The 285923-nt window shown below is 42.8% G+C and overlaps 9 protein-coding genes, 1 long non-coding RNA gene and 10 pseudogenes across 19 annotated transcripts; 9 read left to right on the plus strand and 11 right to left on the minus strand.

Annotated features, from left to right (window-relative positions):
* Positions 1-1648: 1648 nt before the first annotated feature.
* On the minus strand, positions 1649-2820 carry LOC142833502 (uncharacterized). Its single transcript, XR_012907421.1, has 4 exons — positions 2705-2820; positions 2320-2433; positions 2078-2214; positions 1649-1947 (listed from the first exon to the last, which is right to left on the minus strand). It is a non-coding gene; the product is annotated as an uncharacterized LOC142833502 (long non-coding RNA).
* Positions 2821-9170: 6350 nt separating this feature from the next.
* On the plus strand, positions 9171-49533 carry Ipp (intracisternal A particle-promoted polypeptide). Of its 2 annotated transcripts, XM_075946961.1 has the most exons (10): positions 12477-12520; positions 12702-12738; positions 12847-13188; positions 16294-16725; positions 24181-24336; positions 25819-25986; positions 33910-34047; positions 36189-36311; positions 47282-47502; positions 48937-49533. In XM_075946961.1, the coding sequence occupies exons 3-10, from the start codon at positions 12897-12899 to the stop codon at positions 49159-49161; spliced, it is 1755 nt and encodes a 584-aa protein (XP_075803076.1). In that variant the 5' UTR covers positions 12477-12520; positions 12702-12738; positions 12847-12896; the 3' UTR covers positions 49162-49533. The 2 variants fall into 2 exon arrangements, with proteins under 2 accessions (XP_075803075.1, XP_075803076.1); XM_075946960.1 differs by lacking the exons at positions 12477-12520; positions 12702-12738 and adding an exon at positions 9171-9298.
* A 4227-nt stretch (positions 49534-53760) lies between these two features.
* On the minus strand, positions 53761-58807 carry Tmem69 (transmembrane protein 69). 5 transcript variants are annotated; one of them, XM_075946980.1, is made up of 5 exons: positions 58185-58807; positions 57276-57362; positions 56954-57072; positions 56395-56474; positions 53761-54560 (listed from the first exon to the last, which is right to left on the minus strand). In XM_075946980.1, the coding sequence occupies exons 4-5, from the start codon at positions 56434-56436 to the stop codon at positions 53847-53849; spliced, it is 756 nt and encodes a 251-aa protein (XP_075803095.1). In that variant the 5' UTR covers positions 56437-56474; positions 56954-57072; positions 57276-57362; positions 58185-58807; the 3' UTR covers positions 53761-53846. The 5 variants fall into 5 exon arrangements, with proteins under 5 accessions (XP_075803095.1, XP_075803094.1, XP_075803090.1 ...); XM_075946979.1 differs by having other exon boundaries at positions 56395-56494; XM_075946975.1 differs by having other exon boundaries at positions 56395-56529.
* Positions 58808-58888: 81 nt separating this feature from the next.
* Positions 58889-98997, plus strand: Gpbp1l1 (GC-rich promoter binding protein 1 like 1). Of its 2 annotated transcripts, none has more exons than XM_075946970.1 (12): positions 58889-59189; positions 74413-75441; positions 76292-76404; positions 77880-78009; positions 78726-79012; positions 85592-85664; positions 87148-87341; positions 92820-92960; positions 93578-93736; positions 95136-95260; positions 95953-96055; positions 98133-98997. In XM_075946970.1, exons 3-12 carry the CDS (start codon positions 76345-76347, stop codon positions 98283-98285), a joined length of 1425 nt encoding a protein of 474 aa, XP_075803085.1. In that variant the 5' UTR covers positions 58889-59189; positions 74413-75441; positions 76292-76344; the 3' UTR covers positions 98286-98997. The 2 variants fall into 2 exon arrangements, with proteins under 2 accessions (XP_075803085.1, XP_075803086.1); XM_075946971.1 differs by lacking the exon at positions 58889-59189 and adding an exon at positions 59192-59608.
* A 2696-nt stretch (positions 98998-101693) lies between these two features.
* Positions 101694-106590, plus strand: Ccdc17 (coiled-coil domain containing 17). The gene is made up of 13 exons (XM_075946532.1): positions 101694-101899; positions 101972-102049; positions 102153-102324; positions 102400-102562; positions 102657-102740; positions 102826-102944; positions 103168-103278; positions 103487-103614; positions 103697-103794; positions 103910-104113; positions 104247-104448; positions 104518-104634; positions 104850-106590. Exons 1-13 carry the CDS (start codon positions 101726-101728, stop codon positions 104982-104984), a joined length of 1785 nt encoding a protein of 594 aa, XP_075802647.1. The 5' UTR covers positions 101694-101725; the 3' UTR covers positions 104985-106590.
* A 142-nt stretch (positions 106591-106732) lies between these two features.
* Positions 106733-128505, minus strand: Nasp (nuclear autoantigenic sperm protein). 2 transcript variants are annotated; one of them, XM_075944887.1, is made up of 15 exons: positions 128337-128505; positions 125169-125216; positions 120016-120126; positions 118994-119074; positions 116843-116949; positions 115206-116183; positions 110422-110501; positions 110020-110105; positions 109843-109916; positions 109289-109477; positions 109019-109185; positions 108368-108424; positions 108197-108274; positions 107274-107402; positions 106733-106919 (listed from the first exon to the last, which is right to left on the minus strand). In XM_075944887.1, exons 1-15 carry the CDS (start codon positions 128393-128395, stop codon positions 106839-106841), a joined length of 2325 nt encoding a protein of 774 aa, XP_075801002.1. In that variant the 5' UTR covers positions 128396-128505; the 3' UTR covers positions 106733-106838. The 2 variants fall into 2 exon arrangements, with proteins under 2 accessions (XP_075801002.1, XP_075801003.1); XM_075944888.1 differs by lacking the exon at positions 115206-116183.
* Positions 128506-134395: 5890 nt separating this feature from the next.
* Akr1a1 (aldo-keto reductase family 1 member A1) lies at positions 134396-148790 on the minus strand. Of its 3 annotated transcripts, none has more exons than XM_075946972.1 (10): positions 148455-148790; positions 140219-140305; positions 139009-139128; positions 138559-138710; positions 137562-137757; positions 137152-137351; positions 136301-136373; positions 135940-136026; positions 135372-135482; positions 134396-134544 (listed from the first exon to the last, which is right to left on the minus strand). In XM_075946972.1, exons 2-10 carry the CDS (start codon positions 140297-140299, stop codon positions 134479-134481), a joined length of 1086 nt encoding a protein of 361 aa, XP_075803087.1. In that variant the 5' UTR covers positions 140300-140305; positions 148455-148790; the 3' UTR covers positions 134396-134478. The 3 variants fall into 3 exon arrangements, with proteins under 3 accessions (XP_075803087.1, XP_075803088.1, XP_075803089.1); XM_075946973.1 differs by having other exon boundaries at positions 135372-135478; positions 148455-148789; XM_075946974.1 differs by lacking the exon at positions 135372-135482 and having other exon boundaries at positions 148455-148788.
* Positions 148791-171450: 22660 nt separating this feature from the next.
* On the plus strand, positions 171451-182191 carry Prdx1 (peroxiredoxin 1). The gene is made up of 6 exons (XM_075945710.1): positions 171451-171568; positions 173328-173444; positions 176904-177057; positions 177490-177612; positions 179427-179557; positions 181853-182191. The coding sequence occupies exons 2-6, from the start codon at positions 173339-173341 to the stop codon at positions 181936-181938; spliced, it is 600 nt and encodes a 199-aa protein (XP_075801825.1). The 5' UTR covers positions 171451-171568; positions 173328-173338; the 3' UTR covers positions 181939-182191.
* Positions 182192-185053: 2862 nt separating this feature from the next.
* The window catches only part of LOC142833303 (cyanocobalamin reductase / alkylcobalamin dealkylase-like), a 101245-nt pseudogene continuing 375 nt past the window's right edge, over positions 185054-285923 (minus strand).
* Positions 188663-254172, plus strand: LOC142834238 (BUD13 homolog pseudogene; annotated as a pseudogene).
* On the minus strand, positions 207407-208547 carry LOC142834239 (BUD13 homolog pseudogene; annotated as a pseudogene).
* LOC142833386 (microfibrillar-associated protein 1 pseudogene) lies at positions 208724-210461 on the minus strand (annotated as a pseudogene).
* Positions 214988-216423, plus strand: LOC142833387 (eukaryotic initiation factor 4A-III-like). Its single transcript, XM_075944706.1, has one exon. It carries the CDS (start codon positions 215006-215008, stop codon positions 216224-216226), a length of 1221 nt encoding a protein of 406 aa, XP_075800821.1. The 5' UTR covers positions 214988-215005; the 3' UTR covers positions 216227-216423.
* On the minus strand, positions 237820-238161 carry LOC142834240 (elongin-B pseudogene; annotated as a pseudogene).
* On the minus strand, positions 239427-240594 carry LOC142834241 (transcription initiation factor TFIID subunit 7-like). Its single transcript, XM_075946534.1, has one exon. It carries the CDS (start codon positions 240459-240461, stop codon positions 239427-239429), a length of 1035 nt encoding a protein of 344 aa, XP_075802649.1. The 5' UTR covers positions 240462-240594.
* LOC142833385 (pleiotropic regulator 1 pseudogene) lies at positions 245538-247111 on the minus strand (annotated as a pseudogene).
* Positions 250089-251847, plus strand: LOC142833384 (parafibromin pseudogene; annotated as a pseudogene).
* Positions 253771-255603, plus strand: LOC142834242 (speckle-type POZ protein pseudogene; annotated as a pseudogene).
* On the plus strand, positions 262307-266834 carry LOC142834243 (cyanocobalamin reductase / alkylcobalamin dealkylase-like; annotated as a pseudogene).
* Positions 270953-271294, minus strand: LOC142834244 (elongin-B pseudogene; annotated as a pseudogene).

A 285923-nucleotide genomic window follows, 5' to 3' on the forward strand; every position in this document is an offset into this window, starting at 1 on the left:
CTTATCTGTGATGTACAGGATCCAGAGAATGATTTTCCAACTGCTTATCTCAGGACACCCAGATCGACCAGCCGGCACTTCCTGGATGGAATATGTCCAATGCCAGCCCAAGCTGAAGCAACGCCAAATCACAAAATAAACCATTTGCATGAAGGAGGAAGCTGAGCTTGGCTACACAGAACCCCCGCAGTAGTTAGGGCCTGAACAGACACATGCTCCATGTGCAGGAAATCCATTAGCCTATTTGGCCATACAGGAAACAATCACACTCAAAGGAACAATGCTGTGTGTTTACACAGGGACAAGCAGAGCATGAGGTCCTTTGACTGCCTTATCATGTTTTCCTTTCTAACTTTTTTAAACATGTATTTGTTTATGTGGGGTCACATGTGTGTCATAGAGGGCCCGTTGGAGGTCAGAGAACAGCTTCCAGGAGTAAGTTCTCTCTTTCCGTTGTATGGTTTCAAACTCAGGTCATCGAACTTGGTGGTAGGTACCTTTACCCACTAAGTCATCTTGGCAGCCTTATTATCACTTCTGAACCTCATGTAGGTTCCTTGGGGACAATGCCCTATCTGCACATAGATAAAATAATGCGTAAAGGTTAAGTGGTTTCCTGTGTTTATGTAACTGGTTGAGGACAAGCTTAAACTGGAATTTAGATGTGTGTCCAAAACAAGAAAGATCTGTTTCTTTTGTTTCCTTCCCCACACTGATCTTTTCATTGCTCCCTTTGTGAAAACACATGGACTCCTCTAGAAAAATATGTTTCTCTTTCTTTTTATTTCTTGGTTTTTCAAGACAGGGTTTCTCTCCCTGGTGGTAAAAAAAAAAAGAAAAGAAAAAAGCAAAAATGGGGGGACTGGAGAGATAGTTCAGTGATTGGGAGCATTGGCTGCTCTTCCAGAGGACCCAGGTTCAATTCCCAGCAACTACTTGGCAGCTCACAACTGTCTGTAACTTCAGTTCCAGGGGATCAGACAAAAAAAAAAAAAAAAAAAGGACAGGGTTTCTCTGTAGCTTTCCTGGAACTTGCTCTATAGACCAGGCTGGCTTTGAACTCACAGAGTCTCTGCCCCCCGAGTGCTGGGATTAAAGGCGTGCACCACCACTGCCTGGCAGAAAACAAGCTTCTCTTTCAGCAGAGTCCAAGAATTTAGCTATCCTCACACACAATTCTCTCTCTTCCTGGAAATTTACCCAAGAAAACTTGTATGAGCTGGGGAAATAAATATTTGTAAGCAGAAAATTTCAGGTAAGTGAGAAACCTTGCTATGTATATGCAGTAAGTCCTGGTTCAGCTCAGATAGAGAGAAGGCAAAAGTAACTCTAGGACTCCCTCCCCATCAGACTCAAGTATTAAGTTCCTCAGCCCAGCAAGAGACCTGGATGTCCTCAGTTCCTGGGTATGAAAATATCAATATTTTTTCTAGAAGACACTTAGATACTAAAATTATTGATCCAAATTTATAGGAGAATAAGTGAATTAGACTTTCTCTTTACATTCCAGGCCTTCCTTTTTTCTCTTACATTTCAGTGAACTCATGGCTTCACTTCCTATGTTCAGAAAAAAAAATGACAAACCCAAAAATATGGATCTTGGTTTTCAGAGTTAAAAGTTTGACTGAAAGAACACATGATGGAGAAGAGCAAGCTTCCTGTGCCTACAACTAGCTTGGGGTACAGGAAGTAGAAAAGAGTTGAGGGGAAGCAAGGAGGTTGGATTGAGTCCAGGCTTGATTGACGGGGCGTGGTTATGGCAGAAACTTCAGTCCTGGAGAGAATCCAATTACAACGTGAACCTTGGCATCCTTTTAGATAGAGGATACCAAAGGCAGCAAGTCCAAATAGAGATGTTTTGGTGGTGTTCTTAGGTAAACAAGTCTGTGGCCTCTATACCCTATTCCCAGGGTAGTCAGGGAGGAAGTAACAAGATTCTGCTGTTCCCTAGAGTAACATGGAAATATATCGAGTGATTACAGAAAGTTCCAGAGTGTCGTGTGACCCTAGCCAGTTATCAGAGCAATAGAAAGGTCTAGATCTCTGAATACAGTACGAATGAGCTGAGACAACTGACCTAAAGAAACCAGGGTGGGTCTGCAGAGATGACTCAGTGGTTAAGAGCAGTGGCTACTTTTCCAGAGGACCCAGGTTCAATTCCTGGCACCCACATGGTGGTTTTCAGTTTTCTGTAACTCCCAGGGATTCCAGTGGCTTTAAGGGCAAAAGACATGCACTGGTATAACAATAAATATGCAGTCAAACAACCATACACATAAAATAATGGACAAAAATTTAAATTTATGGGGCTGTGGTGACCTGTGTCTTTAATCCCAGCACTCAGGAGGCAGAAGTAGGCAGATCTCAGTGAGTTTAGGGCTAGCCTGCTCCACAAAAAGATTTCCAGGACAGTTAGGGCTACACAGAGAAATCCTGTCAAGAAAAAAACAAAACAAATAAGAAAGAGAGAAAGCTGTGTTCTGCTCTATACAAATGTAATCAGTAGTTCTGGAGATTAAGTACAGTGTAATTAAAAACCCTGGGTGATTCTGAAAGGCAGCCAGGTTGAGAACAAATACCCATGAAACAGACACTTAATTGTCTTTGGAAAGCACTTTGTGGGAGAAAAGGCTCATTTGGAAAAATATAGCGTTAGGGAATGATTTTCTGGCTAAACCCAGCTCCCGGAAGCACTGGAACTGACCTCTAGAGGAGATATAATCCAGATCACAAGGTATCCAGGCTGCATTCACTTCTCCCCTGTTCAACCGAAAGAAAACCATGAATGCGAGATAACAGTGAAAACCAAGCGTCCTCTTTAGCCAGGATTCAAGGAGGTCTGAGGTATGAGGGAAGTAAAGACAATGGCCGACTATGAACTTTGAGTTCAGTTCTGTTCTTGTGCAAATAAACTACTTATCCTTGGCTTTGCTATTGATTTACTTCTCGAAGGAATATATACAATGACTCTGCAAAATGAATGAGCCCTTCTGGGCTGAGAACTAAAACCAAGCAGAAGGCACTGTGTATAATAGCTTGTGGACTGTTCCTTTTCTTAATCTTCTCTGGGAAACCACCACATTATTTTCTTTCTTCTTTGCATTTCAGAGTTATACATTTCTTTGGTTAATTCAAACGATTTTGCTTTGCCTCCACCTCTGCCTCTGATAGTTTTACAGCAATTTTTGCATCCAAACTTGAAAACAAGCTCTTTTATTTATACTTATTTTGGTTTTGGTTTTTAAAATTTTTTAAAGACATTATTATTTTAATGTTCTTGGAGCAGTAGCTCATCAGTTAAGCGCACTTCCTGCTCTTGAGCCTCTCAAGTGCTGAGGTTACAAATATGCATCACCATGCCCTGGGTTAAGCAAGTTTTATTTTTTTCTTATTAAATTTTCTTACAGACTCGCCACTTCTCCCTCAAACTATTACGTTTTCAGGAAAAATGTAACGTTGTAGGGAGGCCGTTTGTTGGTTCCTGGCTGCCCTCTGTTTGTTTGTTTCAGGGCTGCTCAGCCCTGAAATAATCACACAGAAACTATATTATTTAAATCACTGCTTGACCAATTACTTAATCATATGGCTAGCTAGCTCTTACATCTAGAATTAACCCATCTCCATTATTTTATATTTCACGATGAGGTTCATGGGCTACTGGCAAGGTTTCACCATGTTTGTCTCTGGCCGCGGCTCCATGGCTTCTGACTCTACCTCCTTTCTCCCAGCATTCAGTTTAGTTTTCTCCGACTATCTAAGTTCTGCCCTGCTATAGGTCCAAAGCAGTTTCTTTATTAATCAATGGCAATCACAGCATACAGAGGGAAATTCCACATCAATGTAAGAAAGAGAGAACTTCACTTTTGATTGAAGCATTTTTAGAGTAGCTTTTGTGAAGTAGAATAATTAGGAAGTCTGCACTCCCTTACTTATTAATATGGTTTTCTAAAACCAAGGATTGTTTTATTTGTTTACTTTTGAGACAGGGTATTTCTGTGTATCCCAGGTTAGCATTGGATTTAGCATTCTCTTGCCAGTAAGCATTATAGGTATATGCCACCACACTCAGCCCAAGAAAATGTTATTATCCAAAAAGTGGGCATTACTAACCCAGAATCTTCTGAAGATAATACATATTCTAACTCTATGTAGCAGTCCTCTGTGGTGCCCAACTCTAAACGCCATTTTCCATTAGAAAAGATGTCTGAGCAATGGATGATGTCAGGTGTGAGAGAAGAAACCACAAGGCGAACCTGAAATATTTTTAATTATTAGTTTTCATTCAGTTTTTAAATTTTAAAATTTGTTCTTTTACGTTTATTATTTAATTCTATATTTATGAGTGTCTTGCCTGTTTCCATGCATGTGTACCACATGAAAGCCTGGGGCCCCTGGCGTTAAGAAGAGGGTGTTGGGTCCCCTGGAACTGAAGTTATAGATGATGTGAGCTACCATATGGGTGCTGGGAACCAAACTTGGTTCTCAGCAGAAGTAAGTGCTCTCAACTGCTGAGCCATCTCTCCAGACCTTCATTTTTATTTATTTTCACTTATTTCTTTTTTATTTTGTGAGTATATGGGTATGTGTGAGTGTGTGCCCACATGGCAGCTCATAACCATCTGTAACTCTAGTCCCAAGATATCTGACTTACATGTAGGCAACTCACATACGAACATCAAAATAAAAATAAGCTATTTGATTACCACAACAACTTTAAAGCATGTACTCTGTTTCTATTTTATCAATAAATTTAACCAGCTTGACCAAGGGATTGGAGAGATGGCTCAGCGGATTAGAGCACTTGCTGCTCTTATAGAGTTCCTAGCTCCTATAACACAGGACTCATCATACCCTGTAGCTTGAATTCCAAGGAAATCCAACATCGTTTTCTGATCTACACAGGTGCCCAAATACACAGTCACATACACATATATAAAAATAAAATCTTCAACTTTTTTTATAGGCATGGTGGTGTACACCTCTAATCTCAGCACTTGGGAGGCAGAGGCAGGGACATTTCTATGAGTTCAAGTCCAGCCTGGTCTACAGAGTAAGTTCTAGGATAGCCAGAGATACATAGTGAGAACTTGTCTCAAACAAACAATAAAATGAATTAAACAAAATTTGTTTTAATTGTCCAAAGGCATGCAGTGGTATAGCAATATTTGAACCAAAAACACTCTAACTCTAGCTTCTACTTTTGTTTTTTTCTGTTTTTGTCGAGACAGAGTTCTTTGTGTAGTCCTGGCTGTCTTGGAACTTGATCTGTAGCCCAGGCTGGCCTTCAACTCACAAAGATTGACCTGCCTCTGCCTCCAGGGTGCTGTAATTAAAGGCATATGCCACCATCGCTGGCTCTGTCTTCTACTTTTAAAAGTCTCTTTGCCTTTCTTTCTGAAGATAAAGGGCATCTGCTGAAGAATTTTAAGCAAGAAGCTAATATAATTCGACTTGTGCGAGGATGCCTCTAACTAAGTGATAGAAGATGAGGCAAAAAAAGTCAAATGTTCATTCACTTAAGGGCTATTGAGCATCTTCCATGTGCTCATCCTAGGCAGCAAGGATATAGTAATACAGATTACAGGAATGATGGGGAGTCCATGCTTGGATATGGGAAGATTGTCAATAAATATATTAACAAGAAATACCTGGACTGAAGCGATGTCTCAGTGGTTAAGGGCATATACTGCTGTTCCTGAGGACCAGAGTTCAAATTCTAACACCTACTTCAGGCTATAACTCCATCTCTAGCAGCTCCAATGCCTGAGGCCTCTGCAGGCATCTGCACTCATGTGCACATAACCACACAGAGACACACATACAAATAACTGAAAATCTTGCAAAGCAGTGGTGGTATACACCTTTAATCCTAGCACTCAGGAGGCAGAAGCAGCCAGATCTCTGAATTTGAGCCCAGTCTGGTCTACAGAGCAAGTTCCAGGACAGCCAGAGCTACAAAGAGATTAAAGATTAAATCTTTTTTAAAAAACTAGTATATGGGGGCTGGAGAGATGGCTCAGTGGTTAAGAGCATTGCCTGCTCTTCCAAAGGTCCTGAGTTCAATTCCCGGCAACCACATGGTGGCTCACAACCATCTGTAAAGAGGTCTGGTGCCCTCTTCCGGCCTGCAGGAATACACACAGACAGAATATTGTATATAATAAATAAAAAATAACTAGTATGTGAAATGACCATAAGTGTACTAGCTATGTCAACTTGACATAAGCTAGAGTCATCAGAGAGGAGGGGGCCTCAACTGAGGAAATGTCTCCATGAGACGGGCTGTGGACAAACCTGTAGGGCATTCTCTTATTTAGTGATTCATGGGAGAGAGCCCAGTCCACTGTGGGTGAAGAAACCTTAGGCTGGTAGTCCTGGGTTCTATAAAAACCCAGGCTGAGCAGGCTAATTAGGCTGAGCAAGCCATGGGGAGCAAGTAAATAGTAAATAGAACTCCTCCACGGCCTCTGCATCAGTTCCTGCCTCCAGGTTCCTGCTCCGCGTGAGTTCCTGCCCTCACTGACTTTGATGAGCTGTTATATGGAACTGTGAGTGAAATAAATCCTTTCCTTCCCATGGTGTTTCATTGCATCAAAAGTTACCCTAAGACAATACATTTATGATGACAAATATAGAAGAGAATATGGGGAGAGATGTTATACTTTAAAATGAGAATACCATTATGGTCTCACTTGAAAAGGTAAAATCTGAAGAAACAGATGTGAAGGGAACAAAAAAGAATAGCTTATAAAAGAACAATCTAGAGTGCAAAATGCCAAACAGAAGTGTGCATAAGGTCTGGAGAATACACCAATAAGAAAACAAACTATTTGTTTGTTTGTTTGTTTGGTATGACTCCTTTGCCTGTATGCATGTATGTGCACCATGTGTGTCCTTGTTGGAGTCCCTGGGGTCACAGATGGTGGTGAGTTACCATGTGGGTGCTACAAAGTGAAACTGGATCCTCTGCAAGATAGCTCTATGATTAATATTATTATTTATTACTATTACTATTTTTTTAAGGTTTTTGAGATATGCTTTCTCTGGGTAAAGAGCCCTGGCTGTCCTGGAACACACTTTGTAGACGATGTTGGCCTCCAAAGCACAGAGATCACCTAGCTCTGCCTCCTGAGCGCTGGGGTGAAAGGAAAGCACCATCACAGGATGGGCTGCACGATAGCTCTTATCCTTCGGCTCCCCTCTACAGACTCTATCCATTGGGAGAAATTGACTTTGGCTCTAGAAGAAATGGAAAGTCACTGGCGATCCCTGAGCACAGAAATAACGCAGTCTACCATTAAACAGGCACGGCAGCTTTTATTGAGCTATAACTCACATGCCATAACATTTACTCCCTTACGGCATACGGGCCAATCTTTTAGTCTGTTTCCACGGTCGTGCAAATGTCAACACTACCTAACTCCAAGATATTTTCATTGTACCAAAAGAAATGCCGTACTCTTTACCAGTCGCTTCTTCCCTCAGTCTCTTGTAACTGCTGATTTAGTATGTTTCTGTCTATTTGCCTATTCTAAATATTTCATATTAATGTAATTATACAATGTATTTTTTATGATGGGCTTATCACGTAGTGTACAATCTTCATGCCTATTATAGCATATTCCAGTCCATTGTTTTTTAAAAAATTATAAACTTTATTATAAAAACAAGCTTTCTAAATAGAATAAATATCATACATTAAAATTAGCCAGACCCAAAGTCTAACATCTCAGCGACTTCTATACAGTTAGAAGAGCTATTCTGCAGCTGTGGAATTTCATATTGGATTCTACACTTTCTCTATAGAATATATTTTTCTGCTTTCAGCAACCACCAAAAATGAAAAAAAATCCAACACAAATTAGAATCAGAAAAAAAAACCTAGTTTTATATCCTCTTTCATATGTAGCCTTTCTTGTTCTCCTTTCTATGTTCTATTTACACTGTACCATATGTACAGCGGTTTGCATCTGAGGTATATTACTGACTAGATCCTGCATATGAGGGAAAACATGGGCCTTTCCTTTCTGAGATTGTGTGACTTTCCTTACTATTATATATTTAAGTCTACCCATTTTCCTGAAAATTTTGTAATTTCGAGTTTGGGGGGACAGGTTTCGAGACAGGATTTCCTTTTATATTCCTGGCTGTCTTGGAACTTGCTCTGTAGACCAAGCTGGCTTCGAACTCAAGAGATCCGCCTTCCCCTGCCTCCAGAGGACAATGATAAAAGGCATGCGCCACCACCGCCCGGCTCCTTTTACTTTTTTTATGTCCTCAACAAGATTTTTGCAACTTTTTGCAGATTTTTTTTTTTTGCATTTTTCATAATGAAATGTAAAGCAGAAATTGAAAACCTGTGGGATAAATGTAAACATAGTTTTGTGAACAATTTGTTTTAGCTTATACATCTGTATATACAAACACATGGTATGTGTTTGGTGTAAAATATTTGTGCGGTAGGTCAGGACTTAAAAACAAGAAGTTTGAGGGTTGGAGAGAAGATGGCACAATGTCTAAGAAAGCATCTCTCTCTCTCTGTTATACCTGTTATTTTTGAGAAAGGGTCTCTCCACATAGTCCTAGTTGTCCTGGAACTCACTATGTAGACTGGACTAGCCTCCAATTCACAGAAACCCTCCTGAGTGCTGGGATTATATGCCTGTGCCACAACTACAGACAAAGAGTCCACTTCACTTAAATTGAGTTGTTCCCAGCTTGTAACTCCAGCATCAGGGGATCTGCGGCCCTCTTCTGACCTCCATGGGTATTGCATTTACATGCACAAACCTACAGTTAAGACACACATTTAAAATTAAAATCTTAAAAAATAGTTCGGGGCCTGGCAGTGGTGGCGCACGCCTTTAGTTCCAGCATTCGGGTGGATTTCTGTGAGTTCGAGGCCGGCCTGGTCTACAAAACAAATTCCAGAAGAGCCAATAAACGGGTAGAGAATCCTCAACGCTGACATCGGTGGCTGGCCCGGGACACATCAAGAACAGAAAATGTACATAAAGCGGCCCAGGGGAGCGCACCCTGAGAACCCAAGGATGGAGGGGGGCTTCCAGAAGTCCCGACTGCAGCCAGCGAGCGACTTCCCAGGGCTCCAGCGCCCGCGGCTGTGAGGAGGCGGGCCCAGAAGCGGAGCACGCGCAGTAGAAGGCCCCGCCCCGCGCAGAGAGGCTGCGCCTTCAGCGGTCACGGCCGCCGGTCACTGCGAACTGTCCCCGCCCCCTCCGCTGCCACCCGCGACTGCGCGCAGAGGCTCTGAGGGCGCCTGCGGGAAGGGACGCGGCGGGTAAGCGGGGCCTGCGTCCGGTGTGTGTTTCTCACGGGTTTGGGAGCGTCCTCGTGTCCGGCTCCCCGGACAGGGAAGATGCCAGTGACTGGTGCTTTGGAACGCACTTTTCCTCGGCTTTTCTCCTGCCACCTCCGGAGGCCCTCTGACCGCCCAAGTGAAGTCGCCGTCGCCGCAGCGTTCTCTGCTCTCCCCACCCCCACTGGGAAACCCAAAGCCGGCCCGGTCCCTGATTTTCTGCCGGCTTTGTGGCCTGAGTTCCTTACTTGCCTGCGCCGTCGATAGCATCGAGTTGATTTTCTGCCTTTAGTGTCGATCAGCTGAGGGAGAAAGCTAGCTACAGCCTCCAACTCAGTCACAGCAAAGAGTCATCAGTTTTGATGCTCAGCTGGAGTTCTGGCCTCCTTACTGAATCAACTTTCAGATGCTGTTGAGAGGGAAATCAAGGCCACCAAAACATAAGTCCTCTTTGGTTACCCTGATCGTGTCCTGTCCATCGTTGGCTAATAAACGGCTTTTCAAGTTGGACCTGTTGAGACATAGGCCTTAGATCCCTAGGCACTATCTCAGAACTATGCCTTTCCTGTTATGTACAATCATTTCTCTGCCACATTTTGGGATGAGGCACTTCACTGGCAGTGGGATGGAATCAGCATTTACTCAGGAGGGTGGCCCCAAACATTCGGCTCTACTGCCAGAGTGCTATTTAGTAAACTGTTTCTTGTAACAGGAGCTATTTTGACTTAGTGGCTGTGTTTTGATACCTTCAGTAAGAGAGAAACGTAGGAAACCTGGCATCACACCTCAGGGGTTAAAAATCTTCTACCAGGGGAAAAAAACAAAGCACAAACAAGCCTGATAGCCAAACTATGTTTGGTAACATCTACGGGTCGAATTTCTTTTTCTTTTTGGTTTTTCGAGACAGGGTTTTTCTGTAGCTTTGGAGCCTTGAATTCACAGAGATCCATACAGGTCGAATTTCTACGTGGAGGGAAATAGACTTGCTTGTAAGACGTTGGCATCGAGTACATGCTGAAGTGAAATTTTAGTGACTCCCTTCAAGCCTCTCAAAGTTTCTAGATAGCCATGAGTATCAGTTTTATTATTATTAAGACAAAGTCTCACTAGTCTTGGCTGGCCTGGAACTAAGATCTGCCGGCCTCTGCACCACACCCAGCCCCAGCCTGTTTTTACTGATAATTTTGACAGAGTTCTATATTCTGAACTAGTTTTTCGTTTGCTTTATTCTGTGTCATTGGTGTTTTGCCTACATGTATGTCTGTGTGAGGGTGTCAGAAGCCCTGGAACTGGAGTTACAGACAGTTGTGAGCTGCCATGTGGTTACTGGGAATTGAACCCAGGTCCTCTGGAAGAGCAGCCAGTGCTTTCAGCCTCTGAGCCATCTCTCCAGCTCCATGAACAATTTTTTTAAATGCTAGCTTACAACAGTTCTGTCAATTTTATTACTAATTTTTCTTCATACAAGACCTTGATCACCTTAACAGTTCCTCTGCTATATCTGCCCCTCTTATGTTGTAAGAATTCATGATTTATTCAGTAACTTAAATTTATCCCTTTGATTCTCATTGCAGTCTATAATGTTGCTTATCTGCAATTTTTGTTGGTGACATAAAAAATAATAAGAAGCCGGGTGGTGGTGGCGCACGCCTTTAATCCCAGCACTCGGGAGGCAGGTGGATCTCTGTGAGCTCGAGACCAGCCTGGTCTACAAGAGCTAGTTCCAGGACAGGCTCCAAAACCGCAGAGAAACTCTATCTCGAAAAACCAAAAAAAAAAATAATAATAATAATAGAATTGTATTTTTGTTATCTCCTACTTCATACCTACTTGAAGAACCCAAGAGTTCTGAAATGACTATTGACATGTTTATTTTGTTAAACCTATAAAGATTTAGGTTCAAGTTTCTGTACTTGGGTTCCATTCTCTACAACTTGGTCTGATAATTTCTATGCAGTATGATATGGTAGGAACAACCCTAGGCTTAGAATAAATAAACATGAGACTGCCGATATACTGATGCTGGGGAAAGTCTGATAGTTCCTTTTCTGTGACCTCAGAGATTATCTTTTTTTTTTTTTTTTCATTTAAACACAGCTTGGCTCATTTCTACCTAGCCTCTTCTAGGCTAATTTTTTTGGATTTTCGAGACAGGGTTTCTCTGAAGTTTTTGGTGCCTGTCCTGGAACTAGCTCTTGTAGACCAGGCTGGCCTCGAACTCACAGAGATCCGCCTGCCTCTGCCTCCCGAGTGCTGGGATTAAAGGCGTGCGCCACCACCGCCCGGCAGATTATCTTTTTCTTTTCATCTCTTAGATATTATAATAATTACAATTGAGGATAAGGTATGGTGGCATAGACCTTTACTCCCAGCACTCAGAAGGCAGAAGCAGATGGATTGTTTTGAGTTTGAGGGAAGTCTACATAGTGAGTTCCAGTCTGGCCAAGGCTATATGGTGAGATCCTGTCTTAGAGAAACAAAACCAAAACTACAGTTGCCATAATTTGTGCAGAAGCTAACAATTGAGTCACATATCACAGCACATGCCTGCAATCCCAGCACTAGGGTGTCAGGGAAGGAGGGTCAATACAAGTTTGCGACCCTTGTCTCACAAAACAAAAACCCAAGCCTTTTGTTTTTTCTTATTTCACAAACATTTGAAATGCTGATATATGTTGGAGACTGATCCTATAGCGATAGAAGCCAGTTCCTGTCCTGAAGGGACTATCTTTCAAGAAATTGGTGTATTTGTGAATGTGTGTAAGCTGGGATTAAGATGGCAGGGATATCTAATTAGGTTGAGTGTAATATAAGCTATAACATAGGTAGGTTAGGATGATCACCAAGTCTAGAGGACAGAAACAGAAAAATGTTGTCTGGAAAAGTTATATTTGAACAGTCTTGGGTTATAACAAGGATCCCCAAAGGCTTTCTATGTTGAGGGAAGCATGCAGACTGAAAGATTTTAAGCAGACATTTGGGCTGGTCACAGTTGATTTTTAGAAGTTCATCCTGCCTAGGATGTCTACTTCCTGACTGTCGTGATAAAAGTTTTGCCTTTGCACCTTCCTTTCTTTACCCAAGGAGGGGTTTATGACTGTTCTTCATACCTTACTTCTATTTATCTTTTAGTACCCAATTTAGTGCTTCTTTCTTCTGTGAAGCATCCTTTGGTGTACACATTCCATTACCAAAAAGCATCTTAGAAGTCATACCATCCAGGCGGTGGTGGCGCACGCCTTTAATCCCAGCACTCGGGAGGCAGAGGCAGGCGGATCTCTGTGAGTTCGAGACCAGCCTGGTCTACAAGAGCTAGTTCCAGGACAGGCTCCAAAACCACAGAGAAACCCTGTCTCAAAAAAACCAAAAAACAAACAAACAAAAAAGAAGTCATACCATACGGTATAGCTCTTATTTGTTTGGTATGTGTTTTACGATCCTAATTAAATGATAGAGAATGTTTCATCTATATGGGAATAGAAAATATATTAACAAAAAGATATGTTTGATCTTTGTGTTTTATTTCTCAGGGTAGAAGCAAATAATGGGCAAGAGTCTCTTTAATTAACCTGTGGTCATCATGTCTAAGGACGAGTGTGCCAAGGCTGGCGATAGCTCATTTTCCTCTGATAAACATGCCCAGCTCATCTTGGCCCAAATCAACAAAATGAGAAATGGCCAGCGTTTCTGTGATGTACAGCTGCAGGTCGGGAAGGAAACCTTTCACGTTCACCGGCTGGTTCTGGCTGCGAGCAGTCCATACTTCGCAGCTTTGTTCGCTGGAGGAATGAAAGAGTCCTCAAGAGACGTTGTACAGATTCTAGGAGTTGAAGCTGGAATCTTTCAGTTACTTCTAGACTTCATTTACACAGGTATATCTATGTAGCACTTTTCTCTTGCTGTGATAAAATACCATGACCAAAGTAACTTGTAGATGTTTCTTTATTTGTAAATATTGTTTTTGTTTTTGGTGTTCAAGACAGGGTTTCTTTGTATAGCCCTGGCTGCCCTGGAACTCATTTTGTAGACCAGTCTGTCCTCAAACTCACCCAAATCTGCCTGTTGCTACCTCCTGGGTGCTGGGATTAAAGGTGAGCACCACCACCACCCAGCTTAAAGTGTATTAACTTTTATTTTATGTGAATGTTTTGCCTACCTGTGTGTAAGTAAACTACTTGCATGGAATTATCTGTGTGAAGATCAGAAGAGGGCATTGGATCTCCTAGAATTGGAATTACAGAAGGTTATGAGCCACTGTGTGTTCTGGGAACTGGAGACGTGTCCTCAGGAAGTGCAGGAGCATTTAACTTTTGAGTCATCTCTCTAGCCCTTAATTACTTTTATAGTTAGAAAAAAATGGAAACAATTACTTTATTTGTTCTAGTTTTGAGAATATACTAGTTCTCTTTAAGAAATTATGTAGAAGACTCAAGTGAGATGGCTCAGTGGGTAAAGGTGCTTGCTACCTTACTACCAAGCCTCTTGACCTGAGTTCAGTCTTAAACACACACACACGGAAGAGGTGAAGGATAGTTTAAAAAAAATTAAAAAAGAAACTACTTGGGAGAAATATTTACATGACCCAATAAAGTGGTTTTTTTTAAATCAATACTTTATTTATTTATTTATTATGTATACAATATTCTGTTTGCATGTATGTCTGCAGGCCAGAAGAGGGCACCAGACCTCATTACAGATGGTTGTGAGCCACCATATGGTTGCTGGGAATTGAACTCAGGACCTTTGGAAGAGCAGGCAATGCTCCTAACCATTCTCCATCTCTCCAGCCCCAAGTGTTTTGGTTTTTAAGTGCATGATATTTGAGGCTGGAAATGGCTCTGTGGTTCGGAGTACTGACTCTTCTTTCAGAAGATCCAGGTTTGGTTCCCAGCACCCACTGTAGTTTTAGCTCCTGTATGTTCATGGTGTAAAACATATACTAACAGACATATACATAAAATAAACATTTTAGCCGGGCGATGGTGGCGCACGCCTTTAATCCCAGCACTTGGGAGGCAGAGGTAGGCGGATCTCTGTGAGTTCGAGACCAGCCTGGTCTACAGAGCTAGTTCCAGGACAGGCTCCAAAGCCACAGAGAAACCCTGTCTCGAAAAACAAAAACAAAAAAATAAATTAAATAAAATAAAATAAACATTTTTAAATGCATACTATTTATATTTGAGAAAATACAAAATTATGCCAGGCGGTGGTGGCGCACACCTTTAATCTCAGCACTCAGGAGGCAGAGGCAGGCGGATCTCTGTGAGTTCAAGGCCAGCCTGGTCTACAAGAGCTAGTTCCAGGACAGGAACCAAAGCTATGGAGAAACCCTGTCTCGAAAATCAAAAAAAAAAAAAATTTCTTGGAAATTTTCAGAAATCAGTAATAAAATTTCTTCTGCAGCCATTATGTGTGTGTGTGTGTCTCCCCCTGCTAATCATATGATCCTATACTTTTAAATCTCAATTTGTCTTCATTATTTTTCCTGTTACTTTAATCACTGGCTTTTTACTTATAAATAACTTTTCGAACATCTGGTTTGATTAGATCATTGGGCATAGAGAAGGCAAGTCATGCCTACACAAACTTTAATATATATAATCTCCCTCCCGCCCAAGACAAGGTTTCTCTGTGTAACAGCCTAGCTGTACTGAAACTCGATTTGTAGACCAGAATGGCCTCCCAAGTGCTGGGACAGATAGTTCAATGCAGTGACTGTTATAAAAGGGATAAGTTCCTCTTTTGGGAGTTCACATAAATATTCTGTGGGAGTGGTCCTGGAGGGTCAGGACCTGGCATGCTGGGATTTGGAGTCCAGACCAAAGCAACTCCCAGGTCAGGGAGGCTGGGACAGATGCTAGGGGCTGGGGACTATGCCCCCAACTTAACATGGAGTCTTTAGGGGAAGAAATCCAAATATTTAGTAGCTTCTCACGTGTTATAGAGTCTTTATTATGCCTTATATTTAAAAACTTAACATTGTATGACATTTTATCATAAGTGAGTATAGTAAACCTGCTTTCTTCCCTCTCCGCAGTACCTCAGTAAGTTTGTTAATTGCATATAATCTGTGTTGAAAGTATGAATTTTACCTGGATGTAGCATGAACTTTTTTAAACCCAGCACCCTGGGTGCAGAGAAAAGATTGGAAGTTGGAAGCCAGTTTGCTCCATATAGTGAGACTTAGTCTCAGCAAACAAACAAAGGATTGGTTTTAATGTCAGTCATATCTGCTTAGTCATATACTTTTTTCAAAAAATTTTTGAAGAGTTATTTGTTTTTCTGTTCTGTGTATGCGTTTTTCCTGCATGTATGTGTGTGCATCACATGTATGCAGCACCTTTAGTAGCCAGACAGAGATTTGGCTGTGGGCACTGGAGTTACAGGCCACCGTGAGTTGTCCTGTAGGTGCTAGGAACCGAACCCCGAGTCTTCTACAAGACCAGCAAATGCTCTTCTGCTTAGCCACCTCTCCAGCCTTTCTGTCATACAATTTGGAGAAGAGCGATTTAAACTTCCTAAGTCTGTTTACTTAATCCAGTAATAAAATTTATGTCTACTAGCTAGGATTATAGTGAAGGTTAAATGAATATAAAGCGACTAAAACTGTGAATGGTTTAGTATAGATGTTCCATAAATATTGTTGGATTGTGTTTTGTTTTGTTTGATATGGGGTCTCATTTTGTAACACTGACTGTCCTAGAACTCACTTTGTAGTATCAAGCTGGCCTTGAACTCACTGAGATCTCCGTCTCTGCCTCTCAAGTGCTGGTAGATTAAAGACATGAACTACCACACTGACCTAGTTGTTCCATGAATGTTAAATATCATTGGCATTTAAATTTTGTATTTTTCCCATATATCCTGTTTACTTAATTTCTACTCTGTGAAAATTAAACTATTATTGAAGTGAAGTAAAATATTAAGCCAAATGCTTGTTTTGACTTATTGACTATTTTATCTTCCTATTTCCTTAGGACTAGTGAACATAGCTGTGAATAATGTTCAGGAGTTGATTGTTGCAGCAGACATGCTACAGTTGACTGAAGTTGTCAATCTTTGCTGTGACTTTCTAAAAGGACAAATTGATCCACAGAACTGCATTGGACTCTTCCAGTTCTCTGAGCAAATTGCCTGCCATGATCTTTTGGAATTTACAGAAAACTATATTCATGTCCATTTCTTGGAGGTTCATAGTGGAGAAGAGTTCCTGGCACTTACAAAAGATCAGCTAATCAAAATTTTACGAAGTGAGGAACTTAGCATTGAAGATGAATACCAAGTCTTCTTAGCTGCAATGCAGTGGATTCTGAAAGACCTGGGAAAGAGAAGAAAACATGTGGTAGAAGTGTTAGATCCAATTCGATTCCCTTTATTACCATCTCAGAGGCTTTTAAAGTACATAGAAGGTAACTCTTTTACTATATGTAAGATTTGTTGATTTCTAAAATTTTCTTTGTGTTTGTGTGTGTGTGTATGTTTTTAAGACAGGGTCTCTCTGTGTAGCCTTGATTGTAAACCAGATTGGCCTCAAGCTCATGCAGATCTTCTTGTCTCTGCCTTGAAAATGCTGGGATTCAAGGTGTGTGCCACCACCACCTGTCTTTTTTTTTTTTTTTTTTTTTTTTTGGTTTTTCGAGACAGGGTTTCCCTGTGGCTTTGGAGCCTGTCCTGGAACTAGCTCTGTAGACCAAGCTGGTCTCGAACTCACAGAGATCCGCCTGCCTCTGCCTCCCAAGTGCTGGGATTAAAGGCGTGCGCCACCATCGCCCGGCTTGGCTCTTTTTTTTATGTTGTACAACATTTAAATCCTTATATGTTGTTCTTGAAATTTATTATTAATAAAATATAATAATACTGTAGAGAAAAATGACTGATAGAGCTAGCACTACTATGAGAGAGAGTACCAATTTTTTCAGTGTATGATTTCTGATCATTCTTTGCTTCTTCTTTTTTTTTTTTTTGTTTCGTTTTGGTTTTTCGAGACAGGGTTTCTCTGTAGCTTTGGAGCCTGTCCTGGAACTAGCTCCTGTAGACCAGGCTGGTCTCAAACTCACAGAGATCCGCCTGCCTCTGCCTCCCGAGTGCTGGGATTAAAGGCGTGCGCCACCACCACCTGGCTTCTTTTCTTTTTTTTGTATGTTTGTTTAATTTTTGTTTTTTTTGTTTCTGTTGTTTGGTTTCTTCAAGACAGGATTTCTCTATATCTTTGGAACCTTTCCTGGAACTAGCTCTATAGACACAGAGATCCCCTGCCTCTGCCTTTCGAGTGCTGGGATTAAAGGCTTGTGCCACCACTGCCCAGCATTCTTTGCTTAATGATTGAAGAGGCAGAATGACCACCCTCACACTGCTGCCACTATGCCTCAGTGCCACGCCTCTCTGCACCCTCAAATTGTGAGCCAAAATAAATCCTTCCTTCCTTAAAAGAAGTTTCCTATTATAATTTTAAAATATTCACCAAAACTTAGTATCTGTAGCTATAGAGGTTAGTGATGAGGCTGGGGCTCCTTAGAGAGCTGGTTCAGTGGTTAAGAGCAGATTTGATTCCCAGAACACAAATGGTGTGACTCACAAACCATCTGTAACTCTAGTTCCAGAGAATCTCATCTGGCATCCTTGGGCACCAGGCATGGAAGTGGTGCACAGATATATATGCAGGAAAAGAATCCGTGCACATTAAATAAATACGTACATACATGCTACATAAAAATATATAATCTTGTGTGGTGTCACAGGCTTGTAGCACACCCACTCACCCCATACCCTCCTCTTGGGAAGCTGAGAGATTGTGTTTGAAGCCAGACTGGTTTACATAGCAAGTTCCAGCCTAACTTGGGCTATCTGGCAAGTTCGTGACTCCAATAAATTAATTAATTAATTAATAGATAATACATCAACAAAGAAGCCATCCTTTTATATACCACAAACAAAATCAAAAGTTGATACATGGCTGCAAGTCCTATAGCTATAACTTGAGGTTTGTTTGATTTTTTTTTGTTGTTTTCTCAAAACAGGGTCTCATTATGAAACCCTGGCTGTCCTGGAACTCACTCTGTAGACCAGGCTGGCCTCTAACTCGCAGAGATCTGCCTGCCTCTGCCTCCTGAGTGCTGGGATTAAAGGTCTGCCCCACCACCACCCGGCTTAACTTGAGTTTTATATTGATATTATATTATGACTTTTGTGTAAACCTTGAATCATTTTCAGGTTGTATTTTCTTCTTTGTTTTTTAGTTGTTGGGGATTTTTCATTTTAATGTGTAGTCTAGGCTGGCTGAAACTCCCACTTTTCCTGGTGGGGTTTCTGGTTCTGAAGTACAGGAGTAGGAAGGTAACACACACATGATTAAAATGAAATAAATCTTTAAAAACCGCAATAACTTAACAGCTGGTCTTTGACTGTAGTTCAGTGATGGAGTATATGAAAAAGCAAGGGTTCAGTCCATAGTATAGCAAAGATCACCACCTAATGATAGAGTCAGTCACACATGAATAACCAGTTTGACACCTAGCACTTGGGCTGACACAGGATTGCCATTTGAGGTCAGACTGAGTGACATAGCAAGTTACAGTCTGGAATGGGATATAATGCAAGACTGTCTTAAAACAATAACAACACTTTAGGTTTGGCACATACTTTTAATTTCAGCTCTTGGGAGGCAGAGGTAGATGGATCATTGGGGCCAGTCCAGACTACAGAGTGAGTTCCAGAACAGCCAGGGCAACACAGAGAAATCCTGTCTCGAAAAACAAACAAACAAAAATTATAGTTTTAGTTTTAAACAATAACAACTCTCTGCTAAGAAAAATTGGGCACTTAGCATTTTTGTTTTTCTTTCCATCTACTTTTCTGTCAAGGCGCTCAAGGTTTATAGGCATCATTTATTTTTATGTTTGTAATCCTGAGTCCCTTGGCTCTTTGCCTTTATCTCATTATTCAGATGATTTTGATGCTGACCATTATCAGTTATGGTTTGTGTGTTTAAGACAGGATCACATGTAGCTCACGTTGGTCATTAACTCAATATATAGTGAAGAATGATCTCACACTCTGTTCCTCCTGACTCCCATCTCTCAGGTGCTGGATTACAGGCACATAACACCATATTCAGCTTCTAGTATGGTATTTCCATTACCATATTTTCCTTTTTTATTCATTGTTTGGGTTGGCCAGATTAAACATTACTTTTTATTATTTAAATTTTTGTGTATGGGTATTTTGTCTGTGTATCATGTGTATGCCTGGTGCCTAAGGAGGCAAAAAGAGGAGGAGGGGTCAGATTCTCTGAAACTGGAGTTACAGATGAGCCCCCCTCTGGAGTCTAAGAACTGAACTTAGTCTTTTGCAAAAACTTGAAGTATTCTTAACTGTTGAGCTCCATGAGTTGGCTGGACTTTCTTATATATGTTTTACTTTGTCTTTTGATCGAATTTTATCACGTACTTCTTTCTTTTGTTTTAGCTTGTTTTTTTGAGATAGGGTCTCTCTATGGAACTTTGATTGTCCTGGAATTTTCTTTGTAGACCAGGCTGGCCTCTAACTCAGAGATCCACCTGCCTCAGCCTCCTGAACGCTTGAATTAAAAGCATACACCACTACACCTTTTTTTCTAGAAGAACATGGTTGGTTTTTTGTTTCAAGACAGGGTTTTTCTGTATAGCATCAGAGCCTATCCTGGAACTTGTGCTGTAGGTCAGGCTGGCCTCAAACTCCAAGATCTGCCTACCTCTGCCTCCCAAGTGCTAGGATTAAGTGTGTGTGCCACCACTGCCCGGCAAACATGACTTTTTTAGTTCCTGAATTCTTTCAATTTGAAAATTCCTGGGTGTTGCTTCTTAAAATTAAATTTAGGTTAGTATAATATTACTTAGTTATGATGATATTTCTGTTCTTTTTGAATTTGGTAAGGCATAGGGTTTTTTTGGGGGGGGGGGTTATGTTATTTTGTAGGGTTGGCCTTGGGTTATGAGAACGCATGTGAAGGTCAGAGGACAACTTGTAGGTGTGGATTCTTTTCTTCTACCTTGTGGGTCTCAAGGATTGAACTTGGGTTTTTCAGACTTGGTGGTAAATGCTGTGACGCACTGAGCCTTCTCGCCAACCTGTAAGACATAGTTTGTTTTTGTTTTCAGTGATTTCTTTTTTTTCTGGTTGAATGCCTTAAGAATTCTTGCACTGTTCTTGCTGGTATTATTGTTGTTTTGTTTTGAACTTTGTTGTTTTTTTATTAGATTCTACCATATTTTCTTTCTTTTTTAAAGTTCTTGTGAGTGTGGGGGTGCATTGTGTAACCCCAGTACACAGGTGGCAAAGACAAAACAATCAACTGCCAATTTGAGGCCAGTCTAGACTACTTAGTGAGTTCTAGCCAGCCTGAACTAAGAAGTATGGTCCTGTCTCAAACAGAAACTTCTTCAAAAACAAACAAAATAAGTTTAATTTTCCTTCACTTTGGGGAAGTATTTTGTGTGCAATTTCTTAGTACTTTTAAATATCATTTGGGAGTCATCTTTTTTGAACCTGCCACACGTGTGTGTGTGTGTGTGTGTGTGTGTATGTGTGTGTGCCACCATGCCCAGCTAATCAATGAAAAATTTGGAGGGTGCCGGGCGGTGGTGGCGCACGCCTTTAATCCCAGCACTCAGGAGGCAGAGGCAGGCGGATCTCTGTGAGTTCGAGACCAGCCTGGTCTACAAGAGCTAGTTCCAGGACAGGCTCCAAAGCTACAGAGAAACCCTGTCTCAAAAAACCAAAATAAAACCAAAAAAAAAAAAAAAAAAAAAAAAAAACCTGAAACGCAAAGCAGAGAAAATTGAGGAAAAAAATAATCAGTACAGTATCGTGGTTGGGGTAGAGCTCAGTGGAGGTTTGCTCCTCATAAGTGTGGCACTAGGTTTATGCAGAGTAAGGACATCAGCCCTAGCAGGACTTATTTCACTGTCCTCATGTTTCAGGCTAGAAGGACAGTGAGAATACAACTTGTCTAGCTCAAACTTTATACTGCAGAGTACAAAGTACTTGTACTAACATAAAAAGAGTGAGAGGGAGAATTAGCTCTTTGTCAGAGCAGGGAGGCCATGTAAACAAGATAAAAAAAAATTACATCTATTGAAGTAGATTCCAAGGAAAAGAAGAAAAAAAATTGAAGAATTCAGCCTGGGTGGGAAGTTAGGCGGGAGAGGGGGAGATTAGCCATTTACAGAAACGCATTCCTCTTGAAACTCAAGACAATAGAGTTACTTGAAAAATATAAATTTTGGGGGCTGGAGAGATGGTTCAGTGGTTAAGAGCATTGCCTGCTCTTCCAAAGGTCCTGAGTTCAATTCCCAGCAACCACATGGTGGCTCACAACCATCTGGAATGGGGTCTGGTATCCTCTTCGGGCCTGAAGGCATACACACAGACAGAATATTGTATACATAATAAATAAATAAATATTTTTAAAAAAAGAAAAAAGAAACACCAGTCGGTAGACAAGCACACATGGTGCACAGATACGCGTGCACACAAAGTACCCAGATACGTAAATAAAATTATTTGTAAAATTTAAAAGATTTTTGCTGGGCGATGGTGGCACATGCCTTTTTTTTTTAACGATTTATTTGTTTATTATGTACACTGTGTTCAGCCTCCATGTATGCCTGCAGGCCAGAAGAGGGCACCAGATATCATTACAGATGGCTGTGAGCCACCATGTGGTTGTTGGGAACTCAGGATCTCAGGAAGAGCTCTTAACCTCTGAGCCATCTCTCCAGCCCCAACTTGTATTTTTGTATTTTTTTTAAATAAATGTTTTCTCTTACACTTTTTCTTACATTTGTGTGTATGTGTGCACATACCTTTAATACCAGCAGAGGCAAGCAGATCTCTGTGAGTGAGTTTGAGGATAGCCTTGGCCTACAGAATGAGTTCCAGGACATCCAAAGCTACACAGAGAAACCCTGTGTTTGAAAAACCAAAACCAAAACAAACAAAAAAGAAAAGAAAAGAAAAAAGATTTTTAATTTGTTTCTTGCTTTGTCTTATCATTTTTTAATTTATTTGTTTATTGTGTACACAGTGTTCTGCTTGCATGACAGAGGGCACCAGATCTCATTATAGGTAGTTATGAGCCACCATGTTGTTGCTGGGAATTGAACTCATGGGTAGAACAGCCAGTGTTCTTTGAACTCATGGGAAGAACAGCCAGTGTTCTTAACTTCTGAGCCATCTCTCCAACCCCGTCTTATCATTTTTGAACATTTATAACAAAAAAATATATTTTCTTTTTGTTATTTGATTTTATAAATAACCCTTGACTAATCAGCATTTTCTTAGATAGTGGTGTTTTTTAGTGTTGAGGCTTGAACCCAGGTTTTTTTGTTTGTTTTTTGTTTTTTCAAGACAGGGTTTCTCTGTAGCTTTGGAGTCTGTCCTAGAACTAGCTCTGGTAGACCAGGCTGGCCTTGAATTCACAGAGACCCGCCTGCCTCTGCCTCCAGAGTGCTGGGATCAAAGGTGTGCGCCACCACCGCCAGGCAGCTTGAACCCAGGTACTCACAAGGCAAGTGCCTTCCCACTGAACCTGGCCCTGATAAGTGTGTACTTAGTTCATTTTTTCATCTTAATGAAAAAATTATACACGAGTGCAATTTTTTGTTGTTTTTCAAGAGGGGTTTTTCTAGATAGCCCTTGCTGACCTGGAACTCACTATGTAGATCAGGCTGGCCTCCAAGTCACAGAAATCTTTCTGCTTTTACCTCCTGAGTTCTGGGATTGAAGGTGTGTACCACCACTGCCTGGCTCTTTTTTTTTTTTTTTTTTACAGGGTTTCTCTGTAACCTTGGCTGTCCTGGAACTCACTCTGTAGTCCAGGCTGACCTCAAACTCACAGAAATCCACCTGCCTCTGCCTCCCCTGCCCGGCATTGTTTTTTAAAATATTTTTTAAAAGCCTCTAAATCACATTTTTGGTGTGTGTTTGTGTGTGTGTGTGTGGGAGCTCGAGCATACATACCTCATTATGAGTGGAGGTCGGCAGACAATCTGAGGAGTTGGTTCTCTTCTTTCACGATGTAGGTTTCTATAGACAAATGAGGTCTTCAGACTTGGCAGCAGATGCCTTTACCTGGTGAGTCATCTCACTGTCCTCTTTAAAACATTTGGATAGATTTAAGGAAAGTATATCCCTTAGCAGCAGTGCTAAAAACAATATTTTTTATTGTAATAAACAATCTGTTGCTTGATAAATAAGTTTGGGTTTTTGTTTTTTAAGGATTTATATTTTAAAAATTTATTTATTTTGTGTGCATTGGTGTTTTGGTTACATGTATGTCTGTGTGAAGGTGTTGGATTCCTTAGAACTAGAGTTATAGAGAATTGTGAGCTGCCATGTGGGTGTTAGAAATTGAACCCAGGTCCTCTAGAAGAGCAACCAGGCTCTTAACCGCTGAACCATCCCTCCAGCCCCCCTTTAAGGATTTTTATCTTAAGTAATGTTATGACTGTATGTGTGTATGTACATATAAGTGTGGGTGCCTCCAGGGTGTGGGTGCCCATGGATATGGATCTATTTGAGCTAAAATTATAAACTGGGAACAGATCCTCTGCAAGAGCAGAATACTCCCTTAACCCTCTCTCCAACACCGATGATGACGGTATTTTCCTTGTTTTTAGTTGCTGTTTTGTTTTGTTTGTTTTTCTTTTTTGAGACTGTGTCTCACTATTTATACCAAGCTAGTCTGGAACTTGAAGAGATCCTCATGCCTCTGCCTCCTGAGTGCAGTGATTAACAGCTTGTGCTGCTCTGACTGGCCAGGAAGTGTGTCTTTTCAGTACTCTCTGAAAGTCTTTTAAAACACTGTCTTTTTAAATACTGTTTAGGAGTATCGGATTTTAATCTTCGAGTTGCATTGCAAACACTTCTGAAAGAATATTGTGAGGTCTGCAAGTCTCCCAAAGAGAACAAGTTTTGTAGTTTTCTGCAGACATCCAAAGTTCGACCTCGGAAGAAAGCAAGAAAATACCTGTATGCAGTAGGTAAGAAACTCTGAAAAATAATAGAAATTATTTTAAGATAAGAGCTTTTTAATAGTTTGTTGTTATTACTATGTAGTTATTACTCATATGTAAATCTATCAGAAACATTTCATGTTTAGGCTTAAGGTTAGTAAATTAAATTTGCATAATAGCGTGAACACATTTAGAACTTAATAGTTTCTCATTTAACATTTCATTTGATGTTCTAAATCTTTGGTCTCTGATTACCTAGTTACCATCAAATGACTGTCTACAGATTTATGTATTTACTGTGTGTGCGCACATATGTGCATCATGGTATGTGAGTGGATATGAAATTATACCTTATGGGAATTGGTTTTCTCATTCCACTTTGTAGGGACTGAATTCAGGTCACCAGGCTGCACAGCCATTTGCTTTTACCTGATGAGTTACCTCACCAACACAAGAAATATTTCTGTAAAAGTTAAAATTTTGCCAGGTATAATGCATGCAATTCCAGCATTCTGAGGCTGAGGCAGGAGTGTAGTAAAGTGAAAGCCAGCTTGGATTACATAATGAGTTCTGGGTCAACCTAGGCTACAGTGTGATACTATCTTTAAAAAAAAGTTAATAAGCTGGTGGTGGTGGCACATGCCTTTAATTCCCAGCACTTGGGAGGCAGAAGTAGGCAGATGTCTGTGAGATTGAGGCCAGCCTGGTCTACAAAGTGAGTTCTAGGACAGCCAGGACTGTTACACAGAGAAACCCTATCTTAAAAAACAAAAACAAGCAAACCAAAAAAATCTAAATAAGTGAATTAATTAAATTTTGTTTGTTTGGGTTTTTTTTGTTTGTTTGGTTTTCAAGGCACTGTTTCTCTGTAGGTTTGGAGCCTGTCCTGGAACTAGCTCTTGTAGACCAGGTTGACCTCGAATTCACAGAGATCCGCCAGCCTCTGCCTCCCCAGTACTGGGATTAAAGGCATGTGCCACCACCGCCCCTATTTTTAATTTTTTAATTGAGACATATAAAAATCATAATGAGACTTTATAATTAGACGAAGAATATTGCCTAGATGTATATTTTATACAGCCTTCTATTATAACTGAGATCATATGGTAAAACACTGAGGTTAACTTTCTTATTGTGTGTAAGCCAAGACTTGGCATAATTAAGAGTTACACATTTTATGTACTATTTTTTAAAGATTTATTTATTTATTATATATACAACATTCTGCCTCCATGTATGCCCACATGCCAGAGGAGGGTGCCAGATCTCAGTACAGATGGTTGTGAGCCACCATGTGGTTGCTGGGAATTGAACTCAGGACCTCTGGAAGAGCAGCCAGTGCTCTTAACCGCTGAGCCATCTCTCCAGCCCTTTATGTACTATTTTTATAGAGGTGACAAGCTCTAAGTTGTATAAATCTTTAGATATAGGGGCCTGAATATTTTTATTACTTCTGTTTTCATATTGAGCATAAGTGGTTTGCTGTGTATTTTTTCATTTTCTGCTTAGGTGGATATACACGCTTGCAGGGGGGCCGTTGGAGTGATAGCAGAGCCCTCAGCTGTGTAGAACGCTTTGATACGTTTAGTCAATACTGGACCACTGTATCTTCACTCCACCAGGCTCGATGTGGACTTGGAGTAGCCGTTTTGGGAGGGATGGTCTACGCTATTGGAGGTAACAATAAAAATATCCCATTTCTCTCATTAATCTACTTGGCAATGTACATTGTACATGTACTTTGATCATCTTAACTATTTTTTGTTTCCTCCCCCTCTTCATTAGGTATTTTTGTTTGTTTTGTTTTGCTTTTTTGGTTTTCTGAGACAGGGTTTCTCTGTGGCTTTGGAGCCTGTCCTGGAACTAGCACTTGTAGACGAGGCTGGCCTCGAATTCATTAGGTGTTTTTAATGAAAAATTATTTACTTTTAAAATATAACCATCTCTTTGAACTTGACCTATATGCCAGTATGTACTTCATATTTAACATGCCTGTATTGTCTCTCAAATCTGTATTTTCCTCCCATGATTTGCCATATTCTGGATGGTAATGATTTGCTTACAGGGTCAGAACAAAGCATTAAACATCCTTGCCGGGCGGTGGTGGTGCACGCCTTTAATCCCAGCACTCGGGAGGCAGAGGCAGGCGGATCTCTGTGAGTTCACCAGCCTGGTCTACAAGAGCTAGTTCCAGGACAGGCTCCAAAACCACAGAGAAACCCTGTCTCGAAAAACCAAAAAAAAAAAAAAATTAAACATCCTTTTTTGTTCCTTCAGTACGGAATGATTGATCTTAGGCCCTCGTGTATGTAAGACGATCACTACCACTGAGCTAAAGCCCCCGCAAACTTCAGTCATCATCTGTGTTGTCTTCCACGTCTATAGCCAGGTCATTGGCATTTATGCCTGTATATCTGCTTCAACATTGTAATACCCTATTCTTGATTTTTTTCTTTTATCTGCTGTCTGCTCTTACATTATGAATCTAATCATGTTATTGCCCTATTCTCTTTTTGTTGTTGTTTGTGTTTGAGGCAGGGTTTCCCTGTGTAGCCCTAGCTATCTTGGAACTAACTCTGTAGATCAGGCTGGTATTGCTCACAGAGATTCTCCTGCCTCGGCTTCCCAAGTGCTGGGATTAAAGACGTGCGCCGCCACCACCACCCGTGTTATCCTACTCTCAACCCTAGAGCAGCGCCCGGTTTACTGCTGAAAAGAAACTCCAGTTTTGGGGCTGAAGATATAGCTCAGTTGGTATGATGCTTGTTTAGCATGCAGGAGGGGGCTGGAGAGATGGCTCAGTGGTTAAGAGCACTGACTGCTCTTCCAGAGGACCCGGGTTCGATTCCCAGCACCCACATGGCAGCTCACAACTGTCTGAAAATGCAGTTCCATGAGATCTGACACCTTCACACCAACGAACATAATAAAGTTTAAAAAAAAAAAAAAAGAATGAGTTTTAGCATGCAGGAGGCCCAAATAAATCACAAATGGTAGTACTTGACTATAATCACAACATCAGGAGGCTGAGGTAGGAGGTCAGAAGTTCAAAGTCATTCTTAGCAGTATAGCTAGTTTGAGGTCAGCCAAGCCTACATGGAACCCAGCTCAAAAAAAAAAAAAAAAATAGGGAAGGGCCAGCGAGATGGCTTGGCAGCTAAAAGAACTGGCTGCCCTTCCAGGGGTCCCAGGTTCTGTTCCTAGCATCCACTTGGTGGCTAACAACCTCCTGTAATTCCAGTTCCAGAGGATCTGACACCTTCTTCTGGCCTCCGCAGACCCTGAACACATGTAGTACAAGATGTTCACACAAGCAAAACACCCATATATATATATAAAATGAAAATAAAATCTAAAAGAAAAATCCAGGACTGGGTGGAGTGGTGCTTGCTTTTATTCCCAGCACGTGTGAAGCAGATCTCTGGGTTGAAGGCCAGCCTTGTTGCCAGCCTGGTCTACAGCCAGAGCTACACAGAGAAACTCTGTCTCAAAACAAACAAAGAAAAAAGAAAGAAATAGAAAAATCCAGTTCTCATTATATACTTCATGGTTTATATATGATATTTTTGTTTTTCAAGAAAAATTTTCAGAGTTTCTGGACTTTTCCCTCACTTTCAATTAAAAGAAATAAACATGCTCACTAAAAACTGGACTCAGGTAAATCTAAGACCACATCTTACCTAGTGAGTTCCAGGACAGCTAGGGTTACATAGAGAGACCCTGTTTCAAAGAAACAACAAAATTAAATAAATAGGCTGGGCATGGTGGCGCACGCCTTTAATCCCAGCACTAAGAAGGCAGAGGCAGGGTCTCTGGAGTTTGAGGCTGGCCTGGTCTACATAGAGAGAGCCAGGATAGCCAGAACTAAATAGATCTTGTTTAAAAACAAAACAAATAACAAATAAACAAATAAATACTGGATCTCAGGACCAGAGAAGGAAAGCATGTGTTCAGCATAAATCATACTGTTTATCTTTTTTTCTTTTTCTTTCTAATGATTCTGTTTATAATCAGTTTAGGAGCAGCCAGCCACTCATTGTTTCGGGACATTTTTTATATCACTGGTTTTCTGCCATATTTCCATATTCCAGCCAACAGATTCCAGGGGTCAACTTTGCAAGTAGCTCTCTAAGAATGGGTAGTCTTAAACCTGTTGTGTTAATTCTATCTGTCCAGATGTATGCTGGAGATAACCCTCTACTGCTTTAATTTTTTTTTTCATAGAGGGTCTTGCTATGTAGCCTTGGCTGACTTGTGTATTCCAGACTTGCCTCAATCTCCTTTTGTACTTGCAGGTGAACCTGCCTCCACCTTCCAAATGCTAGGGTCAAGGTGTTACATGATGGAGACCAGTCAAGTGCTTAGTGCAACAGACAAGAGTTCTATCAGCAGGATTAGAGCCCAACCCTTCTACCCTACATTTTTTCTTCTTTTCATGATCTTTTTCTGATAAACAGATATTTTCAGGTTTAGTGTAATCCTATCTATTTTTTTCCCGCTTTTAAGTTCATCTATCTTAAGAAATGTTTATTCAAAACTCATGGTCTTATATACCTTTTTTTAAATAAAATTTTATTGTTTTATTGTTACATTTATGTATATAATAAATTTGAAATTGAATTTTTATGGATAATATGCAATAAGGAAAGGGTTATTTTCTCTACATAAATAACCAGTTATCACGGCTGGCATAAAAGACTTACTCCCCGTTGTCCTGTACTAACTTTGACATTCCTGGAATGTCACGTTTCTTTAGTTTTTTATCTGTCCCAATCTTAATTACTTTTGCTCTATTAAAAACAATCTTAGTTTAGGGCCTGCGAGATAAGGGTGATTGCCACCTCACCTAAGGACCTGAGTTTTCTGTGTGCTGGTTAATGTTTAGTCAACTTGACATAAGATAAAGTCATTGGGGAAGAAAGAATCTTTTTGTTTTGTTTTGTTTTGTTTTGTTTTGTTTTTTAAACAGGGTTTCTCTGTATAACTTTGGAGCGTGTCTTGAAACTTGCTCTATAGACCAGGCTGGCCTTGAACTCACAGAGCTCTGTCTGCCTCTGCCTCCTAAGTGCTGGGATTAAAGGCGTACGCCACCACCACCAGTAGAAAGAATCTCAGTAGAGAAAATGCCCTCATTGTGTTGGCTTACACTCTAGTTTGTTGGGTATTTTCTTAATTGATGGGTGATGTGGGAGGACCCATCATACTGTGGGTGGTGCCACCTCTGGGCAGGTGATCCTGGGTGCTATAAGAAAGCAGGTTGAGCAAGCCATGAATAGCAAGTCAATAAGCGACATTCCCTCATGACTTCTGCATCAACTCCTGCCTCCAGGTTCCTGCCTTGAGCTGCTGTGCTGACTTCCCTAAGTGATGGACTACAAACTGTAAAATGAACTAAATAAACCCTTTCCTCCCCATGTTGCTTATGGTCATGGTGTTTTATTATAGCAATAGAAACCCTACCTGTAACACTGTGTAACCCACATTGTTGACAGAGACAACCAAACCATGCAAGTTGTCTTATTATCTTCATGTATATACACATTCCCACCCCTACCCTCCTAAAGAAAACAAATCAAAAAAAATTAACATGTGCCAGAGTTGTTTTTCTCTCATAATTCTTTTCTGTTAAGGTCTGACTGTTCTTGGTTGGTTGTACTTTGTCTTAGTGAGTTTCACTGTTGTGAAGAGACACAATGGCCATGACAATTCTTTTTTTTTTTTTTTGGTTTTTCGAGACAGGGTTTCTCTGTGGCTTTGGAGCCTGTCCTGGAACTAGCTCTGTAGACCAGGCTGGTCTCGAACTCACAGAGATCCGCCTGCCTCTGCCTCCCGAGTGCTGGGATTAAAGGCGTGCGCCACCATCGCCCGGCTGGCCATGACAATTCTTATAAAGGAAAGCATTTAATTGGGGCTGGCTTACATTGTCAGAGGTTTAATCCATAATCAGCATGGTGGGACACATGAGAGCACACAGGCAGACACGGTGCTGGAGATGCTGAGATCTGTCTCCTCTGGCCACTGTAAGAGACACTGGCCTGGCTTGATCATTTGAAATCCCCAAGCCCCGCCCCCATGACTTACTTCCTCCAAAAGGCCACACCTCCTAATCCCTATCAAGTAGTGCCACTTCCCATTGACCAGGCATTCAAATATATGAGCCTATCGGGACCATTCCTATTTAAACCACCACATACTTCTATGTCAATTTTCCCCACAATTTCCATATGCTTTTATTTAAATTGATATATGTCATGGTAAATCATAAAATATAAATTATAACACATTGAAATTCAACTTTAAGAAATTTTCAAAGCAGTGACAAACTAAGTTTTTGGAGGGGTGGCTATACCAGTTTTGGAATTGCTTTTAAATACACTTTAGGAATTGGATTGAGCAAGACAGTGGTGGTGCATGCCTTTAATCCCAGCACTCAAGAGTCAGAAGCAGGGCTGGAGAGATGGCTCAGCGGTTAAGAGCACTTACTGCTCTTCCAAAGGTCCTGAGTTCAATTCCCAGCAACCACATGGTGGCTCACAACCATCTGTAATGAGGTCTGATGCCCTCTTCTGGCCTGCAGGTATACACACAGACAGAATATTGTATACATAATAAAGTAAATAAATGTTTAAAAAAAAAAAAGAGTTAGAAGCAGATAGATCTTTGTGAGTTCAAGGCCAGCTCGGTCTACAAAACTAGTTCCATGATAGCCAGGACTGTTATTTAGAGAAACCTTGTCTCATAAAACCAATAAAATAAAATAAAAATGTATATTAGTTTGTGGATAGTTATCATCTTTACATAAACTTTTTCCAATTGAGTTTTTAGGTTGACCCACAGTCATCTGTTTCATTATGGCATTTGTCTTCCTCCCCTACTGTCCTCTTCCTTCTCCTTCTTGCTGATCCTCATCATCTCCAATAGTCCTCCCTTTTGCTTTTATTTCATGTGTATTCCATTACCCTTCATGGCTTTTTTCCTTCTCCCTGTTTAAGGTCTTTTTCTCCCTATTGGAGTTAGGCTGACATTTCTTAAACGATTTATTTATGTTATTTTGTATATATGAGTGTTTTGTTTACATATGTGCAATGCCTGAGGAGATCAAAAGAGGACTGATCCATTGGAATGGGATTATGGATGGTTTGGAGCCATCATGTGGGTGCTGGGAACTGAATCCTGGTCTTCTGCAAAAGCAGCACATGCTTTTAAATGCTGAGCCAACCCTCCAGTCCCCATTCTATCTCTAACAGTTTATGAACATGATACACCTTCATTTTTCTAAATGTTCCTTATTTTAGAATTTTATCTAGTTCATTTTAAGAATTTTATTTTGAGACAGGGTCTCACTATAGGCTGTCTTTGAAGTCACAGAAATCCCTTTGCCTCTGCCTCCTGAGTATTGGGAATAAAGCAGCGCACCACCATGCCCCAGTATCTCAGTATATAAATTTTGTCTATTGGTACTTTTCTAATTTATGGTTAGATTTATGGTGTTCATGTGCGTGCATGTATGTGTGCATGCATGCGTGTGTGCGTGTGTGTTATGCAGATTGAACCTAAGGCTTCATGGATGATTTTTTTTTTTTTTTAGTTTTTTTTCAAGACAGGGTTTCTCTGTAGCTTTGGAGCCTGTCCTGGCACTAGCTCTTGTAGACCAGGCTGGCCTCGAACTCACAGAGATCCACCTGCCTCTGCCTCCCGAGTGCTGGGATTAAAGGCGTGCGCCACCACCGCCCGGCTTCATGGATGAATGTTAAGCATATTCCTTCTTCCCAGCCAGTCCCCCACTGTAGCGCACCATGCCCGTCTTCGCTCTATGCACTACCATACAGTTTGTGAACCGGAAAAGGGGCTGGAGATGGAAACACACAAAGACGCACAGATAGAGATACGGGCCATCCTTGAAGCCAGAATGCCCCCTTTATTGTGTCCAGGGGCAGCTTATATAGGGATAGCCACGCCCCAGCCAAACCCACCAGAAATCACTCCCCTGCCATCAGGAACTCCCGAGGGTCTGGTGTGTGCTCAGAGCAGCTGCAGGCTGTCTCAGAGCAGAGGAAAACAAGTTGTTTACAAGAAATTCAGGATCTGGGGGTTCACTGCTCCCAACACCCCACTTACTTTAATCTTTTGGTGTGTGTGAGGTTGCTACCGGGTTTTATTAGCTGCTTGCATGTTCATAGGTACAGATTATTTACCAGAGTGTAGACATCCCAGTGCTTAAACTATGGAAGAAAATGACTTTCTCCTACCTACCCTAAACTATTAAGTATAGTGTATTTTAAAATTCTATTTTAAGAACATAGTTTCTTCCTCTTTCGGGTCTTGGCTCCAAGATGACGGAAAAAAAGAAGAAATGATGGTCTTGCCAAAAAGGCCTGTGGCTGTGTACGGTCCATTCACTGCACAAACTGCGCCCAGTGTGTGCCCCAGGACAAGGCCGTTAAGCAGTTCGACATTGGGAACAGTGCAGAGGCTGCTGCTGTCAGACAAATGGGTGCAGGAAGTGTTTCTATGTTTATGTGCTTCCTAAACTCTATGTCAAGCTGCATTACTGCATGAGCTGTGCTATTCATAGCAAGGTAGTCAGGAATCGATCTTGTGAAGCCTGGAAGGACTGAACACCCCCACCACGATCTAGGCCTGCTCCACCTAGATCCACCAAAGCTCCTGCATAGAGGCGGCTTCATAAAGACAGAAGAAAAGGACACCTGGGAAAAATAAAATGGGACTTATACTAAAAAAAAAAAAAATAGTTTCTTTAATTTTGTTGTTGCTACATTTGGATTATAATTACTTTAAAATCAAATTGTGCCAGATTGTAAACCTAAATTATTACCTGAAAAGAAATGGGAGTGTTAAAATGAAAATTGTTTCCTTAAAATTTACATGAATTGTTTAAGTGGTAGAGTTAGAAGTAATTAGAAAATCCTGTGCCTTTGTTCCATAAATTTTTGTGGTTTTTTTTTTTCTATTTTTGCTTTTTGAGGGGCCACTACCCAGCTCCTAAATAAATCTTACATAGATGCTTATTCTTAGTGATAAATGCCCGGTCTTAGCTTAGTTTGTTTCTTGTCCACTTTTCTTAAATTATCCCGTCTAAATTTTGCCTCTGGACTTTTATCTTTCTAGCTTCTGTATATCTTACTTTCCTCCTTACTCCATGGCTGGCCTGGTGGCTGGCCTGGTGGCTGGCCCCTAGTTTCCTCCCCTTCTTCCTAATTTCTCCTTCTGTTTATACTGACTGCCAGCCACGCCTATCCTTGCTTCTGCCTTGCTATTGGCCATTCATCTCTTTATTAGACCATCAGGTGTTTTAGACAGGCACAGTAACACAGCTTCACAGAGTTCAACAAATGCAGTGTAAACAAAAGTCACACACCTGAAAATAGTATTCCGCAACAGTAATGGTCTTTAATAAATGGCAGTGTTTTGAATTAAAAATATTGCTTGCTAGGCAAAGACTTTTAATGGCTGTTTTAAAATTAGACCTAATGGTTGATTTCTGAAAACAGAGAATGTTAATGCTGATGAATATTGTATTCTAATTCTATTCTCTTAGCATCACTAAACCTGATGTGTGTCTGTTTCTTTTTTAATCAGGTGAAAAGGATTCAATGATTTTTGACTGTACTGAATGCTATGACCCAGTTACTAAACAATGGACAACTGTTGCTTCAATGAATCACCCCCGCTGTGGCTTGGGAGTATGTGTGTGCTACGGGGCTATCTATGCTTTGGGTAATTATGCTGTTTGATCTAAGAACAACTACAACTTTAGAGGCGTTCCTTACTGGCATAAGAAATTTGCATTTAGATTTAGGGCTGGAAGAGTCAAGGTGTATCTCTGGTAGTTCAAGACCAGCCTGGTTTATGTAGTTCCAGGCTGTAGTGAGACCATGTCTTGGGGGGAAAAAAAAGTATATCTTTTTAGCTTGGTAAGTTTTTGTTTGTTTGTTTGTTTGTTTGTTTTGTTTTTTAAGACAAGATCTTACTTTGTAGCTCAGGCTGCCCTAGAAACACTGAACTTGCCGTTCTCTTGCTTCTCCTTCTTGAGTGCTATAACCATAACTAAGATGTTAGCTGTGATACATGGAGAGGGGCCATTACTCTGGAGCTGGCACTCTCGCGGATTCCTGCAAACACCCTACACAGCGAGTTCCAGGCCAGCCTGAGATACATAGTACCGCCCTCAAAATACAAAACACTAGCATCTAACGCTCAGGGGTCATTGCCAAAGAGGGGATGGAAAGAGTGTAGGTCAGGTTGCTGAGACTATCTTCTAGGAATGTCGGATACACCGTGATGTCTCACAAATGGCTGTTGACACATGAGCTGAAGAAGGGCGGCAGCAGAAGTGCTAACATGGATGCAGGGCAGCCCACAGGGCCTCAACGCTAACAAAGAGATGCTGAGAGAGGAGAAATAACCTCCCCCAGTACCAAATGGTCAACCTTGAAAAGATACATACAAGTAACATGTAGATTTAACAGGTTGTACTTATATTTTTAGGAATATATATACATATATAACTAATAAAAAAAGAGGCCATGAATTTAAAGAAATCAAGAAAGAGTATATAGGAGAGTTTGAAGGGAGGAAAGAGAAAGAAGAAATAATGTAAATATAATTTCAAAAAATAAAATAATAACTAACGCCAGGCGGTGGTGGCGCATGCCTTTAATCCCAGCACTTGAGAGGCAGAGGCAGGTGGATCTCTGTGAGTTCAAGACCAGCCTGGTCTACAAGAGCTAGTTTCAGGACAGGCTCCAAAACCACAGAGAAACCCTGTCTCGAAACCCCCCCCCAAGAAAATAATAATAATAACTAACAAATAATAAAAAATTAACTTAAAAAATAAGCACAACACAAAAATAAATGGCGCAGAGGCAGGCAGATCTCTCTGCGTTCAAGGCCAGCCTGGTGTATATAGTGAGCTCTAGGCAGCGAGGGGTACACAGTGATACCCTGTCTCAAACAAACCTGTAGAATATTTAGAAAAATGAAAAGCCTTTTTGAAGTCTCTAAATTCATACTAAATAAGCAATATACTGTGGTTTGACTAAGAATTGACCTTCATAAGTATTAACAATTTTGAAGGCATAGAAGTCATGTTAAAAACTAATTTGGGTGAGCAGGGTGTGGTAGACCATGCCTGAACCGAGCACCCAGGAGGCAGAGACAGGCAGATCTCTGTGAGTTTAAGGCCAGTCTGGTCTACATAGTGAGTTCCAGGACAGCTGGAGCTACATGGTGAGACCTTGTATTAAAAAAAAAATTAAAGTTAAAATAATAAGGAAAGAATGAATGAAAGAACAAAAGAAAAGAAAAAAATAGTTTTGGGGTCAGGTGTATTAGTGCATATCTTTTTTTTTTTAAAGGTTTTTGGAGACAAGATTTCTCTGTATAGCACTGACTGTCCTACAACTTCCTTTGTAGATCAGGCTAGCCTTGAACTCATAGATATTTACTTCTGCCTCTGCCTCCTAAATGCTGGGATTAAAAGTGTGAGCCATCATCTCTTGGCTGTTATTTATATCTTTAATCCTAGCACTCTGGAGGCAGATGCAGGCAGGTCTGTGTGGGTTCCAGAATAGCCAGGGTTATGTAGTGAAAATTACAAAAATTTTAAAAAAATTTTGGAAAATTCATGTTTCTCATACTATACTAAATTTTTCTGTTTGTTTTACTCTGTAATGAGCAAATCTGAACTTTACTTATGATTACATCCTGATTTTTCATGTCAGTTTGGATAGATAGATCACTCTGGTTTCTGGGGACTTATCTGTAATATGAAATAGTTGGATTAGGTGGTGTCTAAAATCTTTGTCATAAATAAAATTTTTTTATCTCAGAAATGATTATTTTTTGTTTTGTTCCAGGTGGGTGGGTTGGAGCTGAGATTGGCAACACCATTGAACGATTTGATCCTGATGAAAATAAATGGGAAGTTGTTGGCAACATGGCTGTGCCTCGCTACTATTTTGGGTGCTGTGAAATGCAAGGTAATGCCTTTATAAGATACTTTTTCTGTTCAGTTACATTCAGCATTTACATTTGGTATATATGTATGTATGTGTGTGTTGGCTTAGAATTGACCTTGATTAGTATAATAATTTTGAAAATACGGAAGTCATGTTAAAAAATAGATTTGGGCTGGGCTGTGGTGGCCCATGCCTTTTATCCCAGCACTTGGAAGGCAGAGGCAGGCGGATCTCTGAGTTTGAGGCCAACCTGGTCTACAAGAGCTAGTTCCAGGACAGGCAACAAAGCAAGACAGAGAATGCTCCCCCCCATAAAATAAAATAAAATAGTTTTGAGCCAGGCCAGCCTGTCATCCAGGCCATGGGCGGGTAGCACTGCTATGATCAACAGGCATGTAGTTGGTAAATGGAAGAGAAGGAGAATCAGAGTGGGTTGTCCAATGCGGAGAAAAGCAAAACTGAAGACACCAAGGTGGTGAGGAACAGGCTACTCTGGGTGGCTGATGCTACCACTTGGGGTCCAGTCACGTCTGACCTGTGCTGCAGCAGCCCAAGGCCTTGCCTAGGTCTATGGCCCCAACCTCAGCTGGGATCTGTGTTGGTGTTCGTGACCCACGTTACCTGAGAAGGCCTACAGATACCTGTGGCCTTGGCCTGAGGCCATATTGATGTCCAAGGGCCATGTTGCCACTGGGGGCATACTAATCTGAATGACCTGTGCTGCCGGTCATGGCCATGGTGATTTCCAGGCCTGAGCTGCAGCAAGGGCTGGGTCCATGGCCCTATCATCCTTCCTTGGTCTGTGTTGATGTCTGAGGGTTTGTTACCACCAGGAACCATGGGAGAGCTGGCCCTGACCCTTCCTTGAGGAGTTGGTCCTGATGGAGGCCTGAACTGACTACCTCATCTACCACCCAGGCTCACATCCAAGGCTTTGAGTTAGTCCACCCCATCTACTCTAAGATCTGCTAGAGTGTACAAAGGGACAGGAGCTGCAGAACCATAGCCACAGGATCTCCATGACTCAGGGCAACAGCAAGATATCCAAAAGAAGTTTCGGTGAGGGTCCAGTGTTGATGGTGTACCAGAAGCTAATGGTCTTCAACTAGACCAACAACTCATTGCAATAAACATTTGCAAATAAAGCTGTTTGGGCAAAAGAATATACTGCTTAATACATTGTAGCTCTCAAGGCCACTAGAACAAATGAATATGTGATGGAGAGGAGGGAAATATGGAGAAGTAGAAAATATTTTTATGTTGTGGAGGAGGCAGACTTAGAAGGACTGCTAAATGAGTGGGATTGGAGTGCATATTGTGAAATTCCCAAAGAATCAAAAGAAAATATGAGAAAAAAATAGTTTTGTGGAGCCAGGCATGGTGGTGCACACCTTTAGTCCCAGCACTTGGGGGCAGAGGCAAGCAGATCTCTGTATGTGTATATATATATATATATATATATATATTTGTATAAAATTCTGTGTGTAAAAATAGTTTGAGGGGCGGACAAGATGGCTCAGCAGTTAAAGGAGCTTCCACAATGTCTGACTGGAACCCACATGGTAGAAGGAGAAAACCACCTCCTGCAAATTGTCTACTGAGCTCCACACATGGGCTATGGCATGCACACACAGGTACACACGAGCACACTAACTAAATAGGTGTAAATTAAAAAACTAATTGAGGCCCTATTTTCACAATATATTATAAGATATGTTATTGAAGGATTAATGTTAGTTAATATACTTAGTTAATAATAGTAATATAGAAGTTATGACTTTTACTTCTTATATTGCTGACATTTTGTTTCTGTATTGCTAAAATAATGTTGCTGTAATGAAGAAAACTAAGTTAAAACTTCAGATAGAGAATGGGTATGATGGTGCATGCCTTCAAGTCCAATACTTGGGAGGTAGAAGCGCGTGGATCTCTCTGAGTTGGAGGCCAGCCTTGTCTACACAGACAAACCCTGTTCCAAAAAAAAAAAAATCTTCAGATAGGTGCTAGAGAAATGGCTTAGTGGGTAAATATGTCTGCTGACAAGTCTAACAACCTGAGTTTGATACCCATGACCCAAATGGTGGGCTGTAATTGGTTTTTTTTCTTCTTTGGGGATCTTTTCCCTAGGGAGTCACATGCCTTTAATACCAGCACTAGAGAGGAATGAATATAAGGTGGGATGAGACAGTTCTATCTCAGTTTGAGGGTTTCTTAGAGGCAAGTGCTCTCTAGTGGCTTGGATGTTTTGCTTTTCTTTTTTTTTTTTTTTTTTTTTTTTTTTTGGTTTTTCGAGACAGGATTTCTTTGTGGTTTTGGAGCCTGTCCTGGCACTAGCTCTTGTAGACCAGGCTGGTCTCGAACTCACAGAGATCCGCCTGCCTCTGCCTCCCGAGTGCTGGGATTAAAGGCGTGCGCCACCACCGCCCGGCTGTTTTGCTTTTCTTATCTTCAGATTGAACTCTAATGTCTGTCTCTGGGTTTTTATAATTCATGCTACATTTGGAGCTCAATGTTTGGGGTATGAACTCATGAAAAAGCCATTTGCCTGGTGCTTTTTAGCCAGTGGTACAGGCTGAACTGCATGTGCCCCCCCCCCCCCCCCCGGCTGCACTTGGGACTCTAGCCCCACCTGACCAGGACTTTTTTTTCTTTTATTCCCCAAGCCTCTCAGTCCCCTGTGTGGTTTTTCAGACAACCAGCTCTCTCTCTCCTCCCCTCCCTCCCTCCCTCTCTCTCTTTCTTCCCCTCTCTCTCTTTCTCCCTCTCTCCACCATGCATTGCTGGCTCTCCCTTAACCCCTTCTTGGTCTCCTGCCAAACTAAGTAGCTGCCTTGAAATCCAGTCAGGACTTTCTACACAGCAGCAATAAACCTCACATCTTCATCAACATCCTTAGTAGATTTGGTAAGACACTTGGGAATTCTTAAAGGGAGGAATTAGTTAAAAGAGAGAGGTTTTTTTTTAAACCACATTAAAAAATGGGAAAAACCATTATAATGAAGGGATTTGGGTCTCTGTATGATGATATGCTAGACAGATTAAAAATGGAGTGATTAAATGAGAGGATATCTAATTTAGGTGGGATTTATGTAATGTCGATTATAAACATTATCAGCTTTATCGTTTTTTTCTTATCACTAAAAAAGTTAACTAATCGAGTGCTAAGATATAGAAAAACCTAATAAAACAGATCATAGATATTCAAATCTAATTTAACGGAGAGCCAATTTTAGCATTGCATTATAAGAACAGAGAGAATCAGCCTAATGTCTTCAGACAACCAACCTTAATATATCCAGTAAGCTTACAGGAATTGCCAAATGGCAGCGGCTCTATCACAGCTAATTAGACTCCTGTGCCAGCGTTAGATTTAAGGATATTCTAGGAAGCAATAGTCTCACATGGCATGCATTCACCTTTGGTGAAGAAAATGACTTGGGGTCAGTTTGTAATAGAGTTATTCCTAACGACTAAATAGATATGGAAAAAATGTTTTAGAGCCTGATCCACAATTACAGTGGAGTACCTGGTTCAGATAAGAGGCTAAGATTATTGAACAACAGAGTAAAGCTAAAGATAGGGATATTTCCCAAGATCAAATTCATGGAGAAAGAGACTACACTATTATAGAAAGGCAGGCTGTATATGATGACCACACCCTGGATTTATGCTGTGCAGCAGCTTTGAATGCTTGGGACACAATTGGAGAAATAGGAAAGAAAATTGAGTGATTTACTAAAGTTATACAGGTCCAAAGAAGCCTTTACCGATTTCTTACGAAGATTGACTTCAGCAGTAAATAGAATGATACCAAATTCAGAAACTAGACAAATCATAATTAAATCTCTGGCTTTTGAAAATGCCAGTTCTCTATGCAAAAGGATAATTAGGCTATTAAAGGCAAGGTCAGCACCTTTGGAGGAATGGTTTTGAGATATAATTAATATTGAATCTCATGGACATGATGATGCATGAATAGGAGAGATGGTTTCCAGAGGTTTGAGGAAAAAAATGAAATATCAAATGTTATAAATGTGGCAAACAAGGTCACCTTAAAAGGGATTGTAGATAGGGCATTCCTAGAAACAATTTTTTTCTAGGAATAATCTATTCAGAACACCCCTCCCTTCTGGATTATGCAGAAGATGTGGCAAATGTAGGCATTGGACTAATGAATGTAGGTCAAGGAGGAATATTCAAGGTAGTCCTTTGTCATCAGGAAACTCCATGAACAGTCTCTCGCAGGCCCCTATGCCTAATCCAGTTCAGTCATTTCCTGCCATCATAAAGGAAACTCCTTTCCATTAAAAAAACCTAATATCTATTATAAGAAACCATAGTGCTCTGGATAATAGAACAACTATAGAAGAAATAACAAAAAATTCAGGAGAAACCATAAAGGGAGTATTTTAGCAAACTTCTCTAAATGAACAAAGACCAAAATTTAAAATATGAATAAATGACATATTATTGAAGTCTGTTAGACACAGGTGCAGATATAATAATAATTCCATCAGAATCTTGGCATCCAAATTGGTCTCTTTAGGATGTAAATGTTCAGTTTTTAGGGACTGGAACTTTATCTCAGGTAAAGCAGAGTACAAGATGGCTTGAATGTATAGGACCAGAAGAACAGAGAGGAATAATAAAACTGTATGTAGCTAACATAACAATGAATTTGTGGGGGCATGATTTGTTACAGCAATGGAATACTCAGATTAACATTCCCCCAATCTTAGAATCAAACCATAAATTAATGTATGTTTCTGGGAAAAATATTACAAGATATTATAAAGAACAGTCACCAACTGTTCAGTTTGTACAACAAAAACGGCACAACAGCTGCTGATATTTCAAAGGCACCAACAGCCCAACCTTTAAAATGGTTGACAGACAAACCTATATGGGTTGAGCAATGACCTTTAACAATAGGGAAATTGCAGGCTTTAGAACAGGTGATATAGGAGCAACTAGATGCTCGCATATTGAAGAATCAACCAACCCTTGGAATTCTCCTGTATTTTTTGTTAAAAAGAAATCTGGAAAATGAAGATCAAAGAACTCTTTTTTTTTTTTTTTTTTTTTTTTTTTGTATTTTTGAGACAGGGCTTCTCTGTAGCTTTTTGGTTCCTGTCCTGGAACTATCTCTTGTAGACCAGGCTGACCTCGAACTCACAAAGATCCACCTGCCTCTGCCTCCCAAGTGCTGGGATTAAAGACATGCGCCACCAACTGCCCGGCCAAAGAACTCTTTACAAGGTGATTCAGTCAATGGGCTGTCTACTGTCTGGCATTCCTTTGCCTTCTTTATTGCCCAAAGGATGGCCACTTATAGTTTAAAAGATTGTTTCTTCACTATACCTATACAAGAAAAAGACAGAAAAATTTGCCTTCACAGTGCCTGCTTATAATAATTCTGAGCCTGCTAAAAGATACCAATGGAAGGTTCTCCCACAGGAAATGTTAAATAGTCTCACTCTGTGCTAGTATTTTGTAAGTCAGCCTTTGGGAATGATATATAAGCAATTTCCTGAATCTATAGCTTACCATTACATGGACAACATTTTTCTATCTAATTCAAATATATATACTTTAGAAAAAAACGTTTGAAGAAGTAAAGGAAATTTTATCTTGTTGGGGATTACAAATTACTCCTGAAAAAAATTCAAAGAGGAGATTCTATTAATTATTTAGGTTATAATTAGGGTTACAAAAAATTACACCCCAAAAGGAGCAAATTAGGAGATATAGATTGTAGTCATCTGAATGACTTCCAAAGATTGCTAGAAGACATTTCTCATCAATGGCCGACTGTTGGGATAGATCCTGATGATCTGATTAATTTGAACAAAACCTTAGATGATGACAAGGATTTAAATTGTTCCAGGGAATTATCAGCTGAGAGAGAACTGACTTTGGTTGAAGAAAAATTACATAAGGTACATGTAGATCTATGTAAATCTGAATCTTAACTGCACTCTGGTCATATTACCCTCCAAACATTCCTCTACAGGAATTTTAATGCAAAGGGAAGATGTTATCTTAGAATGGATCTTTTTGCCACATAAACCAAGTTAAAAAAAATTAAAAACTTATGCAGAAAAAGGTCTTTGAGTTAATTCTAAAAGGAAAATTGAGACTTTGTCAAGTAGCAGAAATTGGCCCAGCAGAAATTATAGTACCTTTAAATAATGGTGAAATTGATAAATTATGAGTAGAAAGTGAACCCTAGAAAAGGTCTTATAGTAATTTTTGGGGAGAGATTAGCAACAACTAATCTCTCAAAAAGCATATATAAACTGTATTCTGCTATCTCCTGCTAAGGAAGAAGAAAATTCATATACAACCGTAAAACTACGTGGCTTTCCTGTGTTTGTCACAAGCACCGTCTCAGCTGACCGGCTGGCAGATTTCAGCCTTTCCCAAGATCTATACTGTGAGGTGACAGAAAGGCAGCTCTGAGTGGGGCTTATAAAGAAAACTAACTGGATTCTTCCTTGCACTTTCTGGGACATACCAATAATTGGAGCTCCTACAATCTATATTGATGCAAATAAGTCAGGCAAGGCAGGTTACAAAAAAGAATCTTTAAGTAAAGTGGAACAAAGCCCTTTTGATTCTGTACAAAAGTCAGAATTATATGCTATTCTCATGGTGCTAAGGGAGTTTAAAGAACTTCTCAACACAGTTACCAATTCGCAATATGCAGAGTTGTTTTGCATATTGGAACCACTGAATTTATACCAGATGATACAGAATTGACTTCATTATTTATTCAGTTACAGGATATAACCAGGAACAGGCATCATCCCATTTACATAATGCATCCTATCCCATACTTGTCTGCCAGACCCTCTAGCACAAGGTAATGCAGAATCAATCAATTATTGATTGGATGTGTGCTGAAGACCTTAGAATTTCATAAAAAACATCATATCAGGGCTGGAGAGATGGCTCAGTGGTTGAGAGTACTGTCTGCTTTTGCAAAGGTCCTGAGTTCAATTCCCGGCATCCACATGGTGGCTCACAACCATCTGTAATGAGGTCTGGTGCCCTCTTCTGGCCTGCAGGCACACACAGTGACGGAATATTGTATACATAATAAATATTTTAAAAAACCAAAAAATATCATGTCAATAACAAAGGTTTAAAAAAATTTTTCCATCAAATGGCAACACGCTAAGGAGAGTATAAGGAAATGTCCTACTTGTTCTTTGTACAACCAGACACCACTACCTGCAAGAAGAAACCCAAAGGGTTCTCAAAGAAATGAAATCTGGCATCTGAATGTGTTCCGTTTTGTAGAATTTGGAAAACTAAAATATGTATACCACACCATTGATATCTATTTAGATTATCAATGGGAAACTACTTTGAGTTCAGAAAAGGCTGAATCAGTAATCATACATTTGCTAGAAGTTATGGCCATCATGGGTATGTAAACCTGCACAAATAAAGACAGTGTTCCACCATATGTCTCTAAGAAAATGAAACAATTTTTTGCTTATTATAATATAAAACATATTACAGGTATACCACACAATCCTACAGGGCAGGGAGTTATAGAAAGATCACATCAAATTTTAAAGTTAAATAAATAGTGTTAAATAAACAGAAAGGGATAATAAAGACCCCCCAGAAATATATTGCATAATGCTTTATTAACTTTGAATTTCTAAATTCTAAAGAGAAAGGAACAACAGCTGTGGAAAGACATTGGATAATAGAAAAAAACTACAGAATTAAATCAGCTGGTATACTTTAAAGATGTACTGACCTCAAAATGGAAATCAGTAAATGTGTTAATTAAGAAAGGGGTTTTGCTTTTGTTTGTCCAGGAGAAGAAAAGCTATGGGTACCATCAAAATTGATAAAGATTTGATTTGACCAAGAAACACCTTAATTAAAAGAGATGATAGTTCATCAAACAGCATGGCCGTCTAATCTAAACTAACCTATAACACTAACAAGTGCTTTTCTTTTTCTTTTTTTTTTTTGGTTTTTCGAGACAGGGTTTCTCTGTGGTTTTGGAGCCTGTCCTGGAACTAGCTCTTGTAGACCAGGCTGGTCTCGAACTCACAGAGATCCGCCCACCTCTGCCTCCCAAGTGCTGGGATTAAAGGCGTGCGCCACCATCGCCCGGCTTTAACAAATGCTTTTCATTTGATCAGGTATAACTTGCCAAAAGTGAATAGCCCCAAAATTAGGGTTGGGAAGGGTTTTTTTCTGTCTTTTCAGGAGAATAAAGGCATCCAGCTAAGGAATCCAAAGGTTACTGGACAAATGAGACATCTAAAGAAATGGACAAATCATCCAGAAAAAAGTCTCAAGAAAAAGTAAATTGGCCTATTGTTATATCACATTTCCAACAGGATAGAATTTCATAAATCTTCCCAAATGTTTGTTTCTGCTGTTCTCTACAGACATATGACACAAATGGTCTTTCTGTGGTCCTAGTCCAGTTAAAGACTAAAGCTGGCTTTGGAGTTGGAGTGTGGCTCTCCTTCTTTAAATCCAAACATGCTTATTAAAGTGAAATTCGCTGGGCAGTGGTGGCACACGCCTTTAATCCCAGCACTTGGGAGGCAGAGGCATGTGGATCTCTGTGAGTTCGAGGCCATCCTGGTTTACAAGAGCTAGTTCCAAGACAGGCTCCAAAGGTACAGAGAAATCCTGTCTCAAAAAGCCAAAGCAAAATATCTGAGATTAATAGTTGTCTTTTTATCTTGTATTCTTTTTGTTTGTTTGTTTGTTTTTTGTTTTTTGATTTTCGAGACAGGGTTTCTCCATAGCTTGCTTTTGGTTCCTGTCCTGGAACTAGCTCTTGTAGCCCAGGTTGGCCTCGAACTCACAGAGATCTGCCTGCCTCTGCCTCCTGAGTGCTGGGATTAAAGGTGTGCGCCACCACCACCCGGCCTTTATCTTGTATTTTTTTTTAAGATTTATTTATTTATTATGCATACAACATTCTGACTCCATGTATGCCCACATGCCAGAAGAGGGTGCCAGATCTCATTACAGATGGTTGTGAGCCACCATGTGGTTGCTGGGAATCAAACTCAGGACCTCTGGAAGAGCAGCCAGTACTCTTAACCTCTGAGCCATCTCTCCAGCCCCCCAGAACCTTTCTTGATAGTTATCACCTGTCAAGTTTCAGGAGGTCTCCCTTTATTAAACCTGATCCATATTAACCTGGAACTAATTCACAGCCTCTTGTTTCCTTTGGAAACAAAAGTAAAACTGCTTCTCCAAAGAAATGCATCAAAATCAGTACAATAGCAGAGGATTCAGCCTCCCTATTTATTTCTCATCTCACATGGCTTTTTTACTCTCTCTTTTAAACACTATTTTATTTTCAAGCTATTTATGTCTTTCTATACTATCCATACCCCTTTTCTGTCTTTGTTTCTTAAGCCTACACACACTGTAAAACATACCGGAATCTACTTAGAGATTTTTATGTTTGGACTTCTTTACTGTGTACCTTCTAGCCTTTTTTTTTTTTTAATCCAGTCAAAAAACTTTAAGCTGCCAACCTACACCTGCGTCCTCTTATGCTGCTGTACCAGCTGGCTCTGCCTGCCTATTCATTTTGTGAGCGCCAAGACTAAAATTTGCATGTGGGTTGGAGGTGCATGACTAGACACTGCATTCAACCTTCCTAGCTGTAGGAAGCTGGTACCTGTGCTGCCACAAGCATTTTTTTTTACTTAGCTTGCCCTGCCAACTGAACAGCAGCACCTCTTAAAGGAGCCACACCCAGTTTCCTTTTATTTTTCAGTTTCCTCTGATTCTACATGGAATAATGGAACCACGTTGGAAGCCAAAATTTTGTGGGTTTTTTTTTGTTGTTGTTGTTGTTTTATTTTTACTCTTTGGCTCTTTGCGTTTTGGGGGTGTGCCACTAAGTTCCCAAATAAATACATATGGAGGTTTATTATTTTCTTATGAATGCCCAGCCTTAGCTTGACTTGTTTCTTTCTTTCTTTCTTTTTTAACATTAGTTATAAACTGATTGGCGTAGTATCTCAGGCTTCTTATTAACTCTTACAACTTAAATTAGCCCATTATTCTTATCTATGTTAGCCACATGGCTCAGTATCTTTTTTAGTGAGGCAGTCACATCTTGCTTCTTCTGTGGCAGGCTCACAACTCGCTTGGCTTGTTTCTAGCCAGCTTTTACCTTAAATTATCCTGTCTATCTTCAGACTCTGGGCTTTTACCTTTACCCCGTATACCTTTCTTTACTTCTTACTCCATGACTGGCTGTGTAGCTGAGTGGCTGGCCCCTTCTTTTCTCACTCCTTGATCTTTTCTTCCCAGATTTTTTTCTCCCGTTTATTCTCTCTGCATGCCAGCACCACCTATCTTTCTCCTATTGGCTCTTCAGTTTTTTATTAGACCAACAAGGTGCTTTAGACAGGCAAAGTAACACAGCTTCCTAGTGTTAAACAAATACAACATTAAATAATGCAACACATCTTTGTATCATGAAACAAATATTCCACAGCATAGACAAATGCTACACATCTTAAATTATTATTCTAACAACATTGTAGCCATTAGTAAGAATCCAAATTGGTTTTGTACCATCTTTGGTTTAGATATCCATAGACAAACACACAATTTTTTTGTGTGTTTTATTAAAAAATAGGAAAAATCAGTTATTTAGAAGTAGCTATTTAGTAAAATATATATTTGAGTGTGTTCCATTATTGTCATTTTCTCTCGAAACAAGATCTAAGTTATTTTTCCAAAGTAGTGAGAAAGTACCAAAATCAGTTTGTTTGTTTGTTTTATTTTTTTAAAGACAGGGTCTCACTATGTAGCTATAGCTGATGTCTTGGAACTCACTATGTAGACCAGGTTGGCCTTGAACTCAGAAAGATGTGACTGACTCTGCCTCTTGAGTGCTGGGACCAAAGGCATTGTCACCATGGTTGGCCTTTATCTTTTGAATAGAAACTGAGCCCAAATCTTCCGTTTTTCAGGTTTAATTTATGTTATTGGAGGAATCAGCAACGAGGGACTGGAGCTTCGTTCTTTTGAAGTTTATGATCCTCTTTCTAAGCGTTGGTCTCCACTTCCTCCTATGGGGACCAGAAGAGCATATCTCGGGGTGGCAGCGCTCAATGACTGCATCTATTCTATTGGAGGGTGGAATGAGACACAAGACGCTCTTCACACTGTAGAAAAGTACTCCTTTGAAGAGGTAGGTTGGATGATTTCAAATGCTGGGATTAAAGGTGTGCACCACCACTGCCAATCTTTCTTACTCTTTTAAAAGAACCAATTTTAAATATCACTATTTTTAATTTTCTTTTAGTTGCTGTTCATTTTCTATTGAATTATTTCATTTTTACCTTTTTTTTCTTGTGTATTTTGGGTTTTTGCCTTTTTCTAGATCATTAAATGAGAAATTGAGATGACAGATTATAAATCTTCATTTTTTTATTTTTTAAATTTTGGTGTGGGGTGGGGACTGTAAAGATTGTTCAGTGGTGAAGAGCCTTGGCTGCTCTTGCAGGGGGGTGACCTAGGGTCAGTTTCCAGCACCTGCATGGTGGTTTGTAGTGATAAGAGCGGCGGGGCTGTGTTCGCAGCACCCCGGCTGCCTGCTCGGCTAGCTTATGCCCCGAAATAATTACACGGACACTGTATTCTTTTAATCACTGCTTGGCCCTTTAGCTCTAGCCCTTACTGGCTAATTCTGATATTTCGATCAACCCATCTCTAATAATCTGTGAGCACCAGTCTTACCGGGAAGATTCTAGCCTAAGTCCATCCTGGGTCTGACCTGGGGCATGGCGTCTCTCTGAGGCGTCTGCGTCTACTCCGGAGAGGAGAGCTGTAGAGTCTGAGCTCACTTCCTCTTCCTCCCAGCATTCTGTTCTGTTTACTCCACCCATCTATGTTCTAAGCTATGAGCCCAAGCAGTTTGTTTATTACTTAACCAATGAAATCAACAGATTGATATATGACACTCCCACATCAGTGGTTTACTGCTGTCCATATACAATCTCTTCTTTTAGCATATTCCTTTCCTTTTAAAGAAAGCTTTTTTTTGTTTTTTTTTTTTGTTTGTTTGTTGAGACAGGGTTTCAAACATTGGAGCCTGTCCTGGAACTAGCTCTGTAGACCAGGCTGGTCTCGAACTCACAGAGATCCACCTACCTCTGCCTCCCGAGTGCTGGGATTAAAGGCGTGCGCCACCATCGCCTGGTTTATTTTTTTTATATGTGTGTGTCTGTGGCTTCCATGTGTGTTCAGATATCTGCAGAGGTCAGATGAGGATATCAGCCCCCAGGAGTTAGAGGTATAGATGGTAGTGAGCCATCAGATGTGAGTGCTGAGATTTAAATTCAGGTCCTCTGGAAGTAGCAAGTACTCTTAACTAATGATCCATCTCTCCAGCCTCTCTTCTTACTATTACATTCTTCTTTGAGACAGAGTCTCACCATGTATTGTTGGCTGCCTGGAAAGTTGCTGTCCAGATCAGGCTGGTCTCCAACTCATTGGGATCCCCTGCCTTTTTACTTACTTTCTTGGTTTGAATTTAGACATATAACGACTAGGATATATGATTTCAAGATTTTCTTATCATTTTGTGACAGTACTAATGTTAAATCTTTTCTCACTTTACTAGGAAAAGTGGGTTGAAGTTGCTTCAATGAAAGTGCCCAGAGCAGGCATGTGCGTTGTGGCGGTCAATGGTCTCCTGTATGTTTCTGGAGGCCGCTCTTCAAGCCATGATTTCTTGGCCCCAGGTACCTTGGACTCAGTTGAAGTTTATAACCCTCATTCAGATACATGGACAGAAATTGGTAACATGATCACGAGTCGCTGTGAAGGTGGTGTTGCTGTACTATGACACAGAAAGCATAAAAGTACAAGTAGCATTTGGAAATGTAGGTTCTGACCTGTTGTAAACCAAACTTGTATTTGTGATATGGCCCTCTGATTCTTTTGAGGATATGTATTGAATAGATAGATAAGAGTGATTTTTTTCCTAAAGTTTAAATGTGAATAGATATGGAATATATCTTAATAAAGAACTCATAATTTTGCAAAGCTTAACAACAATAGAAATGGTGTTTATGCCTTACAGTTATTCAGTTATCAATATAATCCTAATTGTAAAAATTGTTTGTTTAGAAACTTCTGGGAAATAGTGCCTTTGGCTACTTCTCTAGTGCAGTTCAAATTGTAATATAGCCTGTATACAATAAATGATCATCTCTGAGACAGTTTAAAGATTTCTATTTTAATTCACAATTTAGTCCAGAACATAGTTTCCATGATGTGAAACCTATAGAGAAAAGCTAGTGAAACAGTACTTCAATGGCAGGACTTTTTACCATCCCCAAATAAAAAGCATTAGACTATTAGGAAGGGCATATAGTAAATATCCATTTGGATTTTTTGTTTTTGAGACAGGGTATCTCTACATAGCTCTGGCTGTCCCAAAACTTTCTGCATAGACCAAGCCTGCCTCAAAGTCACAGAGATTTGCTTGCCCCTGCCTCCCAAGTGCTGGGATTAAAGGTCTATGCCACTATGCCCAGCATATCTAGCTATTTAGATAGGTAAGCTTCTGCTTTTGATAGTCTGAGAGATTTTTACCAACTCCTATTTTTTGTTTTGATTATAAAGTTTTATTTTTTTTAAATTTCTATGTATGTGTGTGTGTGTCTACTTGTCTGTGTGCACCATGTGTATATAGATGCCTGCTGAGGCCAGAAGAGGATGTAGTGTCCCCTGGAACTGGAGTTAAGGTGCTGTCTGATGTGGGTGCAGGGTACTGAACCTTAGGTCCTCTGAAAGAGCAGCAAGCTTTGAGCCATCTCTCTAGTCCCCCATGATGACAGTTGAGTTTTTAAAAATATGTATGAGTTGGGGCTGGAGAGATGGCTCTGTGGTTAAGAGCACTGACTGTTCTTCCAGAGGACCCGGGTTCAATTCCCAGCACCCACATGGCAGCTCACAACTGTCTGAAGATCCAGTTGCAGGGGATCTGACACCTTCACACCAATGCACATAAAATAAAATTAAATAAAAACATTTTACACAGTATATATATATATATATATATATATATATATATATATATATATATGAGTGTTTTACCTGAAGTTTTGTCTGGCATTTGGCATTATAGATGGTTTTAAACTGCCATGTGGTTGTGGTTGCTGAGGTCTTCTGGAAGAGCAGCCAGTGTTCCTAACTGCTGAGCCATCTCTCCAATCTTCAGATAAGTTCTTTTTTTTTTTTTTTTTTTTTTTTGGTTTTTTTCGAGACAGGGTTTCTCTGTGGTTTTTTTTTTTTTTGTTTATTATGTATATAAGATTCTGTCTACATGTATGCCTGCAGGCCAGAAGAGGGCACCAGACCTCATTACAGATGGTTGTGAGGCACCATGTGGTTGCTGGGAATTGAACTCAGGACCTTTGGAAGAGCAGGCAATGCTCTTAACCACTGAGCCATCTCTCCAGCCCCCACTCTGTGGTTTTTGGAGCCTGTCCTGGAACTAGCTCTTGTAGACCAGGCTGGTCTCGAACTCACAGAGATCCGCCTGCCTCTGCCTCCTGAGTGCTGGGATTAAAGGCGTGCGCCACCACCGCTCGGTTTTTTTTTTTTTTTTTGGTAAATTCTTGATTAAAATAGTGTGCAATGGGGATAAGAGTTCCCCTGGCATTATTATGTGCTTAGAAGTTTCTTCTTTATTTTCTAGTCACCAAGATTATCTATTTAGTTTTAGGAAGAGGTGCTTTTGTTAGATTATTAAACTTTGTTTAATTTACTTGTACTTGGATAAGCCTATGTAATAGCTTAGTATAGTGCTACTGCCTGGTGGCTTGGAGAAAGATGAATTGTAGTTACAACTTTATGTTTTGTTTTTTGTTGGTCTTGATTGTTTTTTGTTTTGGGGATAGTCTCACTATGCAGCCCAAGTTATCCTTGAACTCTCAACAGTCTTCCTGCTTCAGCCTTGTGAGTGCTGGGTAACAGGTATGAGCCATCGTTCTTGGCTCAGTAGGTACACCTTTGAGCATCTTTAATCTGAAATCAGAGAACTTTTGAATGCTGACACCCAATGCAAAAAAAATACTTTGAATTTGTTTCATTTTTTATTTCTGATTTTCAGAATAGGGATGCTCAGCTGATAAATGCTACATAGTCTAAAACCTGGTGTATTCTGAAGTCCAAAACACTTCCAATCCCAATCATTTCAGATCTTTATCAGGGATTTAACCTGTACATGTGGAATTTTTATAGACAAATATTGTGAGTTATAACTACCTTGGATCTAAAACTGCTTCTGAAACTTGTTTCCCCTGATATCATTCTTAAGAATGTTTTATACTGAATTCTGAAGGCTGTGATCACTGCTTTTATTTTTGCTAGCGAGTTAAGAGCCACATTATTAAGGGTTTGCGTGCTTTCGGTTTAACTGGCTGCCTCAAGGTTATGATTTCTCATTTAAGGTCTTTCAGTATATTGTTAGACACATCAACACCTTATTAGATAGAAAACCTTTGATCAGCATTAAACCTGCTATACAACACAGACAGAAAACAATGCCTCCTTCTGTGAAATAGCCTGAAAGTTTAAAGTTAGGATCTAGATGTCAGAGAATGAATACCAAGAGTATTCAAGTCTAGTTAAGCTAACTCATATGCTCCTATTCTTTAGAGAACGTGCTAAAACAGATTCACAAAATGCTAGTTCAATTCTCATTATTGCCCAGTACCAGACAAAAATGGCAAGGGATATGATCACACACACAACACACATATGCCTGTAGCAGAAATGAAATATCAAGACATTCAGTATTTGGTATTTATGTGTGATCAGCTCAGAAGTTACCTGAACAGTTAATTAATTGTGTATTATTTCCCAGCCCCCAGCCCAGGTTTTTAAGTTAAAATCCAGGGTGTTAGGTTAGGGATGTATTGCTCAGTAGCAGTGCTTTTATAGCATTTATGAAGCACAGGTTCAATTTCTAGGAGGAAAAGAAAATCAAACAAACAAAGCAAAGCAATACTTTTGTCATTATTTTATGTTTGAGACAGGGCCTCTCTATGTAGCATTGGCTGTCCTATAACTTGTTAATAGATCCTCCTGCCTCTGGATTAAGGGTGTAGTCCAAAATGCCTGGTTGTATTTTAAATTTTTTTTTTTTTTTTGTTGTGTTGTTTTTTAGACAGGGTCTCCATGTGTAACCTTGACTGTCCTGGAACTCTTTAAAAAAAAAAAAAGGCTTACACATGCAATTTCCAATGGTAAGTGCTATACAAATTGACAGAAATACCTTTATTTTCAGGGTGTCATGGACTTCCTAATGAAGTAGGAGTATTCTTTTCATGAAATGTGACTTCATACTTCCAAGACTATAATAGAAGATTTTTCAATTTGTCTTTTGTTGTTCTCAATATAATTCAAACACTGAAATGTTTAAGTAGATGACTATACAATTCACAAAAAGATGATGTAAACTAACCTCATATGACACAATAAAAGATTAGGTTTTTCAAGATGAATTACTTAGAAAATAGTATTTCGAATCCCAGCACTTGGGAGGCAGAGGCAAGCAGATCTCTGCGAGTTTTAGACCAGCCTTGCCTACATATCAAGTTCCAGGACAGCCAGAGTTGTTAGTGAGATGAACAAACAAACATTTTTTGTGTGTGTTGTTTTTCCAGACAGGTTTCTCTGTGTGGCCCTGGCTGTTCTGGCACTTGCTCTGTAGGCCAGTCGGACCTTGAATTCAGAGATCCACCTGCTATTGCCTCCCGAGTGCTGTAATTAAACACATGGGCCAACATCACTTGACTAAAAGAAGTAATTTTTAGAAATGAAAAAAAAAATGGCCATGAAGAATAAATTCCCACCAGTGGGAGGAAAAAAAGAGCCAAACAAGGAACCCAAGTGTGATGCTAACATGCAACTATACAAGCGAGAGATAAAGGGTTCAGGCTCAGTGGTCAAGAACATGTATTGTTATGGACTCAAGTTTAATTCCCAGCCAGACGCTGAGAGGCTCAGAACTGCCTGTCTGTAACTCCAACTCCAGGGACTCCAATACCCTCTTCTGGTCTCTGAAGGCAGTATTCCCTGTGAACACATGTCCCATAGGCAGTGTACTCTGTGAACATATGTCCCATGACATAACTGAAAAAAACCTGCAAGTTTCCAAGACTTACAGCCAAGTAGCAAATAATATCAATAATGTAGTTTAGGTGGACTTTTCAGTCCCACCAGCCACTCCCCAAATAATCACACAAAGAGTTAATATTATAAATGCTCAGCTGATAGCTTAAGCTTGCTTCTTAGTTAGCTCTTATAAAATAGCCATTTCTATTAATCTATGTGCTCCAGGCTCATTTACTTCATGTACTTACTTCCCATCCTGCTTCCTGACTCCACCCTTCTGCCCAGCATTCTCAGTCCCAAAAATCCTGCCTAGCCATCAGCCAATTAGCTCTTTATTAACAAGGAGAGCAACATGTCTTCACAGTGCACAGAACAGAAGGATTATTCCACAGCAAAGTGGTTTTATTTTTCTACTTCACCAAAACTTTTGGGCCCTTTTTCTGGATAAATACTTTTAAGTATTAAAGTGACTACAAATGAGAAAAAAGCCACTAAAGTACTTACTATCCTCAAGGCTTTGAACCAGTTGGGATAATGTGGCAAAAGGAAAAGTTCATTGTGTAATGCTATACCTAAACCCATTATTACTGTGACAGTGGCTTCACTGAGTCTTTCAGAAAAGAGGACAGCTACCCATGAAAACAGAAGAGGACTCATACTACTAGCTAAGTTAATGTAATCTGGTTTGGCTGGACTGCTTTCTGGCAGGGCAAAGCCCCATCTAACCCCTCCCAAGAAAGCTAGGAAACCGGCTCCATAAGCCACCTGAGTAAACGCTAATATGGGGATATAAGACTTTGTTATGACCATGGTGAGTGGTGGAGCAATAAAGGGGACTAACCCCACCAGACTTATGTATAATGCTGGCTTTGGGCTATCAGGTAGGTAAGTGATGCTGCTTGGTGTCCTGGAGGGAACAACTGCTTCCTTCTGCTGTCTTTTAAAGTTGCATGGTGATGTATGATAGCATTGTATGTTGTTCATACACACTTGAAATGATGTCGAAAGCCAAGTCCTTGGCGACAAAGGGGAAAGGTTCTGCTGAAACGATGTCTTGGGAGAAAGTTCATCTATTCTGCTGGCTCTGAGTCTCACTGTAAAAGGGTACTTCAGCAGCTGTAAAGGAAAAACAACCAGGAGACAAAGTTTAAAAATAAGAACATGTACACTGACATACATACAGGCAAAACCCCATACACATATAATTTGGGGGTTGGAGAGATGTCTTGATGATTTAGAGCACTGACTGTTCTTCCAGAGTACCCAGGTTTGATCCCCATTCTACATGGTGGCTCACAACCAGCCGTAATTCTAGTTCCAAGGAGATCGGACACCCTTTCCTTGCTTCAACATGCACTGTATACAATGGCACATATATACACATTTAAAAAAAAAATCTAGCCAGGCGGTGGTGGCACATGCCTTTAATCCCAGACAGAGGCAGGTGGATCTCTGTGAGTTCGAGGCTAGCCTGGTCTACAAGAGCAAGTTCCAGAACAGGCTCCAAAGCCACAGAGAAATCTTGTCTCAAAAAACCAAAAAAAAAAAAAATTCTAGCAGCTCCTCGGCCTTGCTCATGGAGAGTTCCAGTATGGAGGCCCACATTAGTGACGCCCACCACAAGCCGAATAGACCAATGGGGGACCCTCCCTCGGAGAAGCTTAGCGCTCTACCTGTGTCCCCGCGGCCTCAGAGTGAAATCTGTGAACCTATCGTGCTCCACATGGAGACCTGGGTGGCAAAAAGGATCTTTGGCCCAACACAACCCTCAGTCCCATTAGAGCGGTTCAATGGCAAGATTTGGTTGACAGTGGACACTGTCGACTCTGGGAACATAGCTGAAATCAGCATATATGGAGAACCCTCTCTAAAGCGTCGAATGAAAAATGTTCACTTTCACATGGAAGCAAACCATAAGAGCTTGGACAATGAAAGAACTTGAGGAATTCTTGACGAACCGTTCCCCAAACTCAAACCACCCTCAAGACCGAGGCAAGAGGCACTTGCTGACCGACAGGCAGACCTGTTTTCAGCCCGTGAAGGTAAAGAGAAACAGATTCTTAAAATCTTCCCATTTGTTTTCTTTCTTGCCTTTGTGGATGCCTGTTTTCATTTCTACAAGTAACAATTTGTAGAACTATTCAAATATAAAAATGACCTTTTGCAGGGCGGTGGTGGCGCACGCCTTTAATCCCAGCACTCGGGAGGCAGAGGCAGGCGGATCTCTGGGAGTTCGAGACCAGCCTGGTCTACAAGAGCTAGTTCCAGGACAGGCTCCAAAACCACAGAGAAACCCTGTCTCGAAAAAAAAAAACCAAAAAAAAAAAATGACCTTTTTTTTTGGCCTGTTATTTTCATCACATACAATAAAGCAAACTTATAACCATCAAAAAAAATCTATAAAGAATTTTTTTTTAAGAATTATTTAAAAATTAAAAAGGAACAGTTATTTAAGAGTCTTGGTAAGCCTTGCTAAGAATGATCTCATGTTGGCCTTTATTCCTTTTGTCTCCAAAAGGAGAATGCTTTTCTTTCAGCTACCTACAAGGCCATTCCTTCATTTCTGACCCTTCTATTTATGTTATAAAATCCTGTCTATTATTTTCTGGTAGGACTTATTCTTACTTGTGTGTGGGTGGGTGCCCTTAGACTTCAAATCTTTTAGAGCTGGAGTAACTGGTTGTAAAACCATCCAACATGGGTGCTGGGATCAAACTAAGGCCCCAGCAGGCAAGGCTGAGCTATCTCTCCTGTTCCTGTTTGTTGTCGACATTCCCTGTTCTTCTTCCATAATGTATAGTTCTCCACAACAGTTTCTACTTGACATAGCAAATATTTTACTTATGCATAATTTCCTCATTGTTCTCCTTCCTCACTAGAATACATGAGGTGTGTGTGTGTATATATTTGCCCTAGTCAGACAGTTATTGACAAATAGTGCTCAACTAACCTTTGAAGAGGCTCCAGAAAATTTCTGGATGAAGTGAAGCATACTGGTCTCTATTCAGTCTTGTTCCAGAAGATGCAGTGCTGATTAATATAGTTTGCAGCTGAGTGGGATAGCTCAATTTGAAGCAAAGGTTAGCTTATACAGAAAACAACGTATCACTTTGTTGTCCTCATTTTATGCATTAATTTTACAAAAGTAATAAATCATAAGAATCTCTTCAATAGAACATGATTTCTTTTGAAAAAAATTCTCAAAGAGTAACATTAAGGAAATACGATCCCCCCCCCCCCGCCAGTTTTAGTTTTGGCTGTCCAAAAAGACCAATGTGCAGAAACTGAATATCTGGATTTAGTAAACATCTTTACCACTTCCTTAGGTGCTAGTCTTATCTTTAAAACTCACAGTCATAACTTTTGTTCCCATTAATTATCGTCTTTAATTATTGTCTACTTCAGAGCTTAGGAATTATTACACTTACAATAATGATAGCAGCCACAAATATAGCTTAGTTGTGAACCAGGTAAGGTAACTACATGTTTTACATATATTAACTGTATACCTTTTAGAACTCCGTAACAGCTGTACCACGTTGTTTTCCAATTGGGAAATATTTAAAGAAAGTGTTAGGCTGAAGCCTAGAGTCGTCAGGTCATGCGAATTAAGGACAGAAAGCCCAATCTGCGTGAAAACGATCAAATGTTTTCATGTCAATGCAAAAACCACACTGAGCGTCTCAAGCCATTTTTGAGATAGTAGCGGAATTTAGGAGCAAGGATTCTTGAGACACGTAGGATGACAATACATCTCCTATTTACCAGCCCTTAGTGACCCCGCCCCCACCGCCTGCCCAAAGCGTACCCTTCACAGTCCTTAATACATACTTGCCACCATCACGCGGCGGAAGATCTGAACAACAAATTCAACCAGAAAGAGAACTTCCGGCCACTGGAATCACACATCCCCACTTCCTGAGATCAGAAAAATGTGTCCGGGTGGGAACTTACTACAGCAAGTTCCAACTCTCCTCTTTCCGTTTGGGGGCGCTTCCCTCCCTCAATTATTTTATATTATTTTTATATTTGGGTGTGTTCGGGTACTTGAGTGCATGTGCCCACTAAGATCAGAGGTGGGGATCTCCTACGGTATAGTTGCTGGAAGCTCAACTGGAATTCTCTGTAAGATCAGTAAACGCCTTTAATCACTGAGCAGCCTGCAGCCCCGGGGATTAGTTTAAAGTTTAATTCTAATTGGTGTTGACTTCAAGGTACTTTACTAGTCTCTATTCCAGGATTCGTAATATATCTAGCAGTTCAGGAAGGTAGGGTACAATTTCTGAAACAATCCCATTAATGGTAGCGGAAGGAGGTAGGAGGAGACTTCGAGTTAGACCAATTAGTATCCACGGATTTTTTTTTTTTTAAAGACAAGATATTAGTGTGTTACTCTGCTGGCTTGGAACGCTTAACTTTGCGAAAAACAACGGGGCTTTGCAGAAATGAAAAAAACGTCTTCCTTTTTTGCATTTGAGTCCTTTATTACTTGCTGTGTTTACTTCTACTCTCTTTAGTATTACTAAGAAGAGAGGCCTAGGCACAAAATGCACGCTGAATTAAGGTGTGGCGTTAAGGGCCTTGGATGTCATCCAGGAAGTCATTTTTTTTTAAACTTATCCACTGTGCGATTTCGTGCCTCCCATCTGCCGTCAGCCAGCCAAAAGAACAGGCACCAAGCAATTTGAGCGATCTTGGATCTTTGTGCAAAAAGCTGAAAAAAAATCGGAGCTCACTTACTTAGGGGCCCAATGTGGCCAATTCCTCCACTCCTCTAGGTACTACAACATGCAGAAGTTTTAGATTGTAGAAGTGAGAGACGCGGCTGGCTACCGAGGCCTTCACATTTATTCACTTCTCTGGTCTGGTTGCACCGCCTTTTCCTGTCGTTCAATACCCAATGGAGTGTTAATAGGCCCAGGAGTCTATTAGCAAAGACCTGGCTGGAACAGAATTCCAACCTGCGCACGGGTGGTTCCTTGACGCCTGCAATGCCCAAGAACTACAACTCCCGGCGGGTAGCGCTGCGCATGCTTCTAGTGCTGGGGGTCTTTGGCACGCCAAGGGCCAGAGTCTCAACGACGCGCGCACGTGAAAGGCAGAGCGAGAGGTGTGCAGGGGTCGGAAAACACGCCCTTCCGTAACTGCTTTGCTAGTTACCTCTGGCTTACGCGTGCGGTGTGAGACAGCGAAGAAAGAATGGGCGGGGAAGAACTGGTACAAATAGACCCGCCCGTGTTCACGTGCTCCCAGGCCGGAGTCCCGGCGGGGAGCTTTAAGGGGAAGTGCTGAGCACGGCTGGTCCCCGCCTTAGGAGCGGCGCGAGAAAGGCGAAAGGCTTTGCGGAAGGGCGAGCCGGCCACCCCGCTGTCGCGCTGAAGGGCGCCGGGGCGGGGCGGGGCGGGGCGGGGCGGGGCGGGGCATAACCGCTGCGGGAGCGGACCAACGTTTCCTGAGCGAGCGGCGGGCGCCCTCGCAGGGTCACCGAGGCATGGTGGTGCGCCTGCGCGTGCGCCTTTGCTAGTGGGCGTGTGGGAGGCGGGCCGGAGCGGCAGGGGGCGGGCCCAGCTGGTCGCCGCTCCTCCTCCGCCCGCTCTGCCCCCTCCTGAGCCTTGTGGGCCGGGCAGCCATTTTGGGAAGAGCTTTGTTATGGTTGTGGGCTAGTCACCTCTGCTGGTTGGAGAAGCCGGGGACGCCTTCTTAGACGTCGCGACTCGCCCTTGACCGTAGCCCCGCCGCTGCCGGGTGAGTGCGAGTTCTGCACATCGAGCAGAAGTGGCCCTCGAGTCGCCCCGGCACGGGCTCTGCCGGCCGCCCGGCTGGCCGTCTAGGAAAACTAGTTGGAAGAAGGTCTTGCACAGGTGGTTGGTGTAGGTCCGCCCGGGGTGGGCGAGAGGAAGTGGGAGTCGTCTCGTTGGAACGTCCCCCTCCCCCCAACGGGAGGAGCCTTGCACACTAGCGTCGCCGCGGCGGTTCCAGAGCGCTCCGACTTCAACTTCGGTTCTGGGTCGGAAACGCTCACCTGCGGCTCCGGCTCCTTTCCAAGAGTTCCGGCTAGGTGGTGGTGGTGTGACTTCGTTAACTCCTTTCCTTCCCTTTCCTTAAAATAAGAGCCGAAGGCTTCTGTTTTCCAGTTAAGAGAAACTTAACGAGGGAAAAGTCGTGTAAGTCAAATGTGGGATATCTAGGGGAAAGGGAACTTTCACGCCCTGAGTTCGGGTTCTCCGGGTTAGTGAGACCTTTTCCTTCAGATTGTCTTACCAGCCCGCTACCAAACTCCGTCCCATTGGGAAGGAGGACTGATTGGTTTTGAAGTAGCTTGAATAGCCATTTTTATTCCATGATAAATCTCCCCAGCCTATAAAATTAAAAAAAATACTGAATCTAAAATGGCTGTAGCCTGGGGAAGTACCCTGTTTAAATGCTTAAATACAATAACATTTCGGTCGTTTTTTCACTATGGCCCTTGTTGCAGTTGGCCTCTACGGAGCGGGTAGGTGAAAACAAAGGTGAGGTTTAGGAAGTTTACTTCTAAAGTTTACATAAGAAAGGGTGCGGTTTTTTGTTTTTGTTTTTTTGGTAGTAGCGAATACTACTGAAATTGTGCTGTGGTACCAGTTTTGTGTGCCCATTTTGTGATCTGAGGTTAGTTTGTATAATGTGTTGAGTAGTTTAACTTTGATATCTATTGCTTACTTGGAAAACCTGAAGTTAGTTCATGGGTTATTTTGCTTAGTAATAATCCGTTTTCCTCTGTAAATCTCATATAGAAACTGCGTGTTTGATATCAGCAGACTGAAATTTGTAGTTTGTTGGAGATCTCCTGTTTTTTAAAGGTCGTTTTCACCTCATTCCATGAAGGGTATGAGGTGTGTATAAAATAACAATTTTGCAAATGAAATAAAATAGAAAAATGATTTTGCAAATGAAAACCTTCAGGAGTGGAATGCCAGGTGGTTGTACGTTTAAAAAAAGTCCTCTTTCTGTTGGCTCAAAACAGAAACAACAGCAAATTTTAGTTTTTGGAAAGATGTGATTGAATTGAAGCTGTTAACCTATAAAAAATAAAATCGAATGCTAATTGTGAATGGATCGATAAAATCCATTCACAAGATAATCTGATCTTCCAGAGAGTTGGTTTCAATTACTTTCATGCATTCTTTCAAACAGGAAGGTTTTTGTCTTTTTTCCTAGGAGTTTTTTTTTTTTAATTAATTTTTTTTTTTTTTGCTTTTTCGAGACAGAGTTTCTCTGTGGTTTTGGAGCCTGTCCTGGAACTAGCTCTTGTAGACCAGGCTGGTCTCGAACTCCCAGAGATCCGCCTGCCTCTGCCTCCCAAGTGCTGGGATTAAAGGTGTGCGCCACCACCGCCCGGCTTCCTAGGAGTTTTATTATTTTATGGGTATGGGTATTGTGCCTGCATGTATGTCTGAGTACTGTGTACAGGTATGTGCAGGTCCTACTGAGGTCAGAAGAGGGCATTGGATCCCTTAGCTATGGAGTCGGGCAGTTGTGAGTCCCATGTGGGTACTTGGACTCAACCCTGGGAGCTCTGGAAGAGCTCCTGGGTTTTTTATTTTTATTGTGTTGTTCTTCCAAGAAAATCATGTTAAGTTCTTTCCAGAAGTGATAAGTTCTTGCGTTCTGTTTTGACAGTATTTCTTACAGCCCTCGGGAGAGGCCTCACTTGAAATTCACCTGAACTCTACTTCTGAGGGGTCCTTTGTCCTTCTCCACATTCTTTCAGTTGATTATGGTGTACTTTCAGAGTTCTTGAAATTGGGGAAAGGGAATGGGAAGCCTTTATTTTGAATTAATTTAACAAATTTTTTAAAGATTTTATGTGTACAGTGTCTGCCTGCATGTATCCTACAGACCAGAAGAGGGCACCAGATCTCATTACAGATGATTGTGAGCCACTTGAGATTGCTGAGAATTGAACTCAGGTCCTCTAGAAGAGCAGCCAGTGCTCTTAATCTGAGCCATCTCTCTGGCTCCTAATTTAACAATTCTTATCTTTGATTATTTAAAGTCTTAGTTGAAGAGAAGGGTACATTCAACCATTTCAATGCATGCATGTGATAAGAAATCTTGAAATATATTTCTCTCTGTGTGTATACATGTATAAGTATATACATTTTTGGGGGGGACAGAGTCTCACTATGTAAAGCATTGGTTCTCAACTTTCCTAATGCTTCAGTAATTACTAATTTCTGAATTTGTACAGTACTTCCCAATACAGTTCCTCATGTTGTGGTGAGCCCCAACAAAATTTTACTGCTGCTTCATAGCTAATTTTTTTCTGCTGTTATGAATCATTATGTAAATATCTGATGTGCGACCCTTATGGAATTCATGAGCTCCAGGTTGAGAGGCACTGATGTAGAGCCATGCTGGCCTGGAACTCACAGAGATCCATCTGCTTCTTCTACCTTTCCAATGCTGGAATTAAGAGTATGCACCACCACACCCGGCTACTTTTTGTTTTCAATGTGGGGCATTGAATTCAGTGCATGCTACAAGCATACTTATCACTGTTCTATATACCACCAATTTATTTTTATTATTTTATTATTTAACCTTAAAAATGTTTTGCCTGTATGTATGTATGTGCACCACATGTATGTATGATATCCTTGAATGTCTGAGGAAGGTCTTAGATCCCCTAGGACTGGAGTTACAGTTGGTTGTGAGCTACAATGTAGGTTCTTGTAATTGAACCCAGGTTCCTCTGCAAGAGCAAGTGCTCTTAACTACTGAGCCAAGTCACTAACCCCTATAATTTATTTACTAATCTATCATTTTTTCAAGGCTGGGTTTCTCTGTATAATCCTGACAGTTCTGGAACTACTTCTTTAGACCACTGACCTCGAACTCAGAACTCAGACGTCCACTTGCCTTTGCCTTCCAAATGCTAGGATTAAAGTCATGTGCCACCGCCACTCAGTTCTGTGTAGTTTTAAAACAATTCTCAATCTTCTTTCAGAAGATAGCTTATCTTAATTTTATGGATTAAGACCAATGTGTCTCGGAGAGGCTGCTGCCCAAGTGTTTTTTTGTTTGTTTTAGGCAAGGATTTCTCTTTTTAGTTTTGGCTGCCCTGAAACTCATTTTGAAGACCAGGCTGGTCTCACAGAGATCTACCTGCCTCTGCCTCCCAAGGGCTTGGATTAAAGGCGTGTGCCACCATGTCTAGCTCAAAGTGCTTTCTATTTATTGGCTTACTTACTTTGTGATGGTAATGTGGGTTTGGTTTTTTTTTCTTTTTTTTTTTCTTTTCTGATACTGAAGATTGATTGAACTGAGTGCTTTTTGGATGATAACCAAGCACTCTTATTCTTAATTGTATCCTTAATATTATTTGAGACTAGGTCTCATTAAGTTGCTATAGCAGGTCTTGGACTGTGAACCTCCTGCTTTGCCTCCTCCTAAGTAGCTATGATTTCATGTGTACAACATCATGCCATGTTAAGCAGATGTTTTATTCTTTACTTTGCAGTTGAGAAAAATGAGGCTAAGACTCATTTGTCTATTAGCCAGTTGAGGCCACAAAAACCTAAGTGGACTGTCATGGTGCTTGACTTGCTGCATCTGTGTGTGTGTGTGTGTGTGTGTTGTGATCTTGTTAGTTGGTTGAGGGTTTTTGTTCTGTTGTGTTTTGTTTTGAGACCTGGTCTCACTCTGTAGTCCTGGTTGGCTTGGAATTTGCTGTGTAGGCATTAGTTGGCATCAAACTCCAGAGATCTGCCTGCTTCTGCCTCTAGTGCTTGAGTTAAAGTACATTTGACCTTAGTAGGTCTTTTTGTTTGCTTAGTTTTTGCATTGATGGAGGTTGGGCTGCTTGCCTTTAAACATGAAAGTCAGACTGTTGTAATATTAAGGGTCATGAACCATTTTAAAGCATCCTGAGATGAGACAAAATTTACGGTGGACAAAATAGCTCAGTTGGGTAGCTATCACGCTTGAGAGGACCTGAACTTGATCCCTGGAATCTGTGTGGATGTTAGGAAAACCATCTCTAGTAATTGTACTTTGATTTCCACATACTTGCTATATAATACAAAAAGAGAAAAGACAAATTTAAGCTGGGGAGATGGCTCAGGGCATGAAGTATTTGCCTTACAAGCTTGGGGATTTGCATTTATAAAGCCAGAACTCATGAAACCATTTCTAGTCTGCTGTCCAGTGTTCCTACAAGGAAATGGGGAACAGACAGGAGAATCCCTGGAAGTACATGGACCTAGTAGCCTGGCAAATGTAACAGCAAATGAGACCCTGTCTCAGACAAAGTAGAAGACATGGACTGACACTGGAGATTGTCTTCAACTTCTAGTGTGCAGTGGCATATATCCACCTGCGTTCACAAGAACACACATACACAAACCGCATTCACAGACATATTTTTCTTTTTTTTCTTAGGGCACATTTGATTTTGTGTCTTTTTATACAAATGGGAGGGAGGCTTTTAGTACACAGATAAGATAATATTTATAAGTCATTGTAGTTGGTACTATTTGGCATTTGTTTAGCACGTAGCTGTTTGTGCTGGAGATCTAAAACCCCAGGTTACTTCTAAATCAAACCCAATGATTTCTGTTTGCTACTGAAGTCTGCCTCAAACAAAACTAGCCACAGTCAAAGAATTAAAAAAAAAATGGTTCTTAGAAGGGCAACTTTGGAAGGCAGAGACAGGTAGATCTCTGGGAGTTCAAGACCAACCTGGTCTACAAAGCAAGTTCAAGACAACTAGGATTGTCACATAGAGAAACCCTGTCTCGAAAAATCAAAACAAAAAAAAAAAAGCAGGGAGTTCTATAAGAAACGCTGAACTTCTTTAATTGTAAGGTTCATTACCTATTGTAATATAAATTGAGTTTTATGGATGACTTCAAATACATTAAAAGATATAGAAAGGGAATGATATTACTTTATTTTCCTTTACTAAAGCAATCAATCAGCCCTTTTCTGATTTGTTTGGCAAACTTAATTTTTCAGCAGAACAGACACTAGAGGCGCACTGTTAGTGCTAGTTTTAGTGCGCTGGTGGCAGGTCATAAAGCATTATTCCACAACCAGAGAACTTTAGAGTTTGCCAGCTGTTGTACAGAAGTACAAGATCACAACATCCTTTTTCTTTCTGTTTTGGGGGAGTTGGGATGAGGGAGTGTAGTGGTAGCAGTTCTGGGGATCAGACACACTGTAAATAGATTACACCAGTAGTCTTTTTGGTTGTTGATTGGGTTTTTGTTTTTGTTTTTTTGTGTTTTTTTGGGGGGGGGGTTGGTTTTGTTTTGTTGAGACAAGGTTTCTCTAGCCTTTGGAGCCTGTCCTGTCCTGTTCTGGAACTCAGAAGACCAGGCTGGCCTCAGATTCACAGAGATCTGACTGTATCTCCCTCCCAGGTGTTGGGATTAAAGGCGTGCGCCAACACTGCTCAGCCTTCAGTGGTCTTTCTTAAAGAAATTTAATTTTAAACTGCTCATTAAATTTACTTTTCTGTGAACAGCCAGCCTCATTTACTTTGTTTTATTTTCAAGGCCAGCCTGGTCTATAGAGTTAATGCCAGGACTGTTCATAGAGAAACCCTGTCTGGGGAGAGTGGGGGGGGGGGGACTATAAAGGCCAAATCACTGGAATGAAAAAAAAAACTGATTAAGATTGGCTGTAATTTTTTTTTTCCTCCTGAGGTTGACTGTACTTTAAATTTGGCTTGAAATCCCTTATTTGTACTTAAAGGTTTAAATTTTCATTTACTTTTTTTGGGATCTGTAGGTTCCAGGCTGGCCTCAAACTCATAGAGATCCACCTGCCTCTGCCTCCCAAGTGCTGCTATTAAAGGCATGCTCCATTAAACCTTGCAAATTGGACTTTTAAAATTCTTTTTTATATTTGTATGAGCATATGCATGCTTTGGCACATATTGAGGCAAGAGAACAACTTTTTTTTTTTCCTTTTTTGTTTTGTTTTTTTGGGACAAGTTTTCTCTGTCACTTTGGAAGCCTGTCTTGGAGCTCACGCTGTAGACCCGTCACAGAGATCCACGTGTCTCCGCCTCCTCATTGCTTGGATTAAAGCCATGCGCCACCACCGCCCGGCTTGAGGACAACTTTTTGAGAGTTAGTTCTTTCCTTCCAGTATATGGGTCCAGGGATGGAACTCAGACTGTTGGGTTTGCCTTCTGAGCCATCTTCCTGGCTTTGCACCCAAATCTTACTGCACATAAAAAGCCTATGAGGGGGTGGAGAGTTGACTCAGAAATTAAGAACACTTACTGCTTTTGAAGAGGACCCAGTTTTCAATACCCAGCATCCATGTGGTAACTCACAGTCTTTTCCAGTCTCAGGGCTTTGTAAATAATAGACAAGCACTCTGTGAACTGAGCTACATCTCTTCTTGAGATGAAATTCTTTGTTTTTTGTTTTTCAAGGCAGGGTTTCTCTGTGTACAACAACAACAAATTGGAGTTGTAATATTTAAATGTTGGGAATTTAGCATATTATTAGAGTTCCTGATCCTGGGTTCATTTTCTAATATTGTAAAAAGAAATTTGAATAATCTTAAAATTTCATAAACAGCGTGATAGGTTCCTAACTCACAGGGATGAGCAGGATAGAGCTCACATCTTCCTCTGACACACATTTCTCAGTTAGATTGAGGCCAGCTTGGACTAAAACAAGCAGGGCTGGGACTCAGCTCTTAAGAACACTTGTTGCATTTGCCCAGGACCCAGGTTTGGTTCCCAGCATCCATATGGTGACTTGGAATTGTCTGCTGACCTCCATAGACACCACACACCCACATAGTACACATACACACACTCACACACATAAATAAAAATAGAATAATTTAAAAATAGCAGCTGCCATCAAAAAAAGTTTCATAATCCTGCATAAATATAGGCCCCTTAATTATCAGAATCTTAAAAGCCAGAAGTAATGGTCAGATTGCATCTGGTAATAAATATATGCTTCTTTGTTTTGTATTCTTGGCTCTGGTAGAAATTTTCTTATCTTTGTTTTATTTAAGTATGTCATTCTTATTTGGAAGTGTTTGATTTTAGATTTAGTTTTTAGTTGTTTTGAGACATGGTTTCTGTGTATACCTGCCTCTGCCTCCAAGGGCTGGGATTAAAGACAAGGGCCAGCACTGCCCAGCTGTTCATTTTTTTAAAGCATGATGACGTTTTCATGTTTATCATTGTACTTTGGTTATATTTGGCCTTATTATCCTCCTTTATCCCCGCCGACTAATCATCCCTTCCCAAAAAGTCCTCTTTTTCTTTTATTTATTTATTTCTCTTTTTCTTTTATGACCTCTGTGGTGGTTTTTTTTGTTTGTTTGTTTGTTTTTTGTTTTTCAAGACAGGGTTTCTCTGTAACTTTGGAGCATGTCCTGGATCTAGCTCTTGTAGCACAGGCTGGCCTCAAACTCACAGATCTGCCTACCACTGCCCAGCATGACCTCTGTGTTTAAATGTAGGTTCCCCGTATGAGTGAAAGTATGCAATATTTGTCTCTTCGTTACCTTCTCCTTCAACTTTTCTCTCTGTATTAGACTTTTTTGTTGTTAATGATAAAATACCAAAATCAAAAGCAACATAGAGGCCAGGTGGTGGTGATATGTACCTTTGATCCCAATGCTTGGGAGACAGAGGCAGGTGAATCTATGAGTTCGAAGCCAGACTGGTCTACAGAGTTCTAGGACAGCTAGAACTGTTACACAGAGAAACCCTGTCTCGAAAAACCATATTCACAAAAAGCACCTTACAGAAGAATTGTTTGGTTTATGGTTCCTAACAATGGAGAAGGCATGGTAGGTAAGTTACATTTTCATCCACACACTGGAAGCAAGGGCAGTCTATAATATTTCAAAGCTCATACCTCTACCCTCTTACCCCACTGCACCAGTACATAACTTCCAGCAAGATTCTACCTCCTGAAGGTTCCTTAATTTCCAAATAGCACTGCCAACTGGGGGCCAAATGTTCAAATACATGAACCTCTAGGGGATGTTTCCATTCAAAACACTGTAACATATTTATAGATGGTGCTGTTCTGGAATTCCATTACAAAGGAGACAGAAGCAGTAGCAACACCCATGAGTTTGAGGCTAGCCTGGTCTTCATTATAAATTCCAGGTGAGCCATAGCCATAACGAGACTCTCAAAAAATAAAAACCAAGAAATAAGACATGGAAATACATATCTTTTCAAAATACTAACTGAATGATTCTTTTTTTTTAATTTTTATTTATTTATTATGTATACAATAGTCTGTCTGCGTGTATGCCTGCAGGCCATAAGAGGGCACCAGACCCCATTACAAATGGTTGTGAGCCACCATGTGGTTGCTGGGAATTGAACTCAGGACTTTTGGAAGAGCAGGCAATGCTCTTAACCTCTGAGCCATCTCTCCAGCCCTGGAAATACGTATCTTAAAGGAAATGATATACAACTTTGGCTAAAGGTTTTTGACTAAAGTATATTTCATTAAGGGGCATAGTGTAATGAGAGGATAGAGAGTATTTGCAACTCTGATCATTAGAATCAGTATATATTTTAGCTCTGTGTCAAATGCTAAGAACAAATATTTTAGAGCAAAGGAGTATTTAGAACAAAGCAAGAGCCTGGAAAGATGTCTCAGTGGTTAAGAGAGGTCCTGAGTTCACTTGCCAGCAACCAGATGACATCTCAAACTATTTATAATGAGATCCGCTGCTCTCTTTCGGTGTGCAGTCGTGCATGCAGACAGCACTTAATATACATAAAATATATAAATAAATAAATTAACAAAAGCAGAACTTAGAGGAGGTGCAGAGATTGCTCACTGATTAAGAGCACATATTGAAATTTTGAGCTTGGTTTCCTGTGCCTGTGTCAGACAACTCACAGCTGTCTGTAACCTCAGTTCAGCGGATTTGACACCCTACTTAGGCCTCAACAGACACACATACACAAACCCATACCCAAGACGCATAATCAAAAAATACGTAAGTAAAAATAGGAATGGTAGTATGCACTTCTTTATTCCATCAAGTAAGGAGACCAAAGCAGGGTGATGACTTGAACCCAGGAGTTCAAAGCCAGCCTAGACAACATAGTAAGACTGACTCAAAAAAAGTAAAGTACATTCTAAAACAAAATAAACATAGTGAATGCAGTGAACGCATAGTCTAGGGATGCACATTAAGACCTCATAGAAGGACGCTGTTTTATGTCCACAAACAGCAGAAGGTAGCTTCCAGTCTGACAGTCTGCATCACTGTGGGGGACATAACACCTGGTTGAAAACCAATGTGACATTGCTTTGTAAAGTTGGTATTAGTATCTTCAGTGATTTATACAGTTATTCAGCAAATCTTTCTTTAGTATCTACAGTGTGCCAACTAGTGGGGTTTTTGTTGTTGTTTTTGTTTGTTTGTTTTGTGCTTGGGATAAATGGAAGACCAGATAAAATTAAATAGTTGAGCGTGGTGGCTCATACTGTTAACCATAGTACTAAAGAGACAGAGGCAGCTGAGTATCTGAGTTCCAGGCCAGCCTGGTCTACATATCAAGTTTCAGATCAGCCAAGTAATCCCAGTGAGAACCTGTCTTAAAATTAAATAGTTCATTCCATTTTTAGTGTATGTGCTGCTAAAGGATCACATACAAGCTGTGTTCTACATCTTATTTTAAAATGAGAGAGGTGAGAAGAGCTGTAGAGGAAGTGCTATATTGTAGAGTTAAAACAGTTCAGTTAGCTGTTCAACAGGTTAGTTTAGCTGAGACTTAAAAATATACCCCTTTTCAATTCTGTATAATGCACATTATACAAAGGATGGGGTTAAAGGTGCAGGCCACCACTACCTGGCCTAAGTGAAGGATGTTTTAAAGTATGAGGCATTGTGTTTCTAGATTGCATTTGGGAAAAATGGGTTTTATTTTCATTTTTAAAAGGTAATGATGGTTATTATATTATTATGGTTTCTGTTTTTTAAAACAGGAAGGGTCTCAGTCTGTAGCTCTGGCTATTCTAGATTTCACTGTGTAGTCCAGGCTGGTCTGGAACTCAGATCTGCCTGCCTCTGCCTCCCAAGTGCCGGGATCTAAGGCCCATGTGCCACCATGCCCAGCTCTTTTTTAAAATTTAATTTCATTACTGCGTATGTGATTGTTGGAAGAGGTGGCACACATGCCATATTAATTCTATAGAGGTGATGAAATACCTGGCGTTGATGTGCTTTTTCTTCCTTTAAATGGGTTCACAGTATTAAACTCGGATCAATCATCAGGCTTATATATGTATTGTCCAACATCAAGTACCTTTATAGGCTGAATCATGTCATCAGCCCTTATATTGATTTTGAGTTAAGTTCTCATACTGTAACCCAGCTTGGCCTTACTTCTGATGTTCTTGCTGTAATTGTATACATATACTACAAATGCAGATTATTTGAGGAACATTTGTTTAATATGTAGAGTTATGTTCATTAACAACACTCCCTTGTTGTAGTAATAGCAGCGAGGCTGCATCCCCAGCACCCGGCCGCCCGCATGGCTAGCTTATGCCCCGAAATAATTACACAGAAACTGTATTCTTTTAAACACTGCCTGGCCCATTAGTTCCAGCCTCTTATTGGCTAGCTCTTACATATTGATCTAACCCATTTCTAATATCCCTGTAACACCACGAGGTGTCTTACCAGGGAAGATCTTAACCTGCGTCTGTGTCCGGTAGGAGAACCAGCATTCTGTTCAGTCTTCTCCGCCTACCTAATTTTCTGTCCTCTTAAAGGGCCAAGGCAGTCTCTTTATTTAACCAATGAAATCACAAAACAGCAGACTCCCACATCACTCCCTAGCCTTGCGCTGGTGCTTTTTGGAGGGGGGCTTACACACACATAACTTTGTATGTGCTAAGGTCAGAGCACAACTTTGGATGTTGTTCCTCAGGCACTAAGGAACCCCTTCTCGTTTTTTGCTCTTTCTTCTCCCTTTGCCTTTCTCCCTTCCTCTTTTTTTTTTTTTTTTTTTTTTTTTTAAGAAAAGAGTCTCTCACTAATTTGGAACTGGCCAAACAGGCTACTCTGGTAGGTCAGTTGCCTCCCCGACACCCCATGAGGAGCGGAGGGTGTGCTTTGCCTCTAGCAGCCCCAGTCCTAGGTTTATAAGGACATATTAGCATGCCAGTTTTTTTTTGTTGTTGTTGTTACTATTTCATATATACTTATAGCTTCTCTAAGTTTCTAGTAGGTGACTGTCCCAAGGTAGGGTGGGACAATAGGATTAACTTCTTAAATTACTGCTTTTTATTAACTGCCTCACGTCTAAATTACTGTGTCTTATTTGTATTCTCACTAATCTGCTAAACTCTAAGATCATTTCCCTTTACACGCCCCTTCCCCACCTCTAGGCAAGGTAAGGCAGAATATGCTTTTAATCCCGGGACTAAATATAGACCCTATCTAAAAAAACAAAGATTCTCTACCTCTGAAATCTTACAAATGTAAGGATTTTACTTGTTTCCTGTGAGTTGTTGCTAAGTCTCTACCATATTCGTGTTTATTCTGCAGTGAGTGCCTGGTGAACTGAAATGTTCCAATTCTCTCCTGGAAAGAATATTTAAAACAGACGGGGAGGGGGGGCACTAGAGAGATGGCTCAGCAATTAAGACTGTTCTACCAGGGACCTGGGTTCAGTTGCCAGCACACACGTGGCAGCTAACAACTGCTTTACTCAAAGATCTGACACCCTCACACAGATACACATGCAAGCAAAATACCAATGCACATAAAATAAATAATTAAAAAAAGGAAACATGTAATACTGAATCCTGGTACATGGAAGGTATACTGACCCAAATTTGTCGGGGGAAACTCAGTGAAGTCATTCAGCACCAACCACTAACAGTGACCCCTGTACTTTGCCCATACCACCTAATTTATTTGTATGTACATGCACATATGTGTGCAGTAGGGAGGGCCTCATTTCTGCCTGCCCATCCCCAAACTTCTGAATTGTTACTCTGAGGTTTTTAGAAACCCTGTTCATGGTTTCTATGTGAACTTGTAAAGACAGTATAGCCTAGAAAACTCTTAAAAGTTTTCTTTCCTTGGGAGCTGGAGAGATGGTTAAGAGCATTGCCTGCTCTTCCACAGGTCCTGAGTTCAATTCCCAGCAACCACATGGTGGCTCACAACCATCTGTAAAGTGGTCTGGCGCCTCTTCTGGCCTTCAGGCATACACACAGACAGAATATTGTATACATAATAAATAAATAAATAGTTTTTTAAAAAGTTTTCTTTCCTTAAACACAGATCCATTATTTTCAGAACTCATCTTCATAATCTATCATTTCTGATCTTAATTTTAAAGGTAAAAATATAAAAGACCACATAAAGGTAAATATAAAAGACCACAGAGATGTCTGAATTTTTCTTTCCCTTTCTCAGAGTTATTGAAGTCACTAAACATTCCAGTGATGTTAAACTACCTGTGGACTCCCCACTGAGCTGTCTTATTCAGAACCTGAAAATTATTTAGGGGAAAGTGATATCAAGCCAGAAAACAAACCCAACAGACAAACAAAAGGCCAGTTTTTGATTTTTCTTTCGCAGTGTTGTGTGGTCACAATATAAACTTGATTGTGGCCAGAAAATGGGACTTAGAAACTTAGGCATATCAACATTGGGGAAAGTGGCTTGAACTTTGCAACAAGAACCTTTTACTGTCTTGGCCTTTCTCGTTCTTTCTTTCTTTCTTTCTTTTTTCGAGATCGGGTTTCTCTGTGTAACAGCCCTAGACTAAGTTGGCCTCGAACTCACAGAAATCCACCAGCCTCTGCCTCCTGAGTGCTGGGATTAAAGGCATGCACCACCACTGCCTTACTTCATTCTCCTCTCTTCCAGGCCTGGAGATGGATTGGGGAGAGAGCCTACTCACCAGAGAAAGAGAGAGATGTAGACTTATAAATTATGAAAGCTTGGCCTGTAGCTTATGCTTGCCCCACTAGTCTTATAACTTAAATTAACCCATATATATTAATCTGCGTTTTGCCTTGTGGCTTTTTACCTCTCTTCCATCTTGCACTTCCTTCTCCCTCTTCATGTCCTCTGGCATCTCTGCCATGCCTAGATTCATCTCCTCTCTTCTCCCTCTCTGTCAAGAAGTCCTGCATAACCTCTTTCTGACTAATTATTGGCCATTCAGCTCTTTATTGAACCAATCAGAAGGTGCCTTGGCTAAGACACATCTTCACAGTGTACAAAAAGATTATTCCACATTTCCTCCTTTTTCTCTAAATTAAAAAGAAAGGTTTTAACTCTTAACACAATAAAACTATGTACAATAAAACAATTATCAGGTATTGTCAAAATAAAAAGGGAAGGTTTAACTTTGTGTAGACAGGTCTACACAAAGAAACCTTGTCTTGAAAAACCAAAAACCCCGGGGGCTGGAGAGATGGTTTTTTGAGAGGACCTGTCTGTCCTGGTACTCTGGACTGCCTCTTCTTCCTAAGTGTTTTAATTAAGAGCATGTGCTGCGGCTGCCACCACCTGGCTCAGTAATTGTTGTTTGTTTGTTTTTGAGATAGAGTAGGCGGATTTTCTTGTACCACCAGCCCCCAAATCATGATACAAAGCTTTATTATTAATTATGAAGGTTTGGCCTATAGTGTAGGCTTGTCTCAATTAGCTCTTATAACTTAAATTAAACCATTTATAGTCTCATGGCTTTTTACCTCTCTTCCATCTTGCACCTCCTGTTTCTTTATCCTTTGGCATCTATCCCATGCCTAGATTCATCTTCTCTTGTTCTCTCTGTCTGGAATTCCCACCTAACTTTTTCCTGCTTAGCTATTGGCCATTCAGCTCTTTATCAGAAGGAGCCCTGGCAAATACATCTTCACAGTGTACAAAAATATTGTTCCACAGACAGACAAGGTTCTATTACATAACTGTACCTGGCCTGCACCTCACAGAGATCCATCTGCCTCCCAGGTGTTGATATTCATAGTGTACACCACCATGCCCAACAATATAGTAAATTTTTTTATCACAGTTCCACAAACTTTCAAGGAATATAGGTGAAGGGCATATATCTTTTACTTAAGCTTTGTATATACTTGTTTTTAATACTTAAATACTAGAAGCACACAAAGAGAATAGAGACTGAGTAAATGTTTTTATTCAGCACTCAGCCTGAGAAACAGTGATTCAATACCTCTTGGACTTGGTATTTTGCATTCCATGAACTTAACGCAATAATGCCTAGGATCTGTCGGCCTACTAGAATTTCCCCAAAGATACCAAAGTTCTTCTGTCAAAGATGTTTATAGCCCCTGGAAGAACATTGGGAATTGGCAAAGAAATATTTGCAGTTTCTTAGTACATATCAATTTAGATCAGAAGAGATTTTATTTGTCTCTAAATTGATAATTATCTAAAATATGTACAATGTAAATATATAAGGCAAATAGTTTTTCTTAATGATCTACCTTTGAATAATACTTGATAATTAGATAGTGATGTGGTAGGTAGTATTTCTATACACTGTATATGCTTTTGACCAATTAGGTAAGCTGAAAATATAGATATGAGAAGAATCAGTAATTGGCATTTCTGAATTACCTTTGATGGCTTCTTGGAGAAATGGTTGTATTTTTAAAAAAAAAATCTATGTTAAGGACACATAAAATCTTTAAAGGACTTAACAAAGATTAGGTGTGGTGGGACATGCCTGTAGTCTGGGTGCTTAGAAGACTGATACAGGAGGCTGCTGAGGTCAGGGGAAACCTGAGCAGTATAGTAATTCCTTGTCTCAACAACAAGAAGGCTTGTAGCCACATTTTAGGCCGTGACAAATTAGTATCTAAGTTGAATTTAAGGATTTTACTGTTGAGATTATGGTTTGATATATTCACTGCAGTGAGATGTGACTGGTTTTGCCTCTTCTAATTATGTGTTTTGTTTTGTTTCTCATTTATAGATTGGTAGACTCAAGTGGCCTTTTTAATGATTGAGTAATAATGGAGATGGACCCAAATTAAAAAGTGATTTCTTCAATAAAGCAATAGAAGATTCTTCGTATCACTTTTGGAAGCTCAGTTCAGTTTTTGGGAAGGAGGAATACAAGTGAAATACAGAAAATTGATAAGAAGAAACCCCCATTTTGAAATTCTCTTTCTCCTTGACCTTTATCTTTTCTACTTACAATTTTGCTTTGAATTTATATATAGTAAAGACCAAAGAAGTAGGATACATATTTAGTAGCTTTATACCAAGAAATTTGCCTTGAAACAAGCTGCTATTCAGTGGCAGGAAAGATAAATCAAGTTTCTGTCTGATTCCTTTCAAAAATCAACTAAACAAAAACCCCACCAAAACAAGATTTCTTATATCTTTAGATTTTGAAGTCTAAGACAGATAAAAGAAAGAATATATCCGCACACTGTTTTAAGCAGATAAGATTTGTGTTTTAAAGGCTTTTGTCGTGGATATTGTGCCATTGGAATTGATTGTTCAGAAGATCTCTTATACTGCTTTACTATTACATTTTTGATCTATCACCTTGATGACATTTCTTGCACACACTTGAGACCACCTGTCTTTCTAGTTATGACCTTGTTATGAACAGTATTTGCACTCACTGTGCAAATGTCCAAGTTTTGCCCTTTTAAGCAACATCATAGTGCCATTACTCAGGGAAGTTGAATGAGGTGAACGTAGACATAGCTTTTCCCCCTTTCCCCCCTTTTTTAAATGTAACAAATAACTTTTTTATGTTCCCCTTCCCCCTTCCCCTTCCCCTTCCCCCTTTGGAAACGTCAGGAACTAGGTAGTTGAGGATGAGTAATTGAGAGGTTAGAGAGTGAGCCGCACAGAGCTGGGCTTCTTTGTGCTTCGTCACAAGGCGTGCCGCTGGCCAGGCTACTTCAGCACCCTTTCTACAAGACAACCTCGTGGGGGACACAGCCGGCAGCTTTGGAAACAGGACCACAGAGGTGACACTCTGAGGGTAAGTATCATCCATTTGTCTTTAGGAAAAACATAACATGGAGTATATGCCATGAAAAATATGTGTTATACTATGAAGTATTTAATTTTGGAGAATATCGGTGATTTGGGTACATCAGTGAATCTCTAAGTTGGTGTGTGAAGAAATGTCTGTCAGGTAAACGGAAAAGTGCTTGAGCTTCTGGAACAGTGGTTCTCAGTCTTCCTAATAACCCTTTAATACAGTGCCCCCAACCATAACTTATTTTCTTTGCTGCTTCATAACTAATTTTGGTTGTTAGGAATCATAATGTAAAATATCTCATATGACAGATATCTGATATACAACCTTCATGAATGGTCCTCCCCCATAGGGGTTGCAACACACAGGTTGAGAACCAATGTTCTATAGGTATCTATTTGTTTGTTTTGTTGTTGTTGCTGTTGTTATTGTTTGTTTTGGCAGGGGTTGGGTTTTTTTCATGGCAGGGTTTCTCTGTGTAGCAGTCTTGATTGTCCTGCAACCTGCTTTGTAGACCAGTTGGCCTTGAACTCACAAAGATCCACCTGCCTCTGCCTCCCAAATGCTGGGATTAAAGGGGTACACCACCAGGCCCAGCTTCTACTGTAATTTTTTTAAAAAGGTATTAAAACTCAAGAACACATTTGCTTCCTTCATATAACCCTTCATGTTTTCATCTCGTGTGTGTTTTCATAGTCATATAAAACACTGCTTTTCTTAGAATTCTTGAGATTTGGAATCTTGGAAGTAATCTGTAGATAAATTCAGGGGTTCAGTCTTCTAAAGGAAGATTGTAGATTAATCACAGACTCTATGTCATACTTGAGTGATTTGTGTTGTCTCTTTTTAGATCCTGGCCATGAGGTTGGATGCCTCATCTTGCTGAAAAGACACTGGACCTAAATGGCGCAGCATGACTTTGTTCCTGCTTGGCTAAATTTCTCAACGCCACAGTCAGCTAAGGTACTGTCTTCCATTCCTGCAGTAACTACCCAAATATACCAGTTCTTTTCATCCTGACTGGTTTGTGACTTCTGTTTCAGGTTCAGGCTGTATTGCTGTTCTTGTTTTATTTTGAAGGGACCTGGATTTCACACCCAAAACCCATACAGTGGCTCAACCATCCATAAGGGATCTCATTCCCTCTTCTAATCTTTTTGGGCACCTAATGTGCATGTGGTATACTTAGATACATACATTTGGGCAAGACACACTTGTAAAATCTAAAAAAAATAAAAAACTTGAGTTTGAGTAATTATGCATTATTTGCGTTATTCACATCAATGTCTACCTTAAAGCCAATACCTCTTTTTTTTCCAAATGTGTGTGTAAACATATGTGCAAGTGCCCTCAAAGGTCTTTGAAACATGGCTGAAGCAAGTCTGTATTTAAAGGCTAAGAAATAGAATCTCTCCCTTACTGGTAGCAGGGCAAAAAACCAAAAAGGTCCCTGTTTAAATAGGGTGAAATGCTGGACGGTGAGTGCTTTGCTCATCTGTCTTTTCCTCACATTACATAATACCAACAACTCAGGGAGGCTCTTTCCAGCTCAGTTCACTAACGCTCCTCTGGAAAACACTCTTAATTATATTCAAGATAGGCTTTTTTTAGACATCCCATATCCTAGTGAAGCTGACAATTTCAGTCCACCATCACTGTCACAGGTGGAGGATATATAGGAAGCTAGGGAGAAAGCTCAGTCTATAGAGTGGTGCACAAGCATGGGATCCTCAGCACTCAATTTAAAGCCTGGGCAGGATAGCAACCTCCAGTGATTCTAGTGTTAATCCCAGTACTGGGGAGATGGAAACAGGATCTCTTAGGCGAGTGTGACTGAGAGTCCTTGCTTTGGTAAATAAAGTAGGTGCTCTTGGAATACGAATACTAAAGTTAATCTGTGATCTTTCAAAAGCTTCTTTCTTTTGTGTATATTCAAAGACTTAATCTGCTTGATTTTTTTTCCTCATGTATAAATAAAATGAAACTGATACTAAAATTATAGAATTGCTATAAATATGAGGTAATGTTTAGAAATAAGTTTTTAAGACCATGGTAATACAGGAATGGTAGATCATGACTATAATCCAGTACTCTAGAAGTTAAAGTAGGAGGATTGCCACAAGTCTGATGTGAACCTGGGCTACATAGTATATTCTAGGCCTCTGGAATTAGAGAATGAGGCCCTGACTCAAAAACAGAAATTGTAATAAACTGGTTATAATGGCTCACATCTATAATATTAGCTTTTGTTTATTTGTTTACTTTTGAGTCAAGGTTTTCCTGTATAGCTGAGCTGAAACTTGTGGCAGTCACCTCACGGTCTTCTTAGCGATGATACTGTACTACCACAACGGTTTTTTTGTTTTTGAACCCCTGATTTAGAACCCAATAAGATACTGAAAGAAACTAAGTCTTTGCCTCTCTATCTTTTATGTTAGTCATCTATAGCCACCTTTGACAAACACGGAGAGCACCTATCCCGTGGAGAAGGTAGATTTGGAGTAAGCCGTCGTCGACATAATTCTTCTGATGGTTTTTTTAACAATGGACCTCTACGTACTACAGGAGGTGAGTCATTTCCAGCTGTTGTGACCATATATTTAAACTACTGCTTAGAACCAGGCATGGTAATCCCTGGTAATCCAGACAATCAAGGGACAGAGGCAAGTGGATCTCTGTGATGTTGTAGGACGAGCAGTGGGCTCCTCCTGAAATAATCACACAGAAACTGGCCCATTAACTCTAGCCTCTCATTGGCTAACTCTCACATCTTGATTAACCCATTTCTTTTTTTTTTTTTTTAAATTCCCTTTTTTTATATTTATTATGTATACAATATTCTGTCTGTTTTGCCTGAAGGCCAGAAGAGGGCGCCAGACCTCTTTACAGATGGTTGTGAGCCACCATGTGGTTGCTAGGAATTGAACTCAGGACCTTTGGAAGAGCAGGCAATGCTCTTAACCTCTGAGCCATCTCTCCAGCCCTGATTAACCCATTTCCATTAATGTGTATCGCCACTTAACTGTGGCTTATCAGCATGAGTCTAACCAGCGTCCGTCTTGGACAGGAGAATCATGGCATCTGCCTGACTCTGCTCTTTTTCCCAGCATCCAGCTCTGTCTTTCCCACCTACCTAAGTTTCTGCCCTATCAAAAGGTATTTAAGAGGTTTCCTGAAGGCCTTTTGAAAGTAACTTTGACCAAAGCAGGAAGCATCTGGCCAAGTTATTTCTGAATTTATAAGAAACAAGACAACTAATACCTTACTTTTCCTTGCTATTTTAGATTCTTGGCACCAACCCTCTCTATTCCGCCATGATTCTGTGGACTCTGGTGTCTCTAAGGGAACATATGCTGGAAACACAGGGAATCCATCTGGTTGGCATGGCTCTTCCCGAGGTCATGATGGCATGAGCCAACGGAGTGGAGGTAGCACAGGAAACCATCGACACTGGAATGGTAGCTTCCACTCCCGGAAAGGCTGCACCTTTCAAGAAAAACCACCAACAGAGATTAGGGAAGAAAAAAAAGAGGATAAGATAGAAAAGTTGCAGTTCGAAGAAGAAGACTTTGTAAGTATGAAGCTTTTAATGCATAGTTAAAAACAAATAATGTCTTGTAAAAATATAGGACTCTATTTTCTTTTGTCAGGGTCTTACTTAGTAGACCAGGCTGACTTTAAACTCACAGAGATTCATCTGCCTCTGCCTCCAGAGTTTTGGGATTGAAGGTGTGCGTTGTTGCCATCACCACAGGACCCATTTGAATTTATTTCTGTTTATTATGTCTTTATCATAAATGTTTGTTTTTCTGTGAATTTTGTTCTTTATTTTGTAAAGTAATTATATTTTGGCCGTTAATTATAGTCAGTGAAATTTGATGCTAAGACTATATGTTAATTTTATTTATTCCATTTATTTGTTATAGATGTATAAATGCACATATGCCGTGCACATACATGTATTGAGGTCAGAGGACAGCTTGGAAGAGCTGATTTTTCCACTGTGTAGATCCTGGGGATTGAACTAAGTCATTGGGCTTGATGACAGGCACCCTTAGCTACAGAGCCATATTGGTTAGTCACAAGAGCATTCTTTAAAATTGATATATTTTCATGTGATCCTATGATGTATGTGTGTGGGCATGCATGCAATAGTACAAATTTATAGAGTTCTTCTATCTTCGCTTGAGATCCAGGGATTGAACTCAACAGCAGCCAAGTATCTTTACCCACTGAGTTTCCTTTCTGGTTCCCTTCTAAGAACTTTAAAAATAGATCAGATTTAAGCAAATATGTCCAGTATATTACCTTTTTAGCATATTATCACTGTCATCTTTATTCAATAATTTACACCATTTTGAGTGGGTGGGTGGGGATTAAAATACAAACCAGGCATAGTGACACAAGCCTCTGATCCCAACACTAGAAGGCAGAGGCAAGCAAATCTCTACGATTTAGAGGCCTGCCTGATCTACATAAAATCCCTAGTATTCTGTTCTAGAACAAAGCTCCTACTGAGAACAACTGTTGGCAATATAATTGCACACAGACTGAAATAATAGATGAAGTTTAGATAAAAGGTTAGAGGTAAAAAATCAAATAAATTAAAAAATAAAGAGTTAGAGGTAGGCATTAAAGAAACTAAAGCCAGATGTTGTGGTGTCCACCTTTAATCCCAGCACTTAGGAGTCAGAAACAGTCGGATCTCTGAATTCAAGACCAGACTAGTCTACAGAATGAGTTCCTGGACAGCCAGGACTACAAAGAAAAACCCTGTCTCAAAAAACCAGAAGAAAAAAAAGAAAACTTGCTCTCACAGAAGATCTAGGTTTAGCACCTACATGGTGGCTCAAATTTATCCTAACCCCTAGTTCAGGAGATAAGTACCCTCTATGACTTTCTTGGACACAAGGTAACCATATATATGCAGGCAAAGTATTCATCTACTGGGCATGGTGATACACTCCTTTAATCCCAGCACCCAGGAGGCAGAGGAAGGCAGATCTCTGAGTTTAAGGCCAATCTGATCTACAGCATGCTTTCCAGGACAGCAGAGATCTACACAGAAACAATAGATAATTCAATGCCTTCTGGCTCGTTTACGCTGGTGGAAACATACACATAAGTAAATAAAATTTTTTTTATTTTTATTTATTTATTTATTTACTTATTTATTTGATTTTTGAGACAGGGTTTCTCTGTAGCTTTTGGTTCCTGTCCTGGAACTAGCTCTGTTAGACCAGGCTGGCCTCGAACTCACAGAGATCAGCCTGCCTCTGCCTCCCGAGTGCTGGGATTAAAGGTGTGTGCCACTACAGCCCGGCGTAAAATAAATTTTTTAAGACGAGAACTTAAAAAAAATTAATGATACTTTAAAAAATGGAAGATTTAACCCAGCGGTGGTGGTGCATGCCTTTAATCCCAGTACTTGGGAGGCAGAGGCAGGTGAGTTTGAGGACAGTCTGGTCTACAGAGTGAGTTCCAGGACAGAATCCAAAGATACACAGAGAAACCCTGCATGAAAAAAAGCAAAAACAACAACAACAAAAAATTAAAAATGGAGATTTCAGAAAACAACGTAAAATGAGAAAAACAAGAATGAATGCTAATTTTTTCAGTAATTAGGAAAAAAGAATTTCTTTAATAATGAAATTAGACATGAAAATTTAGAGAAAGTAAAACAAGTTTGACAAAAGATTAAGAGCATATATAATAGGAAACAATTTAGAAAATGAAGGCAAAATAATAGCTTAAATGCTGAAAAGTGTAATTTAAGGTTTTTTTGGAAATAGAATAAAATTTGAGGCTATAAATTGAAAAAAATTGAGCCATATTGTCAAGTAGTAGGCATAAACAGAAAAGAAAAATACCTTTTATATATCTAAGATTTTGGTTTGTAAGAAGGAAAATCAGATACATTTAGACAATAGCCCTTTGTGCAACAGAGAAGTAAAATTAGTAAAGAAAATACTCAAGGAAAGAAAATAGGAGCCAACAGTTTTACACACTATTAAGTGTATTCTCTGTTAAATGGTCACAGGTCTGCATAAGTATTTAATAAAGATATGCAGAGGAGACAGCTAGGGCTGAGGGTGGTATATAGTCAAGAGAAGGTCAGTTTAGCTTTCCATCAAGCCACAGAAGAGGCATAGCGGCACCCTCTGTTTGGTGATAGGTGAGGAAAACAGCTCCAGTGGTTGACTAGCCAGCTAGTGTAACTTAAACATAGGTGCCAAGTTAAATGAAAGAGACCCTGTTTGAGAGCAACAGAGAACCCAACATCAGCCTCTGACATTCAAACCTGTACACAAGGATGCATGCACACGTGTATACCAAAGACAGAAACAAACCAAAGTCTCGGGATATTGTTTCTTAACTTCATGACAATATTACTAGAGAATAAGCTTCAGACAATCAGAAAGATGTCAACAAAAGACAAATGTTCACTGTGAGGTCAGTGTCTGTGGTTAGGACTCAGTAATAGAGTTCATATTGTCATATGTGAGTGGTCTCTCCTGGTTCCAGCTGATTCCTGAACTGGTAATACTTAGATTAAAGACAGAGTACTTTTCTAGCATGCACACACTGTCTTTGATAAATGTATATGTGTGTATGTCTATGAATTAACAGAATACAACATATAAAAACTATAGTTCCTAAAGTGGAGATACTGTATAATTAGTTTTGAGGAGAAAATAAGAAAAACGTGTCTGAGCTGGGCAGTGGCTCATGCCTTTAATCCCAGTACTCGGGAGGCAGAGAGAAGCAGATCTCCATGAGTTTGAGGCCAGCTTGGCCTACAGAGTGAGTTCCAGGACAGGCTCCAAAGCTACAGAGAAATCCTGTCTCAGAAAAAAAAGGAAGGAAGGAAGGAAGGAAGGAAGGAAGGAAGGAAGGAGGGAGGGAGGGAGGGAGGGAGGGAGGGAGGGAGGGAGGGAGGGAGAGAGGGAGAGAGAGAGAGAGAAAGAAAGAAGAAAAAACATTTCTGAAGGTTCTAATGTTTTCTGTGAAGTACTGGCATTGCTACTCAGAGACTATTGTATATATCATACATAGTCTAAAGTAGGTGAGTATAATAAGATAGAGAGGCTCCTGCTGCAGGAGGATCGAAGCTATCTGGCCTTCAGGTTTGAGCTGGAGAGATGGCTCCATAATTGAAAGCACTGGCAGCTACTGCTGAGGACTCTGTTCAGTTCCCGGCACTCACCGGGCAGCTCACATCCATCTGTGACTGTAGTTCCAGGAGATCTAACATACTTTCCTTGCTTCCACAGGCACCAGGCATGCATGTGGTACATGGACATACATGCAGACAAAAATACCCTTTAAAATAAACACAAAACCCAAACTTGAACCCAACTTTAACAAGATTGGAAATTTCAATAAATTATTAGTTATTTGTCTTTAAATTTGGTTGTTCCTATAAAAACAAATCAAATCCCCATATCAGTGGACAACCTGGTACCTAGATTGTGGTCTTGAAATACATTTGTGAACAGTGTATTAAAAGATAAAGTATTTTTTCATTCTACATATGAAAGAATTAAAGGCTACTTAGGGTCTGTCAAAAAGATTCATGGGCCAGTTTGCTGGGTCCATGGATAAAGTTCTCTGCCACCAAGCCTGACTACCTGAGTTCAATGCCTAGGACCTATGCCAAAGAAGAGAAGTGACTATCAAGTTGTTTTCGGAACTGCACATACACTGAGTGGCACATGTCCTTACATACATACATAGACACTCACATACAAGATAAGAATGTAAAAAGGTGTTTGGAGAGGGGTGGCCTTAGCATTTAAGCTCTTGGAGACGACCTGAGTTCAGTTTCTAAAACCCACATCAAATGATTCACAATGACCCATAAGTTCAACTCCAGGAGAATCTAAGGCATCTGGCCAACACAGACACACAAGCATACGTATAATAAAAATAAACTTAAAAAAAATTCAAAACTGGACCTGGTGGTGCACACCATTAATCCCAACACTTAGGGCACAGAAACAGATGGATCTCTTCAGTTGAATGCTAGTCTGGTCTATGGAGTGAGTTCCAGGACAGCCAGGGCTACACAGAGAAACCCTGTCTCAGAAAAAAACAAAATACATACATAAATAAAAGAGCAAAGAGATTTTTACTGATCAGAAATGGGATGCTTATTTGAAATTATTTAAAGATAACAGTTTATATTACATCAAACATAGTTAGATCCATGAGTTCATAATTGTACTTCTTTCACCATAGGAACGATAATGTAAATTTTAACTTATAGAAAGTGTTTATAGATGCACACCTGGGAAGTAAAAGAGAAGAAATGATTCCTTAAGTTTAGCTAGTATTTTTAGAAAGGAAGGATTTGGGTAGAGAGGTAAGACTTACTAAGTATTGCTGGTTTAGTCAGTAATGTATTTGTTAATGAGTGGTAGTTGAAAGAGCTTTTTGCTTGTTTATTTATTTTTGTGTGTGTGAGTGGTGTGCCAGGGCCAGCATGTGAAGTCAGAAGGCTGCTTATAGTAATTTCTTTCCATTGTGGGATAATGGGATTTTATACTTGGGTAATCTCATTTTTAAACTGCTTTAAAAATAAAAAAAGCAATCAGTGTCAGTCTCAAGGTGGTGACCCAAACCCCTAATCCTAGCACTTCAAAGGCAAAGGTAGGCAGATTTCAGAGTTCAAGGCTAGCCTGGTCTACAGAGTGAGTTCCAGTACAATCAGGGCTACACAGAGAAACCCTGTCTCAAAAAAACCAAAAACAACAACAAAAGAAACAAACCAATCAATGTGCTAGATAGGTAGTTAAAGGTTTAAAAGTGCTTAGTGCTCTTGCAGAGGGCCCACGTTTGACTCTCAGCACCCACATTGGCTTCTAGTCCAAAGAACTTGGTGCCCTCTTCTGGCCTCATCAGACACTGCACTCAGGTACAAACACACACACACAATTTAAGTTAAATAGATGTGATGAGATTACAGATACTGCATAAATAGGGACCGTATCTTAGAACTATAGATAGAATATAATTTAAGAACATAGGCCCAGGAGATAGTGGTGTGACCCTGATTTAGAACAGTTTCTACTCTGGACACCATTGTGTTTAATCCTTTCTATCCTCTATAAAATTAGTTAAGTCCAAGCTAAACTTGGTTTGATGTATTTATTGAGCTTTCAGTTCTTGGAATCATACTGTCATCACCTGTAATTGAACTTCTCATTTCTCTGCTAAGGATTTATCCAGCCCCTTTCAGTAGTCCTTGCCCAATGTGAATTTTTATTATAGTAGAACCTTTAATGATACTTACTTGGTTATTAGTTTTATCTTTTTAATGATGAATGAACCTGTGAGGACTGGGGCTATTTTAATTGCCTTTGTGTCCCTTATATAATCCTGGAATATAGTTTCTGTTCTAGTGCAGTCTTATAACTTCAGTGAATACTATGCACACATTTCACTGACGATGTTACTCTCCTTGAATATGAGGAAAATACTAACATTCTTGTTTCTATGCCTCCTTTTGCATATTTACTCTATTGAAAGATAGGGTGCATATTTGTAGTGTGTGTGTGTGTGTGTATAAGAAATCCCATGACAGCCAGGCGGTGGTGGCGCACGCCTTTAATCCCAGCAGAGGCAGGTGGATCTCTGTGAGTTCGAGGCCAGCCTGGTCTACAAGAGCTAGTTCCAGGACAGGAACCAAGCTACGGAGAAACCCTGTCTTGAAAAATAAAAAAAAAAAAGAAATCCCATGACAAGCCAGGCGGTGGTGGCGCATGTCTTTGAACCTAGCATTCGGGAGACAGAGGCATGGGGATCTCTGTGAGTTCAAGGCCAGCCTGGTCTACAGAGCAAGTTCTAGGGCAGGCTTCAAAGCTACAGAGAAACCGTCTCAACAAAACTTAAAGAAAAAGAAAAAGAAATCCTATGACAAAGGAAATACAAGCTAAAAATACCATAGTGTCTATTGATTTTAGATTTTAACGTAATTTACATTTTTAAAATACTTTTAAATTTGTTGGTTCTGATAATTTATAACTTTTTGGTAGCTGTATTTGTTAGTTGTACACCCATTTAGTGATGGCTACTTTGTGAAAAATTCCAAAGTGATGAGCTTTCTGTATCTGTCAATCATTAATACCCCCTTCCTTTTTTATTGTAGCCTTCTTTGAATCCAGAAGCTGGCAAACAGAATCAGCCATGCAGACCTTTTGGGACCCCTTCTGGAGTATGGGGTAGGTAGATTTTGCTATTTTAAAAGACTGTTTGATTTTTATTTATTTTTTTTTACAGATTTATTTATTGTGTATATAGTGTTCTGTCCACATGCATGTCTTGTGAGCCACCATGTGGTTGCTGGGGATTGAACTCAGGACTTATGGAAGAACAGCCAGTGCTCTTAACCTCTGGGCCATCTTTCTTCTAATCCTGAAATTCTTATTACTGAGTAGAGGGAGAAAAATATTATTTTAGTTTGTTTGTTCTTAAGTTAGTTTTTGTTTCTCATCCTCTTGCCTAGGGTAGCTAACACCTGTTAGCTCTTCACGAAGCATCCACAAAGATAGAGAATAGTCTGTCTCCTTAAAACCATCCAGGCGTAATAATTGTAGTGGAGACAGAATAGACCATTGGAACCTTGCTGGGTCCTGATTAAGACTTGGGTTTTTGTTGGTGGTTTTAACTTGAATTATTTGTTTTTGTTTTTTCTTTTTTTCTTTTTTTTTTGCTTTATGTGCATTGGTGTGAAGATGTCAGATCCCAGGGAACTGGAGTTACAGAGTTAGGAGCTGCCATGTACTTGCTGTGAATTGAACCTGGGTCCTCTGGAAGAGCAGCCAGTGCTCTTAATAGTGAGACATCTCTAGCCCTAAAGATTTGTTTATTTTTAGAAGAGAGGGGTGTGCCCGTGTGTCTGCGTATGTATTTAGGATCTCTGAGTTTGGAGACAGCTTGGGCTCCATAGTGAGTTTCCAGGCTAGCCAAAGCTACATAGTGAGACTATTAAAAACAAATTAAGGGACTAGAGAGATGGTTCGGTTCAGTTTTTAAGAGTACTGGCTGCTCTTCTAGAGGACCAGGGTTTGATTCCCAGCACCTACATGGCAGCTCGAAGTCATCTGTAACTCCAGGATATCTGATATCCTCCTCTGACCTTCACGGGTACTAGGTATGTAGAAAGTATGCAGACAAAACACTCATGCACATTAAGTAAACAAATTTTTTAAATTTTGAAAAATTTTATTATTTTTTCCTAAGGGACATGAACATATGCGGGCATGTACAAAGGCAAGACTTGGTCAACTTTGGGTGGTGGTCTTCACGAACCATCTACCTTGTTTTAGAAACACTGTCTCATTGGCCTAGTATGCTAGGCTGGCAGGCCAGAGAATCCCAGGGATTCACCTATCTCTCCCCTCCAATGATAAGTTTACAAGAATATGCATCTGTTTTTTTGTTTTGTTTTGTTTTTAAACTCATGTTCTGGAGATTAACTCATATACTCAACACTTGCTTGATAAATATTTCACCGACTGGGCTGCTTCTCTACCTACCCATACTGTTATTTTTCAAGGTATTTGTTAAATGAACGCAAGGTAATGTTTGTCCCTTGGTCTCAACTTCATCACCTGCCTATGTTGCAGGAAAGGCTATTACTTAAACTTTTCTGTGTTACTTACAAATGTGAATTTTGTGTGTCCCCACTCTTATATTTCACAGAAAATCCACCTAGTGCCAAGCAACCCTCAAAGATGCTAGTCATCAAAAAAGTTTCCAAAGAGGATCCTGCTGCTGCCTTCTCTGCTGCATTCACCTCATCAGGATCCCACCATGCAAATGGGAACAAAGTGTCAACCATGGTCCCAAGTGTCTATAAGAACTTGGTTCCTAAACCTGCACCACCTCCCTCTAAGGTATGAGCTTTGAAAAACAGGTTTGATAATAAATCATATACCATTATATATATTTATATTTTCTGACAAAATTATTCATTAGATACCCAGTCAGTGCCTGTTACATGTATATAATTATACTCTCATCACCAGACTCTGCCAGTGCCAACTCACCAGTTTCATTTTGTAAGCTTGTCCCTTTAATAGCATGAAATCTGTCCTATCAGTCAGCTGAACACCTCGCCTACAGCTGAAAATAAAGATGATTGTGAGCCACCTAAATGGTTCTGGGAACTGAGCTTCTCTTGAAGACCCCCTTGTTCTGTTAACTACTGTGCCATCTCTCCAGCCCTCCTCTTTGTTTTTATATGTGTTTGGTTTTCAAGGCAGAATTTCTGTGTGTGTCCTTCCATCTCCATCATTGCACGGCACTGGGTCCCTTCAGTTGCAGCACTCATCACATCAGTTCATTTTCCTCCTTTATATGGAGCCTTAAGGCTGAAAATACTCTTATTTCTAGCACACTTAACTAAAACACATAATTGCTTGGATGAGTTTCACTCTGCATTGATTCAAGTGAAATGTCTTGCTTACAAAGAGCAAGCCCTAGTGAGCAGCAGTTCACTTCCCATCCTGCACAATTGAATCTTCTTGCTCCTTAAGAGCAGTACAAAGGCGTAACTGTTGGGCTCTTTCTGTTGTAATTGCTGGATATAGTAGTACAGGTTTGAAATTAAACAGCAAATTTTTAAGACCCTTAAGTACATTTCAAATAAATTAAATACTAAATACAATTCATAAGCGCAAGATTGGTGGAGACTGTGATCATCCATCAAGGTTTTACTAGAGAGAGAGAGAAATTTCACGGACCTTTGGAGAATGGTAGGTAGATAGCCAGAGTTTGGAAGTGTTTGACATTAAAGAATTGGTGATTACAGAAGTTCTAAGACCAACAAACACTAGACTGGGCCATTTTAATTACCCTCAGCATTGGAACATAATTTTTTTGTTTTTTTGCTTGTTTGTTTTGTTTTCTTAATGTGTATTTTGTATATTATGTATGCATATGAATATGTTTGTATGTAGGGACATGAAGTTGCTGATTTAGTCTATCAGTTATCTATCTAACTAGTCTATCAGTTAGTCTATCTCAGGATTCCCTGTGTCTTCCTTCTGGGAGCTTGAATTACAAGGGCTACCAGATCTGCAATGCATTTGCATAGATGTTTTCTTGGGTGCCTACTCTGGTGTTGACACTACTTTAGCAGCTAACAGCTTATCCAGTAAATCTCTACCTAGTCCCATGACATTCATTATTACAGTAAAAATGAAGATCAGATTATCTCGACAAGATGATAGATAGTAAGGAATTGAAAAAGAACTTTAGTTGACACATCTAAGACAGACCAGAAAATTATAAATCATACATAGAAAAAAATGCATTAATTTTATCACAGAAACCCTGAGCTGTTTACAGTAGCAGTAATGCTCATCAGTACTTGTCACTTGCTGGCAAGTTGAGGAATTCACTTGGATCAGACCATTTGTTATGTTGCACTCCTTTTACCCCAGCATTTTAGAAGCATAGGCAGGCAGATGCTGAGTTAAAGTACAGCTTATGAATTTAAGGGCAGGTCTATATAGTGAGTTTGGGCCAGACAGGTGGGCCTTGTCTTCAAACAGTTTTTCCTGTTTGCAGCTAGAAAACTTTTGGTGACTTGAGGTCTTAAAGAGATAGAAAGTGGCAGGTATAATGGCACATACCTACATTTGAGCCAGAAAGATTGTGGATTTGAGACCAACCTAAGCTATATGATAAGACCCTGCAATGTAGCTTGGTAGTAAAGATAAATGAAGCAGAAAAGAAATCTTTAGGCAGCAGCCATTGGGACAACTTTAAATGATTATGAAGGACTGGGAGTGCTGATCAGTGCTAGTCCTCGACTCTTATATTCAGGACTCTAAATTTAATTCCCAGCCCTACAAAGAGAAGCTGTTCAAGGATAGTGGTCTGTTTTAGCTGAGTACATCATGGTACAGTTTTTCAAAGTTGTAGAAAAAGTCTGTTTACCTGTGGTGGTCAGAAGGAGATGATGGAAGAAGAAGAAGAAGACAGGAAACTGATGACCTCTTCAAGAGCTTACCACTGATTATCTAACTACTTCTACTGGCTGCCTCAAGCTACTAAAATTCTTAACACTTTCCTGTTGCTTAGGGACCGAGTCATCTACATGTGGGCTTTTAGGGCTTATTTTTAATATAAACTGTGATAGTTACCATCCTCCCCTCTTGGTTTTTTTGAGACAGGGTTTCTCTCTGTAACAGCTCTGGCTGTCTGGCCTGCCTCTGCCTCCAGAGTGCTGGGATTAAAGGCCTGTACCACCACCGCCCGGTATAGTTACTTCATTTATTTACTTGTTTTTTTTTTGTTTATTATGTGTTTGCACCCGCATATGTGTGTGCGAGCTTTCATTCCATGGCACTTGGGAAGGTGCAATGCCAACTTGTCATGAGTCAGTTCCTTCCTTCCACCACGTGGATCCTGGAATTTGAACTCGGGTTGTCAGGCTTGTCTGTAAGGGCCTTCACCTGCTGAGCCATCTCATCCACCCTACAGTAGTTATCTTTGTAAGGTATTTAGGACATTTAGTCTTCTGCTGTACAAGGAAAAGAATACAATCAAACGAGAAGAGCAGATGTTATAATGAGACAGTCTAGGAACTAAAGAGATGGTCAGCAGTTAAGAGCGCTTGTTGATCTTCTAGAACAACCTTGTTCTCCACTGAGGTGACTCTCAACCACCTGTAGCTTCAGTTCCAGGAGATCCAGCATCTTCTGACATCTGCAGGCACTAGGCATGCAGTGTGTTACACAGACATACAGATGGGCAAAGATACCATATGCATAAATAAAATTTAAAAATTGTGAAAAAAGCCGGGCGGTGGTGGCGCACGCCTTTAATCCCAGCACTCGGGAGGCAGAGGCAGGCGGATCTCTGTGAGTTCGAGACCAGCCTGGTCTACAAGAGCTAGTTCCAGGACAAGCTCCAAAACCACAGAGAAACCCTGTCTCGAAAAACCCCAAAAAACAAAAAACAAAAAAAAAAATTGTGAAAAAAAATTAAGCCATCTAGCTGCAATGCTAACAGCAGACAAATGTCATTTTGCTCTTTGCTCTGGGGGAGGTTTCCTAGGTTTTCGTTCTCTTTCTTCCAATACACAGAGGTGCAGATACACAGTAGAGGTGGTAATCTTCAACTTCGAACTTTTCAGTGAGAAGTAACTGCCATTTTATGAAGTACATAAATGCCAACATAAATAATGCCTATTACCAGCATAACAATCACACTTTACATTTTACCCATCCTTAAGTTCAATATCCAGCAACCACATGGTGACTCACAGCCATCTATAATGCATTCTGGTGCCTTCTTCTGGATTCCATGGCAGGCATACATGCTGGCAGAACACTATATACATAATAAATAAGTAGATCTTAGAAAGAAAGCTGAAAACCATAGTTGTTAATGAAAGTTAGCTTACTTTAGTGAGCTTTTACTTGATCATATAATAAAAAGTAGGAGACATTAGGAACAGTGGTACTCGGTAGCTATGGCTGGAAGATGACAAGTTCCAGATGCTGTCTGGAGGCATGGTTGAACCAGTCATAGGGCAACTATCTATCTAGTGAAAATGTTTTTGGTTTATTTTTTGAATGTTTGTATGAATGCTTTAACTGTACATATTTCTGTACATCGCCTGGTGCCTGTAGAGGCCAGATGGTTTCAGATTCCAGGAATGGAGTTATAGACAATCCTTGTGAGTGCTGAGAATGGGACTCTGGGTCCTGTGGAAGAGCAGCCAGCAGTGTTAATCACTGAGCCATCTTTCCAGCCCAAAAGACAGGATTTCTGCTGGCACACAGGTAACCTGTGATGGGTAACGGAACACAGGCATCTTAGTTTTTTCGTAAGTGTAAGAAAAAGAGTCTGCAGCTGGAGAGACAGTTAAGTACTTAGGAGTAATTGTACTTGCACAGGACCTGTGTTCAGTTCCATACATTTGCATGGTGAATCACAGTCATCTGTAATTCCAGATTCAGGGGATCCAAAGTTCTGTTAGGTCAGTGTCTCCAGCTTCTTAAACATCTTTTTGGAGACTTTCAGATAGTAAAAAAGCAGTAACACATACTAATTAATGAACAAACTGCCTGTGTTATCCTCAGTAGTATTCTCTAAAAAATAAACATAATAATCACTCATGGTTGTCTTAAGAATTAAAGAATATGGGAGTTGGCAAGAAGGCTCAGTGATTAAGAGCACATACTGCTCTTGCAGAAGACCCAAGTTCTGCTGCTGTCACCCTTACCTGTGGTTCACAGTTTCTGACTTCCTCCAGTTCCAGTCGATCCAACACCCGTGTGCATAAACACAAAAATAAAAGTAATAATTTTTTTAAAAAAGAGCCAGGCAATGGGGCTGAAGAGAAGGCTCAGCAGTTAAGAAACTGGCTACTATTCCAGAGGTCCTTAGTTCAGTTCCCAGCAACCACATACATGGTGGCAGAGCTGGGTGGTGGTGGCTCAAACCTTTAATCCTAGCACAGGAGGCAGAAGCCTGCAGATCTCTTGAGTTTGAAGCCAACCTGATCTACAAAGTGAGCTCCAGGACAGCCAAGGATACACAGAAACCCTGTCTCAAAAAAGAAAACTGAAATATTAAGGCAACCCCCAGGTAGGTGCTAGACATGCCGTACAATGTGTTTTCATTCCTGAAGCTGTTGTGCCGTCTCGACAGCCCACATCCTAGAGTGCATCACAGGAGGGAACAGTGCTCATGCCGACCCTTCCTCTTTCATGTTGGTCTCTTGGTTCTTTTTCATTCTTGAGAATAAGTACTTTTGCACTTACTTCTATCCCACTCTGTTGACCTGTATCATCTTCTTTGATCTCTTTAGACAGTGTGATTGACTAAAATAATGGGTTATTCCATATTTTAGTCTGTTAATAGTTGTTAACTGTGCTGTTAATAGTTGGCGCCATGGCCAGACCCCACAAAACTGAGCCAAAAAACGGCCTCTGGTCTCACACAAGGACTGTATGCCATTTACAATATACATCCTTGCATAGAACTAGCCTATCACTATCAAAATCTCTAGAAAACTCCATTTTTTTTTTTCTTGGTGTGCTTTGTGGAAATTAACAATCACACAAAATTAGAAAGATGTAGGGGGTTGTGAATGAGTGGAAATTCTCCTTTCTGTGCAATTAAATACTTTGTGGACTAGCCTGGTAAAGAAAGCTGCTAAATCTGCCCTCACACACCTCATGACCTTTCTGTACCCCATCTGCTTAACTCAGAAAGGCTTCACACATGTTGACAGGTAAGCTCAGAGAATTTATATTCCCGCATAACATCTCACATTCTATTTTTGGTTTTGCAATCTATGCTCCCATTTGTGTGCTGCTTTTGACTGATTTTTTTTCTTTGTTCCCTTATAGCCCAATGCATGGAAAGCTAACAGAATGGAGCACAAATCAGGATCCCTTTCCTCTAGCCGGGAGTCTGCTTTTACCAATCCAATTTCTGTTATTAAACCAGTGGTACTAGCTGCTGGTGTAGTTCTAAACTCTCCCAAAGAGGTAAGGATAACTGTAGGGCAGCCTTTTATGTATTTGTTTGTGACTATTGGTGTTTTGCCATTGGTATTGGGTCCCATGAAACTGGAATTATAGTTGTGAGCCACCATGTGGGTGCTGAGAATTCAACCCAGGTCCTCTGGAAGAGCAGTCAGTGCTCTTAACCACTGAGCCATCTTTCTAGCTCCTCTTTTTTAAAGAGAGAATTTTATATTGCCCATGCTAATTGAGAATGAGTGCCCTTCAGCATCTGATCCTCCTGCCTCTGCTAAAATCCAACAAGGAAAAAAAAGTCTGTGTAATCAGTGTCCTACAAAACTAGTGTTTTGACAGTAAATTGGTTTGTGGGGAGGTTTTATTGTTTCATGTTTATGGGTGTTTTGCCTGCATGTATATCTCAGATCCCCCTAGTTACAGAATGTTGTAAGCTTTCCCATGGGGTTCTGGGACTTGAACCTGGGTCCTTTGGAAGAATAGCCAGAGCTCTTAACCATTGAGCTTATCTCCAGCCCTGTTTTTTACACAAAAGACAAAAATCAGTATGGTATACAAAGTAGCTCGGGGACTCCTAGTTTTTGCCGTTTACTGTTAGGAGCAATCTGTTTGTGGTGTTTGTCCAGAGTCCCTCCAGTATCACCCCTCCCATTGAGATCAGCTCCTCCCGCTTGACCAAGCTGACCCGCCGAACCACGGATAGGAAGAGTGAGTTCCTGAAGACTCTGAAGGATGAACGGAATGGAGACTGCTCAGAAAACAGAGACTGTGACAAGCTGGAGAGGGTAAGAATGTGAAATTGTTTGCTGTACTCTGTATTGTTGTTATATGTGAAGTTTTTTTTATTGTTTATTCTCGTTTCTGTTTTTTATGGCTTTGGTTTAAGACAGGTTTCTATGTGTACTCCTTATTGCCCCAGAACTTAACTCTGTAGATCGGGCTGTCCTTAGAGATCCGCCTGCCTCTGCCCCCTGAGTGCTAGGTTTAAAGGCGTGCACCACCACCAGCTAGTTTTTTTTTTTTTTAACTTTTTTTTCCTTAAGTGCAGGTGGTATGTCCGTGTACCACAAAAATCCACTATTGGGGCCAGATACTACTTGGAGGTTTCAGGCATCAAACTCAAACCATCAGGTTTGGTTGCAAATGCCTTTACCCAGTGAACCATCTTACAAGTCCTTTTTGTTTTCTTTCTCTTAAGACAGGGTATCACTATGTACTCATGGCTGTCCTCTCACTGCATCTGCCTCGCCCTCTAAGCGCTGGGCTCAAAGGCGCGCACCACCTCACCCGGCCTGACCTTGATAACTTTCCTCTATAGTTTTATTGGAAGGAGCATTTGAATGTGAACTATTTTACATTAACATGTAGTATTTAAGAATAATTGTACTGGGGTTAAAAATGTGTGTCACCACTTTCAGTCCCTTAATTACATTGTTAATTATCTGAATGTTGAATTTTTAAGTGTTTTTTTGTATATCATAGAGAATAAGGTTTTTAACAGATAAGGAGTGCTGGGTCTCGCTATATTATAACCTGTATTGGCTTTGAATTCTTGATTTTGGTTCCTCCACCTCCTCAATACTAGGATTACAGGCATGTGCTATCATGCTGTATCGTTCTCTAAACAGTGTCTTCAACAGAGCAAAACTTGCTTTTAATGAAGTTGTTAAGTATTGTGTGGATTGTTCGTGTGGTGCTTTATCTGAGTCATTGCCATGCTCAGCCTGTGCTCTCTCCTGCACATCTTCAGTTGTTCTGTACACTGTAGATTTAGATCAGTGACCTTGTGATGAAGTCCACGCACACACACGCTTAGCATTGCATGTTCAGGATCGTTTGACTCCAGTTAGTTTATTGGCACAGCAGATCTCGATTCTTAAATGGACAAAACCGCCGGGCGGTGGTGGTGCATGCCTTTAATCCCAGCACTTGGGAGGCAGAGGCAGAAGGATCTCTGTGAGTTCAAGGCCAGCCTGGTCTACAAAGGGAGTTCCAGGACAGGCTCCAAAGCTACAGAGAAATCCTGCCTCGAAAAACAAAAAAAATAAAAAATAAAATAAAATAAAATAAATGGACAAAACCTGCATAGGTCAAGAGTGAGGTGTGGTCTGGGAAATATTCTGGTTGCTTATCTTGCCACAAACGATCATTGAAGCAAGTCTGTCCATCCTTTTCTTATTACAGTTGGAGGGCAGCCACACACCCGAACCAAAGGAAAATGGAGAACAAGATTGTCTTCAGAATGGACTTTCTCTACCCATTGTGGAAGAAGGGGAGGTCCTGTCCCACTCTCTGGAAGCAGAGCACAGGTGCGGAGAAGATGAGTGGTGACCTTAAACATACTTTTAAAACTTGAGAGGTGTGACCATGAGATACTCCTGGCTTACTCTTGTTAGCCTAGGTTAGCCCTATTGCCCACTGGGCATTCTCTGAGTTTAATTTCAGACTTTGTTTTGGGAATATAGTCAGGGCAGAGAAGACCTTCCACAGATGTGTTAGTTGAGCAATTACTGTAAAATCTCTTTAAAGGGCTTTGAGAAGCCTGGGAATCCTATATATGCAAGCAACTGTTTTAACCGAAGGCCTTATATATTGAATAGTCTGCCTTGTTACTACTTCATAACTGTAATTTTGCTACTGTTACGAATCATAATGTAAATATCTGATGTGCAGGATATCTGGTATATGACCCCTGTGAAAGGATCTTTTGACCCACAAAGGGGTTATGCCCCACAGTTGAGAACCATTGGTCTAGAGGAACTTGAGAGGTTCCTGAGGTTATGAGAGAGGCCACAAAGCCATGAGATTGAAAACACTTGTTAACCAGGAAGCGTGTCCATTTAATTATGGGCAACTGAGTAAATTGTCCTACTATGAAGAATCAAAATTCCTTCTGTAACATCTGTTGGACTTGGGCAGGCATTTCCCATGGTTGCTTGTAGGCTTCGTGGTCAAGCTTACCAGCATCATGTTCTCTTCGCTGTTGTTTTGCCTCCTCCAGGTTATTAAAAGCAATGGGATGGCAGGAATATCCGGAAAACGATGAGAGTTGCCTTCCACTCACAGAAGATGAGCTCAAGGAGTTCCACATGAGAACAGAGCAGGTACGCACCATCCCTGAGCCTTCCCCAATTGTCTTTAGACAGGTTCTCACCAGTTGTGGTGGTGATACATGACTTTAATCCCAGCCTGGTCTGCATTGAGTTCCAGGACAGCCAGATCTACCCAGGGAAACCCTGTCTCAAAAAATAGAGGGGCAGGAGAGATTGGCTCAGCGGTTAAGAACACTGACTACTCTCCCAGAGTACTGGGTTCAGTTCCCAGCACCCACATGGCAGCTCAACTGTAACTTCTGTTGCAGGGCTTCTGACACCCTCACTCAGGTGTGCATGTAGACAAAACACTAATGAACATAAAAATAAATTATTGAAACAAAAAACAGGATCTTCTTATATAGTCCTGGTAGTTTGAAGCACACTGTGTAAACCAAGCTACTTTGAGCCTACAGCAGTCCTCCTACCTGCCTCATAGCTGCAAGCTCACAGCCATGTGCTACTGAAGCTGACAGGAAACCCTAAAATTGAAAGACTTAAATTACCACTGTAGAAATAGGGTATTGGGTGTCAAACTGCCTGTACAGTAGGAATCTCACAGGCCAGGCCCGTGAGCAGATTTGGAAAGTAACAGGTTCCATGCTCACAGCTCTTAACTCCTTACCAGAGCTAAGGAACCAAAAAGCTTATGTAAATTGACTTGGTTAATGCTTGGATTCTAACACAGTAAAACATTACCAGATCCAAGGTTTATAATACAAAAATTAACAAAAGAAATAACATCTCTACAGACCTCATTTGTTTCTCTCTGCAGCATAGACAGTGGGCTAGAGAGAGATGTCCAGGTAGTTAAGAGGGCATCCAGTACTTGACTAAGACCTGAGTTTGATTCTTGGCAGCCATATTGGCTCACAACCACCTGTAACGCAAGCTCAAAAGGATTTGAGGTGTCTAGCTTCCATAGATACCACACACATAATTAAAAATAAAAATCTTGGCTGAAGTCGGACCAGGATCTGTCACTGGTGCATGAGATGGCTTTTTGGAACCTATTCCCTATGGTGAGATACCTTGCTCAGCCTTGATGCAGGGGCGAGGAACCTAGTCCTGCCTCAGCTTGATATGCCAGGGTTTGTTATCTGCTCTTTCTGAGGAGTGGATGGTGGGGGGGTGAATAGAAAGGAGGTGGGAGGAGGGACGGAGCTGTGGTTGGCATGTAAAATAAATAAAAGATGAGAAAAATAAATCTTTGCTGAGCAGTGGTGGCACATACCTTTAGTCCCCAGCACTCAGGAGGCAGAAGTAGGCAGGTCTCTTGAGTTTGATGCCATCCTGAACTACAGAGTTCCAGGTCAGCCAGTGTGGATACACAGAGAAACTCTGTGTGGGAGGGGCGGGGGGTAATAATGATAATATTTAAAGCATAAGTGATACCTAGGAAATCTCATAATGGAGCCAGTGTACAGGCTGACATAAGATTTTACCACTTACAACTGTTTGAAGTAGGGCTCTAAAACCCCACAGACCGTACATGCTTAGACTGTGGTTTTGTGGTGGTGGGTTTGTTTTGTTTGGCTTTGGTTTTAGTTTTGTTAGTTTTGGTTTTCGGAGACCACATTTCTTTGTGTAAGAACTTTAGCTGTCTTGGAACCCACTTTGTAGATTGGGTTAGCCTCGAACTCACCGAGATCCACCTGTCTCTGCCTCCCAAGTGTTACATTTAAAGGAATGCGCCACCACTGCCCTGCTTAGACTGTGACTTGATTGGATGACCCAGGTGTAGTAGCATACATCTTCAGGCTCAGCCCAGCACTTGAGGCAGAGGCCAGCATGGTCTACTTAGGGAGATCCAGGGCTACATAGTTAAGACCCTGTTTCTTTTTTTTTTTTCTTTTTTTTTTTTTTTTGGTTTTTCAAGACAGGGTTTCTCTGTGGTTTTGGAGCCTGTCCTGGAACTAGCTCTTGTAGACCAGGCTGGTCTCGAACTCACAGAGATCCGCCTGCCTCTGCCTCCCAAGTGCTGGAAATAAGACAGATGAAATCCTTGTAAGGTTCATCTTTGCATTTAAGTTTGAAAAGTTCTTCAAGAGATGTTAGAAATGTTTTCTTTCTCTCCTATGTTCCATAGCTACGAAGAAATGGGTTTGGAAAGAACGGCTTGTTGCTGAGCCGCAGTTCCAGCCTGTTCTCCCCGTGGAGAAGCACTCTGAATGCAGAGGATGAGGGTTCCGGCACAGACACAAGCAGCAGTGAGACGTCAGATGACGATGCCTGGAAGTAGAAATAGAAGTGCTCACCGTTGACCTGCCCCACTGAGCTCAGCTTTGTGTTTAGAGAATATAAAAAGTGTTCTTTTCCTTTTCTTACGTTGTTGAATACTTCATGCACAAGGGAAATAATCATATCCCAAAGAGAGAACAATTGTCTTGCTTAACTTTTGTTGTTATTCTTTGTTATCTGCTTAATAGAGAGACATCTGTGTGGTGGAATTTTTTAAGCACACACACAGTACCTGTGGGGCCGTGCACAAGTGGGAGCTGGCAGTGCAGAGATGCAGGGAGATGCTGCTCTGACCACAGCGCCCACTACCAGCCCTTGGGCACTCACCCCTGTGCTCAAGCAATCATTGTCAATGACAAAGTGACTATTGAAGTTATAATTGTATTAAATTAATGCTAATAATTTGGATATTTTATTTTATTTTTGGCTGCTCGGGCAACTTAGCCCTTAACCAGGCATATGTGGTTGTTTTTGTTTTTTTGTTGTTTTTTTTCTTTTTGGGTACAGCTGTAAAATATTTGGATATAGGAAATGTTATTCTTGCAGCCTTGATATTCAGGGTGGATTGTAAAATATGAATTTTTGTGAGATTTCAAAGATTAAGATTATTTTGATAACATTATTTACAGATTTAAAAGATGTGGTTGTCACAAGTCTGTTGAGGGGAACTACTGCATAAAATAACTAACGTGGAATAAATATTTTGCATCAGTTTGGATTGTCTTGTGTAAGAAATATATTTTCTTTTAAAATTAGAGTGGATTCTTTTTTTAGGGGAAATATTTTTAGAAGTCTGGGAGAAAACTGAATTCAGCCCCACTTAAATTCCTGTTCCTTTTAGCAAAAACTTCGATGCAGAAGAACCTGTGCAATAAATTATTCATAATAAACTACATTTTCTTTCCTGAAAGAATGTTTTAGTGCCAAGGATTCACCAGTGTGCATGGGTTTGGGTGCTTTCTGCATGTTTTAAAGGAGTTCTGACTCGGTTTCCTACTTCATAAGAACTGGGAGCCAGGTGGTGGTGGTGCTCATCTTTAATTCCAGCATTTGGGAGGCAGAGGCAAGAGTTTCTCTGTGACAAGAGTTCCAGGACAGTTAAGGCTACACAGAGAAACTCTGTCTCAAAAAAAACAAAAAAGAAAAAAACTGGGTGCATGGGGCATGATTGAGCCATGTCTGGCCAGTGGCCAATGAAGTTCTTTTAGAAAAGATGAAAACTTAGAACAAAGTTCTGTGTGCTAAGAGCCAGGTATCCGTCATAGCATCCTTTTGCTGTCCCTAGTAGATGCAAAGCAATATCGTATTGATGAGACAGGGATGAACGATATATAAGCTGGAGTGCCGTATTTAAAAGAAACGGTTGGCCAAACCAGAGGAAAGGAGAGAGGTGAACGTAGCAGGACCCGGAAGGTAGACTGGCGAAGAGCATGCGGCAGCCTGTGCTGCTTTAGTGCAGTATCATTAAGGGAGCCATGTGCAAATCTTAAAGATGACCATCGAGATGGATTAAGGTACTTCTTGCCCTGTGTCTGACAACTAGCATTCAATCCCTGGGATCACGAGGTGGTAGAAGGCTAGAACTGATTCCCACAAGTTGTTCTCTGAGTTGTACATGTGCCTACAGCATGTGTTGCAGAATATTATTTTAAGATGTGTTGGGGCTGGAGAGATGGCTCAGAGGTTAAGAACATTGCCTGCTCTTCCAAAGGTCCTGAGTTCAATTCCCAGCAACCACATGGTGGCTCACAGCCATCTATAATGAGATCTGGTGCCCTTTTCTGGCATGTGGGCATACATGGAGGCAGAATGTTGTATACACAATAAATAAATAAGTCTTTAAAAGAAAACAAGAAGAGGACATTGGGGTCCCGACACCCAGTTCCCAAATAAACTACACACATTGAGTCTTAGTCTTACAATAAGCCTTAGCTTGGCTTATTTTTAGCTAGCTTATCTTAAGTTATCCCATCTACCTTTTACCTTTCTCTATTTCTGTATGTATACCTTTCTTTACTTCTTTCTCTGGCTTGCTGTGAAGCTGGGCAGCTGGTCCCTGATGTCCTCCTCTCCTGGTTCTGTCTTGCTCCTCCTCTCCTATTCTCTGCCCACCTGGCCTGCCTTACCCTTTCTCCTGCCTAGCTATTGGCCGTTCAACTCTTTATTAGACCATCAGGTGTTTTAGACAGGCAAAATAACACAGCTTCACAGAGTTAAACGAATGCAATATATCTTTGCATCGTTTAATTTTCCACAGTGTAAACAAATTAGCACATCTTAAAATTATACAACATCCAGGGGTTCCCTCTTCTAGCCTCCTCAGGAACTGCATGTGTTTGGTGCACAAACATACAAAATAACAATACACAAAACAACAACAAAAAGCACCTTTAGAACAATGAGTTAAGAATGTTGTTGGGGTAATTTGGCTCATCTGTTCAAAAATGGCCACCAAAGAGAAATGAAAAAGAAAAAAAAAAAAAAAAAAAAGAATGTTGTTGGGGGCTGGAGAGATGGCTCAGTGGTAAAGAGCATTGCCTGCTCTTCCAAAGGTCCTGAGTTCAATTCCCAGCAACCACTTGGTGGCTCACAACCATCTGTAATGGGGTCTGGTGCCCTCTTCTGGCCTGCAGGCATACAGACAGAATATTGTATACATAAAAAATAAATATTTAAAAAAAAAGAATGTTGTTGGGGAAAAAAAAAACATCAAACTTGGGGTTGAGAAGTAGACAAAGATTAAGGCTTAGCCATTTACCAGTTTGTCTTCATAACAAATCTAAATTGATTTTTTTTTCTTTTGGAATTCAGCTAAATTGAGAGTATTTTTTTATACACTTCATAACTTGTTCCTCATTTGGGGTATTTGCAGCAAACACCTTCAGAACCCTATCTTGTTTAGAAAAGAGTGCTTTGGTAGCTGCTTACAATCCTGATAGATGCACAGATGATTTGACCAGTCTTTGATTCTGACTACAGCTGGAGCCCGGTAATTCTGTGTTTGCTTAGAGGCACACAGATTGCAGCTTCTGGCGTTCCCTGCAGTGGAGAAGAGCACTAACTTGAATCCTGTCCACTTCAGAGAACATCAGTGATACAGACAACACTTGCCTGCCACAGGCTATGAAGTAATCAAAGTGATATGGCCTAGTTAGGCCTTTTCTGTAAGGAAAGAAATCGAAGTTGCTGCCAAACTTGGCCAAACTCATACAATGGATGGAACAGACTTTCTCAATTGGGGCTCCTCCCAAAGGTGGCAAGGGACATTGTTCTGGCCTGTCTAGGCCTGTACTTGCTGCCCAGGGAGCTAGGGCTCCTCCCCAAACATAAACATAAATTTGAAGATCTTGGAGATTTAAGAGTTGGCCTTTTCTCTCTGTTCTTTCCCTTTTGCCATACCCTCTATAGGACTCCACTGGTGTCATTAAGGGATCCCATCCCATGGCCGATTACTCTGGGGAGTCCGGATTTCTGCCTTGCAAGTCCTGTGACATGGTTTTCCGCTCCTGGCCTTTGTTGGCCACCCACACCCAGCGATTCTGCATTGGTCGGCTGACTCCGGAGGTGACACATGGAACACAGCCTTCAGTAGCCATGGAACAACGGGGCACAACGGTAAGGGTCGTCAATGGTTGGGGTAGGTTTTCCAGCAAGCAGGATTCTCAGGAGTCTTCTCCCTGCCCCCAGATTGTGGCACAAGAGCAACAGAGCCATCCAGAGCAGGAAGAGGCCAGTAAATCTGCTCTAAAGAGGTTGACAGAGGAGGTACACACCCACCTACACCCAACATAGATACAAACTTCATACCTGTAGGTAACACTTGAGGGAGATCACCCAGTTCACAGCTAGCGGGTCCCATTACCTGCAGGTGCAGTTGCTGAGACTGTCCCTAAAGGAAATGCGCCCCTGGGCGACTGAGGGTGCCACCTCGCAGACTGCAGGGAGCCCTGGCGAGAGGCTGCGTACATTGCAGGGAACCCGCGCTAGGCGCGTGGCAGAGACAGAAGCGCAAAGCCAGGCCCTGGAGCGCCGCGGAGAGGGTGAGAGGTAGGGAGGCGTCGCCGCGGGGCCTTGCCGCTGTGCTAGACTCACCTGACTCGGCCCGTCTCCCTCAGAGTTAAAACGGCGCCTCCTTGGCGTAGCGGGACCCATGGGAGGACTACCCGCGCCATTCGGCCTGCAGCGCGAGCTCCGAGAACTCAAGGCAGAGGCCGGCCGGACACGGGGCGCGCTGCAAAGGCTGGGGGCGCGCATATTAGCGCTACAGTCACAGCCCCGGTGAGACTCCCGCGGAACCTTGCGGGGCGCGAGTGGGGCGGGGCCTTGGGCTCGGGATTGGTCGCGGGTCCGTGACATCACCTCCCTGCGTCAGCATCCAGAGGGACTCTTTTAAGGAGGCAGAGAGATGTTGTCCGCCCGCGCTGGTCAAGCCAGGAACACTGCCTACAGAGATCCAGTGAGGTCCCGAGCTCGGGGGGTGGGGTGTAGGGGCGGGAGGCTGTTCAGGCTGGGGAGACTGTTTTCTGCTGCCTCCTTGCTAGGGCCCTACGTGAGGCCTACGTGAGCGGTGGTGGCCGGGACCCCGGAGTTTTGGACAAAATATGGCAGCTGCAAGTGGAGGCATCAGCCCTGGAGTTGAGGCGGTGGCAGAATCGCAAGGGTGAGCAGGAGGAGGGCAAGCCTAGAAGAGAACCTTTGCACATTGAGGTCCTAGGCTTGGGAGGAGAAAAGGGTGTGAGGGAAGTCACCACTAGCATGGGAGCCGCCTGAGGTCAAGGTAGGAAAACCTTTTGTCAGCTGATAAATTCGGACTTGCACAGAAAACCTTAATGTTGGAGAACTACATAGAGTAAAGGATGACACGTCACTTTAATTCATCTCAGAAAAAGTAACTGCCATCTCTGAGGAGCTTCTAGTGGTGGAAGCCGAAAACCGGCTCTTGGAGGCAGAAATACAGGCCTTGCAGAAGAAGGGCCTGAGTCTGGCGCCCTGGGGTAAGTGAAAACCCAACTCCTTCCTTGCCCATACCAAGATACTCAACAAAGGAGAAGGGGTGAAGGGTCCATGCCTGCAGAATGAGGCCCATGTGTGTATCATCGTTTTGTGTCTATGTACCTATCCTTGTGCCTTTTGTATATAACTCTATTTTACCGATTTCTCACTTCAGTTCCTCTAGCTCAAACCAACCTTTTCTGTTTCTAGGACCCAGGGAGCCTCAGCTCCTAGCTGATCCCTGGCCGCACCTGAGTAGAAGGGGTGATAAATCCTTCCTCCTTCCACCAATGCCCAGTTCAACAAATGTCCGGAATTTCCATGACACTTCAACATCTGTGAGGAAACTGGCAATCCTGGCATGCAGTTTGGGGAGTATGGGCAATTTGCAGTTCTGTATGGTTAAACTCTTGTCCACAGCAGATAGTTAATGGAACCATGACAAGGACCTTAGGTCTGGATCGCCACTTCTTCCTACCAGCATCCGATGCTCTAGGCCCTGCACCGTATGATCCTGGGTGAGGGCAGCTCTCTCCTTCACAGCCTCTTTAACTCAGCCACTTTTAAGTAGACACACGGGAATACTGGGGGTGGGGAACGGGAGGATTTGATTTGTGTGCTTGTATTCTTCAGGGCTGGCCTTGTCATTTTCTATGACTTCCTATGGGGCCTTGAGGCTTCTTGGGTTTGGGTGCAGCTATTGACAAGATTGGTCCAGGATGGACAGAATACAGGAGAGACCACAGCATTGCCTCCAGCCCTTTGCTTACCACCACCGTCAGCTCCTGGACCTATGGGCAACTGTGCTATCCTTGCAAGCAGGCAGCCTGTACCCAGGTCAGTCACTGTCAGTAATGAAGGCCTCACCTCATTGTTAAATCTGTACACAGGTGCTCCTGGGGGCTCAGAATGACAAAAGCCCTAAGAAGGTATTTTGGCTTAGTATTACATGGCATTGGTTGTTCTACAGATTGCCTCCATCACCACTGGTATCTTTGATCTGTGAACTACATGCCTGGCAGAGTGTTACATGGGCACCACAACCAAAGGCTTGGGCCTCACTATTGCTATTTGACCAAGATAAGCAGATGCTTAGTGGGCGTTGGCGCCTCCCACTTCAGGTCCTTCCTCCTAACTCCAACCTCAGTCTTGGCCAGAATGAAATTCCCCAGGTACGTGTGGAGGGTAGGGACTGGGTCTACTCCAAGATTCAGATGGAGTACCACTCTTCCTTTTCCCAGGCAGGTCAAGCTGAGCTCTTTCTGAGACTGGTGAATGCAAGAGACGCAGATGTCCAGACATTGGCAGAGATCAATCCAGCAAGTGCCCATGAGTACCAGTTCCAGTACCCACCACTGGTAAGAATCCACTGCAGCTAGAAAGTATGACTGATCAGCTTCTATTAGCTAGTATGCATCAGTGACTATTATTAACCCATTTGATCCTTAAAGTTTACCCATTAAACTACTGTGTAGCAGGACCTACTTCTCTGTGACTTTGTCCACAATCTTTTTACTAGTTCTGCTTAAATTAAAACAAGAACAACAACAAAACTATCTTTCATGTTCTACAGGTATCCAATCCATCTTCACTGGAAACCAGTTCCTTCTCCCACAATCCTGGCTTTGTAGACCCCCAGCCTTCCACAGAAGAGGCTTTCGTCAGTGTCACAGATGAAGATAAGCATTTGAGATCCCACCAGTTTTGACCCAAACCCACCAAGTTTTTGAGACAGAAGGCCTAGTTCTAGACTTGTAGCTTTTTTTTTCTTTTGGTTTTTCAAGACTGAATTTTTCTATATAATAGTCCTGGCTGTCCTGGAACTTACTCTTGTAGACCACACTGGCCACAAACTCAATAATCAACCTGCTTCTGCCTCCCGAGTGCTGGGAATAAAGGTGTGCGACCCCGCCACCCAGCCTGACCTGCAGTTTTTTTGTTTTTTTTTTTTTTAATAAAGCCTTAGATAAATTCCAACCAAGCCAACTAGGTTTTATTCTGTACATTTTCCTTTCGCAAAACAGATTGAGGAGTAAATGATTTCAGATATCCACAGTAACTGCCTGGCATCCAAATCTTTGAAAATAGCTAGTTTTTACTAAAGCTAGCTTTATTGTCAGATTTCACTACAGTCCCAGCTTCGTCAGTACTTCTAGACAGAAATCTATCCATCCACAATCCAAAGCTTCCTGAAGATTTAGGTTTCAGCCAAGTAGATCATGTACTGGAATAGCATTCTGAACAACTACAAATCCAATCAGCAAAGATCTTGTACTGGTCATATCAAGTCAATTCCAACTGGAAAGATGGAGAAACTTTAGGACTCAGAACAATACAATGTTCAAAGTCAGGATGAGCCCAAGCCTTAGTGACCAGCCCAGAGAAATAATTTGTGAGAGGAAAAAAAAACAAACAACACAAAAACTGTCATTTCAGCACATGCCATCCGCACTCAACACTACTTTGCCCCCAGGCTCTATGCTTCTCCGGCAGCAATGAGGGGGATCTGTTTCAACACTGGCCTTTGAAAGAGCCAGTGGAGCCGGGTGGTGATGGCGCATGACTTTAATCCCAGCACTCTGGAGGCAGAGGCAGGCAGATCTCTGTGAGTTCGCCTGGTCTACAAGAGCTAGTTCAAGGACAGACTCTAAAACTACTGGGAAACCCTGTCTTGGAAAAACAAAACAAAAGAGCCAGTGAGCCAGTGTAAGGCAGCTCCCACTTCCTGCATTCAATGGGATGGCCTTTAGCACCTCAACTAAATACCCAGAACTGACAGAACAGCTTGTCACTCAACCCCATATCCCAGTGAGGTACTCCAGGTAATCCAGAACCCTTCTTGTAAAAAAGTATAATTCCAGAAGAAAGATTTTAATTAGCATATTTATTTTTTCTAAAGCAAAACTGCAGACAATAGAACAATTCCAATTATTGACATACTGCAACCTTACTATGTACAGATCAGACTTTCTCCTCCATATTCTTCCACCAGTTATCCCCACCTCAATCTGAGCCTTTCCAGTCAGAGCTTGTGTCTCTGATTTAACATACCAACTGTTTTCCTCAGGGATCACTTCCCATGTTTTTATCAGTTTTCCAGCATAGGATTATAGTCTTAATTGGAAACCAGGTGAAAGAAAATCGGTACAACCCAAGACCTGGCTCATATCCAATCATCCATTTTCAGCACCAAGTACATTCCTACCAGTTCTTGTTTGGCAGACCTCCCCCAATCCAGGAACAGCACCACTGAAAGTGCAAGACAATAAAATTCAGCCAAGTATTTGGAAGTAGAAACTTAGCACCAGAAGAAGATGGACATCTAGCCATATTTGATCACCTCTGCATTAGACAGGAAGTGGGTTGTCCAACAGCAACATACACAGTAAACACATACACCAAAACAACCTAGTGCCCCAAGGCATATATTTAAGAAAAAGCCATAAAAGCCTTAGCTGTTGCCTACAATCTTTATTGAAGTTATACAAAAAGAATCCCCAAAAGTGAAAAAATACATTATGTACAAAACCACTTTCCCTTGGGAGAAAGGTTCTGTTCCCTCTTAACATGCAGTGCCTTCAACTGTAGCTGCAGACTCCACTGTCCCCTCTGCTGCTGCTGGGCTTTTAGCCTGATTCTCAGCCTAAAAGACAAAGAGCCTAGGTATAACTTAGGTATGACGTAAGCCATCCCATAATGTATAACGTAGCAGGCTTCAGTCACAAGTAAACACAGGGAAGCTTGCACTTTTCTATGAAACAAAATTACAAGATGCTAAGGCTGAAAAAGCTAGCAGTTCACACATTACATGGGAGGATCAAATAGTCTCACCTTTCCATAATTCATGAAAGAAATCATAAAATCTATCAGGCATTCATAAGCAAACTATATTCAGGACAACCATTCTGTTATTATATCATATGCACTTGGAAGGCCTGGCTTCCCAGCCCTGAAAGCAGCAGGTTAGGCCAAGTGGCCAAGTCTTAAAACTACCCACCTCAGCCTCCATGTTTTCTGAAACTTCCTGTCCACTGGGGCCAGCATCCCCACTGCCTCCATTCAGCTCTGGCTCCTGCTTGGCTTTCTTTGCATCATCTTTCCGGGGGCTCTCTTCTTCTGGTTTCCTCTAAAGATACAATTATGAAGGCCTCATATTTATCTTAAAAACACAAACTGCAAAATAATCCCGTAATCCCCATGGTGCCAATATCCTGAACATCCTGACTCACAGTTCACTAGCTCTGCTCTCTAGCACAGGGCAATGCTGACCACTACACAGTGGAATAAACTGCTATGTCCCAGTGTATTTTATCTTAACATTTCCCTAGTTGGGACACGTGGAATTGGGGAGAGTGAGGGGTAGAGATCTGAAGAGTACAAATAGGTTACCTACTTTCAGTCAGTAGAGACAGAAGCCAAGATTTACCCCTCAGGGAAAGAATTATTGATTGGGACTATTGGCAAGAGTGTCAACAGCCATGCTAATAAACCAGTCAGATTTTAAAATGTACTCATCTTAATCAATCCTGTTTAGCTTTCCAAGTAGCCCCAGGCTAAGAAGCCATGAGTTTGCTATGTAAGGTATGCTAAGTGAAATGGTTCACATAAATTCACTCTCTTGGCCCAGGGCGGTGGTGGCTCACGCCTTTAATCCCAGCACTCGGGAGGTAGAGGCAGGGGGATCGAGGCCAGCCTGGTCTACAAAGCAAGTTCCAGGACAGGCTCCAAAGCTACAGAGAAACCCTGTCTAGAAAAAACAAAAAAAAAAAAAAAAAAAAAAGAATTCACTCTTTTGAAAATGAGTGTTACACTGTGCCACTAAGAGGGTGAATCAATTATTGCTAGTGTATTATTTCAGACTTCCTACCCGCAAATGTAGACTGGAGAAAAGGTTAAAAAATAAATACATGTAAATTTTACCTTCTTTCTGACAAGATGGGAAATATCAGTCACACAATTTGACGAGGAAGCACCATCTGTTGGCTTTCTATTGGCAATCTGGCAAAAATAAGTCTTTGTTATTAGCAATTTACAAAAACCTTATTTGACTCAAGGTAGGCTTATTGAAGGAAACACACACACAATACACACCATGGAGACTGAGGTGCCTGCTCCACTAGCAGTGAAACCTGAAGAGGAACTCTCTACCTGTGAGACACAGACACAGTAAGTTATAGCATAGAACCCCAGCCACCCAGGCTTACGTTACCCACCAAGCAATCGATTAAAAGGTTTCAGCATCACTGGCAAGGTCTTCCACACAAAGACAAACAAGAAACTAAACCCTTCATGTCCTATTTCTGACAGAACATTCCCCAGCAAGCATGTCTATGGCCAGGAATGGAGCCAGGTAATTTAGGTTTAAGAGATTCCATGACTTCAGCCTTTTCTATATGGTATTGCCAAAAACATTCTACAATAGTTTAATATAGTATTTATGCTGAAAAGCAAAGAAAAACCGATGGCCACACAAAGTAACAGTGAGAGCTTTTAAACAAGTGTGTCTGCACATGGCATACTTTCTACCAACTGTACTGTTTGGAACAAGTGAGATGACCTCTCATTCTGATCAACTCCCTCATGGACAGTCCGGCAGTGCTGGCGCACACCTTTAATCCCAGCACTTGGGAGGCATAGGCAGGCATATCTCTGAGTTCGAGGCCAGCCTGGTCTACAGAGTGAGGTCCAGGGCAGCCCAGGTACCATGTTATTTAGAAAATTTTAAGAAAAAACTCAACAAACCAGAGTAGCTTTCAAGGCCAGTTCAGCTACATTCCCACTACGCTGAGACTCCTTTGCATCTTCTATCTTTTCTCTAATTTCAGGTAGCAGTTCTTTCAGCTCCTCAATTTCTTTCTCATATTCAGTAAATGATCCTTCAGCCTCCTTCATCTGCTCATTTAGTACAGCTACAAAGAACAGGCTTAAATCATTAGTACCAAAAGGACCTTGTTTCCCCCCCACAGTAAATTGCTGCATCATCTAAGCATAAAGTAGCCGCTGTTCACTCACCCATTCTCTTCTCAATGACTTCAATAGATTTGCCATACTGTGCCACTGCCTCATCATACTGAGAGTTGTAACCGTAGGCCAAACCCAACTGGTAGTGAGTCTCTGCAAGGAGACGGTCATGGGCTTCCAAATATTGTTCCTGGAGGCTTAAGCAAGCCTGGAACTCCTCCACAGCTTGGATATAATTCTCTAATGAAGACAAAACATCGAGAATTGTACAACATTTAATTTAAAGCACTTTCAGAATTCAGTTCAGGAATAGTCTCATTTTACATTCCAATTTCTCCCTCCCTCCTAACTTTTCAAACAGGGTCTCGCTATAGCTCTGGGTGGCCTAGAATTTGCTACATAGACCATACTGCTCTTGAGCTCAAAGATCTTCCTATCTCTGTTTCCCCTGCTAAGTTTGGTTTAACTGTCAGATAAACCATTTATAAGGATGTTTCACTGCTCTAGGCACTATAAGGAACTCAGACCTATTCTTCTGTCTATAGAAACAAGAGAATGAGGACATGAAAGAAGTTAGGAGACAGCAAAATTGGAAAATGCATTACCAGATTCAACACTAACTTCTCCAAGTTTAAGATGGGCTTGTGCAGCATAAAGCTGAGCTTCTTTTGTTTCTTGCCTAAAAAGAAAGGTAATTAGAAAAGCCTTAAAAATAACTCTAATCCTAAAGTGTTTTTGCATTTTCAACCACCAATCTACTTAAAAGCACCAAGAGTTTTTACCTTTTAAAAATGATCTTTGCTAAATCCAGCATATCCCAGGCAAGCTCTAAGTTCCCAATCTCCTCCTCTTCGTTTTCTTGAAGAGACTGAAGTATATCCAAATCATTGGCATTAGGCAGAAGTACAAGACATCCTTTGAAAATATATCTAAACATATAATTTACTATCATTTTAAAAAGGAAAGTTGGTTGCAACTCAAAATGCAGGCCTTCTCTATAAAACCTACCAAATGGGCCCCTAGTATATGTCTCTATGTAAAGTGAAACGTAATTGTGATGCTGCATTTCATTTTATGATGAATAAAGGACCTCTGTGCCCTAACCAAGAACCAGCTATCTACCTTTCTATTCTAGTAAGCCATGGGTCTACAGTAACAAAGTTACTGAAGGAATAACAACTTACCTTGTTTTCAAGAACTGATTCATTTGTGTTTTCTTCAGCCTTGTCATTTTCTTTGTCTTCTTCCTCTGAGCCTTCAGTGTCTACAAGCAAAAATTCATCAGTATTGAGATGTAACTAAAGGTATTTTCTATTTGGTCAGATTCTGATAAATTATCTGTCAACCTACATTCTAAGACAGAACAGGAAAGAGGCTAACCCACATCAGTTAGCATCTGAAGTTAAAATCAGAGGTTAACATCTAATTCAAATCTAGTCTATTCATCAAAATGTCAACGTTTAAGGACTAAGGAAATAAAGCCTTCCAAGAATCTTGCATCTACGCGGCAGACAAGTTTTAGTCATTCATTAAATAAACAGTACACTGAAAGTACCAAAACCTAAATAATCCCATTAGCCAAGGGACAAGAAGCTATGGGGAAGAGGAAGAAGACAAAGAAAATGACAAGAGCATGTCAGATAGACTCTAGAAACAACAACAACAAAAAAAATTAGGAATAAACAAGCCAGTTTCTTAAGATTTCAACATAAACCAAGTGTTGGTGGCAAATGTCTTTAATCCTAGCACTCAAGAGTCAGAGGCAGGTGAATTTCTGAATTTGAGGTCAGCCCAAGAATGAGTTCCAGGACAGCCAGGGCAGAGAAACCCTGATTCAAAAAACAATTTTCATTTAAATATGTAACCATACCTACACCTATTTTGATACACAGTCACAAGTCAGAAACAAGCTTTCATAAGATTTAAAACCCAAAACACCAGCTGTTTCAGTTGACACAATCATCACTTAAATTAAGTATGTATTATGCTAGTTGGGCTTTTTGTTGTTTTATTTTTTTCTGGGTGTTGTTTGTATGGTTTGGTTTTTGAGACAGGGTTTCTCTGTGTAACAGCCCTAGCTGTCCTGGAAATAGCTCTTGTACATCAGGCTGGCCTTGAACTCACAGAAATCTGCCTGTCTCTATCTCCTGAATGCTAGGTTTAAAGGCGTGTGTGTGACTCTACTGCCCAGGCTTCTGTTTTTGTTGCTGTTTTTTCTAAAATTTATTTATTCACTCATTTATTTATATATTTTATTATTATATTATATATTATGTAGTGTTCTGCCTTCAGGCCAGAGGAGGGAAACAGATGTCAATACAAATGGCTGTGGGCAACCATGTGGTTGCTGGGATTGAATTTAGGACCTCTGGAAGAGTAGCTAATGGCTGTTCTTAGCTGCTGAGCCATCCATCTCTCCAGCCCCTTCCACTTCTTAAAGAAACAAACTCTTACTATATAGCCCAAACTAGCCCCAAAGACCAAAGATTGCAATCCTTCTGCATCTCCCTAGTAGCTGGGAATATATAGCTGGCAGCATGCTCAACTTTTTTGGGTTTTTTTTTTCCTCCCAAGACAAGGTTTCTCTGTAGCTTTGGAACCTGTTCTGAAACTCACTCTGTAGACCAGGCTGGTCTACAACTCAGAGATCCAGATCCTCCTGCTTCCACCCGAGAGTACTGGAATTAAAGGCATGAACCACCACCAGGCATGTTCAACATTTTTAACTCCAACTCAAAGATTATAAAATGTTGTTGTTTGAGACAAGGTCTAACTTCAGCCATTCTTAAACTTGACGTATATACCAGGCTGGCTTCAAGCCAAGAGAGACCTGGCTGCCTCTCCTTCTCAAGTGCTTACTAAACACCTGGCCATAGTGCCGGTCTCAGCAATTTATCTGCAAATCAACACTGATTCATAATGACAACAGGCATAGAACATTCTTGTATATTTCCAATTGGTAGCACAAACCAACAGTACCTGAACATTTGCAAATAAGGACCTAGTTAACAACTATAGTTAAACCATAACTAACCAAGTCTCATAATTGTGTGTAGCATATATCCACAGAGACAAAAAGTCAGTGTCAGGTGCTTCCTCTATCTCTTTCCACCTTATTTTCTGAGACAAGGTCTCTGAGACTGGAGCTCCACAACTAGCTAGTTATTAAGTTCCCAGAATACAAAAAGGCTCTTTTATTTGTCTCTGACTATGCAATTTAGGGCTTCTGAAGTAGAGCTACCAAAGCATTTTTTAATTTAGATTTTTAATCATGTATGTATGTGTGTATGTATGTATATATATATATATACATACATACACACATACACACGTGGAGGCCCAGAAAGATGCCCTGGAAGTGGAGTTACAGGCAGTTGTGAGCTGTCTACTATGGGGCTGAGAACCAAACTGGTCCTTTTCAAGAGCAGTATGTGCTCTTAACAACTAATCCAGCTCCAGCGTTACCTTTTTCATGTAATGTAGTGCCCTGAAGTTTAGACTAGATTCATTTTAATGACTCCACACATCCTCCTACAATAATCAGAGTACAGAAGTAGATACATGTACTCTCACAATACTGCTTAAAATTTCATATATTTATTTTTACTACCTAAAGATTTAATGAAAAGCTGTGATGTCTTTTTATTTTAATAAAAAGTATAATGGCAGCACACACCTTTTAATCCCAGCACTCAAAAGGCAGAGGCAAGCAGATCTGAGTTTGAGTACAGCCTGGTCTAAAATGAGTTCCAGACAGAAACCCTGTTTCAAAAGAAAAATACCAACAACAAAAAAAATATTTAACCAAACCCAGGCATGGTGCCTCATGTAATCTCATGAGCTCCTCCCTCAAAAACAAATAAATGATGTGGAATTCCTATACATAAATCAAATACCCACTTAGCACAAACAACCTGAGCAGAGCAATTTAAATTTTTGTTCACTTACCAACCATATCTAACATGAAAATTAAAACACACCAAGAAGACAGAGAATGGAACAGGAAAAAGTAAAGAACACATTGATTTATGAGCAATATTCATATCCTACAAGCCATAAAAAGTCAAGTACCATGAAATGGATTCCTATTTTCTTATGCTGCTGGGATCAAACACAGAACTTTACTCATGCCAGACAAGTATTCTACCACTCAGTGTAATTTCAGGCACCAGTGCTTTAACTGTGTGTAGAGATGTATATATGGGAATGTGGGTACATTAATTATATAGGGCAGAGGATAGCCTTGGGTTGGGTCAGAGATCAGATAGGGTGTCTGTCCTATGTTCCAAATTAGTTGTTTCACAAGCATCTGGGAGTTCTGTCTGTGGTTCCTTATCTCCTCTTAAGAGCACTGGTATAGATGTGAGTCCATTCCCACTTTTATGTGGGTTCTGGGGATTCAAACTCAGGTTCTCACATGTAAGATGAGGACTAGCACTGCACACCCACACCTTTAATCCCAATACCTAGGAGACAGAGGCAGGACAGCCTTGTTTACAGAGCTAGGGCTGTTACAAAGAGAAGCCCTGTCTAGGGGAAGGGGTGAACTAGCATTTAAGCCTTAAAGCCTGACTTACCCATTTCTTTATTAGGTGTGATGAAAGACTTCCTGCCCCCCCCATGCCTTATTTGGAAAATACAGAAAATTTTATCAGTCAAATAACACTCATAGGCTATGGATTTGGTTCAATAGTGGAGTGCTTGTCTAATACACATGCTGCCCTGGGTTCAATCCTCAACACTAGGAAGAGAAGAGGAGGAAACAAGACATCAGCATTTTAAAAAAACCTGTTTCAAAAAAAAAAAACAGGAATTCAATTCTGTGCTTTCTACTAAAGAAGTCCTGAAACTTAAGAAGCCCACCAGTACTAACACTTGACAAGTTCACCTCTGGTTGTGTCCATGCTGGCTGGAGAGCAGGGAAGGATCTACATTATAGGTAGATGCTTGCCAAAAAGGTCAAGTATTAAAGATGGATCATTGAAAATCTACAACTTAAGACAACTCTCAAAATAGTCTAGCAATTACACAAAAAATATTAATTGAAATATACCTGTAAATAGATAACTCTTGAAACAGTCTAGCAATTACACAAGATATTAATTGAAATAAGACCTGTAGTCATTAATGCCCATGTTAGATGAAATTTACATATACAGTAGAATCCCCAACTGAGCACAACTCAAGTCAGACGTGCCAATTAGTAATTAGAGGCTAAAAAATTCTGATAAAATTGAAACAGGATTAAGCCACTAACACTAAGTTGTTTAGCAGCCAAAGCAAGCATGAAATGAGGAAGGAAAGCAACAAGAGATAATAAATAGCTAAGTACTTTGCTATCTCTTTTCCCTGAAAAAGGGGTGGGACACACTACTAACATTATTGTGAATAACCTCTAAGCATCTATAAATCAAAATGTGGAAAGGACACAAGAATGCTAACTGCCTTCATTTATTTAAATGGCATGCCTGCTTAAGTGTACCAATTCAGTGGATTCTACTGTTGGGTTCCTACTTCCTACAGCACATAAGAGAAACTATGTGAACAGTAAGTTAAAAAACCCAAAGGCATGCAAGTTAACATCCATTCAGCATTCTCTGCCAGCCTATCCTATTATTTCCCTACCTATCCCACAATCCATTTTTAATCCACCCTTCATATCACCTCATTGGCTAGTATGGCACAAGTTACTGATAGCTAGCCAAATTTCAGAAATCAGAAGATCTACTTTTTAATTAGTAAAAATATTAGCTACCACCAGCTAAAGACTTGGTGTTCTTGATTTAACTTTAACCTATCACCATGTTCTTAAATTAACCCCATTTCATTTAGACCTTTCCTAAAGTAATCCTTTCCTAATCCAAAGGCAGACTGAAAATTCTGAATGGAAGGCTGACTTTTACCAATGATTAGTGAGTCAAATCTAGAATGGACTCCACCCATTGCAGCTCTAGTGTATCCCGGTTACCTTCACCCTCTTTCATCTGTTCGTCTCTCTCTTGTGTCTCTTCATTAGCAGCTATCTTAAATTTGTCTTCAGGTGCTTTCTCCGTGGCCCTCTGGGCTACTTTGGTCTCAACCTCATCTCCAGCTGCCTCAGACTCTTCTACAGGTAGCATAGCTTCCTCCTGTTCAGGAACCAGCTCTGCCTTGACCTCCTCTACACTTGAACCATCTTTAGTCTCTGTCAGTCTTTCTGCAGAAGTCTGTGGTTCACTAGGAGTCTGATCTTCTGCAGCTGATGGTCCATCAACTGAACCATTGTTGAGAAGAACTGTAATCTCCTGCCCTGGCTTCTCAGAGACATCTGACCCAGCCTCTGCAGGCACCGCTGGTGACACTGCATCTTGCCCTGACAGTTGCTCAAGAACAGCCGTTCCTACTTCACTCTCAGAGGAAGCTACCTGATCCTTTGGTTCCTCCCCACCCATGTCCACACCCACATTGACTGCTGCATCTACTGTTTCAGCTTCTACCTTCATGGCAGTGCCCTGCTTTTCTGGAGCCCCAATAGGCTGATCTTCTGAAGTTTCTTTCGGCTTTTTTTCTATGCTCATTATTTCCTCTCCCTCCTTCTCCTGAGGCACTGTTTCTCTGCATTCTTTATTTTGAACATAAGCTCCAGAAATTGATTTTCCTTCCTCAGCACACAATGATGCCTGTTCTGTCTTCCCAGAAGTGACCTCAGCTTCATTCAGTCCTGGTATTGCTGCTTCTTTTGCCTCTCCAGAGGATTCAGTTAACTGCTTTGAAGTTGATTCAACTTTTTCCTGTAGCTTCTCTGCAGGCTCACTTATATCCATATCTTCTCTTCCACCCTTCTCCACTTCACTTTCCTGTTCTGTATCAGTTTCAGGCTTTGACAGAGACTTGCCTTCTGCTTTTTTGGCTTCTTTTTCTCCCATGGCGTCATAAACCTGTTCTCTCAACTCTTCCCTTGCTTCCTCTACATGGTTAAAGAACATGAAGCATAAACATGTCTTCGAGTTTAATGATAAAAGCATAAATGGAAACTAGAAATACATTCCCTTTAAGTCCTCAAATAGCCTGGCTAAGATTTAGCTAGCAGGTGCCCCGGTGAGAAAAGCAGAGAGAATCCAAGCTAGCAAAGCAACATACTGCAAAAGAAATCAAACCTCTTTAGACTAGAAACTGCATATATTCACTTCAAGTAATCTGATTACCAGTCAGAGAAGACATGTGTCAACCTTTCCTTACTCTCTTCAACATTATATTTATTTGATCTGTAAAACTCTAACAGCCAAACTCAGAAAATATTTAATTTTCTAAGATGCATAAAACACAAAAAAAGTGCTCCAAGGACTCCTACATTAAAATAACTGGGCTATGCAACATGGTTTTAAAAATAAATATGCATCAGAAAAGTAATGTTCTTAATATTTAAATATACAACTTAAATGATGGTTATTAGATAAATTTAGTTACTCTCTTAGAGAGGCTGTCACTTTAATAATAGCCTACATCTATTGTATCAGCCCAAGTACCTTTGGAGAAACCACCAACATAAGGACCCTATTTCTATAACTTATTTAAAGGAACCATAGGTCATCGCATCTCTTGAATGCAGCATGCAACTCTACATACCATCTACATTATCATTATTTTCAACCAAAGATTCGTCTTCTGTTTTTTCTTCTTCCTCTTCTACATGCACTCCTTCCAAGGCATTTCCCAGCACTCCATTCTCCATTCTACAAGAAAAAGCACAAAAGTATAACTAGTCCCTAACAATGTATTTCAACATGGAAAAAAGGCAACAAAAAGAAATAAAGTAAAAAGAAAACAAAGCTACATATTCAAACCAGGAGTAGTAGTTCTACAAGTGCCAGGCTAGCCAGGTCCACAAAAATGAGACTAGTCTTTATTTATTTTAAATATTTATTTATTTATTATGTATACAATATTCTGTCTGTGTGTATGCCTGAAGACCAGAAGAGGGCACCAGACCCCATTACAGATGTGGTTGCTGGGAATTGAACTCAGGACCTTTGGAAGAGCAGGCAATCCTCTGAGCCATCTCTCCAGCCCGAGACTAGTCTTTAAAAATAAGGGGATGAGAGGCCAGGGGAGATGGGGAAGCAGTGCTGCACTTCTGAGTTCAGTTGCTAGCACTCACATCAGATGGCTCACAAATCTAACTCCAGCCCAAGGGGATCTGAGGACTCTAGCCTGGAAGAACACTTGCTCACATATGCACATACCCACACTTACATCAAATTAAAATAAAAAAAAGAATCTTTGTCACATGCCTTTAATCCCAACACTCAGGAGTCAGTATCAGGCAATTCTCTGAATCCAAGACCAGCCTGGTTTACACAGTGAACACCTGGTAGTGGTTTGAATGAAACCTACCCCCCATAGGCTCATGTTAGGGTCATAGCTTGATCCCCAGTTAGTGGAGGTTTGGCTTGTTGGAAGAGGACTGTTACTAGGGATAACATTCTCAATTTACTCTCTCCACATCAAGTTTGCTGCCTCAGTTCTAAGCTCTCAGATAATTCTCTAGTGCCATGCCTACTGATTTGCTGTGATGCTCCCTTCCATGATAGTCATGGACTCACCCTGGGACATCTGTATTATACTCCCAAGGCTCAGGGGACACCAAGAAGAGGCACAAGGAATGTGTGATTGGAAATGAAGGGTGAGGATACTAATTTCCAGATATGATAAGACAAGAACACTCTTCTGCTCTCCAGCAACCGTGATCGCCTATGCAAGATCGCCACAGGAATAGGCCTGCGAGCAACTGGCCAGGGAAAATGGAAGGGGCTCATGAGGCTTCAGCCTTACTTGAAAATTTTTATATACACTGACAACAACTGGTAGGAAGCCAAAGACATTTCCTTCAGTGTGCAACCACTGATAAACTACCCTCTTGCCTATGAATGAACCTAACGAAACTCACTGGTAGCACACATCAAAGTACAGGAAGCAGGGTCACAGCTGGGAAAAAGAGTATTAACACAAGTGGGAAGGGCATGAGAGGGTAAACGGGGGTAAAAATAATTGAACTATATGATGATTATGTAAGAAAAGTACTAATGAAACCCATTATTATGAAGAATTAAAATATTAATTTCCTTGTATAGCAGGAACATACTATTTCCCAAACATCACATCCAGTCCCATTTCTCTAAAGGGCCAGTGCTCTGTCAACATTTTCAAACCAAGTCATTAAGTGTTTTGAATAATCACAAAATTAAGAACATAAGAAGAGAACTATATGTAAAGACTGATCGTTTGTCATTTTATATGGTTTCAAATATTTCAGACATGTTAATAAATTTCTTGAGTGGTTTCCAAGAACATTAATAGTAAGTCCTTTTAACTATGGAGAAGAATATGGGCTTGGAACAGGGTCACTCTTAGGCTTGCTTAGGCTCCCCTTAAACTTGATCCTCCTGTTTTAGCCTCCCCAGGTGTGGGGAAATTCACAAATGTGGAATCATAACAAGCAGAAATTTCTCCTTACTAGACACTTTAATGTACTCCTTATTGTCCTCCATACAGTCATTGAGTTTTGAGCTAGCTCAGAATACTTCTGAATGTTCACAACCCTGTCTTAAACTCTGATCAATCATTATCTATTACTGAAAATAGCTTCCACTAATTCAAAACCCTAAAATTTCATTTTTTTGCATAAATAATTTTAGCCAACAAGAAAGCTTCAATTTTTAAACAGACCAAAGTAATATAAAATATCCTATTTACAAAATGAGGCTTTCCAAGACATACCTGGCCAACTCCAAAAGTGACTTCCCATAAAAAAAGAAGGCTTCTCCACATTCATTAGCTGTTTCTCCATATTTCTTGCCTCTATAAAGAAAGTAAATATCTAGTCTGAACATTGTTCATTGCTAGTTAACACATGATGTTAATGTTACATGTTCTTCACACATACATAATATATATTTTAAGTACTCCCAACGAGGTATTTTATAATAGGTATTCCTCCTGCCACACTACAAATATCACTGTGGACCAGAACAGTTACAAGACCTTTGATTGGAACTTGCTTGATAAAAAAAGAATCATGAAAAGTTATACTGAAATAAAGACTATTGTTTTTGGGTTTGTTTTTTTTTCCCTATAATTTACTTTTATTTTATATTCATTGGTGTTTTGCCTGCAAACACAACAAATAGTTTCTTTAAAAAAAAAAAGTAATCAAACAAGATCTCTTAGCCAAGCGATGGTGGTACACACCTTTAATTCCAGCACTTGAGAGGCAAGCCAGCGTGGTCTACAGAATAAGTTCTGTAGAACCAATCATATTTTAACTGAACCCAATCATATTTTAAATAATAAAGAGTAAAAATAAACTGTCTTTTTTCTTTTATTGGTTTTCAAGACAGGGTTTCTATGTAACCCAGGCTGTCCTGGAACTCACTCTGTAGACCAGGCTGGTCTCAAATTCAGAGGATCCACCTGCCTCGGCCTCCAGAGTGCTGGGATTAAAGGCATGCACCACTATTGTCTGGTTTTAATTGTCTTCTTAATCAGTAATGACTGGAAAAAATCACCTTACTCAGAAAAATTACTGAAATTACGAAGTGATACTTAGGCTTAGAATTACAAGAAAAACTCCTCTATGGGATGTAAAGAGCCAGAGTTGTGGTTCAGAGGATTAGACATATATATTAGACAAGTACTCTACCATTTAACTATATCCTTAGTCTTCATTCTTTCTCCCCATAGAAAAACTTTTAAAGGTTGGTTGGCAATATAATACTGTTTTATAATAAACATATACTTACAAAAGACTAGCTGCTTCCTGGAATGCATTAACCGCCGATGGAATGTCCCCCATTACCAGATGTTTCTGTCCTAATCCCAATAGTTTCTTAGCTTCACTATCCACATCCAAACTGCAAGAAAAATATTTTATTCAGTAACAAATATTGTTTAAACCAATACTCACTGAATACAATTTTACATTTAAACCATAACAATGTAAATTTTTAATTTTGGACTGCTATGGAAGACCTAGCAAATTAATTGGGCATGATGATAGATAATCCCAGCATTCTAAAGGCAAAGGCAGGATTGACTGAAAAGGCTAGGTTGTGTATGTGAAGGGTGGCAAGTGGCATACTTTAATCACAGATCTCTCTGTGAGTTTAAGGTCAGCCTGTTCTACAGAGCTAGTTACTGAACAGCCAAGGTTACCAGTGAAACCTTGCCTTGACTCAATAAATCAAAACAGACACAAGAGATTAGAAATGCAGCATTCGCAAATGCTTTACCAATGTTACAATGTGTTATTATATACAATACATTCACAAATGCTTTACCAATGTTACAATACATATTATTATATATAATAAAAAAGGAACCACTAGGGAACCCCAAAGTCATACAAGTTTACTAGCTAAAGAAAAAATTAACCAGAAAGAAAGACAGAAAGAGAAAGAAGGAAGGAAGGAAGGAAGGAAGGAAGGAAGGAAGGAAGGAAGGAAGGAAGGAAGGAAGGAAGAAGAGAAATGGTAGTGGTGGTACACTGGTACACTCAGGAGGCAGACAGGTGGATCTCTGATTTTGAGACCAGAGTTCCAAAACAACCAGGGTTACACAGAGTAATCATCGGGGGGAGGGGGGAGATCAACCAACCAAAACAACAAAACAGACAAGGCTGAGGATAGAGATGTTAACTATGCTTTCCTAATATGTGCAAAGCTCTAGGTTCCATCTCTACAACTATATAAACAAGACATGGTCATAGATATCTATAGTATCAGAACTCAGAATATAGAGATAAACCTAGTTAACAGACCTCATCTAAAAACAGAAAGATGGCCGGGCGGTGGTGGCTCACGCCTTTTAATTCCAGCACTCGGGAGGCAGAGGCAGGCGGATCTCTGTGAGTTCGAGGCCAGCCTGGTCTACAAGAGCTAGTTCCAGGACAGGAACCAAAAGCTATGGAGAAACCCTGTCTCGAAAAATCAAAAAAAAAAAAAAATGAAACAAATAAAAACAGAAAGATGGTATGGTGGCACACAACTTTAATCCCACTAAAATCACATGGCAGAGGCGGCCTATTTCTATGATTGGAGGCCAGATTGGTCTACTACATAGTTCAGGGGAGCCAAAGCTATAAAGTAAGTCTTTGTCTTAAAAAAGTGGGGCAGAAAGAAGGCTCAGCAGTTAAGTGCCTAATCTTGCAGAAGTCCCAGATTCAGTTCCTAGTACCTACATGGAAGTTTACAACCATCACTAACTCCAGTTCCAGGGAATGCAATGCCCTTTTCTGACTGTGCTAGCACATGGTACATGTAATATACAAAGGCAAAACTTTTTTTGGGGGGGTTTCTTTTTTTTTTTTTTTTTTTTTTTTTTGGTTTTTTCGAGACAGGGTTTCTCTGTGGTTTTGGAGCCTGTCCTGGAACTAGCTCTTGTAGACCAGGCTGGTCTCGAACTCACAGAGATCCGCCTGCCTCTGCCTCCCGAGTGCTGGGATTAAAGGCGTGCGCCACCACCGCCCGGCTCTTTTTTGGTTTCTTGAGACAGGGTTTCTCTATAGCTTTGAAGCCTGGAACTCACTCTGTAGACCAAGCTGGCCTCGAACTCAAGAGATCCGCCTGTCTCTGTCTCTGGGAGTGCTGGGATTAAAGGCATAAACCACCACCATTCAGCAGCAAAACAATTTAAATTAAAAAGAGGAAGGAAGGCCAGGCGGTCTACGGAGCTAGTTCCAGGACAGGCTCCAAAGCCACAGCGAAACCCTGTCTCAAAAAACGAAAAAAAAAAAAAAAAGAGGAAGGAAGGACAAAGCATGTAGTTTGACTTGGAAATACAACTGAGTGACTCAGTTAAAACCTTTTCTTAGCATGCGTGAGAACCTAGATTCAATCAAGTCCCTTATACCACAAAAGAAAAACTTAGGTAGGAGACGGTGATTAAGGTAAGACATTATAGGGGAAAAAGTAGGACATTATGGTATAAAGCATAAAATAAAAAGAACAGATCAGAATACAAAATAGATCCACACAATATAGGCAATTAAAATCTCGACAGAGGGCTGGAGAAATGGCTCAGAGGTTGAAAGCACTGGCTGCTCATTCCCAGCAACCACATGGTGGCTCACAACCATCTGTAATGAGATCAGGAGCCCTCTTCTGGCATGGAGGTGTACGTGTAGGTAGAACACTAATAAGTCCTTAAAAAAATCTTGACAAAGGTACCACCGCCCGGCCGGTACCAAACAATTAATAGGAAATGTGTAATCTATAATCTGTATAACAATCCTAGAATAAAACTGATAGTTTAGCCGGGCGGTGGTGGCGCACGCCTTTAATCCCAGCACTTGGGAGGCAGAGGCAGGCGGATCTCTGTGAGTTCGACGCCAGCCTAGTCTACAAGAGCTAGTTCCAGGATGGGCTCCAAAGCCACAGAGAAACCCTGTCTCGAAAAACCAAAAATAAATAAATAAATAAATAAATAAATAAATAAATAAATAAATAAATAAATAAATAAATAAATAAAACTGATAGTTTAGCCGGGTGGTGGTGGCGCACACCTTTAATCCCAGCACTTGGGAGGCAGAGGCAGGCGGATCTCTGTGAGTTCGAGACCAGCCTGGTCTAAGAGAAACCCTGTCTCGAAAAAGCAAAAAAACAACTGATAGTTTAAAAAAAAAAGTAGGGGTCTGGAGAGGTAGCTTAGGGGTTAAGAGAACAGATTGTTCTTCGATAAGACCCAGGTTAATTCCCAGCACCCACATGGTAGCCCTAACTGTAATTCCAATCCAGCAAAATTAGTGCTTTCTTCCACCCTGCAGAATCCTGATGTATGTAGGGCATAAGCTCGCATAGCTACTCAAACATACACTAAAAAGATAATTAAAAAATAAATAAAAACCAAATCTTAAATAAATAATCCAAAAATAAATAAACCAAAATTCATATCTCACATCATAATACAGAAATTAATTTTAGGGGTGGCTCAGCAGGTAAAAAAGTGCTTGCCTCCATGCCTGGAAACTTGAATTCAATCAATCCCTGGCATTCATATACAAAAAATGAGAAACTCAAGCTGTTATGGGACCTCCACCAGACTCCACCATCCATGCTGTGGCGTTTACAAATTCATATGTACACATATATAACGTTAAAAAAAAACAAGTAGAAGCCAAGTTTGGTGGAGGCAGATGGATCTCTAAAAATTCAAAGCTAGCCAAGTCTAGTGAGTCTTATCTTAAAAAATAAAAGATGAAGGACGGATATACCTCAGTTGATAATAGTTGCCTAATAAGCAAACACAAAAAGTCCTGCATTTGATCTCCAGCAGTAAGTACATAAAAGCATATGTCTCAGGAGTTGAAAAACAGAGGCAAGAGAATTGTAAATTCAATGTCATCACAGGAAATAATGGGAGACTGAGGCAAACCTATGTTACATGAAACCCTCTCTCAAAAACAAACAAAAACCCTAAATAAATAGAAGGCTGAGCTGATTGGCAGTGGCACGTGCCCTTAATCCCAGCACTTGGAAGGTCATCCTCAGCTACAAAGCAAAGACCACCTTAGGATAGTTACAAGATACTCATTAAAAAGGATTAAAAAAAAAAAAGATAGATCCATACTTGTAATTTCAGGGCTTAGTAAAAAAGAATGAGGAATGGGTCTCACCAAATGCACAGAAAGGCTATAAACTAAAGCTAAAGCAATTAATCTTCCTGTTTCAATCCCTAGAATAACTAGAAATACAGCTCAAACCACATTTTTTTTTAAAGTCACCTCCAGCTTCATCAGAACGTTTTTTTAAAATATTGGGATACTGTCAAATTCACTGTGGTCAAAAATACTTTCCAAAATCTTAAATTATTTCTAAGTCTTACTGCTGTTGCTTCTGAGATAGTGTCTCTTTTAGCCCAAGATAACTCCTGTCCCAGGATTCCATATGCTGGGTATCCTAGCTACTTGAGAAACCATGCCTTGAAAAACCAAATCAAACCAAACAAACAAACAAACAAACAAACTGAGCACACCTTTAATCCCAGCTTTTGGGTGGCAGAGGCACAGATCTCTATGAATTCGAGATCAGCCCGGTTTACAGATCAAGATCAAGTTCCAGGATAGGGTACCCAAAGAAACCCTGTCGAGGGGAAAAACAAAAACAAAACTAGCTTACCATGCGTCTGTGGGCAAACCAAAGAAAACACTAGCAGTCTTGCCATGGTTCCCTCTCTGATTCCCCTTATTGATGGACCTTGAAGTATTAAGTCAAATCCTTTCTTCCCCAGATATCTTTTGGCCAACGTTTTATAATAATCATATAACCAATCCTCAAAAATCTTAATTTTCATTTACCTCAAAATCTATCACTGGCAACAGATACTGTCAGTTGATTCCCATAAGGAATGTTCTCATTTTGAACAAAATGTCTTCCAAATATCTATGTATTTTTCAATAATCTGCTAACAATTCATAGTGGTCTGGTGGCACAAGTCTTTATGTCAGAAGGATACAAGTTTACCTACCACCGTTAACATTAGCACCAATGGTTTGAATGATGAAAGCAGCAGATTTTATAAAAATGATCTAAATGAACCCAGCAGTGGTAATGCATGCCTTTAATCTCAGCAGAGGCAGGCGGATGTCTGGGAGATCGAGGCCAGCCTGGTCTAGAGTTCCAGGACTGCTAGAGTTGTTGCACAAAAAAACCCTGTTTCAAAAAAACCACTAGGAAGGAAGGAAGGAAATAAGGAAGGGAGGGAAGGGAAAGAGAAAAAAAAAATCTAAATGAATCCCTAAAAAGGAACCTTAGAGGCATCCAAGAAGAAAACTTGAAGGGCCAAAGGTACAGTTCCAGTAATATAGTATATGACTACTGTGAGTTAAGGTAGTCAGCAACTATCCTTAGTTTTATTACCTCACTATAATTATGATCATAATTGTACCATATTATCTCACCTCTCCATTTTATCTGCAGAGGTAGAAGGAGCAGGGGCATCTTCAATTCTGCAATGAAGAATAAAAAGAAAAAAAAAACAGAAGATACTTTAAGCTTGAATGTAAAGTCAGAAGAATAGAAAAAATATAAAAGTTTTTGTTTTAAACAACCAATAAAAAGCAAGTATTACTGATTCAAATGCATTATTAAATTCAATTCTTGGGTCAATAAATAAGATGGCTTAGTGGCTAAAGTCACACTTGCTCCCAAGCCTGACAACATAGTTTCATCACTGGAATCTACACGGTAGAATGGTTCACTCAAGTTGACCTCTATTGACATGTGCTCCCCTTAATGTTACACAAAACAATAACATAGCTTAAAAACCAAAAAAAAAAAAAAAAAAAAAAAAAGAATAAAAAAAAAGGCTATCTGCCAGATCCTGGAATGACCTTTTTGATTTTTATGTACAAACTCTGCAACAGCTAGTTATACTAGGCAAATTCTTACACATGCTAGGCTTGAAATAAGTGCTCAACCACTGACCTACCAACATCCTCCAACACTAAGGATTACTTGATTATGTTGATCCAATGGTACAGGGATAAAGTTTTCTGGTTTTTGAAGATAAGAGTTTCCCTACAGAACAGAACTGACAGAACAGAACTGCCTGCCTCTACCTCCCCTCCCAAGTGCTGGGATTAAAGGCGTGCAAAACCACCACCCTGCTCAGGTAAAAATTTGTTAACTACCATGGTTAAAGGACTAGGTTTTTTCATTATTTCCAATATGTAAAAATAATTTTTTTTCATGAAATAGAAGACATGTCACAGGGTGATGTCAGATTGTGCTGTATTTCTAAATACCCTAAAGCTTTGTACATGTATGCTATTAAAAGTTCATAAAACACTATGAACTCGTGGGGCAATGAATGGTAGGGCACACCTTTAATCCCAGCACTTGGAAGACAGAAGCAGACAGATCTCTGAGTTCAAGGCCAGCCTGGTCTACAAATAGAGTTCTAGAATAGTCAGAGTTGATCACAGATAAACCCTGTCTCAGAAGGAAAAAAAAAAAAACCTACAGCACACCCAATACATAACATTGCTATACTGTAGTATGCAATTCATGGTTCAATACCTCAGTTTGTGGCAGGGCAGCAGTGGTGGTGCATGCCTTTAATCCCAGCACTTGTGAGGCAAAGAGAGGTAAAACCCTATCTCAAAAAACAACAAAAACATGTGGCGGGAAAGTGGGGGTTGTGGCATGGTGCAGGCCTTTAATTAGAGCACTTGGGTGGCAGAGGCAGGCAGAACTCTGAGTTCAAGGCCATCCTGATCTACAGAGCAAGTTCCAGGGTAGTCAGGAATGTCTGACCTAAAAACCTTGTCTCGAAAAACAAACATAAATAAAAGTTTGAGGCTTTTTAAAAATAAGTGAGCATGTAATTTTTTATGTATAGCCTGTCAGGAAGTTGAAAATTACCAGTGACCAAAGTTTGACTGGATACAAATGACATGAAAAATTCTGTGATGAGGGGGCTGGAGAAATGGCTCAGCGGTTAAGAGCACTGCCTGCTCTTCCAAAGGTCCTGAGTTCAATTCCCAGCAACCACATGGTGGCTCACAACCATCTGTAATGAGGTCTGGTGCCCTCTTCTGGCCTGCAGGCATACAAGCAGACAGAATACTGTATAAATAATAAATAAATAAATATTTTAAAAAAAAAAATCCGTGATGAGATTCAACTGAAACTTCATACATGCTAGGCAAAGAAACCGAGCTACATCCCCCAAACTGTAAAGTATTGGAAGGATGAGGATCCCCAATGTAATAACAGCTGTTCAGGAAGCACCATAAAGAGAGGTTGCTCTTGTAATAAATTCTACAGAATTAGCAAATCAATCTACTCTGGTCATAAGCAATCAATAAAGAAGCAGGAAATGGGAATCTAAAATTGAAACTGTAGTTCCCAAATTACTGAGTGAGTGGTCTGAAAAACACTGCTTTTCAAGAACCCACTATGAAAAGAACCAAAGGGTGATAGGTAGGTTGTGCAAAGTTATCGTTAATCTCTGGTACAAATGTACTAATTAAAATGTCAACTAAAATACCTAACCTATAGCAAAACCACTCAAAAATCTCACAGCCACCTTTATTTTTGCGAGAAGCAAAACTTCTAAAATATACAGGGACGAAAACATAGTGGCAGGCTCCTAAAAGAAGACAAGGGTAGGTTGGCAAATAGGACCTACTGCGTGGAAAACATCTTCCTCCAAATGACGGGTGTTTCTGGGCACTAACCAGAGAAGGGCTCACGTTTATCAGCACTGTGAAGCTCTCAAAGCCATTATTCCTTCTTTGGGGTCCTTACCCCTTAGCAGACCCATCTACCAAGTTAACACTGCGAAGGCGGAAAGCTCCACGTAGCTTCTACCTAAGACCTTAAGAGTATGAAAATGTACCCTGAAGCAAGCAAATCTCCGACCCGCAACGGAAAACCTAAAAAATCACAACGCTTCTCAGCCGAGGCGGAGGGTGGCGGAGCGTCAGCCCCATGGCGACCCTCGGACTGCGGCCCTGTGGCCCAAGTCCCGGATAAACTTCACTGCGCACCAGCTGAGGCAAGAGCCGCTCAAACCCCAAACAATGGAGTTTTCCCGCCTCCTCGAGGCTCCGCCCCCTCCTCGGGAGCTCGGGGCACGGAACGCACGCGTGCAAATCCCCGCCCTCCCTAGGCCCCGCCCACCAGGGCGCTCCGGTCCAAGCCTCAATCCTCGTGTGTGGGATTTTTTTTTTTTTTGGCGCCAAATCTGTTGGTCATTTTCTAGGTTCCTCTGCCGACTCTCTACCCAGCCTCTGCAAGGCGTGCGCGGAAAGCAAGGGCTCAAGAGTCGAGCGGCGGCGGAGGGCCCCGCCTCCCCACCCGCAGCCCCGGGCCGGGGGAGGAAGAAAAGGGGCAGGCGATGGAGCCACCCGCCGCTGCCCCCGGCAAGATGGCGGCCGAGGAAAGCCGGGCAGGGGGCGCCAGTCGCCCGCCGTCCCCGCCGGCCGCCAGCTCCTCGGACGCGGGGCTCCCGCACCGACCCGAGGGTGTTGCGGGGACGGCGTCTGTCCCGCCCGCCAAGCCCAGTCCCGGCTCTCCCCGCCGACTGGCCAGTGCCTCCAGCTCGCCACAGTCCGGCTTACTTGTCAGCGGAAACCAGCTCCCCGGCGATGGCAGCAGTAGCTGTCGACTCTGTGGCCATCGTTCCCCTGAGGTGGCGGGCCGGTGGGCAGAACACTGCCTGTGAAGACAGCAGCGGACTCAGGGCAGCGAAGACTCACTCGGGGACAGAAAATGGCAGATTGGAGACCCCGCGCGGTTGGGGCCCTCTTATATAGCAGGGCCTCTTGCCCCGCCCATCCACTTCCGGATCCTCCCCCTCGGGTTTAAAGGGCCAGGACTCAAAACCCTTCCGTCACAAGGACACTTCCCCGCCCAGGTCGGCTTTCCTAAAAAAAAAAAAAAGGAAAGTAAAAGAAAGAAAGAACGAATGGAAGACAAACAACAAAAACTTCCTGTGCCTGTAGCTAGTCGTGTTAAAAGCCCCAGAATCTTGGCACTACAACTTCTGACGGAGTCAGCCTAGAGAGCTCCCACATTACGTGGAGGCAGTGAGTCTGCGGGTGTGGAAAGAGTAGCCGAGGGTTTCCGTCTGACGGGGATACCCGAGGAGGTTACGGGTCTTCTCGGTGCCCTCTCACTCTTAACGGATGGAAACGCAAGAGCCGAGCACGAGTACAACAGCAACGGCTAGAACTGACCAGAGAGACTCGTGGCTCGGAGCCTCAGCAACTACTGACGAAAGAGGATGCTGGTCTAGGATTGGCTACAGACGAATCTATCGCGCTAGATTCAAAACTGCGAGGGGAAAACGCACTCGGCTGTTTCCTCCTCCCTCTAGATCCACCCCTTTTGGCTGGCCCAATCCAGGGATGCCTCCCATATTCCAGGACTGAGTTGTTGAGCTGAATCCCTCTGCATTTAACACACTTTAAACCTTTTAGCTATCTTACTTAATTTTTTCCTTTTTCCCCGAGACAGGGTTTCTCTGTAGCTTTGGAGCCTGTCCTGGAACTAGCTCTTGTAGACCAGGCTGGCCTCGAACTCACAGAGATCCACCTGCCTCCGCATCTCCCGAGTACTGGGATTAAAGGCATGCGCCACCATCGCCCGGCCATAATTATTTCTTTCATATGAAAGGGACAAGGACTCACAGAGACCAGCCTGTCCCCAAGTTCTGGGGTACAGATGAGCAACACCATATCCATCTTGTTTTACAACTCTCAGTAACTCCAGTTCCAGTATATCCAGTGCCCTCCTCAGGCCTCCAGAGGCACTTAGCACACTCATGGTACACATGTATGCATGCAAACAAACATAAACATAAAAGTAAGCGGAATCTTTTTTTTTTAAAGATTTATTTATTTATTATGTATACAACATTCTGCCTCTGCCCGCATGCCAGAGGAGGGCGCCAGATGTCAGTACAGATGGTTGTGAGCCACCATGTGGTTGCTGGGAATTGAACTCAGGACCTCTGGAAAAGCAGCCAGTGCTCTTAACCTCTGAGCCATCTCTCCAGCCCCTAAGCGGAATCTTTTAAAAATAACTTTTTTAAGCCAGTGAGGAGTCAGGGGCAGGTGGGTTTCCCTGAGTTCGAGGCCAGTCTTGTCTCTAGAGCTAGATTCAGGACAGTCAGGTACACAGAGAAATCATGTCTTGAAAAACCAAGTGATAATGATAATAATTGTTCAGGTGGAGCTCTGCCTCACCCCCCTCCTCTTAAAACTTGCCCAGTCTCAGAAAGCCTGCCAAGTGGTGGCTCCTCCCACAGAAATGCTCAAGACCATACCTACAGCGTATTTTTTTTAACCTACAAGGTATTTAAAGGACCTTCTAAGGAAAGGCCATGTTCCCCTCTTTCCTGGGACCACCTAGGAATCCTTTTTTCAGAATAAAACCTGGACTTTAATTCGGTTCGATTTGGACTGGTCTGATTTATTGCATTGGTGGAGTTACCCACTACCAGAGGATGTTTTTACTTATCAAAAATAATGATAATAGGGCTGGAGAGATGGCTCAGCGGTTAAGAGCACTGGCTGCTCTTCCAGAGGTCCTGAGTTCAATTCCCGGCTCACAACCATCTGTACTGAGATCTGGCACCCTCCTCTGGCATGTGGGCATACATGGAGGCAGAATGTTGTATATATAATAAATAAATAAATCTTTAAAAAAATAATGATAATAACAATAATTTGTTTAAAAGGCCAGGTGTGGTCACAAACACCTTTAGTCTCAGCACTCCAGAGTGTTGGGATCTCTGTGAGTTCAAAGGAGTCTGATTTATATAATGGATTCCAAGACACCAAGGCTAAGTAGTGAAATCCTGTCTCAACTATTTTTCATTTTTAAAATTATGTATATGAATGTGTGTCTAAGTATGGATTTGGATCCCCTAGAGCTGGAATTAGAGATAGTTATGACCAGAATGTAGGTGCTAGGATCCAAACTCCAGACCTCTAGAAGAGCGGCAATCATTTTAAAGGAATGATCCTCCTTCCCACTAATTGACTTTCCCCTTTCTAGTTAACTGTTAGATCTTACTTTTCCTTTCCATTTTTAAAATTTGTTCTGGTTTTGGTTTGTTTGTTTCTGATTTTTCGAGACAGAATTTCTCTGTGTAACAGCCCTGGCATGCCACCACCACCTAGCTTTTTAAATTCTTTTTCGTGTTAAACAAGATGAGATAGCTGAATCAAAAACTTTTAGCTGGGCAGTGGTGGCGCACGCCTTTAATCCCAGCACTTGTGAGGCAGAGGCAGGCGGATCTCTGTGAGTTTGAGCCAGCCTGGTCTACAGAGCTAGTTCCAGAACAGCCAGGTGTGTTACACAGAGAAACACTGTGTGTGGGGGGGTGATGGATATGTTGTTTTTGTTTTCTTTTTTAAGTCAGGGTTTCTCAGTAGAGCCCTGGTTATCCTGGAACTTGCTCTGTAGACCAGGCTGGCCTCATACTCGAAGATCTGCCTGCCTCTTGCCTCCTGAGTGCCGGAACTGAAAATGTGAACCACCATGACTTTTATTTTTGAGACAGTCTCATATGATGCTAGCCTCCAATTTTACATAGTCAAGGATAATCCTGAATTCCAGATCCTCCTGCTTCCACCTCCCAAGAGCTAGGGTTATTTCTGAATGTCACCACACCCAACGTTTCTGGAGTTTTTGAGACAGGGTCTGACACAGCCAGTATAAGATACAATGAGATCCTGCCTCAAAAAGAAAAAAAAAGTTAAAACAAACTCATTAGGATGTGTTCTAAATCCTGGTACTGGGGAGGTGGAGGCAAGCCCTTCTCTGGGAGCTTGAGGCCAGCAGGTCTACAGAGAAAGCAAGCTGAGCAAGCCATGAGAGACCCTAGTAAGCCATACCTCTCCTTGTCTTCTTATTCATTTCCTGCTTCTAGGTTTCTGCCTTGCTTCTTGCCCTGACTTTCCTCAGAAATGGAGCATGACCTGAAAGTTGTTAACCTGAAATAAACCCTTTCCTCCCCAAGCTGCTTTTGGTCATGGTGTGTTATGACAGCATCAGAACTGAAGACAGTTCCAACAGCCTTGTTTGAACACTTGGTTCCTAGCTATTGGTGCCGGTGTGGAAGGTCCTGGGATCTTTAGAAGTGGTGCCTCTCTGGAGGAAGTGGGTCACTGGGGGAGGACCTTGAGCTTTACAGCCAGCTCCATTTGATGTCTGATTAGCAATTCCTAATCTTTCAGATGTGAGCAAGCTGCCTCATTCTCCCATCACCACGCCTGCCACCATGTCTTCCCTGCTGCCATGAACTGTGTCCCCAAACACGGGAGCCAAAACACACCCCTCCTTCCATAAGTTACTTTGGTCAGGTATTTGAGCACAGTGAAGAGGAACTAATACAAGTGATGTGGTGGTTTGAGCGGCAACAGCCCGTATAGGCTCAGGTATTTGAATGCTTAAGTTTCTTGTTGATGGGACTTTTGGAAAGTATTTGGAGGTCTGTCACTAGTAGCAGCCTTTGAGGTTTCAAAAGCCCAGACCAGGCCCAGCCTCTCTCTCTCTCTGCTTCCAACTCTACTACTGCTCCAGCACTGTCTGCCTGCTCCCACCAGGATGACTTTGGATTCACCGAGACTATAGGCCACCAATTAAAAGTTTATTTTTGTAAGTTGCTTTGTTATAGTGTCTCTTCACAGCAGAAAAGAAACCAAGACAGATGCATATCTTCTCTATTTCTTCATGTTACTTTGCTGCTTTCCATCTGGGTGCAAGTTTCCTCTTCAATAAAATAAGTGTAGGCCAGGCAGTGATAGAAGATGGTTCTCTCCTTCCACCTCCACACGAGTTCAAAGGATAAAACTCAGGATGCAGCAGGCACCTCGTCTCACTGAACCATCCTTTGGAGTGCTTTGTTAGAGACAGTTCTCCGTAGCTTTGGAATGTTCCTGGAACTTGCTCTGTAGACCATGCTGGTCTCGAATTCACAGAGATCCATTTGTCTCTGTCTCCTGAGCGCTGGGGTTAAAGGCGCGCATCACTATCGCCCAGCTGGAGCATTTTTAAAAAATAATTATTTTATTTTCAACTATGTGTATATATCTGTGTATGAGCTTGTAAGTGTAGATGGCCACAGAAGCCAGAGGCATCAGATCCCCCTGGACCTGAAGAGTTACAGGTAATTGTGAGCTACCTGGTATGTGAGTTGAAACTAGAACTCTGGTCCTCTGAGAGCAGTATGTACTCTTTTTTTTGTTTTGTTTTGTTTTTTTTTTTTGTTTTTCGAGACAGGGTTTCTCTGTGGTTTTGGAGCCCATCTTGGAACTAGCTCTGTAGACCAGGCTGGTCTCGAACTCACAAAGATCTGCCTGCCTCTGCCTCCCGAGTGCTGGGATTAAAGGCGTGCGCCACCACTGCCCGGCCAGTATGTACTCTTAACTGTTAAAATCTCTCTCTGGCCCTCACTGAGCATTCGGACAGTCTGATCCTTTAAAATTTTTTGGGAGGTCTTATGGAATCTCAGACTGGTCTCAAACTTGACTACTTAGCCACAAATGACCATGAACTTCTGATCTTCCTGGCTCTATCCGCCTGGTGCTAAGACTACAGGTGTTCAACCACACACTCACTTTATTTGGTAGTGAAGATCAAACTCAGGGTTTCAAACTTGCTAAGCAAGCATTCTACCATCTGACCAGACTCCCAGCTCCTCTAACACAGCTTCGTCAATCGGTTCCTCCCAGCCTGGCACTGTCCTTTGCCTCCTCCCACCTCTGTATCCACTTTGTTTCTGTCGCATCTTTTTCAGGCTTTTCCCATGCCTTCCAATTCCAAAGCTGTTTCCTTCCTACGCTGTCCAATTTGGAATGCTGTTCCTACTCTCACCTCCTTTAACTAATTAATCTCTATTCATCCTTAAGATCTTGGCTGATTAAATAAGTAGGTTTCTCATGATGCACTTCTTCCAACTATAATTAAACTAATTATGCAATTACTTAAAGTCTGTCTCAGGTAGACCACAGGGACCTCCATACCTTAGTTATATTATATCCCCAGGGAGGAGCACTATTCTTAATCCACATGCACTTATACTATCAGTGAAGGAAGAAAAATGCTTTGAGGCACCATATGGATAGACTTTAGAGCCACTTTGAGTCACCAAAATCCTTCCTAAATCTATTGATGACCTTTGATGGAATGATAAGATACTTATTGTCTTAGGTGACAAGCTTTGGACCTAACACCTGCTTCCTTTGGATAGCCTCTGCACACTCACTATTGTACCCAAGAGAAAAAAAGCAGACCCCCATCTTTCAGAATTCTGTAAACTGAGATCCCTAAACATTTTGGGAGTTCTTCCTAATCCTAAATTTAGATACAGACTGGGGCAGGGAATGATAAAAATTCAAGTTTTGCCTTTTAAACCAATATATTAATATTACCCAGGCGTGGTGGCACACGCCTTTAATCCCAGCACTCAGGAAGCAGAGATAAGCAGAAGGCTGTGAGTTCGAGGCCAGCCTGGTCTACAGAATGAGTTCCAGGTACAGTTAAAGATAGACAGAGAAACCCTATCTCAAACAAACAAGTCCCACGCAGCAATCCTGAATCTGAGCTGTCCCTGAGGACAACAACTTCCCTCCCAAGCTTAACAGAACAAGTCAAGTCAAACAAAGCATATGCTCCAAGGGCTTTATTTTCTCAGGCGTAGCAGGCAACACTTAGCAGGGGAGCTGAAAGGGAAGCTGGGAAACAATGGCCTCAGTATGGGTCATTAAAGGGATACAGAGGGTGTCCAGCATCTCTGGGGACCATCTTCCCATCCACCTAAAAAGAGAGACGAACAGATGAATGCATTAGCAAACAATGACATTCCCAAGACCCATGGCATTACCTCCAGTTCTTCTGAAGAATTTTACCTATCTATAGCACTACAACAGCTGACATCAGCAGGACCCAAGCATCAGTTAATGTTACATCGACAGTGACTCCAGCATCAAACCCACAGCCTGGTACATTGTTAACCTTGCCCTTAAGACTTGGTAGTATCAACTGGGATAATGTAGCTAGAATCTGTTTACTTCCTTATATGTAGCAAACTTCAACAAAGTCGACAATGTTTCCTGAGCTCCTCTCTATTTTTTTTTTAATTTAATGTGGCATGAGGGCAAGTTTTTTTTAATTATTTATTTTTACTTTATCCGTGTTTTGCCTGTATGTATGTCTATATGAGAGTGTTTGACCCTGGCATTACAGACACAGTTGTGAGCTGCCATGTCGGTACTGGGAATTGAACCTGGGTCCTCTGGAAGAGTAGTCAGTGCTCTTAACCACTGAGCCATCTCTCCAGCCCCCTGAGCTCCTCTCTCTTTTTTTATTTTTATTTATTTATTTATTATGTATACAATATTCTGTCTGTGTGTATGTCTGCAGGCCAGAAGAGGGCACCAGACCTCATTCCAGATGGTTGTGAGCCACCATGTGGTTGCCGGGAATTGAACTCAGAACCTTTGGAAGAGCAGGCAATGCTCTTAACCACTGAGCCATCTCTCCAGCCCCCTGAGCTCCTCTCTTATTATTTAACTGGAGAAATTAAATAGGTCACAAGATCATCAGGAAGCAGGACTGAGACTCACACGTTATGTCCATTATACCTGAGTCATACTAATTTTCCCCAACTTCAAGAGAATGGGACCACTGAAGCAGAGCTTGGTGTAGCCCAGAACTTGGTAGGCTGAGGCAAGAGAATGGAGTGTAAAATCTGCCTGAAAGGAAAGAAAGGGAAACAGAAAGGCAAAGAGAAAGAAAGAGAAATCAGGCAGGAAGAATGGCAGGAGTTCAAAGCCAGCCTGAGCCACACAGTGAGCTGCACAAAAGCAAGAATGACAGTGTAAGTCCCTGTCTCAAAAAAAAAAAAAAAAGGTGTGTGGGGATAGGCCTGGTGGTGGCTCACACCTTTAGGCAGAGGCAGGCAGACCTCTGAGTTCCAGGCCAGTCAGGGCAATATAGTGAGACCCTGTCTCAAAATAAATTTTTTTTAAAAAAGAGGAAAGGAAGACAGGAAAGGAGGAAGCAAAGAGAAGAAACAAGCAATGCACCTTGAGTAGCAATCCCACCAACATTCTGCCCCTTCTCCAGTCAGCAGGCCTGAGGTCACACCTGGGTCACCACACCCCAAAACTCTTCCCTGTTCCCTGACTCAAGATGGTTACACATCATTACCGTAATCATGGGCACAATATACCGCCAATTTTTGTTCAGAGCATCTAATTGCTTCATCTCCTCGGGGCTAAAGGTGAAATCAAACACCTGGAGGGGACAGAAAAGTCAGCCTTGTGAGTGGTAGCCTGAGTATCTCAATACCGGCCTCTTAGCAGGTAGAATCAGGGCGAGATCTCCATCTCTCTTTGATTTTTTTCAAGAAAGGGTTTTTCTGTGTATCTCTGGCTGTAGATGGACCAGGAATTCACTCTAGATGGACCAGGCTGGCCTTGAACTCATATAGTTCTGCCTGCCTCTGCCTCCTTGAGGGCTGGGATTCAAGGTGTGAGATTAAAGAAAACAGAACCTAATGATCAAATACCTGAATGTTCTGAAGGATACGCGAAGGAGTGACGCTTTTGGGGACGCAGATTACTTTCCGCTGAACCTGCCATCTGGGTGGGGAATGAAAATAAAGAAAATGAATTAGCATTCAGAAACATTTTAACCATAATGCAGCCCTCCGTCCCTCCCTAATTCCTAGACCACCTGAGCTGCATTAGAATAAATGACTGCCTCTCGGTGGCCTCATTCCAGCCCATATGGAAAATCCTCAGTCCTACTCAGGCAAATTAAGGGGGAAAAAAAAAAGAGCCCTTTGAGCTGGGTATGGTAGCACATACCTTTAATCTTAGCACTCTGGAGGCAGAGGCAAGTGGATCTGTAAGTTCTTGGCCAACCTGGTCTGATGGAGGAGGGTCATCTGTCTATGTGTTACTTTCATTGGTTAATAAAGAGACTGCCTTGGCCTTTTGATAGGGCAGAAAATTAGGTAGGCGGGGTAGACAGAACAGAATGCTGGGAAGAAGGGAAGTGAGGCAGTTGCCATGATTCTCCAACCCGAGATGGGTGTGGGCTAGAATCTTTCCCGGTAAGCCACCACCTCGTGGTGCTACACAGATTATTAGAAATGGGTTAAGCAAGATATGAGAGTTAGCCAAGAAGAGGCCAGATATAATGGGCCAGGTAGTGTTTAAACGAATACAGTTTGTGTGTTGTTATTTTGTGTGTAAAGCTAGCCACGTGGTAGCCAGGCGGGACGAAAAGCAGGCCTGCTTGCCTCATCACTACACTGGTCTAGACAGTTCCAGGCCAGCCTGTCTCAAGAAGAATAATTTCCTCACTCCTTGCCACCCAATCAGGCCTTTCCCCTACCTTAAAAATGTCCCATACCTGAGCAAGATCTGAGCTGGAGACCGGCCATGTTTTTCAGCAAGTGCCAAGACCACTGGATCCTCAAGCAGGACTGGCTCATTGGGATGGCGCCAAGCACGATCAGAGGATCCCAAGGGGCTATATGCAGTCACCTCCAAGCCTCGTGCTTGACAGTGGGCAATGAGCTCATTCTGGGCCAGGTATGGATGGCATTCCACCTGAAACGGTGAGCAAATTCTGGCACCGCGGCCTCCACTGTGGACCTCTAGGCCCACTGTTTGCACTGGTGAGTTCATGCTCTTCCAGGACTTGAAATCCTTCAACAACACTTCGGACAACTTGCAGTCTCCACTGAGGAGATCCATCACCTGATTACCCATGCTCTGCACACACAACCCACCTTCCATCCATCTGTTTGTAGTGCTCACCTGCAAGACAGCTGGGCGCACAGAGGCCACACTGAGGATATCATCAATCTGCCGACTGTTGAAGTTGGACAAGCCCAGTGCTTTCACCAGCCCCTTTGCCACCAGTGCCTCCAGAGCCTTCCAGGTGTCCTTATAGTGGATGGAGTCATATCGCATGGTCCCATCGGCATTCTTGGGAAAGGGATTGTCTCCCCGCCTGAGTGAAACAGAGCCCCCCCCCCAAGTGTCAGCAAAGATGTCAGACTTCTGCCCTTCCTGCTCATCCAGCTATTCTATGTGCTCCACTTTAAGACCAAGGGATGACGTGACAACAATCAGAAACAGCAATGCTTTCTCACCCTTCCAGTTTACAACTCAGGTATGACATCTACATGGAAAGCCCATCCTTCCTCTCTCTCTCTTTTTTTTTTATTTTTGGGTCTTTGTTTGGTTTGGTTTTTAAAGACAAGGATTCTGTGTAGCACTTCTGTCCCAGAACTAAATCTGTAGACCAGGCTGGCCTCAAAGTCAGAGATCCGCATGCCTCTGCTTCCCAAGTACTGGGATTAAAGACATTCGACACCATGCCTGGTTCAGGGGCCAAGAGTCTATCTCCTTTTCTCTAGTACACTTCCTTAATGCCATCTTCCTCAGGGGGAGTTCTGTACACCTGACAAGGGCACAATGCTGATGCAAGACATCTCACACCCTCTGTTGAGAGACATTCACAGCCAAATTCTTGGGGGACCTACTATAAAAGAGCAGCATGTTTCCTGATTGAACAATAGAGTACTAGATAGAGACCACTCATATAAATACACGGTATACACTAAGTGTTCCTTATTATATACCTAAACTCTTGGCTGCAGAAAACGCAAAGATCCCATGGTACATAAGCTCATCTGCTTGTTGCACAGCTAGTGTTCTTACCCTATTCGGCAGCTGTGAATATGATAAATTACTAACACTACACACCCAATCCCCAAATTCCAGAAAAAGTTGCAGAGGCAAGGCTTACTCGAAGGCGTGAGGCCAATGTATCAAATAGAGGTCCAGATACTCCAACTGGAGGTCAGCCAGTGTCTTCCGAAGGGCACCTTCTACATCCTCAGGGTGGTGCTTAGTGTTCCACAGCTTGGATGTCACAAACAGCTCCTCTCGAGGCACTGCCTGTGACAGAGGCAGAGCCCGCTGTGAGAAGAACCCTGGGCACCCAGTCTTACCTACCCACACCTATGGGAGAGGAACAGAAGTATGCCCCAGAATGTGACCCAATACAAAATCATAAACTTAAAACATGAGGTTTTCTTTTGAATGCCATCATAATTCTCAAGTATGAAGTCTACAGATGACAATGTCAAAACGCTGAACATGCTGGGAGCTGATGCCAGCTTCCCTCATCCAAGACCAAGTTCCAGCTTCAGCTTTGGTTCTCATATCCCATTTCTTTGTGTCCCCCAATTCTCACCTTGCCTGGTCCCACATTCTCCTTCAGGGCCTCCCCAATCTCGGTCTCGTTGCCATAGACAGCAGCACAATCAATATGACGGTAGCCTACACTAAGGGCGTGCTTGATAGCTGCTTTCACCTGCCGGAGGGAAAGGAGATTTCAGTTCTACTAGTCGGAGAGGGGAAGGGGGAAGAACTATATTAAGGCCGCCCATGCGGTCAGAGCGGAGAAGATGAAAAGTGATTCTAGGCTAGGGATATAGCTCATGTGGTAGAGTGCTTGTGTAACATGTATGAAGTCCTAAATTTGAGCTCTTGAATGAACAGAGTGTGCTGGCTTATGCCTATAAATCGGCACTCAGAAGATAAAGACAGGAGGAACAGAAGTTCAAGTCTGGAAAGATGGCTTGGCAGTTAGGAGCACTGGCTGCTCTTCCAGAGTACCTGGGTACAGTTCCCAGCATATACAAGGTGAAACACAGTATTTGGTAACTCTTGTTCAGGGGATGAAATGTAGTCTTCTGACCTCTGTGAGCATCAGGTACACACATGGTATACAAACATGCACAAAGGCAACATATTCATAAACAAACAAAAAATAAATAAATAAAATCTAAAATTTCAAAAAAAAAAAAAAAGAAAAGAAAGTTCGCCTCAGTGCCTTTTATCCCAGAACTCAGGACGCAGAAGCAGGCAGATTTCTGTGAGTTTGAGGCCAGCCTGGTCAACAGAGCTAATTCCAGGACAGCCAGGGCTATACAGAGAAACTTTGTCTTGAAAAACAAAAAACAAAAATTCAGCTAAAAATCTTCCCTAACTCTTGTCTATACAGTTGACCAAGTAACTTCCCAAGCTTTTGACTATGCTCCCAATTCCAAAATACGCACTTGGGAAAGAGCCAGTTCTCAAAAGCTAAGTGTGTAGGACAGGAGACATAATCACAATACAGGGTGGGAAGTAATATATGGGGAATCAGAGCAAGACTCCAACTCTACCATAACAATGTGTAGAGATGCAGAGATGCTCTACAGGCTTCAGTTCCTCCTGAGTTAGCTGGGGAAACTTAGGATTCATGGTTGTCCCTTCTTTTCTCATCTCTTCCCACTACCCTTAGCCTTACAAGACCCATAATAGGGGTTTACTAGGGAAAATACAGGACCTCTCTTGCAAATCTCTCCGATCCTCTGACTGAGACTCAAGAAGATTCCCTCCTCTTCCCCATCCCTCACCTGGCCAGGCTCACTCTTCCATGTCCCCAGCCCAATCAGAGGCATCTTCTGTCCAGTGTGCAGGAGGACACAGGAAGCCATCGTCTCCTAAAACATAGGGGAAAATAAACGGTGAGGAAGTTAATGCTGCCTTGAGCCTAGCCACCCATTGCTGCAAAACATGGTTCAGAAAAGGGGTAGAGATAGGAGTGGTGCAGTGCGGGGAGCAAATACTTTGTGATATAAGGGCCTATGAGCATAGACAGAGACAAGGTACCTGAAATCAACCAAACCCAGTAGCTCCTGGACAGACACTAACCACGCTACTAACTTGGCTGGCCTTCACACAGCATTCAAAGGCTCCAGTTTCTGAGAGTGAGAGAGTAGCTCAGTGGTATAGCACCTAGCAACACCCACCTAACACAAACCCAGCCTAGAGATATGGCCTGTAATCCCAGCACTCAGGAAACTGAGGGTAGAGGATCAAAAGTTCCAAGCTAACTTGTCTCAAGAAATCAAAACCTTTTCCCAATACTCAGTGACTTCTAGGCCAGCCAGGCTGTTAAAAAACCAAAACCAGGGCTGGAGAGATGGCTCAGAGGTTAAGAGCATTGTCTGCTCTTCCAAAGGTCCTGAGTTCAATTCCCAGCAACCACATGGTGGCTCACAACCATCTGTAATGAGATCGGGTGCCCTCTTCTGGCCTGCAGGCATACACACAGAAAGAATATTGTATACACAGTAAATAAATAAATATTAAAAAAAAAAAACACCCAAAACCAAAGCCGGGAGGTGGTGGCGCATGCCTTTAATCCCAGCATTCAGGAGGCAGAGGCAGGCGGATCTCTGTGAGTTCGAGGCCAGCCTGGTCTACAAGAGCTAGTTCCAGGACAGGCTCCAAAGCCACAGAGAAACCCTGTCTCGAAAAACCAAAAAAAAAAAAAAAAAAAAAACAAAAAAAAGAAAACAAAACCAAAATGTACTGGAGGGTTGAGCAGATGAATGACCTGATGACCGAGTCTGATCAAGGATGCACAAGGCAGTGGAAGAGTGCTGACCCACAAGTGGTCCTCTGACACTCATGCAATCACAGAATTAAAGAAGCTGAGACAGCAGGATCACTGTGAGTTCAAGACCAGACTGAGAGACCTGGCAAGACTCTGTCTCAAAATAAAACTGAAAAGGGGAAGCTGGAGAGATGACTCAGTTTGTGGAGTACTTGCCACTCAAACACGAGAACCGTAATTCAAGCCTAGCACCACATAAAAGCCAGGTATGGCCAGGGCGGTGGTGTGGTGGACTTCTCGACCAGCGAGAAGGAACTACCACCACATCAGGATTCCACTCAGAACACGCTTTACTGGAGTACCCTTGATTGACGGGGAGCAGGAAACGAGAGGCAGGAAAACGAGGGGCAGGAAGCGGAGGGGAGAGAGAGCATGAAGCGAAGGGGGTGAAGGGCACTTAGGCAGCTGCTTAAATAGGGAATTGGCACACGGGTTGTCCTGTGATTAGCTGCCACCAACAGCTGACACCAGACTGCATCGGGATAGGCTCAAGGATCCTCATCCACAGCGCACGCGGGAAGCGGGGGACGCGCAGCTCCCAAAGGCAGAGCCAAATATGGAGTTGTTTATTTCCAACAAGACAGGATGTCGGCGCCATCTTGTAATGGCGATCCTGTCCGGCTCACTACATGGTGGTGGCACATGCTTTTAATCCCAGCACCTGGGAGGCAGAGACAGGTGGATCTCCATGAATTCAAAGCCAGTCTGGTCTACAGAATGAGTTTCAGGACAACCAGAGAGACCCTGTGTGTGTGTTTGGGGGGGGGGGGGGGAAGGCAGGCATGATGTCACCTCCATTCACATTTGTAAACATATTTTATATACATGTTTAACACAAACAAGTATATAAAATCAATCAATAAGCCTGGTCTATATAAGAGCTAGTTCCATGACAGCTAGGGGTGTTACACAGAGAAAACAAAAACAATAATAAAAAATAAAATAACACCTTTAATTCCAGCACTCGGGAGGCAGAGGCAGGTGGATCTCTGTGAGTTCGAGGCCAGCCTGATCTACAAGAGCTAGTTCCAGGACAGGCTCCAAAGCTACAAAGAAACACTGTTTTGAAAAACCAAAATAAACAATAAATAAAATTAAAATTAATCAATAAATCTCTCTCTTGGGGGCCTGTCCTGAAACTCACTTTGTAGACCAGGCTGGTAAATAAATCTCTCCCTCTCTCTTTTTTTTAAAGATTTATTTATTCATTATATATACAATATTCTGTCTGCATGTATGCCTGCAGGGCAGAAGAGGGCACCAGATCTTACTATCTTACTACAGATGGTTGTGAGCCACCATGTGGTTGCTGAGAATTGAATTCAGGACCTCTAGAAGAGCAGGCAGTGCTCCTAACTGCTGAGCCGTCTCTCCAGCCCCTAAATAAATCTCTTTAAAAAAAAAAAAGATTGAAAGGGGGCTAAAACTGTGGCCCTATGATAAAAGTGCACACCTGGCTGCTCAGGACCCTATGTTTACCACAAAAAAAAAAAAAGAAACAAAAACAGAGAAATGTGCTGGTCTTTCCCAAGAGTCAAAGGCTTTCCTACAAGAAGAAACTAAACAAACAACTTCAACACAGCACAAAAGTAGTGAAGCATAAATCTAAGAATTTTCAACAGATCAAAAACAGGCAATTAGATTAGGGCATGTGTCCACAAGCTAGGAGTGTAGCTCCCAGAACCATATAAACCATAGTTGTATAAATTTGTAATCCCAGAACTCTGGAGTAAAAGCAAAGGGATGAAAAATTCAAGGTTATCCTTTGCTACGTAGCAAGTTGGAGGCCAGCATGGGTTATATGAGACCTTATCTACAAAGAGAGAGAAAAGGCTGGTTGTGGCCTTTGATCCTAGTACTTGGGAAGCTGAAGCAGAAGGATCTCTGAGTTTGATGCCAGTCTGATCTACATAGTGAGTTACAGTACAACCAGAAACAGCGAGACTCAAAATAAATAAATAAATAAATAGGCTAAAAAAAAAAAGGAAAAGGGCAAAAGCACAAAACTGTTCAGTCAGCCAATGTGGATATTCCAGGTGTTGAGCAACATGTTTAAACAGGCGTCCTAATACCCTTGTCAGTATGGTATGGTGGGAGAATCAGATAGCATTACAATGTGATGAGCTTTGGCCAAAATCTGCATCAAGGCACACATGGATAGTGGCAGAGACTGACCCACCCAGGACTGTAGGTGATACTGGAGCCCAGCTGAGGCAAGGGAAGCCAAGCAAAGCAGAGCAAGCCTGTAACCCAAACATTTGGGAGGTAGGGACAGGAGGATCAGGAGCTGATTTATATGTGTCCCCCACTACATATTAAATTTGAAGCCAGCTTGGGCCACAGGAGACCCTGCTTACTATGAAAAAAGAATAGGTGTGGTTAGTCCCAGTACTCAGGAGGGAGAGGAAGGAAAATCTCTGAGTTTGAGGCCAGGCTGGTCTACATAGTAAGTATTAGGACAGCGAGGACAACATAGAGAGACCCTGCTTCAAACAAAACAAGTAAACAGGTGGAGCAAACCTGTAATCCTAGCCATTTGGAGGATGAGGCAGGAGGATTGCAGGTTCAGCAGTTAAGAGTATTAAATGCTCTTCCAGAGGACTTGAGGTTCAATTCCCAGAACCTACAAGGCAGCTCACAACTGTTTGTAACTCCAAGATCTGACACCTTCACACAGACACAAGCAGGCAAAATACCAAGGCAAATAAAATAAAAATAAACTATTTAAAAAAAAAAAAGGAAAAAAAGGCTGGGGACAAAATGATAAACCAGCCACTGCCTCCTTAGATTTGAAAGTCACCTTACAGTAAAGACAAACTAGATTCACTCCTGGTCATAATTAATTCTGTTCCTCAGGACTGGGCTATACCCCACCTTACCTACAGATGGTACTATACTACCTATTTCAGGAAATGGCAACCATGTCTTTATTTCCAAAGGTTGTTATAACTACCTTGTTATGATCACCTTGTTATGTTCTGTTTCTGAAACCCCACCGATTTCCCTGCCAAATTCCCCATCTGGAAACCCCCTACCCCTGAGCTATAGAAATCTTCCCCATATCCAATGCTGATCTCTTGAACTTCACCTTATGGGGAGGTAGCCTGTGTATACAAATAAATTATTAGTGTATTAATTAATTAAAATATAAATAAATTGATTGCTATAATTAATTTGGCCATGATGATTTGGGTTGATGGTCTTTTGCCTCACATCTTCAGAATTAACAACACCTCAGTGGTGGAATACAGACCTGACATGCTTGGGACCCTGAATTCAGTGTTCAGTAAGTGAGGAGAGTGAACAGGAGTTATCAAAAAGAGAAGGGAGAGGGAATATTTACTCCAATGAAGTAGAAATAACCTTTCCCCTTGATCTTAGCAGTACCTGCCAATAACATCCCTAGAAATATGAACTTTGTTCCCAAGTTTTGAAAGATGCATGGAAGGCAGGTAATAATACAAGCAAACAGACACACCAAAATTGTCTTTCCTAGTATCTGGCTGAAAGAATTTTATAACCTAGTAAAACCTGAATATAAAAGCCATTCTTTCTGCTAAATCGACAACAAAACCAGTCAATCCAGGCAGCAACCCAAACTGTCGAGTGCAATGATCTTTGTAACCACGGACTTCGTGGGGATCAAGCAAGGGGCTCTATGGCTAAGTTCCTGCAGGGGCTTCATATTAAACAATAACCTGTTTACTTTCTCCAGGTTTCTCCCACCACGTGAGAAGGCTCTGAAATTACGAGGGTGGAGACTGAACAAAGCCTAGTTTATAGGGAACATGGAAGAAACTTTAATCTTGCTTTTTCATTCTTTTTGCAGGAGAAACTAAACACCAAAGGAGTGGAATAAAGGGCAGAAGAACAAAGGTCTGTAAAGAATAAGAACTTCCACGATTCCCCGACAAGGAGCCAAAAAAAAAAAAAAAAAGAACTTCCGAGAAGGGGACGGAAGGGCCACGGTAGAAGACAGATTTCCATCAGTACAGAAGTAATCCTCCACGGGCCTGTGGTTTTCCAGCAGTCTGCTTTAGGCACAACAGCTTTCTAGAATAGCCTAGTAGAGTTGTTGACAAGACAGAAAGTGTTTCTTGACTCCGAGGACATTTCCCCTGAGTCCCCGAATGCCAGAGTCCTTTAACTTTGTCCCCATCCTCTTTCTTTCCTTTGGTCAAATTTGCGATTTCTGTGACCATCTAAAAGCCCGACTTTCCCTACACCAGTTGAATGTGTTTACTTCTTCTGGGCCTTTCTGCCTGCACAATCCACAGGTGCCTGGGGATGCGGAACAGTCCAGGATCTAGAGTTGCACAAGCCTGAGTTTGAATCTCAGCTGCACTATGTCGAGATACTACATCTAAAGCAGCACGCACAATGCTTGCTCGTTCTCTCCTTCTGTGTACTCTAACTCACCAAAGACCCAAGCCCGGGATAGCAAGGAATAAAACAAACCAAACAACATGTTCACAGTATTATTTATGGAACTCTTTAAAAAGTTATCTGATTTTTTCTATTTGCGGCATTCTATTAGGTCACTGCCTGGCAGTGCCTTTACTCACAGCACTTGGGAGGAAGAGGCAGATCTCTGAGTTCAGGGCCAGCCTGGTCTAGAGAGTGAGTCCAAGGGCAGACAGAGAGACACAAAGAAACCCTGTCTTGAAAAACAAACAAACAAAAAATCCTGTTAAAAGCTGGTGAGGCAGAGGAGGGGCATGGACTGACACAAAACAAAAATAAATTAAAAAAAATAATAATAAAAACACAAGCCCAAAACCTCTAACTCTCTAAAGATATCTACTTGCTGAGTTAGGTGTGCAGGTGACAAACTCCCTAGGTGTGTGGGTGCACATCTGAGCCTACGAAAGGCAAGATGATTCCACAAGTTCACGTAACATACTAAGGCCCTGTCTCAAAAACACCAAAAGTAAATAAATATAAAATAAACATCTACATTTCCTGAACGAACTCTTTCCTAGTGTATTTACACCAGCCTCCACTGTCCCTGCCCTAGCTGTGACCACTACCTTCCCTTGCCTAAACCGGGCACTACTTTTAATTTGGACTTGTTCAAAATCCATAAACCCAATCCAATCACGTGAGGCCTTAGCTCATACTGTTCAGCAATTCTCCCCAGACTAAAGTCCAGAGTCCTTGAAAACTGGCTCCCACATTCCTCATTCCCCCAACTCCTCATTTCAGACCCTGTGAAACAAGCACAACAGGACTCCTGGCCTCTGCACACTCTTTCCCCAAACTTCACACCTGCCTAGCTGTTACTCACCATTGACCTAGCACCCCTGAAGCTTCTCATCACCTTTGCACGATTGTTTTGTGAGAGAAAAGAGAAAGAGACAATGTGTGTGTACTTATGGACTGTACACCTCACTGCATCCTTTTGTCCACATCGAGAGGTCTCCCGACCTGGGCCATTTATCTGAGTCCCTTACCATGCACACACAGCTAAAGGAGGAGAGATCTTCAACACTGGGGCTTTTCTTTTTGATTCAGTTTGGTTTTTCCAGATGCAACCTCAAGCGGCCCAGGATAGTCTTAAATTCTCTGTAGAGAAGAATGACCCTGAGTTCTGATTTTCATTCCAAGTGCTGTTTTCATAGGCCTGAGAAACCACGCCCTGCAAGCCAGACAGCTCAGCTTACTGGAGAGGCATCTAAGGAAATCACTAAGTCCATTATCTTCATTTCTCCTTGGAAAAACCAAGAGAAGTCGTGTGTGTGTGTGTGTGTGTGTGTGTGTGTGTGTGTGTGTGTGTGTGTGTAGAGAATGAATTCAAGGTCTTACACTGATCAATTCTACAATTCTACCTCTAAACTATACCCATGGGTTTGGTTTTGTTTCGTTTTTTTGTTGTTTTTTTTTTAAATTTTGAAACAGGGTTTCTCTGTATAGCCCTGCTATCCTGGAACTCAATTTGCAGACCAGGCTGGTCTCAAACTCAGAGATCGGCCTGCCTCTACCTCCCGAGTATTGGGATTAAAGCTGTGTACAACCACCGCCCAGCCACCTGCTAGTATCATACTAATTTGGCAAGTATTTGAAAAAAAATAAATTCTGGGCTGGAGGTGTAGTTTGGCTGGTAAAGTGCTAATCCCGGGGTTTGATCCCAGCACTTCATTAAGGTAACAAACTCCAACAATTCCAGCAATCACAAGGCAGAGGAGGCATTAAGACCAGGGAGCCAAGGTCAACTTCGGCTACGTATCACAAGTTCAAGGCAAGACTAAGAACAAGAAACCCTGTCTTGGGGGTTGGAGAGGTGGCTAGGCTGCGTAACTCTTGTTTCTCTCACAGATCATCTGGGTTTGATTCCCAGAACCCAAATATCAGCTATCAACTTCAGTTCCAGGGGATCCATTGCCTCCTTCTGACCTCCATGGGCACGAGGGACCCACACGGAGCATACATATATGCAGACAAAATCATTAATAGGCATAAAATAAATCAATCTTTAGAAAACATTCTTGAGACTCTGAAAAAAAATACATATAAATAATAAACAATTCCACCGAGCCAGAAAGGATCATGCGGAAATTAAACCTGTAATACAAATGGAAAAAGTGGAACCTTGGAAAAGGAACAGGCCTGATCAGAACCTGGGGAGATCCTGCAGTGCTGACTATGCACAGTCTAAATGGTAGAGTCCATTAGTAGTAGGCTCGGTGATGTGAAGGTTCGGGTATTTTCACATAAAAAAAAAAAAAGCTCGGCAGCAACAGGATATATAACGTCCAAGTTTTCTCAAACCTAAGGCGATGGCTTAATCAAGCTAATTTCTCGCCCCCACTTCCGCCACTTGCTAGAAACACGCCTGCACCTCCATTAGGAAAGGCCGAGGCTCCAGAAATGTCGCGCAGATGAAAAAACAGAGAGGGGGCAACTAAAATGTACAAATTCAAAGATTTACCCCAGTTCTCGCTATAGTACCGATGTTTCTGCTCATTCCACCTCTAGGGAAACAGAGGTTGAGAGAAACAGACGTTATCTGAGAACACACAGAATAGGAGGAAGAGCTCAAATCCGAAACGAAACCTCATTGTCTCAACGTCGACGCTCTCCGCTCAATCCCGGGGCGGACGCCGCGGCACTGAAAGGCCCAGCTTCTTCCTTGGGGGAAGGGCGCTTGGGGGAGGAAGGGAAGGAAGGGGCCCGCAGTAGGTAGAACTCACCTTGGCAGTGAGCGCAGGCTGCGGAGAAGACAATGTGGCTAGAATTGAGCTCAGCACTCAAGTAATAAGCCGGCAGGCTTCGGCTTAAGTCTGGAAGTGAAGAGGAAGCCCCACCCCAAGGAGGAGCAAGGCCCCGGTTTCCAGAATCACGCGCAGGACGGAGACCCCCGCTGTCCTGCGAAGAAGAGGCGGTAGAAGCCAAACCAGGGACTTTACACATCCCTCCCCAGGAAGAGCTCACTCGAAAGCGAGCTGCTAGAAGGGCCGGGGTCCTCAAAATGTGCCTGCGCACTGGCGACGTGGACGGTCCTCGGCGCTGGCCACGCCTCCAACCGTCCCACAACGCACTGCGTAGGCGCCTCTCTAGGCCTGGATTCCGGTATTTACTGGAGAATAAGCGCCTCTGTGGTACCTGGTGGATTCTGCGGTCCTCCCATCCCTCCAAGGATGGCCGGCTTCTCAGAGCTGCCCTAACACTAAATTTGACCAGAACACTGACAATCTGGCCTCTCCAGACGCCATTCTAGAAAGTTATTGATCTCCCAGTCAATATCTTGCACTGGCACTCTGCTAAAGACTTCGTAAATATGCGCTGGGGATGTAGCTAAATTACTACAGTGCTTGCTTAGTATAAAGTCCTGGGTTCAAATCCTAGCACTGCATAAAACTGGTTGTTGATCCCAGCACTTGGGAGGTGGAGGCAAGGAGGATCAGAAGTTTAAGTTGCTGAGAATGTAGTTCAGTTGGTAGAGTCCCTGGGTTCAAACGTCAGCTCTGCGTGGTGGCACGTATTTCCATCTGGTCTCTCGGGATGCGAGGGCAGGAAGATTAAGACTTCAAGGCCATCCTCTCCTACCTACCTAATGAATTTGAGGCCAACCTGGGATACGTAAGACGCTTGTTTAAAAAAAGAACAAAAAAACCAAAAAACAAAAACTAAAAAACAATTAGGAATGCAAAGAAGCCATCCTCTGCTACACTGGGGGGATGGAGGTGAGCAGAATCAGAAGGTTCAAAGTTTCTTGCCTCCTGCACAGTGAGTTTGAGGCCAGCCTGAGACTCATGATTCCCTATCTAAATGGAAATACTTGGAACTGGAGAGATGGCCAAGGGTGCGGGGAGGGTGTAGAACTCTTGCAGCTTTTTCGGAAAACCCAAGTTCAGTTCCCAGCACTCATGTCAGAAGATTCATAACAGTCTGTGACTCCAGCTCTAAGGGGGTTAACACTCTTCTGGCCTCCATGAACACCTGCATATAGGTGACACACATATAGATAAACACAAATAATTTAGAAATAGAATTTTATTGAATCATGATATACAACTCTAGACATTTTATTTGCCTGGGGATTGATTTATGTTTGTCGGATTTGGTTTTTTGTTTTTTTTTTTTTGGTGGTGTTGTTTATGAAACAGGGTCTCACTATGTGGCTCTGGCTGTCCTGGAACTCACTATATAAATCAGGCTGACCTCCAAATCACAGAGATCTGCCTAGCTCTGACTCCCAAGTGCTGAGATTAAAGACATGCACCATCACACCTAGACCTTTTTCTTTTCTATTTAAAACAAATTATTTCCAGCATTTGGGAGGTAGAGGCAGGCGGATCTCTGTGAGTTTGAGGCCACCTGGTTTACAAGAGCTAGTTCCCGGACAGCCAGGGCTATACAGAGAAACCCTGTCTCAAAAAAACAAACAGAAAAAAAACATTATTTGATTGGGACAGGAGAGACGGCTCAGTGGTTAAGAACACTGGCTGCTGTTCCAGAGGACCTGAATTCAATTCCCAGTACCCACATGGCAGCTCACAACTGTCTATAACTCAAAGATCTGACACCCTCACACAGATATATATGCAGGCAAAATACAAATGTATTTATGCTTATAATCCCAACACTCTGGATAAAGACTGAGGCAGGCAGGAGAATTGACCTGAATTTAAGGCCAATCTGAGCTACAAAGCATCCAGGCCTGCCTGAACTAGATAGAGTGAAAATTTGTCTCAAAAAATAAATAAATTTGCCAGGCAATGTTTGCTCACACATTTAACCCCAGCACTCAGGAAGCAGTGGCAGACAGATTCTGTGAGTTTGAGGCCGTCATGGTCTGGTCTACAGAGCAAGTTCCAGGATAGCCAAGGCTACACACAGAGAAACTGTCTTGAAAAACAAAACAAAACAAAAGAAGTAAATTCAGATTGAACTTCATTATATCAAAATTTAGAATCCCTCAAACACATCTTAGCCCAGCAGATTTACCGTGAAGAGACACATACTATATTCCCTTTTGAACGAATCCTTGCAGTTGTCAAACAGGGAAGCGAGCCTTGAGAAGAGATAAGAATAAAAACCCAGCACAGCCTGACTTTATCAACCTGGATCAGATGCAGGGAGTCTACTGCCAGGCGGTTCCCCGTCAGCAGATCTAAACACAGTACAACTTGGGGAAAGGTTTCCAGGCAACAGTCAGTCCACTCCTGGTGCACAAAGAAGCGTAGGTGTCGCTACACCATGAGGGTGGGTCCTAGCTTAAAGGCCTGGAATCTAGTGTGGTCATTAGCACAGATCAGAGGGCCATAAAGTACTTGTGACATCTCCCCTAAAAGTGGACAACTGTCTAGGGAGGGAAGAGTCTGGGACGAGCTTGCTGCGGAGTTTCTGCCTCACAGCAAGAGATGGGCGAGGTCTGCCTCCTCAGAAGGAAAAGGGTCACCAGGTCGTTCAAGAATCCAGTCGGCTTTCAGGATAGAATGCTGGTATTTGATTTGCATCTCCTCCACTGAGGAGACACCCTACCTAATTAACATTCCTGGTTCTCTTAGTGCTTCTCTGTGAGTACAAAGACCTTTACTCCCCCCAAACCCCAGGGTAGTACTTCCACCATCTTCTGCAAGGTCTAATGGACTCTCCATTCTTTTTCCTGCTGAATCTGTCTTCTGAAAGGTCTCAAGTCCAACAGTCAGTAGTGACCTTGCCAGTTAGTGAACTGCTGAGTCATTGCTGTAACCCAGAGGCCTTTTTCCCAACTCTGAGACTCAAGTGTCCATTTAAACTGTAACCTTAGCCCACCAAGCATTTTCCTAGTCAGGTCAGATGAGTATTATTTTCCAAAACTAATCTGTTTGCTGAGGAGTGTGGGGGATCAGGTCTCTAATCCTAGCACCTGGAAGTTGGAGGAGGCAAGGTCAGTAACTCAAGCTCAGCCTTGGCTATATAACAAGTAATAGGCAAATCTGGGCTACATGAGACCCTGCCATAAAATAAATAAAAATCGTAATTTTGAATGATATAGTTTATTATTTGGGGCATTACCCTAGTCTACTTTCTATTCCTGTGAAAAAACACTGATCAACACCAACTTGGGGAGGAAAAGGCCTTTTTCACCTTACACTTCCATGTCATAGTCTATCACTGAGTGAAGTCAGAACAGCAACTCAAGCAGGAACCTGAGGTAGAGACCGTGGAGAACACAGACTTACAGATACAATCTGGGTTACAGATACAACCCAGGAACACCTGGCCAGTGTTGGTGCCATGCACAGTGGGCTGCAGACTCTCGCACCAGTCTGTAATCAAGAAAGCACCCCCCCAGACATGCCCACAGGCAATCCCTCAACTGTGAGGGTCCCTCTTCCCAGGCAACTCGTATTTCTGTCAAGAAAAAAATATCCTCTTGCAGGGATATTGGTTTATACTATAAAGAGGAGTCTCTGCCTAAGGCACTTTCTGATTGAATTAATAAAGAGGTTAATGGTCAGTAACAATGCAGGAGAGAATAGGCTGGACTTCCGGGCAGAGAGGGAAAAACTAGGAGGAGGAATCGAGGTCTGAGATTTCACCAGCAGACTCAAGAGCAAGTCAGATGGCCTTACTAAGAAGAGGTAAACAGCCAGGCAGTGATGGCGCCTGCCTTTAATTCCAGCATTTGGGTGAGTTCGAGGCCAGCCTGGTCTAGAGAGTGAGTTCCAGGACAGCCAGGGCTACACAGAGAAATCCTGTTTCAAAAAACAAAACAAAATGAGAAGAGTTAAACAAGCGACATGGTAGAATGTATATTTTAAAAACATGGGTTAATTAGAGCTAGTTGGGAAAAAGCCTAAGCTAAGGCCAAGATTTCATAATTCACAATAAGTCTCTGTCTGGGTCATTATTTGCGGACTGGCTGTTCAAAGATAGTCTGACAAAGCTTGCTACACTCGTGGGCTTAAAACAATTGCCATTGCTTTAACAAAGCTCTATTTCTGTCCTCCTAGTGTTAGCAGAGATTTTAGGTAAAAGCCTGGGCCCTGACAGCCCCAATGAGCTAAGCCTGTTGGGTCCTGGGGGGTTGTGCAAAGATGGGGACAGACCACCAAAGTCTAATAAACCAGAAACAAACTCTATTCCAGAAACAAGATTTCAGGAAAATCAGAAACAAACTTAAATATAAAAATAAAAAAAAAAACACTGCAGGACACAGAAGCTTATCAGCTAGCTGAGACCACAGCCAGAGATGGTGTTTGTTAGGCTGTGGCAAAAGGCTGGTTTCTGAACCCATCTTTTTATAGCAGGGATTCCAAGCATTAGTTCTGAACAAAGGAATTTTTACAATCTCAAGATAAAACTCAGGGCTGGAGAGATGGCTCAGTGGTTAAGGGCATTGCCTGCTCTTCCAAAGGTCCTGAGTTCAATTCCTGGCAACCACATGGTGGCTCACAACCATCAGTAATGAGGTCTGGTGCCCTCTTCTGACCTGCAGACATACACACAGACAGAATATTGTATACATAATAAATAAATAAATAAATAAATATTTTTTTAAAAAAAGATAAAACTCAGATACAGATTGTCTTACTTTACAATCTCCATTAACAGAGTTTTTCAGTTAAACTAGTAATCGATTGTCTTTCCAGGCAGTGTTTACTGAAGCCTTGTGGTCCCCCCCTTTGATGCTGCCAGTTTCACACAGCAGGGATAATGCACTCAGCTCATATCCATAGGCTAGCTCTCAGTTTGCAGAGAGATGCTTTGGCCTTGTAAATAGAGCTTTTAATAGGGTTTTAAAGCATAGTAACCCACTGTTAATAGTTAATCCTCGAGCTGCTGACAGTCTGTTCTCATTCTCCTAGACCTACAACTTTATATTTCTTTATTTTTACATCCTTATTTTTGGAATCTACTTTTTTATATTCTTATTCTTGAACTCTTCAAGCCCAGCCACTTGTCCCCGGTGCATCTATTAAATGTACAAGCAGGGCATAGCAAGGCTGTGTGCGGTGGCTCAGTGGGTAGCAGCACTGTAAGACGTTGAAAGAGCACGATTATATTATTTATTTATTTATTTATTATGTATACAATATTCTGTCTGTGTGTATGCCTACAGGCCAGAAGAGGGCACCAGACCCCATTACAGATGGTTGTGAGCCACCATGTGGTTGCTGGGAATTGAACTCAGGACCTTTGGAAGAGCAGGCAATGCTCTTAACCTCTGAGCCATCTCTCCAGCCCCACATGATTGTATTAAACCGTTGATGAGGAAAAAGACAGGATGAGAATTGTATATATATAGGCAGATAGTCTCAGCCTTTAGCAAGAGTCTCCCTGTAAAGGAGTGGGGGTGATGGGGAGTTATTTTTGGTCATTTAACCAAGCCTCCAAGAGCTCCTTATCTTTTGGGGCTTGACTTATAGCTGTATTACAGGAAGGCAAGGCTGTGGCTAAAAGACGTCCCTGCAGGCCAGAGAAGTCTGTAGATTGATTAACCTACTGAAAGGAAGTCCAGCTTTTAAAAGCCACTCAAAACAGGGCTGGGCTGGTGGCATGAAGCAGCAGTTTCAAACTGAGAATTAGCCAAGGTCTCCTGGCACAGGCTCTGGGGATTGGGTAGTCTCAGACAAACCATGTTGAGGCTAACGGGTGTTCCACCCACTGAGAGAGGCCTCAGCCACCCAGAGGGAGGTGGGTAGTTGATTAGGGGTGTTTGTAGAGTTTCACTATGGCCTGGATCTAGAAGTCCCAACAAACAGACAGCAATTCTCCCCCAATCAGAGGGTGAGGCTGGAAGAAGGAATGGGGGGGAGGGGGAACGCAGAGACAAAAAGAAAGCCAGGATCTAAGACTTAAACCTGAAATGAGCTGCCAGGACGTGATGCTTTCTGGATTGCAAGGACCTCCTAGCCCCTGATCCCCTGATCGAAGGGTACTTTTATATTCTGCATTATAAAGATACATTTGTGCTACAAACTATAAAGGGAATCTGTATGTACATTTTTATTAATAGCTTAGTAAGTACACACCATTAGTGGTTTCTTTGTTCTAAGTCAGCCCAGGTGCTCCTGGAGGAGTACAAGGTTGAAATCGTCAGACGTTAAGCACACTCAGTGGTTCAAGACGTGCCTGAGGGCAAGATCGAGCCAAGGAGCTTACTCAACATTCTGCCAGGCAGCACTAGTGGGTTCCACACACAACAAAGGAGAGGACATGCCCGGAAGAAGACATGTTGGGGATGTTGGGAGGGAATGAGAATGAACATGATCGTGGATGCATGTATGAAATTGTTTCTAAGTGCCTGAGAGGCTGGTGATGGCTCCGAGTGGGCAACAGTGCTTTCTGTGTGAGCCTGAAGACCTGAGCTTGATTTCCTAGAGCTTATGTGAAGGTGGAAGGGGAGACCCACCTGCACAAAGGTGCACCTCCTGCCAGGCGGTGGTGGCACAGCACCCGGAGGCATGTGGATCTCTGACAGTTCTAGGCCAGCCTGGTATATAGAGTGAGTTCCAGGACAGGCTCCAAAGCTCCACGGAGAAACCTTGTTTAGAAAAGAAAAAAAAAAGTGCATCTCCCAAACACATACACCTTCACAATGATAATAAATAAACACCGAAAAGTTAAAAAAGAAGTGTCTCATTCCCAAATCCACCCAGAAGAGATGATTGCCAGACATGCTGACTGTCACAAGTCAGGCGGCTGACTCGCTGACTAGAGAAGTTCTGTTCATTAATAATCTCTTCACACAGTGAAGAAATAGCCCACAACAGAGAAACAAGGCTGCGCTCCCGCTCCACCATGGCTGGCTGCTCTTTCTCCCCCCCACCTCTTTCCCCTGTAGCCTCTGCTGGCAGGAGTGGAAATGGAAGGCAGTTTCGTGTTTGTTTGGTGTGTAGGTGAGGTGTGTGATCCTTTGCCGATATATGCGTGGGGGTGGGGGTAAAGTCAGCATTTCCACCTTACCGCTTTTGAGAGTCTCTCACTTGATTTGGAGCTCACCGGATTGGCTAGCCTAGCTGTCATTCAAGAACTGAGAGGACGCCTAACACCGCCATGTCTGGCAGCTCCACCACAGACAGATACCCTTTTGTTGTTGTCTTGTTTTGTTTGAGACAATGTTTCTCCATATAACAGCCCTGGCTGTCCTGAATTTTGTTTTGTGGAGCAGGCTGTCCTCTAATTCACCAGCCTCTACCTCCCAAGTGCTGGAATTGCAGGCGTGGGCCATCACTGCCCCATTTCTTTGTTCTTTTTTGAAACAGGGTTTCTCTCTGTGGCCCTGGCTGTTATGGAGGTTGCTCTGTGAGCCTACTGGCCTCGAACTCACAGAGATCTACCTGCCTCTGCCTCCCAAGTGCTGGATTAAAGGTGTGTGAAATCACCACCTGACTAAAAAGCTGGTTTTTGTCTACCCATATATGTGCCGACATGTGGATATGTGTGAATGAGTACAGTACCCGTGGAGATCAGAAGAAGGTGTCAGATCCCCTGGAGCCGGAGCAACAGGTGGGAAGATGGTTTAGAACTACAAGCCAGGGGGCTGGAGAGATGGCTCAGTGGTTAAGAGCATTGCCTGCTCTACGAAGGTCCTAAGTTCAATTCCCAGCAACCACATGGTGGCTCACAACCATCCGTAATGGGGTCTGGTGCCCTCTTCTGGCCTGCAGGCATACACACAGACAGAACACTGTGTACATAATAAATAAATAAATAAATAAAGTGTATATATATATATATATATATATATATATATATATATATATAAAGAAAGTTTAAAAAAAAAAGAACTACAAGTCAGGGAGGACTGGAATAGAGCAGTATCTTCCGGAAGGGACCACTGAACTCATGAATGCACATCAGCTGTGGTTGTCTGCAGACAATCAAGGCAATTGATATCCAGCATGCAGGAAAAAGAGACCCATAAGCACTCACCTCTAACTGAGGAACCGTTGACAGTTGATGGCTTTGGGGGAAGGGGAGTCAATTTTCTTTTTTTTAAATGGAGCACAAATTGAGCTCAGTGAGTTATTAAAAAATAAGAAGCTGGAGAGATGGGTCGGTGGCTAAAAGCACTGGCTGCTCTTGCAGAGGACCCAGCTTTGGTTCCCAGCATCCACACGACAGCTGACAATCATTTGTAACTCTAGTTTCAGAGGCGCTAATGCTCTTTTCTGAGGGCATTACACACATGTGGAACACAGACAAACATTCAGGCTAAACGCCCCTATATATAAAATAAATAAACTTAGAAAAATATTATATGAAGCAGAAGCAGAGGGATCAGCACAAGTTCAAAACCAGCCTGGGCTACATATTGAAAGCCTGTCTCCAAAACCCAAAATAAATGATAAAGTGTTGAAGCCCATGTGGGTCCAACACAGATTCCCTGACTGGACTGGAACGGAGTCACGAGGAATAATCAGACGCAGCTTACACGGTCATCATGGAAGGGCAAGATCTCTCGAAGTTTGAAAAAATATTTTGGGATCAAATGAAACAATCAAGAGCACTCACTAGTAGGAATTGAATGGTAGTCATTATTATTCGTTATTATTTGTTAATATGGAGTAGACTGCTACAAAGCAGCCTGGGGCAGAACTGTCACCTCCTCTCTCCTACCCTCTTCCCCCTTTAAAGTGCATCTTCGCCTAACCGAGTCAGGCTGGTTCAGAAATGCAGGACTCTATAACTAGGTTGTCCATTTTCCCTCCTTCTACACACACACACACACACACACACACACACACGCACGCACGCACGCGCGCGCGCGCGCAGGGACATCCACACATGTAAACATGCACACACCTTTACGTAGCGCCATAGCTGCTGGCAGAGCAGATATAGTTCTATTAGGGCAGGAATCGGTCAGAAAGACCAATGCTTGAGTGAGGCAGTGGGAAGAAGACTGCAGTCAGCTAAAACCACTGGACTGCGCTGGACAGTGGGAAGGAAGGAGAGGGAGTGCTATGGGCAGAACTGCGAGGCAAGGGGAAAAGCCACAGAAGGAAGCAGACCGCCTAAGTCATGGGGCAGTACTGATTTCCTGTTAACTTCATTTCCTGATTTTACAGACTTCTATTGCATATGTCACCCACAAACAGTGCTCTGTTAAAAGTGGGTGGAAGTGATTGGGTTAGTCAGGCATTGCGGCATTGTAAATTCAAGACCGGCCTGGGATACATAGCAAGATCCTATCTCTCTTAAAAGAAATGCTTTTTGTAACTTAGTCGTAGAATGCTTGCCTTGCATGTACAGGATCCTGAGTTTGCTGGACATGGTGGCCTGTGCCTTTAGTCCCAGCACTCAGGAAGCAGAGAAAGACAGATAGATATCTGTGAGTTGGAGGCCAGGCTGGTCTACAAAGCGAGTTCCGGGATAGTCAGGGTGACAGAGAGAAACCCCATCTCGAAAAACAACAAAGAACAAAACAAAACAAAAGACCCTGAGTTCAATCATCAGTATCATGTACATAAAAGCATGATTTATTCTTCCGGTTGACAGAGGATCCAAGTTTAATCCTCAGAATCTATACGGGGGCTAAAGGCCAGCCACTGTAACTCCATCCTATAGTATTCGATGCCCTCTTCTGGCCTTCAGGGGCATTGCATGCATGTACATGGTGTAGAGACATGCATGTAGGCAAAACAGACGCCCATATGAATAAAATATATAAATACAAATGCATCATTTAAAAAGGGGAACATAGGTGACTAGCATAGCTCACTCATGATTTTCACTAATAAGGGGATTGAGACTCAAGGACCTGAGGGAAAAAATAAAGTAAATCCAGTAGAAAATAAAGGAAAGGTTGGGAAGCTGGTTCAGTGGGCAAGACTGCTTGCTCTGCAAACCTGTGAGTGTGAGTTCAAATCCCCAGTGCTCACATAAACCTGGGCATGGCTGTACATGCCTACAGGTCCAGCCACTGGGGGTGGGAGGTGAATTGTGAGCGTTTGCGGGCCAGTCAGCTGAGAGGAAAAGGTAAGTTTCCAGTTCATCAAGACACTCTGTGATAAAGGAGGATTCCCAGCATTCCATTCTGACCCCAATAGCAGCTCACCTATGTGTTCCAACGCACACGTGTTGTGGGATATCTGTACACTGTGTGAAAATGTGTTGCTGTAATTGGTGTGATAAAAAGCTGAATGGCCAATAGGTAGGCAGGATTTCTGGGGAGAGAGGGGAAGAGGGGCTGCAGAAGCGTCACCAATGAGACATGGAGGAAGACATACAGAATGAAAGAAAGTAAAAAGTTACATGTGGATAAATAAAAGCAGATTAATTTAAATTATAAGAGCTAGTGGGGGCCAGAGAGAAGGCTCAGTGGTTAAGAGCACTGCCTGCTCTTCTAAAGATCCTGAGTTCAATTCCCAGCAACCACATGGTGGCTCACAACCATCTGTAATGAGGTCTGGTGCAGAATATTGTATACACAATAAATAAGTCCTTTTTTAAATTTATTTATTATATATACAATATTATGTCTACATGTATGCCTTCAGGTCAGAAGAGGGCACCAGACCTCATTACAGATGGTTGTCAGCCACCATGTGGTTGCCGGGAATTGAACTCAGGACCTTTGGAAGAGCAGGCAATGCCCTTAACCGCTGAGCCATCTCTCCAGCCCCCAATAAATAAGTCTTTTAAAAGAAAACACAAAAATAAATATTTAAAAAAAAGAGCTAGTGGGAAAATCCTAAGTTAAGGCCATGCTTTCATAATTAATAATAAGTTTCTGTGTTCTTATTTGTGAGCTGGTGGCCCAAAGGAAAATTTGACAACAGACACCCCCCCCTCAATAGTTGGCTTAGTGGCTAAAAACGCTCTAAGCTTTTCCAGTGGCTCCAAGTGTGATTCCCAACACTCATGTGGTGGCTCACAACCATCTGTAACTCCAATCCCAAGGGATCCAAAGCCCTCTTCTGACTTCTGAGAGCACCAGGCATGCATGTGGTTCACATATATACAAACAGGCAAGCTAGGCTGTTTCAAAATAAGGGGACGAGGGGAAGTGAAAATGGGCAGTTTAATGCAAACCATTATAGCTCAATAGGGCTCTTCTTTTAAAAAATATTTAATTTGTTCTTTGGCTTTTTTGAGACAGGATCTCACTATGTAGTTCTGGCTAGTCTGGAGCTTACTGTGTAGATCAGGCTGACTTCCAGTTCATAGAGACACACCCTGCCTCTGCCTTCTGAGTGATGAACTGAAGGCATGTGCCACTACACTCAGTCTTTTGTTTTGTTTTGTTTTTCAAGACAGGGTTTTTCTGTGTAGCCCTGGATATCTTAGAACTCATTTTGTAGACCAGACTGGCCTTCAACTCAGAGATCCGCCTGTTTCTGCCTCCTAAAGGCTGGGATTAAAGGCGTGCGCCACTACCTGGCTAAAAGATGATTTTTAACTGAAAAGAATTATGTGTTTGAGTATTTTGCGTGTATGTATGTATACCATTTGAGTGTAAGTACCCAAGGAGACCACAAAAGGGTGTCTGAGGTGTCCGATCCCTTGGAACAGGAGTTTGTGAGCTACTATGTGGGTGCTGAGACCCAAACCTGAGTCCTCTGCAAGAGCAGCAAGTGCTCTTTACTGCAGAGCCTTCTCTCCAGTCACTATTTTTATTTTTGAATTATGTGTATGCATGTGAGTAGGTGCATGTGTATGTTTATGGCTTGGAGGCCAGAAGGAATCGGATCTTTCGGAGTGGAATTATGAATGGTTGTGAGCCACCTAATGTGAGATCCAAATTTAAGTCCTCTGAAAGAGCAGTAGGTGTTCTCACCCACTGAGTCATCTCTCCCTCCTCAATAAAGCTGTTGACAGAGAGAGAAAGAGCCAAAGAGATGGCTTATCGGGTAGGGGTGCTTGTACACAGACCAGATGATCTTGCTGGATCCCTGGATCCCACGAGGTGGCAGAAGAGAATTGAGCCATGAGAGTTGTTTTCTGACTTCTGCATTCACACACATACAAATAAAAATAAAATAAAATAAGATAAAATAAACCAAACAAGCTAGGAGTTGGGCATGGTGGCGCACACCTTTAATCCCAGCCCTTGGGAGACACAGGCAAGTGAATCTCTGAGTTCAAACCAGTTCTAGGACAGACTGGGAAGATGAGAGAGAGAGAGAGAGAGAGAGAGAGAGAGAGAGAGAGAGAGAGAGAGAGAGAAAAGGAAAGAGTCCCATCTCTCAGGCAATTTAGTAATAGTTATTAACATGCTAAATATGTAACCCTTCTCATCCAGCAATTGTTAAGAATATACGCCAGGCATGATGGCACACACCTTTAATCCCAGCACTCGGGAGGCAGAGACAGGAGGATCTCTGTGAGTTCGAGGCCAGCCTGGGCTACAAGAGCTAGTTCCAGGACAGGCTACAGAGCTACAAAGCTACAGAGAAACCCTGTCTCGAACCCCCCTCACCCCCAAAAAAACCCCGCACTCGGGATGCAGAGGCAGGTGGATCTCTCTGAGTTTGAGGCCAGCCTGGTCTACAGAGTGAGTTCCAAGACAGCCAAAGATACATAGAGAAACCCTGTCTCAAAAAAAAAAATTTAATATAAAGGAACAATAGAAAAATAAAAGGGATTTACTGTGTTTGCTTGTAGTTCTAGTGGCTGAAATAGGGGCCATAGTGGATTGTTAGGCAAGCACTATCGTGCCTTTTTTTGTTTGTTTGTTTTCTCGAGACAGAGTTCCTTTGTGTGACAAATAGCTCTGGCTGTCCTGAGACTTGATCTGTAGACCAGGCTGGCCTCAAACTCAGAGAGATCTGCCTGCCTTTGCCTCCAGGGGATTAAAGGCGTGCACCAGCACACTGGGTTTACTAACAGGGCTTTATTTATTTTTCTCTTACTTTCTGTTTTGAGACAGTTTCTCCAAATTGCTTCAGCTGTAATGTCCCAGCTTAGTATCTCTAATAGTTAGGATTACAGACCTTTACCAGGCCTAGAGACCACATTGTTTAGAAGAAAGGAAAATACCTAAATGTTCCTAAGGAGGGAACTGGCAAATAAAGTATTATGCATCTATCCTATAAAAGCCATACAGAGCTGGGTGGCGGTGATGCATGCCTTTAATCCTAGCACTCGGGAGGCAGAGGCGATCAAAGTCCGAGGACTTCAGAAGGCCGGCGTGGTAGTTCCTGGCCCCGGATAGAGGTTGTGCAAGCTGAGGGAGGAGGCTGGCCCTAGCCTGGGTGGGTGTGGGGATTTCTTCTTCAGGTCTGCCTCAATCTGGACTGAGCCCAGCAGCCTGCATTTCCTTATCTAGACAGACTGTGGGTGAAAGTTAAAGTCCCAGTTATATTAATAACGTTTTCTACCTACCTCACTAGGGTGAGAAGGTGACTTCTCTGAGCACTGCTGGAGCTGGGCTTTGAGGCTTTTCCAAGCTTGCTTGCTTGCTTCCTTCCTTCCTTCTTTCTTTCCAAGGAAATCTAGCAGATAAACTGTAGTGACAAAGCTAGTCTTTCAGTTAAAGGCCAATGACAAGCAAGTTGCTTAGCTTTGCTGTGTTCTTATCCAATTGCAGAAGAGATATTTGAATTCACTTCACGAAATTTCAGATACCCAAGAACTTAGGCAGTGAGCATTTGATAAACATTAATTAAATTTCACATAAGCCTGGGCTTACAGTGAGATCTTAGGAACCCACATAGCTTCTTCATTAGTCTTAATCTTTAGGGACCGAGTATTGGACAGATATTATTACTTGAATGGCCAATTAGTAGCTAATTAGAACACTGGAACTCCCTGGTCAGGTGCTGCCTAGAAACCCTCTTGAGAATGAAACAGTAAATCCAAGCAGTGGGGGTGGCTTATGGTGGCACAACCAGAAACCCAGCCCTAGGCAGGCCCAGGTAGAACAAACATGAGTCTGACTGCAGCCTTGGCTTTGTAGTAAGCCTATGTCTAAAGCAAGAAAAGAAGGGAGGCAAAGAAAATCTAGTTTGTAACTCCTATTTATCAAAGAAATGCTTCACTGAAAATCCCCACAGTGGGGCCGGTGAAGGTACGTCAGTAGTAATAGTGTATGGTCTTCTAAGAAATACAGTTGAATGGGATGAGGATAGAATGCTATCAGTCTTAGAAATTAGATTACCAGGGGCTGGAGAGATGGCTCAGTGGTTAAGAGCACTGCCTGCTCTTCCAAAGGTTCTGAGTTCAATTCCCAGCAACCACATGGTGGCTCACAACCATCTGTAATGAGGTCTGGTGCCCTCTTCTGGCCTGCAGACATATACACAGACAGAATATTGTATACGTAATAAATAAATAATATTAAAAAAAAAGAAATTAGATTACCAAATACATAGTTAGCTATCTGCTGTGATTAAATACAGTTAGCCTGCTCGAACCTAAAGTGTATGTTAATGAGTCAGTCTGACCTCTTTTATTTAGAGGTAAACTGCTTAGAAATGACTAAGCTTCTGTAAGTTCATTAGGGTGGAGTACTGAGTCTTGGTGACTTTATAAGAGGACAGTAGCAAGGACCGCATGCCGAGTCATGCTCTATGCCACCACGGGACTGCCATCTTCTGTGAAGCGCTCCATCAAGGGGAGACTCTTGCAGGTATGTGCACCAAAGCTGTACCCTTTTCTTTACAGTTTTAACCTGCTTCTGATATACCCCGAGAGCAATTTCATTTTTTTTTTTCTTTTGAGATACGGTTTCACTGTGTAACTCTGGCAAGCCTAGAACTCACCATATAGACTAGGCCAGCCTTGAACTCATAGAGATCCACCTGCTTCTGCTTCCTGAGTGCTGGGTTTAAAGGCATTTGCCACCATCCCAGCCACAATCTCCTTCCACCTGAAGAATCTGTGTATTCCACATTTACTGAGTACTAGTTGCTTATAGACCATGTGCTGGATGTTGAGATGCAGAGGTACAGTTGTTGCCCTATCTTACCTTTTTTGTTTTTGATTTTTCGAAACAGGGTATCTTTGGAGCCTGTCTTGGAACTTACTTTGTAGACTAGGCTGACCCTGAACTCACAAAGATCTGCCTGCTTCTGCCTCCTGAGTGCTGGAATTAAAGGTGAGCACCAATACCACCGCCTGGCTTCTTCTTCTTTTTTTAATTAATTAATTTATTTTTCTGCTTTTTTCAAGACAGGGTTTCTCTGTAGCTTTGGAGGCTGTCCTGGAACTAGCTCTTGTAGACCAGGCTGGCCTCGAACTCACAGAGATCCGCTTGCCTCTGCCTCCCAAGTGCTGAGATTAAGGGCGTGCGCCACCACCGCCTTTTAATAATTTATTTATTTGTATGTTATGTACATTGGCATTCTGCCCACATATATGTCTGTGTGAGGGTGTCAGATCCATTGAAACAGGAGTTACAGGCAGTTGTGAACTGCCATGTGGGTGTTGGGAATTGAACCCTGGGCCTCTGGAAGAGCAGCCAGTACTCTTAACCACTGAGCCATCTCTCCAGCTCCTGTTTAAATTTTTTATTATTGCATTTATTTATTTGTGTGTGTTTGTGTCAGGGGGCATGGTGCACACATGGAGGCCCAAGGACAACTTTTGGGAGTCAGTTTTCTTTTCCTATCACACAGGCTCCAAGGGTTGAACTCAGGTTGTCAAACTTGGCTGCAGGTGTCTTCCCTTGAGCCTTCTCTCGGGCCTCCAACAAGTTTCTTTTCTATGCCGTGGGGTACTTACAACCCCGGTGACCTTGGTTTAATCAGAGAACAATACACTGGAGAAAGAGAAAAGGAAGTAATTAACAGTTATCGGAATATGTGATAAGTGCTCTGTCCATGATGGAAATATACACAGGAACAATGAATGCGGAAAAGGCACCCAAAAAATAAAAAATGACTGGGAAAGGAGGAACTGTTAGGAAACTTCTCAGTTGCAGAGAATTGCAAGAACACTTTATAGCGGAGAGTAGCATAAGGTATGCATGAGGGAGGAGCGTGGGGGGTCAGAAGGTAAAGGGTCTTGTGTATCCTGTTAGGAAGGAGGCTGAACTTGATGCCAAGGCCAAGTCAGAGGCGGCAGCAGGGATTTGAAAACCATGTCACAGGTCTGTAGATGGGGTAATAGTATGTTTAAATTCATCTTTATTGATATGAAGTGGTTTTGTGTGTGTGTGTGTGTATGTGTTGTTGTTGCTACTGTTGTTACTTCACAACTAGAGAGGGCCAGCATTTCCTGGGCCATGAACCATGTATGATGAGCCTTGGCTGGCCTAGAACTTGCTGTTTCAGCCAGACTGGCCCGGAACTCACAGAGATGGGCCATCCTCTGCCTCCTGAGTGCTGGGATTAAAGATGTACACCACAATGCCTGGGTGATGATGAGGTTTAGGGGCAGATTACCAGACCTTTCCTGCCCTCTCTTGTCAGGTGTTCCAGCTGGTGACCCATATGAGCTGACTCTGCTACAAACCCTTTCTGGTTTTGCAGGTCTCAGATCATTGTCCATTACTCAGCCTTGTCCATCCCTAGGGGAAAGTGGAAGGAGAGGATGTATAAAAGCCTCTAGAACTACCACCTGCAGTCTGCCAAGCGAACATGACTAAGTGCTTTAAGGGAGGTGAGATCCTGCTTGTGGTTAGAGGTGTGGTGGGGCTAATAATGAATCACTGGGGCTTCTTATTCAGAGGTAAAAAGCCTCCTTTCCCAACCAGAGGCTTTCTCAGTCTTTTGTGACTCCCCTCCCCCCACCTCCAGACACATCTGTCAAATGGCAAAGCAGCTACGATTTTGTTTTGCTAGTTTGTTTGAGAGAAAATTCTGTAGACCAGGCTGGCCTCAAACTCACAGAGATCCACCTACCTCTGCCTCCCGAGTGCTGGGACTAAAGGTGTGCACCACTACCAGGCTATCACCACTCTCTTAATTGCAATGTTTTGGCAAGAAAGGCCCCCTTTCCCAGGAAGTTTTGTCCAAGACAAAAGGCTAGAAAGACAGGTGCATAAAAGGACATCTTCCCCCTGCTTCTTGATGACAAAACTAAGCCTTCCAATGAGGTCAAATGAATTGGAGATAGGACAGGCTAGGAGTCACCAGCCACTTATTTCACTTTCTCCAGTTCAGTGGTTCTCCGCTAAGATGATTCTGTCACCTACAGGACAGCTGGCAAGGTACGCAGGGCTATGTGCAAGCAGCAAGGGGCGAGCAGGTATGCTAGGAGAATTTAGAGGGCAGAGGCCAAGTGTTACTAAATGTCTTATTATGCACAGGATAGGCTCCAACCCGATAATAAGGAGTTATTTAGACATAAGTGTCCTAGATTGAGAAATAAGAGAAAAAACTTTTTTCTATCTTTTTTTTTAAAATAAAGATATGGTTTTGAAACCTGAGATCACAGATGAAATTTAATATCATTTTTAAAATTAGATTCCTGATTGGAGATTTAACTCAGTGGTAGAGCACTTGCCTAGCAAGAACAAGGTCTGGGGTTCGGTCCTCAGCTATAAAAAGGAGACCTCAGGGGCTGGAGAGATGGCTCAGCGGTTAAGAGCACTGACTGCTCTTCCAGAGGACCTGGGTTCGATTCCCAGCACCCACATGGCAGCTCACAACTGTCTGAAAATGCAGTTCCATGAGATCTGACACCTTCACACCAACAAACATAATAAAGTTAAATAAATAAATAAATAAATAAAAGTTTTTAAAAAAAGAGAAAAAAAAGGAGACCTCATAGTAGTCTTGGCTAACCTGGAGTTCGCTACATAAGCCAGTTGGTCTCAAACTCGGAGTCTTCATCCTGCTCTGTTTCACCCCTGCCCCTGAGTGCTGGGATCCTGGATGTGCTGCATGCCCAGCTTTAACATAAACGTATTCTGAATCACCATAATGACCTCATAACAGAGATCTGGTTTCCATGATTTGGAAATCATGTGGTATGGTTTCCATGCTTTTCTTTTGTATGTGTTATTGCAATTAAATAAAGCATTTAACTTTAATAGCCTATAAGCTTAATTTTAATATTTTATATGTTTGGGGTAGGTTGTCATTAGGTTAGCAAAGCTTAATATAAAAGATGATTGTTGATTTGACTTTTGCTTTATACTGATTTGTCGAACATTAATGGAGCTGCCTTGCCTGTTATACTTAGTTAACTATGAAGAAGGAACAATGACTTTTCATGAGTCAGATAACTGTCTCTCATAACAAATTAGGCCCAAGGCAACTACTGACAAAGAACACTATGATCAAAGATTCTATGCTTCTTTATGGAGGAAAAAATGGTAGAATTGAGTCACCATCCAAGGGTGTAGTCAAGACAGGCACATGCAATTCCAAGTAGCCCTACTCCAGAAGTCAGGACCATCTCCATATAGAGCCTTGCTTCCAGGAAGCTTAACTTGTATGTTTCCACTTGTATTTCTACCCTGAATTTTGTGGGTTTGTTTTTTATTTTTTATTTTATTTATTTTGTTTTCTTGAAATAGGTTTTCTCTGTGTAACAGCCTTGGCTGTCCTGGGACTAGCTTTGTAGACCAGCCTGGCCTCAACTCACAGAGATTCACCTGCCTCTGACTCCTAAGTGCTGGGATTAAAGGCATGCGCCACCACACCCACCATGTGGTTTTGTTTTGTTTTGTTTTTAAAGAAGCCATATTCAGGGGCTGGAAAGATGGTTCAGTAGTTAAGGGCACTCATTCTTCCAGAGGACCTGAATTCAGTTCCAAGTAACCACAAGATGGCTCACAACTAACTGTCTATAACTCCACTTCCTGTAGACTCAAAACTTCTGGCCTCCTCGAGCACCTAGCATTTTCGTGGCACACATACATACATGTAAGCAATACTCGCGTATACAGTTAAATAAAACTAAATAAATCTTTTAAAAAGTTTTCTGAAAAAAGCTGGCCGAGCTGTGGTGTTGCACACCTTTAGTCCCAACACTGAGAAGGCAGAGGCAGAAGGATATCTGAGTTTGAGGTTAGCCTGGTCTACAGAGCAAGTTCCAGGGCATCCAGATCTACACAGAGAAACCTTGTTTCCAAAAAGAAAAAACAAAACAAAACAAAACAAAACAAAAAGAACAAGACAAAAACAGTCAATTACAAAAAGGCCATATTTACTTAAATTGGGCTAAGAAAAAACACTTTTTAGTCATTATTAATTTTAATTATGTGTATCAATGTGTGCACGTGTATATGCGCCTGTGGAGGCCAGAGGCATTGCATGACCTGGAGCTGGGAATAGAACTCAGGTTCTGTGCAAGAACAGTAAGTGCTCTTAACTACTGAGTCAACTTGCCAGCCCCCACATTAATTCTTTCCATTCATGAACACGATACATCTTTACTTATCTAGATGTTCTTTAATTTAGGATTTTATTTTAGCTTCTTTTTAAAAAAGTTTGTTTTTAGACAGGGCCTCAGTCGTGTTTGCCTGCCTGTCTGCTATGGCATGCATGTGGAGATCAGAGGATAGCTTAAGGGAGCGAGTTCTATCCATCTACCTCCTAGGTTCTGGGACTTAGACTGAAGCTATAGGCTTGGCAGCAAGTGCACTTGTCCACTGAGCTTTCTTGCTGACCCAGATGGTGATCTTTCTTTCTTTCTTTCTTTCTTTCTTTCTTTCTTTCTTTCTTTCTTTCTTTCTTTTTTAATATATTTTTTAAAATTATTTTATGTGTATGAGTGTTTTCCTTGCACCACAAGCCTAGTGCCCTTGTGTGACAGACCAGAGACTGTCAAGGCCTCTGGAACTGAAGTATGGGCTGTGGGTGGAGCTTGTTCTATAGCTTCTGCCTAGCTCAGGGAAGGTCCAAGGTCTGATCTGTAGCATCAAAATATTAAACTAGAAGAAGTGTGAAGCCTGTCATGATAACTCAGCAGTAATCTTACCACTTTGGAGGCTGAGTCAGGGGAACTGCCTGAGTTCCAGTCAGTCTAGGCTCTACAGTGAGACTCAGTTTCAAAAGCAATGGTTAGTAGATATTCAGCAGGTAAAGGAACCGACGTCAAGCCTGATGACCTGACTTCCATGCCTAGGAACCACAAGGCGGAGGGAGAACACTGAAGCCTAAAGACAGTCTGCTGGCTCACTCTGCTCGCTCTCATAAGAGAGAAATGAGCAGTGGCAACTGCTCCTCTTCAGGGTGAGAAGGGAAAACAAGGTAGCCAGGGTCAGGAGAGACGTTCCAATGGGTAAAGGTGCTTGCTGTATTAACATGAAGATGAGTTTGGATTCCAGCACCACTGGTGAGGGCCAAGGGAGGAGTCTGAGATAGCTGCATGGGTATGTCTATAAGCCAGTGCTGTGTGGGCAGAGACCAGAGCATCTCCACCAGCTCTGTTTCAGGTCCTGTGCTTTTTTTTTTTATAAAGACATAACACCCAACCTCTTCCACCGTCTCTGTTGGAGTGTACCACCGGTACATGTACCTGCAAACACACACACACACACACACACACACACACACACGACACACTAAAAAGCAACTAAAACTATTGTTAAGACAAATGAAAAATGTCAAAAAAAAAAATGTCTAAGCCAGAAGCTCAGGCAGCATGACACAGCACTTCCCCATTTCTACACTGGTCCCAGGGCCCTGGGAACTAATGGGGGTTACCGCCTCCACTAACTGGAAATGGATAATGCGAAATAGCTGGTCAACCTCATGCTGAGAAGGAAAAAGAAAATCACTGCTGTTATAAGTGATGATAAATACCTCAAAGTGGAAATATTCAGCTAGCATGATATAGCATTTCTCTTACTTCTTGCCCTATTATGTTAATAATAAGAGTCAAGAGAGGGGCCAGGTATAGGGGTGCATGCCTTTAATGCCAGCGGTGGGGGGCAGAGGCAGGGCAAGGGCAGGGTACAAGGACAACAATGAGAGACCTTGTCTCAAATAAAAAAAAAAAAGGAAAAGAAAAAGAAAGAGTAGAAGAGGGACCCAATACCCCAATACTATTTATTAAGAGCTCAGAGTTCCCATTTTATATCACATTTTAGAGACACAAATCTCAACCTGTGGGTCGAGACCAGTTGAGTTAAAGGACCCTTTTCACAGGGGTCCCCTAAGACCGTCAGAGAATACAGATATTTACATTATGAGTCATAACAGTAGCAAACTTACAGAGGTGAAGTCACAATGAAGATCGCTTTATGGCTGGGGTCAGCACAGCATGAGGAACTGCAGGAAAGCGTGGCAGCTAGGAAGGTTGAGAACCACTGCTCTAGAAAGTCATGCTAGCAGGGGAGGCAAATGTGCAAACAAAACTGAAGGGCTGTATTTTTTTCGTGGCTGTCCAGGTTATTGTTTAGGTACAATGGTCAGTTCAAGGGGCAAATGAGAGTTAGTAACACTGTTAGAGGGATTGCCAGAGTCAGGGGCAGCTTTACAGGAAGTAATGCTTATCTGTTGTGAAGGGGAATTAGTTTCCTGGTGTGCACAAACAGACCAGGTGGTTCTGGGTTTTCAGCAAGGAAGATGGAGAAGGTTCAGTAGAAGTAACAGTTAACATCTCTAGAAACTAGTAATAGTAAGAACTAAGTAATACCAGCCAGGTTTCCCAATGATGCTAGCACTCAGGAGGTGGAGGCAGGAGGATTATGAGTCCAGCCTGGACTACTAAAGGAGATACTTGTCTCAAAAACTAAAACCTACCACCATAGCAAACTTAGGTATTGTTCTAATGAACATTAATTATTTCCACTAAGATACTAGAATTAACCGGACATAGTGGCACACACTTTTAATCCCAGCACTCAGGATGCAGAGGCAGGTGAATGGATCTCGGAGTTCGAGGCCAGCCTTGATTACAGTGTAAGTTCTAGGACAGCCAGGCTACAGAGGGAAACCCTGCCTTGAACTGCCCCCCTCCAAAAATATATTAGAATTATTCCATTTTATAGGCAAGAAAAGACAAGGCTTAATGGGATTACATTTCCTATGAAAGATCACATACAAGGAAGTGACTTTTTAATTTTTTTTTTTTTTTTGAGATAGGGTTTCTAGCTGTCCTGGAATTCTCTCTGTAGACTAGACTGATCTGGATCTCAGAGATCCACCTGCCTCTGGCTCCCCAGAGGAACAATCACTGGAACAGTGACTTCTAACTCAGGAAATTGACCACAGAGCCCCAATTTTTAAAACCACAAATCAGATTAGTGACAAGATCAGATTTAGAAAGATTTAAGAGGGTGGAAAAAAGGGTATGCAAGACAGAGCAGCAGCGAAGTCATCAGAGACCAATAGAGTAGTCTGCCTCCTTAGGTGGTGTGGGTCACTGAGAACCAGACAAGGTTTTTTTTTTTTTTTTTAATGATTTCTTTCTTTTTATTTCATGTGTATTGCATGTTTGTGTGAAGATGTTGGATCCACTGGAACTGGACTTAACTGACAGTTGTGAGCTGCCATGTGGGTGCTGGGAAATTGAACGCCGGTCCTCTGGAAGAGCAGCCAGTGCTCTTAACTGCTGAGCCATCTCTCCAGTCCTAGATCAGGGTTTTCGAGGCCGGGAAGCAATTGGGAACTACTGTGGTGCACCGTTCCCCGAATACGGTGTGATTAGACGTGGGCTTCCGTGAGCAGATTGGGAGACCCTTATGCACAACACATAGGGGCCCTGGGAATAAAGAGCGGCGAGGTTTCTCAGATACCCTCGATAAAAAGCGATGCCTCAAAGGGAAGTCCTTTCCCACCTCCATGAACAGCTGCCGCGAAAAGCTCGAATTGAGACCCCCCCAACTTCCAGGGAAAGCGCTGAGTCATTCCGCCAGGGCGGGGCGGGGCTCAGCCAGATTCCCCCTCCTCCCGCACCCCCGGCCCGCTCCGAGTCTCGCGATAACTTTGTGGGCTATAAAAGCTGCGCCCCGCGCGCGTCTCGGGCGTCGTCTTCCTTCCTTTGCTTAGCTGTTTGTTTCTCTGAGACCTGTGACTCGGCCCTGGTGAGTGTACGGGTATCGCGGCCGCGAAACGAGGCTCGCGCCTCACAGCACCGGTTCTTTCTGCCCCAGGCCGGTCCGGGCTCTGCAGAGGCGGTCACGGGCTGAGGCAGCCGGGTGAGGCCTGGTGCCACGAGTGCTCGGACGCTACGCTGCTCGCATTCTTCACGTGGCCCTTAGTTTCCGGACCTGTTGGAACCTGAGGCTAACGTTGATTTTTCCGCCTCTCCGGGCTTTCTGATAGCGTAGATTGACGCGGTGGGACGGGTAGTGCTGGAGTCTTCTCGACTAAGCTCCCTTCGCGCGCTGCGGTTGTGCCGCGCTGTTTCCTGAAGTTCTGGGGTGGGTGAGATGGCGTGAGTGGCAGGAACCTCAGGTGAGGTTGGGGCGTGACCGTCTCGGGCGTTCTGGGCCGATTCCTCTACGGAGGCTTCGCAGCGGCCAGAATTCAATTTTCTGGGATTGGTTGGTCTTTGGAGTGCCAGGCCATCTTGCAAAGCAAGTTTGATAAGATGATATAGCGCACTAGTTGCTGCATGCCCTTGAAAAGAACTTTGATAAGAAAAAAAGTTTTGTTTAAAAGTTTGCGATGGACGACGCTCCTAGCCTTTATTTTGGTTATTGGAGTTATGAACCAAGAACTTTGGAACTTGCAGCATTCAGACTTGAGTGTTTTAAGTTTTGTTTTAGATTGCTGTTTTCATTATGTGTGGCCGTCTTTGGTACGTGCGTGTGAGCGCAGGTGCTCGAGGGTAGATGTGTGGGACCCTCTCTGAAGCTAGTTACAGGTGGCTGTCCACCACCCGACGTGGGTGCTGGAAACCGAATCAGGGTTCTCTGCAAAGAGCAGTGCAGGCTCTTAACCGTTGAGCCATCTCTCCAAATCGCCTAACGGTGTAAATCTTAAGAATCTATCCTGGTATTGATCTGGGTACATAGCAGAAATAATTTTCTAACAATACTTGGATTTTTTTTTAAAGATAGGGTTTTCTTTATAGGTCTGTCCTCTAATGTGGCTAGCCTTGAACTCTCTGATCCTTCAGGTTTTACTACCCAAGTGTTGGGGATTACACTTACTATCCCGAAACATGTATGTGTGTGGGCTCTGGTGTTAAGACAACCTGTAGAAGTGAGTTCTTGTTCCATTTTATGCAGATTGAGGGCATTAAACTAAGGTCATGAGGTAGCAAGTGCCTTAACATAATCTCACTGATCTAGAAACTTTTTAAGGCAAGTTTTTATCAGTCTTTTCTCAGTATCCTCCTGCCTCAGCATCCAGAGTGCTGGAATTATTCCCACTGTCCCTGGTAGAAACCTAAAAAAAAAACTTAAGATAAGGTCTCAATTAACCTAGGTTGTCCTCAAATAAGTTAGGCAGAAAGAACTGCTTAATAAACACAACACCTAATGTTTTGAAATAAATACCAATGTCCTGGGATTGTCTTGCTTGGATTCTTGTGTCTGTTCCCATTCTTTCTTGCTTCTTCCTAATGCATATGCAAAAACTGGTTCAGAAAGGGTGTTAGAACTGACTTATTTAGACACTGGAGCTTTTTGTAATGGAAAACAAAGGCTAACATTCAGTCTTGTTTTACCCTGCAGTTGGAGCTTTTGGGTTGTGACTAACATAAAACAATATATACAAGGCCATGGGACAGTCCCTTGGTTGAACTACAGTTAAGTGCCTAGGTGATGAAAGCTGTTGGTTATTTAGAAAAACCAAACTTATTTCAATTTTTTTTGTTGTTGTTGCCTTTTTCAGCTGATAGCAAGATGTCTTCAGGAAATGCAAAAATTGGGCATCCTGCCCCCAACTTCAAAGCCACAGCTGTTATGCCAGATGGCCAATTCAAAGATATCAGCCTAAGTGATTACAAAGGTAAGAATTGATTACTTTGGGTAAGAAGCCGCTTCACGTGTCTCCATGCTGAAGTGAAGTCATGGCTGGGACAGTGATTTATTAGGTAGTTCTCCTAGGCGTAAGCCTCTTAATATTTGCTTGATTATCTTTTAAGTGGTGCTTCTATTATCGGATTTTTTTTTTCTTTTGAGATAGAATCTATATGTAGCTCTCTGTCCTGGAACTCACTACATAGATCAGGCTGGCCTTGAACTCACAGGGATCCTCCTGTTTCTGTCTCCTTTCTACTAGGATAGAAGGCAAGCACCACCGTGCCCTCCTTTGATTCTTTTTGTTTGCTTGTTTGAGACAGGGTCTTACTATCCCCTGGCTGTCCTGGACCTTGATATGTAGACGAGGGTGGTATCAAAATTCTAGAGATCTGCCAGCCTCTGCGTCCATTAAAAGTGTCTGGCATCAATGCTTGGCCTTGGCCTTCTCCCCTTCCTCTTCTTTTAAATTGGTAAACTTTTAGGATGTGTTTTATTTTTATGTGTATGGGTGAATAGTTTTTCTATGCACCATGTGCTTACAAATAGGAATGTGTTGGATCCCTTGGGGCTGGATGTTTGTGAGCCCCCACATCTGTACTAGAGCCTCTGGAAGAACAGTCATGTGATAACAGCTAAGTAGTGCCCCTCCCCCCCTTCCCTTTCTCTGTGGCTTTGGAACCTGTCCTGGAACTAGCTCTTATGAACAGGCTAGCCTTGAACTCATATTATAGTCCCACTCATCTCTTGTTTTAAGAAAACTTGAGTATATTTAGTCTTAAATTCAAGTCTTTGGAGCTGTGGCTTTGCTTCTGCTCACAGAAAAAAGTTGATAGCTGCAATTAATTTTGTTTTGCCATACTTTCATACAGCATACAGCAGGTTCTTTGCCAAACTTTCATACTTTCATACAGCAGGTTCTGCTAATGTTCTACCTTCTCTCCCTTTTCAAAAAATTGACCTCCTAGCTGGGTGTAGTGGTGCATCAAGTGGATCTCTGGATTTCAGGCCAGCCAAAGATGCATAGTGAGACCCCGTCTCAAAAAATTAAAAAAGTAAAGCATAAATTGACCACCTTAATTATTTTTTAAAGGTGTATATATTTTTATGTGCGTGAATGTTTTGCCTGTATGTATTTATGTACTCTGCTTGTGTGCATAGGTTTTGGAACTCCTAGAACTGTAGTTACAGATGGTTGCCGTGTCGCTACTTGGGTCCCAACCAAAGTCATTTGCAAGAACAGCATGAATACCGAAAACTGCTGAGCTTTCTAGTCCCCATTCTTCCTCTCCTGCTTGCAATCTCAGTAGCTAAGTCTTTTGGGACCATTGAGAGCATTTGATTCCTTAGGTGTAAGCTCCAAACTGGTGTTAAATGTACCTTCTTAGTGGTTTATGAGTTTCTGGAGATAGCTTTTGGGTAAAATATCCAGTTAAATCTACTGCTATCTTTCTTTGTTGTTGATATGTGAACAGTTACTGTGGGCCCTATGAAAAAAATTTACAGCAAACAGTCTAAAACGCACCTCTAGGGAGGTGACCCTGGCACATGGTCTAGGGAGTAGTTGCTCTCTGCCCTGTAGGGCTTGGTCTACTGAGGCTTCAAAGTGCTTGTTAAGCAAAGCCACAGAGAGATTGCGTAGATGAGTCAGGGACTGCTTGTTTTGACTTTCAGACATAGTTGCTACCAGAAAATAATGAGGATATGTGGAAATGTTCCAGTTGTTCAGCCATTAGGAATGATGAGAGGCTTCTGGCCCATTAGAAGATTTACTTTAGTGAGAATCTGAGTTACTAAAGTAGAATTGGAGCTAGAAATCCTGTTATCTACCAGTACTGTGGGTACATTTTTTTTTTTGGTTTTTTTGAGACAGGGTTTCTCTGTGGTTTTGGAGCCTGTCCTGGAACTAGCTCTTGTAGACCAGGCTGGTTTCGAACTCACAGAGATCCGCCTGCCTCTGCCTCCCGAGTGCTGGGATTAAAGGCGTGGGCACTTTTGGTTGTAAAATTTTTCTAGTCATGTCCTCTTGGGCTTGTTAGGAACACATTTGTTTTAATTCATGAAATTACTTAAACATTACCCATGAAGGCTGGGAACATATTCACCAGGTAAAAGTGCTTGCTGTACAAACCTGAGGACTCAAATTTATTTTAATCCATGGAGCCTACATAAAAAATGGGGTTTGCTGAGTGGTGGTGCACGTCTTTAATCCCAGCATTCTAAAGGCAGAGGCAGCAGATCTCTCTGTGTGTTCAAGGTCAGCCTGGTCTGCAGAGCTAGTTCCAGGATAGCCAGGGCTGTTACACAGAGAAACCCTGTCTCCAAAAACCAATTAAAAAAAAAAAGGGATTCATTGATTGGATTCTATAATCCCACTAGTCCTATTCAAGGTAGATGGTCTATAGTACCACAGCAGAAACAAGAAACCTTGCCCATAACAGGATGGAAAGGGAGAAAATTACCCATGGTATTGCTTAATTATCCTTCCATTATTTTATTTTTTTTTAAATATTTATTTATTTATTATGTATACAATATTCTTTCTACATGTATGCCTGCAGGCCAGAAGAGGGCACCAGACCTCATTACAAATGGTTGTGAGCTACCATGTGGTTGCCGGGAATTGAACTCAGGACCTTTGGAAGAGCAGGCAATGCTCCTAACCGCTGAGCCATCTCTCCAGCCCCTATCCTTCCATTATTGCATGAAGGCTCTGACTTTACTTTGTGTCTGTGTTGTTGGCTTGCCTTTCCTTATCTTTTTTTTTTTATTAAATTATGTGTGTGGGTGTTTTATCTGCATATATGTTTATATCATACATGTATGTCTGGTGCTAGAAGAGGCCAGATGAGTGTCTTGGATCCCCTGGTAATGATATTACAGGCATTTGTGCGCTGGGAATTAAGTCTGGGACCTCTTGAAGAGCAGCCAGCTCTTAACTGCTAGATGACCGCAAATTCCTAATTCTCCTGTCCTTCAATTTTCACTCCCAACTTTTGTTGTTGTTTTGATTTTGCTTTTTGAGATGATTTTTTTTTTTTTGAAGTGTCAGGTGAGCTCCAGGATACATAGTAAGTCAGTCTCAAAAACAACCACGTACCCCAAAACACACACACACACACACACACACACACACACACACTGGGTGTGGTAGCTACCTCTTCCTGTAATCCTGCTTTAATAAGTTTCAAGATAAGGCGGACTACAGAAGGAGACCCTATGTCAAAAATAAAACAATTGCCTGGTGGTGATGTCACATGCCTTTAATCCCAGCAATCTGGAGGAAAAATGAATCCCTGTGAGTTCAAGACAAGCCTGGTATATAGAGCAAGTTCCATGACAGGCTCCAAAGCTACACAGAGAAACCCTGTGTGAGAGAGAGACAGAGAGAGGAAAAAAAACACAGTTTCAAAGCTAATCTCTTGATTACTTTTTTTTTCCTCCCCAGGAAAATATGTTGTATTCTTCTTTTACCCTCTGGATTTTACTTTTGTGTGCCCCACTGAGATCATTGCTTTCAGTGATAGGGCAGAAGAATTTAAGAAACTGAACTGCCAAGTGATTGGAGCTTCTGTGGATTCTCACTTCTGTCATCTGGCATGGTAAAGTTTTTGTCCCATTTGGCATGTTTGGAATTTTTTGTTTTCTGTTTCTGTTTTTGAGTCAGGGTTAATACGTAACTCAGGCTGGCTTTTTTTTAGTTTGTAGTATCTCCAGCCTTAGCCTCATGAGTAGGTGGGATTACAGGAGTAGACCACAACATGTTGTGGATTTCTTGAACAAATTTAGAGGTTTGGCAGTAGAGTTAAGTGTCAGCTTCTGGGCTCCAATTCCTTTCTACTGTCTAGCAGCAGAGGCAAAGCAGCTTGAGTTGCTGTTGTCTGATATACACTCTTAAGTGTTGTCAAGCCATTCATTTACTGTTGGAAAAGTTTTGTGGGAAAGGTATCTGAAAGGGGAAGGATAGGTCCAGTTAATATTCTTGCTTTCACAAGGTTTGAATGAATGGATTCTAAGAATGTCTCTTGCTATAGGGTTAATACACCCAAGAAACAAGGAGGATTGGGACCTATGAACATTCCTTTGGTATCAGATCCCAAGCGCAGTATTGCTCAGGATTATGGAGTCTTAAAGGCTGATGAAGGTATCTCTTTCAGGTATGTACTTTATTTTATTTTTTTTCCTTTTTGGTTTTTCGAGACAGGGTTTCTCTGTTATATACCTAAGAGCTATTCAATTCTTCGTGCCAGATACTACGTTAACTTTTATACATTATCTTGTTTAATATTTACAAAAATCTTGTAAGTAGTTATACTTCCATTTTTTTAAAAAAAATTTTTTGTGTGTAAGTGGATACCACACGTGTGGATACCCTAAGGAGGACAGGAGAGTGTGTCAGATCCCCTGGAGCTGGAGTTATAGGCAGTTAGTTGTAAACAACCTGACAGGGATGCTGGAATCAAACTTGTTTGGCCACTGAGCCATATCTCCAGCCCCCAGACTTTGGGAAGCAGAGGCAGGCAGATCTCTGAGTTTGAGGCCAACCTGCTCTCCAAAGTGAGTGCAGGTCAGTCAGGGCTATATAGAGAAATTCTATCTTGAACCCTCCCCTATAACAACACCTCCCTCCCAAAAGGAAATAATGTGTGCATATTTGTGTCTGTGTGTGCCACCTGTGTCCACTGGATCATCTGGAACTAGAGTTTATAATGGTTGCAATTTCGCTAGCCGATGGCACACACCTTTAATCCCATCACTCAGGAGGCAGAAGCAGGTGCTTATCCATGAGTTTTTGAGGCCAGCTTGATATACAAAGTGAGTTCCATGAGAAGCTTCAAAGCTACAGAGAAACCCTGTCTCGAAAAAACTAAAAAGACAAAACAATAACAACAAAACCCCAACTGGTTATGAGGCACCATTTCAGGGCTGAGAATCAAACCCAGGTCCACTGGAGAGGGCAGCCAGTGCTCTTAATTTCTTTTTTTTTTTTAAAAGATTTATTTATTTATTATGTATACAACATTCTGCCTCCATGTATGCCCACATGCCAGAGGAAGGCAGCAGATCTCATTACAGATGGTTGTGATCCACCATGTGGTTGCTGGGAATTGAACTCAGGACCTTTGGAAGAGCAGTCAGTGCTTTTAACCACTGAGCCATCTCTCCAGCCCCGTGCTCTTAATTTCTAAGCAATCTCTCTAGCCCCTTGAATTTTTTTAAAGGTGAGATTTTATTTTTTTTGTAATATATTTTTTAATGGGTTCTGGGGTTCAAATTCAGGTGCTCGTACTTTCAAGAGCCTCACTTTACTGAGTCTTCTTTCTCTAGCCTCTTTGTTTTTACTTTTGAGAAACTTGGTTATACTATATCTCAAGTTAGCCTTGAGTTTGCTGTATAGTTCAGGTTGGCCTCGTTCTAGTGATCCTCTTTTCAGCCTCCTGGGTACTAGAATTTATAGGTATGTACTGCTTGTACTGCTATGTCTAGCCTCGGTGTTTTATTTTGGACAGGTTGTCTGAGGATGATTTTGAATTCTGATCTGCTGTCTCCACTTTCCTTTTGCCTTTTGTGCACTACTCTTTCTGGTTTATGTGGTCCTGGGATCAAGCACAGGGTTTCCTGTATTCACTGCTGACTGAGCTGTATCTATCTCATTGCATTGTTCAGTGTGGTCTCACTAATAGTAGGCTGGTGTAACTTTGTAGAGCAGTCCATTTTCTTTTTTTTTTCTTTTTTTTTTTGGTTTTTCGGGACAGGGTTTCTCTGTGGCTTTGGAACCTATCCTGGAACTAGCTCTGTAGATCAGGCTGGTCTCGAACTCACAGAGATACGCCTGCCTCTGCCTCCCGAGTGCTGGGATTAAAGGCGTGCGCCACCATCGCCCAGCGAGTCCATTTTCTTAGGACTTACAACAATGCAAAAATTTGACTTGTAATGCCTCTTTCTCAATCCTTCACTCTCTTCTACCCAGGGGCCTCTTTATTATTGATGATAAAGGTATCCTTCGACAGATCACTGTAAATGATCTTCCTGTTGGCCGCTCTGTGGACGAGACTCTGAGACTAGTTCAGGCCTTCCAGTTCACTGACAAACATGGTGAAGGTAAGTCATCTGCCCGCTAATGAGATAGCAGTATGGTCGGGTGCAAAGGCTATTGGGTAAAAGGGCAATTGTGTCTTTGCAAGAAATGAAAATCTGGATTAGAGTGGTCTGTGGGGGTAGGGTAATAGACAAGCCTGGAGAAAAAACAAAGGCTTTTTGTTCAATTTTCATATTCTTCACCTCTGATCTGCTAATTTGGAATCAATGACTGATGCAGATTTGAGGAGAATCTCACTGTTTTTTAGGTTTTTTGAGATAGGGTTTCTCTGGTTTTGGAGCCTGTCCTGGAACTAGCTCTTGTAGACCAGGCTGGCCTCGAACTCACAGAGATCCACCTGCCTCTGCCTCCCAAGTGCTGGGATTAAAGGCGTGCACAACACCGCCTGGCTGATCTCGCTGTTAGTACCTGCGAGACAAGTGGATCTCTGTAAGTTTGGTACCAGCCTGGTCTACCTAGTGAATTACAGGTAGAGCCCTGTGTCAGAAAGGGAAATTTTTGTTTTTTGAGACAGGGTTTTTTCCAGACTTTTTAACAAAGATGTATTGTTTATTAAAATTGTGTGTATGTGAGTGGGTAATGCTCTGTCACGGGACCCACAAACAAGACCACCACAGAGCCAGTATCCAATGGATACACACTGGGGTTTGATTACAAGTTAGCTAACTCAGACCATAATCCTTCCCTCCAACAGAGCTGGTGTGGGAGAATGGCCCTAAGTCTTCAGGGTAAGGAGATTTTAAAGGAGAAAACCACAAGACAGGGTAGCATCAAGCCTTGATGTTTCAGGATTGGATAAAAGTATCAATTTTTGAATTGTAGGTTGGGGTATAGGAGAATTTCAAAACAGCAGTTAATCAGATACCTACAAGGACATTTGAAGAAAACATATGTAAACAGATATTGTTTGGGCACCCTGTTGAGGTCATGTACTTTGACCAGGGCTGGCACAGTTTCTTGGGAACTTTATGACTTTGCTGGGCTGTATTTAACGCCCCCCCCAAAATTGGATCCCCTCTAAAATGGAGTTTAGCCTGGTGGTGGTGGCATACTCGTTTAATCCCAGCACTCGGGAGGTAGAGGCAGGGGATCTCTGTGAGTTTAAGGCCAGCCTGGTCTACAAGAGCTAGTTACAGGATAGACTCAAAGCTACAGAGAAACTCTGTCTCGAAAAACCTAAATAAATAAATAAAGAATAAATAAAATGGAATTTATTCTGCTGCTTCAGTATGAGCATCTAGAGGTTGTCAAGCTATTTTAAGTTTGCTTTTTTGTTTTTGTTGTTTTTTGAGGCAGGCATTCTCTGTGTAACAGTGCTGGCTTTCCTAGAACTCACTTTAGACCAGGCTGGCCTGAGATCTGCTTGCCTCTGGAATTAATGTGCCATCACCAGCCAGCTTCTAATGTATTTTGAGACAGTTTCACTCTCATCAAGGCTAGCCTGGAATTTGGCCTAGACTGGCCTCCACTGTGGCAGTTACTTGAGTGCTGGGATTAATAGGCATGAGTCATTCTTTTCTTAAAGAAATATATTTTTCTTTTTTTTTTAAGATTTATTTATTATGTACATAGTGTTCAGCCTCCATGTGTGCCTGCAGGCCAAAAGAGGGCACCAGACCCCATTACAGATGGTTATGAGATGGGAATTGAACTCAGGACCTCTGGAAGAGCAGCCAGTGCTCTTAACCTCTGAGCCATCTCTCTAGCCCCCTGCATGAGTCATTCTTAGCTTTGTATTTGGTTTGGTTTTTTTGATTATTTGGAAATATCACATCATGGACCCCAGTCCAACCCCCCCCCAAAAAAAAACAAAGAAGGAAAAAAAACAGTCAAGTTTATTTTGTGTTGTCCATATACTCATTGGAGCATGCTCAAACCCCTAGTGGCCTGTCCCACCACCTTCCCCCATGGGAGGAAAAGTGTATCTTTTTCCCATCTGCACCCCTGCCAGAAGCCATGTACTGTGGAGAACCATGTGGCAGCTGGTGAGGGATGGGGGCAACTCCTGTGCCCATGCCAACTCGGGGGCTACCTTGTCTGGAATGTACTATGTAGACCAAGTGGTCCTTAAGTTCCAGAGATCTGCTGCCTCTGCTTTTTCAATGTTGGAATAAAGGGATGTGCCACGAAAATTTGTAGTCTAGTCTGGCCTTGAATTTATAATCCTCCTGCCTCCGTTTCTTCAGCGTATCTGCCAGTGTGTGCCACCAATATGACAGCCCTTGGTTCAAGGAGAAGGAGATAGGAGATATATACTACTGAGCAGGTTAATAATTAATCATACCTTTCTCTTGCAGTGTGCCCAGCCGGCTGGAAACCTGGCAGTGATACCATCAAGCCTGATGTCCAAAAGAGCAAAGAATATTTCTCTAAGCAGAAGTGAGCACTGGACCATTTTTCTGACAGGCTCCATTGGGCAGCCAGAAGAAAATCTCTTGTACTCTATTCATGCTTAAAAACAAAACTTGGTGTCATCCAAGACATGCCTTTCCTACAGTGCTGGGGGTTGGGGGTTGGTTGGCCTTTCTTCCACTGTTGGGAATGGCCTGAGCTGTGTTGTGGGTAGACTATATGATACACCTGTTGCAGAAATCAGCCTGTTCTTTTTGTAGTATCTATTAAACTTGAAAATGTGAGGACTTGGTGAGCTTCATTTAAGAGGAATTTATTTTATTTTTTTATGTGTAGGTAAACATACATGTGTGTGAGAATATGGAAGCCAAAGGTTGCTATTTATCTTGGGATTTTTTTCCTCTCTTTTTTTTTTGTTTATTTTTGTTTTTCCAAGACGGGTTTCTCTGTGTAACAATCCTAGCTGTCCTGGAACTAGCTGGACCCACAGAGATCCACCTGCCTCTGTCTCCAGAGTGCTGTAATTAAAGGCCTTGTGGCTCCACCGCCTGGCCTGTTTCTGTTTGTTTTAAAGAATTTATGTGGATGAATGTTTTCCCTGCATATGCACTATGTTGGATCCCTTGGAACTTGGGTTATGGATTGCTCAGAGCCACGCTGGGTGCTGGGAATTGAACCTGTATCGATTACAAGAGCACTAAGTGCTATTGAGCCATTTCTTCAGTCCCTTACTCTTTGAGGCAGAATCTCTTAATGATCTGGAACTTGACATGTGGGTGTGACTAGCTAGCTCTGAGGATCTGCTTCTCCAGGGCAGGTATTATAAGCATGGTCTATCAGGCCTGACTTCTTTAATAGAGGCTCCATGAACCTGATTTCCTCACAAGAGCACTTTGTGGCTGAGCCATCTCCATAGCTCCCACTATTCATACATACATAAGAGCTGCCTCAGGGCTGGAGGTGTAGCTCTTGGTAGAGTGCTTGCCTGGTGTCTGCTTTGCTTCTCCTTTCTGTGTTATCTTGTGATTGAAAGCAACTTGGGGTAAGTGAATTTAAAACAGCCCAAGACCATCGGCTGCCTAGGAATGGTACTTACTGTGTACAGTGGACTGGGCCCCTCTAAGTCAATGAGCTGCCCCACCTTAAATCCCACAAAATCCTCAGTTTGGGTTTCCTCTCCAAGGAGACAGTGGTTTACTGTAGAGTTGACAGAACTGAACAGTTTGCATGGTGTGCAAAAAGCCCCTCTGTTCTAAATTGGCTGTGCGGAGAGAACTCCACTCTGCACTGCCCAGAACTTCAGCATGGCTAAGATTTCCTGAACAACTGATTTGATGATCTTACTATTTGGCTCTTGTTGAGTAACCTTGGTGGCTACAGGGTTAAACACATTTGTGACCAAGTGTAGGACATACTGTGAGCAGAACACAGTGCAAGCACATAAAACAACCACAAAAATGCCAGGACCAAAGCTGTGTGTTTGTTACCTAAATGCAGGGGAGACAGGTAGATTGCTGGTGAGCAAACCTCAAATAAACATCAAGTTCATGGGGATTGTCTCCACACAGCATATGGCTCCCAACTGCCTCAAAATTCCAGCCTCAAGAAGACTCTGACATGCTTCTGGCCTACACACAAATGCAGTCTTGCCTTGCAGCCTAGGTTGGCTTTAATCTTGCACTCATCTCAGAGTTCTGGGAGTAAAGAACTGATAGGCCTGACTTTTTTTTCTTACTTTTATTTTTAGGATTTTATTTATTTTATTTATTATGTATGCAGTGTTCTGCCTGCAGATAGACATGCAGGCCAGATGAGGGCACCAGATATTTTTTTTTATATTTATTAATTTATTATGTATACAATATTCTGTCTGTGTGTATGTCTGCAGGCCAGAAGAGGGCACCAGACCTCATTCCAGATGGTTGTGAGCCACCATGTGGTTGCTAGGAATTGAACTCAGGACCTTTGGAAGAGCAGGCAATGCTCTTAACCACTGAGCCATCTCTCCAGCCCCAGGGCACCAGATATTACAGAGGGTTGTGAGTCACCATATGGTTGCTGGGATTTGAACTCAGGACCTCTGGAAGAGGTCTTACCAGTGCTCTTACCATTGAGCCAACTCTCCAGCCCTTGACCATTTCATTTTTCTTAAATCACATGTGCATGGTGAGAGGGGTACATCAGTGTATATTGGGTCAGAGTACAGCTTCCAGGAGTCAGTTCTCTCCTTCCATGAGGAGAGATGGCAGGCTTGATGGTAAGATTCTTTAAGCCTTTAGTAATAACATCACTACTATAGGTTAGTTTCAAAGTAGTTTATTTAAATAATTACTTGGCTTAGCCCTATGTGGTGGGTACCATTTAAAGGGTGCATACCGCTAGGATGCTCTAAATCAACAATTCTCTGCCTGTGGGGGAAGACCCATTTAGGTGGTTGGAGGAGACTTCACAGGGGTAGCCTACGACCGTTGGGAAAACATTTACATTATGATTCAAAACGACAAAATCAGTTATTTCAATAACAATGAAAGTGATTTTACTGTTGGGGGTTAAAACATGAGGAATTACATTAGGAAGATTGAAACCACACCTCTAAATAGTATCTTGCAGTATTACAGAAAAATGTAACAGGCATGAGTCCAATATTTGAAGGCAGCTGCTGATTTTGAGTCTGTCTTGAATGTGTTTGTCTTGACCAATGTAAATTGAGTCTTGATTCTTTTTTTTTTTTTTTTTTGGTTTTTTTGAGACAGGGTTTCGCTGTGGCTTTGGAGCCTGTCCTGGAACTAGCTCTGTAGACCAGGCTGGTCTCGAACTCACAGAGATCCGCCTGCCTCTGCCTCCCGAGTGCTGGGATTAAAGGCGTGCGCCACCATCGCCTGGCAGTCTTGACTCTCTTTGACGAGCTTCGGGAAATATTTAAAATAAATGTGTTTCTTTTACACATCTTTAATCCCAACACTCGGGAGACAGAGGCAGGCAGATCCTTGAGCTGGAGGCTAGCCTGGTCTACAGAGTGAGTTCTAGGACAGCCATAGCCATACAGAAAAACCTTGTTTTGAAAAACTTTAAAAAAGTGCTTTTTCAAAACCCAAATTCTACCCCAAATAAATCTACCAAAGTGGGAGCTCACAGGGGAAAGGTTCTCAAGGGCCTGGAGAGAGGTGGAGAGACATGGGGCCAAGCCAGCTTCTTGCTCTGCTAGAATTCTCAGATGTAGTGCTAGGGTGTTCTGAGGGCTGGACTAAGCCAAATAGGGCCAAACGTCGTGCAGGTGGGGTGGAGTAGACTGCTCTTCTGAGTACCGTTCTGCAGGAGTCACGGCATCCTGGTAGGTCCAGTCGTGCCAATGGAAATTGAAGCCTTCAAGCAGAGTGATGCGGCCAGCTCTTGTAGGCACACAATCGGGACTTTCTGGGTGGCAAATTTGGCACTTCAATCCCTGGCAGCAACATTACTCCTCGGATAGCAAACCAGCCCAAATTGGGGGTGTATGCACACACCTGCTATATACTGAAGAGAAGGGAAAAGAAAGGCAGAGTTACAGAGGCCATTTTGACACTAAGTCCAGCTATCATTATTGTAAGCTTTTTTTTCCCTTCAATTTATTTTTATGTGCAAGCAAGCTGTACCTACAGAGGCCAGCAGAGGGTGAGCAGCCAACCTTGTGGGTGATGAATTCTACTCTTCTGCAAGAGCAACAAATGGTCTTAATCTTAGTACTCACTGTGTAGGCTGGCCTTGAACTCATTGAGACAGTAACTGCCTCTGCTCCCTGAATAGGGGAATTAAAGGCGCCTGCATCTGAGCCTGGCCTGATCTATTTAATTTGTTTATTTTCTGAAGAGGATTTTTTTGAAAATAAATCTGCCTATTCTGGAAATGTGTAGACCAGGTTGACCTCAAACTCACAAAAAAACTCCAGCCTTTGCTTCCCGAGTGGTGGCCTTATGCAACCAATGCCCAGCTTGCCTGCGTTGTTCTTAAAACTTTGTGTTTCCTGGCTGTCGATGGAAAATCAGGGGCAGAGTAATACAAGTCAGGGCTCAAGGGTGCCCTTCCTTATTTCTTAGAATCTTTCTGAGTAGGTGGTGAAGAGAAGGACAGAACAGTGAGGTGGGGGTAAAGGCACTGTGGGCCACACCAGCTACCAACCTGAGTTTGACCGCTGGCACCCATGTAAAGATGAGAGAGCCAAAACCATGAAATTACCGTCTGAGCCCCATAGGTACTTTTTTTTTTTTTTTTGTTTTTTCGAGACAGGGTTCCTCTGTAGCTTTGGTGCCTGTCCTGGAACCACCTCTTGTAGACCAGGCTGGCCTCGAACTCACAGAGATCCGCCTGCCTCTGCCTCCTGCTGGGATTAAAGGCATGTGCCACCACCGCCCGGCCCCCCATAGGTACATTGACATAAAGACAGTAATAATTTCTTAAAAATGAGGGAAAGGCCTGGGCAGTGGTAACACACTCCTTTAATTACAGCCTTCAGGACGGAGGCAGAGGCAAGCGGATCTCTGTGAGTTCAAGGCCAGCCTGGTCTACAAGAGCTAGTTCCAGGACAGGTTCCAATATATTCCCCATTACATCACTCATTGCAGTTGGGGACAGAAACAGGTCCTCAGTGAGAAGTCACCTGTGAATGGAAACATACAAGCCATGCCTGTGCGTCCTTCGAAGGATGGTCCAGGGCCTGGTTTTTTGCACATCACAGTCTCGCTAACGGTTGGTTTGTCATTTTACTTCCTCTCAGAACTTCGGAACACCCTTTCTAGCCTGGAACCCAGCAGCTCTCAGTCCCATGCCCACAGCCTTGGGCGAGAGGATCTGTTCCTTCAGGGCCCCAAGGTCTTGCGGAGTGACCTGTAAGACCTGTAAGAAGGAAGAGCTAGATGAAGCATCCACCCGAGGCAGTCTTCTCATCCCCTCTGCTATGTGCCCTCTTTCCCGAGGCATCTCTCTGTCCAGCCGTTCCTGCTCCTCAGCTAATTTAAAATAAAGTGGCTTGGCTCTCCCTGGTGTGTTTTCTACGTGTCTTCACCCACATGAGATCGAATCTGCTGGACATTTCCTTCTCACCTCACTGCTTCCTGTGAACTCTGCCTCTGATTTCTGACATTTATAGATACACGTTTGACTCCAAGTTCAAGTGAACTTGGAAAGCAATGATTTCCCCTGTTGTGGTGAGTAAATGGGTTCAGTAGTTGGTCTGAGGCAGTATTGATGAGATCGCAGAGGAGCCTGTGGTACCCTGGTGGGCACTAGATCTAGGCAGTCACATTGTCAGACTGCTTAGTGTAATGATATTTCATTTTTATTTTAGTAAATAAAGCTTGCTTAAAGATCAGAGTGTAAAACAATCACCCTGTTAGCCTCACTGACCAGATAGTGGCATCACACACCTTTAATCCAAGTAGCCAGACTAGTTTGCCATAGAAACTGGGAGAAAGTATTACATGCCTTTAATCCCAGCCCTAGAGAGGGATATAAGACAGGAATAGACAGCTCTCAGCCAGTCTCATTCTGAGGATTGCTGGAGGCAGGATTGCCACCATACTCGGACTGAAAGAGAGCTAAGTGGTAGTGTCTGGCTGCTTTGCTTTTCTGGTCTTCAGGTTGAACCCCAATATCTGTGTCTGTGTTTTTGTTAATTGTGCTACAGCTTATTGAGACTTACTCCAGATTCTCTACACCTCCTAATCCTTAGCAGCCCAGCCTGTACGGTTGCAGCAGGCTTCTCAGTTTCTCTGAAATTGAGTCATCTTCGAAAACAGACACAACCCAAATTTTTTTTCCTTTTGTTTTTATTCTTTGGTTTTTGAGACATTATTTCTCTGTGTAAGTCCTAGCTATCCTAGAACTCACTTTGTTGCCCAGGCAGGCATCAAATTCACAGAGATCCGCCTGCCTTTGCCTCCTGAGTGCTGGGATTAAAGGTGTGTGCCACCATCTCCAGCCTTTCTTTTTTCTTAGATAAAGTAAATATGTTTCCTATACATTCTTTTCTACATTAAACCCATGACTTGTGTAATTATAGTGTTTTTGCGACGTTAGTGTAGGATAGAAATATTCTTTGGAGTGGAACAGCAGAAAGTCTGCGAATCTGCAGGCTTGGCTTGCATATTGGTTTGCTGTTTATTTGCCGGACGGCTTTGTGTTTTCTTTTCTTTTCTTTCTTTTTTTTTTTCGAGACAGGGTTTCTCTGTAGCTTTGGTGCTGTCCTAGAACTAGCTCTTGTAGACCAGGCTGGCCTCGAACTCCCAGAGATCCACCTGCCTCTGCCTCCCGAGTGCTGGGATTAAAGGCGTGCGCCACCACCGCCCGGCAGCTTTGTGTTTTCTTGGCTTACACATGCCAAATAACTCTTATGTTAGCAACAGACTTAAGAAAAAGACTGAAAATTTTCATTTAGAAAAGTTTTAAGCCACGGCTTGAGGGGTGAACATCTTTAATCACAATATTTAGGAGGTCAAGACAGGGGTATCTCTGTGAGTTGGAGGGCATCCTGGTCTTCATGGACCAGGCCCTGACTCAAAGTATAAAAAGCAAAACAAAATTTAAGAGTGTAAGAAAATACAATACTCAGAAAAAGTATTTGTCAAATACCAAAGAAACCTGAGACATGAGAGTCTCATCATAAATAATGATTTTATTTTAAAATTAAATTTATTCTTTTTGAGACAGTGTCTTGTATTATTTGCATTGCACTGTATTGAACTTTTAAAAATTTGTAGGTCAGCCTCTCCCTCGTTGCTGTCATGGTGGCAGCTCTACCGCTCTCCAGAGCTGAATATCTGAAGTTACTTGTCTGGGGCAGATGCCTGCCAGGAAGGAGGTTCAGACTCCCTTCGGAAGAGGTACAAAAGAGGACCAAAGCCGGGAGGCACCACTGGCAATGGATTGCGGATTGTTGATGATGATGTGGGCTGGGCAGTTATCTCTACTGCTAAGCCAGAAAAGGAGGAGGACGAGGATGGAGATTTGCCTGTGGTGGCTGAGTTTGTGGATGAGCGTCCAGAAGAGGTAAAGCAGATGGAGGCCTTCTACTCCAGTGCCAAATGGAAGCTCCTGGGAGACCACAGTGGAGATGGACATTTCCATCATGATGAACCAGATCTAACTTCTTCTAGAAGGGCCCGTCATGACACCCCAAATCCGTCTCCTCCTAGGAGGCCCTGTCATGACACTCCAGACCCATCTCCTCCCAGGAGGGCCCGTCATGACACCCCAGATCAGTCTCCTCCCAGGAGGGCCTGTCATGACACCCCAGATCCGTCTCCTCTCGGGAGAGCCCGTCATGACACCCCAAATCCATCTCCTCTCGGGAGAGCCCGTCATGACACCCCAGATCCATCTCCTCTCAGGAGAGCCCCCTCTCAAACGTCTGAAGCAATCCCATGAACCTCTCACCGGTACCCTACATGTGTATCCCAGAAGCAGTGGTCAGTGTTGATACCGATGACTCCTGGGTAGACTATGGGATACATAGAGCAATTACTGCAACTCTGCGGAAAGACATCAAAGTTAGTAGTGTTTTAATACATTTATTAATGCCTTGAAAAAATAAACACATATTTATTTTTTGTAAAAAAATAAGTAATAAAAAAAATTTATGTCTAAGATGTGTGTGGTAGCGCATGCCTTTAATCCCAGCGCTGAGGAGGCAGAGGCAGGTGTATCTCTGTGAGTTCGAGGCCAGCCTGGTCTATAATTTCAATTCCATATGAGAGTATCTGAGAACACAGCCATTGGGGTAGCATGCTGGAAAATGGCTGACTGGGAAGCTCTTTTCTCATGTTCAGCCACAAAGGATACACACAGATCCTCTGCAAAGATAGTCCTTAGGGGCCCTGAGTTTCCCTGCACAGCCTTGGCTGTCCTGGAATTGAAATTATAGACCTGCTGGCTTCAAACTCATCGATATCACCTGCCTCTGCTTCCACAGTGCTGGGATTAAAGGCGTGTGCTCCCACCGCTGACCGTTAGCCCACTGATTTTTAAATTCACTCTCACATCAGCTTTCAGGATATGGTCAAAAGCAAGAACCAGATTCTTTGCCAGAATAGAATGGGAATGGCCTCTCCTCAATTCTCAGCACAGTCCTCTCTGAATCCTCACAAAGAGGAAGGGAAGTGGAAGAGAAAGAGAGACAAAGAGAAGAGAGAAACAGGGAAGAGAGAGAGAGAGAGGAGAGAGTGAGAGGGAGAAAAAGAGAAGAGAGAGAAAGAAAGAAAGAAAGAAAGAAAGAAAGAAAGAAAGAAAGAGACCCAGGCTGATCTCAGACTTCATATTCTCCTGCCCCAGCCTCTGGAGTGCTGAAATAATATCTGTGTTTCACCACACCCAGCTCAAACATTTTTCAAGAGGGAGGAGAAAAGTTTTTGGTTTGTTTTCAGTAAGAAAATGTCTTAGGGTTTCCATTGCTTTCAGCGAAATGCCAGAAGCAAAAACCAAGTTGGGGCAGAATGGGTTTTCAGCTTATGTTTCCACATTGCTTTGTTCATCAAGAAAAGAAGCTAGGACGGGAAGGAACTCGAGCAGGTCAGGCACCTGGAGGTAGAAGCTGAGGAAGAGGCCATGGAGGAGTACTGCATACTGGTTTGCTCCTTATGGCTTACCCAACCTCCTTTCTTATAAAACCCAGGACCACCAGCCCAAGGATGGAGCCACCCACAATGGGCTGGACACACCCCCATCAATAACTAGTTAAGAAAATGCCTTACAGCTGGATCTTATGGGGGTTTCTTCTCAGTTAAGCTTCCCTCCTTTCAGATAACTGTGGTTTGTGTATCAGGTTGATATACGACTAGCCAGTATACACAATTAGCCAGTTATAGGGGCACTATTCATAATCCCAGCACTAAAGAGGCTAAGAAAATGTGGGCCATGTATTCAAGGTTAGCCTGAGCTAATAGCAAGCGTGTCACAAACAGACAAACAAAACAAGGCCTCCCTCATTTGGGCAGGCATGGGCCATGTGAGATCTGTGTTCAAAATTAATAAAGTAAAAAAGAGCCAGGTGTGTTTTGTATGCAGGCTAGTAATCTAAACTCTTAGGAGGGAGAGGCAGGAGGGTCAGAATTTCAAGGCCGGTTCCAGGGCATGTTTGATGCCAGTCCAGTAGTACAGGAGAACATGTCTTAAAAGGGGTAACAAAGGAAATATACACAGTATTCCTTATATTACTTAACATATTAATAAGCCTTACGGTCTTCAAAGAATTCGAGTTCAAATCCTTACTCCCTAAATTGTAGTTATATGTACCAAAATATATTTAACCTTGTTATATCTCCAGTACTCCACTGTAAAGTAGGAAAAAAAAAACGGTGGCTATATTATACTATACACATAGCATATAGCCATTAGTTAACTTAAGTCATACGATTATTGATTAGACAAAAATTAAACATTCCATTCTTGTTACAACAATTGCCTATTTTTTATAGTGTTTATAGTGAATAGAAGAAAGAGTCAGAAAGACACTGTGATGCTTAATTTTAATTGCCAAACTCAAATGGGTCATAAAATGCCCAGAGCACCAGGTGAGCACACTTTTGGGTGTCTGTAAATCTTCTAGAGCAGATTAACTGGTGGGTAGGAACACTGACTGGCCCTGAATATAGGCGGTACTGACATGTGAACGAGCATCCTCGTATTCCCGCCACGGTGGAACCACTGGGCACCAAGCTTCCTGTGATGGTGGACAGTGTCTCCTCGAGCCTCAAGCCAAAATAGCCCTTCTTCCTTCAAGAGGCTTTAGTCAGGCACTTAATGAGAGCGTCTGGAAAGGAAGTAATACAGGGATGAGAAAGAGGGAGCACTGCCGTAATAAACTTGACCACACGCCTTCTGGACTGGTGTGTGTGAGGGATGCTGAGGAGCCTGGAGCTAAAGGGTGAGAGAAGCCCTAGCCCTCTCTCTCTCACTCTCTTTCTCACAGAGATCCACCTGTCTCTGCCTCCCACATGCTGGAATTGAAGGCATGCACCACTGCCCGGTGCTCTCTTTCTTCTTTCTTTTTCTCACTTTCTCTTTCACCCCCCTCCACCATGTAAAAAAAAAAAAAAAGAGGTGTGATTTGCCCCAGTGGTGGTGGCCTAGGCCTTTAATACCAGCAACTGCAGGCAGAGACTGTCGAATCTTTGTGAGTTTGAGGCCAGACTGTTCTACAAATCTAGTTCCAGGACAGATAGGACTGACAAACAGAGAAACCCTGTCTGGAGAAACCAAAAAAAAAAAAAATGGGATTCAGGTTGTCAGCAGGTGCCATTATTCCCTCAGCTGAGTCTATCACCGATCTTCGTGTTAGGTAGGGTTGGGTGCTTATTCATGCCTTTACTGCCTTTTATAGATAGTAAAAATTTGTCAGAAAGCCAGGTGTGGTGGCGCAAGCCTTTAATCCCAGCATTTGGGAGGCAGAGACAGGTTTCTGAGTTCAAGGCCAGCCTTGTGTGTGGAGCAAGTACCAGGACAGCCAGGGCTACACAGAGAATCTATTTCTTGAAACAAACAAAAAACCCAAGAACCAAACCACAACAACAGTAAAAAGAGACGGAGGAACTGAAAGAAGAGTCAGTAGTTAGAACACTTACTGCTCCTACAGAGGACCCGACCTTGATTCGTAACAGCCTGGGATTGCAGCACACAACTGCCTGTAACTCTGGCTCCAGGGGAATTCATGCCTACACTCACGTGCACAGACATGTGCACATACAACTTCATACATGGACATGTACACCCCTGTACACCTCACACACATACATACATGTCATTCATACATATATAGTAATAATTAAAATGTAGTTATTTAGTGGCTGGTCATGAGAACAGAATCCAAGCTTGAGTCTTTTCCTTTTTCAGAATTTCTAAAATGTATTAATGGAGTCCTTACATGGATTGGACTGTACGTTCTCCCATTCATGTTAGCTGCCTGGTGACTAATGCTACTTTAGCATATAAGAGAATCTCAAAATTAATATGTTTCCTATACATTCTTTTCTACTTTAGACCTATGACCTGTGTAAGTTAAACTCTTTTAAAAGTTCCTGTAGTGCTTTTGTGATGTTAGTGTGGGATAGAAATATTCTTTGGACCGAAATCTGGAGTGGAACAGCAGAATAGTCTGAGAATCTGTGGGCTTGGCTTGCGTATTGGTTTGCTGTTTATTCGCTGGACAGCCTTGTGTTTTCTTGGCCCACACATGCCAAATAAATCTTATGTTAGCAATAGACTTAAGAAAAAGGATTGAAAACTTTTATTTTCTAAAAAGTTTTAATCCAGAGCTTGAGGGGTGAATACTTTTGATCCCAATGTTTAGGAGGCAAAGACAGGGGTATCTCTGTGACTTGGAGGGCATCTTGGTCTACATAGATATACCCTGTCCCAAAAATGAAAAACAAAACAAAATTTTAGAGTGTAAAAAAATACAATACTCAGAAAAAGTATTTGTCAGATACCAAAGAAACCTGGCACCTGAGAATCTCATCATAAATAATGATTTTAAAATGCAATTTATTCTTTTTTTTCATTATTAACTATTATTAAAGGTTTCTGCCTCCTCCCCGCCACCGCCTCCCCTTTCGCTCACCCTCTTCCGGTCAAGTCCCCCTCCCTCATCATCCCAAAGAGCAATCAGGGTTCCCTGCCCTGTGGCAAGTCAAAGGACCACCAACCTTCATGCAGGTATAGTAGGTGAGCATCCAAACTGCCTAGGCTCCCACAAAGCCAGTACGTGCAGTAGGATCAAAAACCCATTGCCATTGTTCTTGAGTTCTCAGTAGTCCTCATTGTCTGCTATGAGACAGGGTCTTGTATTATTTGCATGGCACTATAGTGAACTTTTAAAAGTTTATACGGGTGCCAATCCCCTTGCCACTGCCATGGTGGCAGCTCTGCTGTTCTCCAAGGCTGAGTGAGTTCCTGGAGAGTTACTTGTCTGCCTAGGACCAGCTGCTGCCCTACAGTGGACTGGACCCTTCTAAGTCGATTAGCCTCTCCTCCCCCCACCAAAAAAAAAACCCAATCCCACAAAATCCCCACAGGCCAGTCGCATCTAGGAAGTTCCTCAGTTGTGGTTTCCTCTCCCAGGTGACAATAGTTTACTGTCAAGTTGACAGAAACGAACAGTTTGCATGGTGTGGACAAAGCCCCTCTGTTCTAAGCCTGCTGCCACATAAACGGTGTGGGATACACCTGTAATCCCAGCACCAGAGAAGTGAAGGCAAAAGAAAGCATCGGCTGTGCGGAGAGAACTCCACTCTGCACTGCCCAGAACTCCAGCATGGCTAAGGTTTCCTGAACAGCTGATTTGATGATCTTACTATTTGGCTCTTGTTCAGTACCCGTGGTGGCTACAGGGTTAGTAAACTCATTTGTGACCAAGTGTAGAACATACTGTGAGCAGAACACAGTGCAAGCATGTGGGTCTGAGTCCACTCCCCAACAACCACCTACAAATGCCAGGACCAAAGGTGTGTGTTTGTTATCTAAATGCAGGGAAGACAGATAGATTGCTGGTTAGCAAACCTCAAATAAGCATCAGGTTCAGGGGCATTGTCTCAATCCACAGCACATGGTTCCCAACTGCCTCTAAATTCCAGCCTCAACAAGACTAAGGCATGCTTCTGGCCTACACACAAATGCAGTCTTGCCTTGCAGCCTAGGTTGGCTTTAATCTTGCACTCATCTCAGAGTTCTGGGAGTAAAGAACAGATAGGCCTAACCATTAATTTTTAATTTTATTTTTAAAATTTTATTTATTATGTACGCAGTGTTCTGCCTGCAGCTAGACATGCAGGCCAGAAGAGGGCACCAGATCTCATTACAGTACTTAGGAGTCAGAGGCAGACAGATCTCTGTGAATTTGATGCCAGCCTGGTCTACAAAGGGAGTTCTAGGTAGCTAGGGCTGTCACACAGAGAAATACTGTCTTAATAAAACAAAAAATGAAAATAAAACAAAGATAAAAAGAAAGGTTTCAGGTTGTGTCTGTTTGCTTTTGAAGATACTCTATTTCAGGCTAGGATGTGGTGGCACACGCCTTAATCCCAGCACTCAGGAGGCAGAGGCAGGCGGATCTCTGTGAGTTCGAGGACAGCCTGCTCTACAAGAGCTAGTGGCAGGACAGGAACCAAAAGCTACTGAGAGGACTGGAGAGATGGCTCAGTGGTTAAGAGCATTGCCTGCTCTTTCAAAGGTCCTGAGTTCAATTCCTGGCAACCACATGGTAGCTCACAACCATCTATCTGTAATGAGGTCTGGTGCCCTCTTCTGGCCTGCAGACATACACACAGACAGAATATTGTATACATAATAAATAAATAAAAGAATTAAAAAAAATTTACGGAAAAACCCTGTCTCGAAAAATGAAGAAGAAAAGAAGAAGAAGAAGAAGAAGAAGAAGAAGAAGAAGAAGAAGAAGAAGAAGAAGAAGAAGAAGAAGAAGATACTCAATTTCAGAGAAACTGAGAAGCCTGTTGCAACCATACAGGCTGGGCTGCTAAGGGTGAGGAGGTGTAGAGAATCTGGAGTAAGTCTCAATAAACCGTAGCACAATAAAGAAAAACACAGATACAGAAATTGGGGTTTAACAAGACGACCAGAAAAGCAAAGCAGCCAGACACTACCACTTACCTCTACCAGAGTCCAAACAGGGCGATTCTGCCTCCACGAATCTTCAGAATGAGACTGGCTGAGAGCTGTCTCCTCCTGTCTTATATTCCTCTCTAGGGCTGGGATTAAAGGTGTGCAACACCCCCGCCCAGTTTCTATGACCAACTAGTGTGGCTACTTGGATTAAAGGTGTGTGGTGCCACTGCCTGGTCTGTGAGGCTGACCAGGGTGGTTCTTTTACTCTCTGATCTTTAGGCAAGCTTGATATACTAAAATAAAAATGAAATACCACTACAATAAGCAGTCTGACAGTGTGACCGCCTAGATCTAGTGCACACCAGGGTACCACAGGCTCCTCTGCGATCTCATCAATACTGCCTCAGACCAACTACTGAACCCATTCTACTCACCACAACGGGGAAATCATTGCTTTCCAAGTTCACCTGAACTTGGAGTCAAACGTGTATCTATAAATGTCAGAAATCAGAGGTGGAGGTCACAGGAAGCAGTGAGGTGAGAAGGAAATGTCCAGCAGATTCGATCTCATGGGGGTGAAGACACGTAGAAAACACACCAGGGAGAGCCAAGCCACTTTATTTTAAATTAGCTGAGGAGCAGGAATGGCTGGACAGGGAGATGCCTCGGGAAAGAGGGCACATAGCAGAGGGGATGAGAAGACTGCCTCGGGTGGACGCTTCATTTAGCTCGTCCTTCTTACAAGTCCTTACAGGTCACTCCGCAAAACATTGGGGCACTGAAGGAACAGATCCTCTCGCCCAAGGCTGTGGGAATGGGACTGAGAGCTGCTGGGTTCCAGGCTAGAAAGGGTGTTCTCAAGTTCTAAGAGGAAGTAAAATGAAAAACCAACCATTAGCGAGACTGTGATGTGCATAAAACCAGGCCCTGGACATCCTGGAAAGGACGCGCAGGCCTGGTTTGTATGTGCCCATGCACAGGTGCTTCTCACTGAGGACCTGTTTCTGCCCCCCAACTGCAATGAGTGATGTAATGGGGAATGTAGTGGTTCCTATCCTGGAACTAGCTCTTGTAGACCAGGCTCTCCTTGAACTCACAGAGATCCACCTGCGTTTGCCTCCCTCTTGAGTGCTGGAATTAAAGGAGTGTATTACAACTCCACCGGCCTTTCCCTCATTTTTAAGAAATTATTCCTGTGTATATATGAATGTACCCATGGGGCTCGTAGGACAGTTTCATGGGTTTGGCTCTCTCTCCTTTACATGGGTCCCAGGGGTCAAACTCAGGTTGGTATGCTGGTGTGGCACACAGTGCCTTTTCCCCCACCTCACTGTCCTGTCCTCGTCTTCACCACCTACTCATGGAAACTCCTAAAGAACAACAGAGGGCTCCCTTGAGCCCTGACCTTGTATTTCTCTGCCCCTAGATTTTCCAGAGACAGCCAGGGAACACAAAGTTTTAAGAATAAAGAAGGCATGGTATCTCAACAGCTGTTGGCTGAAGGAAAAAAAAAAGAAAAACAAAGAATGAAGAAGGCAATGTGGGCAGTGGTTGCGTACACCCAGGCCTCAGGAGGCAGAGGCTGGAGTTTTTTTGTGAGTTTGAAGTGAACCTGGTCTACATAGTTTTAGGACAGGCAGATTTATTAAGAAAAATCCTCTCCCCAAACCAAATAAATTATATAGATCAGGTCAGGCTTGGTTGCAGGCTCCTTTAATTCCCCTATTCAAGGAGCAGAGGCAGGTACTGTCTCAATGAGTTCAAGGCCAGCCTACACAGGGAGTTCTAAGCCAGCTAGAAGTGTAGAGAGACCTTGTCTTAAAAACAAAATGAAATAGAGCAGGAAGTTGGTGAGGTGACTCAGTGAGGAAAGGTGTTTGCAGCCAAGCCTGACAACCTCAGTTCATCCCCTGGGACCCACATGGCAGAAAGAAAGACCTGACTCTAGCAATTATCCTTTGGCCTTCATAAGGGCATACAGAACACAGTAATTTAATTCATTTTAAAATTATTTATTTATTTATGTATGTATTGATTTATTCATTATTATGTAGTATTGAAGGTGCGGCAGGCTGCTTCCCGCCACCTGGCTAGCTTTACCCAAAATAATTACAAGGAAACTGTATTCTTTTAAACACTGCTTGGCCCATTAGTTTTAACCTCTTATTGGCTAGCTCTTACATATTGATCTAACCCATTTCTACTATTGTGTGTAGCACCACAAGCTGGCTTACCAGGAAAGATCTTAACCTGCGTCTGTCTGGAGTGGGAGAATCATGGTAACTGCCTGACTCGGCTTCTTTCTCCCAGCCTTCTGTTCTGTCTACTCCGCCTACCTAATTTTCTGTCCTATTAAAGGGCAAAGGCAGTTTCTTTATTTAACCAATGAAATCAACACAAAACAGAAGACTCCCATATCATTTCCCCTTTTTTGTTTAAACAAAAAGGAAAGCTTTAACTTTAACATAGAAATATTACGTATAACAAAACAGTTATCAAGCAAGAATTAGTTACAATATTTATATCTATTTTATATTTATCATAATAATGGAAAACTATAACTACCTATCCATTCTTCAACTCCATCAAAGACTCCAGAAGGATATAATATTACCTGAGCAAACAAGAATTCCAAAACTCTAGAAATGACAGAGACATCTTGCTGCCTGTACAGTCACCCAAAGTTCCTCTGTACCATTGGGGCATCCATCTTCAGCCTACAGGCCCATAGTTTCCAGCGGACATTTCCATGAAGCAGGAAATTTCAAAGGCAGTTCAGTCACTTTCTGCTGTGTCCTGAAGAATGTCTCATAGACTCTTTCATGAATCAGGAGCCCCGAAAGACCATCTCACTTTTAGGCAAGTTCAGTAGTCCTCACTCTGTGGGTTCTCTGTGTCCAGTTTATGCAACAGTCCAGGCAAGAGCAGTTGCTTGCCCAAATGGCTATCAAACTCCATAAGGAGCCTCTTCGATGCTCATCTTCCTCTTGAAGTAGATTGGTACTGCCAGGAGCAGAGTGTTTCATTGTCATGAAAAGCCTAAGTTATTAAAACATTAAATGCCATATTCTGTAGTCTTTGAAAGATATGAAGAATGCCTATCCAACTGAAATATACCTCTATATATTTAGAAAATCTAACTAACATGACTACAAACTTGACTATTATTGATGATTATCCATTAGCAACCTATATTTCCTATTATACATTACATTTTAAGTGAACCACACAATCACAATACCTTAATCGAGATTATAAATATGCGTATACATATAACAAAACTGACCTTAAAATCCATACCAATGCAAATTATTCATACCTATATCATTTTCCCCTTTAAATGTAAAAGAACATTTATAAACAATATTTTGGGAACATGGGCACAGTTTTTTTCTCTCCAAACTGCTTCCTGCTGAATGGGGGCGTTGTTAATTAGATCTTTTATGGTGTAATCTGTGTGCCAGGGTCATCTCAATTGGCAGTTGAGTGAAGTAATTTTTTGAGGGTGTTCACAGCAACCTTTCAGGAGGGCGAGGTCTATCATACCATATTGGGATAGAAACAATCCACAGGGTCTCATCTTCTGTGAAAACAAAAGAAGACCCTCTCCAAAGCATCATATCCTTAGACCCAAATTCTGAAGTCATAATACCCTTATGATATCCATTCTGGTTTAGCTTGGCAGCCCATATAATGAAATGTCTCTCTGTACTTAGCTCCTTCACAGTCAAAAATTTTAAAGAAAACACAATAATACAAAAATCCAGACTCTGTGAATTTTCCATTTTTACGTGGCTTATTTTTACTCTATCACTTTACTTTATTCCGTCTCTTTAAAGACTTTACCCTTTTTTTTTTAAAAGGCATTAACTTTATTCTCTATATTTTTTCTCTCTCTCTCAGGCCTATGTACATTCATCCAACACTGTGATCCATTGAGGTCTGTTATGTCTGAGTCTGTTTTATTGTGAATCTGTAATGTTTTTTTACTATCCAGGAGCATTTCTTAAAATGTTAAGCAGTTCTTAAAAACTTAAGTTGCACCATGTACAAGTAATACGGTACCGCCTGTGTCCTGCCCAGTCTAAACCTTTACTGCACTGTTATTATGGTAATTACGGTAGTTCCTGCCTGATACCAGCACAGTCAGCATGGTGGCGTTGAGCCGCTCCTGCCTCAGAGCCATTTGGTGCCCCTGAGCCACACAGTTCCAGGGAAGCAGCAGTCCACATTGCAATCAAGCAAGCCATAGCATTTTACTCCAAATGCTCCATTCAAAAGCTCTGTCTACCGCAGGGGCCAGACAGAGATCGCAATGGTAGCACAGCCCAGAAAGCCGGCATTTTAAAACAGCCAGTTTTTTCCTGCTGCTGAGTCAGGACAATTTCTTTGCGGCATGCAAACCACAAACAGCAAAAAGTTGTCTTAAATTCTCTCTCTCTCCTTTTCAAGCCCTCCCAGGTTTTATGTGGCATTAGTTAATCACATTGTGCGCCACTCTGTTGAGAGGAGCTGCAGGACTGCGTTCTGGCCAGCCTGGCTCCCGCACAGCTAGCTTATGCCCTGAAATAATTACACGGAAACTGTATTCTTTTAAACACTGCTTGGCCCATTAGTTTTAACCTCTTATTGGCTAGCTCTTACATATTGATCTAACCCATTTCTAATATTGTGTGTAGCACCACAAGCTGGCTTACCAGGAAAGATCTCAACCTGGATCTGTCTGGAGTGAGAGAATCATGGCGACTGCCTGACTCGACTTTTTTCTCCCAGCCTTCGTTCTGTCTACTCCGCCTACCTAATTTTCTGTCCTATTAAAGGGCCAAGGCAGTTTCTTTATTTAACCAATGAAATCAACACAAAACAGAAGACTCCCATATCATTATTAATTTATTTATTTGGTTTTTCGAGAGAGGGTTTCTCTTTAGGTTTTGAACCTGTCCTAGAACTAGCTATTGTAGACCAGGCTGACCTCGAACTCACAGAGATCCACCTGCCTCTGCCTCCTGAGAGCTGGGATCAAAGGTGTGGGCCACCACTGCCTGGCCCTGCCTGCTATGTTCTTAAAACTGTGTTTCCTGGCTATCAATGGAAAATCCAAAGGCCAAGTAAACCAAGGTCACAGCTCAAGGGAGCCATGCCTTGTTCCTTAGAGTTTTTCTGAATAGGTGCTCAAGATAAGGACAAAACAGTGAGATGGGGGTAAAGGCACTGTGTGCCACACCAGCATACCAACCTGAGTTTGATATCTCGGACCCATGTAAAGGAGAGAGAGCAAAATCCATGAAACTGGCCTCTGAGTGCCATAGGTGCATTCATTTATACACAGTAATAATTTCTGTCAACTTGACAGTAAACTATAGTCACCTGGGATAGGAAACCCCAACTGTGGAATTGCCTTAATCAGATGGGACTTGTTGGGCGGTGGTGGCACACACCTTTAATCCCAGCTCTTGGGAGGCAGAGGCAGGCGGATCTCTGTGAGTTCCAGGCCAGCCTGGTCTACAAGGGCTAGCTCCAGGACAGGCTCCAAAGCTATGGAGAATCCCTGTCTCAACAAAACTAAAAACAAAAAAAACGTTGGCCTCTGGGGATTTTGTGGGATTTTTTTTTAATGTGGGGAGGCTCATTGATTTAGAGGGGCCCAGTCCACTGTACACTGTACCATTCCTAGGCAGCCGATGGTCTTGGGCTGTTTTAACTTCTCTTACCCCAAGTTGCTTTCAATCACAAGATAACACAGAAAGGAGAAGCAAAGCAGACACCAGGCAAGCACTCTACCAAGAGCTACACCTCCAGCCCTGAGGCAGCTCTTAAACCTAATATGTATGAATAGTGGGAGCTATGGAGATGGCTCAGCCACAAAGTGCTCTTGTGAGGAAATCAATTAGGTTCATGGAGCCTCTATTAAAAAAGAAGTCAGGCCAGACAGACCATGCTTATAAAACCAGCCCCGGAGAAGCAGATTGTGAGAGCCGCAGCCACACCCACATGTCAAGTTCCAGATCAATAAGGGATTCTGCCTCAAAGAGTAAGGAACTGCGGCGATGGTGGAGATAGAGAGAAAGTGAAAGACTCTAATTGCATTTCTTTTTTCTTTTTTTAAAAATATTTATTTATTTATTATGTATACAATATTCTGTCTGTGTGTATGCCTGAAGGCCAGAAGAGGGTACCAGACCCCATTACAGATGGTTGTGAGCCACCATGTGGTTGCTGGGAATTGAACTCAGGACCTTTGGAAGAGCTCTTAACCTCTGAGCCATCTCTCCAGCCCTCTAAATGCATTTCTAAGCCCCCTCAACCCTAAGACATTTTTCTAAAACCTTACACTCACTCTCTCTTGGAAACGGGACAGACACCCCCCCCCCCCACACACATTCTGGACTGCTCATCCTCCTGTGTCCTTGTGAATAATCTTCAAACATAATTCCATTCCGGGAATTGAGGCAATTCCCAGATGTCGCCTCAGTTCCTGATATATTTCTTTAGTCACTGAAACAAGGTCAGGAAGACCACAGATGCTCTCTTATCTTACCCAATCACACAGCCATTCTCCGGCCCTGGAACAGACCAATCACTGCTAATAACCCTTTGAATAAGCCAATCCAATAAGTAGGAAAACAACCTGTAGGTTCCCCCCTTTTGTCTGTGGCTTTTTGCTTTAAAAGATGGGCTGTAACAGCTATCAGATGTCCTTCATATCCTGAACCTTAAGGGCCCTGCCGTGACAGAATAAAATTCTCTTACTTTTGCATCAATTGAGGCTTTGTGAATGGTGTCTGGAGCAAGTCCTCCCTGATGTTTGGACTTCTAGTCCAACAAAAGTCCCTCATCAGAGCAACAGACTGAGCTCCCAAGGTCCAATTGAAGAGCAGAAGGAGGGAGAAGATGAGCAAGGAAATCTGGACCAAGAGGGTTTGGTCCACTCACTGAGACAGTGTGCCTGTTCTAATGGGAGCTCACCAAATCCAGCTGGACCGGGACTGAATGAGCATGTGACCAAACCAGACTCTCTGAATATGGCTGAAATGGGGGGCGGGGGGGCTTGTTGAGAAGTCATTGATAAAGAACCTTCATCTAGCGATGTACAGAGATAGAGACAGAGACCCACAAGGGAGCTCCCAAGGGCCAGATGAAGAGCAGAAGGAGGGAGAACATGAGCAAGGAAGTCAGAACATAAGGCTTATTACTATGTTAAGTAATATAAGGAATACTGTGTATATTTCCTTTGCTACCCATTTTAAGACATCTCCTGTACTACTGGACTGGCATCAAACGTGCTCTGGATGTAACTGCCTGCTGAGTTATCTAACTTGAGCAATCTGCCATTTAAAACTTATTTCAAATACTGTAAGGGGTTGACAACAACCTTATTTTAGAACCAAAAGTTTATTGAGTGCACAAGAGATGATGCCAGCCTGGATAGTAGCAAAGTACACATGCAGTGTGACCAAAAGTCCGTCCTCATTTTTATAGCCATATATTTATTAACTTATTTACGGGCATGTGCTACAGCACAGGGATCAGTCAGTTCCCTCCTTTCACCATGTGGCTCCTAAGGATGAAATCAGATCATCAGACTTGGCAGGAAATAACCTTACCCACTGTGCCATTATTGAACTATCCAACAGCCAGAGAGTTCCTGGGGGTGACAGATCCTAGATGCTACACTCAATCGCAGAAAGTATAATTAAAAAAAATAAAATAAAAAAGTAAATTAATTTCTTGTTTCGATTTGTTGAGACCTTAACCCTGCTGTGTGGCCAATATGACCTTGAAATCTATTTTCCAGCCTCTACCTCACAGATGCTGGGATTACAGTGTGTGCTGCTACATCTCTCTCAAAATTCCTTGTTGTAGCTCAACAGGTCTGATTTTACACTCTCAACTACATGGGGAGAGATAAGGGATTTCAAATTCCAACTGGCTTGGTTGGTAGTAGTCTTCTTACAAGCATAGCATAATAAACTGACAATTTTTTATTTTTATTTTCAAAAAATAACGTATCATTGCTCACAGGACTTTCCTTCCTTTTTTGAAGGGAAGGTGTCTCATTAAGAAGCCCAGGCTGGGGCTGGGCAATGATGGCGCACACCTTGAATCCCAACTCTTGGAAGGCAGAGGAGGTGGAGCTCTGAGTTCGAGGTCAGCTTAGTCTACAGAGTGAGTTCCAGGACAGCAAGGGCTCTCTCTAAAAAAAAAAATACCAAAAGAAATAAAGAGTACGAGAGAGAGGAAAAGAGAGGGAGGGAGAGAAAGAAGGTGAGAGAGAGAGCATGGGAGAGCAAAAGAGAAAAATAGAGAACAAGAAAGAAAAACAAGGAAAGGAGAGAGTGTGGGAGAGTAAAAGAGGGGAAAAAGAGAGAGAGAAACAAGAGAGAGAGAAGAGATAGAACGAGAGAGATTAAGAGAATGAAAGAAAAAGGGAGAGAAAGAAAGAAGAAGAAAGAGAGCACCGGGCAGTGGTTCATGCCTTCAATTCCAGCATGTGGGAGGCAGAGACAGGTGGATCTCTGTGAGAGAGAGTGAGAGAGAGAGGGCTAGGGCTTCTCTCACCCTATAGCTCCAGGCTCCTCAGCATCCCTCACACACACCAGTCCAGAAGGCGTGTGGTCAAGTTTATTATGGCAGTGCTCCCACTTCCCCATCCCTGTATTATTTCCTATCCAGACGCTCTCATTAAGTGCCTGACTAAAGCCTCTTGAAGGAAGAAGGGCTATTTTGGCTTGTGCTCAAGGGAACACTGTCCACCATCACAGGAAGGCGTGGTGCCCAGTGGTTCCACGGTGGCAGAAACGCGAGGCTGCTCGTTCACATGTCAGTACCGCCTATATTCAGGGCCAGTCAGTGTTCCTACCCACCAGTTAATCCCCTCTGGAATATTTACACACACCCAAAAGTGTGCTCCCCTGGTGCTCTGTGCATTTTATGACCCTTTTGAGTTTGGCAATTAAAATTAAGCATCACAGTGTCTTTCTGACTCTTGCTTCTAGACATTCACTATAAACACTATAAAAAATAGGCAATTGTTGTAACAAGAATGGAATGTTTAATGTTTGTCTAATCAATAATCGTATGACTTAAGTTAACTAATGGCTATATGCTATGTGTATAGTATAATATAGCCACCGTTTTTTTTCCTACTTTACAGATGAGGACTGGAGATGTAACAAGGTTAAATATATTTTGGTTCATATAACTACAATTTAGGGAGCAAGGATTTGAACTTGAATTATTTGAAGACCATAAGGCTTATTATTATGTTAAGTAATATAGGGAATACTGTGTATATTTCCTTTGTTACCCCTTTTAAGACATGTTCTCCTGTACTACTGGACTGGCATCAAACGTGCTCTGGAACCGGCCTTGAAATTCTGACCCTCCTGCCTCTCCCTCCTAAGAGTTTAGATTACTAGCCTGCATGCAAAACACACCTGGCTCTTTTTTACGTTATTAATTTTAAACACAGATCTCACATGGCCCATGCCTGTCCAACTGAGGGAGGCCTTGTTTTGTTTGTCTGTTTGTGACATGCTTGCTATGTAGCTCAGGCTAACCTTGAATACATGGCCCACATTTTTCTTAGCCTCTTTAGTGCTGAGATTATGAATATGTGTCCCTATAACTGGCTAATTATGTGTACTGGCTAGTATTATATCAACCTGATACACAAACCACAGTTATCTGAAAGGAGGGAAGCTTAACTGAGAAGAAACCTCCATAAGATCCAGCTGTAAGGCATTTTCATAACTAGTTATTGATGGGGGTGGGTCTAGTTCATTGTGGGTGGGTTCATCCATGGTGGTCCTGGGTTTTATAAGAAAGGAGGTTGGGTAAGCCATAAGGTGCAAACCAGTACACAGCACTCCTTCATAGCTTCTTCCTCAGCTTCTACCTCCAGGTTCCTGTCCTGCTCGATTTCCTTCCAGTTCTGGCTTCTTTTCATGTTGAACAAAGCAATGTTGAAACGTAAGCTTAAAAACCCATTCTGGGGGCTGGAGGGATGGCTCAGTGGTTAAGAGCATTGCCTGCTCTTCCAAAGGTCCTCAATTCAATCCCCAAAAACCACATGGTGGCTCACAACCATCTGTAATGAGTTCTGGTGCCCTCTTTTGGCCTGCAGACATACATACATACAGAATATTGTATACATAATAAATAAATAAATATAAAAAAAAAGAAGAAGAAAAACCCATTTTGCCCCAACTTGGTTTTTCTCCTGGCATTTCGCTGAAAGCAATGGAAACCCTAAGACATTGCGTTACTGAAAACAAACCCCAAAACTTTTCTCTTCTCTCTTGAAAAATGTTTGATCTGGGTGTAGTGGTAGACAGATATTTTTTCAGTACTCTAGAGGCTGAGGCAGGAAAATCTGAAGTTCAAGATCAGCCTGGGGTTCTTTCTTTCTATGTTTCTATCTCTTTCTCTCCCTTCTCTTCTCTCTCTTTCATTCTTTCTCTTCTCTCTTTACTATCTCTTTTTCTCTTCCTCCCCCCACCTCTCTGTGAGGATTCAGAGAGATAGACTCTATTGAGAATTGACCTGGAGGCCATTCCCATTCTATTCTGGCAAAGAATCTGGGTCTTGCTTTTGACCATATCCTGAAAGCTGATGTGAGAGTGAATTTAAAAATCAGTGGGCTAACAGTCAGCGGTGGGAGCACACGCCTTTCATCCCAGCACTCAGAGGCAGAGCTCAGCCTGGTTTATAGGAGCTAGCTAGTGCCACATCAGGCTCCAAAAGCTATACAGAGATACCCTGTCTCGAAAAACCAAAAAATGAAAAAGAAAAGAAGAAAATCAATGGGCTAATAGTCAGCGGAGGTGGCGCACACTTTTAATCCCAGCCCTTGGAAGGCAGTATCAGGAGGATCTTTGAGTTTGAGGCCAGCCTGGTCTATAAGTGAGTTCCAGGACATAAAAGGCTACACTGAGAAACCCTGTTTCGAGGGGGAAAAGTGGGGGCGGCTAAGTTGAAGGAGGAAATTTCAAGACAATACAAAAAGGAGCTATACCTTGGTTATTGCTTACAGTATTTTTTTAATATTTATTTATTTATTATGTATACAACATTCCTTCCATGCCTGCCTGCATGCCAGAAGAGGGCACCAGATCTCATTATAGATGATTGTGAGCCACCATGTGGTTGCTGGGAATTGAACTCAGGACCTTTGAAAGAGCAGGCAATGTTCTTAACCTCTGAGCCATCTCTCCAAGCCCCTTGCTTACAGTATTTACCCAGAAAAACAGAGAGAGAGAGAAAACAGAAAGACATAAAAAATGAGCACAATAGCAAAAATAAATAAAGAAATAAAGGCTGTGAACCCTGTCAAAGTTATGGACAGACTGTGCATCTTAGTAAGGAAAGGAACCTGAACCCAGTTCACATGAGAATGGGCAGGTGGAGACAAAGCAGCGGTAAGTTAAAGGCTAGCACCATTATGGAGACACTTCAGACTTTGCACTAGCACAACAGAAAACAAGACACCACCCACTGAGAGTGCCAAGGTATAAGAGAGCAAGTTTCAAAAGTGAGTATCTGAGAAGACAGCCTTTAGGGTACCCTGCTAGAAAATGGCTGACTGAGAAGCTCTTTTCTCACGATCAGCCATAAAGGATACACACAGATCCTCTGCAAAGATAGTCTCTAGGGGGCCTGGATTTCTCTGCATAGCCTTGGCTGTCCTGGAATTGAAATTATAGACCAGGCTGGCCTCGAACTCACATAGATAACCAGCCTCTGCCTCCTCAGTACTGGGATTAAAGGAGTGTGCTACCATGCACATCTTAGACATACAAATTTTATTTGTTTACTTATTTATTTTTTACAAAAAATAAATATATGTTTATTTTTAAAATAAGAAGGTAAGCACTGGCTAAGAACAAGCCCTGGGATAGAGAAGTCGCTGTCAGTCAGTCAACAGACAACATGGACACAGCCAAGGGTAGGTGCCTAGTCCAAAGGGCGGAACTGACTGCGAGTTGCTGGTCTGTGTCTAGCAAGACAAGCATTAGAGCTGGATGTCGGGCTGTCCTGGGCCACCACCACCACAGCACCGCACAGCCTCGGAGAAGCTGCATGTCCTCCACACTCCACTTGTAGGCAAGCTCCTCCACAGCCTTCTTGCTGGCGAGCCTGGCAAAGTGCTTCTGTTCGAAGCCATTGGATCTGTCCACTCCATCCCAGCGGTAGCCAGGCCAGATACTGAATCTATTGGGAGGAGGTGCAGGACCATTATAGCGAGGCCTTGCTTTCTTGTGCTTGTTCTCCTCAGCCTTATTCTTCTTAATGAAGTTGGCAATCGGGTCCCCCTCTCTTTCTTGTTCTCTTAGCAATCGATCCAGATCTTCATCATCGATATAGCGGGCCAGAGGCTTCTGCATCTCCTTCATGGCATCTTCTACATTCTGCTGCTGTTGCCGGCTCTGAGCAAGCCCTTTGCCCCACTGGGCATAGAGCTCATCTCGTTCTGAGTCCTTCTCTGCTTTTCTCCTCTGCTCCAGGCGTTCCAGCTTCAAATTCATCTTCTGACCAGACTTGTCTCAAAATACAGTCTTCTTTCCGGAATGGGGACTCCTTTCAGGAGGAGAGAGACGGGCCCCCCTGGGAGGAGATGGATCTGGAATGTCATGACAGGCCCTACTGGGAGGAGATGGATCTGGGGTGTCGTGACGGGCCCTCCTGGGAGGAGATGGATCTCGTCCATCATGATGGAAATGTCCATCTCCACTGTGGTCTCCCAGGAGCTTCCATTTGGCACTGGAGTGGAAGGCCTCCATCTGCGTTACCTCTTCTGGACGCTCATCCACAAACTCAGCCACCACAGGCAAATCTCCGTCCTCGACCTCCTCCTTTTCCGGCTTAGCAGTAGAGATAACTGCCCAGCCCACATCATCATCAACAATCCGCAATCCATTGCCAGTGGTGCCTCCCGGCTTTGGTCCTCTTTTGTACCTCTTCCGAAGGGACTCTGAACCTCCTTCCTGGCAGGCATCCGCCCCAGACAAGTAACTTCAGATACTCAGCTCTGGAGAGCGGTGGAGCTGTCACCATGACAGCAACGAGGGAGAGGCTGACCTACAAATTTTAAAAGTTCAATATAGTGCAATGCAAATAATACAAGACACTGTCTCAAAAAGAATAAATTTACTTATTTTTATTTTTTTTCACAGATCAAAAAGTATGTTTACTTAGAAAAGTAGATTCAACACCCCAAAAGCAAAAACAGGTTGGACTGAGCTTAGAGTTCCTGATATCCTACTGCTGACCCTAGGGAAGAAGTAATGTAGCATCCACTCGTAGGTCCACATATCTGATCCAGGCTAAGGTGCTGGAAAAATAAACTCAGAACAGTCCCAAGTCAATATGGGAAGCCATGGTAGAAACAGTTTTAAGTGGGAAGCCTCCAATCCTCCCTGGTTGGTGCTTCTCTGTGGGTTTCTCTGTTTGAGTCCAAACCCCTTACAAAGCACCTTCAGACACAAGTCACGGCAGGAAGTCCAGAAGGCTCTGTACAAGAACTATGTGAGTAATGCTTAAAGAAAACTGAGGACCAGATCCCCTGTCCCGCCGCTGGAATAAGCAGTTGAAGCTTAGGTGGTTTTCCTCTTCTTGGCAGATGGGCGCTCAAATACATCACGTACCCCAGTTGCCTTCTGTTTAAAGAACTTTGTGTTCTGGGCACTCTCTTGGCCCCATGCAGAGTCAAAGGAAGTGGTATCTTGATCCACAAGGTGGGTGTACTTGGTACGACCAGACCGTCCAAAATTCTTGACCTGCATGACTTTTGGAAGAATGGCTTTGTTGAAATGGTCCTCAAGAGTAGGTGCACTAAAATCCCTCTTGTAGACCTCTTCATCCTCATCCATGAAGAAGGCACCCCGGTGATAATACTTTTGCAAAAACTTGTATTTACCCTTAACAGCTTTGGTGGTAATGACTTTGCCATTTGCCCGAAGTTCAGCCCGCCTTTCTTCCTCAGTCAGGTTTTGCATGCGTTCAATTTCTGCTTTCTCCTTTTCAAGTGCTTCTCGGTCTTCTCTGTCCCTCTTGATTCTTTTGAGCTCTCGGACTTTCCATGCCTCGTATTCCTCCTCATCATTTTCATCGTCGGTATTGAGTGCGTCCAGGGCAGCAAGAGACCGCTTGTTCTCCTCCAGCTCTTTCTTGGTCTCTTCTTCTACAATCTTTAGTGTGTACCTGCGCCGCTCCTCAGCCATGCGCTTTGCTTCCTGTTCTAGTTCCTTCTGTTTCAATGCTTCAGCTTCTCGTTCTTGAATTGTCACTCGGTCCTTCTTTCTTATGAAGACAGGCTTAAGTCGAGGCTCCATTTCGTCTTCACTGTCCGTGTACTCCTCGTACTCAGACTCTGACTCCGACTCCTCCCCAGAGCGTCCTTCATCTTCCAATTCCATGACTTCCATCTCTTCGTTTTTCCTCTCCTGTGCTCGCTGACGCATCATGCCACGGTGCAGCTCTATTTCCTCATCATCAATTTCTTCCTCCTCTTCTTCACTGCTATCTTCTTGTTCCATTCGCCAGGCATCTCCTACTACTTCTTCTGAGTCACTTTCTCCTACCACTTCAGGTTCCACTATTTTCCGGTGTCGAGCCAATCTCTCTTCTACATCTTCACTGATGCGGTTCTGTAAACGCCGAAGTCGGGGGTCACTGGACGAATCCTCTTCCTGTTTCTCAGGCTCTGCCTCTTGTTCCTTAGCTTTCTTAATGAATTGAAATTCTTCATCCTCTTCATCTGAGGGCTCCATAGGGGCATAATCTGGCCTCTTTCCGGACACATAACGTTTTACCTTTACTTTTTCCATTGAAATCTCACCTTTCTCATTGCGAACTGGGACGGCCCCAGCCGTAGACTGAATAGGTGGTTGCTTCATGAGTGTGCTTGGGACCGACATGGTAACGGCTGCGGTGGAGACTCCCAAAGCTTGATGAAATCCCAACAGCGAAGCCCAAGGAACACAGCACCACTTCCCACCTAGCTCCTCCAGATATGGCTAAAAATAAATTTAATTTTAAAATAAAATTATTATTTATGATGAGATTCTCATGTCTGAGGTTTCTTTGGTATTTGACAAATACTTTTTCTGAGTATTGTATTTTCTTACACTCTTAAGAAACTCTTTTGTTTTGCTTTTTATTTCTTGAGTCAGGGGCTGGTCAATGAAGACCAGGATGCCCTCCAACTCACTGAGATACGCCTGCCTTGGCCTCCTAAATGTTGGGATTAAAGATGTTCACCCCTCAAGCCCAGGCTTAAAACTTCTCTAAATGAAAATTTTCAGTCTTTTTCTTAAGTCAGTTGCTAACATAAGAGTTATTTGGCATGTGTAAGCGAAGAAAACACAAAGCCGTCCGGCGAATAAACAGCAAACCAATATGCAAGCCAAGCCTGCAGATTCACAGACTTTCTGCTGTTCCACTCCAAAGAATATTTCTGTCCTACACTAACGTCACAAAAGCACTATGGGAACTTTTAAAGGAGTTTAATTACACAAGTCATGGGTTTAAAGTAGAAAAGAATGTATAGGAAACATATTTACTTTATTTAAGAAAAAAGAAAGGCTGGAGGTGGTGGCACACACCTTTAATCCCAGCACTCAGGAGGCAGAGGCAGGCGGATCTCTGTGAATTTGATGCCTGCCTGGGCAACAAAATGAGTTCTAGAATAGCTAGGACTGTTACACAGAGAAATACTGTCTCAAAAAACAAAGAATAAAAAAAAAGGAAAAAAGGTTTTGGGTTGTCTCTGTTTGTTTTTGAAGATGACTCAATTTCAGAGAAACTGAGAAGCCTGCTGCAATCCTACAGGCTGGGCTGCTAAGGGTGAGGAGGTGTAGAGAATCTGGAGTAAGTCTCAATAAGCTGTAGCACAATTAACAAAAACACAGACACAGATATTGGGGTTCAACCTGAAGACCAGAAAAGCAAAGCAGCCAGACACTACCACATACCTCTCCTTCAGTCCGAGTATGGTGGCAATCCTGCCTCCAGCAATCCTCAGAATGAGACTGGCTGAGAGCTGTCTTCTCCTGTCTTATATACCTCTCTAGGGCGGGGATTAAGGGCATGTACCACTCCCGCCCAGTTTCTATGAAAAACCAGTCTGCCTACTTGGATTAAAGGTGTGTGATGCCACTCTCTCGTCGGTGAGGTTGACCAGGGTGATTTTTTTACTCTCTGATCTTCACGCAAGCTTGATTTACTAAAATACAAATGAAATACCACTACACTAAGCAGTCTGACAGTGTGACCGCCTAGATCTAGTGCCCACCAGGGTACCACACGCTCCTCTGCGACCTCTTCATACTGCCTCAGACCAGCATCTGAACCCATTCTCCTCACCTCAACGGGGAAATCATTGCTTTCCAAGTTCACCTGAACTTGGAGTCAAACGTGTATCTATAAATGTCAGAAATCAGAGGCAGAGGTCACAGGAAGCAGTGAGGTGAGAAGGAAATGTCCAGCAGATTCGATCTCATGTGGGTGAAGACACGTAGAAAACACACCAGGGAGAGCCAAGCCACTTTATTTTAAATTAGCTGAGGAGCAGGAATGGCTGGACAGGGAGATTCCTCAGGAAAGAGGGCACATAGCAGAGGGGATGAGAAGACTGCCTCGGGTGGACGCTTCATTTAGCTCATCGTTCTTTCAAGTCCTTTCAGGTCACTTTGCAAGACCTTGGGGCCCTGAAGGAACAGATCCTCTCGCCCAAGGCTGTGGGCATGGGACTGAGAGTTGCTGGGTCCAGGTTAGAAAGGGTGTTCTCAAGTTCTAAGAGGAAGTAAAATGAAAAACCAACCATTAGCGAGACTGTGATGTGCATAAAACCAGGCCCTGGACATCCTGGAAAGGATGCGCAGGCCTGGTTTGTATGTGCCCATGCACAGGTGCTTCTCACTGAGGACCTGTTTCTGTCCCCAACTGCAATGAGTGATGTAATGGGGAATGTAGTGGTACCTGTCAAGGACCTAGCTCTTGTAGACCATGCTGGCCTTAAACTCACAGAGATCCACATGCCTCTGTCTCCGTCCTGAGTGCCGGAATCAAAGGAGTGTATTACCACTGCACAGGCCTTTCCCTCATTTTTAAGAAATTATTCCTGTGCATATATGAATGTACCTATGGGGCTTATAGGACAGTTTCATGTATTTGGCTCTCTCTCCTTTACATGGGTCTGAGATATCAAACTCAGGTTGGTATGCTGGTGTGGCACACAGTGCCTTTACCCCCACCTCACTGTCCTGTCCTTCTCTTCACCACCTACTCAGAAACATTCTAGGGAATAAGGAAGGGCTCCCTTGAGCCCTGACTTGCATTACTCTGCCTCTGGATTTTCCCTCGACAGCCAGGAAACACAAAGTTTTAAGAACATAGGAGGCAAGGCTGGGCGGTGGTGGTACATGCCTTTGATCAAAGCACTCAGGAGGCAAAGGCAGGTGGATTTCTGTGAGTTTGAGGTCAGCCTGGTCTACAAGAGCTAGTTCCCGGACATGTTCCAAAGCTACAGAGAAACCCTGTCTCAAAAAACCAATAGCCGGGCAGTGGTGGCACACGCCTTTAATCCCAGCAGTCGGGAGGCAGAGGCAGGCAGATCTCTGTGAGTTGAGACCAGCCTGGTCTACAAGAGCTAGTTCCAGGACAGGCTCCAAAACCACAGAGAAACCCTGTCTTGAAAACACATAAAAAAAAACCAACCCCCAATAAATATATAAGTAAATAAATGAATAAAAAATAAATTAAATTACTGTGTTCTGTACGCCCTTATGGAGGCTAAAGAACAATTGCTAGAGTCAGGTCTCTTCTTCTGCCATGTGGGTCCCAGGAGATGAACTGAGGCTGTCAGGCTTGGCTGCAAACAGTAAGTCACCTCACTCTTCCTGCTCTATTTCTTTTTGTTTTGGGGACAAGGTCTCTCTACACTTCTAGCTGGCTTAGAACTCATTGAGGTAGTACCTGCCTCTGCTCCCTGAATAGGTAAATTAAAGGCACCTGCAACCAAGCCTGGTCAGCCTCACAGACCACACAGTGACATCACACACCTTTAATCCAAGTAGCCAGACTAGTTTGCTATTGAACTGAGCAGTGGTGTCTCATGCCTTTAATTCCATCACTGGAGAGGAATATAATCCCCGCCCTAGAGAGGTATATTAGACGGGAGGAGACAGCTCTCAGCCAGTCTCATTCTGTGGATTCCTGGAGGCAGGATCTCCATACTCGAACTGACATAGAGGTAAGTGGTAGTGGCTGGCTGCTTTGCATTTCTGGTCGTCATGTTGAACCCCAATATTTTGTCTGTGTTTTAATTAATTGTGCTACAGTTTATTGAGACTTACTCCAGATTCTCTACACCTCCTCATCCTTAGCAGCCCAGACTGTATGGTTGCAGCAGGCTTCTCAGTTTCTTGAAATTGAGTCATCTTCAAAAACAGAGACAACCCAAAACATTTCTTTTTCTCTTAAACTGTTTTTATTTTTGAGACAGTGTTTCTCTGTGTGACAGCCCTAGCTGTCCTAGAACTCGCTTTGTTGCCCAGGCAGGGACCAAATTCACAGAGATCCGCCTGCCTCTGCCTCCCGAGTGCTGGAATTAAGGGCGTGTGCCACCACCTCCAGCCTTTCTTTTTTCTTAAATAAAGTAAATATGTTTCCTATACATTCTTTTCTACTTTAAACCTATGACTTGGGTAATTTAAACTCTTTTAAAAGTTCCTATAGTGCCAGACGGTGGTGGCGGATGCCTTTTATCCCAGCCCCCGGGAAGCAGAGGCAGGTGGATCCCTGTGAGCTTGAGACCAGCCTGGTCTACAAGAGCTAGTTCCAGGATAGGCTCCAAAACCACAGAGAAACCCTGTCTCAAAAAAACCAAAAAAATAAAATATAAGTTCCCGTAGTGCTTTTTCGATGGTAGTGTAGGATAGAAATATTCTTTGGACTGAAATCTGGAGTAGAACAGCAGAATTGTCTGAGAAACTGCAGGCTTGGCTTGCATATTGGTTTGCTGTTTATTTGCCAGATGGCTCTGTGTTTTCTTGGCTTACACATGCCAAATAACTCTTATGTTAGCAACAGACTTAAGAAAAGACTGAAAATTTTCATTTAAAAAAGTTTTAAGCCGGGGCTTTAGGGGTGAACATCTTTAATCCCAATATTTAGGAGGCCAAGACAGGCGTATCTCTGTGAGTTGGAGGACATCCTGGTCTACATGGACCAGGAGACCCTGTCCCAAAAAATAAAAAGCAAAACAAAATTTAGAGTGTAAGAAAATACAATATTCAGAAAAAGTATTTGTCCAATACCAAAGACACCTGAGACCTGAGAGTCTCATAATAAATAATGATTTTATTTTAAAATTAAATTTATTCTTTTTGAGACAGTGTCTTGTATTATTTACATTGCACTGTGTTGAACTTTTAAAAATTTGTAGGTCAGCCCTCTGCCGCTCACGCTCCTCACCTCTCGGTGGACTCGTAATCCTGGCGGCCACGGCCACGATGGCGACGTCGGGCTCCACGCGGAAGCGGCTGCTGCTCAAAGAGGAGGACATGACCAAAGTGGAGTTCGAGAGCAGCGAGGAGGTGGACGTGACCCCCACGTTCGACACCATGGGCCTGCGGGAGGACCTACTGCGCGGCCTCTACGCCTACGGCTTTGAGAAGCCTTCAGCAATCCAGCAGCGCGCTATGAAGCAGATAATTAAGGGGAGAGATGTCATAGCACAGTCTCAGTCTGGCACCGGCAAGACGGCCACCTTCAGCATTTCAGTCCTTCAGTGCTTGGATGTCCAGGTTCGAGAAACCCAGGCTTTGATCTTGGCTCCAACAAGAGAGTTAGCTGTACAGATTCAGAAGGGTTTGCTGGCTCTGGGGGACTACATGAACGTACAGTGCCACGCTTGCATTGGGGGCACCAATGTTGGGGAGGACATCCGGAAGCTGGAATATGGGCAACATGTTGTGGCAGGCACCCCGGGACGTGTCTTTGATATGATTCGCCGTAGACGTTTAAGGACACGGGCTATCAAGATGTTGGTTTTGGATGAGGCTGATGAAATGCTGAACAAAGGTTTCAAGGAGCAGATCTACGATGTGTACAGGCACCTGCCACCAGCCACGCAGGTGGTTCTCATCAGTGCCACATTGCCTCACGAGATCCTGGAGATGACCAACAAGTTTATGACCGACCCCATCCGCATCTTGGTGAAGCGTGATGAACTGACTCTGGAAGGCATCAAGCAGTTCTTCGTGGCGGTGGAAAGAGAGGAGTGGAAATTTGACACTCTGTGTGACCTCTACGACACGCTGACCGTCACCCAGGCTGTCATCTTCTGCAACACCAAGAGGAAGGTTGACTGGCTGACAGAGAAGATGAGAGAAGCCAACTTCACTGTGTCATCCACGCACGGGGACATGCCCCAGAAGGAGCGCGAGTCCATCGTGAAGGAGTTCCGCTCAGGTGCCAGCCGAGTGCTCATTTCTACAGATGTCTGGGCTCGCGGCCTGGATGTCCCTCAGGTGTCCCTCGTCATTAACTACGACCTGCCCAACAACAGAGAACTGTACATTCACAGAATCGGGAGATCAGGGCGATTCGGCCGCAAAGGTGTGGCCATCAATTTTGTGAAGAACGATGACATCCGCATCCTCAGGGACATAGAACAGTACTACTCCACCCAGATAGACGAGATGCCCATGAATGTGGCTGATCTGATCTGAAGCTGGTGCTCGTGCATCAAGGGCCTGGATATGGCGCCTATCGTGAGCTCCTCCTCGGAACGGGAAGCCTCTATTAAATGGGGTTTAAATGAACTGTCTTCTCACAGCCCCTCAGGAAGACCCTTGGGCGCTGCCATCTTTTCTAACCCACATGTAAATAATCCAATGCTTTGAGCCTTTTACATTAAACATGGAAATTTTCCCATGAAAATAAAATTATAGTTCAGCCTCTCCCTTGTTGCTTCCACGGTGGCAGCTCAACTTCTCTCCAAGGGTGGATGTCTGAAGCGTTACTTGTCTAGAGCAGATGCCAGCCAGGAAGGAGGTTCAGAATCCCTTCGGAAGAGGCACAAAAAAAGACCAAATGCACAATGCACTGATGGCAATGCATTGCGGATTGTTGATTAGGATGTGTGCTGGGCAGACATGAAGGAGTACTGTGTACTGGTTTGCTTCTTATGGCTTACCCAACCTCCTTCCTTATAAAACCCAGGACCACCAGCCCAAGGATGGAGCCACCCACAATGGGCTGGACACACCCCCATCAATAACTAGTTAAGAAAATGCCTTACAGCTGGATCTTACGGGGGTTTCTTCTCAGTTAAGCTTCCCTCCTTTCAGATAACTGTGGTTTGTGTATCAGGTTGATATACAACTAGCCAGTACACACAATTAGCTAGTTATAGGGGCACATATTCATAATCCCAGCACTAAAGAGGCTAAGAAAATGTAGGCCATGTATTCAAGGTTAGCCTGAGCTACGTAGCAAGCATGTCACAAACAGACAAACAAAACAAGGCCTCCCTCACTTGGGCAGGCATGGGCCATGTGAGATCTGTGTTTAAAATTAATAACGTAAAAAAGAGCCAGGTGTGTTTTGCATGCAGGCTAGTAATCTAAACTCTTAGGAGGTAGAGGCAGGAGGGTCCGAATTTTAAGGCCAGTGCCAGAGCATGTTTGATGCTAGTCAGTAGTACAGGAGAACATGTCTTAAAGGGGGTTAAGGAGAAAATATACACACTATAATCTATATTTAACATAGTAATAAGCCTTATGGTCTTCAAACAGTTCAACTTCAAATCCTTGCTCCCTACCTTGTAGTTATATGAAGCAAAATATATTTAACCTTGTTACATCTCCAGTTTTCATAGTAAAGTAGAAACAAAAACAGTGGCTAACTTACATTAAACATTCCATTCTTGTTACAACAATTGCCTATTTTCTTTTTTTTTTTTTTTTTTTTTTTTTTTGGTTTTTCGAGACAGGGTTTCTCTGTGGCTTTGGAGCCTGTCCTGGAACTAGCTCTGTAGACCAGGCTGGTCTCGAACTCACAGAGATCCGCCTGCCTCTGCCTCCCGAGTGCTGGGATTAAAGGCGTGCGCCACCATCGCCCGGCTAGCAATTGCCTATTTTCTATAGTGTTTATAGTGAATGTCTAGAATCTTGAGTCAGAAAGACACTGTGATGCTTAATTTTAATTGCCAAACTCGAATGGGTCATAAAATGCCCAGAGCACCAGGGGAGCACACTTTTGGGTGTCTGTAAATCTTCCAGAGTGGATTAACTGGTGGGTAGGAACACTGACTGGCCCTGAATATAGGCGGTACTGACATGTGAACGAGCATCCTCGCGTTTCTGCCACTGTGGAACCACTGGGCACCACGTCTTCCTGTGATGGTGGACAGTGTTCCCTTGAGCACAAGCCAAAATAGCCCTTCTTCCTTCAAGAGGCTTTAGTCAGGCACTTAATGAGAGCGCCTGGAAAGGAAATAATACAGGGATGGGGAAGTGGGAGCACTGCCGTAATGAACTTGACCACACGCCTTCTGGACTGGTGTGTTGATTGGCCTGGAGCTATAGCGTGAGAGAAGCCCTAGCCCTCTCTCTCTCACTCTCTTTCTCACAGAGATCCACCTGTCTCTGCCTCCCACATGCTGGAATTAAAGGCATGCACGACTGCCCAGTGTAGCGAGCTTCATGGTGTCATACCTGATGGAGATGTATAATCAACTCCTGAGATGGCTAAGGCCTGACCTATGCTGTGATCACGCAATGATTATCAGCTGCCTGCATATGCGTGAACCTATGGGCAGTGCCCACCTGGCAGTTCGGGGTTGGCAGCCCATGCCTTCTTAAGGGCTGGGAGAGGGTTTGCCCAAGGAGAGAGAAGAAAGGGAGAAGAAAAAGAGAGAGAGGAGAGAGAGGAGAGAGAGGGGGAGAGAGAGAATTGTAAAAGGTCCTGGAATAAACTGCCATGAGAAGAGCTCTGGTGGTCATGTCTTCCTTGCTGGACAAGGGTGGCCACGACAGCCCGGCGATCTCTTTCTTCTTCTTTCTTTCTCTCTTTTTCTCTTCCACTCTCTTAGTCTCTCTCGTTCTATCTCTTCTCTCTCTTTTGTTTTTCTCTCTTTCTCTTTCCCTCCGTTACTCTCCAACACTCTCTCATTTTCTTGTTTTTCTCTCTTGTTCTTTCTCTTTTGCTCTCCCACGCTCTCTCTCTCTCCTTCTTGCTGTCCTTCCCTCTCTTTTCCTCTCTCTCGCCCTCATTATTATTATTATTTTTTTTTGAGACAGCCCTTACTCTCCTGGAACTCACAGTGTAGAATAAGCTGACCTTGAAATCAGAGCTCCACCTGCTTCTGCCTTCCAAGAGCTGGATTCTAGGTATGCTCCATCATTGCCCAGCCCCAGCCTGGGTTTCTTAATGAGACACCTTTCCTTCAAAAAAGGAAGGAAAGTCCTGTGAGCAAAGATATGCTATTTTTTGAAAATAAAAATAAGAAATTGCGGGGCTGGAGAGGCTCAGTGGTTAAGAGCACTGTCTGCTCTTCCAGAGGTCCTGAGTTCAATTCCCAGCAACCATATGGTGGCTCCAAACCATCTGTAAAGAGATCTGGCGCCCTCCTCTGGTGTGTGGGTATAAATGGAGGCAGAAAGTTGTATACATAATAAATAAATTTTTAAAAAAAAAACAAGAAATTGTCAGTTTATTATGCTATGATTGTAAGAAGACTACCTCAAACCAAGCCAGTTGGAATTTGAAATCCCTTATCTCTCCCTGTGTAGCCGAGTGTGTAAAATCAGACCTGTTGAGCTACAACAAGGAATTTTGAGAGAGATGTAGCAGCACACACTGTAATCCCAGCATCTGTGAGGTAGAGGCTGGAGAATAAAGATTTCAAGGTCATATGGGACACACAGCAGAGTTAAGGACTCAACAAATCAAAACATGAAAGTAATTTTACTTTCTGTGCTTGAGTGTAACATCTAGGATCTGTCAACCCAGGAACTCTCTGGTGTTAACATAGTGGGTAAGGTCACTTCCTGCCAAGCCTGATGATCTGATTTCATCCTTAGGAGCCACATGGTGAAAGGAGGGAACTGACTGATCCCTGTGCTGTGGCACATGCCCGTAAATAAGTTAATAAATATATGGCTATAAAAATGAGGACGGACTTTTGGTCACACTGCATGTGTACTTTGCTGCTATCCAGGCTGGCATCATCTCTTGTGCACTCAATAAACTTTTGGTTCTAAAATAAGGTTGTTGTCAACCCCTTACAGTATTTGAAATAAGTTTTAAATGGCAGATTGCTCAAGTTAGCTAACTCAGCAGGCAGTTACATCTAAGTGAGAAAATAATATTAAACTTCCTAGTGCTTAAAAAGAACTATTTCCATTTCCTCTCTGATGATTCAGCAGTTAAATGAACTTATTCTTCAGAGGACCCAGGATCAGTTCCCAGCACACGTGACAGCTTACAGCCATACAGCCACTGTTATGCCCAAGTTTATTATCCCCAAAAGGAAACCGGATTCTGACAGATTCTGATGTAAAGCACAAGAGGGTTTTTTATATTCAAACTTGAGTTTGGACTATACCTCAACCACACCAATGCAGTGGGTGAGGGAAGTGCAGCCTGAACCCGGGAAGGGGGGGAACTTTTAAAGGGGAAATGCCATAGTAAGGGGCGTTCATGTCCTGTCATCCTGGGACTGGGTAAGGAGGGCATAGGGCAAGGTAGTCTCTGAAACCATTGGTCAGTTTTGGGGCAAGAAAACCCTAAAAAAGCCCCATTAATAACTGACAAGGTATCTTCAAGGGCAGGCTGCCTCCTAGGAACATCTGAACCCCGTTAAGGTTTATGTCCCTGCTCCCTACCTCCTTAATTGGCTATTTTCAGGGTATCCATCCAAATTGCGCTATCGCAGCACATATCTGAGCTGAGATCCCCCCTCATTATGTGGCTTAAGATGATGCCCCCTCTTTAAAATGGAGTCTGCAGAGTCAGGTCCTCACACCAACATTAACTCCAGTTCAGGGCATCCAAAGCCCTGTTCTAGACTTCACAGACACCACATGTGCAAGTAGTGCACAGACATACATCCAAGCGAAACACTCAAACACGTAAAGAAAACATCCTGAAACAAGATAGTTCCATTTTTCCTCCTGTTGAGGACTGCTTGCTTTTGGAATAAATAAGAATCACTGTGGAGCCTGTTAAAATCTCCAGGCCTCCTCCAAAGAGATTCTGATGCTCCAGGTCAAGTAGAAGATGAGACCTATGGATCTTTCTACTTCCCATGTAGATTAGATCTATGTAACATGTAAGTCCCTCTTACTGTCTACGTTGTTGTCTAAGTTCTCTGGGATTGTGGTTTGTAGACTGGCTTTCTTTGCTTTATATTTAATAACCACCTATGAGTAGTACATGTGATAATTGTCTTTCTGTATCCGGGTTACCTCACTCAAAATAATGTTTTCTAGCTCCATCCGTTTTCCTGCAAACTCAAGCTGTCATTATTATTTTTTTCTGTTGTGTAGTACTCCATTGTGTAAATGTACCACATTTTTTTAATCCATTCTTTGGTTGAGGGGCATTTAGGTTGTTTCCAGGTTTTGGCTATGACAGACAAAGCTGCCATGAACATAGTTGAACACATGTCCTTGTGGCACGATTGGGCATCCTTTGGATATATACCAAAAAATGGTATTACTGGTTCTTGAGGAAGGTTGTTCCCTAATTTTCTAAGAAATCGCAACACTGACATCCAAAACGGTTGTACCAGCTTGCATTCCCACCAGCATTCAGAAGTGTTCCCTTTTCCCCACAACCTCTCCAGCATGAGTTGTCATCAGTGTTTTTGATCTTGGCCATTCTTACAAATGTAAGATGGAATCTCAGAGTTGTTTTGATTTGCATTTCTCTGATGACAAAGGATGTTGAACTAAGGTGGGGGCAGACACTGCAGTACCACAGTGCACATGTGGAGGTCAGAAGAATCTGGGCCTCGGTCCTCTCACTCTGCCATGTGGGTCCCAGAAATCAAACCCAGGTTTCTGGGCTTGACCACAAGCACCTTTACCTCTGAAGCAGCTCACCTGCCCAGTAAAAGCTATTTATTAACCAAGTGTGACATGGAGCCAACGAACTGAGGGAGTGTATTTTGTCTGTTATTGAATAAAAATCAGCTAGGGAGTCAGAGAGGAAAACAAAGCCTGATATCTCAGGGTTGGAGACAGGTAGACAGTCACAAATTCCACGTCAACATGGTCTATACAGTGAATTACGGCCATCCAGGTCTACACCTGTCTCAGACACAAATAAACAAAAATACAAAAACGAAGAATCTCTTGAGTAAATTTTTTGCATGGGGACCTTTGGGGGAGGATTGAAGGCAGGAGGGGAGAGGCAGGCAGGGTAGAGAGAGAAATTTAGAGCTCAACAGATATCAATAAAAAATTTTTTTAAAATAAATAATAAAAAGGAGGAATTTATTTTTCTTTATGTGTAAGTGAACATACATATTTGTGAGAATATGGAAGCCAAATGGTGTTCTTTGGGTGTTGTTTACCTTCAGTTTCTCTCTCTCTCTCTCTCTCTCTCTCTCTCTCTCTCACTCTCTCTCTTTTGTTTGTTTTCATTTTTCAAGATAGGGTTTCTCCTGTAACAACCCTAGCTGTCCTGGAACGAGCTGGAACCCACAGATCACCCTGCCTCTGTCTCCAGAATGCTGGGATTAATGACCTTGTGGTATGACTCCTGGCTTGTTTGTTTGTTTAAAGAATTTATATGAAAAAAAAATTAAAAAAAAAGAATTTATGTGGATGAATATTTTTTCTGCATATGCACTATGTTGGATCCCTTGGAACTTGGGTTATCGATTGCTGTGAGCCACGCTGGTTGCTGGAAATTGAACCTGTATCGATTCCAAGAGCAATAAGTGCTATTGAGCCATTTCTTCAGTCCCTTAATCTTTGAGGCAGAATCTCTTAATGATCTGGAACTTGACATGTGGGTGTGACTAGCTAGCTCTCAGGATCTGCTTCTCCAGGGCAGGTTTTATAAGCAAGGTCTGTCAGGCCTGACTTCTTTTTTAATAGAGGTTAAAGTTATGTTTTCCCTTGAAATATGGCTTTTACTGGAGAGTCCCGGCAGTAGGAAGGTAAAGGCAAGGTTATCGTCTTTGCAATGTATAGCAGGTTCAAGGCCATTCTGACCTTGTCTCAAAAAACCAAACAATGGGCTTATGAGACATGACCAGGTTAATACACATCTTAGGCCTTCGTGGAACAGTCGTGACTCCCACCATGCTAACAGGAGCCCCTTATTCTGTTCCAGAAGTTTCCAGAACTGCAAATAGATGTGATTGCTGACTATGAGGTCCACCCCAACCGGTGCCCTAAGATTCTAGCCCAGACTGTAGCCCATGTGGCCGGGGCTGCTTACTACTACCAAGGAGAAGATGTGGATGCTGACCCGTGGGGGACCAAGGTTAGAGAATACATGTGAATGAATGAGTGGGGACTGAGAGAAAATTAGTGAAAGCCCCTCCAAGTATCCCTGTGAGGTTCCACATTACATCACCTTCCTTTCCTGACGTTGATAAATAACCCAGGACAAAGTATCTGTGGTCCTGACAAATAGGCCGCCTGCTTTCTGGTTTACCTGAGGACATCACAGTTCAAAAGCTTGGGCACTTTTAATATTTTAAAAATCTCTCTTGTACCCAGGTTGTGGTGGCACACTCCTTTAATCCTAGCACTCAGAAGGCAGAGGCAGGCAGATTTCTTTGAGTTTGAGGCCAGCCTGTTATACAAGGGCTACTTCCAGGATAGGCACCAAAGCTACAGAAAGAGCTTGTGTCCTAACAAAATAAAGCAAAACAAAAAAATCTCTCTGGAGAAATGGTTTAGCAGTTAAGAGCACTGACTGCTGCTCTTCCAGAGGTTCTGAGTTCAATTCCCAGCAACTGTATGGTGGCTCACAACCATCCCTAATGTGATCTGGTGCCCTCTTCTGGCATGCAGGAATACATGGAAGTGGAACACTGTATACATTAAAAAAAAATAAGTCGGGCAATGGTGGCACACGCCTTTAATCCCAGCACTAGGGAGACAGATACAGGGAGAGCTCTGTGAGCTTGAGGCCAGCCTGGTAGACAAAGTGAGTTCCAGGACAGGCTTCAAACTACAGAGAAATCCTATCTCAAAAAAAAACCTAACTAAATAAATAAGTCTTAATTTTTTTTTAACTGTGTTCTGCATGCTCTATGGAGACCAATGGACAACCGCTAGAGTCAGGTCTCTCCTTCCACCATGTGGGTCCCTGGGGATGAACTGAGGTTGTCAGGCTTGGCTGCAAACACCTTCCCTCACTGAGTCACCTCACCTCTACCTGCTCTATTTTTGTTTTTCAGACAAGGTCTCTACACTTGAGGCTGTCTTAGAACTCACTGTGTAGGCTGGCCTTGAACTCCCTGAGATACTTTTGCCCTAGGAGTACTGGGATTTAAAGCACAGGCAGCCAAGCCAGACAGGATCTGTTTTGATTGTTTTGGGGAGAGGATTTATCTGTGTGATAAATAACCTGGCTATTCTGGAATTGTGTAGACCAGGTTGACCTCAAAGTCACAAAAACCTCCAGCCTTTGCCTCCCGAGAGCTGGGCATATGCAACCACTGCCCAGCTTGCCTGCTTTGTTCTTAAAACTTTGTGTTCCCTGGCTGTCTCTCAAAATCCAGGGCAGGGTAATGCAAGTCAGGTCTCAAGAGAGCCCTTCCTTATTCCTTAGAATGTTTCTGAGTAGGTGGTGAAGAGAAGACAGGACAGTTAGGTAGGGGTAAAGGCACCAACCTGAGCTTACCAACCTGAGTATGACTCCTGGGACCTGGATTTTCCAGAGGCCGTGAAGAAACACAAAATTTTAAGAACAAGGCAGGCAAACTGGGCTGTGGTTGCATAAGACCAGCACTTGAAAGGCAAAGGCTAAAGTTTTTTGTGAGTTTGAAGTCAACTTGGTTGACAGAGTTCCAGAACAGGCAGATTTATTAAGAACCCCCCCCCCCCCCGCCCAAAAAAAATTAAATAGATCAGGCAAGGATTAGTTGCTGGCGCCTTTAATTCCCCTATTCAGGGAGCAGAGGCAGGTACTATCAAAATCAGTTCAAGTAGAGCCTACACAATTAGTTCTAAGGTTAAAAGCCTTTTGTTGCTCTTGCAGAAGAGTAGAGTTCATCACCCACAAGGCTGGCTGCTCACCCTCTGCTGGCCTCTGTAGGTACTGCTTGCACATAAAAATAAATTGAAGGAAAAAAAAGCTTCAATAATGATAGCTGGACTTAGTATCAAAATGGCCTCTGTAACTCTGCCTTTCTTTTCCCTTCTCTTCAGTATACAGCAGGTGTGTGCATACACCCCCAATTTGGGCTGGTTTGCTATCAGAGGGGTAATGTTCTGCCAGGGATTGAAGTGACAAATTTGCCACCCAGAAAGCCCCCTGATTGTGTTCCTACAAGAGCTGGCCGCATCACTCTGCTTGAAGGCTTCAATTTCCATTGGTGTGACTGGACCTCCCAGGATGCCGTGACTCCTGCAGAACGGTACTCAGAAGAACAGAAGATCTACTTTTCCACCCCACCTGCACAACGTTTGGCCCTATTAGGCTTAGCCCCGCCTTCGGAACACCCTAGCACTACATCTGAGCGTCCCAGTTCCATGCTTACCAAGCCTCAGAATTCCAGCAGAGCACGAAGCTGACTTAGCCCCAGTGTCTCACCACCTCTCTCCCCGGGCTTTTGATACCTTTCCCTTGTGGAATCCCACTTCGGTAGATTTATTTGGGGTAGAGTAGAATTTGGGTTTTGAAAAAGCCCTTTTTTTTTAGTTTTTCAAAACAAGGTTTTTCTGCGTGGCAATGGCTCTCCTGGAACTCACTCTGTAGACCAAGCTAGCCTCCAATTTGGAGATCTGCCTGCTTCTGCCTCCTGAGTGTTGGGATTAAAGATGTGTGAAAGAAACACATTTATATTGACTATTTCCCAAAGCTCGTCAAAGAGAGTCAAGACTCAATTTACATTGGTCAAGACAAACGCATTCAACACAGACTCAAAATCAGTAGCTGCCTTCAAATATTGGACTCATGCCTGTTATATTTTTGTGTAGTACTGCAAGATACTATTTAGAGGTGTGGTTCTCAATCTTCCTAATGCAGTTCCTTATGTTGTGGTAACTCCCAACAATAAAATCACTTTCATTGGTATTGAAATGAGTGATTTTGTTTTGAATCATAATGTAAATGTTGTCCCCATGGTCTGAGGCTATCCCCTGTGAGGTCTCCTCCAACTCCTAATTGGGTTTTGACCCACAAGTAGAGAATTGCGATTTAGAGGATCCTAGGGGTATACATATACCCTTTAAATGGTCCCCACCACATAGGGCTAAGCCAAGTAATTATTTAAATAAACGACTTTGAAACTGTAGGACCTATAGTAGTGATGTTACTACTAAAGGCTTAAAGAATCTTACCATCAAGCTTGCCATCCGTCCTCATGGAAGGAGAGAACTGAGTCCTGGAAGCTGTACTCTGACCCAATATACACTGATGTACCCCTCTCCCCATTAACATGTGATTTAAGAGGAAGAAAAGAGAAATGGTCAATGTGTGGAGAGTTCGCTCAATGGTAAGAATCTCTTCCAGAGGTCCTGAGTTCAATTCCCAGCAACCATATTGTGGCTCACAACCCTCTGTAATGATATCTGGTGCCCTCTTCTGGCCTCCATGTCTATCTGTAGGCAGAACACTGCATACATAATAAATAAAATCCTAAAAATAAAATTAAAAATTAATGGTTAGACCTATCAGTTCTTTACTCCCAGAACTCTGAGATGAGTGCAATATTAAAGCTAACCTAGGCTGCAAGGCAAGACTGCATTTGTGTGTAGGCCAGAAGCATGTCTTAGTCTTCTTGAGGCTGGAATTTTGAGGCAGTTGGGAGCCATGTGCTGTGTGTTGCGACAATGTTAAGGTGTAAATCACAAACAGTGCCACACCAGTTTGGAATTATGATTAATAGGGTGGTATTTATTTAAAGGGGAAAAAACTTACAGATCACTGTCCCAGACAACAGCCCTCTGTGCAACCAGGAAGGGAATCTAGTCGCCGGTGGAGCAGGAAGTGAAGAGAGAGAGGAGAGGGAAGTGGCCCCTTTTTTAAATGGAGAGAGACCACGCCCCAATGGGCTGGTATCCTAGCGGCTATAGGCTGGAGGAGCGGGAGGACCTCCCGCAACACCTCCTCCTTTTGTTTAAATAAGAGCGTTCTAAACCTAGTATGAAATTATATACAATAAGTACAAATATCCTATTCTAACTAGCTTAGGTCTTGTGTAATAAATAACTTGGCTAAGTCATGAGAGAAAGTAACTACATTTATATAGTCTTCAACCCCATCGAAGATCTGAGAAGGGAAATAATGTTACCTGGGTAATTGGGAAGTTCAGTAAAACAACTTCCAAAACATGCAACAAATCACAGAGACAACTAGCTACCTGGGCAATCACCCAAAGTCACGTTAGCAGCATTGAAGCAACCAACTTTGGCTAAGGCCTAACATAACTGACATACCATTTTCAAAGGCAAGCAACTTTTCAAAACTATCTTACCCTGTCTTGGCAGGATATGACAGTCCTGTTTTATCCATTGATGCATGCTCTGTATCTCTGTCAGTGGTTGAGTTATGGGCATTTCTTTGCCCAAAGGCCAGTTCTGCCAAAAAGAAAGGCTCCAGGTGGAGTGTCTTTGGTGCTCAACATTCTCTCGGGAATAGAGCGGTGTTGCCAGGAGCAATTGTGTCTCACTGCCACAAAACTCTGAGTTAGATTAAAGGCCATTTTCTACAGCTCTTTGAAGACGTTGAAGATTATCTATCTATACTGAGTATAATCTCTATATATCTAAAGAACCTGATTAGTCTAATTATAAATGACAAACTTAGATGACTATTAATCTATGTAATTCTCAATATCTATCTAACTTAAAGACTAAGAAAATAAACGACTGTGAAACAAATGAGGACAATGACCTCCAAATATAAACAATGTACAAATATACATTGCAGTAGGTAAATATATATCAATACACAAACATTATATAAGTATCTTAATCAGAGGTAGAAATGTACACTGCAATATGGTAAATATATACAAAATATATATAAATACAATATATGTCAATACATAAAAATGTTTTAAACAGAGGTAGAAACATGCATGCATACAATAGTCAATATAATTTAACTTTGTATCAATATATAAGAATCTATACCAATATATTTGTCTAAAAACAGTAACTCACAATTACAAATCTATTATCCCATCATCCCTCTTTTTTTTTCAAAATGATCCCTGAGCTTATAAAATTCCTCCCCCAACCCTCAATCGTATACTAATTATAATCAACCCCTAAATGATGTCCCTAAACCCAAGGGCAAACTTTACTGGGAGAGGGGACATCGTCCTCTAGAATTACTTCCAGCTGTCATGGGGCGATGTTCTTTCTGGGGGATCCTGTGAAAGTAAAATGATGCTTAAATTTCAAGATCAATGTCTTTTAAAATTGCCAATAGTCTCTGAGTATTTTGTGCAGGTCTGACCAAAATGTTGTATAAGATGTGCACCATTTCAGCTAACCAAGTTGGAACTGTCTTGTGCAGCTGGTACCCAAAGCAGGTCTTGTAGTAGCGCTATTAGTATCATGACGTCATATCAACCAGGTGGAGTTGTTGTTGTGGGGCCCCATCTTCTTCCTGGAAACTTCAAATGTCACTTCAATAAAAACTCATTGTTCATTGTGAAAAATTTAAACATTAATCATATAGACATATATTTATATATATTAACTGAAAGGCATGATAGATATATTCAATGAAAAGTATGATAGATATGAAGAAAAGCAAAGATGTTTTCTAAACTCATATTTCTTTCTGTCCCATATCATGGCTCTTGACATGAGACAGAAACTCCAGAAACTCTGGGTTTTTCTCTTACTAACAAGCTTGGAATTGGAGAGGGACTGAGCCAGAGTCCAACTTCAAAACCAGCTTTATAAATTTAGAAATATGGTTTAATATATTTTACTTACACAACTCATTCAGTTTTCTTGATATTTCCTATTGGGCAGGTATTTTTCCATCTGTCAGTATCCAAACATCCTGGGTCCCATGAATTTTTCAAAGATGAGTGTTTTCCTGTGGTGATAAGAACAGAACCCTGTCCCCATTTTATATGTTTTTCTTACCACCTGTATGAATATCATCATTGTGGATGAGTTGTCATTTCTCCTTTCCAAGAGGTTTCTCCTCTTCAAATAGAAACTTTATTAATTTTGATGGTATCCACAATTTTTCTTCTCCTGTGGAAACAAGAGCAAAACCCCTTCCCCAACGTAGCACATCTCCTGGCTTCATTGAGAAGTCAGCACATCTTTGAAATAAATCTTTCTTTATTTGTGCATTTGGCCATGATGGCCATAACTTCCAATAAATGTGTGATTACTGAATCAGCCTTTTCTGAGCTCATGGCAGTAGCCCATTGAAAACCTGAATACGTGTTTATGGTGTGGTGTACATATTTTAATTTACCAAATTCCATAAAATGGAACACATCCATCTGCCAGATTTCATTTCTCTTAGTGCCCTTTGGGTTACTCCCTGCAGGCAACGGTGTTTGATTATAGAAAGAACAAGTAGGACATCTCTTTATAATGTCCTTAGCTTGTTGCCAAGTAATGGAAAATTCTTTCTTTAGGCCTTTACTATTGACATGATGCTTCTTATGAAATTCTGAGGCCTGCAATACACTTCCAATCAGTAATTGATCAATCTCAGCGTTGCATTGGGATAGAGGAACAGGCAGACCTGTATGGGACCGGATGTGTGTTATGTACATCGGACAAAGCCTGTTCCTGATTATGTCTTGTACCTGGATAAACAATGAAGTCAACTCTGTGTCATCTGGTATAAATTCAGCAGTTTCAATATGCAAGATAACTCTTTCTGCATATTGTGAATCTGTAACTATATTAAGAGGTTCTTTAAAATCCCTTAGCACCATAAGAATGGCATATAATTCTGCCTTCTGGACAGAATTATAAGGGCTTTGTTCCACCTTACTCAATTCATCTGACTTGTAACCTGCTTTCCCTGATTTATTTGCATCAGTATAGAACGTACGGGCTCCAGTTATTGGAACATCACGTACAATTCTAGGAAGAATCCAAGAAGTTCTTTTTATGAGGTTAAGTCTACCACTTTTGGGATAGTTGCTATTAATTTCTCCCAAAAAATTAGCACAAGCTCTTTGCCACGGTTCATTGTCTTCCCATAACTTTTTTATTTCTTCAGTAGTAAAAGGCACTATAATTTCTGCTGGGTCTATACCTGCTAGTTGACGAAGTCTCAGCTTACCTTTTATAATTAATTCAGAGACTTTTTCCACATAAGTTTTTAATTTTTTACTTCGTTTATTAGGTATAAATATCCACTCTAAAATAATATCTTCCCTCTGCATTAGAATCCCTGTAGGAGAAATTCTGGAAGGCAATATGACTAGGATGCAGCTAAGATTTGGGTTCACCCTATCCACATGTGCCTCCTGTAATTTTTCCTCAATCATTGTCAGTTCCTTTTCTGCTTCAGCTGTCAGTTTTCTTGGACTATTCAAATCTTTATCACCATCTAAGGTTTTGTTTAAATGAACTATTAGATCAGGTGTTATCCCAACAGCTGGTCGTAGACTGGAAATGTCTCCTAACAATCTTTGGAAGTCATTAAGAGTCTTTAACCGGTGTCTCCTAATTTGTGCCTTTTGCGTTTTAATTTTCTCTAACCCTATTCTGTAACTTAGGTAATTAATAGAATTTCCTCTTTGAATCTTTTCAGGGGCAACTTGTAATCCCCAACTAGGCAAGACTTTCTTTACTTCTTCAAACATCCTTTTTAAAGTATCTTTATTTGAATCAGATAACAAGATGTCATCCATGAAATGATAAATTATGGACTTGGGGAATTGTTTACGAATTATTTCCAATGGCTTACTTACAAAATATTGGCACAATGTAGGACTATTGAGCATATCCTGTGGGAGGATAGTCCATTGATATCTCCTATTAGGCTGAGAATTATTATAAGTAGGCACTGTGAAGGCAATTTTTTCTCTATCCTTTTCTTGTAACGGTATAGTGAAAAAACAATCTTTCAAATCAATAACTATAAGAGGCCATCCTTTTGGTAAAAGAGAAGGTAAAGTAATTCCAGATTGTAGCGGGCCCATAGGTTGAATTACTTTGTTGACAGCTCTTAGATCTGTCACCATTCTCCATTTACCAGATTTCTTTTTTACAACAAACACAGGAGAATTCCAAGGGCTGGTTGATTCTTCAATATGGTGAGCATCTAGTTGCTCTTGCACCAGCTGCTCCAATGCCTGTAGTTTATCTTCAGCTACAGGCCACTGTTTGATCCATATTGGCTTCTCAGTTAGCCATTTTAAAGGTAGGGCTGTTGGTACCTCTAAAGGTTTGGTATTTGCTGTATGTTCTTGTACAGCCTGAATGGCTGGTGACCTTTTTCCATAATACCTCATCATATCCTTCCCAGAATTATGAGTTCCTGGAAATACAGGAATGTTAATCTGGGTATTCCATTGCTATAGCAGGTCATGGCACCATAAATTTATGGCAATATTGGCTATATATGGCCTTAGTCTTCCTATTTGCCCTTCGGGCCCTATGCATTCAACCCATCTTGTGCTTTGTTTTACACGAGATAGGGTTCCAATTCCCAGGAACTGAACATCTACCTCTTGAAGAGGCCAATTCGGATGCCAAGATTCTGGGGTAATGATACTTACATCCGCACCTGTATCTAATAAGCCTTCAATAAAAGTGCCACTTATACAGACTCTTAGCTTTGGTCTTTGATCATTAATAGAAGTCTGCCAAAATATACGTTTACTCTGTCCTACTGGGTTTTTTGACTCATCCTCCACGCGTAATTCATCATTTAGACCAGTATTACTTTTTACAGCAGAAATTGGAGCTTTTAATTTTCTTGGTGAGGCACGTTCTCCACTGTGACTGGGAATGACTGGGCCACTGTTGGCTTGGGGGCCTGCGAGAGGCCCCCCAAGGAGTTTCCCCATGATATCAGATTGCCCTGTCTGTCTGTTGTTGACCTGCATTTGTTGGATCAATGCCGGCCTTTACCACATCTCCTACATATACCTGAAGGCCGAGGTCTCCTATTTTTGTCATTCCCAGAAGAGATATTATTCCTAGGAATTCTTTGCCTGCAATCCCTTTGCAAATGTCCTAATTTACTACAATTAAAAAACATGGCAGTTTGATGTCTCCTTATTGCTTTGGAAATTGCTTCTCCTACCCAAGATTCATCATTATAGCTAAACGTCTCAACATTCATTGTATGCTGAATCCATTCATCCATAGGTGCTGATCTAGACTTTAAAGGCCCAATTATCTTTTTGCGTTATATGTTTGCATTCTCAAAAGCTAGAGATTCAAGAAGTATTCGTCTAGCTTCTGGGTCTGTTACCCCTATGTCCAGAGCCTTAATTAATCTTTGCAAAAAGTCAATAAAGGGTTCTCTCTGTCCCTGCCTAATTCTGGTATATGATTCAACCCTTTTTACTGGATCGTGTATCCTATTCCAAGCATTTAAAGCTGCTTGGTGACATAGACACAGTACTTCATCATCATAAAGAGCTTGTACCTGTTGATCAGCATATTCTCCTGCACCAAGAATTTGATCTTGGGAAACCTCAACACCTTTTGCTCTTCCTTGCTGTTCCATATGTTTGGATTCTTCTCTGAAATAAATTCCAAACATCAAGGAAGGTCCATTATCTAAAACTGCAGACACTAACTGATGGAAATCATGGGGGGTAGCTCTAGCATTAGAAGCCCAAGTCTTTATCATTTCCTTTACATATGCATTGTGCAAGCCAAAATTAACAACAGCTTGCTTAATTTCTTTTAGATCATTCATTGCTATTGGCGTCCATTTAGCTTCTCTGACTCCCTTTGAGCCTTTAGAAGTTGGCGCTTTGTCAGAATGAAGTATAAGGTATGTCACTAGAACCCTGGGTAAGCCAGTTCTAATAGCTGCTGGAGGCATTGTATTCTGTCCTTGTGCCTCCTTACTCTGTTCACCAGCTGCAATAATTTCTCCAATCTTTTCAAATCTTTTTATCATGGTCTCTCTTAAATCCTGAATCTCCTGACCTGTATGTATTTCCAGTGATTTCACTGAGGTATCAATTTTTTGGTCCCCATTCTGCACCTGTGATTACAAAGCTTTAATTTTTTCCTTCAAAGATAACATGTCCTCCTGAAACTTTTCTTTTATATCATGTAGATTCCCATCTTGGAGGTACATTCTGTATGTTACCTTATCAAAACTTTGTGATAAAGTCTGAAGGTCAAATTCAACAGCCTGAACCCTTTCAGGTAACTTTCTAATACCCTTGGATATGGAGTCAGTTTTGTCTGTCATAGTATCCACTTGTTCAGATAACCTCTGATTTTCAATAATTTTAATCCTGTCAATTAGTTGTTCATTATTAGTTTGTAAAGATTCTATCATTCTTAGGAGTGCCATATTCTTCTGTTCATTATTAGTTTGTAAAGATTCTATCATTCTTAAGAGTGCCATATTCTTCTGTTCATTATTAGTACGTAAAGATTCTATCGTTCTTAGGAGTGCCATATTCTTCCTTAATGATAGAATATGGAAAAGAAAACTGAAACCTAGTAACAAGCAAATTAAGTTATCCCCATAATCATATAAACCTTGTATGACGTAATCCATTGTATTAGTAAATATAAATTTACTAATCCATTGTATTAGTGAAAACAAAGCAGTAAACTTTGCGTTAGAAACGAAAACTGCCATATTACCTATTATCCAGCAGGTGGCGCTGTAGCTGAGTCGCGATGAAACTGGGGTCCTGTTTCAGTGCCTTAGTAGATGTTAAAAACTGGAAAGTGCAAGTTTCTCAACAAAGTAAATGTAATTAAATCAATTCCAGAGACGGAACCAGAAACCCAGAATCTAGGGGTAGAGAAGAGCAACCTGGAAGCTGCTTATGCCTCCATGTGACAGAGTCACCCTGAGGGGTTGCAGCTTTCAGCAACCGTGTGCTCTGGTTCACGCCACTTAAGAACTGTGCTTGCAAGGGAGATTTAAAAACGACTCAGAAAAGAGCAAACCATGCGGGCAGAGACTAAGCAGGCCTGTGGAGTCTAAATCCACGTGGTGAGGCAGACGATAGGGTTCGTGGGGACTGGAAGTCAATCTGAGGTGTCTAAAGAGAAAATATAAAGAACTGCAGCAAGAAAAGCCAGTGCGTGATGATTTATATTAAGCTGCTGGCTCCACGCACAAGACACAGGCCACAAGGCCGCCGCCTACAAGGCCACCGCCACAAGGCGGCCGCCGCCACAGGCCGTGGCCTCTGCCGCTGCCGCAAGGCACAGGCCATGGCTGAGGAAGGGAGGCTTGCACCAAGCCGAACTTGCAGCTGGCAGCCGAGCAGGGGAAGGAGAGGTCCTAACACCAAACTTTGGGTGCCAACTGAAGGCGTAAGTCACAAACAATGCCACAGCAGTTTGGAATTATGATTAATAGGGTGGTATTTATATAAAGGGGAAAAAAACTTACAGATCACCGTCCCAGACAATAGCCCTCTGCGCAACCAGGAAGGGAGTCTAGTCACCGGCGAAGCAGGAAGTGAAGAGAGCAAGGAGAGGGAAGTGGCTGCTTTTTTAAATGGAGAGAGACCATGCCCTAATGGGCTGGTATCTCAGCAGCTATAGGCTGGAGGAGCAGAAGGACCTCCCGCAACAACAATGCCCCTGACCTTGATGCTTATTTGAGGTTTGCTAACCAGCAATCTACCTGTCTCCCCTGCATTTAGATAACAAACACACACCTTTGGTCCTGGCATTTTTAGGTGGTTGTTGGGGACTGGACTCAGACCCCCGTGCTTGCACTGTGTTCTGCTCACAGTGTGTTCTACACTTAGTCACAATGAGTTTACTAACCCTGTAGCCACCAAGGGTACTGAACAAGAGCCAAATAGTAAGATCATCAAATCAGCTGTTCAGGAAATCTTAGCCATGCTGGAGTTCTGGGCAGTGCAGAGTAGAGTTCTCTCCGCACAGCCGATGCTTTCTTTTGCCTCACTTCTCTGGTGCTGGGATTACAGGTGTATCCCACACCGTTTATGTGGCAGCAGGCTTAGAACACAAGGGCTTTGTCCACACCATGCAAACTGTTCACTTCTGTCAACTTGACAGTAAACTATTGTCACCTGGGAGAGGAAACCACAACAGAGGAACTGCCTAGATCAGAGTGGCCTGTGGGGATTTTGTGGGATTGTTTTTTTTGGGAGGGGTGGGGGAAGGCTAGTTGACTTAGAAGGGTCCAGTCCACTGTAGGGCAGCAGCTGGTCCTGGGCAGACAAGTAACTCTCCAGGAACTCACTCAGCCTTGGAGAACAGCAGAGCTGCCACCATGGCAGTGGCGAGGGGAGGGGCCAACATACAAATTTTTAAAAGTTCACTATAGTGCAATGCAAATAATACAAGACCCTGTCTCAAAAAGAATAAATTGATTTTTAAAATCATTATTTATGATGAGATTCTCAGGAGCCAGGTTCCTTTGGTATCTGACAAATACTTTTTCTGAGTATTGTATTTTCTTACACTCTAAAATTTTGTTTTTTTTTCATTATTTGAGACAGGGTGTCTCTATGTAGAACAGGATGGCCTCCAACTCACAGAGATACCCCCGTCTTTCCTTCCTAAATATTAGAATTAAAAGTATTCACCCCACAACCTGGCCTAAAACTTTTTAAAACAATAAAAGTTTTCAATCTTTTTCTTAAGTCTACTGCTAACATAAGAGTTAATTGGCATGTGTGGGCCAAGTAAACATAAAGCCGTCTGGCAAACAAACAGCAAACCAATACGCAAGCCAAGCCTGCAGATTCTCAGTCTATTCTGCTTGTTATGGTTATTCACACAAGCCACACCCACTCCCTCTCCCATCCACTGAGGCAGGCTGATTTTCAGCTTCCAGCCTGAGCTCACTCTCTTTGTCTTTCTCTAGGAGAGGCATCTTAGCTTCTGCCTCTCTACCCACTCTCTGCTTCCCTCCCTTCTCTGTCTCTCTTTTCCTCTTTCTCTCTCTTTCCCCCTCAAATCCCTTCTCCCCTTTTGCCTTTCCCTCAGTAGCTCCCTGAATAAATATTTACCTCATTCTACATGTCGTGTCTATCCATGTTTCTGTCTCTGTCTGCCAGCCATGTATCTTCCTGCCTGGGCCAGCCACTGCTAGGGGACCGTGAGCCATCTCTGCCTGGTACTGGCTGCTCCCAGGGCCTGCTGCCTGCCGCCACATGGCCTGCACCACCATTTGGGGACCTACAACATTTCTGCTGCCTACTGCCGCACGGAATCTTGCCACATTTTAAAAAACATCATAACACTGCTGTTCCACTCCAGTTTTCAGTCCAAAGAGTATTTCTGGCCAGGCGGTGGTGCCGCACACCTTTAATCCCAGCACTCAGGACGCAGAGGCGGGTGGATCTCTGGGAGTTCGAGGCCAGCCTGGTCTACAAGAGCTAGTTCCAAGATAGGCACCAACAGCTACAGAGAAACCCTGTCTTGAAACCCCCCTCCCCAATAAAAGTATTTCTATCCCACACTAACATCACAAAAGCACTATGGAAACTTTTTAAAGAGTTTAACTTACACAAATCATAGGTGTAATGTAGAAAAGAATGTTTAGGAAACGTATTTAGTTTTGAAACCCTCTTATATGCTAAAGTAGCATTAGTCACCAGGCAGCTAACATGAATGGGAGAACTTACAGCCCCTCCATGTGAGTAAGGACTCCATTAATACATTTTAGAAATTCTGAAAAAGAGCCGGGCGGTGGTGGCACACGCCTTTAATCCCAGCAATCGGGAGGCAGAGGCAGGCGGATATCTGTGAGTTCGAGGCCAGCCTGGTCTACAAGAGCTAGTTTGGTTCCAGGACAGGAACCAAAAAGCTACGGAGAAACCCTGTCTCGAAAAATCCAAAAAAAGCAAAAAGAAATTCTAAAAAAGGAAAAGGCCCAGACTGTGGCTTCTGTTCTCATGGCCAGCCATGATCAACTACATTTTTAATTATTACTATATATGTATGAATGACATGTATGTACCTTTGTGAAGGTATAGTGTGTACATGTCCATGTATGAAGTTGTATGTGCACATGTCTGTGCACGTGAGTGTAGGCATAAATTCCCCTGGATCCACAGTTACAGGCAGTTGTGTGCTGCAATCCCTGGGTGCTGTGAGTCAAGGTCGGGTCCTCTGTAAGAGCAGTAAGTGTTCTAACTACTGACCCTTCTCTTCAGTTCCTCCGTCTCTTTTTACTGTTGTTTTGGTTTGGTTCTTGGGTTTTTTGTTTGTTTCAAGAAAGGGTTTCTCTGTGTAGCCCTGGCTGTCCTGGAACTTGCTCCATACACCAGGCTGGCCTTGAAATCAGAAACCTGTCTCTGCCTCCCAAGTGCTGGGATAAAGGCATGAATCCACCACACCTGGCTTTCTGACAAATGTTTACTATCTATAAAAGGCAGTGAAGGCATGAATAAGCAACAACCCTACCTAACACAAAGGTCTGTGATAGACTCAGCAGAGGGAGTAATGGCACCTGCTGACAACCTGAATCCCATTTTTTTTTCCAGACAAGGTTTCTCTGTTTATCAGTCCTATCTGTCTTGGAACTATCTTTGTAGACCAGACCAGTCTTACCTTGAACTCAGAAATTCTAATGCTTTAATCCCAGAGTGCTGGGATTAAAGGCATAGGCCACCACCCCTGGGTCAAATCCCACCTCTTTTTTTTTTTTTTACAGGGTGGTAGGAGAAAACCAACTCCTGCAAGCTGTTCTCTGACCTCTACCTAAGAGCAGCCTTGACACACACGCTACCACACACATAGATGCACACAAAATAATAAATGAGATACTTGAAGTTGCCAGGCTCAGTCACATGTATCTTTAATCCAGCACTCAAGAGACAGAGGCAGGAAGAGATCCACTTGCGTTTTGAGACCAGCCTGATCTACATTGTGAGTTCCAAGACAGCCAAGTACACATAATGAGATCCTGTTTTTTGTTTTTTTCTTTTTGACAGCCAAATCTTTATTAAGGGAATGAGTCTCTGGGACCTTCACTACAGAGCTTGTTATTCGTCACTGTCTCCAGAATCCTGTGGCTTCATCGCATATGGATGCTCTGGAGGGATGGAGAAGGGCTCAATGTGCAGGGCTTCGAAGGCATCGTCCTCTCAGAAGGCCAGGTCCACTGTGGCTAGGGCCTGTGGTCCTGCTGTCAGGCTAGTGAAGCCACACTCGCCCAGAGTTTTCCCATCATCAAGGAGCTGGTCGTCCTTGTACAGCCGCTGCTCATCTGGTGGCCGCTTAGGGATGCTCTCAACGATGCACTTCAGATCGAATACGATACTCGACTCCTTGGCATCCATGAAGATGGTGGCCTTGTGGCACCAGCTAATAAGAAACACATCCATCCCAGAGGCTGCTTCTGGCTCCACACGCCGGCACAGCCACACTCAGTCCCGAGATCCTTTTTTTAAAATATCAAATTAAATAAAACTCACCCTGGGTTGGATTTAAGAAAGGTTGTTTTGTATTAAAACATGCATTTATTAGTTAGAGGAATCAGGTACTTGAGCCATAGTGACAATGTGGAGGTGAGAAGAAAACTTGGAGTACAATCCTTCCATACACTGAGCTTTTGTTGTTGGTTTTTTTTCAAGACAGGGTTTCTCTGTTTAACTGTCCTGGTTGACCTGGAACTCCCTTTGTAAATGTAATGTCTGTCCTGTCCCTTCAAGAGACAAGCCCCACTCTCCCAAGTCTACAGAGGCTGGAGGATCTTCCTTCTGCCTCCTGCCTGCAAGCTCTCCCATTCCTCCCTCCCTAAGAGGTAGTTTCTCCTCCTTCTCCCCTCCACTTCCCCCTACATCCTCTCTCTGTTTCTTTCTCTCTGCCTCTTTCTCTTCGTTCCCCTACTCCCTCCCTCTCCCTGTCCCCTTCCCTTTCATAATCCACTAAACAAATATCCAACATCACTCTTGCATGTGTGTCTCTCACCCGCCATAGCTCCTCTGGGACCTGGTTATCTTCCATAGTCTCTCACCTGTTGTGTGGCTCCCTGCCTGGGACACTCTGCCTACCTCATGGAACTGTGCAGCGTTTTATTTTTACAATTACAATAGACCAGGTTGATCTTGATCTCACAGAAATCTGCCGGCCTCTGTGTATAGACATGTGCCACCATGCCCAGCTGCCACCCTTCAGATTTTAAATCTGAAAATAATTTTTTTGTTTTTTATCTTTTTTATAATGCAAAAACAGGTAGCTTTTATTGTGCAAAAAAAACTTGTGCAAAAACTTACATTTCTATACATGGAAACTTGCTGGGTAGCTAATAACATAGTTACTGTATACATACATTAAAAAAATAAAAATAACTTCACTGCCCATAGGCTAGCTTCTTACTGATCTTAGCATCACAGAATAGAAATAAAAACTTCTGGAAAAGAGACAAATGTAATCATGTCTTATGGTGAACAATTAAAGTTCAACTGTTCACTTATCTTAAACCTACACCTGCCCATGTAACCATACTTCCTAAAGAATGCAAACCTTGGTAACATTTCTAAAAACAGCCAACAAAATTCAACAAAACTCCTAACACTATAGAGAATAATTCTGAGATCATTTTATAAAAATAAAAATTTTCTCCAGCTGACCAGTCAAAGAACAGAAATCAACATTCTCCCTTCTCTAGGAGTAATTCTAGTTCTCTCTGCAAAGAACTAAGCTGCTCCTTCTCCCTGTGTTCTTTTTGTTTGAGTTCATCCAGAACAGCCTGAAACCTCTTCTTGAGAGCCAAGTTTTCTACTTTCATGATGAGATCCTCCTGGCGCTTTGCCCTGTCTTGGGTCTCCTGGAGCTTGCCTTTCATGTTATCAATCTGTTTCTGAATTCCCATAACCAACCGGTTGGTTCCTTCATTTTCTTGGTGCTGTTCATCTGACTCATTGAGCTTGTCTTGTAGCTGCCTCTCCAGATCTTCCTCGGTGTCAATGATGTTGACATCTTCCTCATCTTCACTGCTGCTGCTGAGGTCATTGAATATCTCTCGAAGCTCATCGAGTTCTAGTGAGTCATGGCCCTGCCTGTGGCCAGACATTCCTGGAGAGGAGATATCGAGGCCTTGATTTTCGGTCTCCTTTGTTTCATCTTCAGCAATTATCTCCCAACGAGTGCTGACAGCTTTAGCATCGGTGCTCAGCAACCGCTTCACTTCTTTTTCCACATCAGGAGACTCAATACACTTCTTCTTTGCTGTCTTCCGGAACCTTCTCTTTCTGACATTTTTTAGAGGCAGAGTGATTCCATGGTTCCAAAGAAACTTTTTCTCTTTGTCCTTATCTTTTTCCTTGCTTGCTTTGGGATCAGCGGCGGCAACCGGCTCCTCCACAGGAGGGTATAGGTCACCATCTACTGTGGATACAAGCATCTGACAGATATCTGCTGTCTTGTAAAAGGTTTTTTTGTCGATGGTTTTCAAGCTTTCCATAACACAAGGCAAATCTACCAATTTGGCGGCCAAGGGCACTCGATCCACCCTGACGATTCCATGCCGCCCGTCAGGGTGTAACTCAATGGTCAGTCTGTCCTTCAGGTCGACGTGTCCAGACTGCACCGCCCTCCTCACAGTTGAGGCATATTCTGGGGGCAATCGTAAGATAAACTGGCTCTCCAGTTCATGAGGCGCATCGTCTTTGCTCTTACTCATCTTTGATTCCTTGGGAGTTACTCCTCCAACAGATGCTTGCTGCACTAAAAGAGTTCAGCTCAGTCTGCGGGCGAGGTACAGCTTCCCGCGGCCAGAGCAAAGCGGCGGGGAGCGGCGCGTCCTCCTTTTGGTCTCTCCGGGCTCTGGGCCTCAGCACACCGACCTGCGCGCCACCGATGAAAGGGCTCAGGTCCTTTGGCTGGAAATCTCACTGGCCTCCGCTCGAAGCAGCTGACTCCAGAGCTAACCGCCTCCTTTTGCCACCGACCTACACAGAAAACAAGCGAGAAAGAGCAAAAATGATTTATTTTAAAATGACAATGTATACTATTTGAAATGTGTGAGACTAAAATGTTTTCTGTCTCTCGATTATTTGTCTTGGTCTCATGTATGGAATATCACCTTTATAAAAGTGTGCATTTATTTTTAATTCATGAGTCATTTGCCTACATGTATGTATGGGCACCACATGAGGGCCTGGTGCCATAGATGCCAGAAGGGAGAATCGTATCCCATGGAAGCAGATGGTTGTGAACTGTCATGCAGGTGCTGGGAACTGAACCCAGGTCTTCTACAAGAGCAATCAGTGCTCTTAACGACTGAACCATCTCTCCAGCTCAGGAATATTACCTTTCGATAGTTATAGTACCCCTCAAAATTTAAGTTTTTATAGGAACAGACCACAAAAATAACTTACATTTACCAAAAGATATGATAGAAAAACAAGCATGTTGGCCAGGCAGTGGTGGCACACGCCTTTAATCCCAGCACTCAGGAGGCAGACGCCAGCCTAGTCTACAAGAGCTACTTCCAGGACAGCTAGGACACAGAGAAACCCTGTCCCGAAATACAAACAAAAACAACCATGCATTTTGGGGCCTGGTTATGGCCCAGGTAGTAGTGTTTACATAGTACTTACAAAGTCCTAGGTTCAACCCTTGATACCATCAGAGGTGGTGGCACACAACCTGTAATCCCAGAACCCGGGACGTGGAGGCAGGAGGATCACAAATTCAAGGAATCCTCGGTTACATAGTGAATTTGAGGGCATCCTGAGTTACATAAGACCTTATATAAGAATAAAAGGAGGGCCGGGTGGTGGTGGCACACACATTTAATTCCAGTACTCCAGAGGCAGAGGCAGGAAGATCTCTGTGAATTTGATGCCGACCTGGTCTACAAAGGGAGTTCTGGGATAGCTAGGGCTGTCACGCAGAGAAATACTGTCTCAAAAAAACAAAAAATGAAAATAAAACAAAGATAAATAGGGAGGTTTTGGGTTGTCTCTGTTTTTGAAGATGACTCAATTTCAGAGAAATTGATAAGCCTGCTGCAACCATATAGGCTGGGCTTCTATGGGTGAGGAGGTGTAGAGAATCTGGAGTAAGTCTCAATAAGCTGTAGCACAATTAACAAAAACACAGACACAGATATTGGGGTTCAACCTGAAGACCAGAAAAGCAAACCAGCCAGACACTACCACATACCTCTCCTTCAGTCCGAGTATGGTGGCGATCCTGCCTCCAGCAATCCTCAGAATGAGACTGGCTGAGAGCTGTCTCCTCCTGTCTTATATACCTCTCTAGGGCGGGGATTAAGGGCGTGTACCACTCCCGCCCTGTTTCTATGACAAACTAGTCTGGCTACTTGGATTAAAGGTGTGTGATGCTACTGTCTGGTCGGTGAGGTTGACCAGGGTGTTTGTTTTACACTCTGATCTTCAGGCAAGCTTGATTTACTAAAATACAAATGAAATACCACTACAATAAGCAGTCTGACGGTGTGACCGCCTAGATCTAGTGCCCACCAGGGTACCACAGGCTCCTCTGCGATCTCATCAATACTGCCTCAGACCAACATCTGAACCCATTTACTCACCGGAACACAGGAAATCATTGCTTTCCAAGTTCACCTGAACTTGGAGTCAAACGAGTATCTATAAATGTCAGAAATCAGAGGCAGAGGTCACAGGAAGCAGTGAGGTGAGAAGGAAATGTCCAGCAGATTCGATCTCATGGGGGTGAAGACACGTAGAAAACACGCCAGGGAGAGCCAAGTCACTTTATTTTAAATTAGCTGAGGAGCAGGAATGGCTGGACAGGGAGATGCCTCGGGAAAGAGGGCACATACCAGAGGGGATGAGAAGACTTCCTCGGGTGGACACTTGGTTTAGATCAGCCTTCTTAAAGTCCTTATAGTTCACTCCACACAAGGAACAGATCCTCTTGCCCAAGGTTGTGGTCATGAGACTGAGAGCTGCTGGGTTCCAGGCTAGAAAGGGTGTTCCGAAGTTCTGAGAGGAAGTAAAATGACAAACCAACCATTAGCGAGACTGTGATGTGCATAAAACCAGGCCCTGGACATCCTGGAAGGATGCACAGGCCTGGTTTGTATGTGCCCATGCACAGGTGCTTCTCACTGACGACCTTTTTCTTTTCTTTTTCTTTCTTTTTTTTTTTTTTTGGTTTTTCAAGACAGGGTTTCTCTGTGGCTTTGGAGCCTGTCCTGGAACTAGCTCTGTAGACCAGGCTGGTCTCGAACTCACAGAGATCCGCCTGCCTCTGCCTCCCGAGTGCTGGGATTAAAGGCGTGTGCCACCATCGCTAGGCCTGGCGACCTGTTTCTGTCCCCTACTGCAATGAGTGATGTAATGAGGAATGTAGTGGAACCTGTCCTGGAACTAGCTCTTGTAGACCAGGCTCTCCTTAAACTCACAGAGATCCTCCTACTTCTGCCCCCCTCTTGAGTGCTTGTTTCAAAGCCATGTGCCACCACCGCCTGGCCTCGCTTACTGTCTTCTTAAAACTTTGTGTTTCCTGGCTGTCGCTGGAAAATCCAAAGGCCAAGTAATCCAAGGTCACAGGTCAAGGGAGCCCTCCCTTATACCTTAGAATGTTTCTGAGTAGGTGGTCAAGATGAGGACAGGACAGTGAGGTGGGGGTAAAGGCACTGTGTGCCACACCAGCTACCAACCTGAGTTTGATATCTCGGACCCATGTAAAGGAGAGAGAGGAAAATCCATGAAACTGGCCTCTGAGTCCCATAGGTGCATTCATATATACACAGTAATAATTTCTGTCAACTTAACAGTAAACTATTGTCACCTGGGATAGGAAACCACAACTGTGGGATTGCCTAAATCAGATGGGCCTTGCTGTGTTGTGGGAGCTGCAGGGCTGCATTCCGCCACCCACCTCCCGCCACTGGCTAGCTTTACCCGAAATAACAACACACAAACTGTATTCTTTTAAACACTGCTTGGCCCATTAACTCTAGCCCTTACAGGCTAATTCTCTTATCCCGATAAACCCATCTCTAATAATCTGTGTAGCATCAGTCTTACCGGGAAAGATTCAGCATGTCTGACCTGGCAGCTTGCTCCATGGTGTCTGCCTGGGAGAGGGGAGCATGGCCTCTGAGCTCACTTCCTCTTCTTCCCAGCATTCTGTTCTGTTTACTCCTCCCACCTATGTTTTAACCTATGAGGGTCAGCCAAGCAGTTTCTTTATTTTTTAATCAATGACCTTCCTCCATCATTGCTGGGCGGTGGTGGTGCATGCCTTTAATCCCAGCACTCGGGAGCAGAGGCCATCGGATCCCTGTGAGTTCGAGGCGAGCCTGTTCTACAAGAGCTAGCTCCATTGTTTGCCATGTTCAGAGATTCTGGTTTTATCCCATGCTTTTTGCCAAGGACAATGGCGCGGGGTTTTGATCCTACTACATGTTCTTGCTTTGTGGGAGCCTAGCCAGTTTGGATGTTCACCTTCCTAGACATGGGTGGAGGGGGGAGGACCTTGGACTTCGACAGGGCAGGGAACCCTAACTGCTCTTTGGACTGGAAAGGGAGGGGGAGAGGAGTGGGGGGAAGGGGAAAAGGCTCGGAGGAGGGGGAGGGAAATGGGAGGCTGGGAGGAGGCAGAAACTTTTTTCTTTATTTTTCCTTTTCTCAATACAAAAAAATGTAAAAAAAAAATGTAAAAAAAAAAAACAAGAGCTAGCTTCAGGACAGGCTTTAAAGCTATGGAGAAATCCTGTCTCAAAAAAAAAAAAAAAAAAAAAAACAAAAAACAAAAAAGGTTGGCCTGTGGGGATTTTGTGGTAAATTTTTTTTTATAAGGTGTGGTGGCTCATTGACTTAGAGGGGCCCAGTCCACTGTACACTGTACCATTCCTAGGCAGCCGATGGTCTTGGGCTGTTTTAACTTCACTTACCCCAAGTTGCTTTCAATCACAAGATAACACAGAAAGGAGAAGCAAAGCAGACACCAGGCAAGCACTCTACCAAGAGCTACACCTCCAGCCCTGAGGCAGCTCTTAAACCTTATATGTATGAATAGTGGGAGCTATGGAGATGGCTCAGCCACAAAGTGCTCTTGTGAGGAAATGAATTGGGTTCATGGAGCCTCTATTAGAGAAGAAGTCAGGCCGGACAGACCATGCTTTTTAAACCAGCTCTGGAGAGGCAGATTCTGAGAGCTTGCAGCCACACCCACATGTCAAGTTCCGGATCAATAAGAGATCCTGCCTCAAAGAATAAGTAAGGGACTGAAGAAATGGCTCAATAGCACTTACTGCTGTTGTAATTGATACAGGTTCAATTCCCAGCACCCAGCGTGGCTCACAGCAATTCATAACCCAAGTTCCAAGGGATCCAACATAGTGCATATGCAGGGAAAACATTCATCCACATATATCCTTTAAAACAAACAGGCCAGGCAGTGATACCACAAGGCCTTTAATCCCAGCACTCTGGAGACAGAGGTAGGTGGATCTCTGTGGGTTTGAGCTAGTTCCAGGACAGCTAGGGTTGTTACACAGAGAACCCCCATCTTGAGAAACAAAAACAAACAAAACAAAAAGAGAGAGATAAAAAACTGAAGGTAAACAGCACCCAAAGAACACCCTTTGGGTTCCATATTCTCACAGACATGTATGTTCACCTACACATAAAAAAGAATAAATTTCTCCGTTTATTTTTTATTTTTTTAAATTTTTTATTGATATTTGTTGAGCTCTGCATTTTTCTCTGCTCCCCTCCTTGCCTCTCCCCTCCTCCCTTCAACTGCCCCCCAAGGTCCCCATGCTCCCAATTGACTCAGATTATCCTCTTGATAATCTCTGGTTTCCAGCTGACTGGGTGAGTTTCTTCCGTGGCGGTCTCGTCCTCTCTGTAAACTTTGATGGTTTTATCAGCTTCTGCTGTTAGCAACCGGCTTTGCGACTGATCAAAAGCAGAAGCAAATATTCCCGAGTCACTGTCCAAAGACCCAGGCTGGACAGGAGCATGGACCCGCTGAAAATTGTAGCCAGTTCTCCAGTCCCAAAGGTGCATGGTGCCATTGTCAGCTCCAGACACAAGCACTCCGTCGGCATTGACTGCCAGCGTGTTGATGATGGCGTTGTGACCGGAGAGATTCTGAAGGAAGCCTCCGTCAGGGAACTTCCACTGCTTTATGTTATCTGGAGACCCAGACGCAAATGTGTAATGTCGTGGATGCAAGACCACAGCCCTGACAGACTTCTTATGATTCGTCAATGTCACTCTTGTCTTTCCAGCCACCAGATCCCATAATCGTATTGTGGTATCGTGACTCCCGGTGATAATCTGTGGTTCTGCAGCCTGGCATCTCACGGTAGCAACTGCATTTGTGTGTCCGGACAACGTGTGCACACTGGCTTTAGTCCTCGCGTCCCAGATGCGTGCAGTTGAATCTCGACTACAAGTCGCCAGGACGTCGATTGTTGGATGCAAATCCAGACCGTACACTGCACTTAGATGGCCATGATAGTGCCGTATAACCTTGTTATACTCAAGATCCCAGCACTTCACTTGCTTGTCTTCTCCACAAGAGAACAAGTAGGGGCTCCTCGTGCTCACAATCACACCACGCACCGTGCTGATGTGCCCAGTCAAGGACAGCTTCAATTTGCCACTAGCCAAGTCCCAAATCTTGATAGTTCTGTCGGCAGAGCCAGTAACAAACCACTGATTGCCAGGCTCCACAGCAATGCACCGAACCCAGCCAAGATGCCCACTGATAACCCTATAGAGTTTCCACGGTGGGTGCCACTGGGGTTTGGGCATTGTACGGGCTTTTTTAGCCATTAATGCAGAGTTCTTGGTATTGCCGGCCTCCATGATCATAGAGTTCACCGCTGTGGGCTGGGAACGGTCAGAAGCTCCTGGGTGTCGGTACTCACTCCCAGCAGGTCCAGTACGATTTGCATCAGCTCTGGCCTGATTCGGCAGCGCCACAGCTAAGGACTGTGTGGCTGACTCACTGGGCATTCTCTGGACCTTAGTGTCAGTGGTCAGGGCAACACCAGGTCCTGGCGGGTATGGATGTGTACCTGTCACCAGGTATTCAACATCTTCTTTTTGATTGGCAGGATACTGTTTATGGGGATATGACTCTGCCTTGTTCTGATGTTCCTTCTCCTTAAGGTTCTCTATAGAAGTGGGCATATGCAAGACAGGACCATACTCATTACGAAGCTTGATTGCCATCTTCCGCATGTGACTGTCTTCATCCAATGGCACAAGCTTTCCATTATCAGCTATAAACACGTCATGGGTCCTCTTTAGTGACCTGAACACCAGTGTGTGTACAGAATGCTTCTGGACCTCCTCCACCATAGTCACTGTGGCTCAGCCCGCTCCTCCAGCAGCCAACTAACTCGACACAGAAATTGCCGCCACTATCTACCTTAAACTTTTTTAAAATGAAAATTTTTAGTCCGAGTATGGTGGCAATCCTGCCTCCAGGAATCCTCAGAATGAGACTGGCTGAGAGCTGTCTCCTCCTGTCTTATATTCCTCTCTAGGGCGGGGATTAAGGGCGTGTACCACTCCCGCCCTGTTTCTGTGACAAACTAGTCTGGCTACTTGGATTAAAGGAGTGTGATGCTACTGTCTGGTCGGTGAGGTTGACCAGGGTGTTTGTTTTACACTCTGATCTTCAGGCAAGCTTGATTTACTAAAACACAAATGAAATACCACTACAATAAGCAGTCTGACAGTGTGACCGCCTAGATCTAGTGCCCACCAGGGTACCACAGGCTCCTCTGCGATCTCATCAATACTGCCTCAGACCAGCATCTGAACCCATTCTCCTCACCACAACGGGGAAATAAATCATTGCTTTCCAAGTTCACCTGAACTTGGAGTCAAACGTGTATGTATAAATGTCAGAAATCAGAGGAAGAGTAGGGTGCCTCGGATGGACGGTTCATCTAGCTCATCCTTATTACAGTCCTTACAGGTCACTCCACAAGACCTTGGGGCCCCGCTTACTATGTTCTTAAAACTTTGTGTTTCCTAGCTGTGGATAGTAAGTGGGGCCAGGCAGTGATGGCGCATGCCTTTGAAACCAGCACTCAAGAGGGGGGCAGAGTCAAGTGGATCTCTGTGAGTTTAAGGCCAGCCTGGTCTACAAGAGCTAGGTCCTTGACAGGTACCACTACATTCGCCATTACATCATTCATTGCAGTTGGGGACAGAAACAGGTCCTCAGTGAGAAGCACCTGTGCATGGGCACATACAAACCAGGCCTGCGCGTCCTTTCCAGGATATCCAGGGCCTGGTTTTATGCACATCACAGTCTCGCTAATGGTTGGTTTGTCTTTTTACTTCCTCTCAGAACTTCAGAACACCCTTTTTAGCCTAGAACCCAGCAGCTCTCGGTCCCATGCCCACAGCCTTGGGCGAGAGGATCTGTTCCTACAGGGCCCCAAGGTCTTGCAGAGTGACCTGTAAGGACTTGTAAGAAGGATGAGCTAAATGAAGCGTCCACCCGAGGCAGTCTTCTCATCCCCTCTGCTATGTGCCCTCTTTCCCGAGGCATCTCCCTCTCCAGCCATTCCTGCTCCTCAGCTAATTTAAAATAAAGTGGCTTGGCTCTCCCTGGTGTGTTTTCTACGTGTCTTCACCCCCATGAGATCGAATCTGCTGGACATTTCCTTCTCACCTAACTGCTTCCTGTGACCTCTGCCTCTGATTTCTGACATTTATAGATACACATTTGACTCCATGTTCAGGTGAACTTGGAAAGCAATGATTTCCCCTTTTATGGTGAGTAAATGGGTTCAGATGTTGGTCTGAGGCAGTATTGATGAGATCGCAGAGGAGCGTGTGGTACCCTGGTGGGCACTAGATCTAGGTAGTCACACTGTCAGACTGCTTAATTTAATGATATTTCATTTATATATTAGTAAATCAAGCTTGCCTGAAGATCAGAGTGTAAAACAAACACCCTGGTCATCCTCACCGACCAGACAGTGGCATCACACACCTTTAATCCAAGTAGCCAGTCTAGTTGGTCATAGAAACTGGGCGGGAGTGGGACACGCCTTTAGTCCCCGCCCTAGAGAGGAATATAAGACAGGAGGAGACAGCTCTCAGCCAGTCTCATTCTGAGGATTGCTGGAGGCAGGATCGCCACCATACTCGGACTGAAGGAGAGGTATGTGGTAGTGGCTAGCTGCTTTGCTTTTCTGGTCGTCATGTTGAACCCCAATGTCTGTGTGTTTTGTTCATTGTGCTACAGCTTATTGAGACTTACTCCAGATTCTCTACACCTCCTCATCCTTAGCAGCCCAGCCTGTACGGTTGCAGCAGGCTTCTCAGTTTCTCTGAAATTGAGTCATCTTCAAAAACAAACAGACAACACCAAAAACCTTTTTTCCTTTTTTTTTATTGTTTGTTTTTTGGTACAGTATTTCTCTGTGTAACAGTCCTAGCTATCCTAGAATTCACTTTCTTGCCCAGGCAGGCATCTAATTCACAGAGATCCGCCTGCCTCGGCCTCCGGAGTGCTGGGATTAAAGGTGTGTGCCACCATCTCCAGCCTTTCTTTTTTCTTAAATAAAGTAAATATGTTTCCTATACATTCTTTTCTACTTTAAACCCATGACTTGTGTAATTAAACTCTTTTAAAAGTTCCCATAGTGCTTTTGCGACGCTAGTGTAGGATAGAAATATTCTTTGGAGTGGAACAGCAGAAAGTCTGCGAATCTGCAGGCTTGGCTTGCATATTGGTTTGTTGTTTATTCGCCAGACGGCTTTGTGTTTTCTTGGCTTACACATGGCAAATAACTCTTATGTTAGCAACAGACTTAAGAAAAAGACTGAAATTTTTCATTTAGAAAAGTTTTAAGCCTGGGCTTGAGGGGTGAACATCTTTAATCCCAACATTTAGGAGGCCAAGACAGGCATATCTCTATGAGTTGGAGGGCATCCTGGTCTTCATGGACCAGGCGCTGACTCAAAATATAAAAAGCAAAACAATATTTAGGAGTGCATGAAAATACAATACTCAGAAAAAGTATTTGTCAAATACCAAAGAAACCTGAGACATGAGAATCTCATCATAAATAATGATTTTATTTTAAAATTCAATTTATTCTTTTTGAGACAGGGTCTTGTATTATTTGCACTGCACTATATTGAACTTTTAAAAATTTGCAGGTCAGTGGCTCCTGCCCGTGCTGCTGTCGTAGACGAGGGCGGCTGTTGGTTCGCGGCAGCTGCGGCTGAGGCAGAGGCTGAAGCAAAGGAGAGAAGCGGCAGCGGTGCGCGACAGTAAAGGTGGTGCCCCGGGCCCGCAGCGGCAGCGAAGGGGGGCGAAGATGGCGGACGTGCTCAGCGTCCTGCGACAGTACAACATCCAGAAGAAGGAGATCGTGGTCAAGGGAGACGAAGTCATCTTCGGGGAGTTCTTCTCCTGGCCCAAGAACGTGAAGACCAACTATGTCGTTTGGGGGACTGGAAAGGAAGGCCAACCCAGAGAATACTACACATTGGATTCTATCTTATTTCTACTTAATAATGTACACCTTTCTCATCCTGTTTATGTCCGACGTGCAGTTACTGAAAATATTCCTGTGGTTAGAAGACCTGACCGAAAAGATCTACTTGGATATCTCAATGGGGAAGCATCAACATCAGCCAGCATCGATAGGAGTGCACCCTTGGAAATAGGTCTTCAGCGGTCCACTCAAGTCAAAAGAGCTGCAGATGAAGTTTTAGCAGAAGCAAAGAAACCACGAATTGAGGATGAAGAGTGTGTGCGTCTTGATAAAGAGAGATTGGCAGCTCGTTTGGAAGGCCATAAAGAAGGGATTGTACAGACTGAACAGATTAGGTCTTTGTCTGAAGCCATGTCAGTGGAAAAAATTGCTGCAATCAAAGCCAAAATTATGGCTAAGAAAAGATCTACTATCAAGACTGATCTAGATGGTGATATAACTGCCCTTAAACAGAGGAGTTTTGTGGCTGCTGAGGTAGATGTGACCAGAGATATTGTCAGCAGAGAGAGAGTGTGGAGAACAAGAGCAACTATCTTACAAAGCACAGGAAAAACTTTTTCCAAGAACATTTTTGCAATTCTTCAATCTGTAAAAGCCAGAGAAGAAGGGCGTGCCCCTGAACAGCGGCCTGCTCCAAATACAGCCCCTGTGGATCCTACTTTGCGTACAAAGCAGTCTATCCCAGCGGCCTACAACAGATATGACCAGGAGAGATTCAAAGGCAAAGAAGAAACGGAAGGCTTTAAGATTGATACTATGGGCACATACCATGGCATGACACTGAAATCTGTAACGAAAGGTGCATCAGCCCTTAAGACTCAAACTCCTGCAGCCCGGCCTGTACCTAGACCAGTTTCTCAAGCAAGACCGCCCCCAAATCAGAAGAAAGGATCACGAACACCCATTATTATTATCCCTGCAGCTACCACTTCTTTAATAACCATGCTTAATGCAAAAGACCTTCTACAGGATCTAAAGTTTGTCCCATCAGATGAAAAGAAGAAACAAGGTTGTCAACGAGAAAATGAAACACTAATACAGAGAAGAAAAGATCAGATGCAACCAGGGGGCACAGCAATTAGTGTCACGGTACCTTATAGAATAGTAGACCAGCCCCTGAAACTTATGCCTCAAGACTGGGATCGGGTTGTAGCTGTTTTTGTTCAAGGTCCTGCTTGGCAGTTCAAAAGTTGGCCATGGCTTCTACCCGATGGATCACCAGTTGACATATTTGCTAAAATTAAAGCCTTCCACCTCAAGTATGATGAAGTTCGTCTAGATACAAATGTTCAAAAATGGGATGTAACAGTATTAGAACTCAGCTATTATAAGCGTCATTTGGATCGACCAGTTTTCTTACGTTTCTGGGAAACATTGGATAGATACATGGTAAAGCATAAATCCCACTTGAGATTCTGAATCATTTGATTCCTCCTTTTCTGAAAACTTGGTTTAAGAAGCATGGATATAGCTTGATCTACAGACTGAAACCCAAGCTTTATGAATTCATCAAGAACTTACAAATGAAGAAGACCACAGAGCAGTCTTTTATAAGATCTTGTTTGATGCTGTGTGCTTCAAAGGGGCATTTCATCCCATCCATACAAGCCAACTTTTTTGACTTACAACTATTTTTTTTATATTAGCCTTCTAGTCTGTAATGGAAATTGTATATTTTGATAGAAGCTTTTTCTCTATTGGTTAAATTAGCATTACTTAAAATTTGTTTCTTTTGAAATAAATGCAGGTTATAAAAAAAAAATTTGTAGGTCAGCCTCTCCCTCATTGCTGTCATGGTGGCAGCCTCACCACTCACTCTCCAAAGCTGAGTATCTGAAGCGTTACTTGTCTGGGGCAGATGCCTGCCAGGAAGGAGGTTCAGAGTCCCTTCGGAAGAGGTACAAAAAAGAACCAAAGCCGGGAGGCACCACTGGCAATGGATTGCGGATTGTTGATGATGATGTGGGCTGGGCAGTTATCTCTACTGCTAAGCCGGAAAAGGAGGAGGATGAGGATGGAGATTTGCCTGTGGTGGCTGAGTTTGTGGATGAGCGTCCAGAAGAGGTAACGCAGATGGAGGCCTTCCGCTCCAGTGCCAAATGGAAGCTCCTGGGAGACCACAGTGGAGATGGACATTTCCATCATGATGAACCAGATCCAACATCTCCTAGGAGGTCCTGTCATGACACCCCAGATCCATCTCCTCCCAGGAGGGCTTGTCATGACACCCCAGATCCATCTCCTCCCAGGAGGGCCCATCATTATACCCCAGATCCCTTTCCCCCAAGGAGATTCCATCATGACTCCGACACATCTCCTCCTAGAAGGGTCTGCCATGACTCACATGCTTCTCTCCTCAGGAAGTCTTCAAGTGTATCCCCTAAGAGAGGCTATCCTGGTTCCTCGGGTGTCTCACCCCCCAGAAGGGTCCATAACCACTCCCCTGACACAGCCACACATAGGAGGACTTTTGACACTTCAGACCCACAGCCTCTCAGGAGGGCCCGTCATGACACCCCAGATCCATCTCCTCTCAGGAGGGCCCGTCATGACACCCCAGATCCGTCTCCTCTCAGGAGGGCCCGTCATGACTCCCTGGATTTGGAGCTTCCCAGAACTGAGAGTAGTAAAGCTGCGTCCCCCAGCAAGACTGTACTTCAGAGGGGACTGGGACCCTCTCACTTGTCACTCTCCAAGGTCAGCAAAGGTGGGCAGGACTCTGATGACCTTTCTCAGCGGAAATGGCAGCTTGATACTCAAGGTGTCTGCCAAAAAGCCCCTGATTCAGACCTTTGTCCTCCATGGCAAACACAAACTCCAGGACCCCAGGATTCTGACTCAGATCTGTCACTGCCACGGAGGAGACAGAGGCGCAGGAGCTCTGATTCTGACCTCTCTCCACCCCGGAGAAGACAGAGGACCAAATCTTCTGATTCGGATCTCTCTCCTCCTCGAAGGAGTCCCCGTCCCGGGAGGAAGACTGCACGCATGTATTCTGGAGCAAAAACTGGGCTGGTAGCCGGGTGGTGATGGTGCACGCCTTTAATCCCAGCACTCGGGAGGCAGGGGCAGGCGGATCTCTGTGAGTTTGAGGCCAGCCTGGTCTACAAGAGCTAGTTCCAGGACAGGAACCAAAAGCTACAGAGAAACCCTGTCTCGAAAAATAAAAATAAAAAAAAAAAAAAAAACTGGGCTGGTGCCCGATGTCCAGCGGGAGCAGCAGGAACTCCAAAAACAGGACCGAGACACCACAGCCCTTGGAGCTCAGTTTGATTTCGCTGAAACTGTATTTCAAGACAAGTCTGGTCGGAAGAGGAATTTAAAGCTGGAACGCCTGGAGCAGAGGAGAAAAGCAGAGAAGGACTCAGAACGAGATGAGCTCTATGCCCAGTGGGGCAAAGGGCTTGCTCAGAGCCGGCAACAGCAGCAGAATGTAGAAGATGCCATGAAGGAGATGTAGAAGCCTCTGGCCCGCTATATCGATGATGAAGATCTGGATCAGATGCTGAGAGAACAAGAAAGAGAGGGGGACCCGATTGCCAACTTCATTAAGAAGAATAAGGCTGAGGAGAACAAGCACAAGAAAGCAAGGCCTCGCTATAATGGTCCTGCACCTCCTCCCAATAGATTCAGTATCTGGCCTGGCTACCGCTGGGATGGAGTGGACAGATCCAATGGCTTCGAACAGAAGCGCTTTGCCAGGCTCGCCAGCAAGAAGGCTGTGGAGGAGCTTGCCTACAAGTGGAGTGTGGAGGACATGTAGCTTCTCCGAGGCTGTGCGGTGCTGTGGTGGTGGTGGCCCAGGACAGCCCGACATCCAGCTCTAATGCTTGTCTTGCTAGACACAGACCAGCAACTCGCTGTCAGTTCTGCCCTTTGGACTAGGCACCTATCCTCGGCTGTGTCCTTGTTGTCTGTTGACTGACTGACAGTGAGTGACTTCTCTATCCCAGGGCTTCTTCTTTGCCAGTTCTTTCCATTTTATTTTTAAAAATAAACACAGATTGCCTGCTTGCCCTCACCTTGCAGCAAGACCATTTCCTCACTGGCATTAGAGAATTCTTCTCCCCATTTCCTGCATAGATTGAAGAGCAGTCGGCACGTCTAACCTCCTGGACTGAGCCAAGAGAAGACAAATCCTAGCTTTTAAAATTTGGATCCAGTTTAACCTGCAAACTGCCTCCAGGAGAAATGTCACAGGACACCATAGACCAGAGCTGGGACTATGAACTGTTGAACATGCAGAATTTCTCCTGCAGGTGGACCATCCGCAACTTCCGTTTTACTCTGGAGGAAACGAGGGACAGTATTAGAAGCCCAACTTTCTCAACAGGAGACGATAACAAATGGTGTTTGAGAGTTCACCCTAAGGGGATCGATGAAGAAAGCTCAGATTACCTGTCAGTTAACATAGAGTTGCTCAGCTCTCCAAAGAGTCCCATTATGGCACAGTTCAAGTTTTGGATCCTAAACGCCAAAGGAGAAATAAAAGAACATAAGACAAGCCAGATAGTCTTTAGTTTCCTACCAGGCTACCCAAGGGGTTACAAAATGTTCATCCTTCGAGATTTCCTCTTAGACCATTCTCATGGATTTCTCCCTGAAGACCAGTTCACCCTCCTCTGCATTGAGATCCTGGTCCCGTACTCCTAGGGTGATCCTGACGACAGCACGGAGCCGAGAATCCAGGTTCCCGAAGACCGATTAGGAGATGATCTAGGAGCGCTGTGGAAGAATTCGAGCTTCACAGACTGCTGCTTGGTGGTAGCTGGCCAGGAATTCCAGGCTCACAAGGCCGTCTTAGCTTCTCGCTCTCCAGTTTTCAGAGCCACGTTTGAACATGACATGGAGGAGAGCAGAAAGAATCGCGTTGAGATTCATGACCTGAAACCTGAAGTCTTCAAGGCAATGATGGACTTCATTTACACTGGGAAGGAACAAGTCCTCCACAGCATGGCAGATGCTGTGCTGGCAGCTGCTGACAAGTACGGCCTGGAGCATTTGAAGGTCATGTGCGAGAGTGCCCGCTGCGGTGACCTCTCTGCGAAGAATGCTGCCCACACTCTTCCTGGCTGACCTCCACAGCACAGGGCAGCTGAAAACACAGGTGCTGAATTTTATTACAGCTCATGCTTCCGAGGTCTCTCAGACCGCAAGCTGGAAGTTAATGGTGGATTCATGCCCTCACTTGGTGGCTGAAGCATACGGCTCCCTGGCTTCTGCTCAATGTAGTCTACTGGAGCCCCCTCTCAAACGTCTGAAGCAATCCCATGAACCTGTCACCAGTACTCTACATGTGTATCCCAGAAGCAGTGGTCAGTGTCGATACCGATGACTCCTGGGTAGACTATGGGATACATAGAGCAATTACAGCAACTCTGCGGAAAGACATCAAAGTTACTAGTGTTTTAACACATTTTTTAATGCCTTGAAAAAAATAAACACATATTTATTTTTTGTAAAAAAATAAGTAATAAATAAAATTTATGTCTAAGATGTTCGTGGTAGCGCATGCCTTTAATCCCAGCGCTGAGGAGGCAGAGGCAGATGTATCTCTGTGAGTTCGAGGCCAGCCTGGTCTATAATTTCAATTCCATATGGGAGTATCTGAGAACACAGCCATCGGGGTAGCATGCAGGAAAATGGCTGACTGGGAAGCTCTTTTCTCATGTTCAGCCACAAAGGATACACACAGATCCTCTGCAAAGATAGTCCCTAGGGGCCTGGGTATCTCTGCACAGGCTTGGCTGTCCTGGAATTGAAATTATAGACCAGGTGGGCTTCAAACTCATCGATATCACCTGCCTCTGCTTCCACAGTGCTGGGATTAAAGGCGTGTGCTCCCACTGCTGACTGTTAGCCCACTGATTTTTAAATTCACTCTCACATCAGCTTTCAGGATATGGTCAAAAGCAAGAACCAGATTCTTTGCCAGAATAGAATGGGAATGGCCTCTCCTCAATTCTCAGCACAGTCCTCTCTGAATCCTCACAAAGAGGAAGGGAAGAGGAAGAGAAAGAGAGACAAAAAGAAGAGAGAAACAGGGAAGAGAGTGAGAGAGGAGAGAGTGAGAGAGAGAAAAAGAGAAGAGAAAGAAAGAAAGAAAGAAAGAAAGAAAGAAAGAAAGAAAGAAAGAAAGAAAGAGACCCAGGCTGATCTCAGACTTCAGATTTTCCTGCCTCAGCCTCTGGAGTGCTGAAATAATATCTGTGTTTCACCACACCCAGCTCAAACATTTTTCAAGAGGGAGGAGAAAAGTTTTGGTTTGTTTTCAGTAAGAAAATGTCTTAGGGTTTCCATTGCTTTCAGCGAAATGCCAGAAGCAAAAACCAAGTTGGGGCAGAATGGGTTTTCAGCTTATGTTTCCACATTGCTTTGTTCATCAAGAAAAGAAGCTAGGACGGGAAGGAACTCGAGCAGGTTCAGGCACCTGGAGGTAGAAGCTGAGGAAGAGGCCATGGAGGAGTGCTGCGTACTGGTTTGCTCCTTATGGCTTACTCAACTTCTTTTCTTATGAAACCCAGGACCACCAGCCCATGGATGGAGCCACCCACAATGGGCTGGACCCACCCCCATCAATAACTAATTATGAAAATGCCTTACAGCTGGATCTTATGGAGGTTTCTTCTCAGTTAAGCTTCCCTCCATTCAGATAACTGTGGTTTGTGTATCAGGTTGATATACGACTAGCCAGTACACACAATTAGCCAGTTATAGGGGCACATATTCATAATCCCAGCACTAAAGAGGCTAAGAAAATGTGGGCCATGTATTCAAGGTTAGCCTGAGCTACGTAGCAAGCATGTCACAAACAGACAAACAAAACAAGGCCTCCCTCAGTTAGGCAGGCATGGGCCATGTGAGATCTGTGTTTAAAATTAATAAGGTAAAAAAGAGCCAGGTGTGTTTTGCATGCAGGCTAGTAATCTAAACTCTTAGGAGGGAGAGGGAGGAGGGTCAGAATTTCAAGGCCGGTTCCAGAGCACGTTTGATGCCAGTCCAGTAGTACAGGAGAACATGTCTTAAAAGGGGTAACAAAGGAAATATACACAGTATTCCTTATATTACTTAACATAATAATAAGCCTTATGGTCTTCAAAGAATTCAAGTTCAAATCCTTGCTCCCTAAATTGTAGTTATACGAACCAAAATATATTTAACCTTGTTACATCTCCAGTCCTCATCTGTAAAGTAGGAAAAAAAAAAAACGGTGGCTATATTATACTATACACATAGCATATAGCCATTAGTTAACTTAAGTCATACGATTATTGATTAGACAAACATTAAACATTCCATTCTTGTTACAACAATTGCCTATTTTTTTTATAGTGTTTATAGTGAATGTCTAGAAGCAACAGTCAGAAAGACACTGTGATGCTTAATTTTAATTGCCAAACTCAAAAGGGTCATAAAATGCACAGAGCACCAGGGGAGCACTCTTTTGGGTGTGTGTAAATATTCCAGAGTGGATTAACTGGTGGGTAGGAACACTGACTGGCCCTGAATATAGGCGGTACTGACATGTGAACGAGCAGCCTCGTATTCCCGCCACTGTGGAACCACTGGGCACCACGCCTTCCTGTGATGGTGGACAGTGTTCCCTTGAGCACAAGCCAAAATAGCCCTTCTTCCTTCAAGAGGCTTTAGTCAGGCACTTAATGAGAGCGTCTGGAAAGGAAATAATACAGGGATGGGGAAGTGGGAGCACTGCCGTAATAAACTTGACCACACGCCTTCTGGACTGGTGTGTGCCAGGGATGCTGAGGAGCCTGGAGCTATAGCATGAGAGAAGCCCTAGCCCTCTCTCTCTCACTCTCTCTCACAGAGATCCACCTGTCTCTGCCTCCCACATGCTGGAATTGAAGGCATGCGCCACTGCCCGGTGCTCTCTTTCTTCTTCTTTCTTTCTCTCCCTTTTTCTTTCATTCTCTTAATCTCTCTCGTTCTATCTCTTCTCTCTCTCTTGTTTCTCTCTCTCTTTTTCCCTCTTTTACTCTCTCACACTCTCTCCTTTTCTTGTTTTTCTCTCTTGTTCTCTATTTTTCTCTTTGGCTCTCCCATGCTCTCTCTCTCACCTTCTTTCTCTCCTTCCCTGTCTTTTTCTCTCTCTCGTACTCTTTATTTCTTTTGGTATTTTTTTTTTAGAGAGAGCCCTTGCTGTCCTGCAACTCACTTTGTAGACTAAGCTGACCTCGAACTCAGAGCTCCACCTCCTCTGCCTTCCAAGAGTTGGGATTCAAGGTGTGCGCCATCATTGCCCAGCCCCAGCCTGGGCTTCTTAATGAGACACCTTCCCTTCAAAAAAGGAAGGAAAGTCCTGTGAGCAATAATACGTTATTTTTTGAAAATAAAAATAAAAAATTGTCAGTTTATTATGCTATGCTTGTAAGAAGACTACTACCAACCAAGCCAGTTGGAATTTGAAATCCCTTATCTCTCCCCAAGTAGTTGAGAGTGTAAAATCAGACCTGTTGAGCTGACACAAGGAATTTTGAGAGAGATGTAGCAGCACACGCTCGAATCCCAGCACCTGTGAGGTAGTGGCTGGAAAATATTTTTCAAGGTCATATTGGCCACACAGCAGGGTTAAGGTCTCAAGAAATCGAAACAAGAAATTAATTTACTTTTTTATTTTATTGTTTTTAATTATACTTTCTGCGATTGAGTGTAGCATCTAGGATCTGTCACCCCCAGGAACTCTCTGGCTGTTGGATAGTTCAATAATGGCACAGTGGGTAAGGTTATTTCCTGCCAAGCCTGATGATCTGATTTTATCCTTAGGAGCCACATGATGAAAGGAGGGAACTGACTGATCCCTGTGCTGTGGCACATGCCCGAAAATAAGTTAATAAATATATGGCTATAAAAATGAGGACGGACTTTTGGTCACACTGCATGTGTACTTTGCTACTATCCAGGCTGGCATCATCTCTTGTGCACTCAATAAACTTTTGGTTCTAAAATAAGTTTGTTGTCAACCCCTTACAGTATTTGAAATAAGTTTTAAATGGCAGATTGCTCAAGTTAGCTAACTCAGCAGGCAGTTACATCTAAGTGAGAAAATAGTAGTAAACTTCCTAGTGCTTAAAAAGAACTATTTCCATTTCCTCTCTGATGGTTCAGCAGTTAAATGTACTTATTATACAGAGGACCCAAGTTCAGTTCCCAGCACACGTGACAGCTTACAGCCATACAGCCACTGTTATGCGCAAGTTTATTATCCCCAAAAGGAAACCGGATTCTGACAGATTCTGATGTAAAGCACAAGAGGGTTTTTAATATTCAAACTTGAGTTTGGACTATACCTCAACCACACCAATGCAGTGGGTGAGGGAAGTGCAGCCTGAACCCGGGAAGGGGGGGAACTTTTAAAGGGGAAATGCCATAGTAAGGGGAGTTCATGTCCTGTCATCCTGGGATTGGGTAAGGAGGGCATAGGGCAAGGTAGTCTCTGAAACCATTGGTCAGTTTTGGGGCACGAAAACCCTAACAAAGAGCCATTAATATCTGACAAGGTATCTTCAAGGGCAGGCTGCCTCCTAGGAATATCTGAACCCCATTAAGGTTTATGTTCCTGCTCCCTAGCTCCTTAATTGGCTATTTTCAGGGTATCCATCCAAATTGCGCTATTGCAGCACATATCTGAGCTGAGATCCCCCCTCATTATATGGCTTAAGATGATGCCCCCTTTGACCAATGGAATCGAATAGAAGACCCTGATTTTAACCCACAAACCTATGAACACCTGATTTTCGATAAAGGAGCTAAAAGTATACAATGGAAAAAAGAGAGCATCTTCAACAAATTGTGCTGGCAAAACGGATGTCAATCTGTAGAAGAATGAAAATAGATCCATATCTATCACCATGCACAAAACTCAAGTCCAAATGGATCAAAGACCTCAATATCAGTCCGAACACACTGAACCTGATAGAAGAGAAAGTGGGAAGTACTCTACAACACATGGGCACAGGAGACCACTTCCTACATATAACCCCAGCAGCACAGACACTAAGGGCCTCATTGAATAAATGGGACCTCCTGAGACTGAGAAGCTTCTGTAAAGCAAAGGACACTGTCACTAAGACAAAAAGGCAACCCACTTACTGGGAGAAGATCTTCAACAACCCCGCAACTGACAAAGGTCTGATCTCCAAAATATATAAAGAACTCAAGAAACTAGACCGTAAAAATCTAATCAACCCAATTATAAAATGGGGCACTGAGCTGAACAGAGAATTCTCAACAGAAGAAGTTTAAACGGCCAAAAGACACTTAAGGTCATGCTCAACTTCCTTAGCAATCAGGGAAATGCAAATCAAGACAACTTTAAGATACCATCTTACACCTGTCAGAATGGCTAAAATCAAAAACACCAATGATAGCCTTTGCTGGAGAGGTTGTGGAGAAAGGGGGACACTGATCCATTGCTGGTGGGAATGCAAACTTGTGCAACCACTCTGGAAAGCAGTGTGGCAGTTTCTCAGGAAATTCGGGATCAACCTACCCCTGGACCCAGCAATACCACTCTTGGGAATATACCCAAGAGAGGCCCTAGCATACAACAAAAGTATATGCTCAACTATGTTCATAGCAGCATTGTTTGTAATAGCCAGAACCTGGAAACAACCTAGATGTCCTTCAACGGAAGAATGGATGAAGAAAGTATGGAATATATACATATTAGAGTATTACTCAGCAGTAAAAAACAAGGACTTCTTGAATTTTGCATACAAATGGATGGAAATAGAAAACACTATCCTGAGTGAGGTAAGCCAGACCCAAAAAGAGGAACATGGGATGTACTCACTCATATTTGGTTTCTAGCCATAAATAAAGGACATTGAGCTTATAATTCATGTTCCAAGAGAAGCTAAATAAGAAGGTGAATCCAAAGACAAACACATAGGCATTCTCCTGAATATTAACCTTCATCAGGCGATGAAAGAAGACAAAGACAGAGACCCACATTGGAGCACCGGACATAAATCTCAAGGTCCAAATCAGGAGCAGAAGGAGAGGGAGCACGAGCAAGGAACTCAGGAACGCGAGGGGTGCACCCACACATTGAGACAATGGGGATGTTCTATTGGGAACTCACCAGGCCAGCTGGCCTGGGTCTGAAAGAGCATGGGATAAAACCAGACTTGCTGAGCATAGCAGACAATGAGGACTACTGAGAACTCAAGAACAATGGCAGTAGGTTTTTTTTTGGTTTTTGTTTTTTTAATTTTTATTTTTATTGAGAAAAGGAGAAAAAAAAAAACAAAAAACAAGTTTCCACCTCCTCTCAGCCTCCCATTTCCCTCCCCCTCCTCCCACCCTTCGCCCCCTCCTCCCTTGGCAGTAGGTTTTTGATCCTACTGCACGTACTGGCTTGGAGGAGCCTAGGCAGTTTGGATGCTCACCTTACTAGACCTGGATAGAGGTGGGCGGTCCTTGGGCTTCCCACAGGTCAGGGAACCCTGATTGCTCTTCGAGCAGATGAGGGAGGGGGACTTGACCGGGGGAGGGGGAAGGAAAGGGGAGGCGGTGGCGGGGAGGAGGCAGAAATCCTTAATAAATAAATAAATTAAAAAAAAAAAGATGATGACCCCTCTTTAAAATAAAGTCTGCAAAGTCAGGTCCTCACACCACCATTAACTCCAGTTCAGGGGATCCAAAGCCCTGTTCTAGACTTCACAGACACCAGACGTGCAAGTAGTGCACAGACATACATCCAAGCGAAACACTCAAACACGTAAAGAAAACATCCTGAAACAAGACAGTTCCATTTTTCCTCCTGTTGAGGACTGCTTGCTTTTGGAATAAATAAGAATCACTGTGGAGCCTGTTAAAATCTCCAGGCCTCCTCCAAAGAGATTCTGATGCTCCAGGTCAAGTAGAAGATGAGAACTATGGGTTTTAGACATCTCTGGTCATTTTAGGGTTATGCTTTTTTTTTTTCTCTCTGTATAGCTAATAGACTGGCTCCTGCTACAAGGCTTTCTTCTTGCTTAACATCCAAAATGCTCAGTGTACATTTGTATACCACCATGACTGCCTGGCCTTCTCGGGTAATTCTTTGTTTTTGTGTTTTTGTTTATTTGTGTCTGAGACAGGTGTAGACCTGGTTGGCCTTAATTCACTGTATAGACCATGGTGACCTGGAATTTGTGACTGTCTACCTGTCTCCAACCCTGAGATATCAGGCTTTGTTTTCCTCTCTGACTTCCTATCTGGTTTTTATTCAATAACAGACAAAATACTCTCCCTCAGTTTGTGGGCTCCATGTCACACTTGGTTAATAAATAGCTTTTACTGGGCAGGTGAGCTGCTTCAGAGGTAAAGGTTTTTGTGGTCAAGCCCAGAAACCTGGGTTTGATTTCTGGGACCCACATGGCAGAGTGAGAGGACCGAGGCCCAGATTCTTCTGACCTCCACATGTGCACTGTGGTACTGCAGTGTCTGCCCCCACCTTAGTTCAACATCCTTTGTCATCAGAGAAATGCAAATCAAAACAACTCTGAGATTCCATCTTACACCTCTAAGAATGGCCAAGATCAAAAACACTGATGACAACTCATGTTGGAGAGGTTAAGGGGAAAAGGGAACACTTCTGAATTGCTGGTGGGAATGCAAGCTGGTACAACCCCTTTGGGTGTCGGTGTGGTGATTTCTTAGAAAATTAGGAAACAATCTTCCTCAAGACCCAGTAATACCACTTTGGGGTATATATTCAAAGGATGCTGAAACGTGTCACAAGAACATGTGCTCAACTATGTTCATAGCAGCTTTGTTTGTCATAGCCAGAACCTGGAAACAACCTAAATGCCCCTCAACCAAAGAATGGATAAAGAAAATGTGGTACATTTACACAGCAGAATAAAATAATGACAGCTTGAATTTTGCAGGAAAATAGATGGAGCTAGAAGATATTATTTTGAGTGAGGTTACCCAGATACGGAAAGACAATTATCACACATAGTGGTTATTAAATATAAAGCAGAGGAAGCCAGCCTACAAACCACAATCCGAGAGAACTTAGACAACAATGTAGACAGTAAGAGGGACTTACACGTTACATAGATCTAATCTACATGGGAAGTAGAAAGTATAAAATCAAAAGATCTCCTGGGTAAATTTTGAGCATGGGGACCTTGGGGGAGGATTAAAGGCAGGAGGGGAGAGGCAGGGAGGGTAGAGAGAGAAATGTAGAGCTCAACAAATATCAATAAAAATTTTTTAAATAAATAATAAAAAGGAGAAATTTATTTTTCTTTATGTGTAAGTGAACATACATATTTGTGAGAATATGGAAGCCAAATGGTGTTCTTTGGGTGTTGTTTACCTTCAGTTTCTCTCTCTCTCTCTTTTGTTTGTTTTTGTTTTTCAAGATGGGGTTTCTTTGTGTAACAACCCTAGCTGTCCTGGAACTAGCTGGAACCCACAGATCAATCTGCCTCTGTCTCCAGAGTGCTGGGATTAAAAGCCTTGTGGTATCACTGCCTGGCCTATTTGTTTTAAAGGATTTATGTGGATGAAAGTTTTTCCTGCATATGCACTATGTTGGATCCCTTGGAACTTGGGTTATCGATTGCTCAGAGCCACGCTGGGTGCTGGGAATTGAACCTGTATAGATTACAAGAGCAATAAGTGCTATTGAGCCATTTCTTCAGTCCCTTAATCTTTGAGGCAGAATCTCTTAATGATCTGGAACTTGACATGTGGATGTGACTAGCTAGCTCTCAGGATCTGCTTCTCCAGGGCAGGTTTTATAAGCAAGGTCTGTCAGGCCTGACTTCTTTTTTAATAGAGGTTAAAGTTATGTTTTCCCTTGAAATATGGCTTTTAATGGAGAATCCCAGCAGTAGGGAGGTACAGGCAAGATTATCATCTTGGCAATGTAGAGCAGTTCAAGGCCATTCTGACCTCGTCTCAAAAAACCAAACCATGGGCTTATGAGACAGGATCATGTTAATACACATCTTAGGCCTTCGTGGAACAGTCCTGACTCCCATCATGCTAACAGGAGTCCCTTATTCTGTTCCAGAAGTTTCCAGAACTGCAAATAGAAGTCATTGCTGACTATGAGGTCCGCCCCAACCGGTGCCCTAAGATTCTAGCCCAGACTGTAGCCCATGTGGCCGGGGCTGCTTACTACTACCAACGACAAGATGTGGATGCTGACCCGTGAGGGACCAAGGTTAGAGAATACATGTGAATGAATGAGTGGGGACTGAGAGAAAATTAGTGAAAGCCCCTCCAACTATCACTGTGAGGTTCCACATTACATCACCTTCCTTTCCTGACGTTGATACATAACCCAGGACAAAGTATCTGTGGTCCTGACAAATAGGCCTCCTGCTTTCTGGTTTACCTGAGGATATCACAGTGCAAAAACCTGGGTCCTTTTAATATTTTAAAAATCTCTCTTTCAGCCGGGTGGTGACGACACTTGCCTTTAATCCCAGTACTTGGTAGGCAGAAGCAGGCAGATTTCTTTGAGTTCGAGGCCAGCCTGTTATACAAGGGCTACTTCCAGGACAGGCACCAAAGCTACAGAGAGAAAGCTTGTCTCCTAACAAAACAAAACAAAACAAAACAAAACAAAACAAAACAAAAATCTCTCTGGAGAAATGGTTTAGCAGTTAAGAGCACTGACTGCTGCTCCTCCAGATGTTCTGAGTTCAATTCCCAGCAACTGTATGGTGGCTCAAAACAATCTCTAATGAGATCTGGTGCCCTTTTCTGGCATGCAGGCACACATGGAAGCAGAACAATGTATACATTAAAAAAAATAAGTCGGGCAATTGGGGGCACATGCCTTTAATCCCAGCACTAGGGAGACAGATACAGGGAGATCTCTGTGAGCTTGAGGCCAGCCTGGTAGACAAAATGAGTTCCAGGACAGGCTTAAACTACAGAGAAACCCTATCTCAAAAAAAAAACTAACTAACTAAATAAATCTTATTTTTTTTTTTTTTTTGCTGTGTTCTGCATGCCCTTATGGAGACCAAAGGACAACCGCTAGAGTCAGGTCTCTCCTTCCACCATGTGGGTCCCTGGGGATGAACTGAGGTTGTCAGGCTTGGCTGCAAACACCTTCCCTCACTCAGTCACCTCACCTCTTCCTGCTCTATTTCTTTTTGTTTTTGAGACAAGGTCTCTACACTTCTGGCTTTCTTAGAACTCACTGTTTAAGCTGGCCTTGATCTCCTTGAGATACCTTTGCCCTAGGAGTACTGGGATTTAAAGCACAGGCAGCCAAGCCACCCAGCATCTGTTTTGTTTGTTTTGGGGAGAGGATATATCTGTGTGAACCTGGCTATTCTGGACCTGTGTAGACCAGTTTGACATTAAACTCACAAAAAACTGCAGCCTTTACCTCCCGAGGGCTGTGTGTACACAACCACTGCCCAGCTTGCCTGCTTTGTTCTTGAAACTTTGTGTTTCCTGCCTGTCTCTGGAAAATCCAGGGGCAAAGTAATCCAAGACACGGCTCAAGGGAGCCCTTCCTTATTCCATAGAATGTTTCTGAGTAGGTGGTGAAGATGAGGACAGGACAGTGGGGAGGGGGGGTAAAGGCACTGTGTGCCACACCAACATACCAACCTGAGTTTGACCCCTGGGACCCATGTAAAGGAGAGAGAGCCAAATCCATGAGACTGTCCTCTGAGCCGCATAGGTACATTCATATATGCACAGGAATAATTTCTTTAAAATCAGGAAAAGAGCGAGGCAGTGGTGGCACTCCTAGCACTTGGGAGGCAGAGGCAGGGGGATCACTGTGAGTTTAAGGTCATCCTGGTCTGAGTGGGAAGTAAGTGAGCAAAAATAGGAGCTGGCAAGATTAGCCAAAATTTAGGGTCATTTGTTGCTCTTGCAGACTGGCATTCATCACCCACAAGGCTGGCTGCTCACCCTCTGCTGGTCTCTGTAGGTACTGCTTACACATAAAAATAAATTGAAGGAAAAAAAAGCTTGCAATAATGATAGCTGGACTAAGTGTCAAAATGGCCTCTGTAACTATGCTTTTCTTTTCCCTTCTCCCCAGCACATAGCAGGTGTGTGCATACACCCCCAATTGGGGGCTGGTTTGCTATCCAGGGTAAAGTTGCTGCCAGGGATTGAAGTGCCAAATTTGCCACCCAGAAAGCCCCCTGATTGTGTGCCTACAAGAGCTGGCCACATCACTCTGCTTGAAGGCTTCAATTTCCATTGGCTTGAATGGACCTACCAGGATGCCATGACTCCCACAGAATGGTACTCAGAAGAGCAGAAGATCGACTTTTACACCCCACATGCACAATGTTTGGCCCTATTTGGTTTAGCCCCGCCTTCCGAACACCCTAGCACTACATCTGAGCATCCCAGTTCCCTGTTTACCAAGCCTCAGAATTCCAGCAGAGCACGAAGCTGGCTTAGCCCCAGTGTCTCACCACCTCTCTCCCCGAACCCTTGATACCTTTCCCTTGTGGAATCCCACTTTGGTAGATTTATTTGGGGTAGAATTTGGGTTTTGAAAAAGCACTTTTTTTAGTTTTTCAAAGCAAGGTTTTTCTGTGTGGCTATGGCTGTCCTAGAACTCACTCTGTAGACCAAGCTAGCCTCCAACTCAAAGATCTGCCTGCCTCTGCCTCCCGAGTGTTGGGATTAAAGATGTGTGAAAGAAACACATTTATTTTAAATATTTCCCAAAGCTCGTCAAAGAGAGTCAAGACTCAATTTACATTGGTCAAGACAAACACATTCAAGACAGACACAAAATCAGTAGCTGCCTTCAAATACTGGACTCAAGCCCGTTATATTTTTGGGCAGTACTGCGAGATACTATTTAGAGGTGTGGTTCTCAATCTTCCTAATGCAGTTCCTTATGTTGTGGTAATCCCCAACAATGAAATCACTTTTATTGTTATTGAAGTAACTGATTTTGTTGTTACGAATCATAATGTAAATGTTTTCCCAATGGTCTTAGGCTACCCCTGTTAAAGTCTCCTCCAACCCCTAAAGGGGTTTTCACCCACAGGCAGAGAATTGTTGATTTAGAGGATCCTAGGGGTATACATACACCCTTTAAATGGTACCCACCACATAGGACTAAGCCAAGTAATTATTTAAATAAACGACTTTGAAACTGTAGGACCTATAGTAGTGATGTTATTACTAAAGGCTTAAAGAATCTTACCATCAAGCCTGCCATCCGTCCTCATGGAAGGAGAGAACTGACTCCTGGAAGCTGTACTCTGACCCCATATACACTGATGTACCCCTATCCCCATGAACATGTGATTTAAGAGGAAGAAAAGAGAAATGGTCAAGGGCTGGAGAGTTGGCTCATTGGTAAGAGCACTGGTAAGACCTCTTCCAGAGGTCCTGAGTTCAATTCCCAGCAGCCATATGGTGGCTCACAACCATCTGTAATGATATCTGGTGCCCTCTTCTGGCCTGCATGTCTATCTGCAGGGAGAACACTGCATACATAATAAATAAAATCCTAAAAATAAAATTAAAAATTAATGGTCAGGCCTATCAGTTCTTTACTCCCAGAACTCTGAGATGAGTGCAAGATTAAAGCCAACCTAGGCTGCAAGGCAAGACTGCATTTGTGTATAGGCCAGAAGCATGCCTTAGTCTTGTTGAGGCTGGAATTTAGAGGCAGTTGGGAGCCATGTGCTGTGTGTTGAGACAATGCCTCTGAACCTGATGCTTATTTGAGGTTTGCTAACCAGCAATCTACCTGTCTCCCCTGCATTTAGATAACAAACACACAACTTTGGTCCTGGCATTTGTAGGTGGTTGTTGGGGAGTGTACTCAGACCCCCGTGCTTGCATTGTGTTCTGCCCACAGTGTGTTCTATACTTGGTCACAAATGAGTTTACTAACCCTGTAGCCACCACGGGTACGGAACAAGAGCCAAATAGTAAGATCATCAAATCAGCTGTTCAGGAAATCTTAGCCATGCTGGAGTTCTGGGCAGGGCAGAGTGGAGTTCTCTCCACACAGCCGATACTTTCTTTTGCCTTCACTTCTCTGGTGCTGGGATTACAGGTGTATCCCACACCGTTTATGTGGCAGCAGGCTTAGAACACAGGGGACTTTGTCCACACCATGCAAACTGTTCACTTCTGTCAACTTGACAGTAAATTATTGTCACCTGGGAGAGGAAACCACAACAGAGGAACTGCCTAGATCAGACTGGCCTGTGGGGATTTTGTGGGATTGTGTTTTTAGTGGGGGGAAGACTAGTTGACTTAGAAGGGTCCAGTCCACTGTAGGGCAGCAGCTGGTCCTGGGCAGACAAGTAACTCTCCAGGAACTCACTCAGCCTTGGAGAACAGCAGAGCTGCCACCATGGCAGTGGCGAGGGGAGGGGCCAACATACAAATTTTTAAAAGTTCAATATAGTGCAATGCAAATAATACAAGACCTTGTCTCAAAAAGAATAAATTGAATTTTAAAATCATTATTTATGATGAGATTCTCAGGTGCCAGGTTTCTTTGGTATCTGAAAAAATACTTTTACTGAGTATTATATTTCCTTACACTCTGAAATTTTGTTTAGTTTTTAATTTTTGGAGACAGGGTGTCTTTATGTAGACCAGGATGATCTCCAAACTCACAGAGATACCCCTGTCTTTGCCTCCTAAATATTGGGATTAAAAGTATTCACCCCTCAAGCCCTGGCCTAAAATTTTTTAAAACAATGAAAGTTTCCTATCTTTTTCTTAAGTCTACTGCTAACAAAAGAGTTATTTGGCCTCTGTGGGCCAAGAAAACACAAAGTTGTTCAGCAAATAAACAGCAAACTATTATGCAAGCCAAGCCTGCAGATTCTCAGGCTATTCGGCTTGTTATGATTATTTGTACAAGCCAAGTCCACTCCCTCTCTCATCCACTGAGGCAGGCTGATTTTCAGCTTCCAGCCTGAGCTTGCTCTCTTATTTGTCTTTCTCTCAGAGAAGCATCTTAGCTTCTGCCTCTCTCCCTACTCCTCTGCTTCCCTCCCTTCTCTGTCTCTCTTCCTCTTTCTCTCTCTCTCTCCCTCAACTCCCTTCTCCCCTTTTGCTTTCACCTCCGTAGCTCCCTGAATAAATATTTACCTCATTCTACATGTCATGTCTATCCATGTTTCTGTCTCCTGTCTGCTGGCCATGTGTCCTCCTGCCTGGGCCAGCCACTGCTTTGGGACCGTCAGCCATCTCTGCCTGGTACTGGCTGCTCCCAGGGCCTGCTGCCTGCCGCCACATGGCCTGCTACCACCATTTGGGGACCTACAACATTTCTGCTGCCTACTGACGCACGGGATCTTGTTGCATTTTTAAAAAAATCATAACACTTCTGTTCTACTCCAGTTCTCAGTCCAAAGAGTATTTCTATCCCACACTAACATTGCAAAAGCACTATGGGAACTTTTAAGAGAGTTTAACTTACATAAGCCATAGGTTTAAAGTAGAAAAGAATGTGTAGGAAACATATTTAGTTTTGAGACTCTCTTATATGCTAAAGTAGCATTAGTCACCAGACAGCTAAGATGACTGACTGGGAGAACGTACAGTCCCCTCCATGGGAGTAAGGACTCCATTGATACATTTTAAAAATTCTGAGAAAGGAAAAGGCCCAGACTGTGGCTTCTGTTCTCATGGCCAGCCATGACCAACTACATTTTAATTATTACTGTATATGTAAGAATGACATGTATGTACCTTTGTGAAGGTGTAGAGTGTACATGTCCATGTATTAAGTTGTATGTACACGTGTCTGTGCATGTGAGTGTAGGCATGAATTCCCCTGGAGCCACAGTTACAGGCAGTTGTGGGTTGCAATGCCTTAGTGCTGCGAGTCAAGGTCGGGTTCTCTGTAAGAGCAGTAAGTATTCTAACTACTGACCCTTCTCTTCAATTCCTCCATCTCTTTTTACTGTTGTTTTGGTTTGGGTCTTGTTTTTTCAGAAAAGAGTTTCTCTGTGTAGCCCTGGCTGTCCTGGAACTTGCTCCATACACCATGCTGGCCTTGAACTCAGAAACCTGTCTCTGCCTCCCAAAAGCTGGGATAAAGGCATGCATCCACCACACCTGACTTTCTGACAAATGTTTACTATCTATAAAAGGCAATGAAGGCATGAATAAGCACACAACCCTACCAAACACAAAGGTCTGTGATAGACTCAGCAGAGGGAGTAATGGCACCTGCTGACAACCTGAATCCCATTTTTTTTGTTTTTTCAGACAAGGTTTCTCTGTTTATCAGTCCTATCTGTCCTGGAACTATCTTTGTAGACCAGACCAGTCTTACCTTGAACGAAGGGATTCCAAGGCCTCTGCCTCCATAGTCCTGGGATTAAAGGCATTGGCCAACACCGCTGGGGTAAATACCACCTCTTTTTTTTTACATGATGATAGGAGAGAACCAACTCCTGCAAGCTGTTCTCTGACCTCTACCTTAAAGCAGCCTTGACACATACACTACTACACACATAGATGCACACAAAATAATAAATGAGATACTTGAAGTTGCCAGGCACAGTCGCATGTATCCTTAATCCAGCACTCAAGAGACAGAGGCAGGAAGAGATCCACTTGCGTTTGAGACCAGCCTGATCTACATTGTAAGTTTCAAGAACAACCAAGTACACATAATGAGATCATGTTTTTTGTTTCTTCTTTTTGACAGCCAAATCTTTATTAAGGGAATTGGTCTCTTAATGGTCACTGTCTCCAGAATCCTGTGGCTGCATCGCATATGGACGCCTTGGAGGCCGGGAGAAGGGCTCAATGTGCAAGGCTTCGAAGGCATCGTCCTCTCGTAAGACCAGGCCCACGGTGGCTGGGGCCTGTGGTCCTGCTGTCAGGCTAGTGAAGCCACACTCGCCCAGAGTTTTCCCATCATCAAGGAGCTGGTCGTCCTTGTACAGCCGCTGCTCATCTGGTGGCCGCTTAAGGATGCTCTCAACGATGCGCTTCAGCTCGAATACGGTACTCGACTCCTTGGCATCCGTGAAGATGGTGGTCTTGTGGCGCCGGATCATAAGAAACACTTCCATTCTGGAGACTGCTTCTGGCTCCACGCACCAGCACAGCCACGCTCAGTCCCGAGATCCTGTTTTTAAAATATCAAATTAAATAAAACTCACCCTGGGTTGGATTTAAGAAAGGTTGTTTTGTATTAAAACATGCATTCATTAGTTAGAGGAATCAGGTACTGGAGCCATAGTGAGCATGTGGAGGTGAGAAGAAAACTTGGAGTTCAATCCTTCCACACACTGAGCTTTTGTTGTTGGTTTTTTTCAAGACAGGGCTTCTCTGTTTAGCTGTCCTGGTTGACCTGGAACTCCCTTTGTAAATGTAATGTCTGTCCTGTCCCTACAAGAGACAAGCCCCGCCCTCCCAAGTCTGCACAGGCAACAGAATCTTCCTTCTGCTTCCTGCCTGCAAGCTCTCCCTTTCCTCCCTCCCTAAGAGGTAGTTTCTACTCCCTCTCCTCTCCCCCTACATCCTCTCTCTGTTTCTCTCTCTCTCTCTCTCTCTCTCTCTCTCTCTCTCTCTCTCTCTCTCTCTCTCTCTCCCTCTCTCTCTCTGCCTCTTTCTCCTGATTCCCCTCCACCTCCCTCTCCACTATCTCCTTCCCTTCCATAATCCACTAAACAAACATCCAACCTCACTCTTGCACGCTGTGCCTATCCATCTCTGTCTCTCACCCGCCATAGCTCCTCTGGCACCTGGTGATCTGCCAAAGTCTCTCACCCGCTGTGTGGCTTTCTGCAAATTTTAAGTTTTTAGAGGAATAGACCACAAAAATGACTTATAATTACCGAAAGATATGAAAGAAAAACAAGCATTTTGGCCAGGCAGTGGTGGCACACGCCTTAAATCCCAGCACTCGGGAGGCAGATGCCAGCCTAGTCTACAAGAGCTAGTTCCAGAACAGCTAGGACTGTTACACAGAGAAACCCTGTCCCGAAATACAAACAAAAACAACCATGCATTTTGGGGCCTGGTTATGGCCCAGTTAGTAGTGCTTACATAGTACTTACAAAGTCCTAGGTTCAACCCTTGATACCATCAGAGGTGGTGGCACAACCTGTAATCTCAGAACCCGGGAAGTGGAGGCAGGAGGATCACAAATTCAAGGAATCCTCGATTACATAGTGAATTTGAGGGCATCCTGAGTTACATGAGACCTTATATAAGAATAAAAGGAGGGCTGGGTGGTGGTGGTGCACGCCTTTAATTCCAGTACTTGGGAGGCAGAGGCACGCAGATCTCTGTGAATTTGATGCCGGCCTGGTCTACAAAGGGAGTTCTGGGATAGCTAGGGCTGTCACACAGAGAAATACTGTCTCAAGAAAACAAAAAATGAAAATAAAGCAAGCTAAAAAGAAAGGTTTTAGGTTGTGTCTGTTTGTTTTGAAAATGACTCAATTTCACAGAAACTGAGAAGCCTGCTACAACCATACAGGCTGGGCTGCTAAGGATGAGGAGGTGTAGAGAATCTGGAGTAAGTCTCAATAAGCTGTAGCACAATTAACAAAACACAGACACAGATATTAGGGTTCAACATGAAGACCAGAAAAGCAAACCAGCCAGACACTACCACATACCTCTCCTTCAGTCCGAGTATGGTGGTGATCCTGCCTCCAGCAATCCTCAGAATGAGACTGGCTGAGAGCTGTCTCCTCCTGTCTTATATACCTATCTAGGGCGGGGATTAAAGGCGTGCACCACTACCGCCCAGTTTCTATGACAAACTAGTGTAGCTACTTGGATTAAAGGTGTGTGATGCCACTGCCTGGTCTGTGAGGCTGACCAGGTGGTTCTTTAACTCTCCGATCATCAGGCAAGCTTGATATACTAAAATAAAAATGAAATACCACTACAATAAGCAGTCTGACAGTGTGACCGCCTAGATCTAGTGCACACCAGGGTACCACAGGCTCCTCTGCGATCTCATCAATACTGCCTCAGACCAGCATCTGAACCCATTCTACTCTCCGCAACAGGGGAAATCATTGCTTTCCAAATTCACCTGAACATGGAGTCAAACGTGTATCTATAAATGTCAGAAATCAGAGGCAGAGTTCACAGGAAGCAGTGAGGTGAGAAGGAAATGTCCAGCAGATTCGATCTCATGTGGGTGAAGACACGTAGAAAACACACCAGGGAGAGCCAAGCCACTTTATTTTAAATTAGCTGAGGAGCAGGAATGGCTGGACAGGGAGATGCCTCAGGGAAGAGGGCACATAGCAGAGGGGATGGACGCTTCATCTAGCTCTTCCTTCTTACAGGTCTTACAGGTCACTCCGCAAAACCTTGGGGCCCTGAAGGAAGAGATCCTCTCGCCCAAGGCTGTGGGCATGGGACTGAGAGTTGCTGGGTTCCAGGCTAGAAAGGGTGTTCCAAAGTTATGAGAGAAGTAAAATGACAAACCAACCATTAGCGAGACTGTGATGTGCATAAAACCAGGCCCTGGACATCCTGGAAAGGACGCACAGGCCTGGTTTGTATGTGCCCATGCACAGGTGCTTCTCACTGAGGACCTGTTTCTGTCCCCAACTGCAATGAGTGATGTAATGGGGAATGTTGTGGAACCTGTCCTGGAACTAGCTCTTGTAGACCAGGCTAGGCAGATCTCTGTGAGCCTGAGACCAGCCTGGTCTACAATAGCTAGTTCCAGGATAGGCTCCAAAACCACAGAGAAACCCTGTCTCAAAAAACCAAAAAAATAAAATAATATAAGTTCCCATAGTGCTTTTTCGACGATAGTGTAGGATAGAAATATTCTTTGGACCGAAATCTGGAGTGGAACAGCAGAATAGTCTGAGAAACTGCAGGCGTGGCTTGCGTATTGGTTTGCTGTTTATTTGTCAGACAGCTCTGTGTTTTCTTGGCTTACACATGCAAATAACTCTTATGTTAGCAACAGACTTAAGAAAAGACTGAAAATTTTCATTTAAAAAAGTTTTAAGGGGGCTGGAGAGATGGCTCAGTGGTTAAGAGCATTGCCTGCTCTTCCAATGGTCCTGAGTTCAATTCCCAGCAACCACATGGTGGCTCACAACCATCTGTAATGAGGTCTGGTGCCCTCTTCTGGCCTGCCGACATACACACAGACAGAATATTGTATACATAATAAATAAATAAAATATTTAAAAAAAGTAGATTGAATAATCTACCTAAAAAAAAAGTTTTAAGCCGGGGCTTTAGGGGTGAACATCTTTAATCCCAATATTCAGGAGGCCAAGACAGGCGTATCTCTGTGAGTAGGAGGGCATCCTGGTCTACATGTGCCTTCGAAGCCCTGCACATTGAGCCCTTCTCCATCCCTCCAGAGCATCCATATGCGATGAAGCCACTGGATTCTGGAGACAGTGACAATTAACAAGCTGTGTAGTGAGGGCCACAGGCCCAGCCTCTACCCCCAGACACCAATTCCCTTAATAAGGATTTGGCTGTCAAAAAGAAAAAACAAAAAACAGGATCTCATTATGTGTATTTGGTTGTTCTTGGAACTCACAATGTAGATCAGGCTAGTCTCAAACGCAAGTGGATCTCTTCCTGCCTCTGTCTCTTGAGTGCTGGATTAAAGATACATGCGACTGTGCCTGGCAACTTTAATTATTTCATTTATTATTTTGTGTGCATCTATGTGTGTGGTAGCGTATGTGTCAAGGCTGCTCTAAGGTAGAGGTCAGAGAACAGCTTGCAGGAGTTGGTTCTCTCCTATCATCATGTAAAAAAAAAAGAGGTGGGATTTGCCCCAGGGGTGGTGGCCTACTCCTTTAATCCTAGCGCTCTGGAGGCAGAGGCCTTGGAATCTCTGAGTTCAAGGTAAGACTGGTCAGGTCTACAAAGCCAGTTCCAGGACAGATAGGACTGATAAACAGAGAAACCCTGTCTGAAAAAACAAAAACAAAAAAAAAAATGAGATTCAGGTTGTCAGCAGGTGCCATTATTCCCTCTGCTGAGTCTATCACAGACCTTTGTGTTTGGTAGGGTTGTGTGCTTATTCATGCCTTCACTGCCTTTTATAGATAGTAAACATTTGTCAGAAAGCCAGGTGTGGTGGATGCATGCCTTTATCCCAGCATTTGGGAGGCAGAGACAGGTTTCTGAGTTCAAGGCCAGCATGGTGTATGGAGCAAGTTCCAGGACAGCCAGGGCTACAAAGAGAAAACCTTTTCTGAAAAAACAAGAACCAAACCAAAACAAAACAACAGTAAAAAGAGATGGAGGAACTGAAGAGAAGGGTCAGTAGTTAGAACACTTACTGCTCTTACAGAGGACCCGACCTTGACTCGTGGCACCCAGGGATTGCGTCACACAACTGCCTGTAACTGTGGCTCCAGGGGAATTCATGCCTACACTCACATGCACAGACATGCGCACATACAACTTCATGCATGGACATGTACACTCTACACCTTCACAAAGGTACATACATGTCATTCATACATATATAGTAATAATTAACATGTAGTTGATCATGGTTGGCCATGAGAACAGAAACCACAGTCTGGGCCTTTTCCTTTTTCAGAATTTCTTTTTTTGGATTTTTCGAGACAGGGTTTCTCCGTAGCTTCTTGGTTGCTGTCCTGGAACTAGCTCTTGTACACCAGGCTGACCTCGAACTCACAGAGATCCGCCTGCCTCTGCCTCCCGATTGCTGGGATTAAAGGCGTGTGCCACCACTGCCCGCATTTTTTTCAGAATTTCTAAAATGTATTAATGGAGTCCTTACTCACATGGAGGGGCTGTACGTTCTCCCAGTCAGTCATCTTAGCTGCCTGGTGACTAATGCTACTTTAGCATATAAGAGGGTCTCAAAACTAAATATGTTTCCTATACATTCTTTCCTACTTTAAACCTATGATTTGAGTAAGTTGAACTTTTTTAAAAGTTCCCATAGTGCTTTTGTGACATTAGTGTGGGATAGAAATACTTTTTTGGGGAGGGAGGTTTCAAGACAGGGTTTCTCTGTAGCTGTTCGTGCCTACTTGGAACTACCTCTTGTAGACCAGGCTGGCCTCGAACTCCCAAAGATCCACCTGCCTCTGTGTCCTGAGTACTGGGATTAAAGGTGTGCGGCACATCCGCCTGGCCAGAAATACTCTTTGGACTGAAAACTGGAGTGGAACAGCAGTGTTATGATGTTTTTAAAAAGGTGGCAAGATTCCGTGCGACAGTAGGCAGCAGAAATGTTGTAGGTCCCCAAATGGTGGTAGCAGGCAAAGTGGCAGCAGGCAGCAGGCCCTGGGAGCAGCCAGTACCAGGCAGAGATGGCTGACGGTCCCCTAGCAGTGGCTGGCCCAGGCAGGAAGACAAGTGGCCGGCAGGCAGGAGACAGAAACATGGATAGACACGACATGTAGAATGAGGTAAATATTTATTCAGGGGGCTACGGAGGGAAAGGCAAAAGGGGAGAAGGGAGTTGAGGGGGAGAGAGAGAGAGAGAAAGAGGAAAAGAGAAACAGAGAAGGGAGGGAAGCAGAGAAGTGGGGAGAGAGGCAGAAGCTAAGATGCCTCTCCTAGAGAAAGACAAAGAGAGTGAGCTCAGGCTGAAGCTGAAAATCAGCCTGCCTCTGTGGATGGGAGAGGGAGTGGGAGTGGCTTGTATGAATAATCATAGCAAGCAGAATAGTCTGAGAATCTGCAGGCTTGGCTTGCATATTGGTTTGCTGTTTATTTGGCGTACGGCTTTGTGTTTACTTGGCCCACACATGCCAAATAACTCTTATGTTAGCAGGAGACTTAAGAAAAAGTTAGAAAACTTTTATTGTTTTAAAAAGTTTTAGGCCAGGTCCTGAGGGGTGAATACTTTTAATCCTAATATTTAGGAGGCAAAGACAGGGGTATCTCTGTGAGTAGGAGGCCATCCTTCAATTTATTTTTATGTGCAAGCAGTACCTACAGAGGCCAGCAGAGGGTGAGCAGCCAACCTTGTGGGTGATGAACTCTACTCTTCTGCAAGAGCAACAAAAGGCCTTAACCTTAGAACTAACTGTGTAGCCGGGCGATGGTGGCGCACCCCTTTAATCCCAGCACTCGGGAGGCAGAGGCAGGCGGATCTCTGTGAGTTCGAGACCAGCCTGGTCTACAGAGCTAGTTCCAGGACAGGCTCCAAAGCCACAGAGAAACCCTGTCTCGAAAAACCAAAAAAAAAAAGAAAAGAAAAAAAAAAGAACTAATTGTGTAGGCTCTACTTGAACTGATTGAGACAGTACCTGCCTCTGCTCCCTGAATAGGGAAATTAAAGGCGCTTGCAACTAATCCTGGCCTGATCTATTTAATTTTTTTGGCAGGGAGGGTTTCTTAAAAAATCTGCCTGTTCTGGAACTGTGTCGACCAAGTTGACTTCAAACTCACAAAAAACTCCAGCCTTGGCCTTTCAAGTGCTGGTCTTATGCAACCACAGCCCAGTTTGCCTGCCTTGTTCTTAAAATTTTGTGTCTCCTCACGGCCCCTGGAAAATCCAGGTCCCAGGGGTCATACTCAGGTTGGTATGCTCAGGTTGGTGCCTTTACCCCCACCTCACTGGCCTGTCTTCTCTTCACCACCTACTCAGAAATATTCTAAGGAATAAGGAAGGGCTCCCTTGAGACCTGACTTGCATTACCCTGCCCTGGATTTTCCAGAGACAGCCAGGGAACACAAAGTTTTAAGAACAAAGCAGGCAGGCTGGGCAGTGGTTGCATATGCCCAGCTCTCGGGAGGCAAAGGCTGGAGGTTTTTGTGACTTTGAGGTCTACCTGGTCTACACACTTCCAGAATAGCCAGGTTATTTATCACACAGATAAATCCTCTCCCCAAAACAAACAAACAAAACAGATCCTGTCTGGCTTGGCTGCCTGTGCTTTAAATCCCAGTACTCCTAGGGCAAAAGTATCTCAGGGAGTTCAAGGCCAGCCTACACAGTGAGTTCTAAGACAGCCTCAAGTGTAGAGACCTTGTCTGAAAAACAAAAATAGAGCAGGAAGAGGTGAGGTGACACAGTGAGGGAAGGTGATTGCAGCCAAGCCTGACAACCTCAGTTCATCCCCAGGGACCCACATGGTGGAAGGAGAGACCTGACTCTAGCGGTTGTCCTTTGGTCTCCATAAGGGCATGCAGAACACAGTAAAAAAAAAAATTAAGATTTATTTATTTAGTTAGTTTTTTTTTTGAGATAGGGTTTCTCTGTAGTTTGGAGCCTGTCTTAAAACTCACTTTGTCTACCAGGCAGGCCTCAAAATCACAGAGATCTCCCTGCATCTGTCTCACTAGTGCTGGGATTAAAGGTGTGTGCCACCATAGCCCGACTTATTTTTTTTAATGTATACAGTGTTCCACTTCCATGTATTCCTGCATGCCAGAAGAGGGCATCAGATCTCATTAGGGATAGTTGTGAGCCACCATACAGTTGCTGGGAATTGAACTCAGAACCTCTGGAAGAGCAGCAGTCAATGCTCTTAACTGCTAAACCATTTCTCCAGAGAGATTTTTTTGTTTTGCTTTATTTTGTTAGGACACAAGCTCTTTCTGTAGCTTTGGTGCCTGTCCTGGAAGTAGCCCTTGTATAACAGGCTGGCCTCAAACTCAAAGAAATCTGCCTGCCTCTGCCTTCTGAGTGTTAGGATTAAAGGCGTGTGTCACCACCACCCGGCTGCAAAAGAGAGTTTTAAAATATTAAAAGTGCCCAAGCTTTTGGACGGTGATGTCCTCAGGTAAACCAGAAAACAGGCGGCCTATTTGTCAGGACCACAGATACTTTGTCCTGGGTTATGTATCAACGTCAGGAAAGGAAGGTGATGTAATGTGGAACCTCACAGAAATACTTGGAGGGGCTTTCACTAATTTTCTCTCAGTCCCCACTCATTCATTCACACGTATTCATTCTCTAACCTTGGTCCCCCACGGGTCAGCATCCACATCTTCTCCTTGGTAGTAGTAAGCAGCCCCGGCCACATGGGCTACAGTCTGGGCTAGAATCTTAGGGCACCGGTTGGGGCGGACCTCATAGTCAGCAATGACTTCTATTTGCAGTTCTGGAAACTTCTGGAACAGAATAAGGGGCTCCTGTTAGCATGGTGGTAGTCATGACTGTTCCACGAAGGCCTAAGATGTGTATTAACCTGGTCATGTCTCATAAGCCCATGGTTTGGTTTTTTGAGAAGAGGTCAGAATGGCCTTGAACCTGCTATATGTTGCAAAGACGATAACCTTGCCTTTACCTTCCTACTGCCGGGACTCTCCAGTAAAAGCCATATTTCAAGGGAAAACATAACTTTAACCTCTATTAAAAAAGAAGTCAGGCCTGACAGACCTTGCTTATAAAACCTGCCCTGTAGAAGCAGATCCTGAGAGCTAGCTAGTCACACCCACATGTCAAGTTCCAGATCATTAAGAGATTCTGCCTGAAAGATTAAGGGACTGAAGAAATGGCTCAATAGGACTTATTGCTCTTGGAATCGATACAGGTTCAATTTCCAGCACCCAGCGTGACTCACAGCAATCGATAACCCAAGTTCCAAGGGATCCAACATAGTGCATATGCAGGAAAAACATTCATCCACATAAATTCTTTTTTTTAAATTTTTTTTCATATAAATTCTTTAAAACAAACAAACAAGCCAGGCAGTGATACCACAAGGTCATTAATACCAGCATTCTGGAGTCAGAGACAGGTTGATCTGTGGGTTCCAGCTAGTTCCAGGACAGCTAGGGTTGTTACACGAAGAAACCCCATCTTGAAAAACAAAAACAAACAAAAGAGAGAGAGAAAAAAACTGAAGGTAAACAACATCCAAAGTACACCTTTGGCTTCCATATTCTCACAAATATGTATGTTCACTTACACATAAAGAAAAATAAATCCCTCCTTTTTATGATTTATTTAAAAAATTTTTATTGATATCTGTTGAGCTCTACATTTCTCTCTCTACCCTCCCTGCCTCTCCCCTCCTGCCTTCAATCCTCCCCCAAGGTCCCCATGCAAAAAATTTACTCAAGAGATTCTTCGTTTTTGTGTTTTTGTTTATTTGTGTCTGAGACAGGTGTAGACCTGGATGGCCATAATTCACTGTATAGACCATGTTGACCTGGAATTTGTGACTGTCTACCTGTCTCCAACCCTGAGATATCAGGCTTTGTTTTCCTCTCTGACTCCCTAGCTGATTTTTATTCAATAACAGACAAAATACACTCCCTCAGTTCGTTGGCTCCATGTCACACTTGGTTAATAAATAGCTTTTACTGGGCAGGTGAGCTGCTTCAGAGGTAAAGGTGCTTGTGGTCAAGCCCAGAAACCTGGGTTTGATTTCTGGGACCCACATGGCAGAGTGAGAGGACCGAGGCCCAGATTCTTCTGACCTCCACATGTGCACTGTGGTACTGCAGTGTCTGCCCCAATCTTAGTTCAACATCCTTAGTCATCAGAGAAATGCAAATCAAAACAACTCTGAGATCCCATCTTACATTTGTAAGAATGGCCAAGATCAAAAACACTGATGACAACTCATGCTGGAGAGGTTGTGGGGAAAAGGGAACACTTCTGAATGCTGGTGGGAATGCAAGCTGGTACAACCGTTTTGGATGTCAGTGTTGCGATTTCTTAGAAAATTAGTAAACAACCTTCCTCAAGAACCAGTAATACCATTTTTTGGTATAGATCCAAAGGATGCCCCCAATCGTGCCACAAGGACATATGCTCAACTATGTTCATGGCAGCTTTGTTTGTCATAGCCAAAACCTGGAAACAACCTAAATGCCCCTCAACCAAAGAATAGATAAAAAAATGTGGTACATTTACACAATGGAGTACTACACAACAGAAAAAAATAATAATGACAGCTTGAGATTGCAGGAAAACGGATGGAGCTAGAAAACATTATTTTGAGTGAGGTAACCCGGATACAGAAAGACAATTATCACATGTACTACTCATAGGTGGTTATTAAATATAAAGCAAAGAAAGCCAGTCTACAAACCACAATACCAGAGAACTTAGACAACAACGTAGACAGTAAGAGGGACTTACATGTTACATAGATCTAATCTACATGGGAAGTAGAAAGATCCATAGGTCTCATCTTCTACTTGACCTGGAGCATCAGAATCTCTTTGGAGGAGGCCTGGAGATTTTAACAGGCTCCACAGTGATTCTTATTTATTCCAAAAGCAAGCAGTCCTCAACAGGAGGAAAAATGGAACTATCTTGTTTCAGGATGTTTTCTTTACGTGTTTGAGTGTTTCACTTGGGTGTATGTCTGTGCACTACTTGCACATCTGGTGTCTGTGAAGTCTAGAACAGGGCTTTGGATCCCCTGAACTGGAGTTAATGTTGGTGTGAGGACCTGACTCTGCAGACTCTATTTTATTTTATTTTATTTTATTTTTGTTAAAATAATATTTATTCATTATATATACAATATTCTGTCTGTGTGTATGCCTGCTGGCCAGAAGAGGGCACCAGACCTCATTACAGATGGTTGTGAGCCACCATGTGGTTGCTGGGAATTGAACTCAGGACCTTTGGAAGAACAGGCAATGCTCTTAACCTCTGAGCCATCTCTCCAGCCCCCTGCAGACTCTATTTTAAAGAGGGGGCATCATCTTAAGCCACATAATGAGGGGGGATCTCAGCTCAGATATGTGCTGTGATAGTGCTATTTGGATGGATACCCTGAAAATAGCCAATTAAGGAGCTAGGGAGCAGGGATATAAACCTTAGCGGGGTTCAGATGTTCCTAGGAGGCAGCCTGCCCTTGAAGATACCTTGTCAGTTATTAATGGGGCTTTGTTAGGGTTTTCGTGCCCCAAAACTGACCAATGGTTTCAGAGACTACCTTGCCCTATGCCCTCCTTACCCAATCCCAGGATGACAGGACATGAACGCCCCTTACTATGGCATTTCCCCTTTAAAAGTTCCCCCCTTCCCGGGTTCAGGCTGCACTTCCCTCACCCACTGCATTGGTGTGGTTGAGGTATAGTCCAAACTCAAGTTTGAATATTAAAATCCCTCTTGTGCTTTACATCAGAATCTGTCAGAATCCGGTTTCCTTTTGGGGATAATAAACTTGGGCATAACAGTGGCTGTATGGCTGTAAGCTGTCACGTGTGCTGGGAACTGATTCTGGGTCCTCTGAAGAATAAGTACATTTAACTGCTGAACCATCAGAGAGGAAATGGAAATAGTTCTTTTTAAGCACTAGGAAGTTTACTATTATTTTCTCACTTAGATGTAACTGCCTGCTGAGTTAGCTAACTTGAGCAATCTGCCATTTAAAACTTATTTCAAATACTGTAAAGAGTTGCCAACAACCTTATTTTAGAACCAAAAGTTTATTGAGTGCACAAGAGATGATGCCAGCCTGGATAGTAGCAAAGTACACATGCAGTGTGACCAAAAGTCCGTCCTCATTTTTTTTTAGATTTATTTATTTATTATGTATAAAACTTTTCTTCCATGTATGTTTGTATGCCAGAAGAGGGCACCAGATCTCATTACAGATGGTTGTGAGCCACCATGTGGTTGCTGGGAATTGAACTCAAGACCTTTGGAAGAGCAGGCAATGCTATTAACCACTGAGCCATCTCTCCAGCCCATCTTTTTTTTAAAAATATTTATTTATTTATTATGTATACAATATTCTGTCTGTGTATACGCCTGCAGGCCAGAAGAGGTTAGCAGACCCCATTACAGATGGTTGTGAGCCACCATGTGGTTGCTGGGAATTGAACTCAGGACCTTTGGAAGAGCAGGCAATGCTCTTAACCAATGAGCCATCTCTCCAGCCCCCGTCCTCATTTTTATAGCCATATATTTATTAACTTATTTACAGGCATGTGCCACAGCACAGGGATTAGTCAGTTCCCTCCTTTCACCTTGTGGCTCCTAGGGATGAAATCAGATCATCAGGCTTGGCAGGAAGTGACCTTACCCACTATGTTAACACCAGAGAGTTTCTGGGTTGACAGATCCTAGATGTTACACTCAAGCACAGAAAGTAAAATTACTTTCATGTTTCGATTTGTTGAGTCCTTAACTCTGCTGTGTGTCCCATATGACCTTGAAATCTTTATTCTCCAGCCTCCACCTCACAGATGCTGGGATTACAGCGTGTGCTGCTACATCTCTCTCAAAATTCCTTGTTGTCGCTCAACAGGTCTGATTTTACACTCTCAGCTACACAGGGAGAGATAAGGGATTTCAAATTCCAACTGGCTTGGTTTGTAGTAGTCTTCTTACAATCATAGCATAATAAACTGACAATTTCTTGTTTTTTTTTAAATTTATTTATTATGTATACAACTTTCTGCCTCCATTTATACCCACACACCAGAGGAGGGCGCCAGATCTCTTTACAGATGGTTTGGAGCCACCAAATGGTTGCTGGGAATTGAACTCAGGACCTCTGGAAGAGCAGACAGTGCTCTTAACCACTGAGCCTCTCTCCAGCCCCGCAATTTCTTATTTTTATTTTCAAAAAATAACATATCTTTGCTCACAGGACTTTCCTTCCTTTTTTGAAGGAAAGGTGTCTCATTAAGAAACCCAGGCTGGGGCTGGGCAATGATGGAGCATACCTAGAATCCAGCTCTTGGAAGGCAGAGGCAGGTGGAGCTCTGATTTCAAGGTCAGCTTATTCTACACTGTGAGTTCCAGGAGAGTAAGGGCTGTCTCAAAAAAAAGAAAGAAAGAAAGAAAGAAAGAAAGAAAGAAAGAGAGAGAGAGAGAGGGCGAGAGAGAGGAAAAGAGAGGGAAGGACAGCAAGAAGGAGAGAGAGAGAGCGTGGGAGAGCAAAAGAGAAAGAACAAGAGAGAAAAACAAGAAAAGGATAGAGTGTTGGAGAGTAAAGGAGGGAAAGAGAAAGAGAGAAAAACAAAAGAGAGAGAAGAGATAGAACGAGAGAGACTAAGAGAGTGGAAGAGAAAAAGAGAGAAAGAAAGAAGAAGAAAGAGATCGCCGGGCTGTCGTGGCCACCCTTGTCGAGCAAGGAAGACACGACCACCGGAGCTCTTCTCATGGCAGTTTATTCCAGGACCTTTTACAATTCTCTCTCTCCCCCTCTCTCTCCTCTCTCTCCTCTCTCTCCTCTCTCTCTTTTTCTTCTCCCTTTCTTCTCTCTCCTTGGGCAAACCCTCTCCCAGCCCTTAAGAAGGCATGGGCTGCCAACCCCGAACTGCCAGGTGGGCACTGCCCATAGGTTCACGCATATGCAGGCAGCTGATAATCATTGTGTGATCATAGCATTGGTCAGGCCTTAGCCATCTCAGGAGTTGATTATACATCTCCATCAGGTATGACACCATGAAGCTCGCTACACTGGGCAGTGGTGCATGCCTTTAATTCCAGCATGTGGGAGGCAGAGACAGGTGGATCTCTGTGAGAAAGAGAGTGAGAGAGAGAGGGCTAGGGCTTCTCTCACGCTATAGCTCCTGGCTCCTCAGCATCCCTCGCACACACCAGTCCAGAAGTCGTGTGGTCAAGTTTATAACGGCAGTGCTCCCACTTCCCCATCCCTGTATTATTTCCTATCCAGGCGCTCTCATTAAGTGCCTGACTAAAGCCTCTTGAAGGAAGAAGGGCTATTTTGGCTTGTGCTCAAGGGAACACTGTCCACCATCACAGGAAGCTTGGTGCCCAGTGGTTCCACAGTGGCAGAAACACAAGGATGCTCGTTCACATGTCAGTACCGCCTATATTCAGGGCCAGTCAGTGTTCCTACCCACCAGTTAATCCACTCTGGAAGATTTACAGACACCCAAAAGTGTGCTCCCCTGGTGCTCTGGGCATTTTATGACCCATTCGAGTTTGGCAATTAAAATTAAGCATCACAGTGTCTTTCTGACTCAAGATTCTAGACATTCACTATAAACACTATAGAAAATAGGCAATTGTAACAAGAATGGAATGTTTAATGTAAGTTAACCACTGTTTTTGTTTCTACTTTACTATGAAAACTGGAGATGTAACAAGGTTAAATATATTTTGCTTCATATAACTACAAGGTAGGGAGAAAGGATTTGAAGTTGAACTCTTTGAAGACCATAAGGCTTATTACTATGTTAAATATAGATTATAGTGTGTATATTTTCTCCTTAACCACCTTTAAGACATGTTCTCCTCTACTACTGACTAGCATCAAACGTGCTCTGGAACTGGCCTTGAAATTCTGACTCTCCTGCCTCTCCCTCCTAAGAGTTTAGATTACTAGCCTGCATGCAAAACACACCTGGCTCTTTTTTACGTTATTAATTTTAAACACAGATCTCACATGGCCCATGCCTGCCTAACTGAGGGAGGCCTTCTTTTGTTTGTCTGTTTGTGACATGCTTGCTACGTAGCTCAGGCTAACCTTGAATACATGGCCCACATTTTCTTAGCCTCTTTAGTGCTGGGATTATGAATATGTGCCCCTATAACTAGCTAATTGTGTGTACTGGCTAGTTGTATATCAACCTGATACACAAACCAGTTATCTGAAAGGAGGGAAGCTTAACTGAGAAGAAACCCCCATAAGATCCAGCTGTAAGGCATTTTCTTAACTAGTTATTGATGGGGGTGTGTCCAGCCCATTGTGGGTGGCTCCATCCTTGGGCTGGTGGTCCTGGGTTTTATAAGGAAGGAGGTTGGGTAAGCCATAAGAAGCAAACCAGTACACAGTACTCCTTCATGTCTGCCCAGCACACATCCTA

This window comes from Microtus pennsylvanicus, chromosome 13, assembly GCF_037038515.1.
Source record: "Microtus pennsylvanicus isolate mMicPen1 chromosome 13, mMicPen1.hap1, whole genome shotgun sequence".
In the NCBI taxonomy this organism is placed as follows: Eukaryota; Metazoa; Chordata; class Mammalia; order Rodentia; family Cricetidae; genus Microtus; species Microtus pennsylvanicus.

Bases quoted from the DNA above. Each gene is read 5' to 3' on its own strand.
- Nasp (XM_075944887.1), bottom strand. From the start codon at position 128,395: ATGGCCACAGAGTCGACAGCTACTGCTGCCATCGCCGGGGAGCTGGTT. The intron at 109,478-109,842 runs GTAATGCATTTT...TGTCTTCATTAG, and splicing joins AGAAGTTAGTGTTGAATCTG to AGAATTATATCCAAGCTGTG. The intron at 107,403-108,196 runs GTAAAATTTACA...TTGTATCTTTAG, and splicing joins CCCATCTTGTCAGAAAGAAG to AGGAAACCAGAAGAAGAGAG.
- Gpbp1l1 (XM_075946970.1), top strand. From the start codon at position 76,345: ATGGCGCAGCATGACTTTGTTCCTGCTTGGCTAAATTTCTCAACGCCA. The intron at 85,665-87,147 runs GTAGGTAGATTT...TATATTTCACAG, and splicing joins GACCCCTTCTGGAGTATGGG to AAAATCCACCTAGTGCCAAG. The intron at 87,342-92,819 runs GTATGAGCTTTG...GTTCCCTTATAG, and splicing joins CTGCACCACCTCCCTCTAAG to CCCAATGCATGGAAAGCTAA.
- LOC142833387 (XM_075944706.1), top strand. From the start codon at position 215,006: ATGGCGACGTCGGGCTCCACGCGGAAGCGGCTGCTGCTCAAAGAGGAG.
- Tmem69 (XM_075946978.1), bottom strand. From the start codon at position 56,436: ATGCTTCACTTCATCCAGAAATTTTCTGGAGCCTCTTCAAAG. The intron at 54,561-56,394 runs GTTAGTTGAGCA...TTTCCTTTACAG, and splicing joins TTTCTGGAGCCTCTTCAAAG to CTGCTGAAGTACCCTTTTAC.
- Ipp (XM_075946960.1), top strand. From the start codon at position 12,897: ATGTCTAAGGACGAGTGTGCCAAGGCTGGCGATAGCTCATTTTCCTCT. The intron at 16,726-24,180 runs GTAACTCTTTTA...AATACTGTTTAG, and splicing joins GCTTTTAAAGTACATAGAAG to GAGTATCGGATTTTAATCTT. The intron at 24,337-25,818 runs GTAAGAAACTCT...TTTTCTGCTTAG, and splicing joins AAAATACCTGTATGCAGTAG to GTGGATATACACGCTTGCAG.
- LOC142834241 (XM_075946534.1), bottom strand. From the start codon at position 240,461: ATGAGTAAGAGCAAAGACGATGCGCCTCATGAACTGGAGAGCCAGTTT.
- Prdx1 (XM_075945710.1), top strand. From the start codon at position 173,339: ATGTCTTCAGGAAATGCAAAAATTGGGCATCCTGCCCCCAACTTCAAA. The intron at 177,613-179,426 runs GTATGTACTTTA...TCTTCTACCCAG, and splicing joins GATGAAGGTATCTCTTTCAG to GGGCCTCTTTATTATTGATG. The intron at 179,558-181,852 runs GTAAGTCATCTG...TTTCTCTTGCAG, and splicing joins CACTGACAAACATGGTGAAG to TGTGCCCAGCCGGCTGGAAA.
- Ccdc17 (XM_075946532.1), top strand. From the start codon at position 101,726: ATGGCCGATTACTCTGGGGAGTCCGGATTTCTGCCTTGCAAGTCCTGT. The intron at 102,945-103,167 runs GTGAGCAGGAGG...AATTCATCTCAG, and splicing joins GCGGTGGCAGAATCGCAAGG to AAAAAGTAACTGCCATCTCT. The intron at 104,635-104,849 runs GTAAGAATCCAC...CATGTTCTACAG, and splicing joins AGTTCCAGTACCCACCACTG to GTATCCAATCCATCTTCACT.
- Akr1a1 (XM_075946972.1), bottom strand. From the start codon at position 140,299: ATGGCTTCCTGTGTCCTCCTGCACACTGGACAGAAGATGCCTCTGATT. The intron at 138,711-139,008 runs GTGAGAATTGGG...CCTCTGTCACAG, and splicing joins AGAATGTGGGACCAGGCAAG to GCAGTGCCTCGAGAGGAGCT. The intron at 134,545-135,371 runs GTATAATGGACA...CTCTCTTTTTAG, and splicing joins GGAAAATTAGTATGACTCAG to GTGGATGGGAAGATGGTCCC.